Source organism: Lates calcarifer, linkage group LG15, assembly GCF_001640805.2.
Source record: "Lates calcarifer isolate ASB-BC8 linkage group LG15, TLL_Latcal_v3, whole genome shotgun sequence".
Lineage (NCBI taxonomy): Eukaryota > Metazoa > Chordata > Actinopteri > Centropomidae > Lates > Lates calcarifer.
The window spans coordinates 3,801,891-4,058,336 of NC_066847.1; the positions used below are offsets into that span (position 1 = coordinate 3,801,891).

The 256,446-nt window shown below is 40.1% G+C and overlaps 7 protein-coding genes and 1 long non-coding RNA gene across 8 annotated transcripts; 4 read left to right on the top strand and 4 right to left on the bottom strand.

Annotated features, from left to right (window-relative positions):
• Positions 1-10,049: 10,049 nt before the first annotated feature.
• Positions 10,050-14,297, bottom strand: arl4aa (ADP-ribosylation factor-like 4aa). The gene is given in 3 exon segments (XM_018676144.2): positions 10,050-10,962; positions 10,964-11,521; positions 14,159-14,297. Coding segments are annotated over 2 exon segments (603 nt in total). The 5' UTR covers positions 11,420-11,521; positions 14,159-14,297; the 3' UTR covers positions 10,050-10,815.
• Positions 14,298-15,369: 1,072 nt separating this feature from the next.
• si:dkey-30e9.6 (uncharacterized protein LOC564083 homolog) lies at positions 15,370-17,858 on the bottom strand. The gene is made up of 5 exons (XM_051076118.1): positions 17,290-17,858; positions 16,990-17,061; positions 16,775-16,793; positions 16,580-16,695; positions 15,370-16,357 (listed from the first exon to the last, which is right to left on the bottom strand). Exons 1-5 carry the CDS (start codon positions 17,719-17,721, stop codon positions 16,271-16,273), a joined length of 726 nt encoding a protein of 241 aa, XP_050932075.1. The 5' UTR covers positions 17,722-17,858; the 3' UTR covers positions 15,370-16,270.
• A 6,540-nt stretch (positions 17,859-24,398) lies between these two features.
• On the top strand, positions 24,399-47,994 carry vwde (von Willebrand factor D and EGF domains). The gene is made up of 31 exons (XM_051076387.1): positions 24,399-24,746; positions 26,522-26,712; positions 28,119-28,350; positions 29,145-29,339; positions 30,897-31,237; positions 31,953-32,042; positions 32,366-32,516; positions 32,660-32,874; positions 33,032-33,105; positions 33,245-33,518; positions 33,906-34,102; positions 34,387-35,267; positions 35,704-35,840; positions 36,876-37,040; positions 37,620-37,724; positions 38,766-38,880; positions 39,877-40,133; positions 41,175-41,394; positions 42,003-42,140; positions 42,414-42,626; positions 42,973-43,410; positions 43,652-43,747; positions 43,936-44,055; positions 44,166-44,261; positions 45,416-45,511; positions 45,753-45,848; positions 46,265-46,360; positions 46,485-46,580; positions 47,047-47,142; positions 47,262-47,359; positions 47,924-47,994. Exons 1-31 carry the CDS (start codon positions 24,671-24,673, stop codon positions 47,936-47,938), a joined length of 5,610 nt encoding a protein of 1,869 aa, XP_050932344.1. The 5' UTR covers positions 24,399-24,670; the 3' UTR covers positions 47,939-47,994.
• A 748-nt stretch (positions 47,995-48,742) lies between these two features.
• seraf (Schwann cell-specific EGF-like repeat autocrine factor) lies at positions 48,743-52,087 on the bottom strand. The gene is given in 6 exon segments (XM_018676145.2): positions 48,743-49,078; positions 49,511-49,606; positions 50,386-50,490; positions 50,957-51,052; positions 51,713-51,734; positions 51,736-52,087. Coding segments are annotated over 6 exon segments (633 nt in total). The 5' UTR covers positions 51,937-52,087; the 3' UTR covers positions 48,743-48,965.
• Positions 52,088-55,107: 3,020 nt separating this feature from the next.
• Positions 55,108-62,538, bottom strand: tmem106ba (transmembrane protein 106Ba). The gene is made up of 8 exons (XM_018676148.2): positions 62,419-62,538; positions 59,931-60,141; positions 59,176-59,239; positions 58,869-59,028; positions 58,480-58,620; positions 58,049-58,098; positions 57,908-57,961; positions 55,108-56,785 (listed from the first exon to the last, which is right to left on the bottom strand). The coding sequence occupies exons 2-8, from the start codon at positions 60,127-60,129 to the stop codon at positions 56,665-56,667; spliced, it is 789 nt and encodes a 262-aa protein (XP_018531664.1). The 5' UTR covers positions 60,130-60,141; positions 62,419-62,538; the 3' UTR covers positions 55,108-56,664.
• Positions 62,539-88,682: 26,144 nt separating this feature from the next.
• On the top strand, positions 88,683-223,775 carry LOC108883217 (thrombospondin type-1 domain-containing protein 7A). Its single transcript, XM_051075926.1, is given in 30 exon segments — positions 88,683-89,705; positions 132,333-132,460; positions 132,462-133,168; positions 138,989-139,237; positions 140,379-140,563; positions 145,426-145,494; positions 148,981-149,136; positions 150,534-150,737; positions 155,051-155,245; positions 159,589-159,835; positions 172,989-173,104; positions 174,220-174,355; positions 174,971-175,074; positions 177,521-177,715; positions 178,792-179,058; positions 186,129-186,307; positions 186,959-186,964; positions 187,406-187,539; positions 188,135-188,288; positions 189,740-189,881; positions 193,664-193,779; positions 194,347-194,464; positions 197,630-197,775; positions 199,972-200,146; positions 207,159-207,332; positions 210,928-211,026; positions 212,440-212,522; positions 213,979-214,192; positions 216,221-216,308; positions 221,703-223,775. Coding segments are annotated over 30 exon segments (5,028 nt in total). The 5' UTR covers positions 88,683-89,554; the 3' UTR covers positions 221,794-223,775.
• Positions 223,776-226,217: 2,442 nt separating this feature from the next.
• LOC108883218 (neurexophilin-1) lies at positions 226,218-236,720 on the top strand. The gene is given in 3 exon segments (XM_018676147.2): positions 226,218-226,664; positions 235,779-235,946; positions 235,948-236,720. Coding segments are annotated over 3 exon segments (876 nt in total). The 5' UTR covers positions 226,218-226,583; the 3' UTR covers positions 236,575-236,720.
• Positions 236,721-250,774: 14,054 nt separating this feature from the next.
• LOC127143329 (uncharacterized) lies at positions 250,775-254,149 on the top strand. Its single transcript, XR_007814646.1, has 5 exons — positions 250,775-251,149; positions 251,482-251,940; positions 252,294-252,752; positions 253,085-253,543; positions 253,897-254,149. It is a non-coding gene; the product is annotated as an uncharacterized LOC127143329 (long non-coding RNA).
• The last annotated feature ends 2,297 nt before the right edge of the window (positions 254,150-256,446 follow it).

Below are 256,446 nucleotides of genomic sequence, written 5' to 3' on the forward strand. Positions count from 1 at the left end.
AGGACAGAGCTAATTACATGAGAGGGATAGAAGATTACTCTGCTTTAACTGGACTGTCGGTCTTTTCTAAGGAGATCAGATGAATTTATGAGGAAGATCCTTCAGCTAAGCCACAGGCTCACTGAGTGGTCCCAGTTTACTGGAGAAGGGTCTTTCAGGAGTCTGAAGCTTCACAGCAGCACTCCATCAAAACACTCCAATCATCTGACAGATTAAGTAATGACACTAAATGACTCAAAAAAAACATGTCTGAAAATACTAACCATGCTTTGTTTTATACTGTATTTCGAATGTAGATAGGCCTTTTACATGTTAACATTGTTTTCACTTCCAGCAAGGGAATTACGCCAAAAATCAGACATGCAAGGTTTAACTGAGAGTAAAAGGAGTATGAACAAAAGAGCACTGTGGGAGTCAAAGTGATAAGAGGCTTAACGTTGGCTCAGTGACAGTGCAGGCTCTGCACAGTGAATTTACGGCCATATGCCATATGACAGAGTAGAGAAAAGAAAAGGGAGGTGCTGGTGGTGGTGTGAGGAATTCTTTCTGTACTTTACTCTGATAAGCATCAGCTGTTGTCAAAAAATGGTAAACCGTTCCAGAGGAAGCTATCCACAGTACACAACTAATGTGGGCACTTGGTTTTCTACTTGATGAAAGGTACTTTTCAATGAGAAAATCAAATCAAACACGTGCACTCGGATTTCTTTTGCAAAATAAGTCTGTGAACGTGAATTTGTCTCTAAAGATATTCTTATAGGAACCAGAATAATGAAGCACCTCCAGGTGGTGCATGCAGTAAAAACTTTTCAACAATGGGGGACAATACATGTCTGCAGTGTACAGTATTTATAACTTGGGTAACTTGTTGCATTTTAACTTAATAATATTTAAGTTAAAATGCAATAAGTTAGTAATATTTAACTAAGTGAGATCACATCATTATATTAAAACAGGCACCACATGGACTAGTTCTTCCAAAGAGATAAGCTGTTACTTTTTGGATGTTACAGCTTGTGATGCTGTTCATATTTCCTTTTGTTACATTAGATTTACACATTGCTCAAGTTTGAACTTTCTTTTAGGATATCCCTTAAGTTTTAATACGTTGAATTGAGCTGGCAGTTACTAAGACTCTATGGATTTATGAATAGCTGTTCAATCCAGTCCTGGTTTAGAAAAGCTGTGTTGCTGAGGGCACCATATGCGCTGGGGGAGTCTGACTTTAATTTATTTTGATTTATGGCTCTAGGGGCAAAGGGACATAAACCAGTCCACCCCTGCACTGCTTCCCCCCTCCTCCACCCAGTGGTTTTACTCTGTGGGAGAGTTGGAGGTCTGGTTCTCATAAAAAAAAAAACCTGCAACCTGATTGTCCACTCCACAGCGTGCCTCTGCTACAGCAGCAGGAGACAATTGATAAGATTTCTGATGGACTCAAATGTTGACTTTTTGACTCTTTTTAAAGATAATGGTTAAATCTAGGTCACAAGTTCTGACACCCTGCAGCTGATGAGACAAAGTGCAGCCTCTCCACCTTCAAAGGTGAGCTGAGACAGAGACGGGTATCCCCCAGGCATCCCAGAGACTGTGATGCAGATAAGAGGCATGCCTGCGCACAGACAACCGTGAAACCCAGACTCCGTAAAACCCAATCAGTCCTCTCTTATCTTCTACTTCTGCTCAGCTGTGGGGCAGATGGTCCACAAGTAAGCACTCCACCCTTCAGAATATTTCTGATCAGCGTAACCAGGCAGAAAAGTGTAGCTTTACAAAGCTACAGGCTCCTGTGGTGAAGGGCCAGCTCTGATTGCCATGGAAATCGAGGCAGATTGAGAAACTCTGGCCAGCAAGTCAGGAGTGTTAATCATTCAGGAACATCAATATAACAACCCCCGCCCCTTCCTCGTCCCTGCTAAAAAGGGCCCGGTTCATTATTCAGCCTCGCCTTTCTTTGCAGTTAATGAACTCCTAGTCGAGACTCCTCATGTTGTGGCTGTTTAAATACCTCCATCAGTGTTATTGCTAATATCAGGGGAGTTGTGCTGTTTATACCAAGAGGAGGTCAGCAGGGGCTAGCTTCATTACACGACGAGGAGAGAGGAAAAACAAACTAGTTGAGACATCAACGGCTCTCATTTAGAGGTGGAATGAAATGGTGGCGTTTAGGTTTCACCACAGATTAGATTATGGTCCAATGTGATTCCAATAAGAACAATTTGATTTGGAGGTAATGTGAAGAGTCATTGAGAGCAGTTATATTTGGTGTCTCAAAAGACTCAAGAGGAGAGGACAAGAAATCTTATCAACACACACATCTGACCTGACACTTAAAACTCTGTTTAATTAATGATGTGAACAATGTTAGACTAAAAGACCAAATTACATTGATTAGGTTAGCATAATTGGATATTTCCCACCCTTTTAAACTGCATGAATACGACTAACACTTTGCTTATTTCTCCTCACATGGATATGAGAAACAAAACAAATAATGACATTTATAATTAGGATTATCAGTTAAGTTTAAGGTATTGTTTGGCCCCTTAAACAGTTTTTTGGAAGTTAGGTCACAGCTTCTGATGTATGAAGTCTTTAAGAGGTGAGACATTTTGTAGGTTTTAGCGATTGTAGTCTGTAGTGAATTACAAATCTTTGTGGCAGTAACATAACCAGGCAATTTATTCGGATCACCATACTAATACTGGGTAGGGCCTCTCTGCTCTCACAACAGCCGCGGCTCTTTGTGCATGGATTCCACAAGATGTTCCATCGTCTGACTTTCCATTTAGATTCTCATCCTTGTTGACATGATTCATTGCATCATTATTGCAGATTCGTCAGCGGCCCATTCATGCTGTAAATCTCCTGTTCTACCACATCCCAAACGGGTTCTATTGGATTCAGATCTGGTGACTGGGGAGGCCTCTGAAGTACATTGATCTCATTGCCATATTCATGAAACCAGTTTGAGATTATTTTTGCTCGGTGACATGGTGCATTATCATGCTGGAAGAAGCCATTAGAAGATGGTAAATTGTGACCATAAAGGCATGAACATGGTCAGCAAGACAGGTTGGCTCCATGGATTCAACCTGTCAATGCCAAATTCTGACCTGACAGTCTTCAACTGTCCAGCATTGTTCGGCCTGTGTCCACTGAAGCCTCAGATTTCTGTTCTTGGCTGAAAGGAGTGGAACCCAACGTGGTCTTCTGCTGTTGTAGTATCCACCTCAGGGTTGGATGTGCTGTTCATTCTGAGCTCTCCTGCTCACCACAGTTGTAAAGAGTGGTTATCTGAGGTACCATAGCCTTTCTGTCAGCTCCAACCAGTCTGGCCACTCTCCTCTTACCAGTCATTCTAAACTGCACAAATACTGCTAACTCTGAAAAACATTTAGATTTACTTAGAAATGGTTAGCAGTATAATCCAGTCCCATCCTGACTGTACACTATCTCATGAAGTAGTCATCTAATTAAAATATCTCAAGCGAGAAGACAAGCGTATGACCTCTGTGTGAACCCCTGCAAAGCCTTCTTTCTTTGGTGTGGGAAATCATTTCAGGGCTGACACCGCTAAGAGGCGTTTAGGTGAATCACAGACAGTATCTGATTTGAATTTCAATTATCACACAGAGGGCAGAGCGTCTAGACAAAACAACAGTCCTGGGTCTTTTCTCTCACCAAAAACAGCTTCTGACAAGCGGATCAACCTGCAACAGATGCATTATATAATTTAGGAGGCAAAGACAAGAGACAATAGTGACCAACCATAAATCTTACATTACAGTTTTTCACACATCTCTCCATTCAACATAATACTGATGCTTCCGTATTTGAATCCAATTATAACCGAGATGTGATTAGGACCATGTTATCGCTGTTTTTGGTTTTTCTCAGAGATCAAACGTAACTCAGTACAGTTAGTATTTCAGCACAAAATTAGGTACATGCACATTTCTTGATTGCTTCTGTTAAACTTTGCTTGCCATAAATTCTTGCTTAACAACATTCAGAGGGAAAAATATCCCAACAGATTTTATATATTTCTTCCTACCTTCTCATCCACTTTGCCATATTTACATTCCCTTCATCGCTGTGTCATTCTTTCTTTTATTCCTTCTCTCCTACTCTGCTTTGAACCTTCGACTAAAATGAAATCATGAAAATCTTCATTACACTGTTTTTCTATCACAGTAATCCCACATTTAAAAGATTTTAGTATTTCTTCTAGTGGTTGACCATTTGTTAAAGAGGTCTTTGGTTGTAAACATGACTTTCCTGCTTGTTGTGTGATGTTAAACCTTTTTGTTGAGTTTTTAGCGTCAAGTTCTACAAACCACACAACACTTGCCGGTTGGACAGAGCACTGACTCTCGAATCCTAGCTCTTTATACTATTTTGTGGCCTCTCGTCTGTCGAATGATGAAACACTACCCAACAACTCTGAATCCACCGCTCACCATGAATTTCCACATCAGTCGGTGTGCGAACATAAAGCTTTGGAGACCGCAGGCTAAACCCACCATAATCCCTCATGCCCAAACAAGACCAAAGACAGATTTCACAGGCTTGTGCCTCACAATACCCAGACTGAAGGGGACACGGCTCTTTATGGGCCCAATTTGTGTCTGGGCTCGGGTGCATTATGGATGTTGGAGTGGGTGTAACTGTGCAGCCCAAGGTTCAAGGTCAAAATAGAAGACAGAATGAAGAAGTCGTTTGCCAATCATCTTGTCCGTGCACCCACACACATACAGATTTCCCCCATTCCTGTTACAGCTGCCGACAGTCATGCTCTCTCAGACTGAGAGGTGAAAGAGCAATCATCACCTCAACAATGAGCCTTTCACACAGGCTGAACCAAGGAATGTCATCCCATGAACTCTGTCAACCATCCAAGGCAAAAGACACTGTTGCAGCACGCAGTTAGTGCCTAACAGTTTGGTACTGCTCTAATAAAGCTGCTAATTTTGTTTTTGTTTGAAGGTTCAGTTTATTTTTTCAGGCTGACACCACCTTACCCTGTCACTGATGCAATTTGTTTGTTTTAGTTTTTGACTTTTTTTATTGAAAGTGCAGTGCCAGAGCAATTCTGTCTTCTTATCAATAGAAACATAAACAAGGCATTGTAGATTTAAAATTAAGCATGATGGAGCCACTGTATGGTCCATACACTCCACCAGACTTCATGGAAGTTTAATTTGATGCCTGATGAAGGTCCATGACTGAAATGTTTCGTTTCGTGCTGACAGTGTGGGAATTCGTTTTCTTTTCTGTGTGTTTATCCTACGCATCTGTCTACCAGGTGTGTAGTTAGGCTGATTGGGACACTGCAGTGACTTCATGAGTTGAAATGTTGGATAGTTTATGTAAAATTAAATGTTCTGGACAGCTGGTGACTGGTGCATTCATCCAGTTAGTTGTATGATGGGTTTCTGTTGATGTCTGAGCAGAGGAGAGCACCTGACACAGGGCTGATACAGCTACCTGCAATTTGATCTTTCATACACCTGTATGTTTTTGTCTACGGCCATTTTTCATCCCTTCAGTGGAGTGGAAGATTAGTGGACAATTAAGTCACATGCTTCGTGTACATCATGATTTAATCACCAAGTTTGTCTCCATCACACTTGGTTACATACTGGCACATCAACTTGTCCAACTCAGTCAAGCATAAGCAAGCTTATGCTTTTTTTTTTTTTTTTTTGCATACATTTATGCACAAATTTAACATGCACATAAAAATAGGTGGTTCAAAACTCCCCCCACCCCCCACCCCTCCTTGCAACATCCAGCTTTTCACCTCAACTTTGACATTCAGAACAGCTATAAATGAGTGGTTGGACCAGTCATCGTCTAGTCATACAAACTTGCTTCTTTTAAACATAGTGACACCTGACCAGGGCACACTGTGACACAGCTCCTCTCAATTGCATTCATTGTGTTGTTCCAATTTGAACACGCCAAAAAATGACGTAGAAGTAGTTGTGTGAAGAATGACTCAGACACTGTTCAACAGTCCCAGAAGTGCTACATTTACAGAAAACTGACACCTTGACCTTAATCCAAGAAGAAATATCTTTTCCTACAAAATACATTTGTCAAAACAAATTTTATAGTATGAACTATTTGATAGGAGATAAGGTTGTTCAGTCATTCTAATAGTGAAATATTTCCTCATTTGTTCATTTCTAATTTTCAGGCCAGAATATGAAATAAGAAGAACAGAAAAAGGTTTCACAAGAATAATTTCACTAAAAAAGTATCTTAACAAAGGTATTAGGGTAATAAAACACAACCTATGTCAGTTTTGCCTTTATTCACTTTGGCACAGCTCACTCGTTCTGTCTCCTTGGTTCCTAAGGATTAATGAAACCGGCTTCTCTTCTCTGCACCAAAGAAAACAGGAGTACGCTTCTCTAGCTCCTCAAAGAGCGTCTCCCTCCTCCACCTCCCCCCTCTCCCCTTGCAGGTGGCCCTGTTCGCTACTTTGAGCGAGGCTGCAGGGCTGCAGGAGGAATTCACATGTAAATAGGCCACTCGCTCTCAATAGACTCGGGGAAGAAAAATGAATCCCGTCATGATAACCTTGCATAATAAGCAGGCTAGGAGTATGCATATATTGCAGCATCCCTTTTTTAAGTACACAACGGGATAAATCTAAAAACTCAGCAGAATAAGAGAACCCTCTGGAGGTGGGTTTATGGGAAAGTGCAGTTGTGCAGTTTGACAGAAACATTACTGTGTCATGGCCATGCAAAAGAAGAGCCTTATGATATGCATTTTAAATTATGGCTCCCTCTTCATTATAACAAAACATGTATATATCCTCACCTCCATCTTCAAAAGAAGACTTTCACAGTTTGTGTTAGAGGACATATGAACTGTGGAGGCTGAGCAGTTGTTAGTAGGGTACCCCAGGGTTCAAGGTCAAAAAAGACATTTACACATTGTCTACACACCCATTTACATGCATGCAGTCAAGTTCAGTTTCCCTTATACATAGGTACTTATTTTGACCTATTTCCTCAGCAAGTACTATTTTTAAATTTCACCTTAATTCAACTCTCTCTTACAGTTGAGGTCCCACTACACTTCCAGGTTATTGCCTCAGTGTAATTTGTCACTGGGTATCCTCCCTTACTCCATTTCCATGAAAAATAAGAAAAGAAAGTAAAATTAAAGCTTCTCCTAGATTCCTCTGCACACCCACCAAATGCCCATAATTTGAAAACTTAAATGGAAGCTAGATTTTAGCATGCAACTTTTTTTTCTGTGTTTGGAAATAGGCCATTAAATCATTTCACTAGTTCACTAATCATTTCATTAGTTCTTATACTGCATGTCCATCATGTTACATCAGTGTTGGTCTGTTTCATAGAATTGATTTGTTTATTTGTTTTATATGGTTCATTTAAGAACTGTCAATGGTGTCATTTAATCTAAAAAAAAGTGCTTGTATACTTTATGTGTGGACATAATCACAGCAATAAAGACAGTATGAAGGGATGGCTTGGCATCGCCCTGTATGCCTGAGGGCGAAGTTCATTTTCTGCATGGACAATATTATGCATAGGTGGCTGTTGGAACATTTCCAAGGCTCAGGATTAACAGGAAACTCTCCTGGTTGAGTCACCAGTACAAAACATGTTATAAAACACCAGTGTTCTTTGATTAAAAAATCAAAGGTATGAGCCACTATAGTCCACTAACTCCCAAATAGCATCCAATTACAGAACGTAGTGTTATTTTTCATGGACTGGAACAGCAAGTGAAAGCCAAACTTTGTAGAACCCTGCACATTTAGCAGTCAGTTCACTTTTGGAAACTCAATCAGTGTTATTTGACTTTTGCAACTATGATATTCTCAATTACAGCACCAAAGTGTTTCTGATGGCTCTAACATAAACATATAGTGCTGTTCAATGATCCACGAGACTCCTTGATAACTGGTGTTCTTGCAGCGTGTCAGGGGTGTTTCAAGGGTGTGTCTGTGTTGAGAAATACTCAGGATATCATTAAAACTTTGACACGGGAATTTACAGCATGGAGACGTCCTCCTGGAAACAGCAGCTCCTCCTTCTGCAGCTTTATCATATGTTGTAAAAAAGGGGGAAAAAAATCTCATTATTTTCAACATGTTTTCACTAAACACACACAGCAGAACATTTTGTACAGTATTCAGCTGTATGCCGCCCAACCTGAAAAATAACTCCCTCAGCAAGGGCAGCTGGGATGGCTCCAGTACAGTATAAAAGCAATAATGGGTGGGAATTCTTGTATGGATGAGCTACTCCAAACAACACATGCTCATGAAGGCGCTGCAGTGTGCTTTTATTTCATGTTGCTAAGAGCGTTTCTGTGCCAAACACACCATCTGAGGTTAATGGGTTAATGGATGGTCCCTGGACAAGAGATTTATTCAACCTAATCCACCTTTCACTAAGGACAAGGAGGGATAAAGGACAGAACAGGAACCCTTTCCACACGCAGGAAGCAAATATATTAACAAGTAAAGTGATTATGGTTGTTGTAGTCTCTCCATATGTTCCAGACATATTAAACTGAGTCAGCAAAAATAAAGGACAGACGAGGGAATGAGCTTTATGACTTACAGAGCCAATAACTAACAGTAATCCCCCGGTGAGTGCTTCCAACAGATGAAAGGAAATGGCCTGAGGTACCACAACAACAGAGAGCAGCACAGGACATATGAACTGACTTACACACACACATAAACACAAGACACACTGATATCTGATGTGGCTTAAAGAGAAAAAGGAAGCAGAATCAGGAAAAGTGTGAATATGCCTTTGCCCTTTTGAGTTTCCTTCCTTGGCAAACAAGTTGGGAAGAGGCACCTGGGCTTCCCGACACAAAAACATGATTCATCAACATGTGACAGAAACAGGGCATTTTGGGAGCTTGGCAACCATGTGACCACAACACTCTGGGTTCAAATCCAGCCAGGACCCCTTGCTGCCATAATTCCTACTCCCTTCTGCTCTGATAAAGCTGTAAAACTTAAATGAATCACAAAGGACTCCACTGAGTTCAATTCCACTCTGATGTAGTCATATAAATGTGTGAAATCTAGTGCTAAGGACATTTTTTTTTTTTCTATTTTTAAATGCAGTTGTTCCCCTGAGATACAGCACCAAAATCCCACATCAAGCTCATAATTATCACACTGAACTGGAACAGATATTTGTATGTCGAGGGTGCAAACTACCAATCTGCATCACACACTTATTATAGAAAGCCAGCAGCTGCACTGGCCGGTTGGGGCGTACAGTCATTAATTGTTTCAAAGGAATGGGAGAGCAAATGGCGTTAATACACACATCCGCCCGACTCAGTCCAAAAATACTCAGTAATGCCTCTGGATTCACAGTCCTGCCCCGGCCTGTTGTACTGGGTCTGGCCTCCAGACTGCCCTAACAACATTTTCAAGTCCTGAGGACTGCCCGTCTGTGCATCTCTTAACCATTCAACACTGCAGCAGCCAGAGAGCTTTGGATTGTCTTCAGTTTGTTTTCTTAGTATTAGGCTTTTGTGATGTGCACCAACTTTTACATGTCTGTAGATATGTAGTTCATTACTTGACATGAAAATTGTGGAGCACAGTGTATGTATTTAGTGAGAAAAACTATCAAAGCCATGTCAAAGTTTCTCTACACCTATACACAATAATCTAAATGGACCTTAAAGTTTTGGGTGTGCTCCTGTGTCAACACAATCATTGTTCAAGTTTCTAAAAATGAAACAGAGGAATATTTTTTCTAAGTGATAATTAGAGAGGAGGTTGACTGAGCATGAAGTTTGTTTTTCACCCCTTAAATCACATTCACATGTAACAGAACAATTAGTTCTGCAATCCAGCAGCTCCACTGGGTGAACTGGTGGTTTAGTGCCTCATTAAAAGAGATGTTTTTATTTATCGCTTGTTTAAATTATCGTCTCATTCTGCAGATTTAAACAAGCTCAAACCTGTTATGTCCCAAATGAACTGAAGTAAACAAATAGCTACCATACCATTGTCAACATTGTTCTAAATATGTTTTATTTAAGAAATCATAATGCATAAAACCTGTCTAATGACAATGTGGCCAATGAGGACCACCTACTGTACAGCAGAGTCAGATGTATTTTGCCCAAACATTTTTGTAAAATCCAACACAATATGCTCTATTTAAAAACTGTAAACTTCATAAGAAGTCATACTCTAAAGTGCTTTTAAAAATCAAGAGATATAAGACAGCAAGCAAATCGATAATAATGCATGATAATACTTTTCTCTCACAAAGAAAGTCCAGTGTAAAAAATAACAATTAGGATAACGACATATAAAACAGTAAAATGAAACTGATGTTCACGTCATTGCCCTCTCTGGTGTAACAATTATTTACTGAATAAACCTTCAACGAGTCAAAGCCTTTTCTTAAATTATTTTTGGTAGCATTGTTTGGAACAGCCAGTAGCCATTCATGAAACGTACAGCAACCTTAAAACATCTTCTATCACCCTTCCAGACCCCAAACCCTCTGTGCATTTTAATCCATATAAACTCTTTATAACACCTCCACACATTTCTGAAACTTTCTCATCTTCATACTGTATTCCTTTATGTGTCACTTCCTGATCAACAGCATCATCACAAGACCAAGACCAGGAATCCTAAAGCTCAGTTTTTGACTGATAAAACTCAGCGTGTTGAATCTGGACCTGCAGTGGAAGCTTGAGTCCACACAGGAGAAAATCCATTATGTTTCCTTCACATAAAACAGCAGACAAGTCTCTCTCATGACAAGTTTATCTCTTTTTCCTCTGCTGCCGGAGCACCTTTCTCCTTTTCAGGATCATGTCATGGAGTCTTTCCAGGCCCTCCCTGAGTCCTTCTCCTATGATGGCACAGGTTGGCTGCAGATGCCAAGGAGTTGCAGGGCCCAGTTCTTTCAGACGCCAGCAATTTCTCTATTTCAGCCAATCCCAGAGAGTGTCTCAAGTCCTGTTTGTTGGCCACCACCAGCAGGGGCACCCCCTGGTTTTCGGAGGTCTTAGCGATTTTATGGAGCTCCGTTTTGGCCTCCTCCATGCGCTCTGCATCCACAGAGTCCACCACAAATATGATGCCATCTGTGCATCGTGTGTAGGACTTCCACAGGGGGCGTAGCTTCTCCTGACCACCGACGTCCCAGAAGTGGAATGTCACAGTCCTGTGGCCACCCAGAGACACTTTGACCTTCTCTGCATTGAAACCTTTGGTGGGCACCGTGTTCACAAACTCATTGAACTGCAGTCTGTACAAGACGGTGGTCTTCCCTGCAGAATCCAGCCCAAGGATGGCGATGTGAAAAGACTGGAAGAACGGGACGCTTGAAAGGAAGCTAGGTTGTTCCGACAATCCATTCCCCATTTTTCCTCATGAGGAAAGATTTGTAATGTGGGAGGTTTGATCCAACTGTCCAGCAATAAGGCCTATGAGTTGCTTATATTCCAAAATGGCTGCAGCAATTACCTGAAAGCATATTGCACATGTTATTGTGGGTGAAACACAGGTTTACAGAAACAGTAGCACTTAAAGCAAAACTATGCTACTTTTTCTGAACAACAACTGTGGCACATTTCCCACATTTCCCTTGTAGCATATGTAGAGAGGAGTCATAAAGTCAACAAACTGAGGTTACACAATACCTAAAGTTTACCTACAGTGGCCTCTATAAGCCTCGTCTCATACCAGACCAAGTCAGCAAGCAGCAAAATCCTTAAGTCTGCTGAGTTGAGCAAAGGTGCATTTTATTGCCTACGTGGCTCCAGCAGGTGATAAACCAACAGGAAATTATCACCTAAATGCATTTTCCCTCAGATCAAGTGAGCTTTTTATCCCCTTTTAGCTCAAGTTTCAGCTTTCTGTCCAGCAAACTATATTTTCAGCAATCTGGTGTCTGGCCTAAGGAGGTGGCTGTCTACAGCAAAAGCACTAAAGCCATTGACTGACGCCTTTACAACACCAAAAGGCAAATTTAGCAACTAGAGTATGAACATAGTGCAGAATCCAACAAGCTAAAGAGGCATGTTTTTCCTCAGGCGTTACTGGAGACCAAAACAGAGCTCAGGAAAGAGTGAACATTCAATTCTTATTTGTCACGTGGCAAGAAACGCCTCTCAAAATGAATAGCTACTGCTTCTTTGTGAATGCTGGGTGTGTGAACAGTGAATGTTACATACACCATAACAACTTTTTAAAATGACAATATGTCAGATGTGTGTTTTTGGTTTGTTGAGGCCCCCAAAGTGGCTCCAAAATACATACAAAAGCATATTTACTTTGATGGAAAAGCACTCAAACTTGAATGTCAGGTGAGTAGTGAAACGTCATTTATCATTACATCAGCATGCAAAGAACAAACATCATGGTATTTTTGACTGAATATATGAAGACTGCTACTTGAAGATTTTAATAGCAGTAGTTATTCATGTGGATGACATTCAGGACATGTAATTAATGCACCTTTAAGACCAGGAGAAGACATTTGAGGTATATACTGCATCTAGTCTGCTATCAAATTATGGTAATAGCAGAGCCAAGGCATTATCCAAAGTGCCATGGCTGAAAATTACTTTCATAGACTTCATTTTATACTTCATTTGAAGAAGTTTACACTGTTCATTTTAATGCAGAAGTCCAAACCATGTGTTCATAGACTACATATTCATTTATCTCATATAGTATCAGTGTTACATTCCTATAGGGCCCTGCTAGTTTTACCAGTATAACAGTACATCCTTAACTGTATTGTAAAAAATGATGTGTAAAAACACACACACAGTTTAGTCTCCACTTGCCTCTGTATTCTGTTTGGATATGAGATATCCCTACATCTACAGAGGACTGACAGGTGGACAAATGCATGTTTATTCCCAGTCCAAACAAAATTGGTTACCTACCAGTCTGAGCCATCTGTGGAGACAACATTAAACCTCTCTGAACACAGCCACGGTCTGACACAGCCTCAAATTCAACTCACGTTGTATTCCCACTCTTTATTTCGGCAACGACGACAGAAAAAATCTCCGCCAGAAATGCCGACACCCTCCCTGCCTGTCTGTCCTCGGTGTCCCGTGTGGATCCACCGCTGATGATACTGCTGCCGCGAGTGTGTGTGTGTGTGTGTGTGTGAGATCCCAGTCTGGATCAACGCCCACACGGACACTGCGGGCGCCCGCGATTGGTCGTTGTGTTCGGTTCTCTCTCAGCTGATTGGTTTATGCGTCCGTCAATCACGCGCCTGCCCGGGGACCAGGATCACCTGTTGCTCCGGCTGTCTGTCACGCCATTCTGCTGTTTGTTTCATCTCTTTGACTCGCGAATAATTATGTTTTTAACCATTTTTCTTCACAAGCACCAAAACTACACTGTAAAAATACTCGGGGAGAAATCCTGTATCGGAAATGTTACTTATCCCACATAAAACAGGGCTGTAACTAACGCGTATTTTCTTATTTCCTCGATTAATCGACTAATCACTTAAAAATTATAAAATGGTGATAGATATTCTGTTTACAATCATATACATTGGAGAAAAAGTACTCAATGCTATCATATTACCACTACTACATTATTAATTATTATTACTCATTTATCCACATAAAAGTAGGATTTTATAGGAGCTCAGTTATGTTTTGTGTAAGACTGCAACTAACAAATGAATCTGCCGATCTCGATTTATTGATTGTTTTTATATCCAATAATCGATTAATCAACCAAACATTTGAGTTGGGTAGCTTAATTATGCCCAAGCATCATATCCGATGCAAAAACTAACTACTAAACTTATGTACTTGAGTAAATGTACTTCGTTACATTCCACCTCTGTATATGTTGTGTCCGGAGAATGTACTTTTCACATTTTGATTACAGGATGTATCACCACACGCCGCGGATTTGGGGCTTTTGAGAGAAAATGTAGCTCAAAAGCCTAAAACACGTTTCTAAATCATGTTTACAATTCATGGGAGCTTCTCTCCAATCTGAGGCTTCACTGTCGCTGACGGTATTTTTTAAAGCCCAAGTTAAACCATAAACTGACTCTCAGATAGTAAAGAAACACTGATGGATAAACGTTGGTATAAATTAAGTAAAAATTTAACCTACCGTTGATTTAGCTCGGCGAGTCAGCAGCGTGCCTCTCAGTGTGTGTGTGTGTGTGTGTGTGTTTAGAAAGATAGAAAGGGTGTGTGTGTGTGTGTGTGTGTGTGTGCAGAAACAGCGCCGCCCCTATTCAGCCGCGTGTTTTTGTTTAAAATGATTGGTCAGAGGGGCAGGAAAAGCAGCACACACTCACTGCAGCCCATCATGCATGAAGGATAACAAACAGTAACTGGCTTTTAGCCACTGGCGGCTCTTACATAACCTGCTCCTGTCTCTTAACTATTTTAGGCCACATTTGTTTATTTGATTTGTTTATTTTTGCTCAGAGAGATAGACCAGATATCTTACTTAATAAATCCATTTCGTAAAGTAAACCTATAATCAAGTATTAGACAGTTACTTAATCAAAAACAAATAATTATTGAAATGATATTGCATTCCTCATCCATTTTCCATCCATTCACTCATTCATTCATTCATTCTGGAAAGTAGAATATTATCCATGTTTGTGTATGTGCAGTGTAACTTATGAAACAGGTTACATGTGCTTTATTTTAACTCATATTGCCCACTGATCATTTCTGAAAATTAAAAACTACAAAAACATTACAGTGAAAAGTAACAACCTCTCTGATACAACCCATAGGAGAGTTTCCTGAATTAGCGCCCCCTACTGGCAGCAATAAATGCTATACATATAAACTGTCAACTGTCTTTATTTATTAACTTTTTAATAAACATCTAACCTTTTTATGATGTGACCGTGCTGTGGTAAAGATCTGGCTGGGTTTAGGTGCAGAAACAACTTGGTTACATTTAGGGAATGATCATAGGTTGAGTTAAAATAAGTAGCCTACTGTTAGCACTAGGTATCAGTTTGAAACTGCACTCTCTCAAGTTAGTCTGATCATTTTGTCAAGCCATCCTTCCACTTAACAAAGACAAAAGACCTATGAGGTCAGTCTTCATGGGAGGACAGCGTCAATTAAAACAACTCACTATCTTGAAAATGTCGCAGTAAATTCCATAGAGTAGCCTTTTGAGTCATATAGTTGGCATAAGACTTCTGAAGATGTAGTAAAGACCAATGACACAAAGGTAAATATTATTCATGCTAAAATTCATAATTCTTCTATAAGATGGAGGATTTTATAGCATTGTTCAGTCCTGGAAAGAATAAGAGCGGATTAAAATAAGTCAAACACATGGCAGCCCCGTGGATCATGTGGTTTAATGCAGTCAGTGATATTCCTTTCATTTTATATTTAGTCCACGAGTTATGCACAGATGACTCATTAAACACATATGTGCAGCTATTACAGATATGCCTCAAACATGTGCAGGCCTCACGTGTTTATAATTCTTGGGGTACCAAGTGAGCAGCTGTCAGTGGACCAGTGGGCTTCATGATGTGGTGCTGTGATCTTCATGACACCAGTCACTCATGTTCCATGCCATCTCTGCCATCTCCTTCTCAGTTTATCATCACAACTCAACAATGACATGACTTTGACAGTTGAAATGTTGTTAAAATGTCTTGTGTTCTATTTATAATATATTGAAATTAATGCAAATCATGTAGCTACCTTCCTAGATAACAACAACACATTCAGAAAATTTGAAAGAGCGGTAATGATATGTGCTGTAATGTAAAGCAGATGTGACTTGTAGTAAATGAACTAAAACTGATATGATCCTTAAACATTCTCATACTCTTGATACCCTATGATTTATTTCCTAAAGCCTCACTGTTGTACTGTATTATATCATTACAACTATCGTGTCAAGTGTATCTAGTTTTACACCCCTGTTGCCTACTGTCAAATATCCATCAAAATGTTGTAGGAATTTTTCGAGATAAACAGACAGTGGCACTGTAATTAAAAGAGCTCCAGTCAAACCTCAAATGATGGAAAACCATGTGGAAAATATGATTATATCTACCTCAGCTGAACATAAAAACATTTGCAATATTCAGACTTTTTGTCAAATATTCACTTTTTTGTATGTACAAATGAACATATTATATTGATTTCATTCATCACACTACACTAGACAATACAAATATACACATGTAAAACAAATGAAATCTTGATCTAAAAGAGAGAGAGAGAGTCATGATCTATTTTTCCAGGATCTTGAGAGTTTCTCTTCCACCCGGTCCAGGAATGCACTGTACGCTCCTCTTCTTCGCCGGTGTCTCTGTGAAACAGACACTGTCAGTATTAATATATGTGCAGAATTAATGTGGGTGTAAATCCAAATGATCTAAACTGTTGTAAATCATAAATATCGCTGTGTCCATTAGGTAGATTCCCAGAGCTCTAAGTAATGAGAAAATGTATCACAATGCACTAGACCAGAGGTGATAAACTGTGATATCAGAAGTGATCATTTATGTGTATAAGGTGTTAAAACACTGACAGTATAGGAAGCTGATTTTGGAGGCCAGGACGGCTGAGGGAGTATGAGTCTCGCATCCCATTTAGGTTCTGCAGGTTTATGTGTGTCCATCCTTGTCTTGCTGTCCCTTGAACTGTCTATGTCAGATCTGGCAGTCTGTACTGAGAAAGAAAGACATTAAATCATTCATTTATCAGTGGATAAATTGTATCCAACAATTATGGGAAACAAGAGTCTGTCTGAAGAAGACATGCTCTTCCTAAAAACACTCACCTCATGGTCAAATGTAGATACTGACACAAAATGCATTTGTTTCAGTTTCATGGTAGTTGCGCAGTTTAGATACATATTGGTGACATTCAGAATACCAGATTCTGAGACAAAGTTTCAGAAGAAAAGCTCATTTAATCTACTTACATGTGTCCAAGTGCCTTCAATCTTAAATTCAGGTTGCCAGGATCTCTGTCATATGTAGTTACTATGTCTGGAAGCTCCTCATCAAGCTGAAGTGCTGTGATAAAGAGCAAAAAGTACAATGTTATGGCTCCCTCTGGTTAGTCTTCATGTGTTTATCGCCATCTTGTGGATTTAATCAAATATTACAAGCGTGCTTAAATCACAGTAGGTAAAATGTGTCTATCCCTGCTTGCCTTTCTTGTTATTGAACCTTCTCACTATTTTGTTCAAGATACACTTGACAAACATGCAGGAAAAGGGTATAAAGCACTTACTGGTCTGAAGTTATGAGGTTTTGGGTTCTTGTACGGTTCAGGAGGATACTTTCCCATCTTGACAAACATCAGCTCAGACTCCAGAGCGTCAGGAGGCCTGTACAGTGTGATGAACTTTGGAGGGTCTTTCCTCTTGAAACTCTCATGTAAAACATTAGGTAGAATTAGTTCAGTTCTCCTCTTTGTTTCAGTGGTTTGGTGGTTTGCTGCTGGATTTGCACAAACCTTTCTTTCTTTCTTTTGAGGAACCGACACAGATCTGTACAGTTTAAGAGAGAAATCCGGTGGCTTGATGCTCCACACATCGCTGCACTGGCTCTCAGTGTCTAGGAAGCTTAAAATACTTGCTTCTTGCAAGGCGGAGGTCTTGACTGATAGAGAACTGAGATTTTCCTTCAAAGCAGACTGAGGGTAGCGGGTGCAACAAACCATATGGAGCCATCTTGATTTGTAAATAAAATATCTGCTCTCCTTGAATTTCAGTCCCTGGCCTGTCAGGGTCTTGAGACTTACAAGTTTAAATCCACAGAGGTTGAAGTTGGTGTATTGTTTGTACCACTGGAACACAGTGGTAGCTCTGGGAGAAAGAAGGAGACAGTGGCACGAGGGTTGATTACAGACACAACACATAAAAAGTGCTGCTTGGTAACGAGTGCCTTTAGCCTTCTTAACAAAAAGAATTAAGTTAAGTGGCCTGAGCTCAGCAGGACATTCAACAAAAACAGAACAGGAACTTGGCAACACTGCAAACAAAGTGCCTTCTGAATAGGAGAAATCATGACACTGTAGACTTTTTACCAGTCCAGTCAAAGACATACTGTAGCAGGAGTACAGAAGTATTGTTGTATTTATACACTTTTTTCTTGAAGTAAAAAATCTTTACATTCAGCTTCACATTTACAAATCCAGCGTTTGAAAGATTTACACTGTTCTTTAGTGGTAATGATTGAGACAACAGTAGTGGTGGAAGTGTTAACAATGTACTCAGTACTGTACATTTGTTTTGTGTCTCATTGAGATTCAGATATATCTCATGAGAGACTTCTCCATGATCCAGTTAAGAAACATAAGCAAATGAGTCATTTTAGATTTTCCAGATCCAACAAAATGGGTTTTATCTTAAGTGTCAAATAGTCAAATGTATTTAGATACTTATTAAATGCAAAAATAATTGTGTGAGAAATGTCTCCACTAGATGGCAGCAGATACCAGAGTCCTGCAGCTGGGACTGATCAGAGAACAGCTGATACAGTACATGATGGTATGAAGTGCTGTTTTAATTTTTTTAGCAGGTGCAGTCAATTTACTTTATTCAATAAAGTTCCTTTCCTGTACAATAGTTGTAAAGTTCAGACTGAAGAAGAGAAGGCATGATAGAGCAGAGGGGTGTATAGACTCATGTTGACTGGGAGGAATAAAGGCTGGGAGTTAAAAGCATGACTTTAAATTAATTTTAAAGCACTGCATGAGATAAACTGTGTTGGTGCCAACATCATGAATGCTTACAATGTGTAGAGAGTCTCAGGAGGCAGGCATGCAGAGATGATGTCTCTTCCAGATTTCATGCTGCAATTGCTCTGGATGAAAAAGCTGTTTAATGTCTGTCACTACATAAGATGTTTTTACAGACTGAACCTCCCAGAAATGAGCTCGTAGCAAAAAGGAGGCTGTTTTTCCTCAGTGCCAAGCACTTAAATGATCTAATCTCAAGGATGATGCAATATACAGCATGTTTTTTCTTTTATTTTCAAGGTGATGAAACAAACTTTCTTTCTTCTTTGACTGTTGGGATAAGTGACATGTGAAAGCTTAAAGTGAAACAACTACAATGGTAGAAAAACTGTAACATCAGAGGTCAGCTGGGATTTACAGGAGCCAGACAGTAAGGAGAGGAAATCTTTGTTTGTACCACCTCAGACAGCTGACACGAGGGGGCAAAGGCAACAGGAAACCTGAGCTGAGCCCAAACAGCGCCTGTGAAGGAACTGACCTCGCTGTAAAACCAGGAGCCGCCACCTTCAGAGGCTCCTCTCGACCTCTGGCCCCTCAGCTCTGTGTCTGAAAACTTCCACCATTGTATCCAGTGACATTTACAGCCACTGTGCAATCAGTGGCTCGGCTGAAACAATTACAGGAGCTCTTTGCTGGACGTGATAGCCAGAGTTTCTGCTGTTGACGCTGCCTTTCAGAGGCCTCAGAGACGTCTCCATGTCACTCTGACACCATGATGGAGCCTAATTGCATTGTTGTTTGAACACTAAAAGAAAGTACTGCACATAAATCATGCTGTAACACAGAGAAGCTTGTAAATTATGGCTCTGTAACTGCTGGAGGAAATAGAAACAAGCTGAAACATTATCCAAGGCTGAACTGAGGAAACCACTGGTCTCATTTCTGGACTTTCTTATATTCCTTGCCAACGTCTGACTGTGTGTCAGGACCTCCATCTGTTTTTACTGTTTGAGCATCATCACTGAGGGAAGAGAAGATTTTTGGTTTCTGGAATCACCGCCCATCCCGTCCGATCAGACGCTCTTCCTTCCTTCTCTTCTTTACTTTCATCCTGGCTCGTACAGAGGAAGGGGAATACTGTAAATCAAGGCAAACCTAAACATGTCAAATGAAATGTGATAACACAGATACACTTATGCTGTCAGTTATTAATCTGTAGTGCTGAATGCCTTCATGCCAAAAGGGCCACAGTTCACTATTTTGGTACAACCACTCTTCAGACTTCTTCATACAAACATTGATGGATTATGAGAGCAACCCCCAGACTGCAAAGATCTGCAAGGTGAACCAGAACTCTCCAGTGCTGCTGCTGGTTCAAAAACTGCACCTGAACTTCAGTATTACGTTCACACTGGAGATGAAGTGGGGCTGTCTGATGCCTCTCTAAAGCTTCCTACAACAACAGATCCACACTGACAGATATTACACTACAGCACACTATAAAAACATTATCAGCAACCTGAGATGCAGAGCTGAGCTATTTTGCTGTCAAACTGATTTGAATTTAGTGGATTTAATGAAATGTTAGCGTAGCCTCAGGATACTGTGCAGCTGTAATATGAAGGAAAAATCATCAAAAACAAATATTGGATATTTGGACTAAAATGGTTGTCCCTCTAAGGTTTAATTAAGACCAAAACAGAAAGAAACAGAAACAAACTTTTTAAGACCATGTGTACATCTGATGATATAACACAAAACAGATCTGCAAAGATTCTACTATGTATTTCTACATGTATAATTAAAAGAAAATGTGAAGTTCAAGAAGTTCATGCTCTTTGACGCAGAGGTGTTGGAGCTGATATCTGATGTTTGCTCCTTTTAGTAGTTAGTTACTTTCAAGTCTCAAATTTCATGGTAACTGCACTGGAGATGTAAATTATATTCAGCAAGTCGTCCATGTGAGTAAGAAAAATACAAAACAAGAAAACTGGCACAGAACTGCCGGGTTAGCTCTAACTGCTTTCATTACATCTTATTTGACGTCTGCAGGGTTTGGTTTGTTGCTGGATCGGAGTGACTGTATAGACATTGTTTGCATTGTTGGTGGATTGTGTCAAGTGGTAGTCTGGGTTTTGGTATGTGATGGAGGTTGGATGTCGGGGGGTGGAAGCAGGAATAGCTCATGTCATGACCCAGCTGCTCTGAGGTCACATTTGTCCTCTACAGTAACAAAACACAAAGCAGTCCCCTCTGCAGCATGGGCCAACAACAAAACAAACACACATTCAGCAGTTCTCATGGGTTACTTGCTCTCCAAAGGTGGAAAGTAAAGCTACTAAGTCTTCAGTATTATTTCAAACATTAGCATTTTTGATGATTTTCATTTTCAGAAACTTTCTACTTTCTCCCTACTACATTTCAGATTTATCTGACAGCTATAAATGTGCATTGCTTTGCAGAATCAGATTTTACATTCAAAACATCTCCACTGTACTCTGCTAAGGACATAAAATGTTTATGAAATAATACATTTTAAGAAATGATCTGAAAACACGTACAGCCAACCTATAGAGACTATAGAGTGATTTGGGTCCAACTTTCTCCAGACATCCAACCACCTGGATAATATGATAAGTTTTCACAACAGTGGTGGAGCACTTCTTTCATCACCATTGTTGCCAAAACATCCTGCACTTGTCAGCTGAGACACAAGCTGGTAAATCATTTCATTTTATTGCCCAAATCTTGTCCACAGTGGACCACCAAAGGCAGCAGGGAAGCCAGTGCAGAATAAGCACTTTCACCCTTTACTAAAAGTGGGCAGCCTCAGGTGAGCTGTAAATTGGAGCAGTGATTTTGTCTCCAGCTAGCTAAGTATTGTGATTTTCATGCAGGTAACAGAGAGAAAAACAGCAGTGAGGAAGACAAAGAGGTAAAACTGGGGAAGAGTGTTAGACTTTTACAACATGGTCTTGGACTAGGGTTTGACTCATTTTCCTGTGCCTCCCTGCTCTTGTGTTCTCTTTATGTACACAAAATTATTGTGCAATCAGTTCTGTCAGTGGTGGAGGTTATGGTAATTATATACAGTTTGCATTCCTTACATCGTTTAGCTGATATCACATTTCCCAGGGGACACTGCAGTGCTGCCATTTCTCGCCACATCTGCATAACTGATTATAATGAGAGAAAATTGCACAAAATGAGCTCATGTGTAGATTAAATTATTAAACGAGGCACTTATCCCTCTTTGTTTACCGCTTTGTTCACTCCCTGGATTTAACTCGAAGGTACAAACTCAGACATGTCACACATACGTTCACTAGACACAGATTCATGTTTTCCATCCAAGAGGTCGACTGAGATTTAACTGCTGGTTGTGTAAGACGAGGAGTGGGCAGACAGGAAGACAAGTGGGTTTGTACCTGATGGCTATTCCAGGCTCTTACCAGGTTGATGGTCCAGGAGATTTATGAGGGAGGGGTTGTTTCCCTCCCTCATAAACAGACAAGCGTCTCAACAAGACACTCAGGCACCTTCGTGTTGCACTGGGAGAAGACAGGAGGAGCAGTCTACGACCTGCACAGCTGTCAGCTTCCCATTGGTTCCCTTTAGACATGCAGAAGGTTTATCCATCATTAATCACAGAGGATTGTCTCACTGACTTTATTGGAGCTTCACAGTTTACTCAAACCGTCCGCTTTAATTCAGAAATAGTCCTCCTGCTGATAGTTAGCAAAATCATCAGCCTGAGTTTGCAGAAATGATACTACACCAGTGTTTGTACTTCTGCAATAGTCCTGCAGAATTAATGAACCCTTTTTGAGCATAATCATCTCAAACAGCTCTTAGATCATAAATTGTTGTACCTCTGAAATGGGAAATCAATCTGGAACTGTTTTAATAATTTATTATAATTGGCATATTAATTGACAATGAAAATAATTGTTAGTTACAGAACTAAATTGTAGCAGCTTGGAACAAATGAGAAAAGAAATCTGGATTGCTTTTTCTAAGTGACTGATTTATTGGTTTGGTGGGAGCATGGGAGCATTGCAGCATCTCATCTATCCTTGTAGCTCTTGACATATCAACGTCTAACTGACCAAAATAACACAAATATAATTCCCTGCATCTTCTGTCACTGCAAAAAAACTTTTTTTTTTTTTTTTTAAATGCCTCCTGAATGTACTATTTTTTACAATTAGGATTGAGCCATCACTTCTTCCAGATCATATTTCCTCCTCTAAAGAGATTAGTTTCAGGTCTTTGACAGAACAATCAGCTCCAGCTCCTCAGCTCCTGCCAGTGAAACTCTATATCTGAGTAGCACGGCTGCTGTTAAAGCGTGAGAATGGAAACGAGCAGTTTGGAAAAGGACGCGAATGTGATATCTGACTTATCCAAAACCCCACTCTTTGGCTTAGGCTGCTTCCCTGAAAAATGCAGCATTGGGCCATCTGTTTTAGTGGTTTGGAGTGGTGACTAATGAAATATCACTGGCTGGCCAGTAGTGAACCTCCATGATTAGACCATCAGTCTACTTTTTCCCCCTTTAGAGAGAGAAGACACACGTTTTGGTGCAGAGTTTTACAGACTTAAGCTGATTCACTTTATTTGTGTTGTATCAAATAAAAATTAACTGAATAACTCATCATCCAGTGTAATGAGAATGATGAAGTTGTGTTCTACTGTGTAATTTTTGGATATCCCTACTGTTTGAATAGTCATTAGGTTTATGAAACTTAACCCTGATTAGTGTCTCTGCATATATAGTGTGACGTGGACTTAGGTTTTACAGTTTAGTGTGAGATGCACTCAAACTTGAAACCTCTTGAACTAAAAAAAAACATGGTAAAATGTCATTCTTTACTGCCAACAATAAATCAGGATATCAACAGAACATTTTGAGTGGCCTCTGTTTATTTCAAGATTCAGTGATGTTATTTGTTACATACTCATTTAATACAGTACTATGTAAATGTTTAAGGCAGTTTAAATGTTTAGATTCACATCCATCATGCTGTATCATTACGAAGGCAGCTGATCGGTACCAAATTCATCCTGGTGATGATCTGTCCTGAGTCAGACTGGGATTACATGTAGAAGCAGAAGACACTGAGGCAGCCTGAATCCACAGAGGAACTTTGGCAACTTTTCCAACATACTTGGAACAACCTACCTGCAAAGTACCTTGAAGACGCAAACAAATGAGCAAGTGTGGCGAGAAGAACTGGTGCAGTTTTAATGGTAAAAGGTGGTCACAGCAAATATTAATTTGATTTGGTTTGTAGTTGTTTTTTTACTGCACTTTTTATGAAGTTAAATTGAAAGCATTTTCACTTTCACTTTTAGTACATTAGTACATTTTAAATATAAGTTACTATAAATATTTATTGCCTTTTCAAGGTGATAGGCTTCTACTGTTCTTTAGCTCTGTTTTATGCACATGGCTTTTATATTGGCTAAAAATATTTCGTTTTCCTGTTACATCACCTCAAGTAAAAGCAAACATCATTTATCTGTCATGACTGAATCTTTAGTGTTTACAGCCATAATAAATACTACTTTGGCCTAACTGCGGAGTCCTGCAGCTCGGAGGCAGATGTGTGCAGAGGTTTGGAGGTTTGGGTCATGAGAAGGTGTACCGCTGATGCCCCTCCTAACACTCTGTGATGCTGCAGCCTGCAGCAGACTGTGGTCAGCCGCTGCAGCCCGGCGTCTCGAATCAGCCGACAGCGTCTTCAAATCCTGCAACAAGAAGTGACTGGAAGCGCCTCCGGATTTCCGTCCGCTTCGTTTGTTTTGCCTCGGAAAACAAGAAAAGACGAGTGCAAACCTCTTCCTCCGAGCAGACAGAGGGCTTTCGGTGAATCGGTGCTCGCGCTGTCTGGTGGCAAAGTCGCGAGCTGGTCACTGCAAGACGATGAGACTTGAAACTCTGTTGAAACTTCTTCCCTGCGTTGTGTTTTTACTTCCTAACGCAATGCACGGTCAAACAGGTAAGTTCACTGCTTTAAGTAGTTCAATAACTCTGAGTTTGACTGTTTAAATGTGTCACAGCAGTTGTCTGCGCGTTGGTTTCACGAGTTTAAACGACAAACAACTTGTTAAATAATTCTCTGGTGTGGATGATGACTGCCGTTTTCTTCTGTCATGAACAAAACTCACTATTTATTTAATACACGAGTCCAGTATCAAAGAGCTCCATGAATCCCCAGGTAGTTTTTGTCCCTCTGCCAAAAAGAAGCTGACCCCTTCTCATCCATCATGTAGCTGTCATCCAAGGCCACATAGCTCCCAGTCTCATGGTCAGAGTGTAATGTCTTGTGCTGTCATGGAAAGCAAAGATGAAGCAGTTCACTTTCTTCTCACCCACATGGGCTTTTGCCTCAGAGTCTGCGTCCAGGTGATGAGGACTGAAGTGACCAGGTGTTGAGTATGAAGGATGTCTGAGCAGCTCTGACAGCTCCTGTCGCCTCCCTCAGCCGCTCGTCTCCCCGTCACCCTCTGTGGCAGACTCAGTCAGGATATCGCCTTTCACTTGACCTCTTAGGTCAGGGCCAGAAAACTTTGCTGCAGAGCACAGAAGCAGAGGCTGGTACTTCTTGTAACAGCTTGGATCTTTTTCTTTCTCTCTGCTCTGTTTCAACTTCTGTGGTCAAACATCATAAGCTTCTAGTCTGTCTCCATCTTTTGACCTCCTTAATCACCTGTCCTCTTCCTGATCTTGAGTTTAAAATATCATCCTTCCCTAGTCTCCCACTCCATTAGATGTGCCACCAGCCTTATAACCAGCCTGAGATGTCACTTTGTTCATATTTAATGTAAATTGCTCTTCTGGCTTTGCTGATGGATACCAAGGACTTCCTCCCTAAATGATACAGCTCATGTGAAACCACATCTTAAAATGGACCATATGGACATCAGCAGTCACTTCCTGCTGGGAAAATCCATTAACAGTAAAGCTGTTAGGTTTGGTTCCAGGTCTTAATCTCATCATTAGAGAGGTTGTTTTCCTGAGTCTGCTCATTATTATAGTTTATTTAGTAACGACTAAAGGTCATACATTAGTTGTAGTCAAAACCTGTAAACTGCAGATGTACATACCTTCTAAGGCCGGTCTTCTTGTTTTTCCAGGTGGACTTAAACGGCAAGTTTGATCACACTTCTTTCATTTGTTTATTTCACTGTCACCAGTGTGGCTGGACAATGGGATCTTGGGCACAGGACATCCATAGATTTCACACTAATTGTTATCAAAAGCTTTGGCCTTGGGGAACCTGTGCCTGTGCCTGTGCCTGGCAGGCCTGTTAAATAATCTGTCCATGGCCACCAGCCTGTACAGTATCGTCATTTTAATTAGATGGGCGAAAAGCACACACAACTAATCAAAGTTCCACTTTTTTCATGTAATATCTTGCTGTTTCTTTGTTGTGCACTGTTATCCAAGGCACAAGTTTGGCAAGATTATTCCTCATGTGACTGTTTTATTCAGTAAATGTATTCATACTCTAAATGATAACATCATGCTTTCTCCCTCATGTCAGTGCATTTCATGGTGTGTGTACAAACCTCTGCACTGGGCAACGCTGCACTCCTTTATCAGCTTTGAAATTCAATTGGAAATGTTGATCTTGAATACAGACCAGCTGGGCAATGAACGTCCACAATCCACTGTTTGGCCTGCAGAAAGCCTTCCATATACTTGATCATTGGTATTGACAGTCTTGGGGAGCATCCAGTGCTTATGTTGTCTCTCTGGCTGTACTTGCAGTGCTCCCTCCTGAATGTGCACCGGGTGGCCACTCCATCCTCCAGAACCCCTACCGCAGCACCACCTTCAGCTCCAGCTGGCTGCAGCAGTCGGCCCTGCAGGACTTCATCTGCGACCACTCCCTCGCTCCGGGATGGTACCAGTTTCAGATTTTTGACAAGCCAGCCAGCATGCCCACTCAGTGTGTGGAGGTAAATGACCTTTTCTGTGGAACATCTTCCAAAGACACAGACTGGAGGAATAATATCTTGTCATACGGTGCCTATACTTTGCAATGCATTGCTATTTACATTCATTTCATTATGTTATGTAAGGCTGCAAGTAACAACTTTTTTCATTATCAATTAATCCAGTGATTAATTTCTTGATTTATTGTTTGTTGTAAAAAAAATTCTCAATTGCACTGTAAATCGTTTGGGTGCTGCACTGTCCTCGTAGTTTAGCTCTGCTAACATGTAGAAAATTGATGTTTTTTTAAGAACCACTCATCCAAAAAAACTTCACAGTTGACACTGCACTTCCTTGAGTCATCAGCAATGAGCGGTTGAGCGGTTGGAGAGAAAATCGATCTTTGGCATATTTGCTCAATTCACTGACTGTTCAGATGAGTCAGAATAGTCACTGAGGTTGTTTTTTGTCATTAGATTCATCAGAGTGAACACAAGTCTGAAATTATATAGAAATTTTAATTTACAGTTCAAATTTTGGTATCGCTTTAGATTTTAGAAGCCAGAGTGAAAAATATTGCAGGTAGTCTCTGAAAATTTAATATCAGCTCATTCTAAAGGTATTCCAGTGTTTCTTCTGTTTGACAGCTGTGACCTTAATTGAAGGTTGTAAAATTCTCATGACCCCTGAAATTATGGAGTTTTCATTTTATCATGTCAGTCACTTTTTTAGTAGCATGTGGTGAGGTCCAGAGGTGTTATATAGACATGTTGATGTATGTTTCTTTTAATTACAAATAACACATAGGTCTGTGAAATCTCTCGAGACCACATGTGTGACCTCACATAGAAAACTGACATGGCCTCTTTGTTGTCACTTAAATGTGAAAACAAGAAGCGGGTGTTTGCTTGGATGTATCTCACTTTGCGGATACACAGTTATCGGTGTGTGTGTGTGTCTGTGTGTACATATTTATGAAGGAGAGTGCAAGGAGAGCTGGAATGTGTCTCATTTCCTGCGGGCGGCCTGCTGTGAGGAGCCTGCAGGATCCATCTGAAGTGTCAGCCTCTCTCTGCCTTCCCAGGGCATCGCTGCTCTCCCCGGGTGATAGATAACCACGGGAGTGGGCGGAGGAAGGAAGAGAGGATCGCTGTGAACATGTGTTACATAATAAGGCGATGTCTTTATGATGATGGCGGATAAATGGCTAGATTTGTCAGGCCAAGGATTTTTTCAAAGGGGAATTAACTGTGGCAAACTATAGCTTTGTCAAAACATATCACTTCCTGTACTTGAGGATTCATTTAGGAAAAAACAAAAAATGTAAAGGCTTTCAATAATTTGTTACATTTCAGCTTAGACAGTCCAATTGTGTTGTACTTTCACCACATTATGAATGTTCTCCCCCTCTAACTCCCTAAAAATCCAGGTGAACCACTGCGGGACCCAGGCCCCGGTGTGGCTGTCTCTGGGTGAAGGTGAGTCCTTGCCTGGACTGCTGGAGGTCAGGCAGCTGACGGCCTGCGCTGCCTGGCAGTTCTTCCCAAGCGGCAGCAAAGACTGCTGCTTGTTCCGCATCCCGGTCACGGTCCGTAACTGTGGAGACTTCTACATTTACCTGCTCCAGCCCACACAGGGATGCATGGGATACTGTGCTCAAGGTACGATCCTACTCTGATCTCTTTGTAATGTAAGACAACCAGTTAAAGCTCAGATATGCTTGTGTTTGTCAGTGCTTTAACTAAACATGTTGTTGAAGACTTTCTACTCCAGCTTTGACCAGCAGCAAGTACCATTCATCAGTTACTCTGCCGGTGGCTTGGTCAGTCTAAAATAGTTAGTGCATGTGCGTTTCTGAGCCCTGACTAATGCAATGTGTGAGTTTGAGAGGTCAAAACCTCCCAGTTTTTTCTAAGTTTTGATCCCACGTGAGCACATTCAGTGTTAACATGTTGTCAGACTGGCCTGGTCCTTCTCAGAGAATCAGGCTGGCTGTTGCGTAACATGAACAAAACAGAACCCATTTCCCACAATGGAAAAACAAACAACTTACAAGTGAGGATAATACTCATTGAAACCCATATCTATACAGCATTATGTATACTCACATGTTCATTCTAACAAATACCTAATGCATCACAATCATTTCTATAAGCCTTGATAATGTGGCATGATGCTTTGTAACAGCAATAAGATTTTCATAAACCTTGAAATATTAAGCACCACAATAGCTCATAACCAGTTTTGCATGAAATCCTTAACTTTCTATTTAAGGGCTTGACGTATATTAGAAGAAGAATTGCACTCTGAAACAAAAGACAAGACCTTTGAAACAAAATACATGTTGGCACCAAACTCTCAGTCTCCTCTCTGCCATATATAATCCAGTATGTTAATTAATGTTGATTTACAATTGAGTGTTGCTGTTGTTCTATTGCCCCTATCCATCAAACAGAGATGTCCGACACTTTACCCACATCGCTGACCTGTGGCCCTGACGAGGTGATCGTCGATGGAACATGTAAAAGTGAGGATCCTGCCGCTGTGTTTATGGCCTGCGCTTGTCTCCTCGTGTTAGGTCAAACAGCAAAACAATCAGGAGGTCAGGGAGTTGCCATGCGGTCAGGAATGCACCACTGGCTCCCTCACTGCTCCTCTTAATGAGCTGAGCATGTGTCCCGGCGTCCGCTGGGCCTCGTCTCCATGGTGACGGCCCTCGGCCAGGAGGTGAATTATGCCAAGGCAGATTTTAGGAAGCTGGCAGAGGTGGAAAGGGGGAGGAGGGAGGTTTAATTGGAGAAAGATGAAATATCACTGAACGTGTTCATCAACTTGTTTTAAATAATGGACTTCAGGTTGCTGTGATTCCTGACCTCACTGTTCTACAGATAGAGGCAGTAAAAATAGTGATAGAACATCCTTAATCCATAATAAAAATACGGTGAATACTTAATTTAGACTATAGGGACAAAAATAACTGGTTAATGGACCGTCCAGAAATTATAAATACCATGCTAATTGCCATGCTATTAATACACTAATGCCTGTTTAAAAATGTTCTTAGTAAAGATCTCATACTTTATGATAAACATTGTATATGCATCTTAACAACAATGAGCACAGTGCTACACTGCCCTGAATTTGAATGATGTTCAATTCTAGCATCTTTTGATTTCCTTGAAAAAGCATGTAGGAGTTTGAAGAATTTTTACTGGCCCTGAGTCTTGGTTGCAGGTACAAACATCTACCTGAGAGCAAATCACAGGGCAGATTACATCATCAAAGCATTTACTAGTTGCTCACAAAGCTTAACGTCTGTGAGTGCAACATAGATAAGGATATCAACATTTGTATCAGCTCCTGTCTTCTCTCATTTGAAAAAATGGTGGCTGTGCAGTATAAAGATACTGTTCAGACAATAAATCAAACTGAAGCTGTAAGGGCTGAGGGGGATGTCTCTGCCACACCCAGTGGAAATTACATCCTTGAAGACACCTAAATGTCAAACCTATGGAGTAACCTTGGGCATCAACAGCCTCCTCTCCTCTGATAAGGCTTTCCACAAATTTTTGTTTACCTGGCTGCAGGGATTTGCTTCCATTCGGTCACGAGAGTATTAGTGAGGTCCAACACTGATGTTATGTGATAAGGCCTGGCTCACAGTTCATCACATAGGTTGAGGTTAGGCCTCTGAGCAGGTCGGTCAAATATTTCCTCGCCAAGCTTGAAAAATTATTTTTATTTTTATAATTATAATTAAGACTTTCCCAAAAATCCCAAAAGTCGGAGATGTCGTGCAGGTGCTGGAGGAGATGTGGCAATCTCCTGTTGTATCTGTTGCTAGCCGTCGTGCGGGCTCGCTGAGAGTGTGCTGTGCTCACTACAGCTCCAAAAGAAGGTTTAAAATCACATAATACGACCAAAGCAGCTCACAGGGAGGCTCCGACACTGACAGGAGCACCAACCCATGGATGTAGTCTGCACAGCAGCTAACAGCTAACTCTCATTCTGGACAGAGGTTAACTAATTACTGACAATGGGAAAAGAGTCAATCACCTTTTTTTAAATTTAACCCAGTTTAACCACTAAACATTAGTATTTTTTAGTATAAATTTAATGACAATAAGAAGTCACAAATAGTTGACTATGTTAGCATTGACCTTGCAAGTTTTTTTTCTTCTAGAAATTTGGTAAATGTCTATATTAGCAGCAACACTGACTACAGTTTTAGTACAGCATTATTTAGTGCTGTACATGAATATCATCTCACTCTTAGACGACACTAAGCTACCTACTCTCTCTGCTTCTTCCCTGTCAGCCAAGCAGCCACCCACTCCATCTGTACCAGTGATTGTCTCTGAGGTGACAGGTAACACCGTCCACCTGAGGTGCAGCTTTGACAGCAGCACCAACGGCTCCCTGGGTTACGTGGTGGCGTGGTCTCGTCTCTCACCTGAGGGCAGGAAGGAGGAGCTCAAACAGGAGACCACCATCCAGACCTCCGCCTTTATCGAGCTGGACGGCTTCAACCTCCGTCTAGGGGACAAGGTCTGAAGCAGGACTGCAGTGGTTCAACATGATCTTTGTTGAGTGCAAGTCGGTTTTCAAGATGAGCTCTAGTTTAACTTTCATTCAAAAGAACTGAAGGGGGTTGAGCCCAAAACAAGAGAACAGGTGCATTTGAAAGTAGTCAGAATTTAATAGTGACGGCCATTCCAGGATAAATCCAGGATAAATCCAGGTCTGGAAAGAAACTGAACAAATAAGATCAGAAAAATGGAAGACTAATTTCAGTGAGTATTTTGTGACTAGCTGTCAGTACTACATTCCTACAACAATTGACTTCCCATTCTTTTGGAAATAAGATGAACTGTATAAATCAAAAATGTGACTCCTGGACTTTTAAGGCAGCAGAGAATGAAGCTATTATTGAAATCTGTCAACATGTCGTTTTGTTTTATTGTGCACTGGTCATGTGTGTGACTTGGAACTATAACCTTAACTATAAAACATTTTATACATCCAGGATTTTTTCCCTTTTAGCTGCTATGTGCTTCCTCCTGCTCTTTCTCTCCCTCTCTCTCTAATTTATTTTGAAATTTGCTTTGTTGGCATGATTTTAATTAAGTTCAGTATTGCCAAAGTAGGTTGTTTACAAGGTTTGCGTTGTAGGTATAATGATAAAGAAAACACACAGAATGGTATGTAGTATATTATGATAAAAGAAAGAAATCACATCTCTCTCTCCCTCTCTCTCACTTAGATTTACTGTTCCAGTTCCAGTTTCTTCTTGGACTCGCCCGATGTCCGTGGTGCTTCAGTGGAAAGTCTGGAGTTCTTCGCTGGGATTAGGGTATATCACAGAATTCTGACGTTTTACGACGTGTGTGTGTGTGATGGATATTGATGAACAGCTTTTTAGCTGAGAAGACTAAAAGCTTGTGTGTTAAGTATTGAGCTGCAGCCACGAGGCAATTAGCTTAGCATAAAGACTGGAAGCAGGTGGAAAAGTTAGCCTGCCCCTATCCAATGTTAAAAAAATATGCTTATTTGCTATAATGTAGAAAAAGATGCTATCTTACTGACCATCATTTTGATAAAAGTTTTTTTTATTGATCTTAAGAAGAATGCAGTTAGTCTTGAAATAGTTTTTGTCTTTGCAACTGTCTTGTGCAGCTAAGACCAGAGGTGAGCAGTGTATCTGAGGATGGGAGACTGTATGAGTTGGTGGTTGAGAGCACAGTTCCTGTCCCATGTCTGGAAGAATCCTCCTCATCATCTACAGAGCAGTGCACTCTGTCCCTGCAGCTCAGCACAAGCAGTCAAGGTGAGGCCTTACAGCAAGATAAGGACATAATAGCTAAAATGGTGGGCAGATTTACCACCTGACATTCATTGTAATTGTTGAAATAACGGGTCCTGGATTTTATACAGAACTAAACAAATGCCAAAATCCTTGTTACGTTGCAGACAAGGGTTTGTTTGGTGCAGATCTGTCTCTGTCCTCCTGTGAGGTGGATCTGTCCTCGAGCCCCTGCAGGGACGGGATTTGTAGCCAAGCTCAGATCCACTTCAGTCCCGTCACTGACTTTGTCAAAGATGGCAACAGGACAACTCAGGTTTCTGTCAAACCCATCGTCACACAGAATTTTCTCTGGAACGGATACTCACCAGACCCTGTTGAGGTAAACAGATCAAACTGTCCTGGGGGAATCACCTCATATTCATGAGATCTCAATTTTTTATATGTCAGTAGTTGCTATGTCATAATTTTTGTTTCATCTGTTGGTTGTACATACCTGTATCACCAGTGTGTTAATTTAATTGATCTCTCATTTTCAGATAACAGTACAGGATGTTCCCTCAGCCTACTGCTACTCCTTCACTGATCCTCACATGATCACATTTGATGGCAGGTACTTCAGTCTCTTATTCAGTTAAACAGGAAACTTATTATATTTAGCAATTAAATAGCTGATTTCTGTTTTTGCACTAGAATAGAGTAGCAAATATTTTTCTAAATAATTTTCTAAATTTTTCTTGGTTTACTTACAGGCGCTATGAGAGCTACCAAATAGGTACCTTTGTGCTCTATAGGAGCACTTTCTGGCCGTTTGAGGTCCACGTCCGTCAGTGGGAGTGCGGCAGCCTGGTGCACGCCGCCTCGTGCGTGTGCGGCTTCGTGGCGAGGGATGGCGGTGATGTTATTGCCTTTGACATGTGCAACGGGGAAATGGGTGAAACCAAGCCACAACTGTCTGTGAGGAACAGAGACTTGAGCAAGAGCAGCATTCGGATCACGGAGTCCTACCAGGGACGCAAAGTCACTGTGAGTGAGGACGAGTCAGACACTGATCCAAAATACTTCAGAGTAGAACTGATAAAAATATTCAGTTCAGGATAATGTATGTTTTTCATACCACACACCTTTGGTATCTCTTACATCACCCCCAACTTACAGAGCAATACAAGATTTAAAGCTGTTTTTGAAACATTAGTACTGAGGTCAGAGTTGGTGAAAGAGGAGAAATATATAAAATATGAAATATGGTTTAAAAAAACCCTGATCTTTGTTTAAAGATAGTCCAGGTCACCTACCTTTACCTTCTCTGTCGAAATCTGTTTGCTGAGACTGCCTTGGCTTAAAAATGTGACAAACTCAGCTGCTTGTTGCTGAAGAGAAGATATTCTTCTGTCTCCATATGATTGTCTGCAGATGACCTTCTCATCTGGAGCGTTTGTTCGTGCAGACGTGTCTGACTGGGGAATGAGTCTGACGCTGAGAGCCCCCAGTTCAGACTGGAGTCACACTGAGGGTCTGTGTGGGACGTACGACGGACAGTCAGACAATGACTTCCACTCAGCAGGGGGCGCCACACTGGAGGATCTGCATGCTTTTATCTCTGAATGGAGGTAGGTGTTTTTTTTAAGATAACAGTTGATTCCTTGGATATGCTTGTTGAGTCTGATTTGTACTCTTAAGTACTGTGTTTATGTAGGATCTTTGATGTTGTCATGTCCCACTGTGCGGTATACGTAAAGTTCTTCTAAATGCAATAATGAATTTACTCTTCCTGTTAGCAGAAGAAGGTGAAGCAGAAAGAAATTGTGGTGTTTCTTATTAACAGATTTGTTCAGGATTTTGCAGTCAAACCCTCCTGCCTTTTCACTGACATCTTTCTTTTTCCCTCTGTCAGACTACCTCCAGGCACCAGCCTGTTTGACACCCTGCCATCCCATCTGAGTACACCGAGCCCCCGCAAGTACTGTACCTGTCAAACAGAACCCCGCCTTGCATCTCCCAGAGCTCGATCTCAGCCACTCACCTCCTCTGACTCCTCCTGCTCCCATTATGGCAACGTGCATCTCCTCAGTGTCATCCCCACTCTGGATGTCACAGCTGAGTACATCGGCTCAGTAGAGCTACTCAAAGGCAATGAAAGACAGTCACTGCCTCCAGGTCACTCCACCGAAAACACTCAAGATCAGGGTGTTAATGCTCAGCTGCGTGAAAAAGGCTTCGTCTCGGGAGCCTCCAGGGATGAGGCTTTAACCTTAGCCCAGCACCAGCGGCGCAGGAACAGGCGGCAGACCCACCGTTACATCTCTAACTCCCCGCACCAGAGCCTCAGTCAGTCTGACTTAGAGGGCTTTACCTACTTCTTCCCAGAGGACCATGAACCAGCAGCTCAACCAGACTCTACCCCAACATGGCCCACACCTTCTGGCCTCACAGAGCAGCAGGCACATGCTCAGTGCCAGCAGGCTGTGGCACGCTCGAGCATTGCAGTAGGCTGTGGGCGCCTTTTGGAAAGGTCCCTACTCACCCATACTGTGGCAATGTGTGTTACTGACCTACAGCTGAAGGATGAGCAGTCATGGCTGAATGCAACACTGCCACTGCTGGAGAACGAGTGTGAGAGGAGGCTGGTGGAAGAGAGGAGGAGACAAGAAGAGCACCAGGACATTCTGGCCATCCTCAAGTGTCCGAATCTGTGCAACGGCAACGGCCAGTGTTCAGAGTGGGGTTGTGTGTGCTTCCCAGGATTTGGGTCCTATGACTGCAGTGTGCTATCTGGTAATTGAACATAGATCAATTCAAATGCACCACTAGTCTTATAGAGGTCTTTTGTAAAGCTGATATACCAGCCAATTTCTGACATGTGTGAGAAACAGTGTTTTGACATCACAGGAAAAAGTTTTAGAACAAATGTAGTCAGAAAAATATCTAACAAAACCAAATACCAGCAGTTTTTAGGTTCATGGTGCATGTTAAAGCTACAGCTCAGAGTAAAAACAGGCCAGAGCTGTTTAATTAATTTGACCTACAACCACACCACAAAAACAGGTATCTTTGTTTCTAGACCAGTTGTAATACATTTAGCAGTTGCTTCCACTGCACCTCTGTGATGACAGATGTATGATTTTGAGACATATGGCTTGTGAGTTTGACTGGATTCCCAGAGTCTAACAGTCCACGCTTGTCTGTACTTTTTGTCGTTGATGGTGTGAAGACCAGATCCCAGAGATCACTGAGTTAGAGAAAGAGGGTCTGTGTGACGTCCGACAGGGAGACTGCTCCACCGTCCAGGTCTACGGTCAAGGCTTCAAGGACTCCCACGAGCTCAAGTGTGAGTTTGTTAAAGAAAAGGTACTTTGTTTTTCTGCTTCTTTTTCTGGTTTCTGTTTCATTTATTCCTCATCTGCACAGCATGAGTTCTCCTCTCTGCTCTCCTCAAAAAATAGAATGACATTATACCCGGGAGCTGTCACTTTCTTCTTCTACAGTTCGTTTAAACTCTATATCCACATATTATCTTTGTTAGAGCTGCTGTAGCTCAGAAAGTTTTGAATGCTCAACTGGAGCAGAGGCAGGTTTGGTTACAAAGGTGTTATTGGTTCAATTAATCAATTGATGTCATCATCTTTAGATATTTAGTTTGTTTATTTGAATTAAAGTCCAAATAAGAAGCAAGAAACTGTCATGTTCTTGTGCAACACAGAAAGCCCTGTTGATTATTACACATCTACTGTTGTTCAACATGTTCAGCACCAAATTTATACCAAAACTGTATCAACAAATTGTTTAGGTCACTTGGGGGCAAATGCAACAAGCTGTAAACGCAACACTGACACAACCAGCAAATGCAGAGCATCATTAGCATTCATTTGGAGTTGTGTTTCTCTTTAACTGACCAATTTAAGTCCAATTTTCACCCTCCTTGTGGCTCTTTAGCTGCTAAATGCTCCATTCTGTGTAACAGCTATTTGCTAATTTTGTCTGTGTGCACTTTTGGGTGCACAGTTGTTTTTTAAGAGCTGAAATAGAAGGATGATGAGAGCTGTGAGGAGGGTAAAAAAAAACAATGAGCTGAAAGCTCTATGAAGCTGTGAAGCATTACACATAATTGTTCATGGATTGTTCATTGATCCATTTTTAATATAAAAATATTGAGAGTTTTAAGATGGATTGTGCACTAATCTTTATTTATTTGTTCATTTAATACTGTTGGATCAATCATCAGTGACAAATTCCCAGTTGTCTGCTGTACTTCTACCTCTTTTTTCCTCCCTCCTTTGTGCTTGTTTTTGCCACTGTACTTTATGCCTTTTCTCTTTTCATCTCTAATGTCTCTCTCTCTCTCTCTCTTTTCTTCCTCCCCCTCATTCTGCGTCCCTTGTCAAGTTTGTGGATGGGGACTGGGTCCTGGATGAGCCCCAGTTTGTCCTAGCCACCTTTCTGGCTGTGACGGCACTGGAGTGCCAGCTCCCCCTGGAGGACAGCCAGACTCCTGCAGGCCTGGATCAGGAATCTGTGTCAAACAGACCACTGGCTCGCTGGCAGATCAAAGTTAGTCACATTTCTGCACATCAGTGAAATTACTATAGAATTATCAATTCTTTGACTCCACTGTTTCTGGTTTTTATTCCTCTCTTCTCTTTCCCACTCCTGTCTGATCCTTGAGTCCCTCAAAACTAAGGATGAATATGAAATTCTATAATAATGTCAGAATGCTATCACAGTAAATCTTCACTGGAGTAATGGGAAGGTGTGAGAGTTTGCTAGTTTTCAGTTTCTGGCTATAGTTGTGGAAAGCGGAGGTTTTCTCGTTTCATTTTGGTTTAGGAGGAAACTGGACTTTGAAACAGCAAATTGATTGATATACCCATCTGCCAAGTGCATAAAACAAACCAGTGTGAGGGATTACGTTTTCCCTGCAGTGAGATTTGGTAAACATAAGAACATTAATCACTGGGTAGGATCTTTCCAGGAACCCATTACCCTCAATTCATATAACCACTTCTGCATATATTGCTTCTTTAAAATATTTGAAGAGTCGAAAATGAGCCAGCTTGAACAATTGTTGTTCAGCTTGTTCAGTTTACCTGTTAAATGCCTCCACAGTAAACAGCTCTCCTCTGATGGCAGGTATCCAACGATGGCTACAGCTACAGCAACGCCAAGATACTGACTCTGTACGATGGAGCCTGCCAGATCTGCAGCCTCAACACTGAAGTCCTCTGTACCCTGAGGGTGAGACATCATCTTTCTTGAAAGTATTTTTAATTTAATATATGGATCAAAAGGTAGCAATATCTCCAAAGATAAATTTTCCTCTCAGCCTGCTTTCTTTCATCCTTTAACTGCAACATCTTCAGCAGCACTCCCAGCCTGAAACTTCTCCATCTGGTTTTAAAGCTCTGTTGGTTTCTGTGCCTGGTGAATTCAGTGCTTACAACATGGAGATGCAGAATTAACATCATTTAGCAAAGCTCAGAACCCATGCCAGTTCTAGTCCACATGGCACAACACATCTGTGCAATCCATGCATAACTTGCCAAGTGATGCAGATGCAATGCGCATGCCTGCATTTCTATGATCACTACAGGTATTTAATCTACTGAAAAAAAATGGCTGGATTTTGATCTGCACTCAAATGCAGTAGGGCTGTGACAAACAGCTGTTTTTATCATTCAAATATTAAAATAAAAAATTCCATAAATTTTCCTATTCTGCTGAAAATAAGGAAATAACAGTGAAACAGTGTGGTTTGCTCCTATTGCTACTGTTTATAAAGCACTGAGCTGTGTGTGTCTGACTCTTAAATCAGAGCTGACTGAATTTTAAGAGAAATATTCACTGAAGGACATGGAAATGTAACTTTTTTATTCTTTTGCATAATAAAGTGTTTTTGGATATATGTATATTTTTTGAACAAATATCATTTGCAGTTCCAGCCATGCTTTCTGCAGGACACCTAACATTCATCATGCAGCTGTAAACTGCAGCAGTACAATCACTGATCTGCTTGTAATTTAGTGTTGCTGAATGTGTGCGGTATCCTTAAACACAGGAAACAATTAGGTTTGTTTTTCTCACACTAAACGTGGTGAGTGTTTTAACAAAGCTGGCCTTGTTCTCTTGATGCCATGTTCTCTGCAGGCTTTACATAAACCTGTGCCGCTCACTAGCGGCCACCAACCAGCATGTTTTATGTTATGAAGGGTAATTTGCTTCAGAAACAAACACTGAATTACATTTTTTGTTGTTGTAATGTTGTCTTTGTCTTCCCAGGAGAAAACCTGCAACATTGATGGTCTCTGCTACAGTGAGGGCGAGTCCAATCCCAGCAGCCCTTGCCTCACATGCCGGCCGGACTCGTCTAAACACACATGGTCTATAGCAGAGAGTATGTACACAAAACTGTCAATGTCCCTAATCTGGTTTGTCTCATTGCTCGTTCATATTAAACAATACAGAGAAAGTCTAAACTATAAGGTACTCTATGTAAGATTGAAAAAAGTTTTTTAGTGTGTCACTTCCTCAGTAGAGCTGAGGTCGGATAGCCATCGCTGAGTTTTGTGGCTGGTAGTCGCTCAGGGCTGTTTTGATAATTTGTCAGCAGCTCTGTGCAGATTGGAGCCATTGAAGTTGCTTCAGTCCCCCGGCGCTGACAGGAGGAGAGCTTACCTTATTGTTACACTTTCTGACCAACTTCTTTCTCAACTTTACTTCTTCAACTTAAAGTAGGTCAAACGGTGCTCTGCTCCACTCAGGAGAAATGACAAAATGTGTAGCATTAAAGAAGTTAATTAAAAAGCAGTTAATATCGCTTGAAATGCATTTAGTATCAACAACCACGTCATTGTGGCTGAGTAACTGAGATACATATAATACACTGTTACCTGTCACTCCCTCTCTCTCATATCATTTCCTGTAAGCTCTCTGCGAGTTTTTTTGAAGAAAGGCAAATTCCACCCAAATCAGTATCAATAAAAAGTATAAACAACAACAAATATACTGAAGTTGTGATTAGAAAAATAAGACTTGCATATTTAAAAATGCAGCTCATGAAGAAAAAAAGATTAGAGCTATTGTAAGTATAATAAACAGCAAATGAAGAACTGTACGGTGCAGGTAAGACCGTACTGTGAACAACAAATGAGCCAGCTATGTAAGACAGACATGGTAGATTAGTTCTGCTTGTTTGTATTGTTTTGTGGTCATTTTGTTCCAGTGAGAGTGTGATTTATGTCACATGTCAGCAATGTTTATTTTACATACAGGTTCAGTCTTTGCCCACCCCTCTGAATCCCGCCTTTTCATCCAGTCACCACATATTGACTCACTTATATGTTTATTTATTCGATCACTTGTTTATTCCCTCCTTTGTGTTTCCCATCAGAAAACACTCCCCCGGTGCTGCAGTCGATGCCGTTTCATCTACAGTCCTTCCAGGGTGAGAACTTCATGTACCAGCTACAGGCTCAGGACCCTGAGGGCTCTGCAGTTTTCTTCACCCTGATATCAGGCCCTGAGGGGGCATCCCTGTCTCCGGCTGGCCTGCTGACATGGAAGGCCACAGCTGAAACTACAGACACACACACTTTCCGCTTTACTGTGACGGATGACTGCAACGCTGAGACCAGAGCCTCTGTACAGGTAGTGCTGGGTTTGTCTTTCTTTCATGTCGTGACGTTTTCATATTCATATAGTATACAGCATCATTGTTTGAGAAGTGGAAAAAAACTTTCAAAACTTCAGTCACTACAGTCAAATCATAAGCCTGAAAAGACCATTTATATAGGTGTGATAAGTGTAGTGATACTGTGACAATATAAAAAATGATGTATAATTTTACTTAGACATTATGAGATAGGAATGATTTCAACATGTCAGCACATTTCCTCTAATCAAATATGCATTGTATACCCCGGATGGATATTTAATGCATATGTCTGTATGTGTTTTGAGGGAGGGGTTAAGTTATATTTGGTAGGTCAGTAAATTCTTAAGGGGCTCTAAAAGCAGCAAACTGCCTGTGAATGGACAATGGCCTTTGGCTCTCAGTTGAGTCTTTACTGCTTCCTCCCACTAGAGGGGGCTAATGATATGTACTTTTCTACTAAAGGTGCTGTGACACTGTTAAATATTACATACTAAGGTTTTGAATATGTAGAGTGTCCACACTGAAAATATCACAAAAGTTAATATAGTTAAAGTCATAGATGTAAAGAGAAATAAATAAGTCTGCTTGATTTTTTTTTTGTTTTGGTGCTGGACACTGTTGTCCCACAATGCAATGCACACAGGAAGTAAAGGAGCTGCTCAAAGCTGCAGAACATTCAAACAAATTGTTGATGGTGGTGAAACAGCACCAGGGACATTTCAGAAAACAACAACAAAAAAAAGAGATTTTCTTTCTCTTTACAAAGTTTTTTTTAGTAGTGGCAACTTAAAGTTGCAGTTTGATTTGCACAAAGTGGTAAAGTACACTGACTTCTTGTATACTAGTAACTATGAAGATAGTAGTTTATGCCACTGGGGCACTGCTCTGGTCAGAAAGTAGGATTAATCTCGGATGTAAGAAGTAAATAATAAATGTGAGGTAACATATTTTTCTCTTTAAACTTACTTATATGTTAAATGAACATTTTTGTTTTTTTTATCTAAGTCAAACCTTTTTGTTTCTGTTTCTCCCAGGTGTCTGTGCGCTCCTGTGAATGTCTGAACGGAGCTCCCTGCGTAACCAACGTCAACCTCCCCGTCGGCAGTGGGGAATACCTGTGTGTGTGTCTGGATGGATTCACAGGGGAAAGGTGTGAGGTGGACATTGATGACTGTAAACCCAACCCCTGCAGACTGGGCCGCTGCATTGATGGCCCCAACTCTTTCTCCTGTATCTGCCCACCTGGAATGACAGGTAGTGAGCAACCTGCAGAAGTGTTTCCTTCAAAACTCTGCAGCACAGAGAGTAAAAGGCTGAAGATTGTTTAGATTTCAGTAGTGGATTCCTTTCTGCAGGGCTGCACATTAAAGGGAAATTAAATGTTCTGTGAACCTCATTGACCTTAATTGGAGTCCAGGGGAATTACAGCAATATTGATTCTTCTGCAAAAATGAGTAAATTATGAGAAATTACTTGCCAAGGTGTGTAGCCCTTGAGAATATGTATATTTTACTAGCTGAGGTCTTATTTAAGTTGTCATCATTCCTATCAGTTTTAGTATATTTTTGTCACTAAGTGCAATGCTTATCATCACACATTAAGAAACTGGTTTAAGAAAAACAAAATGTTCCTTAAAAACATTGTAGATTGTTTTGTTTTAGCACAAAGAAATGATCCAGATTAAATGTTGAAAGCACCTGTTATGTTTACAATATATATACATATATACATACACATAATATACATGGCGTGGACAGTAAAGGTAGCACACCTATTTTCGCATGATTAATTTGTAATATGTAGTTGTTTTTTGTTGTGGAGTATTCCCACTGCATGCCACTTGGTGTTTCCTGTGTTTTCAGGGCGTACATGCAGAGAAGATATAGATGAGTGCGTCTCTCAGCCTTGTTTCCCTGGAGCGAGCTGTAACAACACGCTGGGCTCCTTCATCTGTGGAGTCTGCCCACAAGGATTCAGTGGTGATGGAAAAACCTGCACTCGTAAGTACCCCTCCTCAAATTTTGTTTTAAAAATCAATAGTTTCATTTAGTATAGAATCAGGGGGTGATAGTTTTTTTTTATTATCAACAATCCCATAAAAAGACTGGAACCAACGATGCTTCAGTCTGTGTCTCAACACTTCTCTGACAATGGTTGGTATGTTGATTTGTTGGCTCATTTTTCGGCCACATCCTCTCATCTCTAACATGTGTCCTTATATCTCTGGGACTGATTGTTCAGTTAATGGTTACTCTTGTCCTTTCATCTCCAAGGTAACACAGACTCTGCTGCCAAAGTGGTGACCACACCAGCAAGAGTACAGCAGGTTTCATTGAGGCCCAAACCCTCGGGCCCGTCGCCGTGCAGCAGGAGACCATGCCACCCTGGGGTTCAGTGTTTTGAGAGCACCCACGTCTCCGCAGGCTTCGTCTGTGGACCCTGTCCTCCCGGTCTCCATGGAAACGGACGAACATGCACAACAACAGGTGCGAGTGAAGCAGCTCTTTTGATTGATGATGAAAGAAGTGACCACATTGTGTGCTGCATTGGGCCAAACAATTGAGAACTGTTATATTTGAAAAACCTGCATGTAAATGAAAACTACAAAAAAGACCAACAACATAATAAATATTTCTTTGTCTAACTAATCAAGTAGTTTTATAACGTGTGTGTTCAAACAAATAAAATCCAACCAGAACTTAAGTGCTATGTTAATGCAGCCGGGTTGGAAAACCTATGACTTTCTTTCTAATATTTTACTGTTTATTGCTGACAAACCACAGCTATATTTCTTTATATAAGTCATGTCCTCTAACTTTCAGTGTTTTACAGGTCAGGGAACAGTTGCCAGCGGAGCAGACAGTGATATTCACATTGCCAAATCAAACTCCAACAAGGAAGTGATTCCCACTTCCTCCTCTTCATCGTCTCCCGCCTCACCCAGACGAACCTCTGACAGGAGGATGAGACCTGAAGCCACCATCTCTACTGTCAGAAGAGTTTCTTCCACTGACAGAAAGACCACAGCGACTCCACAGAATCAACCTGCAACCAGAGTGTTTGCTCCCACTGTCCTCAGAGGTCAGCCCAGTGGGGTGGAACTGACCACTGACCTCACCAGCGGGGTCAACTGGGAGTCACCCTCCCACCACGTGACCTGTGCTGACTCTCCCTGCTTCCCTGGTGTTCCCTGTGAGCCCACGGTCACTGGGTCCTTTAGGTGTGGACGCTGCCCATACGGTTACACCGGTGATGGAGTCACATGTAAAGGTAATCATTCTGAAAATGTCAGGTAAGACTGGTAATAACTTTGTTTCAACATCCAAAAAAAGCAAAATGTGTAAATGTGTGAAATCGCCTCCCGTTTCAGAAAATATTAATCAACTAATCATTTCAGCATAATTTCGAGTTATATATACAGAGTTATATACAGCAGTCATGCACATTGAAGCTTTAGATAGTCACCCAATGATGGATGGATACCTTCAAATTAACTTGTGATTTCTTTCAGCTGTGTGCAGGTATCAGTGCAGGGGGAACATGGAGTGCTCTCTGCCCCACACCTGCACCTGCAAAGAAGGTTACACCGGATACAACTGTCAAATAGGTGAGAAAGGAGAGAGGTTTGACAGAGTGGAATTCATTTAATGAAGCACACTTCGTGACTGAACCTCTGCAACCCACACACAGTTTCCAGAAAGTAAACATTGGAGCGCACTGTCTTAATGCATCACTATTAAACAACATCTGAAGATTCATCTCATTTACCTCAGCGACTCATGTTGTTCATCAGAGCTGCTGCTTTTCTTCTCTCTCAGCCTGTGTGTCGACCTGACTGCAAGAACCAGGGGAAATGTGTGAAGCCCAATGTGTGTGAATGTCCTGTTGGCTACAGTGGGCCCACCTGTGAGGAAGGTAATCTGAGCTTCAGTTCACACCTGTCTAACGTGCTGACGCGCATGTGTTGTTCACAAAATACTGGTGAGTATCTTTATGTTGTTTACAACCCCTGTGTTGATGTGTAGCGAGCTGCGAGCCGCCTTGTCAGCACGGAGGCACCTGTCTGGCCAGAAACCTGTGCACCTGCTCCTACGGCTACGTGGGACCCAGATGTGAAATCAGTGAGATGTTATGACATTACTTCGACCTTGTGAAACATTTGTATTGAAGTGGCAGTCTGAGGTCTATGTCTGTGAACAGTATGACTAACTGACACTGTGTTGACTGGTTGAATGGTTCAACATTTTGGGAAATATACTAATTTGCTCACTTCTTGACTGTCAGACATCAAGTCCTCATGATAACATATGAAGCTGTAGCCAGCAGCCAATCAGCTTAGCTTAGCTTAGTTTAAAGAAGGAAATCGGGGCAGGAATCACAACCTGTGACAACCTGTGAGCATTGACTTTGTAGGGTCTTGTTGCCACTGCAGAGATGACAGAGTGTTTTGGTTTCTGTACGGCTTAAACAAATTAGGTATAACATGTAAAACAGTGAGTTTTAGAGGTGCTATAAGGTGCATTTTTTACCTTTTCATGGAGCCAAGTTAGGTGTTTCCCTGCCTCCAGTCCTTATGTGAAGCTAAACTAATCAGCTGCTGGTTCTAATGTTCTAATGCTCTGCAAGAAACAAGTATTCCCCAAACTGTCTAACTATTCCATTAATTTGGGAGCATTTACATGCACATCACATGAACCATTTAGAGTTTATAGCTTTCTTTGCAGTCGTATGCAAAAGTTGGGGCAAATTACAGAAGAATTAAATAAAGCCCCCGCAGCAGACACAAAAAATGAGCCTTTCTTCAAACGTTAATGCCATGTTACTTTTAATTTCCTCAATTTAAAAAAGAGAAAAATAATTAAACAGTAAGGGTCATTGTTTTATGTCTGTTTATGCTGCAGGGGTTGTATTTACCCCTTTTAAACTCAAAGATCAACAAAATACAGCATGTAATTTGCCAAACTTGTATGTACAACTGTATAAACCAGTTCAGGGGGCCAAATATCATTGTACAAATTAAGATATGCTAAGTCCTCATATTTTAATGAGCATCTTAAGTGTGCAACCCGCAGAGCTCAGCAGACACTTGGTATCTCTCTTGCTGATGCTTTGCTGCCATCTTCACTTTGGTTTTTTAAGGGAGCTTTTTTGCCTTCAGCAATGAAACATAAAATCAGAGCAAGTCAGAAACATTCCTGTCTGCGGCCATAAAAATTCTAGGTTGTCTTGGTTATATATTTTGGATGTTTGGATAATGATCATGTATCTGTCTCAGTGGTGTGTAACAGGCATTGTGAAAATGGAGGCGAGTGTGTTTCTCCTGATGTCTGTAGTTGCAAACCTGGCTGGTACGGACCAACATGTAACTCAGGTACAACATGTGTGTGTTCACATTGCAGCTACACAGTGTCTCCATTTGAGTGTTTTATTAACATGTAATACAAACCTAATATTTCATAGACAACATTTACAGGTGGCAGAAAATTGGATCTTAAAGCATATGTAAATCTTACATCATGCACAGGAGAACGTACAAGCTTTTCTCAAATATATACTCTAGATTCTGAGACTACAAATATTTAATACGTTGTATATGAATGTTCCCTCTACAGCTCTCTGTAACCCTGTCTGCCTGAATGGAGGAACATGCATTAAGCCCAACATCTGTGCCTGTCCCAGTGGCTTCTATGGCTCTCAGTGTCAGATTGGTAAGACTGACATATTTTACTGCTCCGCTGTTCCACCTCTGAGAGGAACTGTACAGAATTTAATTTAACCTAACCTACCAAATACATAAACAGTCAGAGTTAAAGACATTTACTGATTTGCGGTTTGCAGTTGATATATATATATATGTAAGGTTTATTTTTGTAGGCTCACCTACTTCACTTCTGAAAGAGGTCAGAGGTCAGTTTCAGATACACAGACCTACCCCTAGCTAAGGGGCTTTCTTCGCATTTAAAACACCAGCTAAGAGCATTGTGTGTAGAGGTTGGAAGTTAGTATTGTCAGTATTTCTTAAAAAATGGGGTCAGTGTGAACTGTATCTGATTTGAATTTCTGTTTTTCCAAGTGGACAATGCCTCTTGAAATCCCCACAGTTAAATATTGATGTGTGTTTCAGCTGTGTGCAGTCCCCCCTGTAAGAACGGAGGTCAGTGCATGAGGAACAACGTGTGCTCCTGCCCTGAAGGCTACACAGGAAAGAGGTGTCAAAAGAGTAAGTTAGTAAGTTTACTGTCTGCATAGTTGAATGCAAACTTATTTGAAGTAATCCTTGCCTCTGGCAGCTCACAATTCAAAGTGTAGTGGAAAAATCTAATGAGGAAATAAATGTGTTCCAGGTGTGTGTGAGCCGATGTGCATGAACAAAGGCAAGTGTGTGGGACCCAACACGTGCTCGTGTGCGTCAGGATGGAGAGGGAGGAGGTGTAACATACGTGAGTGACTCCATGTTTTGTTCTATACACACAAAATACATCACAGGTAATATAAAGATCATACAGTAGTATATGCACTCTGCACGTTCAGCTTTAAAATCAAGTATTAAATCTGCGGAGGCTTAGGATAGGTTCATTTTAGCCTGGTTCCAGTGATGAGTAAACTCTCTAGTCCTCTGGGATAGGGAGAATCGGTGAGAAGATGTTATTGGTATTTTGAGCTTCCAAAAGCTTGCATTGTTTCACACCTCAATATGAATACCTATGATTATGTTTTTCTCCCCCAGGATCATACACATTTTACTTCCTCAATGTAAAACTGTTACCTCAACTTATTTATGATATATTTGGCTTTCGGATGCCCCTGCAGCCAATTCAAAGATGCAGTGTGGTAGGTTTTGTGCTAAAATCATTCTCCCAGCTGCTGAAGACTGTATGAATGTCCTCCTCTCTGCTCTGACTGTAGCTGTCTGTCTGCAAAAGTGTAAAAATGGTGGTGAGTGTGTTGGACCGAACACCTGCCACTGTCCCATTGGCTGGGAAGGCCTTCAGTGTCAAACACGTGAGTTTATTCAACAATCTATTAATACAGGGACACTGGAGTTAAGTAACAGTAATTAACTTTCCTCCCACTCAACCTAAATCTATCTAAAAATCCTTAAATATTGATTCCCTCCTCAGCGGTCTGTAAACAGCGTTGCCTGAATGGAGGGAGGTGTGTCCTACCTGACTACTGCCACTGTCGGAAAGGATACAAGGGCGTCACCTGCACAGTAAAGGTCAGCAATGGGGTTATACTTCATATACAGCACATGGCTCTGTGTAGCTCTGTAGGAAAACTTCTAAACAGCACTAACAGTTCCAGGGTTGAAGGTTGTATTCCCTCTGAGGTTCTCCTTACCCCTGTTTGTGCTGCTCGTGCACCAGCATTACATTTGCATCAGTTTCTCTGACAGATAAACACCTGGTGATGTTTGAAAAACCCAGAGGCTTGTTTAACAGAGTTGCAGCTTTGGGAAATGGGTAAAAAATATTTTCCCTCATGCAACAGATGGAATATTTTTTTATACAGGTGGTTAGAGGGATGTTTGAGGATTTAGAAAATACGTCCGGAGCAGCGATAAGTGATGTCAAACAAGCTTCTGGGCTTTTCAAAGATTGCAGGGTATTTATCTTTGAGGGAAACAGATGACTGTGACTTGAATGTAATATTAATACAGGAGTTGCAAAGTGGGGCTACAAAAATGCTCACAGCTCTGTAAGACACTAGGGATCAAAAGGGATCCATCATCTTTTTTTTTATTGTTATTTTATTTCATTGAATTTATTTTACACCTTCACAGGTATCACAAGCATGATGGGAAAGGAATGAGAAATAAAGACGCTACAAAATGCACAAAACAAGAAGAGAGCACCATAAGTTGTTGTTTGTATGAGTGTGTGTGTGTGTGTTGGTGGAAATTGGCATGTGCTTGAATGTGTGGCTCTGTGCACATCTGAACGTTAACAGAGAGGGACTTGATGTATTGCACTTGTCTTTCTGTCCCTGTATATCACTACCTCAAGGCTAAAAGCAACACACATCTGTTAAATTCATCAGCGGTGCTTACACAGAGATTTTATGCAGATGCGTGAGTGTTAGTGCACAGTATTATGTAGAATAAGTAAATGACACATGAATCAGTTTCAGTGATGGTTCATTCAGAAAATGTAGATTATTACCAGCAAGCTTTTAGTTTTAGTTTTTTGCAATTTAGCCAAATTATAGCCTGGTTTAACTTTTACCAAACTGATGTGCACTGTCTGTTGCTGAGAAAAATAGTCTAAAATTTTGAAAATAAAAAGTCTACTTCATTAATTCTGCCTAACTTAGATGGTACACATCAGTAACTTGTAGACTGAAGACATTGATATGAATATTGCATTTGTTTTTTTCTTCATTTCTTTAATATATTTGATCAGGCCCATTTAAGTTATGGACTTACACATTTACACTGATACTAAGCACATGTATTAACTTAATGACCACCTGTTGGATTTATGTTTTCCTAAAAATGTTTTATCAGCACCAGATTACACTGTGGTACAAGTAACATGTGACAAAATAAAGAAAACATACTATTTCTATGTTTTTGTTTGGTTAAATGAGCTTTGATAATGCATGCAATTCACTCTTTTATTCATTTAATGACACAAATTACAGTACAGTACAGTACACAGCATGTTTGCACAGTCAAATGAGAACATTAGACAGGTCCAAAAAAACATATCACATGATAAAAATGCAAAAACTACTAATGTTGAGCTAAAAAAAAAGGTAACTGTCCTCATAACCATAAAGTCCCTGATTTGGCTCCACTGACCTCTGACACCAGCAGGGTCACACTAGTGAGACTTTTTCCTCTCCTCACAGCGAGGGCCAGAATAAGGGGGGCGACAGCGGCATTTGTCGGGAGAAATACACTTCCCTCCGTTCAGGCAGGGCAGAGTGCACACAGCTACAGACAACAAAGAAAGAAACAACAAAAACAAAGGTGTTAATCATCTGTAAAACCTGAGAAAGTGGAAGTGACTGTGGAAGGATTTACAGCTGATGTTGTAAATCTTAACACAACACACGACTGGCCACAGAGGTGAAGTGTTACCCTGTCTGGGTTTGGTCACATCTGGAAAAATGCTGAGTTGTAAAACTTCATTCAATAAACACCTACAAGCAATTTATATCATTCAGGTTGGTTTGGCAGACTGATATCTACCATTATTCTTCTCAGTGAGATGTAGACAGTTTATGGGGATCTAAGGAATGCATGACCAAACTGAAAAGAGTTAGAATGAGACAGAGAGGAGGAAGAGGGACAAAAGAGATCATGCTTGTAAAGTGCATTGATGCATATGAAAGTGTTTGGTCTTTGAGACCATTTTCAACTCACCAGTGTGGCAGGCACCGCCCAGCCATCCCTCCGGACAGCTGCAGATTCCTGGAGCCACACAGATTCCCCCGTTTCGACAGCCTTGAGGACAAATTGCTGCACAGGGAACAAACCAAAGAGAGACATTCTCAGCATGCCAGGAAACAGATCTGAGCTTTAGCGATAAGTTCCATGTATTTGATGGAGGGAGAGCAACTCTAGAGGCTTGTTAACCTACACAACATAAAATACACTGCTTTAGTCCCAATTTTTAGCAGTGACTATGGTTAGCTCAACACCTGACTGATCTATCTTTCAGCAACTACTGACTGGGCTGCCATGAAACTTGTTAGACATTCATTTCCCCCTCATGATAAATTGTAATCACTTTAGTAATCCCTTAACTTTTCATCTAGTGGCATTATCATAAACATACCTGCTAAGTCTGAGCATGTTAGCATGCTGACATTAGTATTTAGCTCAAAGCAGTGCAGTGTCTATATACAGCTTTTACAGAGCTGCTGTTGTGGCTTTAAACTACACTGAAGCTGTGTCCTATATCCATAATACATACATGGCAATAGGTTATTTTTCATTGAACTTCAGTGCTTGTAACTAGAAGCTGAAATTAAACTCTAATTTACAGCCAAGAATCTTAATCATCATGAGCAAGCTCTAAATCTTAAATGCCATTCATAACCACTAATATAGATTGATTTTTGCGGGGGTAGACTGATTGTTGCTTCCCACCACGACAGCAACTTGGAGCCGTCAAAAGCCTTAGAAATGTTTTATTAGGCTGCTGCTGATGAGTGGCTCCAGCTGAGAGACTGGCTCCATTTGGTAACTTTGACCTTTGGTGTTAATAGGGTAATTAGATATGGCTGTAAACAGACCCTCTTGGCATTTTGAGCCCGTCCAGCTTGAGGGGCAGATGCACTTGGCCACTCCGTTGACAGCAGTGCATTCTCCTCCGTTCCAGCATCCTCCATCACATGTCACTGCCAAAAAGCAAACACAGGTCACACCTGTCAGCAGTGGTGTTGATGACATAGTTATACCTTTCCTCAAGTGGAATTTGGTGGCATTGATTTTAGAAATAGATTATTCCTTATGTCCTAAAGGCATTCCTTCTGTAAATTATTTTTAACTGGACGCCAGAACCTCTCATTTTATTTGTTATTAATTAATAATTGTTCTAGCTGCTCTACTCTCTGACTGGAGGTGAGAAGGAATCTGATGTATGTCTGGTGAAAGAGGGACAACAACGTATGGATGTAGTTCGTCTGTACATACATTGCATATACAGTTAATTTAGGAATTGATTTAAAAAAATGTGTGATATAAGTGTACAGGAAAACAAAGTTTTTTATGAATCCTCCAGGCTTCCAAATCACACAGCCACTCTACAAACGCTGGAGCAACTGGATATTTCATTTACAGTTTTCTCCAAATAATCCTACTTACCTTTGTGACAGTATCTTCCTCCATATCCAGGAGGACATCTGCATTTTCCAGGGCGAAGACACTCTCCTCCATTCTTACATTTGGGATAACAGTTGGCTGCATTCACACAAGCAAACAGAAGATTTTGACATTACTGGTTATAGTCTGAGTGTTTATGTTAGACATTTTTTAAAATCAGTGGCAAAATGACTTGTTGATACAGAAGTGTATAAGAAGGGGCAGACTGGTTGATTTTGCAGACTGGTTTAGTGATGAACAAAATGAGTTTGCTCTTTTGGAAATGAGCTCTTTATGTCTTAAAACTGATATCTGCTTTTCCCATCAGGGTAGAACTATGTTTGGCCTATGCTGACATAAATCTTTGTGCTGTAAATTCTGCAATAAACTGACATGCTTTAAGGGGGAAGCATATATTACAGAGCTGCAAAGATTAGTTGACTAATAGATAAAAATAACATTAGTCAACTATTTTGATAACCCATTAAGTAATTTTTCAACCAAAATGCCAACTATTTGCTGGCTCCAGCATCTCACATGAAGGGATATGCTACTTTTCTTTGTCTCATATGATTGAAAACTTAATATTCTTGGGTTTTAGATTGTTGGTTTGTTACCACAGGTTGATCATGAACTCAGTCATGACTCAATGTCTTTACTGTATTACCCATAAATTACACAAAGTACACAAAGTATTAATAAACGTTGGATACTAAATGCACTTCAGAATAAACGTGGACAAAAGGTTTGTATCATCACCATACTGGCAGGTCTCTCCTTCGATAGCCCCTGGAGCAGAAGCATGTGTTGTTGCGGATGCAGACTCCTGCGTGTTCGCACGGCGGATCGCACTTCGCTTTGGGGTCGAAAACGAACCCGACCGCGACTCCTCGGGGCGCGTCGGATCCCGCGGAACAAACGCCGAGGAGAGCGACCAAGGAGGCGAGAAACAGAACCGCCGAGCCGAGACCCATAAATCCCATGGTTGAGAGTGGAGGGGAGGGAGGGACAGACAGTCGGTGCGGTGGACGGAGATGGAGGAAAATGTCCCCTTAAAAGTACCCGAGACTTCTCCACGACTTGCCCCGGCTGCTCTACCCAAGTGCCGGAGGGGGAGCGGGGGAGCAGGCGAGGCGAGGCGGGGCGGAGCGGGGTGGGCGGATGAGTCCTGATGTGGGGGCTGGCTGAGTTAAAAATGACGATGGGAGGTAAGTTTTAAAAGTGGCAACGTGCACAAACACTGGTTGAAGGTAATATCGAGACAGTACAGAGGGTTTTCTCTCAGCAACTTTCTTAACGGCAACTTTTTTTTTAGCTAGCTAGCTACGTTAGCACCCCTAAAATTCATTTGCTTAAACTTACACATTAAACATAAATGCTACAAAACCAAAGCTGAGTTAAAGATTTCGAGGGGAGGTAAGTTTTGAAACTTGCCCACGTCTACACAAGCATTAATTGGAGGTAATTCAAAAACATTACAATACGTCTCTCTTGGCAACTTTCTCAAAGAACGAACTGTAACTTAAACTTTTTACCTAGCTAGCTACGTTAGCTAGCCAACAGTTTTAAGAGCTGTCTTTATTCATGAAGAGAGCGTTAAACGTTAAATATACGTCTCTAGTTAAACTAACTAATTATATGAATGCTGCAAGACCAAATGCAGAGTTGTCGAATGAGGATTACAAAGCAGTTGTGTAATATTTAGCTGACACTAGCTTAAGCTCTCAAAACGTGAATTAGCTAGCGGACAAATTCGCTCAGTTGCTAGCTTATTAGCTACATCTAGCTAATTTTAATACAATCCTGCAAGAAATTATACCTTCATGATATTTTTTAATGTTCAGTTTGTGTTGACAGTGCTATTCAGGGGTGTTGGTTCAACTGTGTGATAGTTTTGGAGGCTGCAGTTTGTGTTGCTGGTGAACAGTATTGGACAGGTGTTTATTATTTTGGTGGCTTTTAGGTCAAAGTTACATTATTGTCACCAATCATGATGTTGTTAACCTGTAGTGGACATACTCTATGTTTGCATTCTTGTGATGGGAGACTACATCCAGTGGACTGTGACAGAATATTAGTTTCAGTTCGTGAGACCTGTTTTAAGGTGTGTGTTCATGTAGAGCACATGTGGAAAAGCCATTTCCCTTTACCTGGTGAGAGGAAGTGCTGGGCCTATATGAACTGTGGGGTGAGGGAAAGGTCTGCTGTAATGGCAATAACACACCCAAATCAGTAATGGATGTGGCTGTCGTCCCTACTGAGTCTGATTGTGAGCTTGGAGGCATGTTGGTTTCCCCTTGCTAAAAAATTTACTTTTGCTATTTCTTCCATAAAAAGGCCCATACATGTAGCTGCTTATGTGCCACAACTTGCAATGACAGTTCATATAAAATTATGTATGTTGGCGTCCAAATTTCAAAGTAGTCAGATGGATCATCCTGTACCTTTTTAAAATTGCAGGTTAAATTTCCACAAAGAGTCCAGTAGGTGCTAATTCATTGCTAGTCACTCTGGATAAGTAGATCCAGAGGCTGAAATAAAAATCAGGCAGTTCATCTCTCGGAGTGACTGCAACAGTAAACACTGATTCAGGAACTGGTTTGCTGTACACTGCTGAGTCTGGTCTTGGCAGAGAGACAAAGCTTTGAAACTCTCAATGATTCTCCTTTTCCAGACAGCTTGGACTGAGATAGTCCTGCTTTGTGACTTCTCAGTTTAAATTCAAACAAATGGTGAACTTAAGACTGAATTAGTGCAGAATTATAGGCACATAATTATTTGACCGTGTTTATTTATTTGCACAGTGATAACACATTGTGATATGTTAATTAATGTGCTGTACTTGACCCATTTATCAACAGCAACAGGGCAGGCTGGCTTAATTCCCAGCATGTAATCGAAGGCAACACCCTCATCACAAGTCTTACCATAATATGGTTTACAGAAGCAAAAAAATGCACATCAGTGTAGATATGGCAGCAAGTATAATCTCAAACCAAACAGAAGACACAAAACATAACAGATTACTAACGATGGAAAAATATAGTATAATGGAGGATGACAAACAGTGGAATTTTTAAGGCCAATGCTGGTATTTCAAAGTAAAACAAATCTACTAATGTTAGTTGTAATGTTGCTGTAATGTTCGTTTTTAGAAGAATACATTGAACAAACATCTTGGTCATGGACCCCTTAAATTTGAAGTTGTGTCAAAGATATGCACTGAGGCAGAGTATTTTTTCTACAGTGAGAGATTAAAAAGAGGAAATGTACATTTCCAACAATAAATTTTACTGGAAATAATTATGAAAATATGTTCAAAATGCTATTTGTCTACTGCAGTTCCGTGACATAGTACTGATACCAATAAGCCAGTAGTGTCCAATAATATAATTTGATTAATTTACTGGCTGGGGTTATATGCAATATCAATACACTGTCAGCTTGCATTATAGCATATTTTGCTGTGCTTACTGGTGTATGTGAGTGTTTTTCTTATATTTTTTGGCCACATATATTCTAGTGTAGCTCTGGTCCAAACCACTGACCTGGATCTTAGAGAGGAAGTGAACTGGTGCTATAATGAGCACAACAGATGTGAACATACCGTGATACACTGGAGACATTGTGTGGTTTAAGCTCCAGCAAGAAGCCTGTGCTGAGTAACACAATGATATACAGTACAATACAACCATGACAATGTATAAAAAGTAAATAGCAAAAATAGATAGATTAGGGAACAAAATGTTGTATATATGTGTATGTATATATGTTCAGATATAACTCATGTTAAAGTTATATCTGAACAATTTTTACATATTTTTTAATTACCAAACAATAACTATGAAACAAACTTTACAATATAAAGTCTTAAGTAAACAGAAATGGCTTGTTATTTTCTTGTGGTTATTTACTGGACTACATACTATCACTAGATAGTGGTGAACTCTTTATTTTTCTTCTTAATATTTAAGAATTATACCTCAACAAAAAACAAAGCTGTGTGCAACAGGTTGACCTATATCCAGTATCAGTGAATCATGTGGATGCTAAGACTAGCGTAGGTGAACAGTACTGTAGTTTAGCAGAGCACTCGGCACCACCCAGTGTGTAAAGAGAATATTACAAGCACACACTACAAATTTAAAAAAGACTTTCAAAGTGAAATCATGATTTTATTTTCAGCTTCATGCATTAAGAACACAAAAAATGTTGTGGAGATGTTAGGCAACAACAGAAGGGTATTCACATCTACACACTCTAGGGTTACAGTTTTCTTATGACTGAAATTATATTAACTGCCAGAATATTTTACCTGTGAGATCACAGATTAACTCAGACCAAAAATTTTGAACTTTGATGAAATCAGTGTGTCTGGTATTTAAGTATTATGGGCACCTTCTGTCTGTAACTTATACAATCAATATTATCAGCGCATTCAAATACACAATGTGGTAATTATCAACCAATACCAAATGAACCCAAAAATGTGATAAAAGTGACAGACAGAGGTCGTTATGATACCAAAACTTAAGAATAGCAGTCAACTCAAAAGTTAAAGATGCGGAGTGGATTAATATAGCAAGGACACCATAGCCCACAGAAATAGGACAACCTCACTAACGGGAAAAAGTTATCTTCCAGACCAGACATTATTCTTGATATAATGTGTTTGAAGCAAACCAGAGGGAAAGTGCGTATTTTATATTCACATTTACACATTTCCCGTATTTAATAGCCCACTATCATTTTGCTATGAAATTAAAAATATTATCCCTTTTACAAAGTTACTTTTCTTCTCAAATGACAAAAATGATTTCAGTTATTCATTAAAAAATATGCAGATGTCATAGTCTTTACAGGAGTCACATTTGCTTTTAAGTCACTCAGGTAAATGATAGATAACATAAAGACATAACATAACAAACATAAGAAAAGACTGATACTACCAACCCTCACGCAAGCTGAAAATCGAGAACTCTGAGCCAAAAAGGAAATGACATAACATCATACATATTGCACTATACGATACCAAAAATTCTATTTTATGAAACAAAATAAAAAGAAAAAGGCTGCAGTAGGAAGGAATGAAAAGATGACAGAAAGAAGTGGTTAGGAAAGTCAAGTACCTCTCACAGCTTGCTTACTGTATTTTTTATTAAATGTAGTTAAAAGTGGTATAGAGTAGTAGGGGGTGGCAGCAGTTAAAAGCATTCCCGCTGTACTCATACAACATTCTTATTTCTTTCTGTAGATAAGGATCTGGCATAAAGTGCATCATATCTGAAACTACTGCTTCCAATAATTTAATTGTTGAAGAGTGACGGTGTAAACATGAAGGGAATGCCTTCCAGTAATGTGAATTATCTGTTTTGTTGGCACCAGGTTGGAAAATGACTACAAACCAAATTCTGCAAAAGTCTGGCTGTGGCAGGTAAGTTTCGTTCTGCTTTGACAGCCTGTTTGACATTAATTAATTGTCATTTAGAGGTTTTTATTGCAAAATAAGTCTATCTGGCCTGTAAATGGAAAGAAAAGTGGTTGGGAGTTTAAAAATGGATGAGCCTCTGACTAATTTAAGAAATCATATGTCCCTGTCCATTACTCCATTGTCACTGAGCATACTTTTCCTACATGGAAGTCAGCCCCAGTCAATCTCTGTGAGAACCTCAGTTACATTAGTATCTGATGCCCTTGGTCTTCTGCTTGCCTTACTGGTAGACCTGCACATGCCCATGCAAGGAGGTGGTGTTTCCCCCACAGTCCACGTACTGGTACATCTCCTGGGAGACCTGCTCCGCGTGCCCGAAGTACGATGTCGTCACTGTCACTCTGAAAAATCACCACAGAGTCAACTACTGCACATCAAATAAGGTGAGACAAAGTGAGTTGTTCAGGAAGATTGTCAGTTCTAAATCCTGCAGTGGTGTGGAAAATCTCTGCTGGAAACGCAGATGAGAAATCCCCCTTCATTAACAGGTTTAGATTTGAGTGTCAGTAGATTATAAATATTTCTCTGGGGCAGAACATGTTGTTGGATTTAAATCTAAAAGACTCTCACGACTCTCACGAATCACAGGAGTGACTATGAATAAATATCAAAATGGTGATAGTTTTTCATATTAATTGATGATTATGACATTCATAATCTTAAAAGGTGAGCAGACTTGTAGATATATGTGAACTGAATATGGATAGTTTGAACTTGGAAAGTTGTCTGCTGATGAAAAGACGATAAAAACAATTTCTATATTATATTCATAGTATAATTGTTTAATTTCTGTTTTCCTGGTAAAAACTAGCTGTTTTCCTCATTCTCCCAAAATATCTAGACACAGACTGATTATTTAAATTAAAGACTGACATCATCTTTTTTTGTCAAATTTATTTTTTGGGATCAACACTGATTTCTCTTGTTAAATGCATCAAACTGAAGCCTGCAACATACACTCACAAGTGGCCTTTGGGGCATTGCAGCCCAGATGTAAACCCACTTAATTACAACACTAGGCTTTATGATATTAGCTGCTTCTTTTCTTACCAATTTCCAGTGGAATTCAGTCTAATGATACTTGGCTAGAAGCTGTTATTTGGCTTTTGCTGCAGAGGATTAAGTCAACTAATAAAGCTCATTTCTGCCTTAGAGAAATGTTTGCTAAATTTACAATCTGCTTTAATGTCAGCATTGATGTGTAAATGAGCAAGGCACCCGAAGGCCCATGTATCTCCTGTTGGTCTGAGCTGTGCTCCACAGCAGAAGGCTGGGTTTGTTCTGGGCAACTCTTCAATATGTGTGGGTGAAACTATGTGAGTGTGGAGGAGAGAAATGTTGAGAAAAAAACGGTCTGATGCCCAGTCATGTGTCTCATTACAAATTAAAGGATAAAAATCACAATAACTAATAATGGTATTAAAAAGAAGAATATAAAATACTGTACATCAAGCCATACTTACTGCATCATGACCACTATGTTGTGGACTTTAATGGTTGGCAAAGTGCAGTAGTCACTGTAAGAAAAGAAGTTATTAACATTAAAAATGCTGATGATCAAAGTCTCAGTAGAACATTTTTAGGACTTTGAGTAAGATACTTACAACATATAACTCATCTCATCAGCAATGGTGGTGGGAACTGTGTAGTCAATCTGCAATAACACAATTTATAAAGCATCTGAGTGAAGAAAAAATATCAACATACTCTACATTTCGGCTGATTAAAATAACATGTAGTTGTGATGTTGGTACGGTTTGGTCCTAAACTCTGTTTAATCAGCGGCCAGCAGTCAGAGGTGGTACCAATATTTATAATGTGACAAGACTTAAAGACAGAGGTTCTAATGGTAGCTTTAAACAACAGTTTGAAGTTGGAATTTTGCAGAAATATAGTTGACATTATTTTTGATCAGTCGCATGACAAGTCTGGGAGTTAAGTCAGACATGGGTGCTTGGTATTTTGGTATTAGATTTTCTTGCCAGCCATGGATTTCTTTTTTTGTGTGTGTACGGTAAGAAGTGTTTTGACTTACCTGCTGTTCATCCAGCGGTATTATCACCGTGCTGTTGTTAAACTTTGCTTTGCCTATCACCGTCTTGGAGAACTGCACTTGCGCTGTGATGTTGGTCACAGATATGGCGTAGTAGTTATTATTGGTGATGTTCAGTGTGTTCTGGGTGGAAGAGGATAAAAAATGTGAGATTCTGGCAATAGAGTGGCTGTGTCGCATTTTAAACCTGCAGTAACGCATTTTTTTCTAATCACATTTTAAGTTAATATAGGGAACATACAAGCAAACAGTGGTCTATATACACATCCAGCAGACATTGAGCAACATAAACATTCATTTGCAGGCATTCTCCCACAGTTTATTATTACAATTTCATTTTAAGTGAAGGGAGTATAGCCACACAATCTTACTGTTATGTTGAGATAAACAATTCGTTTGTCCTGGTCGTAGGAGACGTAGGCAGACTTCACTCCCACATAGGTGACATCAATGGAGCGGGGGAATAGAAAGAAAACAGCCAGGCCTGACAACAGCAGGCAAAGAGCCACTGATATCGTGACGTACAGTTTTCTGCAGGAGAGGGAGAAGGGAAGTGAGACTCTGAAAACGGCTGATGAGTTCATTCTTATCATGCCACTGTGTGTTTATTTTGTGTTTATAATCACACAGACAGCTAACACAGTTAATCTGTAGAAAGAGCACTGAGTGCAGACTCACGTCCTGCTCGGTCTGAGTCTTTGGTCACTGTATGGAATCAAAGCCACCAGCTGATTCTCTTGACCTGTTGTTATTTTAAGAAAAAGGAAAGGAGAGATGTCTTTTTACTGTTGGGATGAGTGAGAGGCAGATTCTAAATTAACACTGCTGTAGAACTTGGTCATTAGAATAATCTCAGCCATACAGACTTTGTCCCTCTTTCCAATTCTAGATAATCTTATCAATGATTGGTTCAATCTTAACTGCAACAATACAAACAGCTTAATAACTAACTGGGTCTATTTAAGTGATGAATTAATTCCTTGACTATAATTATTATTAAGGATAAGGATACTATAATTATCCTTGACTATATTTATTATTGTTATATATTGGCATCTTTCCAAAAACTTAGAGACAAATTTAAAACTGCATCACACACTGGCTTGGTTGGTAAACACAAACATGTTTCATGTAGTTTACTACCATCATCTCACAGGATCTCGGTTATACTTCATTTTAAAGCCACCAACATGTGAAGGTGCTTTGTGTAGCTTTAGAGGCCCTGAAAACCCAATTTCTTATTCATTAGATTCCTACTATAAGTAATAGGTTGATAGGTTTTGTGTGGTTGTTGCTTGTATTGCTGTCACTGTCAGATTTACTGAACTCATACCCACATACATGTTGCAGAGAAATGTTTTCAGGGTCTTCATACAGACTCAAAATGTATCCTGAAAATGGTCATTGAGTAATAATTATCTATGATGTTTTACCTCGTGGGATTCTGCCGGTGCCCTGACATGTGGGGCACGTTACGCTGTCCCGTCCAGTAAACTCCACATAGGGGAACTGAGACACATCTCCATTTTTAGCATCCTCTTCTGCCTGACTGTCTCTGTACTCGCCAGCAGCCGTCAGCGCATCCTGACTTTCGTCTTTGTGCTTGGCCAAGTGTGACTGGGACTTGCCCATAGCTGCAGCTGTCTGTACACAACACAAAAGATGGCATGAATAAAAAGGAAGAGAGAGGAGCTGCTATGTAGATGCAGCAGGATGTGCTAACTAACCACATGCCACACAGCCATTTGAATGTGAAATTGGACCTGGACAGATTCCAGGAACTGTTTCCCAGGAGAAGAAACTTTAACTGGTGCACTGTCTATGATAAAAAATTAATCTTGTTTTTGTAATACCTCAGAAATAATTCAGTTTAAAGTTGGAAGTCTGCTGCTGAACAGATGCTAGACTGTAACATTCACTCAATAACTAATTTCTCTAATTTTCTTTTTAAGTGCTATAAGGTATACTGACAGTTTTATCCTTATACTTGTGGCATTATCCTTTAACTTTTAGTTGAGTAATTCTACACCGTGGGTTTGCCGCTTTAATTTAAATTTAAATTCCAACACTGACAGTAGTGTATCATTAATATTTCTAAAACATAATATTATTGTATGCCTAGATTACTGTTATTTACCTATAATTGTAAAGTAGGTTTGTAGATCTATTGTAAATTGTATAATATACTGGTAATTGGTCAGAATAGTCAATTTAACCTCTGTACCTTAGGTAGAGCTAAATACTTTTATGCAAGTGCTGTAGTTATATACAATCTTGAGGTACCTGAACTTTATTGAGTGTTTCTATTTTATGCTGCTACTATGTACTTCACTACATTTCTTTGGGAAATATTGTACTTTTTACTCCACTACATTTATTTTACATTTTTAGCTCCTAGTTACTCTATAGATTAAGATTTTACATAAGAACATATGATGAGCTCAAAAAATACAATATATTTGTTTAAGATTAATTCCAACCACAGCGTCTAGTTTGGGCCCGTCACAGATGTCTATTGGTTATTGTCAGTTCCGCTACAATGTAATTTCAACTTCTTATTTCTCTGGTTTAATTTCAATAATTGTAATAATCCCTCTACCAATGCTTTATAGAGAGTATACTGACAAACTGTATGACAGTATGGCATGCCAGCTGTTCAGCAGCAGACAGGAGAGCTCCCCAGAGAGTCATAAACACAAACCAGAAAATAATTGGGCTCCCCCTGCCCTCACTGGAAGACACCTTCAGATCACGCAGAGCCAGCAGCGTTCTTAAGGATGCAACTCACCCCTATCATCATCTCTTCTCTCTGCTGCCATCTGGAAGTCACTACAGGGCCTTTAAGGCCTTCACCTCCAGGCTCAGAAACAGGTTTTACCTTAGAGCTATCATTGAACTGAGCTACACAAAACTCCGCCCCCACATTATTATAACACTCCACACCACAGGACTAAACTGGAGTAGTATAGCTATACACATACTATATTTATATACAATACTGTACTGTCTATAGTAAATGTGTACTAACATTTGTACATATCTATATATAACGGGAAATCTATTTATAAGGCTCCAGTGTACAGTCACAGTGTCTCATAAGATACCTTCCCCTTTTTTATTATTATTACTATTTATCTGTATTGGCAGAAGCCTGTGTGGGTGTGAGTATGGGTGGCTGTGTTTATGTGTGAAACGTTAACTGAACTGTTTTAGAAGCTCAACAGCAAGTTAAACGATATTGTGCGATAACAATAAAGGCATTATACTCTAACGCAGAATTACACAATAAACACTTTTAATGCTTCAATTATATGTTAGTTGATACAACAATACTTTTATTTAAGCGGGGTTTTGAATACAGGTCTTGTAGTTTTAATGGAGTGTGTTGAAACTGTGTCAATGACATTTTTATGTAAGTAAAGGATATGAGCACTTCTTCCACCACAGGCGTTAGGCCACAGCCGCTGTTGGTGATATTTGCCAACAATACACTGTGTAGGCACAGAGAAACACTATGAAAATAAGAATGTTTGCCACAGTCAAACCGCAGGCTGGTGTTCAGAGACACTGTCCAGGATGTGTTCACATACACTGTGATCACAGATCAGGCCGCCATGTATGCTGCTGAGCTGCCGAGGCTCAGCCAAGAACACAACGTACCGGCCCGAGGAAAACCATCATATCGCCTCTATTCTGACAATCAAAAGCGACATTTAGCTTCTAAATTTTTGTTACAGCATAATCGGATAATCAGTTTTTCATGTCGTCGTCGCGTTAAGCTCACATGTAATTAACAAATAGCACGAGTCAGCGGATCCACTGTGGACCAGCCGGCGCCGCATTAATACGTTAGAACCGTGAAATACTCCACAGGCCGTAAAGTGCACATTATTATAATAGTTAAATATTATAACGCCTTACCTGTTTCGTCTTTTATTCTGACTTGTTTGCCATTCGTTGTAATGTCGCTGTTTTGTTGTGGTTCACACGCCAGTGAGGAATGAAGCCGATAGCACCGCCCCCTCCTCTTCCCATTGGACGAGCTCATGTTGGGGGTTGTATCGGTTTCCACCATGCAAAGTCCACCAAAACAACACAGACGGATGTGCACGGTATTATTATAGCAACAAAGGGCCTGTGTGAACACAAGACAAACTGATGTGCTAAATACCACACAGTATGTGACCCTACCGTGGGATATGCTAGTGATTACTATAGAAATACCAGTGGCGAGAGAGGTGCGCAGATATTTAGATTAAGTAAAAAAAAATACTGTTACAAGTAAAGCTCTTGCGTTCAAAATTTTGCTTTGGTAAAATGTGCCATCAGATAAAAGGTACTTTAAGTATCAGAAGTAAAAATAAAGTAAAACTACTTGTTATGCGGAGTCACTTTCAGATTATTACATTAAGAGGTAATTTGATTCATTGGTGTAAAAATACTTTATTACTTTATACTTTATTATTTAATTTTACTAAGGCAAAAAGTATGATCAAATAAATGTGCTTAACGTGTCAACAAAAAAGTAATTGTCAGGCATAGTGACTACTTATGTAGAAAAGTACAGCATTTTTTTCCTCTTTCTCCAGTATACTGTAAAGTAGAAAAAAACAGTAATATAAAATACTCAAGTACCTCAAAACTGTACTGAGTCCAGTATTTGGCTAAATGTACTTAGTTACTTTCAACTAATAATACTGACACTACTGTTTACACCATTTTGAGAAACATGGAGTCAGTGTGGAGTCCAAAATTAGACTTATACTCAGACCCTAAAGGCATCACAGACAGTGTTAGGAAACATTTTCCCACATACTGTGAACCAGACAACAATCACAATGTAGGTTGGCTGCAGTTCCTGGAAAATCTTGTCAGCTGACAGAAACATGTCAGTTTTCTGTTTAGGGTATAAGCAATACTGCCACAAGCACCACCATTGTCTCTGTAAATCAGCTAGAATTTACCATGTTATTGCATTAAGCTACTTTAAACACATGTTCCTCTGTGGAAACTGCATCTCAGAAGACTAAGAAACAGATGAGGTTTATATATGGTTAACATTTCATTTAGACATTTTGTTTTGTTTTGCCCATACTATATTTTTTAAATTACTGTAAATTATAAAAGTATAACCAAGTAAAACTACAGAAGCTTAAAATTTAACTGTTGTAGACATCAAAAAACAACTTGAGTGATTGTCCTTGATTAGTTGGAGGGTTTGGATGTGCTTTCCATCAGCCAGATGATGGCAGTGTGCTGCCATGTGTGAATGTATCACTCAGCAGCACTGAGGCAGTGAATCCTCTTGTCAACAACAACACGGTCATTAATGCCCATGAGCAAACATCAAATTATAGCGATAATAGATTTATTTTAATCGGTTTAATCTCTCCATGATTTTGGAGTAACCACTCTGAATAATGCCTAACCTGGCAAGCTCAGGGAAAAGTTCACTTGGAAAATAGCTATTAAAAATAATAACCTGTAATGCCTGAAAACTGACCTGGGTCCAGTTAATATTTGCATATATCCATTAATGTTTGTTTTGAATCCCAGATGGTTCTGGTTTAATGAATTAGAACAATAGATTTTCTGGTTTTTAATACTTACTGTGTTTGTTAAACTCAGTGACAGTTATGAGTCATTGTACAGTGCTGTGTGCAGCAGCCATCTGGTAGTCACTTTGCAAATGTGCTAAAAATAAATAGCAAATGCTGTTTGACACAGGTTGGCTTTAACAATGACCCATTTGGCATCGTCACCAAGTTTGTCATAACGCCAGTGCTAAATGACAGAAATCGGCATCAACTGTGGCCCAGAAAATCCCCTGAAATACAGATTTGCTACTTTAGAGAAGATATGTTTTTAATTATGTGTGTTTATAGTATTTTTGTATGTATAGTATGTTTTAAGAACCACGTAGACTGTGAATTTCCTGACATTTCACAATAATTAAATGTACAACAAGAAACATCATTAACTTGGTGTTGAACCTGGAGGACAGGAACATATATCCTGGAAAACATTCAGAGTGCAAGTCTGTTGCCGCTGATACCAGAGTTTGGGATCAGAATACTTCCTCTTCTATTATTTACTGGGTTGGAAATTACCACCAGCTACGTCCAAGTAGGTGATGGTGTATTTGTTAACTCACAAGGCACTTTGGAAAGAAACCAGTCATTGTTCAGAGCTCTAGTTGCCTCTAAAGGAGGCCATTGCTGCAGTTTGTTTTCTCTGATCTGAACCATTGTGAAAAAGTTTTTCTGTTTTGGTAATCTTTCCTCCCACTGGGTTAAAGATTTTTAAATTTTGATTTTGATTTCATTCTTTGGTGTTCATTCCAGTTAAGAAGCCTTGAAAAAACTGTTGAAATTGAGGATCAGTGCACACTGTGCTTTTCTGTCTTTTCATTTTGTTATACTCTGCTTTCCAAACATGGCTAACTCTTGGCTTTCAGATGTCAACATTCCTCACCTTACAGCCATAAAACCGTGAGTGTTGTGATTGTTTCTTGCAGGTAGTTTGCATCACTTTCTGACTCCCAACAAACCACACTGCCATCTGTATTTTGACGTGTCACATTGAGGAGATTTGATACCACTGCCTGCCAAACAATCTAACCTAAGAAGAAAATATGCTGTCAGGATGCTTGTTATAAACTTAATGCTTGCCAATGGGCAGATGGGTGAGCTTCCTGGCCCGTTTATTCATGCAGTAGTCTGTCTTCCCTAATCTGGAATCCTCCCCTGTCACTGCAACTCACAGTACCAATACAGTCGTGTAGTACACAGAGAGGACTAATTCATTTAGAATCACCGTGAGGCATATGAAAACACCTCAGCACTAGTCTAAGGAGGCAGGTTAAAAGTGGCAGTACTGGTCCAGTGTGCTGTGCGAGGAAGCTGCCTGTGTGTCCCCGATAAGAGGGAGTGAGTGGTGAGGACACGTCAGCCTACTTCAGGTGTCAGCACTTCAAACCAGAAGCACAGCTTCAGAGGGAATGTGTAAAACTCCATATTGCAGAGGTGAAGTGGAGGATATTCTGAGTTTGTAATATTTGATGTCTGGTGTCAACTTGTTCTTAACCTAAAAAAAAAAAAGAAAATGAATCCTTGGAATAGTGACTCACTAGATTTCTGCTCTTGAAAGCTTTCTGCCACTGTTTTCCTCCTGTAGTGTGGCACAGCAAGAGTCTACACTTTATACTTAATTGACAAGCCTCTCATGGTAAATTACAGCAATTTGCAGCATTGCAGTGTAAGGCCACTTGAGATATTAGAGATGATCAAACATATGATGGCATATAACGAAAAGCCTGTTCTGTGTAATGAGAAATTACTGAGCATCATTGAGAGGTGTAGACATATCAGTCCCAGCTGTTGGGAGGGTGATAAACCGAGCAGTGACAGTGCAAAGAAGCAGCAATGACTGAGCTCTTAAATACAGTATTAGCAACCTCTTAAATGGATTGCAATGTACTTGACCTTAATTGCTTTGTTAAAAACTTCTAAAATGTAGTTAAGAGGATGAAACTAATTCACATGATTTTCTGATCTCATAAAAAAGTAATGACAATAATCTTATATAAAGAAAAAAGAATCGATGTGCCTGGGCTGGTGGCAGCATAAATATCATTTGTCTGGGTTCATATATACAGCCAGAGTGGAATCATCCCAGTAATTATCATAAAGTGGGATTACACGACACAAAATCTTGCCATTTTGAAATGGATTCTCAGTAGGAATACTACACACCAACATGGAGCATGGAAAAACAGCGTATTTAACAAAATTTAACAGGGATTTATCATGGTCTGACCCAGCAGTGGAAGGATTTATTTTGCACAGGACTCACCAAACATTTGTATGCAGCAGGAAGAAGAATCAAGCATTGAGAAAAGGATAAAAAATAAAAATAAAAAATTGTCCATGTGACTGCACATAATGTTTGATTGTGCTAAATATGTAGAACAAATTGAATCCCCAATTTGCAAATGAGTGATGTTTGCTCTTAACTGAATTAAATTAGCAGAAATTATGATAAAAATGTGTCAAAAAGTTTGAATTTTGATGGATTTGACAGATTATTTCCCCCATTTCATTTTGTGGTCACACCAAACACAAACACATTCACGCTTTGTGCATGCTAAGCAATGGTTACAGAACTAATCTGAAAACTTGAAAGTACATTTTTGTGTGGGACTACATTAAAACAGATGTTGTTGCTTGGTGCGCACTCTTAATGTTTGGTGATTATGTATCATCAGATGGAGGAACTGCTTTTCTTTAGACATAAAACATTTTCATAGTAGTTCAGACAACAAGAGCTCGAACAATAATTTTTCTTTTCTAAACAGAAAAAAAAACAGTGTATGTTAGATGCAGCAGTGAAAAATCAGACGGATGCGATCCAGCAGGGCTATTGTATGCTTCTAGGCACATAACCAACACTCATCATTGGCAGTGCTGTGACACTTTAGAGACCGGATAGACCCCAGCAGGGAGTCTGTCAAACAATTCCAAGCAGATCTGCCATCCTCAGGCAGTTTACAGTATGCTTTGGTTATTGCTGTCTTGTGTAGCTGACCTGTGATTCAACTCTGGCTGGCTCAGCCAGCGGTGTTCACATCTGTCCAGCTCTGTCCAAAGAAACATCTTCCCCACACCCATTGAAGGGTAAGATCCTGCTAGGTTTGGTTTTGGCTGCATATTTGTGGTTATCATGTTAGAGACACATTGTGACTAATACTTTGAGTGGATAACTTCTTTGACAACTGATGTGCTGGAGAACTGACTGCCCACTTAAACTGTTAAAGATTTTTAGAATCATAAGATTGTATCTCATGATGGTTGTTGGGTGCCTGCCAAAGTGGCTGGTTGATGCACGTACCAGTTTCTGTCAAAATTTGCCAGCGTTTTGTCTGAAGGCTGGAGGCTGATGGTTATTTTCCACCCTGCTTATAAAGCATGTCATCTTTGAGCACCATGCAGCATTTCTGATTAACTCCTGCTGGAATCCAATCTGATGCTCTATTTTAAAAGAGAGCACTCTGGTTGGAACAGAGGAAAAAAATATCAGAGGGATTTACAAAGAGGGTTAGATAATAGATAAGGAAGGGGAAGATGGAAGAAGTATCCCAGTAATTGAACTCATACATCCTCATGTCTACCAGATAATGCTCTAGTCAGGATATATGGCTAAAGTGAAAGGGCCATAATGTAGTAGAAGAAATTATTTATGTATACAGAGTTAATTTATATACTGGGTGAGCAGCTAAAAGTTAGTGTAGGTGTGCGCTGGTCACCATATGATTCCTCAGACTTTAGCTGTTTTTCAGTACACATGGAAGCTGTTAGTGGTGCAGATCACTTACTTGTCTTCTTAAATTCTTGGTAGAGTGCAGACTGGTGGTCTAATTGGGTTCCCACACAGGTCGAGGTCAATTACCTATCCAGTCATCTGGACTACATTGCATTAATCTTGCTTTGGAGCATCGGAAGCTGCACTTATCTCTGGAAGAATGATACAGGAAAGCCTTAATTTAAGCTCCAAATTTAAGCTACACTGCAAATTGCAGTCATGGAGAAAATCATAATGAGCTCCCAAAGTTTGAGCCATGTTATAAAACTCTTAGCTGAATATGTGGCGTCCATGAAAAGTTCATTGCTCACTTAAAAAATACCCATAGTGGAGCTAGACGCTGGCTGAAGACTTTGTTATCCCCCAGTCATCAGTGGTATTCAAATCAGGATAAAAAGAAATTAGGATGCCATGTCCATGAGCCAAACATTGGCTGTGAGGCAGAAGCCTAAAAAAAAACATACCATCAACAAATTTAGTAAATAGAAATACAATTTAACCATACTTATCAAATAACTATAATTGCATGTCTAAAAACAAAAACAAAATCTTGTTGATTAAGTTTGTTGTTTTAACAAAATCTTGCATGTTACTGCTTTCAAACCTAACAAAATACAATATATACACCTCATTTGGTCTTGATTGTCACACAGGTAGTGGTAACATCTGTGTTTTGGCACAAGTCAGATTTTGGAGAGCAGTTTTATCTAAATTGCAAATGAAATTGGATCCATTTTGTGTGCAGTGTTCAGATGTGCAAAAGAAGAGAGCGTAAAGATTGAGGTGTAAGAGATTCTGCCTGTTGTTGATGGTTCCTACAGCCACTGTTCAATAGAAAGCTCTTTATTCTGTCTGAGGGGCTATTTTGGTGTTCGTATGGCAAAGAGGATGTGACAGTCTGCAGTTACTCTAATCTCCTTGATCACCTTTTAATTTACCAAATTGCAGCTTGATCAGGGAACTGCAGAGGACAGGACCGGGACAAAAACAGGACATAGCATTGATGCAGAGCTGGCTGGGTAATTATCAGTTGTGTATGGCACACCTGGACCCAGAAAAGTCTTGGCTCTTGGGACAAAAGGGCTGTGTGCACGACAGTGGCTGTAGAGGTCACTGGATGTCTGAATGGTCTCTCAAACACACAGCACATGTAGTCCACTGCTCTGCTCTGTAAACATCATGTAAAAGATGTGATTAGAAAAACAGTTTTGCTGCAGTCACATTTTTTTTTTTTTTTTTGTTTGCCATTTATTTGCTTAGTCTCTAAAGGCGTTTTTAGTGAATTGCATGTAAAATTCATACAGGGAAAGTTTTGCTGTGGCAGCGGTTTTGTGGGATTTAAACTAAGACCAGTACTTGTAATTATGGGTGAAAAATCCACAGCCTAACTAAAACTAAAAGTGAAATGCAGTATATGTCTAAGTAAGTCTAAGTCTGTTCTTACAGTTAGTGTTTAATTCTCATTTCATATTTCTTTCACTGCTTGTTATGTGTTGCTGTAACATGCAGTTGGTTAATTGGCACAAACCCTATTGTTTTTGCAAGAACAAGCTGACCCAGTTAGAGCAAAAATAATGGTGTTTTTCAACCTGTCTCTAATTCTCATGATTTTGTCTGTTGTGGGTCATGCTAATGTTGCACTTGTCTCCTCTAATGTAAAGATTAGGGAAATTCAACTCTGGCAAAACAACATTTACTGGGGCAAGGAGGACTAGCCTCTGAAACCTATCCAAATGAAACTTCAATTTTCCAGAAAATCATGTCACTTGTGTCTGAGTCAGACTGACAGTAAACATAGGATTTATCTCCTTGATTAGTTATTCTAGTTTATTACATAGTGATCTGCTTTTGGAGGATGAGACAAGCAATGTGAGGCTGGTATTATTCCTGAATCTCTTGTGAGTGCAAAATTAATATATAATCAGAATGATCACAATTACGAGGAAAAGACCCAGGTTGAAAAAAACTGCAATATACCTGTAACTAGTTTAAGAGCCAGTTAATAAATAGGTTCTGAACTGGTTGCGTAGGATCACAAATTTTAGCCTCTAGTGAAACTAGATAGCACAATGACAGCCTGATTAACTTAAACTAATTGTGTGATACAAGCCATAGAATGTACTGTAACACTAGTTACTCGCTTGTGGTGTGTCCTTCATTAATCAGAGGTAATAAAATGAGAGTGCACAAGTAGCTTATTGATCAACATCCCTATCAATCCCCAACAGATGTATTAGGGTCATTTTGTGCTTTGGGGCTGTATGGAATTCCTTTATACAATGTAATAAATGTGAAAATATCCTAAATTGCAGTGATGATGTTTTTCCACGAAAGCAGAGATTAGTTTAAGTGCCACACATACACAATCCTTATAACCTTGGGGGTGAGCGTGGGGACTAAGGGCTGTCTCCACTCTCATTTTTGTTTGAGTCTCAGCTAAGAAGCATAGCAACGGCACATTGAGGCGTTAATGAGCTTTACATACAAACACAGACATGCATGCACACTGAAACGCTCTGACTGTAGCTGAGAACATGCACGCACAAGAAAAGTATATACTCTCAATAAAGCACCCACCCACACACACACATGCACATTCTTGCCTGTCAAATCATATTAACATCAGGTCAGGCTGCTTTTTTTGAGCTGGTTGCTATGGCAGCACAGAGAGAAAAATGGCCGTCTATGGGCCGTTCCTACTGGAGTCTGCAACAACAGGGCTGCAGCAGTAAGACTGGTGCAACTACCAGAGACTGCTGCTCACAGCTGTGCGGAATGTAATATAAGAGTGTGACTCAAAGATGCATGAATTACTGAAGTGCATATGAAATAAGTGCAATTTGTTATCATAAAAAGGGGTTAGAACCTTTCAGGCCCCCACATCTATCCATTAACAGTTTAGTAAAAACCCAGAGTAAAGTTTATTCTGTTAATTTCTCTCACTGAGGTCATAGGTGATCTCGTAAAGCATCAGGTGTGAAGTCCAAGCACATTAATCACTGTTTTTTCTCTTTACCTGTTAGCTGATTATGTTGTTAAAATAAATATTTTGCTCATTAAATCGGATATAAAATATTTTTAAAGATGATCAGGTAGTAATAATCCACTTGTACATAACAAGAATTGTACACATGCTAATATCTTTACTTTTGGCTCCAATCAAATCAAAATCTGAGTTGTGTGTTAACTTTCTAAAGTCACACACATTGTCCCATGTCTAAAACATGCCCTCAGGAAACCTGCAGTCTAATTACATTAGTTTCATCTGGCAGATGTCAAAATCGTGACTCTCTATCTAGGTCAGTTTTTGCCAGTATTGTTATAGACAAAATCAGGATGCCAAGTTTTTTTTTCTGCTGTGAAGTGAAGTGCAGTATGCCAAGACTTTTTGTCATACCCTGGAAACACAAGATGTTTACTGCAAAGTGAGGATGAACAGGGTCAGAAATTAAAATCTGTTTAATCAAGTACAATAAACACATATGAATTGTACATTTCACTTTCTATCAACAGGACCTATAAACGAGTGTTCCACAGGTAGCTGTAAGGTTCTAGTGTTAAGCGTTAGTACATGGTGGTGTGTAACCTCCTCCTCACAGTTGTCACTCTGTTTTGTATGTTATCCACAATGGGTGTGATTCTGACTGCGCTGTGGAAGCTTTCCTGTCAGCAGCCAGGAAGGTGCTGTGTATGCTGGCATGATGTGGAGACACAGATTTGGCATGTGGGTCGAGTTTTTTTTCTCCTCTTATTTTCAGTGGCTTGGCAGAGTGGCCACTAAAAAGCAGCCCTATCTGACCTGGTTCTGCTTCAGCCCCTTTTTGGTCGCTTCTGATAATGACACTGACCCATATTTGCTCTGTGACTATCCATGAATGGTTTTGTTTAGGACAAGACAAGTTTGTATGTTTTCACATTTGAAATTTTCATCTAACTGTGTCAAGAAGGAACCAAACAAGATAAAAGAAAACTATGACCACACACACACACACACACACACACACACACACACATACATGCATGTAAACATATATCCACATATATCCACATTTGAACCTTTTACCTCATTCACCTCAGAATATTTCTAAATATACAGACACCTTTTCCTCACCATACCATAGAAAAGTTAGCTTGATATGCTAAAACATGTTCTTTTAGAGCTGCTTGTTAGGCTAACGAAGTTGAAAACAAGCAAATTGATGTCAAGCTTTTGTAAATCATTTGACTAGTGAAATGGGGAAAAAGGTAACAGCTTGCAGGCTGTAATTTCAGAAGGCAGGTAACTGTTGAAATTGATTAGATGTGCTTTGTGATTGTCAGAGACAGCAGTGTGGTTGATGGCAGTTCATGTGGATTTATTTTACACCCACATGAAGCAGTTTTTAGAGTGTCAGAAAATCTCTTTGATTAACAAATCAAACGCACTATATTGACACACCAGAATAAGCGTCTTTAAATGTAATCAAATCAATTGCAGGAGATGTTGCTTATGCACAAACATTTAATTTATTTGCCCTTTTGAGAGGAACCTGTACCAAGATATGTTTAAAGCTGCCAGCTTTTCACAGTCGTTCATTTAGGTGAAAAGGAATCCACGTAATCATTTATTTATTTTGCAGGTTAACAACAGCTGGATGTTGAGGGTTAAACCTGGCCAAATATTCTTTTTTTCCCTGCGTGTCATACAGTTCCCTCCTCACACCCACATACATATCAACACACTTAGCATAGCATGCCTTCATACACACAGACACACACACACACACACACACATGCCTCAGATATCTAATGAATTTTCTTTTTTGTCTCTCCCTTCTTTCCTTCCTGTGTGTTCATTGGAAGGCTGTTGAAGCAATGGTTATGTGTAAACCTTTAACCTTAACAAACATATAACTTAAATATGAATACAACCCATACCAGCTAACCAGCAGCAGCTCCATATACAACATCACCTAACTTCCATTTCTCCCATCATAATTACCATGGCCGCTGGGAGTTGCCTAAAACTGTTAAATGGTAAAACCGTTTTAGGCTGACCTATCTCACATTTATATTTCAGTAAGTCCATATGAAGTCATGTATTTTGGTTCAAATGAATGATTGTATTAATATCCAGATAGGCTTTATACACATTTTTAGAATATTAATCAAGGAGTTCATCCATTGATTAATCTGCTGTATTCCAAAGTGGAGGGTGAAAGTCAAGTCTTAGTGGAACACTTCGATTAATCAGTGGTAAGCTAAATAAAGTAGAAGCCTCTCTCCCAGAGGAAACCAAGTGATGCTAATGGATGGTGTTCCTGTGTGTCATCAGACTAATTGGCTTTGGCTGGTGACCATATGATGAGGTCAAGTGGGAGTGGTCAGTTGGATAGACTAAATCCTTTATTTTATGGATTTCTCTTCTCAACAAGGGTCCATGTCCTGATTTTATACAAGCCTACGCTGCATAGTAAGACTTGAAAATATACACTGTGGGCTAAAGTTAATGGCAGGTTCTTTATCTGGGTAGTATACCAGAGATTAATGTGCATCACAATCATGTATTTATATGAAATTATGTAATACACGTTAGTGTATGTAAAACTAAAACTTGGATCTCTGCTGCCAATTTGAAAATGTCACGAAAGCATGTGTTTGTGCAAGTGAAATGCTTTTCCAAAGATTTATTAATTTATTTCTTCATTTACTCAGTTGTCTCCAGAGCTTTTTGCACATTTTTACTTGCTAAGTAGCTCCTTCATTTCCATTGTGGGCTGTATTTTGAGTCCATAGTGTCCATCAGCATCTCACTCAAAATTCAAGTGCTTTTATGCAAGCATTTTGCAAGTATACTCCATTCGGTTACTTTTTACAATCTGAATGCACTATGTAGTTAAAGCATGGTTATAAATAGTATGTTGTATGCAGCTGGGATGCAGCTCAGGTGTCCTGTGTTTGCATGAAGCAGACCACACTTGATATGGTCTCAGGAAGCATTCTGATATTTAATACATGTGGATATGACAGTCTGTTAATATTTAACTTGTAAACATATGTATGAAAGAGGAGATGAGATATCTGATGATATCTGGCATCCTGGGAAACTGGACCTAAACATCTTTATTATGTAGATTATGGAATTCCATTGATTTAACAAATAAAGTCAGGTCATCAGTTAAGGAAAGCACTACACAGCTTGTGTTGTATGGAAAGGTGAACTAAAACTGCAATAATAATGCAAAAAATTTAGATTACTGCAATAAATAAAAAAAAAAACACTCTAATATTGTTGTTTGTCTGATATCTCTGTTTTAGCTGACTTTTATGTTTATATTTTTCCATTCAATTTTCAATTCAATTTTATTTATATATTTTTATATATAAAAGAAGGATATTGTAACCTCTTTTTCTTTGTTTTTGGCCATTCTTTTTGGCTTCCTCTAGCACCACCCTGAAGGTGGTTGATAGTGAAATATCTCAACAATTGTCTGAATGATTGCCATGAAACTTGGTGCAGACATTCATGGTCTTTGTGAACTTCTGACTTTTCATCTAACACCATCATCATGTCAAAATTTCAATACTTCAATACTACTAATTTCCAATGGTTTGGTTTATCTGTCTTGTAGACTGATTTTCTCTGCAATGAGGCTGTAGATTTTACTCTTGTTTTAATCTCTCTCTTGTGAGTCTTGCCTTTTGTGAGTCCCTCAACTCTATTGAAGTAGAATATGAAATCAATTTAATTCAAAGCACTTTCAAATGGGCGCTAATGGTTACAACACAGCACGCTGACCTTAGCTGTTCTCAGAATATGATACTGATGAATGTTGTCGGTGAGTCTGTTTTCCACTGAACTGCATTTGAGGTGAAAGGTCATACATACACACATGCACACTGGTTTGGGTTCCTCCCTAAGTAGGATCAGAATTGTCTGTGTGTGTGTGTGTGTGTGTGTGTGGTGTGTGTGTGTGAGCGAGAGAGAGAGAGAGAGAGAGAGACAGACAGACAGACAGACAGAGAGATGGAGGGGTGGGTATAGTCATTAGCTGCCATAGAATACATACATATTGCAGTCTGAGCTAGCGAGAATTAGTGTTCACATCATCCTGCTCTCTGTGCATGCATATTACAGCAGATTGTGATGGTTTCTGTATATCCATTTGAACTCAGAGTAAATATTTATCTTGCCATATGGCTTTTAGTCAAATGTTTAGAAATGTCTGCTGCTCTGTTCCCTATTGGCATGCAAAGATCTGTGATCTGTGTTGCAGAAGACTCCCGCAAAGACTTAGAAGTACTCCAACCTCAGTGCTGATCTCATTAAGCCATTACACACCTTGTACTTCCCTAAAGATTCTTTAGGATGGATTACGGGTCACATACTCACAGATTGGATTACTTTGATGAGGCTTGCAGAGAGGGTTTGGCATCCAAATGTTAATCAGATCTCAGCTTAACTGAACCAAATATGGATAAACTTGAGATGGGCTGAAATGGAATGTATTTACTGCAAGTCCATTCTGCTCTGGCTTAGACAGTCAGTGCTAGACATAGACCAGGTAGAACTGGTAAGCATTTGTAAGTAGGTGGGGCCGGTTGGGGCTTAAGTAAATTAGATACTGTTCTGAGAAAACAGGAGCTGTACTTTGGAGTTGTGCCTTTTGTTATTAGGGCTGTAAGATACAACTCTGCACCTTATAGATCAGAGAGATACAATATTGTTACAACAGATTTCAGATTTTTCAGAAGTTTCTGGTATTCATTGTGTTATCCTGAGCAGTTAATCCTTCATCTTTGGTCCTCACAGCACACAAAATTATGCTCTACTTGCAAATATTATTCAGCACTAGTCTGCTGAATCATCTCAGGCTCACTGGGTAATACTGCAGTTTGAGCTAATCTTAATGTTGGATACTTTTCTGCGAAACTGTCCCTAGTGAATTTGGTGCTTACTTTTACCCCAGGCAGTCAGTACAGCAACTCTGTCTGAGCAAAGATGTATGGAGACCATTTCACAGAATGCAGCATTTAATCAATTCCATAACACTGTGGTCGACGAATCAAACATAGCTTTCCTCCCCCCTCCTGACAGTTACAGTACTAGATCCATTTGGTTGGCCATTGGTGTGTGTCACTTGAATCCGCTTGGCTCAGAATCTCTTTTCTATTACTGGAAGGGACTTGTAGCTGTGTACTGTAACTGTAAATTAACTGCAATTGTTGTGTTGAAATGTGGGATGTCAGATGATTGATGCTGAACCTTCTAGTTCATGTCCAGATTCATTTTTGTTTATAGCACTGTTGTTCAGGTTGCGTGTACATGCTGCTCTTTCATGTTTAGATCTGAATTACTGAATGTACAGTACTGAAATTTAGAATACAAATTGAATTTGTGGGCTTATATAAATCCTAAAAAGGGCTGTATACATGAAATGTAATATAATCAACCATCTATCAATATTCCTGCGGCTTATTCGGTCAGGATCATGTTGACAGCAGAGCTCCAGGCAACCTGCAAAACTTACAAGCCATGTTGCTGTGAAGCACTTACTTCTAACAGTCAGTATTGTACGGTTTCTGAAATTAATTGTTGCAGAACTGTGTTCAGTTATTGTTTCTCAGCCTTCATGCTTTGAAACTGAGATCTGGAGCAGTAGAACAAACTTTTGTCTACAAACCTGAAAAGAAGGATTATACCTTCCTCTCAGTATCTCACATTTCTCAGTCAAGACTGGATTGTTTTTCCTGTTAAATACGCTTTGTGTGAGGAGCACTCTGTTAGTGGCAGGAACATTTCTGATCATGGTCAGTGAAGCTTCACATCTTATCTTAACAGCAACATAGGCGATGCTTCAAATAGTGTCGGCACTGGGTGGCTTTGCTGGACAGCTATCTGTGCAGTTCTATTTATGCTTTCTAGAAAATAATATGGACTCAGTCTCACTAGGCATGCTGTATCTGATGCCTTTAAAGTTTACTTTAAAGGGCAGATAGTTGGTTATATTATCTTCAGAAGAAAACAAAGGGCATTAAAAAAAGAGAAACTTGAAGATTTGTTCAAATTTGCTGACTGAAATGTGTAAAAACCAGACACTGGTAAATGTAACTAAAGATAGATTTTAGCTCAGTTCCTTATTAACAGTGCTGAACATGTGCAGTTAAAGGTTGAAGTAAAACTCTGCTGTAACTGCTGCAATCACTTTGTACTGATACTGCCATCACTGCTGTTCTGCTGTAGAAGCCTTTTATAAGCCCCACCTGTATCCGAGCCTCCATCTGTAGACCCTGAGCTAAAGTTTCCCCTGCAGGGACATTATCATCCCTCCCCAGTAATGGTGCATGTTTTGTGGGGAGTGATGAGATCAGAGCCTACGTGCCAAATGACTCTGTAGATATTGTTCATTCACATGGTAATCTGAGTTCACTGCTGTGAGAAAATGCTTGAATTTTATCCACTGTCTTTTTTTCTGAGTTTTCACAATCGCCTTTCCATCCCAACAATCTTCTTTTCACATTTTGAACAACCTCTGTTGACTTTTTATTTTTTAAAGCAGTATGTCAGGCACCAAAAAGACTTTGGCTGCACTGCCACATCTCTGACAAACATTTCTGCAGTGGGTACATCTTAAATCTACACCCTCTTCCAACCCTATCCCTCAGATATATAGATAGGTGGGTAGATAGACAAATAGGTAGGTAGGCAGGTAGATGTAATAAGAACTAAGGCAATAATAACTAATAACAAGTGGACAATTGAAGTGAACTGTAAGTGAAAGCACAGACTTATATGTGTTCGTAGGCAACAAACTTGACTTGACCAAACACCCTCACAACATCTTGACAGTTCCCACATTTATATTTGATGTGATTAGATGACAGCATAACCCTTCTCACAACAATTCCAGTACTGTAAATATGACTTCAAATATGATGGGAATAAACCCAATGATAAAGACCCCCTCAGCCCCCAAACCACTGTCTCAACAAATCGTATTTTGCCCTAAATGCCTACATGCAACAGAGTTTGCCTCTGTGGGTCTGTAACTATAAGTGTACTGATAGAAGTGCCTCAGAAGTGAGATCATTACCTATATAAACACAGTTGAACTTGCTTGGTATTGAATTAAAATCTTATGAACACTAAATATGCAGCATGAACTAGTCTTCTACCAAACCAGCAGATTCACAAACCTATTAAATCCTGACTAAACAAAGCAAAGACAGTTTTTATTGCGACTGCCATAAAATTCATCGTTTGTTTAAATTTGCCAACAGAGACAAGCTCATTCAGCTGTTAATCATATTGCAGCAAGTTTTATGAAGGGGCAGAATACAGTGGTGGTATGCAGGCTCTGCTAGAGGTGGAATGTGATATAAACTCTCATAGATTTTTTCTATTATTCTATTTCGTTATTGTGTTTGTATCGCATCAGCTCAGCGTCTTATCACTGTGCAAAGTAAATCTGCTCAAAAAAGTTGAGGATAGTCATGAGCAATCTTTTTTTGCAGAGATCCCAGGCCTCTGTTATCTTTTGCACTGTGGTGAAGCACACTGATCTCATTGTGTCACAAGAGGTGCATTCATGTCCTGCAGCATGTACTGGAGGATGGTCACCAATTCCATAAGGCACCAGTGTAAGGGTATGTTTTGACTTGAGTACTCAAAGTGCTCACCACCACATGAGTCATCCTCCCGAGACCTAGTTTCAAGGGAATCCTGGGTTTGCCGCTCTGTTTGACTTGAGCATTGATGTCACTGCCATTGTCCTTTGCTTTGTGAGTCATGCTGTCACATACAGGGAATCAACCATGAACTGGAATGCATAATAATAACTATAAGAAGAAGAGTATTAATTATTACTGTAATGCATCTCTGTACAGTTTCATAAAACAACAGGTAATGACTTCATTAATAGTTTATCCGTAAATCTGTATCCTTAAAGCAACATTATGCATTTTCACCTTAAAATAACAGCATTAAAATCATTCTGATCATACACTGACTTGTAATAGGCAGAATGGTGCTTCTTTATTCCCACTCCATGCACCGAGCACCAGCTCTTGCACTATGCACCTTGGTTGGGTTGAGCAGGTACCTGCATAAAGTGTGAAACATTTTACTACATCACACACAGAAGAAGCCAGGTTGGTAATTATTTCTTTTATTTATCAATCCTTTTGATACATTTTGTGTTGTTGCCTGAATGATTAATAGGCTTTGTTTTCTGTACATGAACTGTTGAACTGAGAAAAAGCTCTAAAGACCCAGTGTACACGACTGTTAGTGATTATCTGTCTAGACAATGTTAGGGACTATCTAGTGAACATAGTGGAGCATTTAGCAATTACAGAAGAGTTGGTTGCAAACAAAACCAAAGTTATAGTACAGTGAATATCAGACTTAAATTCTCCGGTTGACCAGAAACACAACTCTAAATGAATTATAATATCGCTCCATAACTGTTGGATCTCTAAATGACTTGTTTCTTCTGCTCCCAATTTTATAATCATTGTAATTGCAGGTTAAACTCCAAAACTCCAACTCCAAAAAATACAATTTCCAAAATCCTTCCATATTTTAATCACACTACAGTCATTCAAGAACGCTTTGCTAATTCCACAAATAGATTTTTATTTTCTGAGATATATGCTATTTGTCATCTTGTCACAGGATATTTCAGCCTGCACAATTCCTCTATTTGTTGTGTGAAAAACAAGTTGTTTTTTTTTTTCCCCAACAAAGTGATTATGGTCAGTTTACCTTGAAATGGTGTTTGGTCTTCTGTGAGATTACTGTGATAACTTCACTCTTCAATCCTCCTCTATCAGCTCTAATCAATAGAGCAGATTATGGCAGTTGCACCTGGTACGGGGCAGGCAGCCTTCTCTCTCATTTGGTCTTAGTGATACTGTGATACAACACAGTTGACTTCAGATGTGAGTGACACTGACTCACACAGTTAATTAACTCAAAGAATTTGTGTTTTGGTCTTATATTGTTTGTACTAAATGGTAGAAATGAGCATGACAAGTTTGTATGTGTGACACTTTAGGTCCTTCACAAATGAAGAACAAAACATCCATGGGTGATACTGCTAATGTTTTGACTACGTTTCATTATACTCAGAAATGTCTGTTGATGTCTCTGGTCATGACTACATGCACTGAGAAAGCTGTGTGTTTAAAAGTCATTACTTATTTTAGATATTGAGGATAAACTGATGTTTTCATTCTAACAAACCTAATTAGTCTACTTTGCTCATACCAGCATATAATGAGCAATGGTGACATGAGCTCTTGCTGATCTTGTTCATTACTGTCTGCACATTTTCTTTGTTTACTAATTATTTTGTAATAGAACAACATGACATTTATGTCTGTTTCATGTATTCATTGCATTCTCCTTATTGCTCCTCATGTTTCATATACGTACGTCATGATTGATTCGCCCAGTCGTTCCATTGCGCTTTATTGGATTTAACTCTTATCTCTACACCAACTTTTCCACCTCAGTCTCTCACCTCTTTTAGATTTAATTTCTGCTTTCCCACTTAGTTTTTTAATTTGCAAATTAAAAATGCAGATAAAAATAGATGGCAGGAAATTTACCTATTGTATGCTTTTAGTTACTCAATCGAGAGGATTTGCTTCTTTTTGCTTCTATGAATGACAGTAAAATAAATATTGTTGGTTTTTGAGCCAATGACGTGATAAAATAATGGGTTTGAATCGAGCCACTATGAGCTCTGGGAGATTATGATGGTCATTTTTCACCATTCTCTGATATTGTATAGATGAAACAATTAATCATATAATGGAGAGAATAATCAGAATATGATGACAATAATCTTTCGTTGCAGCCCAAGTTGCTGATTATTATGGTACTGCAGTTCAGTAAGGTATCAAAGAATAACTATATCATTATTAGAGAAAGTCTGACTAACTCAGCCACATGGTTTATTGAATGATTTATGTCCCCTTCACCAGGAGTTCTTTAGGAGAGACTGCTATATTAAAAGGTGCAAGGTAAAGACAAAACTGAAATAGGTCAACTTTTGAAGAAACACCACAAATCAACTGTTAAACTGTGACAGTCAACCAATGTCAGACAAGGTGTCCAAGAAAAAAACAACTCTTTGCTGCATACTTTCCTGTCATGATCAGCTGCACCTCATCTTTCTTCTCCTCCCTTTTGTGATGTGCCGTTCTGACTCAAATATAATGACACTGAAAATAAGATTTAATAGCTGACCGCAAGTCTGTGAACACTTGCTTAGCACAGCATTACAGGCACATTTTCTTGTCAGCAAAACATGGAGATGAGCAGTAATTGCTATACTTTTGGAAACACCAGTTTCTCTGCTCTTGAGTTTTTGCTCAGTCGTGGCTGTTTTCACAACTGTTTGCCTGTGAACTGTTGAGTCTGAGGATGAAACACCACTGACAGACAGGACAACTCTCTTAACTATTCTATTTGCATAATCTAAATCTAAATAAATCTAATCTAAATACAAATTTTATTAGCCAATAACTATACCCCGTCTGTGCATGTAAACAAACCCAAATTCACAGTAATAATGTTCTGATGTCAGTCATCTACACAGTTGTAGAGCGTGTATTAAACCAGTAACCTTCAAGCAGTCACGCCTGAGAATCCGCTTCAATCATCAGTTCTACAAAAACTTAGTTATTTTAGAGAAAACATCATAAGGTGATATTAATATCTCTAATATCAACTTGTGACATTTTTGATATTCGGTATCTCTAAGACAACAAAGACTTGAGGGCATTAGCGTTCATCTGCTGTCATTTTACTATCAGTTTTCATAATGTTTTGCCGTCAATCATTTTTAAACTATGTCTATGTCAGATTTATCAAATGGTGGATTTATAATTTTAGAAACAAAGTATTCACAAAACAATGTTTTTATTTCTTACAGACGTGAGCCTTTATTTGTTAATTGCCAACTATTTTGATAATCAAATAAATGTTCCTGTTATTTTCATGGCAAAATATGAAATACTCTCTGGTGTCAGCCTCTCAATAGAGCATTTTCTGCTTTTTTCATATAAGGCAATGGAATAAATATCTTTGGGTTTAGACTAATATTCAGATAAACTCACTAATGTGCAACAGTGTCAAGTTTATCAAATGGTGGATTTTTAATTTAGAAACAAAATTAGCTTTTAATGTATGACCAGTGTGGGCTTTTATTTGATGAGCAGGTTGACATAATTGAATTGCTCTGCTTGTTTGACAATTGCTTTACTCTCCTAAAGTAAAAGAAAAACAGTTGCAAAAAGTGTAAAAGCCAGATTTGAAGATGGCAGGGGTCCTCATCCCACTCCAGAGACCTGATCTTGGTGTTGCTCTGCTCTGATTAACATGCTGCAAGGACTCCTCAACTGCTGATTTATAATTCACTACATGGAGTGCAGTAATGTTTTTTTTGTTGATTCATTGTGTTTGATTAATCAATTTTAATAGTTGTAATCTCTTGTTGAGTGATTGTGTTTCCTCTGTCATTATCTCAATCACCTTCTCTTTTCTGCTTTTCATCAAATTGCTGGCTCTGCCATATAGACAGCAACGGGCGAATTTAGCCTTGTGAAATTAACCTGGTAGAATAAGTTTAAGTAATAGCTTCAATTAAACCATAAAAATGTAAATGTTTGACATAATATCTCATAACACCCACCAGTGAACACATTTTACATCCCATTTGTTTCACTTATTGTGTTTATAAAAGATTATATAAAGTGATAAGACTTGGATTTTAGCTTCAGTCTATACAATCACTCACACACACTTACAGTATAGAGGCAGAGATAGTATAATGTGGCCTCAGTGCTTTGGGCCTGCTGGAAGATTATCCTGCTCTTTCTTTAATTATTAGTCAAGAAACCCCAAATCCCTGATAAGCAACCTCTCAAAGGAACATAGCAACACAGGGCAACACTTCAGAATAATTAAACATAACCCTAACAAACTGTGGGTTAATGATGAATTGAATAACGGTAACTTACAGCACCTGAGATAAGGTACAGTGAAGCATGAATGAAACCCATGGGAAAAGTAGTTTGTTGCAGCAAAAAAGCCCCAGAATGAACAATAACAATGTATAACCTGGATGTTCTGTGCTGTAATGCAGAGTCTAAATTATTCACATTCATGGATTTAAGGTAATTGTTCTATATGAACCTTCACTATGAGCATGTCTCAAAGGACCACACAGAGTATGCCCAAAATCTAATCAGTCTTGAGACATAATGAAATTATATAAAATGCTGCAAAATACAACACAAGCAAAGCACAAGCCACAGTATAGAATACAGGAGCATCAACACATGCACAGTATAGAAATGTTAGAAACATTCCAAAAGGTGGCATATGTAATGACAGCAGCTGATATGTGATTTCGCAGCAAAGTACATGTGAATATATGTGTCATATTAACAAGCCTACAGATGGCTATGCATATAATATGTAGCCTATATGAAGTCAAGTGTAGGTGTGCATTATAAAACAACACTGACAAAATATTCAGTTACAGATGCAACCGTAGTGGCATATGTTATGTTGTATGTTATCTGGTTATGTACACACACTTAAAAACTTATCTTAATTACCATGTAACTAAAAACAGGTTTGTGCAAATTATTTTCCACAGTGGCTGTCATTATCAGAAGAAGAATTGTGTGGAGAATGTCTAATTTGTGATAAATAATTAGCATAGTTTAGAAAAACAAGTTTGAATCAGAAAATCACTCGAGTAAAGGAACATGTAGTACATTTACTACATGTACAGATACATCTAGAACATACAGAGAGCAGTCTTGTCCACCCTAGTGATGACATGAATAAAATATCACATCTGATTTCTGAGTGAATTATTATGAGAGTACCCCACTTGTACAACCTTCATCCCTTAATCATGTAGTTCTGTTATTGCTTTTCCCATTAGTATCATTTTAAGTTGGAGGAACATTTAAGTACAGTTTATGCTCTGCTTTGTTTAAAAGGTTATGAGATGGCTGTGAAAAGTTTGTTTTTATGTCCATTGTGGACAACTGAGGCTCTGGTCAGTTGGAATTACCATATGTCAATTTCAGTGACTCCCAATAGTGATGACTTTTCACAGCACAGGAAATAAGTGTCAGAATGTCCTCACAAAGAGCTCAAACCACTCTGCCAACAGAATGTTCCTGCACTGCCCATCTGTCTGTTCAGATGTGCTGAATATCATTCAGTAATGAAGCATAATTTAGGACTAGGACTAGAAGAGAAAAAGTAATTATTTTAGAATTCACTGAAATAATATTCATAATAACTCTAACTGCAGTGCCAGAGTTAGTAGTAAGTTAAAAATTCCCTCTAGACATGTTTTAAGACATTTAAAAACACTCTGCTTAGAATGATAATTTTTGTCTGATAGAGTTTTTCCACAGAAAGTTCAATTAACTAGCTAAACATTAAATTAAAATTTAAATAAACATTAAATTCAGGACATCTACTCTTTCTCCCTCAGTGAAAAATCCAAAATCAACAAATATGCATATTTGTTTCATTTCTAAAGTTTAACTGTTGGATACTCTGTGTCCTACTTCACTGAAAGTCCAGTCTCAGTGTATGAGGACTGGAGGTTTCAAATTTTAGTTTCATATTAATATTCATACATTATGATGTCACAAATCCTGTTCATATATATACACCTTGAGCTCACATATAAGGTGAGCACAGGTAAACTTTCACCCTTCAACAGCTGAATGTGAGAAAAGCCTTCTAGTGTCTCTTCAGTGATTCTGTTTAATGAAATATTCTGCACAGTGATGGTCAAACATCAAGCTGAACAAACACTAAGTAAAACATATTGTTGAGTGGAGTGGTACTTTAAGTGTGAATTAACTCGAAAATGTGGGACCTATAAAATTTAGTATTACCGTTATGTTTAGAGTAGTTATCCTCACAGAATTAAAGGTGGTCCAGTCTGCCTGTTAAACAATTTAGCTCTTTTGTAACTTAACCTGTCAGAAAATTATCCCACTGCTTTATGAAATCTGGGTTTTAGGAGACAAACAAATACTGACATCTAATTACTAGGTACTCATGATTGAAATGCTAATTGCAAATGAACTAAGGGCACACAATGTGTTTTTTAAAATGTCAGTCAATCATTACAGAAGGACAGTCAATGTAGATGAATGGAGAGATTTGCTATTTTAAAAAAAAAGCAGGCATCACTTCATGTTGGCAGCGAGATAATGGTCTGACATCCCATTCAAATTTCATCCGCTCTTGCCAGCTCAGTGATGCTAAGTGTTGATTGAGTTTTGATACAGATCAGGGATAGGTGTTGTCAGGCTGCTCGGCTGCTGCCTTCATACTAAATGTGACTCCTTTCTCTGCTGGAGATAGTGACTGCTCTTTTCACTATTTTACAAATGAGATTTTTTTGATTGAAGGACGTTCAATTGTTTATTAGATAACTGACAAAGCTGATTTGTAGAGAAGTTTGTCGTTTGTCATCGACTGATTAAGATTAGCCTGCCAGTATTTAGGTGGTGGCTGGTGTTGACTTTTCATCCTGCCGGTTCCACCCACATCTGTCCCATCTTATCTGCTTTTCTCTGTCTGTCTAACCGAATCCAGTGCGCTGCTCACAGTTGACATTTAATAGCAAAGACAGTGACATCCAGACACTACGTCATTAGTTGACACTTTAACACTATTGTTATGCTGTCAAGTCATATAGACTGACTGAAAGATGAAGGACTTTTTAGGTTTTTAAAATAAGCTGAGTACAATAAAAGTCACTGCGCTTTATACACAGCACACAGGATCAAAGTTTTAATTCTTTAACTGAAAGCAGTTGAGTTAGTCAGTTGACTTAACTGTTTTCTGCCTCAAATCTTACCATATTTTACATTATATAATAACATGAACAAGTGTCCCTAATGAGAAACAGCTGTTGTGTGATTTCGTCCCATAGTCAAACAAGTCTAGGGAAGACTGTTTTATCAGTCTAAATCAAAAGTTACAAACATGATATCGTCAGTTACGGTCTCTTGTAATGTCTTTTTGCCTTTTATCCCTGTGATATGCTCGGCACAGAAGCAGAGAACCAGTAGAAGCCTCATTACTGTTCTAGACGAGGTCGGCAAAAGTAGTAGCAACACAGGTGTTGTGGCAGCAAGCTAAGTTAGCCGGAAGTTCCTTCTCCTTGGCTACATCCTGCAGCTTCTCCTGGGTGATCCCAAGGAATTCTTGCTAAGCTGGGTTAGATATGCAGTCCCACTACCATGCTCCAGGATTGCTCTGGGGTCCCCTCCAAGTTAGATATATCTCCACAGGGAGAGCAGACATAGACTGGGAAACCTGAACAGATGCCTGAACTGAATCTCGGCTGGCAAGCTTCTTCTAATGGCCAGAGGACCTTACCTTGTCCTTTGCGCCCAGACACCCTGCAAGGGAAAGTAATTTCTAGACGCTTGTATCCTCAATCTCAGTCTTTCAATTTAAAAAACCAACTATTTATTTCACTTTTCGTGCAAACACCCTTGGAAGATGTGTGTTGTTGTTGTATGGTCGGAAATGTTTTACAAACTTGTTTTGATGAAGCATAACGTGAACCTTCCACTCGTGAAGTTGAGGCAGCAACTCGTTCTCAGTCAAATCATTTTCCAGCAGGTGGCCATGGCCTCTGCAGATCTGCAGGTGGTGAGTCTCATCGCAGCTCGTAAAAGCCCTTGAGGTTATATTCTGATGAAATCAACTGAATTAGATCATTGGCAAAAAGCAGAGTTGCAATAATGAGGTCACCACACCATACCTCTACCTCTCTGCTATGCCTAAAGATCCTGTGCATGAAATTCATGAAATCTGTGTCCAGGCACAACCTTTGCAGAGCCCAAAGTCCAAAGAAAAAACACTTAAAATGTGACATACAGCTCTTTAAACCTAGCAAAGGCTCGGTACCCCATATTCCTGTAACCCCCTCATTTCACTGCTTCACTGTTTCAAAAGTGCCTCCTTGTATAAACTGTCCCCAGAAAGGCTTATGCCAGTAAAAATATGAATAACCATTACTTTTATGTTCATCGCTGAAAAGTGGAAAATGCAATCTGGCATGAACTACTACAGACTGACTGGGTTGATAGACTCTGTGCTGTGAGCAGTTACCTTATAATGATTTCTTGATATTGATGGTACAGACAATATGGAAACAGTGGTAGCGATGTTACTATAAGTCTTTAAAGTCTTCATTTGGTTTTAATGCTTTGTGCTAACTGATTCAAATTTTGCCAAAGATGCTGGAGAAAGTCGAGCTCTAATTGACTATGATAAACTCAAATAAATTGTAAACATTCCTCATAATATGTAGTATTATGAGGCAACCATCAAGATGCACATATGAAAAACTTATCAATTTCCCTTGTGGTAAAAATAGTTTGTATGATAAGAGAGAAATTGTATGTTGATGTAGTCACTGTGACTCTTGACTTTAGAGAGTGTTGTAAAGCCAGCATTCACTTAGCAACCAGGGACACTGACGGTAATTGTTATCTTTAATTGATAACTCCAGTTCATTGCTTCTCCTCGGATCATTGCAAAAATCAAATTAGAATGCAGTAAGTAACACAAGAAATGGCTTCTTTCAGTCTTTAGTAAATCTGGCACTAAGCAGACTTTTGCATCCCTTTAGCTGCCTTGTTTGTCAGTAAAGACAAACCAAAACTAGGTATGACAGGCTGACTCTGCCAGCCTCAAAGCCTGCCAGTCAGATGTCCCAACATGGCCTTAGCTTTGCTGCTGTGTCAGGACTACTCACAGAACAGAGAGCACAGAAAACATTAAACTGCATTGTCCCTCTTCTAATCTAGCAGTGTTCTTGATTGATAGCTGTGGTGCTAGCTGGTCATGCTCAAGGTTTAACAGCAAACTCATCCACAGTCTCTCTTTACTTACTGTTGTTATGTCGGCACTGACAAACACTCAGCTGTTATAATCTTTTTTTTGTTTAATGTATTATACCCAGTGCTACCCTGAATACTGCCATAAGAGTAAGGCTGCTCGTGTGCTATATTTTTCACCACTGCCTACAAATCCCATGAAAACATCAATTCTAGAAATTAATACCAAGAACTGTGTAGCCACAGCCTGATATAGCTCAGTCCACTGTGCCATAGAGCTCTACTGTCCAAAAACTATTAAAATCACATCAGTTAGCCAAATGGTTGCACAGGGTCACATTCCTTCATTACTATGAGCACGGCAACTGTTGTTTATTTTGAGTTAATCTCACATACACCATCCTGGTGCTATAAATACACAAGTGCACCAAACGTGTATTAATCTACAACAGAAAATAGTCTCCAACAAATTCAGAACCACAGTACTCAGTCTTTCTCTGTTTCTCTTTCGAGACGAATTAATTACTGAAGGTCAAAAGACTGGTGCTGGAATAAGGGACATAAGGGTCAACTGTTATACACTCTTAATCTCATTCCTAGATGCACATATGTAAACAGCCAGAACATACTGTATGTCTGTTTGAAGTAATTTCTGTCAAAATTCCTGCTACATGTTGGCTCACAGTTTTCTTATTGAAATAAATAAATAGCACAGCCTTAATATATTTTTCCTATGGAAATATTGTTACTGTTACTGTAAGCCCTCATTGTCACTTCTTCCATGCAATCATTTCACTTTCACACCCTTTTCTCACCAGCATAAACACCCCCTCTCTCTCCCTTTCTCTCCCTCTCTGCTTTAGTGTTTTGCTCCTCCTTTGCCCCCCCCCACTTTCTCTCGCTCTGCATTAAGCCCTGCTTGTCTCTCTGCCTCTCTGATCCTGGGAGCAGTGCTTATGGGAGCTCCTCAGACCAGCGTGAGCACTGCTGGTCTCCAGTTGCCTTCCCAGCTCTGCAAGTGGAGGACGAGTGGTGGAGGAAGAGGAGGAAGGGGAGGGGGAGTATCTGTCCTTGTGCCCTAGGCGGGAGAAAGGAAAGAGAGGAGAGGAAAGGGTAAATTGAGATAGAGAAAGTAAGAAGTGGGCATGTGAGAGATGCAGAGTGAAATAAGAAAGGAAAAAATGAGAGAGAAAGACAAGAGAGGATGGGGCAGGAGAGAAAAATAGAAAAAAGCCAGGAGTAAAGAGAGAGCAAGAGCAGGGTGGCACAGGCAGAAGAGCAAATGAGTGAGCGAATAGGAGACGGAGAGAGAGAGTGAGCGCGAGCAAGCAAGCAAGAGGGAGGGAGGCGAACAACACTGCAGACACTCGCCCACTGTCACTGCTCCACAGCCAGAGGACAGAGGCAGCAACGGCAACAGTGGGAGCGGAAACGATGGAGGAGGAAGACTGTACCATCCATCTGCAGCTCAGCCCCCGACACTGACAGCCTCCCTCCGGGACCATCCTGCCAAGTTGGGAGCAAAACGAAAAAAAGGAGAAAACAACTCTCTCTGTCCTTCACAAGACCACAAGTACTGGACCTCAACTCCTGCAGGACTGATAACACACTACACACACACACCTCATTATTTCTTCCCTCTCTTACACTGCCATACACTTACTCACACCCTCACTCACAGCACACTTCACTTCTCGTTGCCTTTTGGACTAGTGTGTTTTTTGTTGTTGCTGTTTTTTTTCTTCACCGCCTTCTCTGACCTTCTGAGCTGAGTGGATTTACTTTTATCCTGTGTCGGACCATGGGGCTGGGGTGGTGGGGTGCAGCAGGGACCCTCCGAAAAAGGACAGAGGGGAGCTGGTACCTTTTGGTGACATTGCTGCTGTTCTGTGGTTTCTGGAAGGCTCACACACAGACAGATGATGGGAAGTCTGTCTACTTCTGGGAAACAGGTACGGCTACATCACTAATTAGAGATTATATTTGATCCCTTGTTTTTACGTACGGAGCATTTATGATGGTTGGTGGTAAATGAGTGTGCATTGCTGGTGCTGCTATGGTATGTGAACTGACACACTAATGTAATCATATGTGTGGTTTCAGTTCATTTTTGCAGAAAATGTAGACTGAATGGTGTGACAACTTTTAGATTTTAGGGAATATTTAAAATCAGTGCATCTATGAGAATAGAAGCTTCTTGGATCTAGTACAGGGACAGACACATCCTCATGTTTAATTGACTTGCACAGATCTACTATGCTTATAGATGACACACTTTGGTTGTCTCATAAATTTGTTATTTGAGGTACGTATACAACTCTACGCAGCTGAACTTCAAAGACACATATCTTTGAAGATGACCCAGAAATCTACAGTAGAGCTGTCTCCTCATACTGAATAGCATGTGGCATGCAGGACATCCGTGAGCCATTTTTGAATGGATTACTTTCATCTCCCTGAGTCTCAGGTGATGCACCGTTATTGAAATGTTACTGCTGTGTGTTATAGGATGCGGATGATTGATAGGCAGTGTTGCACAATAGTGCTTGTTGAGGGAAGCAGAGTGGAATGGTTTTTGATGGTACTGATACAAAATCAGCGCAGAATAAGCGGAGGTTGTATGTGAAATTCATACATGTTATAGATGTGTAGACGGATGGATGGTTACAGTATTTCTGACCTTTGCACATGCTTGTTTTCTGCACTGAATGTAGCTGTGTTAAACTGTGAGAAAATGATTCATATGGAGTCAATTGAGTGTCACAGTGGGATCCATTGAATTATGTTATCACCGTTGACGTGCATGGGAAGCACACCACCAGTAATGGATGCTTTAAGGTTTCCAGAGTATAGTGAGCCCTTATGATGATTGTTAATGGACACTGAGAAAATTAATAGAATAATCTCTGCAGTCTGGGAAGTCCTTTAAGAGATAAATTAAATGACCATCTCTCTTGACTTGATTTAATCCTCAATTAGACAGAAAAGCTTAAGAGGTTAAGGTGTGCTCTTTTCTTACAGAAACACATTTTGCCAAAAACTATATTTTTTCAATACCGGTAAACCTAAGCCTAACTCGAACACCCCCACTCCACTTGTCCTGCCCCGCCTTGCCCAGCACCAGTCCCCAGTTGACGTATCCCACGTCTCTCCTGTGGTTCTGCATCTTTAAAGAGGATGTAGCTGAGTAAGGAGATTAAAGGAGCAGGGATTTAACAACCCAGGAAAGACAGCCCAGGGAACAGACTTGAGAAAGAGAAAGGCAGAGTGAGCACTGCAGGCAGGGAGAGGGACTAACTTAACCTACATCTACCCTACTGTAGGTCATAGTGATTACGCCTCTCTCCCACGCTACACCACCTTTCTCCCACACTATACATGCTCCTCAACTGGAAGGCTCTAGGCTCTCTGCTTTGAAATGTAATCCAGTGTTGGGAGTTTGTTCACTTCTTCCCAAATAAAAGGTAGCGCATTGATTTCAGCCCTGGAGTCTTCTTTTTTCTGTGCCTCTTTGGTTTGACAATTGCCTGCAGAGTATTAAAATCACATAGGGCAATTTAGGGCTTTGAATCCCAGTGCTTTTCATCAAAATGTGATTATGTTTGCACAACATTGGCATACTTTTCCTTGCCAATCGAAGCTTGTTTAAAAAAAAAAACACAAAATGTGATGATGTTTGTGCACATTTGCAGAGTGTGCAGTGGAGGGAATATTCGTGTGGCAAGCAATGCTCTGATGTTTTGCATATTGATGAGTCTAGCTGAAATACACCCCCTGTCTTTGAAACTGTGGGGAATTGGGCCTGCATTGCTTTTACTGCCTTCTGTGAAAATATGATGTATCTGTTTTGGAAGGTGAGACAGTTCAGTGCTGTTTTTTTGCTCTGAAAATACTATTCAAATGAGGCAGATAGAGACAAGAGGCTCCGCCTGACAGTGCAAGTGATATTTCTGAAGGTGGCGGTGAGGATAACTGAAGAAAAGACGGGAATGATTATAGCCACCATGAGGACGATGGTGGTGATGATGACGGTGATAATGGCACGCCACAAGTTTTTCTGGGGCCTTTGAGAGATTGCTGGGAATGTGTCTCCCTCTCAAGACGCTATTTTCACACCATTTTTCTTCATGTCGCTTCCTCTCAACTGTGCACTCCCTATGCTCTTCTTCCTCTGCATCTCTATTGCTCTGTTTCCCTGTCTGGCACTCATACTATATTTTGCCTCGCTGTTTTAAGATCCACAGCTTTTTCCAATCACTGCAGCAGTAAAATTCCACAGAAACCTTCTATATTGCCAGTAGTCAAGAGGCAACACCAGGATGACAATGGATCTAACAAATACTGCTGTATCCTGCAAATTCATGTGTAATAAGAGAACTGCTAAGTGCCACACATGCTGAGGCACACACACACACACACACACACACACACACAGCAGGTATCTTTTCTATTCTGGGTCTGTGTGCAGGCTTCATTAGAGTCTGTTGTTGGAGCGACAGGGTTGCCAGGTTTTAGCTGTCAAGACCTCACACGTCTGCCTGAGGACAAAGCAATTACAGGTGGTAGAGTAGGTGATGGTGTATTCAAGAAAACACACACTGTAACATCTCCATTTCTTGGACATTCTCTGTAGTTTGATGATGATGCAGGTTGATTTTTCACTGGATCTTGAAAAATATAAAACAGAAAAAGAAGGTTAGCTTGTGAGAATCAATATTATGATTGCCTTTTTAAAATATTGAGCTGTGCATCGACAGGTGTCAAATTGTTCTCCAGTCTGACATCCTGATTTGGTCAGTGTTTTATCGACTCTCGCTCTGTCTGAATTTGGGAACGTAATCTTTCCTGGGATCCAGATTATCTGCCATTCAGATTACGCAGGCGTCGCCTCTGGCCTCTGATCAAGCTGATCTCATTTCACCTACCGTCTCGCCTCTCTTGTCACACTTATCAGCACGTGTCTCCCTGATGTAGTCCTGTTAAGTCACCTGAGTCATGCAGCAGCTATTCAACTAACTGTTCCAAGTTGTTTACTTGCCATGCATGTGTGTTTGTCCACACGTGCATGCAATGTCAGACATTAACAACCAGAAAAGTGCTGGTAAAATCTGTGTTTGATGGATAAATCAATACGTTTCAACCACAACATTGGCAAGTAACATTTTGAGACCTTTTGAGATGACAAGGTTTAAAAAGATAAGAGCAAACAAATGGCTTTGTATCAAAAAGGCTCCTGATTAGCCACCTGTTACACTCTTCACAGAGCATTTAATCTTTTGTTTCATTGCTTCTAGATAGTTAACTAACTGAATCATGAATCACAAACTTGAAGGCTTCTATTCATTATTAATTGACAACATGAATAAGAAACTCTTGAAACTCTTTGGATCTGGTAAAAATATTCTTGACAGATACTTTTTTTAGTTCAGTTAATCATAAAGAGATGATTTCAGATCATTTTCTTGCACTGTGCATCCACACTGTGTATCCACACTATGTGTATGTACATGTGTGAGTGTGTTTGTGTGTGTAGGTCTTTACATTTGTCAGCCTTGCTTCTCTAATGACCTGTCACTTCACAGAAACAATGGAGTTTTAGTCCTACACAGCTTTCAGTGCTCTGAAAACGCCGCTGTGTGTCACCACGTCCTGCTGATGTCACCTTTCAATGCACGGCGACTAGCGTTGACAGGCCATTGTTAGCCGAATACATTCCTCCCTTCACAGAGGCACTAGCAGTGAAGGATGTCACCCTCGCTGAGGGTTGTTAGTGGCCCTCTCACAATCACCTGCTATTATGGCGGACCCACTGAAGAGGCCATCCAGGAAATTGAGGGAGAGTGGGTGTGACGGGTTCACAAGTTCAATACAGCAAGCCAAGGTCATTAATATGGCAAAACACCTTGAGCCAAACAGGTTGTAGTAACCAAACATGAGACAAGCTGAGATCCAACACAGAGCCTTGAGATGGATGGAAACAAAAGTACAGTATTGATCTCTCAGAGGTGCTTCTGACTAATTAACTATAAAACTGCTTGTCTAGCCTTTTTTTCTGTTTAAAGAAACACATGAGAAATCTGAGATCAGGTAGTTTTGCCTTATCATCTAAATTCATGTGGAATGACTTTGACTTAATGTTCTCATTTACATCTATTCATTCTACAAATGGGTTTCTTTGTCTGCATACTTGATTGATTCATGTCCTCAGCTGACCTGAGCACCGGCCTCACTTATTGTCCCAGGTTTAAATTAGAACCCTCAGTCTCTGTGCGCCCTGAAAATCCTCTGCCTTAAATAGCCATGTGTTAATACCTGCGTACCTGTATTATGTCCAACACTTGTCTTCAGTTGAGCCAGAAACAAACACGCCTGACTGAGTCGCTGTAGCTTTGACAGCAGCAGGAATGTGACTGGCATCGTCCCAAATGAGAATATCCCTTGGAGATTCCTGCCTAATTTTCGCTAGTGCATTATAACGTGACCCTTTGTGACCCTAATTAGCATAGCACCTGAGGGCAAATAAGAGTCTGGTAGGTAATTGGCTAGCCACTGTTTAAATTCCTTGGCAACAGGCAACAAATTTAGGCCATGCATATAAATTAAGACAATTTCCCTGGGATTTTCATTTTTCATTACAGAGTGTGCCAGTGGGTTTTATTTTAATTCAGTATGCTTGTGTTTTTGTTTTCGTTTTTAGTTCAGTTGGAGTGGAAATAGAGGCTAATTGTGTTGTGTGTGTCTGGCCCTTCAACCATCGGAAAGTGAGCGCTCAGCAGCCTGTGGAGTCCTGCTAAGGAAACTCAACAAACAGCAGTAGCCATGTGGCCTCAGCATCTTTCTGTCGAAAAGAGGAAGGAAGCTATTTTTCAAAGTTACTATTTGTCTCAGTAGGAAAAAATGAGTGCGGCTCAAGCTCCAGTGGTCTGCGGTTCAGTGTCACCGCAGCAGAAATGATACCGAGCGAGGCAACAGGGTACCATGACACTGCACTTGATTTTAAAAGCATTTGCAGCACAATACGTCACGTTTGACCCAGATTGATCTATTTTATGGCTTTAGAGATATTACCCCACCACTCTCCACTCCAAACTGCTGCGTTTTTTGAAGTAGCCAATCCATCCAGTGGAAAAAGATGCCAAAGACATGCCAGAGTTTGTTTAATCTAAATGGCAGAGCTTACACTAAGACCTGGCTATTACTGATATAGGAGGGATGGCAGGATTAGAGATTATACTTCATCCAAAAAACTTTATTTAGAGTGACATAAGACGATTTCCACTGCCTCATTTTGCCATATTCAAACAGCTCATAACATGTTTTTGATGGGGCACTGTGTCATTCTGGAACCCCACCCAGTGTACTTTGTGGATGGTCACGGCATGAGTAAGCAGATCAGTGATAGATTTATGTTATGTAGGGATGTGTTTGCTCTGATTATCAGCCTTGACCTGATATATCAAAGTGACACGTGCTGTGGTAAAAAGATTAGTATATGATAGAAAATACTGACCTACTCTTTTTTTTTTTACTATGAGTATATTGTATATTGTATATTGAGTGTGTACACCCAGTTTTAGCAGGATCACACTGCTTGTCTGCTAATCTACTACAGTTGCCTAAAATATGAATTTTAGGTGCCTTGCTCAAGGACTCTTTTAAGGGTAGTAGCTTGTTCCTGATTTTTTTTAGTCATGTGTCACAGCTCAATCTGAAAAACATCTGCTTCTTAATTTCTCCTGTTTTTTTATGTATTATTTTCCCTCAGGTCTTCTCTAAAATAAAGAGTTTGTGTTCTCTTTCACAGAGGTCATGTCCCCACAGTGTCTCTTCACAAACAAGGACTTAAATCTGTGCTCAGCCACAAGTTGAAACACAAACAAATCCCTTTCCCATATTGGGGAAACCAGGCACTTTTTGTGGTCAGGGAGTGGCATTCAAAACAGGCCCTTGACTCCCATGAGAGGCAACAAGGCGGCTTCAGTGGGTTGAGAGGAATAGCGGCATCAGTGAAGAAAGCAGTGACATTTACCTGAAAAGAGCCTGTGCTGCCTCCTCCGATGCTATTCTAATAAAGCCGAAGAGATGGAGGAGGCTCAGGAGTAAATATCTCCCCGTCCAACCAGCAGCCCTGTTGTTAATCCTTCATTTCTCCCACTGGTTGTCAGTTGTTTTTGCTCAGCTGTGCAGTAGTCATGGGCATATTTTATATAGTCTTTTTTTAACATAAGAGCTCCTTGTAGTGTGAGTGTTGTGGCTTTGCCGTCTAGTGGATAAGCTGATGGAGAAGTGGATGCTCTGGAAAGCACTCACTGTTGTGTGGCAGGAAGATTAATTCCTCATCAGATCATGTGATGAACTGTAAACACAGACTGTTATAATCTACTGTGTGGTTAAGGAATCCTATATCAAACCTATTAAATCTATCTGAATATCATGAGAACATTGCATTAGAATATTGAGCTGCTGCCGGTTTGAATCTTACATAACCGCATTGCTTTTGTTATTAAAAGTCACATTGTACTGCTGCAGTTTTGACCCCATTTCTGAATGATTTTCTGCTTGTTTTTTGGACCATGTGTTCTTGGCTCGTTGAGTAAAAATGGTGCAGTAATTCCTCAGAGTACCCTAAGCAACGGTGACAGGACAGTGGCTTTAGGTAATTGTTTGTGACAGTGTTTGCCAATCCCTGATTTGATGGTGTTGGTCTGTGGGATATTGTTGAGCCCTTTGTTCTCTGACTTGTGCATGTTGTGCTTCTGTTTTATTTAACTTTGACTGGTGACAGTCAAACTAACTATGACACTTGTGGTTTTGAGTCTCATCCTGGTTTTGATCATCCAACAGTTGTTGACATAATTTCACTGAAAATGACAAATTTTGACCTCATAGTGGCACAAGAAGAAAAGTCAGAGGATCTCAGTCATTATGATTCATCCTCTCACCATGACTGTCCGTACAAAATGTAATGGCAGTCCATCCAATATTTGCAAGTTTGAAGTTAGTTACCCATTGCTCTGTGAAGAGCCTTCACAATAACAGGCCGGAGTTATTACCCACACAGGCATAGTTCAGGAGAGATAAAGATTTTAAACAGATATTAAAAGTCAAGATAGTAAATATACCCATTTATACATTTGATTGATAAGATGGACTTTATCTGCTTTCAGGCTGTTATACAGTACAGTGTGAGCTTCATTAGTGAAACTGCTGCTACATTTTATTTGCATTTCAAGGGTTTCTTTGTGCCAAGAAACACTTAAGCCCTATTAAAGGTACACATGCAACAGAAATTGAAAAAAGGTGGTTAATTTGCCAACTTAAAAATGCATAGAAAAGAAAATAGTTTGATAGAGCACACCTCATTTAAGACCTAACATCAGCATAATAGGCCTGAAATAATAATGAGGGAGGGAGAGAGAGACGGAGAGGGGAAACATGGAGGATTTGTAAGCATCAGAAATCCATACAAAGGAGTTCAGGGTGAGAGAGCCCACCATGGTGTACTGTAACACTAGTATCAACATAATAAGCTAGAAATATATAATGGTGGAGGGGGAGAGAGTGATAGAGTGTCTGGCTAATCACCAGTGACAAGCCCCTGGATTAGAGGGAGGGCAGCAGATGGCCCCAGGCAGGGCAAGGCTGACCGTATATGAATATCCCAGTAGGTTGGTAAGGCTCACTAATTCCTCATGCCTACAACAGACAAACATAGTGTGTGTAAGGGTATCTGTCTGTGTTTTGGTGGTCACTGCCCACCCATACAGAGCAGACCACTAATATAATCACAGAGAAATGTTTACAGTTGATGTCTGACCTAATGAGACCTACATTTTCTTACTACATTTACTTGGTGGTTTACATGTTTTTTAAACATTTTGGGCTGCAAGTAATGATTATTTTTGTTATCAATTAAGCTAGCTCAGATGTCAGAAATTCTCCTCCGGAAGTCTAAGGTAGGGGAAAACAAAGAAATAAGAAAAAAAATTATAAGAACAAAATGTTTTATTTATGTTATTTACCTAATTTATGTCATTCACGGTCGTGTATCTCTCCTCTCCTCAGTTTCTGCTTCACTGTGTGTGTGTGTGTGTGTGTGTGTGTGTGTGTGTGTGTGTGTGTGTGTGTGTGTGTCCTCTCCCCACACACAGAGCGGTGCAGAGGAGAGACAGGCTGACAACTTGTTACGTTAAGTACAATAAAAGCTTTCCAGCAAGAGTTAAAATCCCTCTGAAACCAAAGATACGTCAACCCCAAACACCAGAAAGTCAGGCCAAAATATCAGCATTTTTTAAACGCACACAATCTGGCAACAGTAGCGAGGATGCTAGCAGCTCTACTGCTGATGGCAGGAAAGCTAGTCCTGGCCAGAGCACCAGCAGCACTAGCTCTCCTGCTGTTACAGCTGCACCCCCTGATGTGCATAGGAGGACAGGCTGTCAGAGAGGAAATACTCCTCTATGCTCTACAAGACTGATATTGGTAAGGTTAGGGGCAAAAGTAAATAAAAATCTACACTAAATTTAAGTCCATCTCCATACAGTCTTGTAGCACTCAGACCATGATCCAGCTCTAATAAAGCTCACACTGCTATAAGATGTATTATGGCCATGAATCCAATCCCATTTAAGACTCCAAACTTTCAAAAGGTAGTGGTTCTTTGGCTGTGTCCATTGTTGCTTAACCAGTAAGGTTATTTCTGCTGCTTTTAAATGGTTGCGTAACTAAAACTACAATCTTGAACAGCATCCAGCTCCTCATCCATCCATTGATTCAAATGTCTATTCATCTGTTCATCCATTAGCTTTTTCCTCTCGCTACACATTGTGCTGTGGGTGTATGGCGTGGGCCTACACTCATGGGTGTCACTTGACGCACTAGGTCTCTGGCAAACACTTACTCCAATCCACACACACACACACACACAGAGACACACACACACACACACACACACACAGGCCCAGTAAGACCTCACTTGTGGTCTATAGAGAGAAAGTTGGCATTTCCCTTTAACACAGTGTCGATAACCAAGCAGCTTTTTATGTGTTTTAGCACTTACAGCCGGGGAAGAGAAGTCTTCAGTGGTCACACCTCCAGTTATATGTAGCTCAGTGTTAGTATGTGACAGATTGTGGGGAAAAAGGCTGTTTCTCATCCATCCTTACCTCATTTCATCTCTGTGATGAAGTCACTCAGTGTCACTGTGGTTTATTTTTACATTAGATATTAATCATTTCTGACTTAGGCCATTGTGACAACATTGGCTGTATGAAATCATAGTTATTTGTATGCAGTATGCCCCTGTCTTATTTGTTTGAATAATGCCAAAATTATGTTTTAGTGTTCAATTGTCTATCTCACAGCTCATTTAAAATGCTACTTCTAGGATCCTTGTAAACACATCAGTTCTCAAGTCTCTGTAAATCCTTCCATTATGCTTATAGAATAGAGTTTAAAAAATAAAATCTTGCTGCTTGTCTCTAAATCTCAAGGACTAAAATACATTCCAGACTGTCTTTAGCTATGTGTACCTACTCAGTCTCTCGGGTTATCAGGACTCTGAGAAGCACATTTAGTTGTAATACTTCATATAAGTGGAATAAACTTTCAGAAGATTTTAGAGTTGCTCTGACTTTGACTAGCTTTTTTTAAAACCAGGGTTGAAATGTTATATTTACTCCACCGCCTTCTGTTGAATCTGAAGTATCACCCCTCTCAACCTTGTGCTTACATTCTGAACTCCCTGGACTGAAGGAAACCCACCTAAGTTCTTAAAAAAAAGGCTGACCTGATCTGATGGAGACCTGAGCACAGTCAGACCCAAACCAAATAAACTGAACACCCAAACTCCCCCTAAAAGTAGAAGGAGAACACCAACAACTATCAATTAACAAACTGCCATGGAGACCCTTAGGTGTCCTTTAATTGTCCAAGGATATACAATGAGTACAATTTAAAGGGTAGTTCAAATGAACTGTGCATTAAGCCACACTGAGCAGAGACATATCAACATACACTTAATAGTTGTAGCTGAGTCCATTTGCTTCTGAAATAATCATTAAAAGGATCTATGAGTCAGATGAGGAATATCAAGCCACTTCTGGAAACAAGGAGGAGGGAGGGTCTTTTGTTTTGTGTTGTTTGTTCAGTTTCTGTTGCTCTAATATAGACCACACAGAGTATAACCAGGCAGCTGTTTGTAGGACCATGAGTCAAGCTTGTAGTTTCTACAGTATTTATCACAGTCAGGTTGGTGGGTGGCTGGTAGATGATGTGTACACAGTACTGAATTATTTTGCATTAATACATTAAACATTTATTAGAATTGATGCTTCAAGTTTGACAGCCATATTCTACAAGTTAACTCATCTGAATTCAGGCATTATGTATATTTGCAGAGAAATATGCAGTATAACATTGCATTAGTGTGTGTTTGGACAGTATAGGTCGTTGTAAGCTGTCAGTATGCTGTCTCACCAGTATGACCAACACAATGATTGATTAGAGGCAATTAAGTATTTCGTTTGTTGTGTGAGAGGTAGTTATGGGCATGAATTTTAATAAGCCTCATTTTCAAACTGAAATAATGCAGTCTTTGATAATGTCTGTAATATTTGTCAGTGGATTTCCAGTCCTAAGTGTTGAGATCAAATTAGATTGCAACCATAAAATATGCAAATGAGCTGTTGTCATTTTTTTATGATTGGTCGAGCCGTACTCGATAATGAGAGCACACAGTCAGATCCAATACAAACGACACATTGCAGACACACTGTAAAGAGCAGATTAGGACTGATGCAGCGTTGATGTGTCCTTTTGTGTTGTCGCAGCGTACTCCCCTAAGAGGACTCATTAATGAACAAGCAGCCAAGACAACCCTGGCTGCTGTAATTCATCATGGCACGTGTGACCTCTCTCCTCCACTGGCTGTTCTCACTGTGCCCTTCTTCATCCTCCATAGACGCACAGGAATGTGCTAGATACTTAAAACCATGTGGCATTATTTATTCTGGCTGAAAATGTTCAGTCTCTATCATCGTATGTTTGCTGCCTTTTTTTTTAATGTGTCCTTTTATTTTAAGTGTGAGTCTCCTCTTAGCTTTTATCAGCTGCTTTATTTATCTAGCATTGTTGACAGAAAAAACATTCCTCCGTCTCATACATCACACATGACTTGTAGCTGGGAGCAAACCAGTCACTGTAATAATGACGTCATTGAGGGTTGTGTGATCAGAAGTGGCACATGTTTATGTTGACCCATGCCTTTGCTGCAGGCACATACTGTGTATGTCTCAAAAGCACCCTGTGGTGTTTGCATGCCTCTGTCATGTATGTTCATTTTGACATTTGCTTAGTAGAAATGTGACCATTATTTCAACCGAATTCCCCTGCTTACTTCTCATAACTAAAGCTTATTCCACATAAGTATAACTTTGAAATCTCATTGAAAGTTTTCACTCACAAACCAGCCAGTGATTTTGGCTCCCGGCAGAATCTTTAGTAAAACATGTTTTTTGGCACTTTGATCTTGTTGAAGAATGGGAACTACACAAATAATTTAGGGAGGCTCTTACCTGCGTGTAGCTGGACAAAAACTAATCTGAAAACTCCACAGTGGGAAATCTTTGCCATCAAAGAAAAAAAAAAATGTCTGCAAGACATTGAAGGGCCTCAGAGCACTTGAACCACAACTAATTGCAAGACAAAGCTTCGGAAAATGTCATCCATCACCTCCGTGTTTACATTCTCCCTCCAGTTCATTTTTCTGAAAAGGGCCTGTATTGAAAATCCAGTGGTTGCACAAAGGAAGGGGAAGAATGGGGTCGCTTCCTCCTGGAAACAGTGAAAAATTGCCAGTTTGCTACAAGCATGCACCCATTTCCTGGCACACAGTTTTTGGAACTTCTTGGAGGCTTCCTTTATTTTAAATGAAGAAACTCAACCTTTGATGATCTCACATGGTTCGGTATCATCAGTCTGTGGAGGTTTTATTTTATATTATTTTTGTGATTGAGTGTTGTAATTTACTTTTCTGGGTTACCTGCCTTCTTTCCACTTGCCTTGTTCTCTTCTTCTACTTCAGTTAGTGATTTCCTGTTTCCCAGAATGACTTTTCATGAACCCCCAGAGAACAAGGATCTTTCTTAGATGGTGGAGAGAGAGGAAAAATGTTAACAGAGCAAGACTTTTTTGTATCGGTGACAAAAGGCACAAGCCCCACCCTTGACTGAAAACCCAAGATGTCATGCATTTTTTAGTGGTTTTAGTGGCTGCTGTCAGTTAATAAATTGATATCATTGCCTCTGTGATGGTTCTCCCTCTGTGTGACTGCTGTGGAAATACGAATGATATTACAGTCATTAGCAGACCTAGATTTCATTTCAATGAACTCTCCAGGAATCATTTATTATTGTAGGTTGGGGCTGTTATTAAAAGCGATAAGACAAATACATTGACATGATTTTATTGGACAGATTTTTTTTCTTTAACCTGCAAAAAGAGGAAGATAACGCTGGCGGTGAGTGAGCAATAAAGAGCAGTAAGGGTAAACATTCCCTGTGGGACTGTTAGAGCTTATATCTTATCTCCCTGGAGCATTAGCCACATTCTCTGTCACTTAGCCCGTTGGAATTCAGTGAGCAGCGACTTGCTCACTATTTATTAGAGCATACATCATGCATTTATCAGGCTTGTGTCTTGCTCCTCTGCAGCGAGTGAAATCAGAGTAAAGAAATAACACAACCCACATCCCTCTGTACATGGACCCTCAGCTCTCCGCTGCAGTGTGTCATTAGAAGCTCTCGTCAGCTGTCAAGCGAACAGGCCGACCCAGCCCTCATTCAGCCGGGCACACACCTGCCTCACTGAATATTATGTGTGTACTGTATGTGTGTGTTTCTCTGAAAGCACGACTAGCAGGATTATATAGCTGTCACAGCTGTCATTCACGGGCTCGAGCTGCCCCCTCCACCTCTGCACATTCACCCCACTCCCCCAACCCCCACAACACAACCCCCCTGCACCCACCCACCCATCTGAGCTTCTGACAGCTGTAGTCATGGCAACAGAGAAAACATGATGACTGTGTACATGTTGAAGCCTCTGCCCCGCTACCTGTGACCTGTACCTGTCTCGCTCATTTGATATCTATTTAATGGGAATATGTTAAATATGTTGAGCAATCTGGTTTTTATCAAATAATTTTCTACAAGTTCTTTGAGAATAGTGAAATATTTTCAGTAAAATATTATTTTTTTAAGTCTGTAATTGTTTGACAAGACATTTTGCTGCAGTTGTTGTGACAGAACAGAAATCGACTTTGTATATAGTATGTAACAATGATGGCAGATGAACTCATGCTTCCTACTGAAGTAAAAGCAGCAAAACACAGTGGAAATATATTGTTCTTACTCTGCAAATCGAAGGAAAACACCAAAACCAACAGTTAACTTATCTTCAGAAAAGCAGTCAACTATTTTGAAATTGGAAATTAGTTTTTGGAGATTTCCTGCTTTTCGCTATTTTCTGTCAATATCTTTGGGTTTTGAAGTGCTGGTCAGACATTTTCCTAGACCAAACAATGAATCAGTTCATGTAGAAAATAGTTAGTAGATTAATCAGTGATGAAAATAATTATTAGTTTAAACTCTAGATCTTACAGATGAGTATTGCTTGTCTATCCAGGCCTTATATATAGTCCAGTGAGTCAGTGAGCCTTCATGGCCAAGAACACCATCCTGCTGCCATAAAAACAACAAAAACACTAATATTAAAACTTGCCACTGAAACTAGTTAAAATACACTGATATACATTAATCCACGGCTAAAAATAATCTCCTATTTGCTAAAACTAACATGCCATCCTGTTTTAAGACAGTATTTCCATAAAACAACCATTATTAAAATTAAGATATATATTTGTGACTTGTTTTTGAAGATTTGAGTCTCAATAGGAGTGAATTAACTTGAGGTTGAGTGCTACAGATACTGTAGGGAAGTGCTGAGATTGGGATTTGTTGACAGTAAGAAAAATATAGAATAACACCAGCCTTATTCTTTAAGTAATTAAAAGTTCTGCACTTACTTAATTAAAAAGTAAAAAAGTATGAGCTGTTGAAGTAAAAGAAATCATTGTGAAGAAAAGCTTCTTTTCCTTGTTGATGCATTAGTCTATAAAAAGTGTTTTAATGCTCTAATGGTCCAAGTGGAGCTGAATCCAGCTACCATATGTCAGCATAACATTGAGGTATTGTTAAGGTTTAGGGCTGGCAGTTTTTCATGTTGTATGAATTCTTGTGCTGCTGTCCCTTTTCAGAACTCTCTAGATAATATCTTAAAGACTTTGCCCTCAAGCTGAAAGAAGGCTGTTTGTCAGAATTCCTGAAAAGCTGACATTTTGAAGTGATATCTCCTGAGCTTATCTCATGTTAAATGTAAAAAAAACCCAATCCGCAAAATGGTAAAGTCATATAGCACCTCAAAGACCTTGAGTAAACTTCTCATCTCTGCTCTGTACTGCAGTGTGCTGCATGTACTTTCAGTTGTGTGCCTGAAACCTGTCTTCACTAGGCCATTAAGTGTGAGAGTGTGTCCAAAAGTTGCCCATTAAACAGGTGAAATTGGTCACTGTGCTTGGTGGAGTTGACATTCCTGAACAAATTTTCTCACTCTGAGTTACAGCTGGGAATTTTACTGTCCCATGTTGATCCAGATGTTGTTTCAGAGGCTTTTCTGCCCCGACCAGAATAAAACTGTGGTGGAAATACGTGTGTGTGTGTGTGTGTGTGTGTGTGTGTGTGTGTGTGTGTGTGTGTGTATGTATGTGTGGTGCATCTGTGTGTGTGTGTCAGTGTGTGTGAAATGTAGGTCAGCCCTGCTGTGGTAGCCTGCTGGTGAACCCTCCAGTCAGACAGTGGACAATCTGAACTGGCATGTGTGCACTCATACATGGGCATGTGGTTTAATGTGGACCCACCCTTCCATTGATCCCCCAACAGCTTTTTTAAATACATTTTTTGGTATATCTACCATCATTAAAAAAAAAATACTGCAGCCCAGCAATAAGACATCTAAATCACAGTAAGAAGAGCTGGTGTGGGACAAGTGTAAGTAGCACCGGCAGCAATGGGTCAGCTCTCCACGCCTCTTGAACACTATTTAAGAGAGGCTCATTTCTGATGAAATCTTCCCCTTAGTCCACTGTTAATTTGCAGAGGATTAATATCATTAAAGCCTGCTCGTCCATGCTCGTGGCCTTTCTTGTTGATTGCTGGGTCCCCAGTGAGTAGAACTGTAGCCTGAAGACCCTGCAGCGCTTTGGTGTTTACGTGATTGGAGACTGCAGATGAGGAAAGAAATGAAGGAGGAGTGGCTGAACAGAAAGAGACGGTGAGGGAGAGAGAGGTAGTGTTGGTGTGATTCACGGATGAATTAAATTGAGTGAAGAGAAGCCGTGGGAGAAAGAAAGGAGATTACTTTTTTCCCTCTGTTTCTCAAAGATTGTCCACAGTTATCAAATATGTAGCATTATAGACGGCCATCTCATGTTACTGCAGGCTCAGTAAACTGCTGCTGCATTTAAACTCTGTGAAGAATTCTAACTTCTCTTCCTGTGCTGCCAGCTGCAGCTATATACAGTTTATACAGGATATATTGTATTTAAGAGTTGGTTGCTCTGTAATTCCACCTGTCCATACTTGTCATGAAGTCATCTGTTCCTGGAGCAACTACATTATAAAAGATGGGATACACAATCCACAGTCCTCTTTCTGTGCTGGGGCTTCAGCAGTCAGAATTAGCCAAATAAAGTGGGGGTGTAAAATCAGTACAAAATCTGTTGTTAATGTCCCAGGGTGAAAACAGTCTGTAGAAACACAATCAATGAACCTCAGCTGAACTTAATAATACATTTTCACACAAGGACTGCGGATCTGGTCTCTCTCTAGAAAGGAGTTTCTGTAGGGCCAGTAACATATATTTCAATGTACATATTGGCATGTGAGTATTTTATAAGCTAGACTTGACCCATCTTTTATGACACAAAAGATGCCATGGTAAATTATAATTAATACTCTCTATGCTGACTACTTGTATGGGATGGGACACAAACTGGGGCCACCTGTGTCAAAGACAAACTCATCTGCTCCCATCCTCCACCCTGACCTCCACATCCTTTATGTTTCACTGCATTCTATGAATATGTCATATTGCCTCTTTCATTGTCACTGAAGGTTATATGAGGGCTGTTTCCACAGTGTCTCCTCCTGATACAGTAGATGAGAGTTGTATGTTGCAGTATCTTGATGGGATTTCACTGCACAGAAAAATGTTGAGGAGACAATTGTAAGCAGCACTAACACAGGAAGGATATGACTGGATGCATTTATTGGTGACTGTATACAGTAATACAGGATGCTGCAGATGCCAACATTCACAGTGCAGTTTCCTGACAAACTCGTGGTTTACAGTCACGAGGAGGCATTGGAGTTTCAATTAACACCTCCAAGTTATAACCTGCAGCAAAATCTTGAGTTTAGTGCTTGTGACTTGAGTTTTGCTCGCTGGGATAAAGAAAGTCTGCCTCTGTATTTACTCGTCAGTCCAACTTTGATGAACTTTGAGCTGGTGACCAACAACAAGGCTTCATGACAGTTCTGACCTTTGGCCAAAATAGAGGAGCTATCATAGCAATATTTTGCACTGTCCACTTTTATTTCACCCTGATGTAGTACTACTCCACAGGTTCTGTGACACAGGAGTCAGTGGTAAGCAAGTGTAACATTGTTGCTTTCAAACCGCTAACATCAGAAATTTCCTAACCATTCTGGTTATGTAGTGATGTAGGCAGTGAACAGAGATTTCAGAGAGTCTTACTGAAGCGAGTGAACCCTGACCTCATTATGTTGTACTGCTTCCAGACAAACATGGTTTTTATACACCTAAATAATGCAGAATGAATTAAATGCTGTACGATTTTTTTTTAATGTTTGTTTTCTTTCTAAAGCATTCTTCTGTCTGGCATGAGTAGAAAAAAGATGAAGGAGAATTGAAGAGTTTTAACTGAAGCCCTGTTATGATGCAAAGAGAAGCGAGAGGGGGAAAAAAGCATGGTTGAGGAAGGTTTTTAAGAGCAGAGCATTATCACCTCTCCCATCTTGATTCACTCTCCCTCCATTTTTGTATTATTTGAGCACCCTAATTAGTTATTTTAGAGGTTTTTACACATTGTCCTCCAGCATAGCAGTTTGCCTTCCATAACTGCAGGAAACCACAGCAAATCACTTTTCAAAGAAAGAAAAACTAAAACTGAATCTGAAAATGCATGAGGATGAAGGAGACAATAATAGAGAGGAAGAGTCAGACTAGACGAGCCACTCCTGGTGCCACCCGTTCCTCTCAACAGCACGACAATCTCTAAAATAAAAAAATAGGAATAGGCTATTATCAAAGACTTTAGTCTGTAGCATGGAAATTGACAGTATTAACCTTTAGTGGTGCTTGACACTGTAATGCTCTATTGTCAGAGTAGATTCCAAATGCCTCTCACGTATGAGTTGACCCCACTGGGATACTTCTGCTCATGAAGGGAAAGTGGTAGGAATATGAGGGGGGAAAGAGAGAGAGGAAGAGCCTGAGAGAATAGAGATGATGGAATGGGTGTGAAAGAGGAAGAGAGCAGCAGATACAACAGAGACCCACTGTGAAAATGAATGCAGCCTCTCAGGATGGAGCGGCATACTCAAGGGAGAGAAATAATAAGACTTCCCCTGGTGTACTCTGCTGCCAAATGCTATGATTGATCAAGTCAGAGCTCCTCTCTTTATTAACGCTGATCATATATTGCCAGCAGCAGGGTTTTCCTACACGGCTTTAAGGATGAGAGGGACGAGCACTCTTCAATTTCATCTGAAATTTATTTCCATCTGTCAGGTTCAATTTATCCATGATATTGCCGATATACCCTGATACGTCTGTCAAAGTCTGCTTGTCAAAAGAACCGACTGACTTTTAAGCTGCCACCATCAAACATCCTTCAAAGACATCATGTTGGCCTTTGAGGCAATACTGTTTCAAACCAGTCAAGTTTGATCGTTTCTCTGTCAATTTAGTCTTGGATCTAAAATCTAGAGTTTTGTTTCCACCACAGATATCAAGCTAAAGTAAATACAGCCACATTAGCTGAAGAAAATGAGCAATAATAGTTCAAAGAGCCATTTTCCTCAGTTCTTTTCAAGAAAACTTTATGTTCTTCCTGTATCAAAAGCAGAAGCTCAGATCACCCATCATTTCTTCAGATTTTTTTGCTCAGTCACTCAGTTGCTGAGTATGGGGGTAGTATTGCAGAGTAGTGTTTGATTCTCCAAAAAACATGGCGTTAAGATGATGGTCCAGGGCAGCTATTTAGTCGCTTTGATCCTCCACCCAGTGGGGTGCCTTTGAAAGTGACTGGAGTGAAGAACACTGTTGAGGGTCTCATCTACAAAATACAACTCTGCTGAGGACTGTGCTGGAAGCGATACACAGTGGTCACCAAGGCAGGACATGCTTCGCCAAATCCAACAGAAACTCTCTTTCAAATGGAATTTACTTTTTACCTTCTCAGATATGGAGGATTTCATCTGAGGTGGCTGTCGTCAGAAAAGCCTCTACACCCAAAGCCAAATCTCAAGTGAAATGTGCTTCTCAATTCCATAAACATGATGACCAACTGTGAGTCAAGTCTCTGTCTATAGTAGATTTATAGGTATGGCTGAAGGATGGTTGCTGTCTGAGGTTGTGTTTTGGGCTAGCATCCTGGCTCTGAGGACTCAAAACTTGTTTGACAGACAAAGAATCTCACTAAACTTTTGATGCACTGAAATGTGCAAATTAATATTCCTGGTGTGTAACTTTGTAACATGAACAGTGTAATTCCTCTGTTAACTTCAGCATGCTGAGATAATGAATTCAATGATTACTGCTGCTATGATACTCTTGAGATTTGTCTTTGTCCACTTTTGCAGTGTCTTTCTGAAATTAGTACCTTATTACCCCCCAAAATTCTGAAATCTGGTAACATGCAAATCTCTTTAGAGGATTTCATACATTTTGCAGACAGACTACAAATTTATTACAAATTAATTTGAAAAACAGCAAATTAAAGTGCTGTTTTTTCAGTGCACCATTTGTCGCATTTAAAACATTTAATACACAGTTTTCATGTCAGTGCCACTGGACTGATGTGTAATTGCTGAACCACTTACTAGACCTGTGTTATTACAGACTGAAATAACACAATTGAGCAGTCAGTGTAAAAATATGCAGTGATGGTCTAGTCATCCACTTTTCAGTAGCATCTGCATAGCGTCCAACATGTGAGTGAGCCACATCTGGTCTGCAGCATCATTAACCCACATTTATTCTCAGATTGCACAGTGTTGTCGCAGCGAATGCCCTCCGTGGGCTACATGTACAGGCACACAGACACAAACAAACAAATCCCAAACACCCACTCCTTCCTGCTGCTATCAGCGTTCAGATGCTGCATTCATTCACATTTGTCTGCTCCCTTTGCTCCCTTGTTCGCTCTTGAACAGATGGAACCACAAGTTAGCATGTAGCCCTCTATATGCTAACACTGAGTCTGCATGTTAAGGGCACTGCTGCTGCTGCCACACCCACACTGACTCTACCTCTTGCTCTTTCCCCCCCCTGTTGTGGTTCGTGTCACACCGGCTCGCCCACCTGGCTGTACTCCCACACCCCTTTGCCCTCCTGTCCCACTCTCTGGCGATTACCACTCTAATCCATGTTTAATGGATTCAGCACACACTCTCCTCCTGTCCCGATGCTTGCCCCTGATTAAACCTCCACTGTGTTACAATCCAGATGTTATGACTGGATTGAGGAAGAGGCAAAGGTGTCTACGTTAGATGAGTCAAAGCACAGACTTTTCCGGTTTGAGTTGCGAGAATCGATTGGCTCCCCCGGGCGGCTTGTTCAATCACAGTTACAGAGAAGCTATTATCTCGTATGTGTTTAATCCGATTGTGTTGTCTCCACTTACACGGACTCCGAGGAAAACTGTTTGATCGCTCTGCTGTCTCCAACTGAGGATTGACGACAAACAAGGAAGAGGAAGAGAGATTTATGTGTGTGTTGATGATGATGGTGTGTCAAGCTGAAAACATAGAACAGGTTCAAGTGTTGTCAAGATTTGGATCCATGTGAGCAGACAAAATATCAGAGGCTCACACAAATAAGCTCATCTTTAGGTAGTTGTTGGTGGAGTGCATGTGTGCATAAGAGGAAGAATGTGCATGCACGTGTAAATTGCACGAGAAACTGCATATGCTCAAAGCTCCCATCTCCCATCTCCCTGTCCTTGTATCTGTGTGTGTGTGTGTGTGTGAGAGAGAGAGATCACATGCTCAGTGGCCCCATCTCCTCTCTCTCTCCTCTCATGTTTACCTGGAGCGGCGCAGCAGTGAAATCAAAGGGCAGAAACAGAGGGTTGTGTGCTCATTTATCTCAGTGCCTTCAGTTGGAGGGTGGCAGTTTTTACAGCTCACACCCCCTGGTGCGATCATAGCACTCAGCGTGTGTGTGATGTGTGTGGTGTGTGTGGTATGTGTGTTCTTTCTCACCTTGGACCTCCTGCTCTATACCTGGTCTATCCGACAGTGATATTCTTCTTGCAGCTCACTATGAGCCGCCCATTAGCTCCCCTCACACTGCAGTAAGCAGGAAGGATTTTAATATCGTGTTGCTATTCCTTGAAAGCTTTGTTCTTTTACGCCTGCTAATTTATGGAGGAAACTGAGGCAGGTGGGTGGCTCATTTATACATAATGATATTCCTTGTGATGTCACTTCTTGTTATCTCACTGGCTGAGACGACAGGCCGTAAGTAAGGAAGATCAGATGCAAGCGACATGATGAAATGCATGTACTGTACAGGTATAGCAATTTCCAGAGCAAGCCTGTAATCTATACAGTAGGTTGCTTTTAAAGAGATCTGGTTAAACTGAAATGCACCATCCAGTTCAGTCTCACATCTTCTTACCTGGATTGCTCCATCTTTATCTTTACTGTCCAGACAACATGTCCCTCGTTTTAAATCTAATAATAAAATCTCAAAGTCTCAGTCTGACCAAGTCTGCTATCATCATTTTTATTGAATTCTTATTCATGCACCCCTTTTGTGAGGGCAATTTAGACAGCACCAGCTTATTCTGAGCTGTCTGTAATTAACTTTCACTTTGTTTTCAGATTTGTTTACTTTCTTCCAGTTGATTTTTTTCTTGGTGATATGTACTGTATGTATTTTTCAGGCCAGTATCCCAAGGAATTACATCCACATTGGACGGATTCCACACCTTAAGATATGCATCCAACACCAACATTTAGTGCCAATACAATAAGTAGTGCTCCCTTTAGGTTTGGAGCTCATGGGTTTGGACGGGCACGTCTGCTTTATCATGCTGGTGACTGCAGTTCATTTCCTCTCACAGACTTGACGTTTGCCTTTGTATTAACTGTAACTACAGTCTTTCCCTAATCATTACCAAGTGTTTCTTTCCAAATTCTTAACCATATCATAGTTGCCATTTGGGGTGTTGCTTAATTGTCTAATAGCAATGATCTTTTAAGGTAGTTGAGTTGGTAGATTTGACTTTATGTCCTCTTGTATGAACATTTTCCATATATTTTTCTGTATATTTGGATTTCCTACAGAGACAATGTTGGTTTATGATGTTCTGTTGACATATTTTGACAGACTGGAGGTGTGCACTGTTAGAGTTAGATTGTATCCACCTTTCTGAGTCTATTTAATTAATCTTTGCCTTGCCTTTGCCAAAAATCAAATCTGGACTCAAAACATTGTTTTTTCCTAACGTGATACAGATAAAATTTTAAAGGGAGCAGATAGAGAGGGAGGAATCACAGTTACAGATATTTTCACCTTCTAATGGATGCAAACAGTTATTGACACAAACAATAAACCTAAATTCTTTTAGTAGTGAAGAGAAACAAAAAATTATAAAGCATTACCATTGCAAAATAGAGGAATAAAAATAGTCTGCTACTCTCCCTGTTGATCTGCTTGCCTGAGAATGAAATGTCTTGTAATGCCAGAAGCTCGTTCATGGCACCGTCCTCCAGCACTGAACTGTTGACAGAGTGAGCAGGAAAAGGCTTTAAAAGTGACTCAAAATTCCAGTTTTTTATGAAAAGTTCTTGCAGAGTATAGGCTAGGAAGCCAGAAATCTCATCTCAAGTAGGTGTCACATAGAAAACTCCAATATATAATACAGTACGTCAGTTTATGGTATGAGCCTATAAAATCATAAATCTTGCAACTATAATAGCTCATATCTACAGTATAGAGGTTGTCAGACAGATTAATAAAAACATTAACAGGTTTGAAGTTGCTTAAATGGAAACATTTAAACTTCATAACCACACAAATTAAACACATAAATTAACCAGACCAAACTAAAGCAGGAGAAGCTTTATAAACTAAAGGCCTCTTTGCTTGTTTGCTCACTAATTTAAGTGCTTCAAACCCCTTCATTGTTTGGTTGACCTTTTCCACATTGGTATTGTTTCTTTTTTTTCTTCCTTACAGTAAATGTTAGTAATAGACAAACATATTCACAGCCAATCCGTTCTGCCCTGGCTTACAGTAAGCATATGTGTCCAAACACACGGCTGTAACTGGCATATGGAAGCGATGGCAGCTTCCCCACCACTCATGCAGTTGAGTAGCTCTGAAGGCACACTAAACCTGCCGCTGTGTAACCGTGCATTGGCACTTCATGGTGTTGGACAGAGATTTATGCTTCTGCTGAAGTGTACAAACAGTCACTTGCTGTTATTGATTTGCCCTCTGGTCAATCCCTTACCTAGAGTAAATTATGTCTTCGGGGAGCTTTTTAGAAGATCTCCTCTTAAAGGAATATGATAATCCACACTGTACTACAAGTCGAAGGTTGTATACAGTTTAGTATTAATTGTGCACATTGATTTTTCAGACTTCAAAAATGATTTTCAGCAAAATGAACTTCAGTGCATTTTTATCTGCGTAATTATTCAGCTGTTACTGTCGTTCCTTGACATAGACATGATATTTAATAATGTGTTGACAAATTAACTAATTCAAAGCTGACAGAAGAAGAAAAAAAAAACTGCCGTCAGTGTCCTTTTGGAAAATCGAATGTGGAGACCTTTACACCAAAGAGAGGCAAGAAATGTCCAGAGCTGTGCCTGTCCTGTGACTGCCATCAATATCCTAGCAACCGTCTCCCAGGGGCTCTATAATCTCCCCCATCTAGCCAATTAACAAGTGGGGAGGGTGTGAGAGGGGGGTCAGAGGAGCTAAGATCTGGGCTTCATCCTCCGGATGGAAAGGCTTGAGACTTGAGATCACAGCTTCATTGCTTCCACACTACACCCCAGCTATTTCTGTGGTGCCCAGGTGGCATCTTTCTCTCCGTGTTCATTTCTGCCTCTTGATTTGATTAGGTGCAACGCTGCTTGTCAGTCCGGTGTCGTGTGGAACGGATAGCCACTGAGCTCTGGCCACCTGCCTGCAGTTAAGCTGTTTCTAGTCTTAGTGGCTGTGCGTTGATACAAAAACAGAAATAGCCTCACTAGCAAAGGTTAACCACTGCATACGCCTGCAACGCATTGAGCAAGGGCACAGCTCGAGTTTCCATAAATGAACTAAATTTGAATTGACGGAGAAAAAGCTTCCTGCTGAACGCTAATGTTCAGAGTAGGACCGCTGGATCCGCCTTCATCTGGCAGAATCGTTCAGGTGCACACTGGATCAAATTCACCCCATCTTGGAGAAGGCCTTCATCTGCCTCCACAGTTTGACAGTTATTCACCACTTCTGTGAGAGGCAGACAATAGCGTCAATGCTCTATACCCTGCTCTTCTTTTATCTCTCAGCGATGCCATGGTGGGAGTATTGTTCCTATTCCTTGGCACATAGGATGGAATGCAGAAGCTCACATGAATTATTCAAACATTTTATTCTTATAGTTGCAGACATTGAGTCAGTTGTGTGTTATTTCTTTTACTGTGGGATCCCCCATGGAGGATGGACTACTGTATTCTGTAAGATAGAGGGGCAGGATCTTACACTAAACTTATGTATGCAGAACGGAGCATCAGAACAAAGGCTTCTTCACTGTACACTATATGATATACATACAGAGACACACAGAGTACACATGCTGCATAGTAAACATGGCACTGTGTGAAAAGCAGCTGCACCAGGAACCCACACTCAATCAAGGCAGGCTGACTGATTCTGACAAGTGTGCCCAAACCTCTCTGGTATTATATGCTCACACCTCCACATGCGTAGGCATTGGCACAAATTAGCACAAGCAAGAGGCTGGTGTCCTATGGGAGAGGCAGCTGTCAGTCTTTAGATCTATTCTTGGCTGTGGGAGTCTTCACACAACTGGAGGATTGAGGAAGCCTGACAGGTTTTATAGTAATCAATCATTTGTCCTGCAGTTGTTTCAGAATTTGATATGAGCGATGACAAAGAGAAATAAAAGGAGTCTATTATTCGGAGGTATCAAAGGCAAGAGTTGTGTTTGCCTCTTCAAAAGATTAAAAGGAATAACTGTCCATAACATGACAAAACATAAATAGTCACATGGTTAATCATTCAGAGCAGATACCAGAAATATTAGCGACCCAGCCACAAGATGCTAAAATGTATCCCTTCTGCCCTTTCTCTTTATGTGCCCCCTGCCAACATATCGCGCAATTATAGCTCAACATCCTAACAAGACCTCCCAGTGGACCACCAGTCAGTGACGCTGTCAATTTGGTAGCCGAGATGGCTGGAAATGTCTCATTACTCTGCTGAGCACAAGCAGCTGTAACTCCTCTCAACGAAGCACAGTTAACTCTGTGTGAACCGTCCTGCCCAAAAAAAAAGTCATTATAAAGGAATAACCCAAGGGATCAGCAGCTACCTCTACCCGACCTCAGTCTCCAGGATGAATAAATTACACCGTGTGCCTTTGCAGAAAGAACAGGTGAGGAGGGTCGGGGAAGGTTCACTCTTGTCGCTGCAGACCCTTACTGCACGCAAAGGCATCTGTCCTCTGGTTGGCTTGTATGTTTTCAAAAATGTACAGCTGTGCGTTGTCTGTCAGGTCACAGAGGTGTCTTTAACATTTTGGTAATGCAGCAGTTTAAATTGCAGCATCTTTTTTGCCACATATGACCTATTTTACTTGTAAGGAATTCGAGCTAAGTGATTTAAAATGTATTCCTGCTGAGGGGGGATGGAGTTTGGCAGGAAGATTTTTTGCAAAGTAAATACAAAAACAAAGACAATCAAATGCAACAGAGATGAAACAAAGCATTGTTTCTGATTGCAATTTGGAGGCCTAATTATGAGATTCAAAGGTTTCACCCAGATTTCACCTCCTTATTCTCTGTTTTCATCATACACTTCAGCATGACATGAAATGAAGGCAAGCATGAAAAGAACTAACAGAAGGCGGTGGGTCGATGTGGTGGTACGATCACAGTCTGTCTGCTTTGGCCTGCTGTGTGCATGTGTATGTGTGCATGCATGCGTATGTGTGTTTGAATGTTTGAGAGTGTGCGTGTATGTGTGCGTGCTCTGAATCAAGCTTGGCTCTGATATCCATGTTCTCAGTCCAACACCTCCCACCTCCCTACTGCTGCCGAATCGGAGTCCAAGAAGGATCCCCCGTAGGCCCTGAAAAGTGGGCCTGCACCTCAATAAGTTTAGCAGCAACTGGCCTAGAAGTGTTACTTTCTTAAATCCAGTATCCAGTTTAGCCGATTGGTAAAACACGAAACCCCACTGTTACTTAAATTAATAACCTGACAGGTGGTAATTCTTCATTAATCTTGCATCACCAGGGTTTTAATTAACTGAAACAAAAGAATGAAGCAGACTTAATTTCTTGAACTTTCATAAATTACAAACTCTCAAAGCCTTACTGAGAATGCTGAAAATATGTGTAAATTTGTTGTTAATTCAACAGTAAAGTCTTGTTATTGCCATGTTATTGCCACTTCCCTTCCCAGTCTGACACCTCCGTGATTTTGAAAAATAATAGGACACAAAAAATCTTGTGTAGGATATTCACATGACAGCATTCGCATTCACCATTTTGGCTCAAATTATGGCACTTTAGAATACCAAAGTGATGGCAGGCAGTTGGTTAAAAACTTGATATTGGTGGTCTTTCTCTCAACAGTACTGCTGTTGATTGAAAAAAAGTGTGTTGTGCCTTTAGGGTAAATTCATCTCTTCCTTTGTGTGGAGAAGTGACCACTAGAAGGAAAATGAGGGGATTCTACGGTGTCTGAAATGGAGAGAAAGAGATGACCTTCGATATTACAGCTGCATTTTGTGATTTAGACTGATAAGATGGATGTGCTTTTAGCCACAAAAGGAGCAAGGCTCCAAGAGCAGCAGTGTTGATCGGTTGGTGCACCACTTTAGTCCAGATTGAAATATCACAATTATTGGATAGATTATTGGACATAACATGGCTGTACACTACTATACTGGATTTATACTTTTGCTTTAAGGGGCTATACTGCACTACATGCTCCAAAGGCTACTACACCAAAAATGTAACCATATGTCCTGGCTACAGTCTCAATAGAGATACCACATGGGGCTGGCAAAATGTAACTGGCTGCTTGTGTTTTCATGTTTCTGATACCAGTTGAGTTTGGTGTGTAAGGCAGCAAAAAAGCAGACAATCAGTATTCTTCTTCATCATTACATCCAAGCCTGCTCACCACGATCTCTGAATGAATGACTGAACCTAATCACAGTGATTGCATGGTGCCGGTCTCTTATCCAGTATAAGCAGCAAAAACATGTTGGAAGTTTCCTTGATGTGGCTCCATGTTTATTAATCTATGTGTGCCACTCTGTGTGTCAAAGTAGATTTAATGTAATGTAATGCAAACAGCTACAGGGGAGAATACATAGCACAATACGGACCAATTATCTACAATGTTCAAGTGGTGAATGCTCAAAAATAAATTTAAATCTATGTTGTATGTCGTGAGTAAAGTTATGGGTAGAGTCTGTGACTGCTACTCATTCTCATTGCTCTGGTTAGCAGTTCGCTAACTCTCTGGCTAACAATACCATCAATAATCTGTTAAAGCTTCTCCATTCAAACTGACATAAACATAGATTAGTGAGGAATTACTTTCATATCACAAAGTCTTTGTCACTCCATCCCAGTTCTTTAACATGAGACACTGTCAAAAATGCAGCAGTGGTTACATTTTAATTACTGCTTCACAACAACATGCTCAAATTTCAGCTTTAGCTTGGTATTTGCTGAAAAAAAAGGTGAACTACAGCAGTTTTCTGTTCTCTGATCCAGGTGTTAAAGTGCTTTATTATGTGCTTCCTTTTATTTTTCAATGGTTGATTTAAATGTTGTTTTTTGACTTTGGGGAATGCTTCTTTGGTACATCTCCCATTTACTCAAACTGTCTTCCGTGGCACTATAGGTGATTGTTATAGGATTATGAGATGATTGTAATAGTATTGTTGTGTAATTCCAAGCTTTGTTGAAGCAGAAAAATGAAAATGTTCCAGTCCTAACACATGGCTTGATATGAAGTGCCTGTTTGGGAATACTTGAATCTCATTGTAGCTGAGCGTAACACTGAAATAATGAAATTGCTGGTAGACTTTCTTAAAAGCAGCTTGTGTAAGCTTTTCTCAAACCATATCAGTCTTGAGTGAACAGTAATAATTACTACTGGTGTCATGTTCCACTGCATATCCCATGTGAGCTCCTTCTTATTGCCATATTTCATTATTTTCTCATCTCGTTCTTCATATGCGACCTTACCAGTCAGCTAGAATCATTTTTTATTTGTTATTAACAGTCCAAATCAAAGCATGAAGCAAATAACAATTGTCTTTAATGCCTTTATTTGCACAGCTGTTTGTTTACCAGCATATAAGTTCATGAACACCAGTAATTTCACAGCAATATATTGTTAAAGCAGATCCTACATTCTGTATTTTTAAATTAGCTGATTCCCAATAGTATAATCATGATGATTTTCATCGTTGTTGTGATTTACTGCACGTCCCTGGAGCTAATTTTAGACCCCTCGTTTTAGAAGGAGAGGCTGCACAGTATCCCCACTCTAGCACCACTTGCCTATTGGATTGTGATGTAAAGTGTGATGCATTGTGGGAGGTGATAATCTAATCCCCAATGCTGGCACTCCTGAGGGTGGGAGATCTCACCATGTGATTGGAAAATTTATCTTAATAAAGTGACAGCTACATCATCAAGCTCCCCCTCCACCCCCTTCCCAGCCCCCCAGGACAACAACGCACCTGCACAGAACAACACATGCAAATACACTGCAGCACCGACATAGATAGACACACACACACACACACACACCCACACCTGTAACCTGTGCTTTATAACAAGTGCATCCCACACCAGTGATATTAAAGCCCCACAGCCTTGTTTCATGGTGCTTGCACTTTTCCCCTTGCGTAAATTCATTCACAGATTGTCTCTTCTTTTGCATCCCCCCATCAAGAAAATCCACACAGCATGAGCTTAATCCACAAAATACAAAAGATTATCCAACTACTACATGCACATGGCTGGATATTACTGTCAAAAGGGGGATTAAACAGCAGATGAAAAAATGTAGATACACATTATAGGGATCCTTAAATACAATGGATAGTAACATCAATGCCTGCAGAGTATAATTGAGTAACCATATTGTACTAACTCTGATTATATGAAATTTATCCTAAATGTCTCACATTGACATGATTTTCTCACTTATCCCAGTGGGATCGTACCTTCGGTCTGTGCTTGACAGCCACAGTGCTTCAGAAGTGTCTCTGATATGTGTGGAATTGAACAATCACATTTAAAACAGTCCAGAGCGGTGTGAACCTCTTTTTTTTTTTTTAGAGAGAGTATCCCTGTTTCTCTGTCAGCAGATTTCACAAGGACTCTGAAAGTAGTTCCAGTGAGATCAGTAGACACCAAGGTCTGTGGATTATCCAAAGGAACAGTAGCATTGTATCTGGAGAGACACTTTTTCCGTTGAATGTTTTAATTGATGAATGATGAATTGAATGTGATTTTTCAAAGCTTTAGGAAACTCTTCACACCTTAATATAGATATAACATATTTGTATAGCTAGACACCGCTAGAAGTAAGTGAGAAAATAATTTCTAAGGTGTTTAGGTGTAACTTCATTTTTCCCAACCCTGACTATTTAAGTTCTACTGGTACAAAGTCAGTGGTTTTCCACAGCACAGTAAAAGTAAAAGCTGTTGTTTACCTTGATGACATGCTGCAGGTGTGTTGGTTTGCACAAACCACAGTAAAGTATCCTCTGCCGCTCTTTGTTTAACAATCCTGTTATATATGGTGGTGTAGATCACTTTGTATTTAACCATGGCACCAACGTTACACTAACCATGTGATAAATTAGCTGCATTTCCTATAGCTGCTTCACAATAAAAGCCTCCTGCTGGTTCACACATGGGTGGCATGGTGGTGCAGTGGTTAGTGCTGTTGGAGGGTCCAGCAAGGAGGTTCCGGGTTCTAACCACGGTTCACCCGGGGATTTTCTGTGTGGCATTCACATGTTCTCCCTGTGCCTGCATGAGCTCTTCCACAGTCCACAAACATGCAGGTTAGGTTAACTGGTGACTTTAAATTGCCCATAGGCATGAATGTTTGTGTGAATTGTTGTTTTTCTGTACATGTCAGCCCTGTTACAGACTGGCGATCTGTCCAGGGTGTACCCCGCCTCTCGCCCAATGTCAGCTGGGATTGGCTCCAGCCCACCTGCAACCCTTAACGGATAAGCAGAAGAGATAATGGAACATTTCTAATGTAAAGCAGTAGGATATGTTTTGTTTTGCATCAGGAGTAACTTAACATTACTTTGTACAACTTGTCTATATATGTTATTACTTGCAAACGTAATCACTGTTTGGATTATCTTAAAAGACTGTGTGTTTTTTTAATGAATGAAGCACAACATTTATGTACTGTACTGGAGTCACATGGGAGGTTATTAGGATAGATGCTGGACATACACAGAGCAGGATTCTGACACCAGAGTCTGCATCCTGACTCTCATCTGTTAGGTTTTGGTTAAGGCTAGAAAAAACTGTGGTTTTATGTCAGTCTCTGTGGACTTTTCTGTATTAAACCAAGACAGTCTATCCCTAATATTGCTGTAGTTATCGTTGCAGTCACTGCACCATTATATTTCCTTCAAAACATATAGGCTTTTGCAAATTAGTTGTATATAAATGTCATTTCTAGGAGACAGTGTGTTAAGTACAGCTCTGATATAGCAGTGTAAGTGATCACTAAACAGTAGTCATCAGTGGTTGCCATTTTGATAGTAATGTCTATGTAATCATTGCTGTGAACCATTTTCTCAGTGCTGACTTGCAATTTCCAATGACCCAAAATACGAAAATACCACAAAAGTTATTAACTTCAAACTTTCTGCATAATCAGAGAGTTTAACAGCACAGACATGTAATGAGAGCTGTTTGACTTATCTCTTTCTACCTTGGGTCACAAACCTATCAATCACCCCTCATATAAAGACTTGTAAAAACAGTACTTTCTCTCTAGTTGTCATCACAGCCACATATTGCTGAGTTAAGCAGTTTAGCACAATACAAGGCTTTGGTTTGAGGGAGACTCTCAGGTTGGCTGTGACTACAACAGCAGCAATGGGTTGGAAACGCATGTAGGCAAGGCTTGTGACTTGTATGTAATTACCCCCCCATGTACGTATAGATGAGCAGTCAGGGTCGTAAAATATCATCAACACCTTGCTCTCTAGTGGACATTCAGTCCCACACCACAAACAAATGCTTTAAAACATCCCCATATATTTGAATCAAAGCTTCTCCCCCTCAGCCTCATCAAAAAATCAAACTTTACAATGGTGATTTTTTTTTCTCAGGGCTGTTGTTTTGGATTCCTTTACATGGCACAGGTGTTCAGGATATTGAGTCCACCCCCTGCACACCAAGGGTGGACAGGGTATCATAAACTGCATAAAAATGGATGTCATATTGGAGGTCTGGATTAGGGAGGCTGCCTGGCTGACACCTAGTTTGAGCTCAGTGCTACATCATGTCATTTTGCCTTTGTAGTTGTATCTGTCCCCGAATGGCTGCAACTAGTCACATACATATTGTATGTTTGTGAGGCTGAGATGGAGATGAAATACCACACCCTGACTAGAAGAATACCATCCACTGGGAAAACAAGCATCCCTGCTGTGTGTACTTCTCTTTTTTTCTCTGGTTTTTCTTGCTCACAGTAAAACGCCTTGAACAGTCTGTGTCACTGCTGCTCTTGTGAAACCTGCCAGTGCAGCGTCTCACAGACCAGAGGCTTTCATCCACAGGGCAGATTCACTGAGCCTCTGACACTCCCTGTGTGGCACTGAAAGTTCTTCTACCACCACCACCCCATCCCCCCACTACCCCCGTACCCTTTGCCAAACTATCACACCCCTTTAGGGAAGACATCCATGGGCCTGTCAGTCCATATTTGAGTCAAGAAGTCAACAAAACCAGACATGTGAAACATCTCTGTGGCCATACTGGACAGCTCTTGGGTATAAATGTGTTTATAATGTTTGTATCACCTCACTGCAGAACAAGAGCAGTCATTTCTTGGTAAATAAAGATAAAACAGTGCACCGCAGAGCACACTCATATTTATTTTTACCTTGACAGCGACAGGTACGGCCACTGTTATTTATTCTGTTTTCTCTTCAGTGTCTATCTCTACTTAAAATTCAGAGGGTACTTTTCCTTGCCACTGCCTTAAAGACTATTCTGGGGACTTTATTACTCATGTGCCTTGATATTTCCTTTCTTTTTCATTATGGCATTCAGTTACTGTTTTAACACACATTAAAACGATTTGGAGAAAAACATCATGCCACTAATGTGTGTGACCAAGATCAGCTTTCTGAATTTTATGCATATTCAAGCACCAACTGTTAACTGTAATTGACACAATTTGTTTTCAATTCATTGCACTGACATCAATTCCAAAGAGAACAAGAAAACTCGTGCCAGTCATTCTTCCTGTCATAATATCATCAATAATTTCTTGTGTACCACCAGGATTTCAAAGGAGAGAAAAAAATGTGCCCTCATTAGTGAGACTGGCTACTGTACATCATGACAAACACCAGTGTCGTTGCTGTTGGGGGTGGTTAGATATAATTTTCTTTAAACAAATGCTGGCATGTTGAGTACAACAACACGGCATGAGAAACTCCCACCCCTGTTCTTTCACGAAAGACCAGTGTTGACTTGATTTACATCCACATTAGCCTCCACATTAGTGGTTGCTAAGCTACTCGTGGTCGCCACAGTAAATCATTTTATTCACCATCAGATCAGATGAGACAGTTGTTAAAGAAAATCTAAACTAACATCAACAAATACCAAAATGGGTTTTAACATTAACAGCTGTTTACTTATCAGTCCAGAAGAAACATTGCAAGCTCAGTGTCAAACCTCATTCCTTTAGTCGCCAAGAACTGTCTCCAGCAGTGAAGACAAACACCAGTGTTAACTCTTATTTTGCTTCTAGTTCTGTCACCTCTTTTCTTCAAAGTTAGCATGCTAACCAGCTAGCCCCAGCCCCCTGGCCTCTCATCACTTTCCGATCTTCACCATCCTCACTGTAGCAACTAGTTATTTCCATTATCAACTCATCTGTTCATTACTCCCTCAGTTAATCATTTATTCACATCTCAATAGTACAAGGTGATGTGATTAAATATCTAGCTTTACTTGACCAACCATCCAAAACCCCCCAAAATGATAGAAATCTACTAATAATGGATTAATCAGTTAATTGTTGCACCTTCAACTTCCAAGTAAATTGTATTACATTTGAAGTTTTAAATATCACAAAAACCTGAATGTAGTCAGTTGTATCACCCTGTTTTAAGTGCATCTTTTGTTTTCTTTGTTTTTTTAGTACTTAATTCTCTGATATAGTTTGGTGACATTCTGTAGAAGCTCTTTAAATGACCTTGCAGTGTTTATGCAGCAGTGGTTCTCAGATTCTTTGTATTATGTCCCCTTTTTTGCAGGTAGAGTTATATTTACACAGTAAAGACCATTTATCTAATGAGCAAATTGTTAACGCTGTCATCTAGTGACTAAACAACAAAAAGACAAGATGCATTATGATCTGTCTGATTTGGCTCAGCGGGCGATTATGATAGATTGATTGATCCATCACCTTGTGTGTTTGCTTCACAGTAATTAATCAAAACAGCTCGGCTCAGTGTCTGGGAAAAGAGAAGAAAAATGTTTGACTTTTTACCAGGTGGGAAAAGTAGAGACAGGCGGCTGAATCAGTCACCACCCACTGCTTAGATGAGCTCCGACACCAGGCTGAAGGTTTGATAATCAGCAGCTGGACGCATGTTTTACCCGACAGAGCCTGCTATGAGATACATTACATTTCCTCTTCATTTGAAGCAGAGTTGATTCATCGTCTCCCTGCAGTCCCTCTGCACACTAAACCTCTCCATACTTTGCTAGCGTGTAGTGACAAAGCATTTAACCACACCAACCTGTTTGTGAACCACTGATGTGCAGGATGTGTTTTGCCTGTTTATTTGAAAGTTAGGTGTACCTGAAAATGCAGCTGTCCTCGTGAACATTAGCAAGGTGGTGTGAAGGTTAACTTCACTGGGAGCCATGACAGACTGTTACTCGTATTATTAATACCTATACGGTGTGAACAATGACACTATGAGCGGACACATCCACATGCTGGAAGCCTGATGTTTCCAAGATAATTTCTGTTATTGCTGTTTTGCTTGGTCTCAGTAATGTCAAGGTTACCTGGTTTGTTTTGGGAGGAAACCAGGTTTCTTTCCTGGAACATGTATGTGCAGTGATTGTGTTAACTTCTGCACACAAGGTTTGTTTGCATGTAGGTTTAACAGTCGTGTGTCATTTATTCATTAGGTTGATGAGGAATAGTGCTCTATGTGAAATTATGGGGTATATTGGTTTGCTGCAGCCAACATTTTTTTCCTAACAGACCTCTGCACAAACAGTTGGTTTTGACTTGTGTGTGTGTGTGTGTGTGTGTGTTAGACACTGATAGTTCAAATTGTAAAGCAAGAATGGCTCATTTGAAGTTGTACACTTTCTTGTGGCTTTTGTTGTGGTGACAAATGGAGAGGCAGTGTTACAGGCTGCAGGTGTTTCTCTCTGGCTTGGTGCCCGGCCCTGACCCTTTGACTCAGAGAATTTGGTAAATTTCTTTTGAGGTTGCCAATAGCGATATCGTCAGTACCGAGCATGTGGGTGCTGCTTGGTTTGGAGCGTGTTCTCTCTAATTTATCTTGTCACTCCTCCATCCTCTGGGGGTGTTTATGAGCTAACAGAAAAACACCAACCTATCTGTAAACAACAGAACAACAAGCTACTCTTCCAGTTTCTGATGCTCACTTTTGGCTTCTTTCACTGCTTGTCATGTCTTTTTGCTTCAGCCAAATTCCAGGTGCTTAGAAATGTAATGATGCTTGCCATTACTTGAATGTGAATTTTGTACTGAACAAACTGTAACTGCTGTGGATACCTGCCTGGAAAGGCCTTTTTTTCCCCAAGAAACATTGTAGTAGCATTGGGAAGGGATCATTTCACAGCCAGTATGATCAGGAGATAAAAATTATAGCAACCAGTAACTTAATGGACATACGGGAATTTGAGTATTGTTTTAAGACAGACTTAAAAAATAGTTTAAACCTGAAAGATGAGGAGGTTGAGTAGTGACATGTGACTACAATATGTTAACATCAACACAAGAGTTAATTATTGAGCCAGTAAAATTAAATTTGCTTAATGTTAATAATATTCAGTTTATCATTTAAAAGATACATGTGTGTTAACAATAAACATTTCAAACCAACAGCTGCTATTATAAAGTGATAATGTAGAATATACCGTATGGGGAGGGGAGCAAAGATAAAAATGGAGATGACTATTTAACGTTGTGTGACTTGTTGAAATGCGTGCCTCGCAGTTAGGTGCTGGACGTGATGAATAAAGAGTCATCAAAGAAACTCCTTCGAGCCATGCAAGCACAATCATGGCATTACAGCTAATGAAATTTAGATCAAGTGTGAGCGGAGAGCCTTAGTCAATGTGGCTTAGTGCCGCGCAGCCCAGGGCACTGATCACACTGAATGCAGGCCAGGGTTAACAATCATCCATGAATGCTAAGCTGCTCAAAGTATTCCTTCAGATGTTAAGTATTAGCCTCTGGTCCCTTTTCCTTCCTCCTTTAACTTTTCCTCTTTTCCACACTAACCTCTGATGCACACTGTGGCCCATTAAAACCAAAAGGCTAATGTCCATCTGGTGCTAAATACTGACTTTTTGACCGTGCTCCATAAGGAGGAGGATGTTGTGATTGGCAACATTTTCTGTCTGAGAACAGTATTTATGACTGGCTGTGCTCTTTAAACACAATAACAATGCACAGTTGGCCCCAGCCTCATGCAAAACAGATTTGTTTTGTAGCTCTTGGCAAACAACTGCTCTGCTCAGTTTAATGTGACTCAACATGGCAAGTTCAATGTGGTAATACTTAGTCTCCCAAAGGCTGTGCAAACATGCAATTATCACATTGTAGTTCATATTGTTAATTCTGTCTAAACTGTGAAGCTACATAGAGAGATGAACATTAAGAAACTCATTTTGAAGCAGCTCAAACAGCAGGGACACAGTAGAAACACTGTAGTCAGGCTTTGAAACCAAGAAAGGTTATGTAATCAAACTGACATCTTGCTGACATCGAACTGTGGAACTGATCAATTTTCAGGCATGTTTGCATTCATATTTCGTACTCATTACACAAGCTTCACCAGAGCGTTCGTATGATTCAGTCAGGCCTTTACGAAACCTTTAAAACACCATAAAAACACTAAAAGGAGCTTTGTTTGTGAGCAGCCGTATCCATAAAATAAATACAGTCATCCATATAATCAAACCTCTGTAAAATCATCTTTCTGAGCTTTGATTTAATCTGACAAGTTGACTGAACTCATTCTCATTTACTGGAACTGTGTGGGAGGGCTAATCCTTAGAGACCCAAGGCTTACACAATATATACATTAAGTCAGACCCTGCGACTGCTGCTTCTTATTACTGTGCAACATATGGCTACACTCTGACAATGTACTGTGGGAGTTTTGGCAGTGTTCAGCTGCAGCTAAGTTTCCACTAAAGGTGGAAGAGTATTCTATCTATCTCTCAACTGTGCACTGACCCTGCAGTGCTGTACGAAAACTTCATTTTACTGATTGAACAAACCACCTTGTACCTCATTCGACCTTTTTCATATAGCTATAAATGACAGACTGACTGATCTGAAGTCAAGACACATCTACTGGCTATATAGGATCGTGGTGAAGTGCCAGCCAGACAGCCTAGATGATCCTGAGATGAACCCTGACCCTGTCGAGAAACAGGTCCTGTCTTCAAGTACGAGAGTGAAATGCTGTGGATTTGAGAAATAATAAACAAACGCAAGCAGAGAAAGAGAGAGAGAGAGAGAGAGAGAGTTACACAGTGACCCATTCATTAGTGAAGCTGACCCTGCAGGGACAAAGAAGCTGTTCATTAAATAGACACTCGAGGCCCAGTCAGAGATCAGACTATCACCCCAACAGTGAGGATATTACACTCCACATATATTGTTCAAAGCAAAGGTCCCCAGTATGAGGCCCGGGGACTAGCAAGGGACCTGCTGAGGGCTCCACAGGGCCCCAAGTAAAACAAAGGATAGCTAATTTTATTATGATTGAAGTTAAGTTAGCTCAAAGTGCCTGCAGAACTTTTCTTTTTCTTTCTGGTGACTTTCCAGTTTTTGGGTTTTAAAAAAAATCTTCATTCGTACCTTAAGGTTCTCTGGTTTTAGTGTGTGTGTGTGTCTGAAAGTGACAGAGCACTTGGCTTCTGCATTTGAAATGAAAGAATTATCTTTCTATGGTCATTGCAGTTAAGTTATCTCATTATGAGAGGACAGAAGAAATAAGTAGAGTTAGAAGAAGCTTGGGTATGAATATAATGTTGATATACCAGTGTTGCTCGGCCATTTCTTTTTATAATTAGAGGCCAATGTTTATAATTACATTTTATATTGATGATTTACCATTTGAAGGTTTGGTCATGACTGATTCATTTAACTATACTGAAATTATCAGCATGTTTCATTGGCTTTACCAATTCCTAAATTAAACATTTGTCTGGCTTATCTCATGATGTCAGGACCTTTTCCTCCTCCTTCATACATTTACTGTCAGAACAAGTCATTTGGCTAACTCCTCTATCTCCTATACCCCGGCCACCCATCCCCCCTTTTTTCCCTCGGTGCCGCTCATCTCTTACTATGCTGTGGTGACAGCAAATACAGCACAAACACACGCTGGTTGACAGAGGTCGCTGCTCCAGACATGCCTGGATTTTTAATTTGCTTTCTGAAGCTAATATTATAAACAGGAGGTGTTAGGCTGAGCAGAAACTTCTACAAAACAACTACAAACAAGCTCTCAAAGCTGCAGCCACTTTAATGCTTTACTGTATTTAGTGTTCCAGATACTCAAGATGTATTATCAGAGGAAGGCTAAATTTAAAATAGAGTCACACTGTAAGTAGATATCACAAACCAGCAGTTGTATTCTCCAATGCTCACAATATCACATGGATTATGAGGACAAACAGTTTATTTCAAAGTATGAATAAATAGAGTTTCTATTTGAAATAGCATTCAAGAGAATCTGTAAAGTCATGTTTTAATTTGAATTTCAGTCCATGACAGAAAGGTGTACACATATGTTCAAAAGAGGAAAGTAATGAATCATGACTGTGACTGACACATCTTTAATCATATATATTCATAGTGTAAAAAGAAGCCTTACATCCATCCTCCCAAGAGAAAGCACTGCAACAGTCAGGTTAATGAATGCCCCAAAACAATGTATGTTTATAGTAAACTGACAAAGCACTTATCAGCCATAGAAATTATGGAGGTAGTTAGAAATGACATTATTATAGAGATAGAGAGTCTGGATAAGGAGATGGAACTTTGCCACAGGACCACTGTTTATTTCCCATTTCCTGTTTAAACCCAGATCCATTTTTGTAAGTACTTATTTTAACACAAACCATGATCTTTCCCTCAGCTCTAGCCAAGTTTGTTGTTTCCTGTGCATAAACTTCGACAGACATTTGTAATGGTTGCAGAAGTCAGTGACAAATGGGGCGTCAAATTAGAAAGTGCTTGCACATGCTGTTCTGAAGAGAAGTTACAAATAATGTATTTTGTTGTTTAATTTGGAGACTGTATTGCCTTTTTTGTAACCACTAAGGCACACCAAAGACAGGTCACCAGTCTAAAAAGGAACCATATATCCTCTTAGATATTACATTAACATACATACTACTTTTTTTTGTTGTCTCTATACAGTATTTATATGGCTGAATAAAACTTGCTCACCTTCTGATTGAGTTACACGCAGCATTACCGTGACTGTGCTTCCTGTTTAACATGAACTGATCTGACAAGAATGCAGAGTCGTCAGAGGTTATCAGTAAATTCACTATCAGCTATAATAATAATGAACACACAGAGAAAGGATATTTTTGTTGCTGAATGATAAAACTAAATTTACATTTAGATTGCACAGGTCTGAGCTCTGTACATGCAATCTATTCAAGCACCTGCAAGAATGTGTACATGCTTGCAAATGTCGAGTTTCACCAAGATGTGACTGTGGGTTTATGTTTGTTCATTTGTCTTTGATTAGATTTTATAAATAACATGAGAACACAAATAATAAAAGTAGTAGCTTAATAGAGGGAATGAGAGAATCAAGTCAACTTTTGATGACTATTGGTTTAGTAACAGTAATTACACATTTCCATTTCCACGTGAGAAGATGATTATTTATCCCGAGAAACTTTTTCGAGAGGCCTGATGTACAGTGGAGTGACAGTAATTGAAAAACCTGTGAATACTTTCGACTAAACGTATGATAAATGGATGTGAAAAAAGGTTTGTTTTCAGAATGTCAAATGGTGCTGTCAGACTGCATGCAATATTGAAAAGTTAGCTGTAGGCTACCAGGGCTTTGCTCTGTTTTGCATTTGGAGAGGAAAGGCCAAGTTTTTTGTGTGTAAACAGTGAGGGAAAACTCAGAGTCAGTTGCAAACATCTGGCATAACAGAACATGTCATACAGTGTATTTGAAAAAGAATAAAATACATCCTTAAAGGGGACAAGATACATAACACACCAGACTCTTCCTGTGCTTGCTTGGATCAAATACAGTCAAGTATTGTGACCTTTATTCGTCAAGAACCTGTTTTATTCCAGGGTCCTGAGCTAGAAGTGTGTTGAATGTAAGAGCTGCGCCAGAGAATTGTCCTGCAGAAGATAACCTGGGATGGATTAGATTTGAAGCGGAGGTGTTGTTTTATTTTGGTACCAGACAACCGGTCTGAATCTACTGCATTTTAGATTTTGGATGTACATTTTCTCAACTGTATTTTCTTTCTTCTTCCTGAAAAGTCAATATCAGGTGTGGAGATAACATTCTGTCTTTATCAGTTTGCTATTGTGAAGGCAAAACTTCCAAGATGCCTTTTTCTATTACTGGATTAAAAATAAACATCAGATAGAGTTTATGGTCTCAGACAAACACCTGAAAGGAGTCGTCTGGAGAATACTGAATGTATTTCATCCTCTAATACCACAGTTTCTAAAAAGCACTATAGAAGCATTATGTGATCTGGAGCTACACATGCCCAGAAAACCTAGGAATTACTTAATGATAGGACATTGATCCGGTGTGTTGATAGAGTGGTGAGTCATTTAGATTATGCTTTCAGGCTCCTGTGAACGCAGCATCATGTTGACTGAAGATAGATCCTGTCAGCACTATCAGCAGCTGAGATCAGAGGCGAGACTTCAAGCAGCCTCATCAGAGGCAATCATTGCCAGAAATGTGCTCCTGATTGTCTGCCAGGCAGGATTTTTAGCTCTGCATGGATGTGTGGGTCAACACGAGCTGCCCTCACCCTTAATGCCCACTGCCCACTAAGGGTCCAATCAACCCCAGGCCACATGCTAATACAATCAATTACCTAAGAGGTTAATGTGAGGTGAAATGTGAAACTGCCCAATTAGTTTGATTTCTTCTCCGTTGTAGTATCAATAGCCTTTGGACAACACAGTGCGAGTGCAGCCACCCTGTGTTAATTAGTGTTTTTTAACTTGCTCGGAGCATCACTTGAGTTGGGCTGACTGGGTTAAGACAATTTTCGATGGTGTCAGCTAAGTTTTCTTTGTGGAAAAAAACAAAATTGGTCCCTGCTTTCTATGCTATATTCCATACAGGCTAAAACCACCAGCAGGCCTGTGGCTAAAAACAATAGCAAAGTTTTTTAGGCAAGTGAGCAGTGCAGGTATTTGTTTTTGAGCTCTCTAGTATTTCATGCAAGACATATTTACCTTCTGTAGAGGAACAATGTATGAATACAAAGCGTGTATACAAAGTGTATCTGCACAGGAGTTGATAGGGTTGTTGATCAGTATATCAATATATGATTTGAGGATGAGAACATGAGCAGGCAACCAGCATCACAAAGCATTTCAGTTGTTAAAGGATAAAGCTGGTGCTGCTCTATATTTCTCTTACTGATAACAAATCCCATCATCACAGTTTCATACTGTCTGACTTCCCCTCCCAGTCTGTGTCACATAGTCCAAAGCCCACTGGTTTCTTATAAAGATGTAACTGGGTCCCAATGGGCAGTGTAGTTTTTAGCAAAAGTTAGTCAAACTGGAATTAATAGTGCATTTGTTATGACTATTTTCAGTGGCGGATTAATACACATTTGGTGTGTTAGTGTGTATTTACAGCAGCATTTACGATGTATGTGGAAAAAATAAAAATAAAAACACTTTGTAGTGAAGGAACATGTTACTTTATCGTTTTGGTTTTTCCATGAGATTTTTTGACAATAACAAAAATATTGAATTGTGTCAGCCTCATCCTTTAAGGCTAAAAAGCAATACTCTTGAGCCAAGTATTTCTTTCTACAAATATGAGAGTAGATTCTACTTTATTGTCACAGCACAGAGTACAAGTACTGAGACAATGAAATACAGTTTAGCATTTAACCAGAAGTGCAAGAGGCAGTGAAGTGCAAAGTAATATGTGTATGGAGATGAATAAATAACAGTTAATACACTCAGAAATATATAATATTAGCAGAGTGAAATGAATACACTGAGATATATCCAGCATTTTCAGCAGCTACTGTAGGCAATTTCAGGTGCAAGTGTAAATATGCAGTGTGGGTGTGAGAATGAATAATAAAGTAAGACTGAATAAACAGCTAGATATGAATATGTGTATACAAATATATAATAGTGTGTGATGATGTATGAGTATGTCTTTAGTATCCCAGTCGTCTTCCAGGTCTGTTTCCTGAGTCACTACTGCAATTATCAAGAGGGGATAAGGGGAGGCTTTGCCAGAGACTTGTGTACAGACAAATAAGTTTTATTGATATGTGTGGCAATTCCTGCTGGTTGCCAATAGAGTTTGATAAATTCCACAGATAACTCATGGCCCCTTGTAAATTGGCTTTCAGACACATTTCTTTGATCGCCTATAATCTCCAATGTTGCACGTTGTATTTGCGTTGCCTAATCATCCTCCTCCCTGCCCCCGCACTGTTGTACTCAGACAGTTTTTACCATGCACTAAGAATTGTCTGGGTCTGACCTAAGTGTAGCACAAAACAAGGTGACAGATTATATTTATTGGCTAAGACATATTTCCTGCACTCACACATCATCTACTGTGGGTTGCCAACAGCTTTTCAACACATTTTCCATCAAGGACCATATTAGAGGAGTCTGTGAATTTACTGTGTCATCCTTGAAGATGCATTATATGCTTCCCCTCACTTACCAACAAGCTAAAGTAAACTGTCTCTGTCTTCCTTTGACATTTGAAGTGTCTGACTAAGTGGTGCTTGCACAATATGGATTTCTGTTGAAAGCAAATAAGATTTTTTTCAAATGGCATCATTGATCTCCATTGATCATTTCCACTGTAACTAGAGGATGTTTGTTAATTCTACACCTCCAGTCAATTCACAGCCTGTGCAGTTGTCTTGTTGTCCTGTCTTGTTTTAGTTTTTATCTGTCATCTAATTTTCCAGTCTAAGGAGCATCATTACTCTGATTTCCAGCATAAAGTAGAACTAAGATAAGGGTGAATATGTTTCCTCAGTCTTTATTGCTTGTATTTTGTCGTGTGATAAAGCATTTTACTCTTGAGTTTTCTAACAGTACACCAGACTGTCTTTTTTGGATTTATATCCGAAGCTACAAGGTTTAGTGTTCCATATGTTAGCCATTATAATTTGAGCCTGTTCATTTGTCTCCCAGGTCCATGGGGAAGGTGCATGGGCAGTGACTGTGGCCCCGGTGGCAGCCAAAGCCGGGCAGTCTGGTGTGCCCATGTGGACGGCTGGACAACGCTTCACACCAACTGTGACCAGGTCCAGCGTCCGTCCTAACCAGAGAAACTGTTTCCGTGTGTGTGACTGGCACAAGGACCTTTATGACTGGAGGCTGGGTGCCTGGAACGAGTGTGTGCCAGTGTCGGCAAGGACCTTTGGGGCCCCACGGCCGTTCACATGCAGTGGGGGCGAAGAGGGCATTCAGACCCGGGAAGTGGGCTGCATACTCAAGTCAGACGGCTCTCCAGCAGAGGATGCCATCTGTGAGTACTTTGAGCCCAAACCTCGCCTGGAGCAGGCATGTTTGATCCCTTGCCCCCAGGATTGTGTGGTTTCCGAGTATTCGCCATGGACCTCCTGCTCCAAAACGTGTGGAACAGGCCTCAGGAACAGGGTCCGCAGTGTCCTGGTTCCTCCACTTTTTGGAGGCGCTGTCTGCCCCAACCTAACTGAGTTCCAGTCCTGTAAACCGGGGCCTTGCACAGGTCCAGAGGGCATGTACAGTCTCAGGGTTGGAGCGTGGAGCCCTTGCATCCTCCCGCAGACTCGGACAGCGAGACAAGCCAAACGCAGAAAAGGTAAAGGCCAAGGGCTCAGGGAGCGAGCAGGAGCCAAAGATCCAGAGACCAGGGAGCTAATCCAGAAGAAACGAACAAGGAACCGCCTTAACCGGCAAGAGAGTCCGTTCTGGGACATCCAGGTCGGCTACCAGACTCGGAACGTGACCTGCATACATAGGAATGGCAGCGCTGTAGGACGCAAGTAAGTGGCAATATTATTATGTTAATGTGACATTAAAGTTAATATGTTATGGGTTTTTTTTTTTTTGAAGCACTATTATACTGTGCTGTGTGCCCCTTTCATTTTCTCACAAGGGCATGAATGGATGAGAAATCCATCAAAATTATATCTTTAAAACAGAATGAACACGTCTTGTTGTTGTTGTGTCATCTTAAGACAGTTACCTCCTGCCTTACACACTCTTAACAGAGGTGGTGTATTCATTCATTTTCATCTATATGCCTGTCTATTTTCTTTGTTTTACTAAATATTTACTAATTAACTATCTGTATTTCTATCTGTGTATTTATTTTAGGTGTAGGTGTACTGGTCCTTAACTCAGTAGATTTTGAATGCCAGATTTGCCCTTCTCACTGTCAGGGGGTGTCATGTAGGGGAGGATGTTTATCGGCTGTGTCTTTGTCACTGCCGCGCTGTCAGAACAATGAAGCACAACTTACCACAGTGTATTTGATGTCAACTTCCGAGGATGGAAGTGGCATAGCAACTCATTTTATGACATGAGATCAATCTTAGCCACGACTTTTTGTGTGGCACTTTTTAAAATAAGGCAATTTGCTGTGTTTTTGTCCTGTTGTTTTGAATGGAAGTGTGATGATACGTTTCACAAAAAAGTGAACAAAATGTCACCTGCAAAATGCTGTTCTTGGCAAAGCCATAAAGTCAAATTACTATTGTAAATCTTCTAAAGTAAACAGTAAAGTGAAGCTTTGTTTTCTGCATTTTAAGGTTTTAAGGTTACAACTGCTAGGGATATTAAAGGCTCAGTTCACCCAAATAACAAGACATATTTTCTCACATATATATACTGTAGTTTCTGCTTAAGTTGCCAACATTTTTAGATGGAACTTGTGATGGATATTTAAAAGTCCAGAACAGCGAGTCAGTCATTTACAAGACAAGTTTGTAACTTAAAGCTGCAAAGAAGCCTCAAGCTTGGAAGAAGCATCCCTTGTCAGTGAGGTATAAAACAAGTCAGCAACTTTAAGCAATGTCATAAAACGCAAAACTGGAACTCCATCAAACAAATAATTACTTGAATAGGTCATTGAATTATGCTTTCAGTGGGTACTACCATCCAGGATACAAGCTGTAACTGTATGAGTGCTTCCATTTATAGTGCTGTAAACCCGAGTGGGATCTAACCTCTCGCCCTGACATTATTATTGCTGTGAGCTACAAAGTCACACTCTCTGACTGATAATAAGACAGATCAAATGGCTCTCAATTCCCACTCAGTCCTCAGCAGAAGTCTCTGCCTGAAATGTACATCAAACATTTACTCCCAAAATGAATGAAATGAATCTGCCACCAGCCCACAGAGAGGAAGGCACCATTAACGTTAAAGCCCACTGCAGCTGTTTCAATGAGTGCAGGAGTATATTCTGCTTAGAACTTGCATTTGGTTAATACACAACAGTCTTAATTGTTTCATTGCTTATTTCAAAAACCCCTTCCACAGAATCAGTGAAGCAAAAATTATTTTCACTGACAGGTTAATGTTGTTATCATCCGTTACACTTAATTGCCACATTTACTCGTGCATCTCGTAGGACTGGATATCTATCCAACATCAAAGAAGCCAAGCGGAGATGCAACCAAGACGTATTAGAAACAGACTGTAATCCAGAATTGAATCTGTCTCTTCTTGACACATTCATAATCATTCTCCCAAGAGGTATAACTGTACCAGCAAACATTTCCTTCTTTATGACATAACATGAGTACTGTGCATCACAAAAAAAGCTACAGCCTATTCCCAAACAGAATATCCCAACCCCTCTGCACTCACTCACTCACACAGAACAAGAATAATTTGCCAGCCAATCATTACTGCTGTCTGGGTCCAGTCCTTCAGTGAGTCAGGAAAAGCAGGTAGCACCTCTCCTAAAATATAAAGTTTTGGATAAAATAAAAAATGCACAACTGTGAATCTTCATTTAGAATTGATAGATTTTGGGGCATGTCCCAAAACACATGTATGAACATTACACTTCCAGCCAGCTGCAGAATCTTTTAAACTAAGTCTGTATAAAACCTACTGAGGCTCTACACTTAATGATGTGAAACTCTGAGTTGTATGAGCCTTACGCTTAAATCTTTGGACATTATACAGGAGCTGCTGCAGATTCTGTCCCATTCCTGTTCATTAAATGATACACCTAAATCTCTTTCCCAAATACAGCCATTTTCATTGGGTTTATTTTTCAATTGCAGCTGAAGTGTCACTGAAATGACAGTGAAATTAGTCCGTTTTCTTGTGTGATTAAAGCAGTGGGAAGAAACCAGCTCTGGTGATTTCAACACATATGGTGTTGCTGAAGACGTTAACATGTTCTAGCATTTATCAGATTTGTGCAGCACTGAGAGCAGTGAGCACTGAGCCAGTGAAACCCACTCATTGACCATCCACACAAGTCTTTTGTTCATTTGTGTCAGTTCATGGATATGGTTGTTGTTAGTTAGATAGCTAAACAGATCCTGTTGTAACACATTCTTCGTTTTTAGGCAGCTTCAGCTTCAGCATTATCACCACCCTCTGTGCTAGAGAAGGGTTGACCCTAATTTGCATGTAGTCCAGGAAAAAAGAAATTAAGGGCGCAATCATATTTGTATGTCAGCTAAGGATTAATGCGCTATTTGGCTGTCAAAAGAAATCTTTTAGCCCCTACAAAGGGCTCCACAGATTGATCCCATGTACATTTTAAATACACACAGAAAGATACTTGTAGGATTAAATGTAATTGTGGGGGAATTTTAAAATTGCACTTGGCATTTACACACAATATGGTTTTGTAGAACATATCCTATTTCATCTTTAATCCATTCATTCTGAAACAAAGCCTGACCCCCTTAATAACAACTTGTGTTTGGTACAAGTTTAAAATTAAGCGTTTCTAAAAGGCCTACAAATCCATTCAGATTCAACAAAAAATCATAGAACATTAAGTGGTAATCAGTGAATTATAGTTGATGTTAATACATGTACTGGTGTTATTTGTAATAACCCTCTGATTCCTACATTAGATAACTATAATGTAGTCAGCAAGTCTTCTTCTAAAGGAATGTTTCTGTAGCTCTATCATTTCTTTTTCTGTTCCCCAACTGACAGTAACTTAAAATGTCATTTCTGCTCCCTAGGAACTCAGATTTGGGGCTTTCATGAGGTCTCTGATCTCCAGGAAAGAATCAGTGACAGTGTCAGTAGAGCAAGCCTCCATTCACATCACCTATCTGTCACATGCCACTGTACTCTAAGATTTGATCAATTATGAACTAAATCTATTCATTAATGCTTTGTTGGCGCTGAGCTCTCAGCAGTGACTGGGATCAAATATTTCAAAGGAACCGTGAAAACAACTCACATGCCCTTAGGAGCATAAATATTAATCCTTGACTTGTTTATTTCTTGTTCTGAAATATTCATAGTTGTTTTTGCCACTTTCAGAAAAGTGGAACAAACTTCCCAGTGAAGCAGTAACCCAGTCATATCCTAGCCAGACGCTCTCTGAACATCTTGCTCACTTCATTTCCAATTTTGTTTGATGAACATCTGTCATTGGGCCTCTCCTTTCTCCATAGTCCTCGACTCGTCCCAAACAGGCCTCTTTCCTATAACTCAAGTCTAAGTCTTCTGCTCGTTGTCTGTCCTGTTAATCGGCTTGCATCGTGACCTTTTGAAATTTTTGTGCCACTAAAGGAGGGGTGTATCACATTACATCACAGCATTTAAAGCTGAGAGTCCCACATGGTGCCTGTAATTTTGTTTCTCATCCTCTCCTCAAACTCTCTTCAATGTTTTTTTTTTTCCCTCCAAGGGTCTGAAGTTGTAAAACGGCTTCTTTAATCACTTGACCCACATAGAATTATGTTTTTAGACCATTTAAGCAGCACACAGATAATGTTTTGATGAATGCAGTTCATGTAATGAGCACACAAGTGGTGAAATATGAAGATTCTCTGACTGCCTGTATTTTGTCTGAAAGCCCTTGGAGTCCATTGTTGCAAGTCACTGTGTAAAACCTAAAGGCTTAAAAATGAACATTTTTCAGACATCATCTCACTTATTTAAATAGAGAATGATTGTGTCCTCATTCTGTCTCAATGACTGAGATCAAGAAATAATGACTTCTTTTTGCAACTTTGAAATCTCCACCCAAAAAAAAAAAAATTCTCGGGCGTACACACACACAACAAACGGCAAAAGACTCAAAGGATCCAGTTGCAGTGAAAATGGGTCATTGGCTGCATTAGGGGCTTTTTAAAACACAAGAAGTTCCATCTGAGATGGGAAATCGAGCCATCACCCTCAGTGCGTCACACTCACTGTTTAAATTCCTCATTGTTTTTCTCAGATGCAAAAATGAGCCGGCACACCGAGCGTGTTTGGCAGAAAAACAAAACTACGATTTTTCACAGTGTCGCTTCAGTACCACTTCAAAGACTGCAGAGGTGTTTTAATCTGCAAAGACACAGGAGTTAAAGAAAAAAAAACACAGCTCATGCTCAGCTCATACATTTCCTCATTTATACCAAAAGTCTGAGTTGCTGGAGGTGAAGTGTGGTGGCAACGCCTAAATGAGAGGTTTCTAAATGAAGCAGAGCTGTAATTAGCACTAATAGCTCGTCAGCTGCATCGCCTCAAGGGGAAAGACATCCAGACTGAGTAGCAGAAAGCAGTCGGCTTTAGTTAGAACAAATTTCTAATGATTCGAAAGGAGCCCCAAAAAGGACGGGTTATTCATTACATCTAAATGCTATTTAGATGATCAAAAGATGTGAGCGAACAATTGATCAGAGGTTGTTTTGGTTGTCTTAAGACCAACCGAAGGATGCACACACCATGCCACACCACCCCTATTTTACTCTTAATGTGAAACTGATTATGCAGCGTGTATGCTAATGAGAGCAGCTAATGACAAAATGTGGCACTAGTCAAGGGCAATGAGTTTAAAGTGAAGCGTTGCACACCACTTGTGGTGTCACATATCTATTGCTGCGATGCGTTCAAAGGCCACAGACTGCGGCTTTAAGGCATCTTGGCACACTGACATTACCACAGCAGTGAGAGGTAACTGAAAGATTTAACTTCACTGTAATGAGGCGTCAGTAAACTGCACAGCTCTGTTTACCATGAATGCAGACTGTGACCAGTTGATGCCAGAGGATAACAAAGGGATAAAAGGATCTGGAGAGTTGTAAAGCTTATTTGGATACTGTTTGTATTTCATTCTCAAGCTTGAAATTGCCAGTTTGTGCAGGTAGATAAGTGTTGTAGAGAAAATTATTCATCAACAATATTGATAACCAGTCATTGTTTAATTGTTTAACAAGAAAAAAAAACAACCAATACCAAATACCAAACATTTACTGGTTTCTTTCTTTCTCTCTGAGATTTAGACACTGATGAGAAGATTGATTCCACTCTCATATTTGTGCGCTAAATATTAGGCTACAGGCACCAGCCGCTTAGCTTAGCAAGACTGGAATTAAAATTAATCAGCCTACCAGCATCACCAAAGCTCACTAATTAACACGTTATATGTCATTTGTTTAATCCCTACTAAAATCTCAATGTAAAAACGACACTGTTGTGCTTTCACTGTGTGTTATGTGCTGCACTATTTCTTGTATATATTGGATCATACTCCTCTTGTTGTACTGTTTGGGTTGCAAGCACGAGAAACAGTTTTTTTTTTTTTTTTTAATGAACATCTCATTACTGCATTACCTCTTATTCTTCCAACCTCATAACCACCCCTCCTCTTTATCTTTTCCCAGCCTCTGCACACCCAGGGACCTGCCACTGACTGTCCAGTCCTGCGTCCTTCCCAAGGACTGCCAGGTGACCGACTGGGCCGAGTGGGGCCCGTGCTCCAAAACCTGCGTGGACCCCGAGTCCCCCAGAGGAAATCGGACTCGGAGCAGACAAGTGCTCCAGTTCCCTGTGGGTGAGGGGGCGGAGTGCCCGCTGCTGGAGGAGTCTGAGTCTTGCGAACCTCAGGGGGACGGTGTGCCGCCCTGCGCCACGTGAGTTGCTTCTAACGGCGGGGGGCGCACAGCGGGGAGTGAGCAGAGGCTTTTTCAATTTGAGTGAAAGTGTAGTTGTGGGTTTCGTGGCTTAGCACTCGACAGGCGCTCGTGTTTCACAGGGATGCAACTGCATGTTAAGTTGTGATAATACCCCTCCTCCTTGGTTACAGCATTGTTAAGACCTTGCTACAGTACGAAACACACTGCAGGGATTCACTCTGTGTTCTAGTAGAGCTCAGGCTAAAATACAGAGAAATCAACTGTCTGGTATTCAACCTGACCGAGGCTGCACACGTTTCCTGTTGACTTTTACTTTACTCATATCACCAAGCCAATTTGCTCTCCTGGGTGGCCCATGGATGAGCGTGTCTGTGTCTGTGTCTGAGTCTGTGTGTGTGTGTGTGTGCGTGCTTGTGTGTAGGAGACAGCATATGGAGATAGATTAGTATAAGTGCTTGGGCTGGTGCCAGACACAAAGTAGAGACAAATGCAGGGAGACTGCAAGGATATTTAAGTCCCACAAACTCTCTCACACACAAAGATTCAAAAACATAGGCTCACAGATGGCCTTTATTCCCATCCTGCACCATCTTTACACACCGCCTGCCAAATTACTTATTCCCACTCCCATCCAAGAGCGTTTGATTTTCTGTCACACTGGTTATTTTATTTTTAGAAATCATGGATAACATTTCTTTTCACCGTTTTGTCCAGCCACTGTGTGACATTTCTACCAGCTGTGATCAGTAATAGGATTTGTGAACTCTGACCTCTACGTTGTAATTACGATTCAAATTTTAACCATTATAAACAAAAAAACCACAATCTGTTGGATTAAGAAATGATTAAACTGATGGTTGAGCAGTGGTGAAGAAACTGAATTAGGTGCTTTTGCCGTGTCCACCTCTCTGAATGTAATTGCATATTGTACATACTGTACTTTAAAAGTGCAGTTTATGATGTTTTCAGAAGATTATTGTGACTGAATTGGTTGTAACTACGCAACACATCTTTGTGTGCTAAAGTTAGGTCTGCAAGATTGTAAATGCTGTACTCATACACTACATTACACCCACGCAGAACTCTGTCTCACTCTCATCCGTCCCTCCCTGCTGTTCCACGTTCTCTTTCTCTGCAGTTATACCTGGAGAACCACAGAGTGGAGTGACTGCCGGGTTGACTTGTTGCTAAGCCAACAGGACCGTCGACGTAGCAACCTGACGGGGCTTTGTGGGGGAGGCCTGCAGACCAGAGAACTGTACTGTGTCCAAGCCAATGCTGAGCTTCTAAAATACCTCAACGACCTCCGAGAAAAAGACAAAGGTGAAAAGCGAAATGAAGTGAAAATGATACATAATTGTATAGAATGAAGGAGTGGATGCTTTTATTTATCTGCATTTACTTCACCATATATATAACTTGGAAGAATGGAATGGGTTAAAAATGGGATCTGATTAGTAATATATAAATGATGAAATTAGACACACAAATATTTATGTTTAAATAGAGCTTCTCCTTTAATAATTCCTTGTCAAAGTCCCCTCTTTTGCTTACATTATTTGCATGAAATTGGCAGCTGAAGGGTTTCTGCAGTCTGTGCTTTTTTGTCCAAAACAGCTAGTGTGCCAGCAGAACAGATTACATTACAGATTAGATTACATTAGCTGCAGTTAGCTGGCGCTGACTGTTATGAGTCAGTTATGACACAGTGCGTCTGTGCAATGTTTTTGTGACAAACTTCAACTCAAGTTCTCTCTTCACTTAGAGTTCAGTCTGAACACAGGTTTAGAGGCAGCATTAGTCTGTGACACGTGCAGTGTTAAAGCCCCTGAAAACTTGGCTTCCAATCACTCATGGTCAAAAGCAAAAGGATCTCAGGGACCTTAAAGGATGACGGTGACCGTAAGCCTCGGGCTATACCAACAATATGTTCTTGTACTCAATATGTATGTTATCATTTATGTTCATGCTAGCATTGTCATGCAGACCTGCTGCTTGTCATTGCAGGGTTCATGATCAAGATTTTCCACAAGACTTTGAATGGGTCATGTGGTCAAATCTTTAAAAAAAAATTATAACATAACCAATGAAATGGACTCACTCCACAACTCCTGTCCTTTCAGATGGTCTTATCCCAGTCTCTGTGTCCAGTGCTCTTTACTACATCCCCACTGTCCTCTCTCTCTGTCTTAGTTAAACCCTTTTCCTCTCTTGCGCATTTGATCTTTTTTCTATACTGTAACTAAAATCAACCCCACAGTTACACAGCATAGCCCAGAACAAATCAGTTGAATTCTCAAGTGTAACTCAAATAAATTTGATCAAGCACTGGTACATGACAACATAAATGCTCCACCACCCCCCCCCCCCCCCCCCACCCACACCACACACACACACACACACACACACACACAGTGTACAACATTTGCAGTCCCTTGGTGGGCTTGTAGCAGATAATTGCATATCAAATGCCTGCAACAGACATAAGCCTACAATTTGTTTCAATTCATGTACAAATATACAATGACATACAATATTGCATTTGAATTAATAGTCACTGCAGTATTTGTTTTTAGTCTTCTGTCCTCAGATATCCCACTGTGGCTGCATTGTCATCTTCAAGTTTTCTGTTCGAACATCTAAACAGCCTTTTACCTGCCGCCATTAACTCCTTTAAAACTAAATCAGGAGCCATTTAGAACAGGGATTTGTCTGCCCGAGCGTCCTGCTGTGACTTGTCAGTGGTCAGAAGTGCAAAGGCCTCCATTTCTGACACTTGTCAAGCCAGCTTAGAGTCAAAGCTGCCTTCTTAAAGAGGGTGTTAAAGACATTAGTTGAGGCTAAGCTTATGGAGACCAACCGTGCTGATCGCGTGAGAGAGAGAGAGAGAGAGAGAGAGACTGACAAAGTCTGAGAGGAGGTGAGATGCCAGTCGACACTTGTGCCAAGTGTGCTGAGATGCTCCTCTCGTGCCACCAGGAAAAGGAAGTTATGGAGTTTGGATTAATATTTCAGGGAGACTTTGTCTAAAAATACAATGACATGTACTTTTCTGGGTGCTTCAGGTTTCTATCAATTCTGGTATTATTGTTTGATTTGTCGATGTAAGATAAGATAACACTTTATTAATCTCCTGACGGTGAAGTTTGGGAGCAAGCTGGGAAATTTGGATTTGAGTGTTTGGAGATATCAGCTGCAGCTAACAGCCTGACAATCAGACTCAAGTGTCTGTTTGTTTTCATTCCATTATTCAGTCTGACATCCTGTTCGTGTTAGCCAGAAAGTTTAGTTTTATTCATGCTGTACTTTTCAAAACAAAGTTACAAAGTGCTTTGCGGTAAAAAAAAAAAAAAAGAAGCAATGATAGAATGACAATTGAATTGGTTACAACCATTTATCTTCAGTTTAGATGAAAATGAGTGTTAGGAAGGGATTTAAAAGCAGAAATGCTGAGGTAGCAGCTGCAAGGAGCAACTGACTTAATATTTGTCAAACCAAGTAATGAAATATGCCAGTTAGAGTTTAGAAGTTATCTTTTTCAGTCGATTTTCAATGGTCTGTACAGCTGCATTGAGCTCTATGCCTTTGCCCATTTTTGTGTTCATTTTTCTGATTCTAACACCTGAAGGTTACGATTCAGTTCTTAATCCTACTTACAAAGCCCTCATTGGCTCAGTTGCTTTTCTAAACAGGGAAATGGTCATCAGTGAGCTCAAGAGCAGAACTGAAGATTGCTGATGCAACCCTGTCCAGGGGTTTTGACCTGCAGCTCGACAGCTTTAATGACATTTATACAAGCTAAATCACTGTTATGTTACATTGGTTGATGATAGACACATGAATAAGTTGTAGCTTATTACACTAGTCTTGCTAATATTTCTTTAAGGACTCTAATATTAATCTAAAACTATCTTGTGTGATGTTGAATAAATAAATTCATGATAAATGACTTGTGAGGGAAGAGCTGGCAGTGCATTTGTGAGTTTGAATTGATCTGCAGTTCTTTGGTTCTCTGTGTATCTGCCATAATTAAGGAATAATGAGTCTGGTGGCAAAGATTAAATCCATTGACAAACAAAGTGTATTGTATGAAATAAGGAACAATGTAAAATGTATACCTCGTGAGACTGTATGTCCTTCCTCTGTCTGTCTCTCCTCTCTGCCTTCAAGCTGAAGTGCTATAGGGACTATAGGGCGAGTGAGAGCATACATTACATTACACGTGCCTGCAAAAAACTGGAGTGATCATACACGTTGAGGCGCCTATAACCTCTGCGAAGATACTGTTAAAGATTCATATATACAAGCATGTTGAGCGTGGTTGCCAGGGCTGGCGTGCAAAAATGCACGTGACTTGTGTGTGAGAGTTTGCACGAACACGCGCACACTCTCACACACACACATGCACATAGTTCTTATCTTCTGGGCGCAGGATTTCTTTCCTTTCCATTGGGGGGTAATCTCTCAGCACACCACTGAGACAGAGAGGCAGACAGTTGCTCAGTGAAGTTTGCTGCAACCAGCGCTCTCTGTCTCCCCTGCCTCATGCATAAATATCACCATGCAAAAGGGCGGAAGATACCCACAGGCCAAGATCTGGAATCAGCTTACCACCTCCTAACTCTTAACCTTAATCTTTACGGGGGAGTAGCTCCGATCTGACCCCAGATCTGTATCTTTGCCTAAGTAACTTCTAGCATTTCCTCAGCTATGCTCAGCTGCAGGAGCATATGGACCCCTGAAGCTCTACTTCCAACCATGTGTGGGAGTTGACATTTCAGTCACCTTTCCCATTATTTGACCACAAGATTGACTAAAAAAACGGTGCATTAGCGCGGAGAGCACCAGGACAGGTTTATTTAAATTCTTAAGCACATACTATGAATGCAGGGTTAGAAGAATGTCTTTTGAACTCGACAGGGACCATAATCACACAGTCACCTGTGTGTGTGGGAGACTGGAGTGACAGACAATATAAAGGAAAGAGTTCTACATTTCAAGAAATTTAGTTATTTGCGTTCTTTCTGAGAGCGAGATAATAAAATCAATATCAATCTCATGTCAGGCAATTAAATAAGGAGCTGGTTGACATGTTTGACCTGGCTGTGTATAAAGACTGGAAACAAGGGGAAACAGGCTCGGTCCTCAGTTTAAAAAATATGCCTACAAGTATCTTTTAAGCTGTCTTATATACTCAGTGTGTGTTCTTTCTGTAAAAACAACAGTTTGTGATTTTATCCAGATATACAAGCATGATCTGTTTTTTTTTTCAATTTTTTGCCCAGTTATCTTTAACATTTTAAATGAAAATCACATATATCAAGAAATCATACACAGAGATGCAATTAAGAGAAGAAAATTGACTGGAGCAAACAATCTGAATCCCAAGGAAGTGATTAAGGCACAGCTCACTGCTGTCTATCCATCCGCCCAGCACGGCTGTGCAGCATCTCCAGCTTTAGTGAGGGTTGCTGCATAAAATTAGCACAGGTTTTAATTTTGTTTTCTGTATAATAACAGTGGAAATGTTTGACAGAGCCAGGCTAGCTGTTTCTCCTGTCATTCGTATTTATGCTAAGATAGGCTAAACACATCCTGTCTCCAGCACTGAAATCGATCTTTTCATCTCTCTCTTGGAAAGGCCGTAAATAAACACATTTCCCATAGTGGTTGAATGCTTGGAAAGCCTTAAGACAACACAAAATCAGGACAATCAGGAGTTAATTAGCTGCTATGAAACAAAAACATTCAATCATGCCAAAGAAGCAAGATAAGCCTGTCACTTTGTATTTACAAGACTGTAATCAGATTTCTTTTGATCCCGCAACCTGATGAGACATGGTCACCAAAAGTCTGTGTGGCTTTTGCTCATAAACCATGAGTCTGATTTGGCCATATCAGAATAAAAGAACCACAAACAAAAATTATCTTGCACTATCGCTTGGACCAGACATAACAAAAAAAGACAGACAGAGAGATTTAATCTTGTTCTAAAACCATTTAATTGTAAACAAGCCCGGGTTATGAGGCTCAGCTCTCTCGGACCTCTCCTGCTGTTGCTGTTGCATTAGTTTCTGCTTGTCTCTGGTGTGCTGTTTCCCCTCACTGTCTGTGTTTGTTTGATAATGCTCCCGTCTCCCCGATGTGTGCGTAGCTAATAGCGCTATCTTCCCCTGTAATTGCAGCGGGTCAGACCCAAAGACAGCAGAAGCCTAGTGTCCCCCCTCTCCTCTCCATCACCTTCCAGATTACAGGTAGGTGTTTTTAGTCACGCTGATAACGAAGCCCCAGCCTCTCTCCACGCTTTTTTTTTTTCCACTTCCTCTCTCGTCAGCCTCTGCTCTGTCCTGCACTCTAATTTATCCTTGTCTCATCTCTATCCTTATTACTTCCCATTTCTCCTCTTCTTCCCTAGCTCCATTTTTCCTCTCTTCTCCTCTGTCCTCATTTCCTCTCCTCTCTTCCGTCCTTGTCCCTCATCATCTTCTCTCCTAACCTCTTTCCTTGTTTCAGCTTTTACGTATCCTTTGTCCTCCTCTCCTCTCCTTGTTTTCTCTCCTCTAACCTTGTCTCCTCTCCTCTCTTTTCCCTTTCTCTCTCCTTGTTTCCTTTCTTGTCCTATCCTATGTCTTCTCCTCTCGTTTCCCTCTCCTCTGCTCTCCTCTCCTAACCTTTGTCCTTTAACCTCTTTCTACTCATTTCCTCTCTCGTCGTCTCCTCTTCTCTTCCCACTTGTCTCCCCTCTGTGAACATTATAATGGATCACAAAGGGAAAAAACTATCAAATATTGGTTTTAATACTTAAAAGATTCTCCTCACTACTGTGATGCTTTATATTAACATGATATTAAGTGTACACAACACACAATTCTGTGTTTTCACCAAAGGTACAAGCCCAGCCTGCTGTTCTTTATTCAGAGTGCTCAGTATTGTTGCCAAGTCCAACAAAGGGATAAATAGTATTACAACAAAGTTCTGTATTCGCCCATAAAAAGCAGAGTAGAAGAGTTGGAACTTTGAAGGGACTGTAAGAAAAACTTTGTTCCTCCACAAACAGAATGAGGAAAGTGAGACGTGAGACATTTTCCTCTGCTGCCGACAGTAAGCCACACTCGCATGAGGGATTTTTTTTTCCTCCGTTGTCAGTTCAGCACAATAGAAAATGAACTCACTGGAGAACACACTATAAAATGGACTAATAGAGAAGCAGGATACAGAGAGAGTTTTTTTCTCTCTCTCTCTCTATCACTCAGAGACCAATACTCTCTTGGTCTTCAATTTTGTATTCACAAATGGATTGATGTTAAAAGATTGAAGTCAGTGTAGTTCCCCCAATAAGACGTGGATTAACAGTGGCTCAGCAAACTCAGTATTTGACTTTCAGTGTATTTGTGAGAGGAATTAGCCATTTTGCATTTCAAAAGCCCCACTTGCCTTCCCCTGTACAGTTCTGAGGGAATTATGATTCAGCTCTTCTGACTATGTGAGACTTTAAGCTCTTAGATGTCTTGTAGGAACAGTCGGAAGACAGGAAATACAGTGCCTCAGGTTGAACGTGTGAAGACATTTTTTTCTTCTCTGGTGAATCACTAAATATCTGCCGTAAAAACCGTATTTGAAATTTATCTCTCAATACTTCAGAAGTGGAGATCAATCCATGCTCATACTTTGTAGAAAAAAGTCTTATATACATATATTTCTTTCTATTTGCGTGCCACTGCTGATATCAAGACCGAGGGTCACTTTTCACAAAGTGGAGTTTCTATCTGAGGAGGGGAAAGATTTTGTAATATGCCAGGTAACAGATACCACAACAGATGGTACCAACTCCATCTTTCACTGTTCTCTAGAACCATCAAATTAAAATGAAACAGTCTGTTTACACTAACAGGTGTTGATGAAGGAACTGCAGCGTCATGAGTTGATTACAGAAGACACATCTATTACAATAATTTGTAAAATACCGCTCAAGGTATTTGCTGTATCCTTGATATTCACTTTAGAGTTTAACTTTCATGCCAGTATTTTTTCAGGAGAGTTAATTCCTCTAGTGTTTGGTATCTCCTGTTAAAATACACCTCTTGAAATTACTCTTCGCATAGAAAATAAAATTACAGACTGTAACCTTTAAGCTTTTAGATATCAGCTTCCTCCAAGTCTGTCTCAGTTAAATAAAATGTTTTTATTTTTTATGTTATGTCAATTATTCATTAGCTTTGAATGTGCATTTTAGAATGCAACCTGATTTAAATGCACAGCTGGACATGTTTGCTCTGTAAGTGTGTACATATAAAGCAAACGAGGCTCAGACGGGTCAGTCAGTGTGGAGCTCCAGGCAGGGGGTTGAGCCTGTCTCACAGGACTCACATGGAGGTGGTGTACTGTTGGCCTGGTGGTTTAAAGGAGTATTATGACATTTGGGGAAATAGAGTTAGATGAGAACATCAATGCCGTTCTTATATCTCTTCACTCATTTTGAAGCCACAGTCAGCAGCTTAGTGTGAAGTCTGGAAACAGGAAGAAACAGCCAGCCAGAGTCTGTAGACAAAAGAATCTGCCTGCTACCTCCAAAACTCAGTAATTATCACGTCATCGTCAAGACTTCCTGTAAAACCACAACTTGTCATTTTAACACTCATTTTTTGTGCGTATTAAACAAATACGATATATATTTGTGAGCTTTAACGGTGCTGGTAGTTGGATTTTGTTACCAAGATAGATGTTTACCCCTTGTTTCTAGTCTGTATGCTAAGCTAAGCTAAGCTAAGATGTCAAAATATCCCTTTAAGGCCCATGTCTAGCTGCCACCCACTCTTTTGGATTCAGTCTGGCTGGAGGTTCTTGAAAAAGTCCTCTGTCGCCTTCTCTGTCCTCATATATTCATATTTTCTGTCAGTCTCCAGTGTCTAGTCTAGTATCAACTAGAGACTCGAAAAGGGCAAAAGATAAAAAAAACCCTGCACGCACAGCTGGAAGATACAGTAGCACCACTTTGAAATGACACTGACTCCAACATACATACAAAATGTGCATGCATAAATGCATAAACTCAATGTCTTCAGAAACTCCACACATCAAATGTATTTATCGTGCCACGAGTCAGCAGAGAAATGTGATCTACACAGTTGTCACAGAGCTGTGCCTTGCATGGCGATAGCATCTCCCCTTTTTTATTTTGACAAAGTTCCTCAGTGGGAGTTCAGACAGGCTTGCACTTACCAGTTGCATCATGGAAAGGGCTTTCTAAATCCAACATGGCACGAGGAGGGAAAGTAGACGCCAAATTGCACCTCATGGAATAAACATGAGCCAAGACATTGTCACTGTTCTCTCACACCTTTAGTGTTGTATTGTTGAATCCTTTCTCCTGTCTCCGTTGAGAGTCGGTGGGCAGGACTCCACAGTGTTTTATGTTGCTAGCAAGGCGCTGCACAAGATAATCACTGCTAATTTATCATTCTGACATGCTAACAGGGAGGCGATAAACAAAACAAAAGGATAATACTGTCTACTTCACAGGCATGCTTTGTTTTGTCTTTTTTTCCACTGTGGTTTTCATCTGCTCTCTATAGGGATTTTAATGCCAGGAATAAAAGTAAATAAGCATTTTTGCATCCCTTGTTTCTGTTGATTGTAATGCTGGTAAAAATGCCTCACATAAAGACAAAAAAGAATAGGATCAAAGTAGGTTGATTTTTATCTGCTGCTCCTTTTGTGTTTCATTTTCTTCATCTGCACAGCCTCCCGCCCAGTGGAAAACAAGCTGTGCGAGGGGCCGATCCCAAACCGGTCTCAGCTGTGCCAAATCCCCTGTCCCACTGACTGTGAGGTGTCGCCGTGGGGCGCCTGGGGGCCATGCACCTTTGAAAACTGTGAGGATCAGGCGGGAAAGAAAGGTACAAAGATAACATCATGGTTTAACGGTGTTATGTCCCACATTTAAAACCTTATTATGAATGATCAAAGTTATTGTGTTACATTAAGACAGCAACTGCCATTATCTTTATTTTTATTTTTGTTTTACCTACCAGTCTAGAAGAAATATTACAAGTTCAGCATCAATCTTCATTTCCTTTACTCATTAAAAGCTGTCCTCAGCAGTGAAAAGCAAAGCAAACTCTTGTTTTGCTTCCATTTGTGTCGATTCTCTGCTACTAGCATGCTAACCAGATAGTCCCAGTCCATCCTGCCTCATAATCCCACTTTGCCCAGTCTGCCCTCAGTCCAACATGTGGGGATGAAGAAGTAGTGCTGCCCTATAAACATAACTATTGAGTTTGACAGCATTAATGAACCTGCAATCTTGGTTATATTTTTACTACATAATATTATGAAAATATTTATACTAGTCATAACCTCACCATATAGCTTCATGCATAGTGTATGATTGAAAGTCTCATAGCAGGTCATCTTGTTAAAAATACATAGGAAACACACCATTTCTGTTGGTGTTAGTGCAGCCATGTTAGAATAACATTTTCATCATAAAATGTACCTTTGTTATTACAGTGTTTGGCAGTTGTTCAACCTATGCATTCTCACTCTGTGAAAATTAAATTGTTCATGCAAAATTACATATGAATATAATGTGGTAAATGTATGTGAAAGAGCAATTAAGTGATCAGCCTTGTGTTCACTGAAGCTTAAAAATAATGTCATAGGCTGTCTTCTGCATCGCTTGGTTCATTGGTCACATGTGCGTTACAGCTGTTCATCTGTGACATTATTGGAGGTAAAAACTCACTGGAACAATATGGGCAGAGAAACATTTCACATTTCTCACATTCCCATTAGTATTAATGAGTTGTTTAAAAAAGTCAGCTGTCAAGCTAATCACAACCATCCATCATCAGTGGTGGAAGAAGGAATTAGATCATTTACTCAAGTTAAAGTAACACCACAGTTTAGAAAATAAGAATAAGTGATAGTGGATAATTTGACCTGTTTGAACAGGGAAATGAAAATGTCCAGTGAAACTATCTGAGAGGTTTGGAGTAATAGACACAGTTTTTCTTGTTTATCATGTTTTTTAATGTAAAATTAAATAAAATTTATATGTAAAATCTTAATCTAAAAAGTAACAAGTAGCTAAACCTGTCAAATAAATGTAGTGGAGTAAAAAGTACAATATCTCTTTGATATGTAGTGAGGAAATATAAAGTACCGCAAAATGTATTATACTTATATATACTTATGTAAATGTACTGTATGTTGCTTTCTGTCACTAGCTATCATGCATATGAGGGAAAATGTTCTGTGCTAAAGACTGTTTTCATACTCTGCCATGTTGCAGGTTTTAAACTGAGGAAACGACAAATCACCAATGAACCAACAGGAGGCCCTGGAAACTGCCCGCACCTGGTGGAGGCGGTGCCGTGTGACGAGCCCAGTTGTTACGACTGGCAACTGGTCAGCCTGGATCGGTGTATTCCAGACGAAGAGAAGCCATGTGGTCCCGGCACTCAGCTCGCACAGGTCCAGTGTGTCAACAGCAATGGTGAGACAGGAGAATTCAATCTCATCAAGTAGATGATGAGATTTTACTGAAGCTGCTCAAATTTTCAAAACCGAGTGGTTAATTTCTGTGCGTATTATTTCTGCAGAGGCACTATTCATTGATTGACATTATCGAACAAACTCCTACTTGCCATTTACTCATCAATAGGGAGCACTGTGCTTTTGGCCCACCTGCATTTGCAGTGAAGAAGTGCAGGTCTGACCTTCTGTGAAAAATCCTGTATTTTCAAAGTCACCCCACCACTGACCCTCCAACTCTGTCTGTACAGCTCCGTACGTGAGGAGATTTCCACTACAGACTCATGTGTGCCATTCATCAACTTTGTGAGGAGTTCTCTCCAGACTCCTCTCCCTCTGTTCCTCCCCTCCTCTCCCTCCCTGTTAAACCTCTCCTACTTTAACGCTTGCTTGATTCAGTGTTGCCACCTCTCTCACGCTGTCTCTCTCATTACAGTCTTCCTCTCTTGCACGCGCAATTAAACCTTACTCACGCTAAATCACATCAATCCTCGGTGGCCCTGGGTCTTGGAGTATCTTGTGCCCTTTGCTGCTCCTGATTTTTACTGCAGCTCTTTATTACTGTAAATCTTTAATATAAGGGCTGGTGGTGCATAGATGCTTTCCAGACTTTCTGTTGCCTTCAAGCTATGCACAAATATCAGTCAAAATAAGGTACAACACATTATTGATTTCAATTCAGTGTCTTTTTTTCTAGTAAGCTGTGGGTTGCACACCATGTTTATTCATTCAGGATGTAAAGTTAAACTGTGCTGCAGCACTAAGAATCTCATTCACTTCCAGATATACTTAGTAAATCTTCAGTTTATGATCCAGTGCGGTGACTTTGTTCATGTTTCCTTCACTAGGGAACTTGATTTGTCCTTCTAACGTCTGCCACAAATCACAGTTGATGCATCAACTGCAGGTATTCAGTGAACTTGGTCCAGTGGATACTCCCGCCCCAACCCCCCATCACCACCCCCGCCCCTGTACTGCAGGAGTAACAGAAACTCTGAAACACTGTTCTTTCTCCCCCTGACTTCGGTTGATTGATCCCCCCCACGTTCACTCCCACATCTGATGAAAATTGATTTGTTCTGTTTGGATTTTCGCTCTGCTTTTCGCCTCAGAGATTTTTCACTGCAGTGTCGGCAGTATATTTTCTCGGAGTGTGTCCCAGTCATAAAAGAAAAGGCCACACAGCCGGGCCCCAGACAACAGGCGAAGGTCGATACAAATGTTATTGAAACTGGCTATTGATATTCCCCATGCTGACTGCCTGCCCACTTAGGCAGGGAGCTGTTTCTTCTCTGCACTACTAAGCATGGAGGTTTTCCTCTCATGGTGGGTGTTTTGTTCATTCATGTTTTCTGTGTGTGAGCCTAAAAACTGCTAGGGTTCCCTGTCACTTCTCATTTTCATGCCTTCTCAGTTCAGTCATGATTGGTTCACCGCGTATCTGTCAGAGTGACATCTTAATGCAAAGAGAAGCCCAGTCTGACTTTTGAAGCTCAAGCGATTCTCCACCGCTTGAAATTTCAATTCAGCCATTGAAAGATTTACATTTTCTCGGGCGTATGCATCGCTTACAGAGGAAAATATTCTCAGTTTGGTCCATGGCAACACATGAAGCAACATAGACGAATATGTGGGTTAATATAATCCACTTATGGCTGATTCATTAATAAAACATGAACAGTAGTGTAAAAATGTGGGAATCCCATGTGAATTTGCTCTTTGCATGTTAAATGCAGTATGGAGATAGGCCAGAGCCAAAGATGCATCAATATAAATATTCTACAGATAATCCATAAAAAGGGGGTCGTAATCAACTGTCATGTCAATATGAAAAACATAAGTGACATCTTTTAAATTATTTCTGTGGTGAAGCACAGCTTAGGTAAATCCAGGAATATTGGATCAACCCAGAAACATCAGACGTGTCACTGGTGAGAACGCTGTTGGCAATTTGCTGTGCTTAGTTTAGAGATTTTTTGATGCTTTACAGATTAATTGAAACATTTTTTGCAAATAAGGTTTTGCCCAGTCCTAGTTACCATTCTCTGCTCTCATCTACATAACAAGTTTTGATCACCTGAAGCAGCACAAGGAATGTTAACAGCCTGGTGAATCCAAAGAACAACAAGAGAAAACTTTTTTATATTCCCCAGAAACCTTGAAATGGGATCTGCACAGATCATCCTTATGTTTGAAAACCTGGTCTGGTCATTAGGACTGTTCTATATCATCCAGTATCAGAAGAGCAGAGAGTCAGAAGATTGACAGTGGTGGAAAAAATACTCAGATCCTTTACCTACCACATGTAAGTGCCAATACAGCAATGTAAAAACACTTTATTACAAATACTAGTTCTAGCAGGTCGAAGTGGAGCTATTTATAACTACTTTTTATAAGGTTAGGTAGTGATCTAGTGGTTGTCAGGCCCCTCCTTAGGGTAACAAGTTAATATGAGCTGTCATGAGATGATTGACAGGAGAGGAAAGGAGAAAAAGAGGAGTTCTGTCACACAAATCTTTTTGAAAAGTACCATTCGTCATATTAATGTAATGAAATAAAATTTTAAATATTTTCCTCTGAAATTTAATGGAGTAATATAAAATGAGTCAAAGTTTTATGTACACCTTTTCTGCTTTGTTGCTTTCCACCAGTGAAGATGAATCACCAGTAGAATAAATCCGGCTTCCTCTACACAGAATATCCACCAGCTGCTGTTTAGGAAACAGTGTGTGTTATGGTCTTATTGTATGTTTCAAATCTTCACCTCTTGTCTGCAGCTTTCCCTCTAGTTCCTATACCAGACACATGAAGCGAGCTAAGAATGCCAAGTTGATACTTGTGCCAGTTTGGAGAATATCCCTCCCAAGTTGTCTTAGGGAGAACAGGCGTCTTAAGAAAACAAGCACGTCTTGAAATGCAATTTGAAATGGGCTGTGTGCTTGACATTGTGCTATCAATTAAGACACACAGCTGTTCGTTTTCCCAGATGCTCTGGCTGTCTCTGCACTGAAGTGTAGTTTGAGGGTGATAACTTGATTCTTGCAATGAATCTTTGAGCCTTTAAATTTGTTCTCATTACCAAGTTACTACTCAGTGTATCCAGAATGTTATCACTTAATCAGAAAAAAATAAACCCACTCTCAAAATATAATCAAGGATCTTTTATTGACACTGATAAAAGCAACCTGCTTCACACAGCTCTTCATTAGGCTCGTTTTGTTTGTTTAAACTATTAGCTCATTTAATGATCTCCTTCCTCAGAGTTCGTAGTTTTAGATTTATTCTGCATTAGATATTTTCACAAATGTGTCAAGGACACAGCCTTGCACATTGTGAAAGACCCCAGAGGTTTAATTTAGGTAATTAGACCAATATAATAATCAAGAGAAGGTGACCATCCACTTTGAAATGTCAGCAGTTTACAGGGGTAATGATGTTGTAATAATAAAGGTTATACTAATGACAATATCAGGGGAATATTAAGGTTTTATTTTTGATATAAAGGTAGAATCTGATGTGTTTTTCTCAATATTAATGTGGTGATATCAGCACAGTACCTTTGTTGTCACAGCAAAATTCTCTAAAATGATTATCAATTATTGCCAGAAGTAAAAACGTACAAAATATTTCTTATTTCCTGTTAATGTAATACCATAATAATCAATTATTTTTTTACCTGCAAACACACAGAAATACAAAATCTGCTGATTTCACTTTCAACATAAAACCAAAGAAATCAAAACCACATTCCAGAGTCATTACCTTTTTACCAGTTTTTATCTAATACCCAATAAGTCTGGAAAATATAAATCCACCCATTTCTTCCTAATTTTAAGAGTCAGTTTCAGCATCACTTTTCAAGTAATTACTGATTTTGACTGCCTTAAACTGTCTTGTAATTGAGATGGTGTAACACTGACATAACCCCGTTAATATTAAACATTGCTATAATATAACCTGATTAACATTAGCATAGTACCCTCATTTAAGACTCTACACTAATAATACCTAAGTAAATATATTTAATATATATATATATGCAGATTGACACATTGTTAAGCCATCATGGGTTCCCCCATTCTTACCTTATAACAAAAGTTAACCTCCATTATTGCGCTGTCATTACCAAGATATCATCCCTCTGTTACCTTGTTATTACCAAGCTGTACAGTGTAAGCTGCCTGTGGGTGTGTTTTCACTTTAAAATGCAGCTTCAGTCTGTCCTACTTTCCTCCCTCCCAACTTTTATCCTGTTGTATATTCTGTTTTCCTCAGGAGAGGAGGTGGACAGAAACCTCTGCTCGTCTTCCCCACCTCCTGAGCCCGTGCCCTGCGAGGTGCCTTGTGCAAGGGACTGCGTCCTCAGCGACTGGACCCCCTGGTCCACTTGCTCTCAGACCTGCTCCAGTAAGACCATTGAGGGGAAGCAGATGAGGACCCGCTCCATTCTGGCTTACAACGCCGGGGAAGGTGAGTCTCCACCTGCCGACAGTCTTCTGCACCATCGCATATGGAAATATATGCAGATGAGGTCTGGATATTGGCTTAGTCATGGCCTTTCAAGTTGTCCTTTGCTGTCACTCACTGAATGCCTGGATTTCACACTTGTCTGCATGTGTATTTGTCCTTATCTCAAACAGTCTGCTTATCTGTCCTGGTGATTATTTCTGTTGGTCTGTCTCCTTGCCTGACACTCACTTTTTAATCTGCTTCTAAGATCATTTCTCTGCATATGCTTGTTCTCTCTGGTTTAAATCTCTGTGTGTCTTTTTTTTTTTTCGTCATGTCACCAAACATTTTTCCCGTGTCTTATCTGGGTGTGTGTGTTTTCCTTTCAGTCACTGCAATGGTTGTGGCGTGGATTACAGTGATGGAGGGTAACATTTGTAATTAAAGTTTGCTGGTAGCTGTTTTAAACCTCTAGCTATGTGTCTACATGTAGCCAAATGAAAATTGTTAGCTTGTTTTGAGTTCTAAAAACTATGCACATTATCATAACAGCTTTAGGGTGACTTATAATTGATTTAGAACTTATTCAACCAGTAATGTAGTCAAAGCTTCCTGGCCATGTGTGAAATAGCTTGATTGTGTTAGCTGCTTTCTGTTGCTCTGCAGTAGAATTAGTTTATGTTCTGTATAACTCACCTGTCACATTAACATATCCAACATCTATATTCATCTAAGGTCTGTCACGGGTGCCGAAGTTTCCAGAACTTTTTGGTAAATCTTTTGACTGTAGACCAGAAATATAGTAGTTGTACTTGAAGTAGCTTTAGAGCAGTAGAGAAACATAAATGAAAACTATATTCAAGTGTATTCTTCTGTCTGTTCAGTCACACATTTTTCTTAACACACGTACTCATGAACAATATCTGAAAAGAGGCTTTGTCTCTCCTCCACAGGTTCCCCCTGCAGAGTAGATTATCTGATTAGATTTTGAGCATCTTGGCAGATTGTGCAGCTCCTGTGCTGCATATTAATGAAGAAACTAAATTGTTGAAACTAACTGTTCTAAGCTTAAAGCTACAGGGTTCATATTAATATGCAACCACCAATATGTTGGCGTAGAATCACGTACTAATTGTTGCATTAATAAGGCTAATTAATGACCTGTCTAGCATAACTGCTTACATTGAATTCCACTGTGATTATCATGGGACTTTAGGATGCCCAAGTGCCTCTTACTATTTGACACTCATCATTTGAATGATATTCAAGATGCATGCTAAGTGGCAATTGCTTCAGCTCTTTTTGAATAAGTCAGTAAATTGCAATCCATCCTGCAAATATGAATAAATTTAAATAACTCACTCTCATGGAATTTTAAAAATGATAACCACAAATCAAATGCAAAACCATCTGTTTCAACCTCAAACATAAAACTTTTGGTTGTTTTTTTAACTTGAAAACGCAGATGGTAGTCTCCGAGTGACAAAGTTTAGCTGGAATTTTAAATGTAATCACCTCGTATCAACCCTGGCAATGCAAAACCACCTGTTTTGACTTTCAAAATAAGACTTCCTACATAGAAACCTGGAACCAGGGACATTACCTGGGAACACAGATGATAGTTTTGTGAGGAATCACCATTATTTGAGGCTAGAGAATGCAAATTCTCCCACTTCCTCCTACTTTCAGCATCAATTTTCTGCTGATTACTTACATTGATTTGCCTTAAATTCATGTGGTTTGTGTTTCTTGTATCTAAGACAGCTTCACATTTTCCCCATTGTCTAACATAACAGCCTTTTCTAGGTCATTGTTCAGCAACAGCTCACACTCATTTGAGGCACCATGTCATGCTAGTGTCGGGACTAGCATAGCCACGTTGTTAGTCAGCTAAGTTGGCAAGATGCAGTCAGCAGAAAGGAAGTCATTCTCAGTAACCATTAGGTTGAGATTTGTCAGAGTTGGCAGTCTGTGATTCAGGCCCAACTGTGTGTACAGCGCCGCTCATTATGGAGCTGGCTCTGTGTCAACTCCGGCAGCGAAATACAGGTGTGGAAGACTCACAGTCCCGCAATGCCTCTCAATCTTTGCAGAAAGCCCTAAGTGTCGGCAATTACTCCAAACCGGAGAGGGCTCTCTCAGTCTATCGACCCAACAACTGACTGACTGACTGCCGCCTCAGAGGAGAAATGAGAGGGAGACAGGCACATACAGGGGGATAGTAACGGGCAATGGGAAAAACAATAGATGGTGATTGTACACATCAAACTAATGCACTGAAAGTCTGACCTGTGACTTGCAGTTGAAGTCAACAACTCCTCTTATGAGCATAAATAGTCACCAGAAAACCAAAATGCAGAATAATATAGAATAAAATAGAAATATATAAATCCTCTCTGTACCTTCAGGGTTTTTATATAATGTTTTTTTTTAACCAGTAGACTCACAGTCCCGCAATGCAAAGGTGCTTTTATGTGTAGGTTTGCTCTTGAAGTCCAACTCTGTTGCACACAATGTTAAACAAACAGTGTGGAAGCCGGACTACCAAACAGAATTAATGGAATAAACATTTGGTGATGATAACATATATCGCCTTTATTTTGGTAGAAAACACAATAGATATATGCATTGCTGGCTGTATTCAGTGTTGACAACTTAAGATAAACAATCATTTCAGATAGGCCAAAGACAATCTGTGGGGAAAGTTATCTGTATTCAGACTGGTGCTTTTGAAGGACTTAAATTGATTTCTGGGCAGCGCCTTCAGAATATTGAAATCACACATGTCCAGCTCACATCTGTAAAGTTTCCAGGATTATTCTGAGTTGAGGTTTCTGGGAATAATAGTTTCCAATACGTCCTTCAAAACAAGTACTCGCCTTTAATCCCAGTGACACTGGGCAACAGAGGAACAGGACTGATGGTGCTACAAGTCAAAAAGTGAATACAAAATACACCAAATACATTGACATGAAGCATTAGTTATAATAATGAGAATCAAATTAAAAAAAAGATTATGCAATGAAGTAAGGGCACGACATTCTGGGTCTTTATCACTATTAAACACATAAAATATCACAGCTGCATACAAATCAATCAACCTGAGCCTCAGTGTGTTGCCTCAGGGAAACAAACTCACACAACTTGAAACTTTAAACTGAATCATTTACAGTTTCTCTTCAGAGTTGTTTATTTAACTATTCCCATCTTATTGTAGATAAGGTTAAATTCCTTGTGAATTTTAGGCTGTTGCAGAGCATTAAAAGTGGCTATATATGTTTTTCTTATTTAACTGCCACTGAATATAAGCGCTCAGGTTGAAAACAATAATTTCCGCTTACTTAAATGAAATCCTGGTGTGCTTTCGCAAACATAGATATTATGATTTTGTTCTGTGCTGTCAAGTTACATATAAAGCTGTTAAAAGCATTTCTTAAATGACAGAACTCCAGGAAACTCTTACTATAAAGGTGCTTTTATGTGTGAGAGTGTAGGTTTTATTCAGTATGTTTCACAGATCCAGGAGTTTCCAGGAGAAAATTAGGTTAACAATTGTCAGACAGGTGTGCTGGATTTAATAGAGCCTCTTACTGGAGTGTGGATCACGTATGGAAAATGTGCTTAAGCCTAATGTCTGAGTAGCAGATAACTCTAGACATATGACTGTGGTTGTGAGACATGGTATATCTCAAGCATGATTATCAATTAGCTCATTTTAGCTCGTAAATGTGAAAAAAAAACACTAGTTGTATATTCAATATACTTTCAGGTGATGAAGCTTCAGTTTCAGTTTCTGTAAACCACTCTGATGTAGAAAACTCTTAGTGATGCCGAGTTGTTTTTCACATTTGGTTTGGAGCACACTTGAGCTTTAAGCATCTAGCTGGCTGATGAAGTGGCGACAGCACAGTCCACACACGGTTGTTGCACTAAAGTAGTATTAATTATTTCTGTGGCCACTTCCTGTTTGTTCTGGTTTTGGTCTCCACCAACTAGTAAGGGGAATATGTGGCTCTTTAGCAGCTAAATGTTCCACTATGTTCATCAATTAGTCGCTAACTTTGCAATTGGGTAGTGTGAAGTAGGTTTATCAGAGCTTTTTAGCTGAAAATAGCTTCTTGAGAGCAGTGGGAGTGAACCAAAAGAGTAAAGTTCGGGCCATAAACCAAAACAGTGTGCTGAAAGACGCTAAAAAGCCCTATAGAGCTAAAGAGAATGGCAGAGTTTCACATTACACATCATTTTTTCCCATTGTACAGATAAAAACATTGATAAGTTTACTTTTAATTTCTCCCATATATGAGAACAAATGTGTTTTATCACACTTTAAAATTTTGAGACTCACTATGTTTTGGTATTCTCAGGTGGTGCCCTGTGCCCCAACAGCAGTGCCCTTCAAGAGGTGCGGAACTGCAACGAACATGCCTGTACAGTTTACCACTGGCAGACCGGACCCTGGGGCCCTTGTACCGAAGACCCGTCTTCTTCATCCCTCAACACCTCCACGACTGTCCGAGCCGGCAGCGACGGTCAGGGTCCCTGCTCCATGGGAATGCAGACTCGCAAGGTCATCTGCGTCCGGGTCAATGTGGGACAGGTGCCTCCCAAGAAGTAAGTACTACTCTCATTTATCTTTCTAACACTTGTTTACGTTTGCTTTTAACCAGCTGTATTTGTGCCTGTGCCATAAATATATGTGCAGGTTGTTCTTCCTAGCAGTAAGTCTTAGTGGTTAAGACTTAGTGGTTATTTCAAGCCTCTCTGATTTGTAGGTGTATGTAACTGTGAAATCAGTTCCTGGAGTATTGTATTAGAGTGAAAATTGCCCACTTGCTTTGAGCAGTAGTTCTCAATCATGTGTCATCAAGATCCAAGAGTGGGCACACTTTCATTTCAAACAAATCTCTACAACAGTCAGTTTTACTGATTTGGACACCTCTATCCGTAAGGCGGAAACTAATCAGTGAAATCTAGAGGTGCGATTTGATGAACAGAAGACAAGGAGAGGCCAGGTTGCCTTTTGATGTGTGAAGCTAATTGTGGTTTTGAATTGGAGCTTGATAAACACAGAAAAAGGAGAGATCCACTCAGCCACTCTTCAAGCAAGAAATTTAAAAAGCATTTCTTACTTTGCCAGGTCAAACAGTGATCTGTGAGCATCTGATGCATGAGCAAACAGAGAACACATTTCAAGTTATAAACACAAGGACATCAGTGGTAAACTGTCCATGGTAGGATTGAATTGCACATGCAGCTGTATGCGTGTGACACTGAGAGCAAGCGAGATTAAAAAACAAAAGAAGAGTCAGGAAGTAAGAGATGGATGAAAGAAGCAGCAATGGTGGGAAGCAAAGTGACAGCAGGAGAGTAAAGCAAGTCAGAGAAGCAAAAAACATGGAGACGCTGACAGCACTGGTTAAGTAAGCTGAGCAGACTCTACGTGAAGTTAACTCCCAATTCATATCTTCCTTTTGCAGGCGACCACAGATAAATAAATAATCTCTCCGTCCCTGAAAGCCTAATTAACCCTGCCATTTTGGGCGCTGGTAATTTCTCATTGATGATAATGGCAGTAATTAAATGGGATTGATACTTTAAGGCAATTTAATCATGAGGCAGATGAGAGACAAGATGTTTGTGGTTAGCTCTGAAGACCACACCACATGAGGCAGATTCAAAATATGCTGAGGAGTTTACTGTAACATCTGCCAGAAAGTTCAGCTCTAGTGTGGCGTCAGTTATGCTTGACTGATTCACTCGACAACAGAAGATAAAGGAGTAGATCTGCTTGTGTCATTTTTTGTGCAAAAGAAACTCAGAATAGAATGATTTACTCCTTGCCAAATTTTTTAAAAAGTTTTTTAAAAATCTCCTAATGTATTTTTCCTACATTGAATGTGTTCCTTTAGTCTTTCATGCTAGACCAGAAAATTCATCCTCCTCCTGTATTACACCTCCCAAGTGTAGCTATCAAAGGGGAGAGGATGGGAACATAAATTATTTAAAGGGTTGGAGTGCGTTGTGTACAAGGCAAATGTGATTCACAGAGAACACTGCTGGAAAAAATGAAGATTAATGTCCAGTTCAGTGGCGGCTGGTTCACCAGCTGACCCAGACATAGCAGCCACACTTATCGGGCTGCAGAAGAGAGGTCGAAGTCCAGGATGTTTTTTATCACTGTATTTTACTTTTTAAATCTAAACTGGAAAAGCTGGAGCAAGAGGCAGAGATCAGCAGGTTGGATGCTAGTAGAGGTGGAGGCATCAAGTATAATGGCAGTGAGTGACAAAAAGAGGTTTTGGTTCAGTCGATTTGCCTCCATTATCTTTTGTCATTTGTAATAAGGGCAAAAGAACAACATGTAACAGTATCACTAATGAGGAGTGAAAAGAAGGTATTTTACTGAAGTGGACTCCTACTCCTACAGCACCTACTCACCCACTCAGTGGGTGGTTATTGTTATTGACCTTAACTGAGTTCGACTGAGGTTTTGGGTAATGAAGGTCACACGCTTGACTTGAAATGTGCCAGTTGTTTGACATTTTCAACCTTTGTACCATTAAATAGGGGAATATTTTTCTTGGTCACTTTTCTGACTTGCAGTTACCACATGACATCTGTTAGGTATTTTGTATTGTTGTTATTATTGTTTCATTTTTTGCTTGTAATGAGTGAATCAGTGTGGGATTGCTCAAACCTGCTGTGTGGCAACAGAAATCAAAACAGGTCTGTTAGACCAAACAACACAAATATTCAGACTATCAGACCAACTGTAAACAAATCCCCACTTTCTAAACCACTTATTTGAAGTGTAAACTGAAGCATTAAAGTATTTGGCTACTTTGTGAAATTTAATTTGCGGTACTTCCTGTAGTTGTGTGTGATTGGTTTTTTGGGCCACACTGGCAGTGGGATGGCAAAATCACTTGGTTGGTTGCCTCACTATTTTGTTGCAGACTGAAATAGCTGAACAACATTTGATATTTTGTTCAGACCTTCATGGTCCTCAGAGGAGGAACCCTTCTGGACTTTTGCTAACACACTAAACTAAGATTGTGAACATGATAAACATGATGCCTGATGTCATGCTGAATATGCTACCATGCTAAAATTCTGCTCAAATTCCTGCTGTGACTAAGTACGGCCTCACAGAGCTGCTTGTATGAATGTGGACTTTTACTCTTGTTACAGTGCAGTTTGAGTTTCAGTGTAGTGATTGTTGCTGACTAGTGTGAGCCTCAAAGTCCATCAGAATGAAAACATGCTGCACAACACTTACACAGAATATCCTCTTGACTTAACCAGTTTTAATCCATCCAGCGGGGTATAGGAGAACATTAGGACTGTCCTCATCTGGAGTGGCAGAAAGGAAAAGCTGTTGCATGCAGCCATCTTGGCACGTTGTTTCAGTGGTTTAGGGAATGGGAGCGTTGCTCTTATAATGTTCACTTGTAATGTTCAGGCAAGCTTAAACTCCCGAAGACAAGCTTGCTGAATGCCAGTCTGTACTCTTACTTAGGGATGAAACATCCTGCATGACTGATAAAGACACTCGCTGAACCTCCTGCATAGTTTTCATTGACAGATTTTGCACTGCATTTCATTCACGCTTTTTAACCATGTAGTTGGACTGTAAGGTGCCATTATAGCTTGAAATGTGGTTAGAAATAACTGCAGCTCTACTGTCTCTGTCTTTGTTTCACTGTGTACAATAATCTGTAGTGTGTGAACTCACTGGTGCACACCCATGCTAAAAATCCTGGGTTCTCATGGGTATTTTTCCAAAGAAACTGGATCAGATTTTGGCAGCAATTTCTGAGAAATAACAGGAAGTGTGGAGCTTAATAGACAAAATATAATAAAGTCAAAATGGTCCTCTATGGTTTGGACCACAGAGAAACAGTGTATATGTTATCACCGCCTCAGTTTCCGTCTGCCTGGAGGCAGAGCAAAGAATGACAGATATGCTGTCAAACAGGGGCCTCTCCAAAGACTATGAGGCTTCTTTTCACCTGCCTTCATGGACCAGTGGTGCTGTCCATGGTGCTGAAGAAGCTTCTCTTATTCCGACTCTGCCTGTACACAGCCTCAGCCATGCCTCAGTGTGTGTCATTATATCCTTTTGTCGGCGCTCTGACTGTTACAACCCTTCAAAGACATTTGCTCAAAGTCCTGAGGTGGATTTTCGTCAGGCCACTGTCACTGGCAGGGGTCCAGTAACAGGCTGTAAGCCAACATGTAGACTTTCATTGCACCACAACAGAAAGAACCTCTCTGGGTGTAGAACATTGCTCTTTTATTGCAGCTGAACACATAAAAGTTTTGGTTGTTGCTCACAACTATCACACTCACACACACACACACACACACACAGACTCCTCATGGGGAAATGACTTTGACTCTTCAACTTGCAATGACAAATGCTGCCACCAAGATGGGTCCTATTAGGTTGATTGCCAATTAGCTGCATTTGTCTGCTATAAAAGAGGCCTGGCAATCAACTCTTTGATACGCAAGTTTTCAAAGCAACATGAGACAATTAACAGAGCTGGAAGAGACAGAATCATCTGTACTCAACATGCATGAGCATCAGTCTCTAAAGACAAAACAAAAACAAATAAAGCTTATTCAATATGTCGAGAGAAACAGCTTTGGAAATATAATGTTAACATGCAATGAAGACACAGTGCGATGATTAAGTCAAGAGCTGACAGGACATATACAGTATGAGCTTTGAAAATACATCTTATTGCTATCCAGTTTAATGAGACTGTCCTCTCAAGAAGAACAACAGCATCAGTCATTTCAGCAAGTGCCCTAAAATGACATGTTTACGTTCCAGGGACAAGCCTTCGAGCAGCTGTGGAGGAAAAGGAGTGAAGGAGGAGGTCAGGTGTTGTTGTTATGGAGCAATAAAATCCACAGGTCGGGGTGGATGCTCCGGCTGCTCAGACCACAGTTCATCTCCCATTTCAAACTGTTTCAAAATTAAGTCAGACCATAATCTGAGTTAGCCTAACTGTAGCTTTGTCACATCATGAATTGGTTGTATTTTCCGGCAGCGATTCCAGCAGCCATTATGCCAATAGGAGCATCAAAACACTTCTATGTGTCCTCTTAGAGGGCATAGATATTTTGTCATTTAATTTGGGGGATTGGTTGGTTTAATAGGGCACACATTAATGGCAGTGTTTGTAGTGGTAATGTACTGCAGTTGTATAAACACTGTAGCCTTTGATATTGTTTATTTTGTCTAACCCTGTAAATTTGACAGACCACAATGGCATGAGTCCCAGACCCAGCAGAACCACAAAACATTTGGACGAGGCTGATGTTAACTTTGTCTGCGCCTTACATTCAGCACTTTAATAAGCAACCTCCAGAAGACCTCCAAAAGGGCCACATCATCTGTTCTGGAAGAGCATCAGGAAAAAGATATATACATACGAGAAGAAAAATAAACACTGCAAAACAAAACACTGCTTTGGTAAAGACGAACAGTAGCCAGACTTTGGGGTGAGTAGAGCTGAGACACTTGGTCGATTCATTGATTTGTAGATTGACAGAAGAATCCATCATCAGACAGAAAATCTCAGGATATGCCGTCCTTCCCTGTCCCACATGGACTTGGATGTCAAGAGAATAATCAGCAGATCAACTGACAAAGTTTAATAGGACATATAAAGCAGATTTGTTTTTTCAAAGGATACACTGATCAGCCACGACATTAAAACCACCTGCCTGATATTGTGTAGGTTCCCCTCGTTCTGCCAAAGCAGCTCTGACCTGTTGGGGCATGGAGATGAGACCTCTGTGGATGTCCTGTGGTGTCTGCTGGGACATTGGCAGCAGATCCTTTTGATTCCCACAGATGCTCAGTCAGACTGGGATCTGGGGGATTTTGGAGGCCAGGACAACACCTTGGGCTTTTTGTTGTGTTCCTTGAGCCAACTCGGAGCAGTTTTTGTGCTGTGGTGGGTGTGTTGTCCAGCTGGGGCCTGCTGAGGCCCATTTTTCATCTGCAGCCATGTTTAGGTGGAATGTGTCACATCCAGATGAATGTCAGGAAAACAAGGTTTCCCAGCAGAATATTGGATTGTAACAAGATGATGAATGTTATTCACTTCACCTGTCTGTGGGTTTAATGTCATGGCTGATCAGTGTATTTCCTCATTGGGTGTTTTGATGAAGGTGCAGTGGAGAGCAACATGTCACTTCAAAGATTCCCATAGGTGTCCATCTGGGTTGATTTGGAAGTCCACAGCATATGATTTCTTATTTTTCATACTCATCACGCCATGCAGTGATCCCCTGTGCCCTGCACTCATTATGTTTCTTCGCTTATTTATTCAGGTTTTTCTTTTAATTTGTCACCGTCTGTAGTTGAGAAAATGTTATGGTCCTTTTTCATGAAAGTGTTTGACACCTTGTATTTCCCCAGCAGACTTGGCAGACTTTAATGGCATGTGTCTCAGGCCCCAGGATTAAATGAACTTGTTTTTTGTTTTTTTTTTACATTTCTTGACCAAAGCAAGAGCATAAAGATGCAGCAGCTCTGGTGTCATGGCCATCTGTTGCATAGAGGCAGTATTTCCTAGCCAGCACTCAGGAGTGACTTGATATGTTTTTTTGTTTTATTTTTTTCCTGCCCTGCATGTCTTCATCTGGCACAATCCAACTGGCAGGTATTCTTGATCAGTGCACCCATGGGATCTCGACAGAACAAACAAACATGGCCGCCTGCACCCTGCATATGCAGATGTGCCCTGTCTCATTCACAGATGGATCTGAGCTGTCTTCCTCCGGCAGCCTCAGGCAGTGAACCTCACCGAGTGCATGTCACACATACACATGCGCGCAAACACCACACACGCACATAAACACTGACTGTCAGAGCCCAATAGAAGCCAGAGACACAACAGAGACAAATATGTCAGTGCCTCAGGGTTGGGCTGCTATCATCCTATCGAGAAAGCTGTTGTGGTGTGAGGAAAAAACAACAACGTCTGCTTATTGATTCTGACAGTCTGTGTGCTGAATGGTACCAAATGTGTGTTTGTATAATCACATTGATGCTGTGGAATTTGTGAAAAAGGAAACTGAATGATTCATGGTTATGATGTTCGACAGGAGCTGTATTAAGCCCAGTCAATCATCTCCCTCCCGTGTTTTCTAATGGAGGCTGTGTTTACTCCTTGTTTTTGACTGTGATAGATAGCTAAAAGGCCTCAAGGCGGAGGCCAAAGACACCACTGAAAGGGTCCTTGAAGAACTGCAACTGTTTTATGCTAAATTAAACAAATGATGTTCTTGTTTTGTAGTCCGTAATTTTGATAATGAAATTAATTAGGCCTTATCTTTTCCCACCAGACCTTGGTTTTTGTGTGTGTGTGTGTACTCTGTAAAACTACTGACAGTTCTACTGTTTGAATCTCCTCTCTTCATCCTGCTCAACCATCTGCTCATTTTTTCGAAAACAGCCTCTCACTGAACAGATTACTCAACGCGCTAATAGCAGCAAGCAAAACATAAGAATTAGCCCGACTGCTCGTCTTAATGTCGTGCTTTGGGACAAGCTCCCAGTGCCATGTTGTGTGTGTCTTTGCCTCGCTACAAATCATGACATTTAAAGTTCATTATGAGATTGTGACACTGACTGGAACCAGTGAGTCAGTTAAACCCAGATGCCATTAGTGGATGGCTTCATTCATTTCAGTGTAGTGCATTTCCACAGTGATGAATGCACAAGTGAACTGGAAGGACATAGAAAAAGGAAGATGTATGATAGAAAATTGTGCAGTTAGGATAAAATACCCCAAGCGCCTTGTAAATAAACATTTTTCCTTCACAGCAAACAATAAAAACAATGTGACAAGCGAAGATAAAAGAATTTAATATTCCAGACAAAAATGACAACAGGAGAAATAAAGGAGGAAAACAGTGGAACGACAAAATGTATACATAATAAAACAAAATGCATAAATGATAATATTACAAGTAGCTTTCACACCCCCACGGACGGAGTCTTCCAGCCAAGCATTGTGCTGTTAAGTATTCTGGCTGGTATTGTGTTCCTCCAACAAACATGGCCTGTTTTTTTTTTGTCCCTGAAAACTGGAATGTAATTGGATTTTAATCATCGAAATTTGGATAATACCCATCATTAGCGGGGCTACATTATAATTAGACTAAAAGGGGAGTAAGAGGGATGGTTCTCTCTGTACAGGGAAACCTGCTATGAGTCAACTCATTGCCCTATATGTAAAGCACTTAAAACACACAGGTTGGTTACAAAGGGGATTTTATAAAACAAAATTAGGAATGAATGTGGCACTACATGGGATTGTTACAGTGAATGAAGAAAAAACCACTCATCCCCATTCACCCTATCTGCCCAAATCTAAACCTAGGTGTCAGACATGGAGACTTAAGTGCCTAGAGGGAGTGACCACCCACCCGGTCATTCTTTTTGCCTCCAACTGATCTTATTTGGGCTCCTCAGGGTCTTGGGCCAATCTCAGTATGCAGCTCACTAGTCTGTAACCAGGCTAACACATAGGCAGACGCAGTCACTCTTTATATTTACACCTACGGATAATTTTGATTCTCCAGCTCACAATCCCCACATGTTTCTGAGTTATGGGGGAAAATTGGAGCACCCAGAGGAAAACCACACAGACAGAGAGAGAAGGGGACAACACCAGCAAGTAAAGTCCTGAACTTTAAGACTGGCACAGCAAGGAGCCCTTGTTCCCAAAACATGAGAGGCCAAGTGGACTTATATGGGACCAGCAGCTCACAAATATATATCATGTAACACCTTAGAAGTAATTGGAATTTTTTTTAATTCAGTCCTAAAGTTAACAGAAAGCCAGTATTTGCATTAGACATGAACACTGTGAACCCTTAATAATCGTGCAGCAGAATTTCGTAGACACAGCTTCATGGCTTCAGCAAGAATACAGTGAATTACAATAATCAAGACAAGAGAGAAAACAACAGATGATTTATTCGAGCTGTTGGAAAAACAACAAGGGTGTAGTTTTGCACATCCTGCGTGTTTCTTTACTAAAAAGAAACAAACACAGTAGTTCAAATGGAAATGGTCCCCTAGGTTTTTTGAAACCCAACTTTGAGTTAGAAATCTGAGCGCTTAAGTGCTGACGTAAAATGTAAAAGGTACACAGACAAGAACTTTAATTTTGTTGTCTTTTCTATTGCAGAAAAAAATTATATGTTGCATGAATTGGATTCGTGAATTTTTGTAGTTACCTGACTGTGTAGTTGTTCAGCCACAAACAACAAGTCCTACAAATGAAATGACAAAATACATTGTTTGTCATTTTTGTAACATTTTCTGACACGCCTACCGATGGGATATTGTTGCCTTCCAAAGTGCATATGACCATTTTAAAAAACCCATTCACTTGACTGTTAACTGATCTCCCACTGCTACAATTAGCTGCTTTGATTGGTATTTTTAGAACAATGAATCAAATGGCAATGGGCATGTAAAAGAGTTTTCTCAGAGTCAAAGACCCACAGAGAATTGTCACCCACTCTGTAGTTCCCCTCAGCTCTGCTGAGCTTTTTAGCATCTTTCAGATCATTGCTTTTGTTTTCAGGCCCACAATGTTACTGTTTTGGGAACACACTCACTGCTGCCATCAACCTCATTTCCAGACGCAGCAGGAGGTTGTTGTGAGTGTAAAAGCTCTAAAAACCCACCATAGACTACCTTCTCAGCCCCAAAAAGCAGACAGACATAGTGGAGCATTTAGCAGCTAAAAAAGCCAAACGCTCCCCACAGGAGTTGGCGGAAACCAAAAGAAAGCCAATAGAGGAGTGAATACCGGCTTGGATTCACTAAATGAATCCTAATGTTGCTGGATGTGTAAATAAGCAGCTGTTGCTAACAAGTTTTCCATTTCGACTTAAAGGGTAATAGGCCAGTGTTGTGTTTCCAGCCTGTTTAAGCTGCCGCCAAGTGTCTTTAAATCAGGTGATCCAAGTACAGGATTTGGTTTGTTGAAGGCACTTTTTTTTCAGTAAGAGATTGTACTTATGCGTGGAAATAAATTTATGTAGACCTGTGGTAGGAGACAAGTTGAACAGAGGTCTCCCAAGTTGCAGTCACACACTTTGTATGCCCAACCCTCCACCCTTTCTGCACCTTCACCTTCACCTCTGAGAGACAACAGTAATAATTCAGTCAAAACAAGGAGAAACTTTTTTCATTTCAGCAAAACGGAAAACAGAGGTTGTGTGAGGCATTTGAACCAAAAATCAATGCTGTTGTTTTTCAGGTGAGGACAGTCTCGTCAGAACATTTGCTTTTGTTTGTGTGCGAGTGTAGACACGGGGAAGGGAACACTGAAAAGGTGAAAACTGAAAACGCAAGCAATCTGCACTTCAGAGTCCTCTATGGTTTAGTTTGGTATTCAGAGCGCGTTCTGCCTGGATCAAAGGCAAAAGTCAAGTTGTATTTTTAAACTGCAGTGTTTTATCTAAATAAGAATGTAGTTTTATTGCTCTTGTCCTTTCGAGATCTCACGAGTGTTAGATTGTAGCTCGTCCTCAGACACTTAACATTTTTGAGTAGCACTGGGAGTATAACAAGGTCAAAGGTTTAATCCCCTCTTTGCCAAACAGCTCCTAGAGTAACAGCATCTCATAGCACTCCACCAGTTGATCTGATCCCTCATGACACAGAGAGATGTTTGTATGTCTGAGACGAATTTTCAAGGAATTGAGAACCGATAAATAAGAAATGTAACATTTGTATGCCTTTTAGAAGCATAAATAAGTCATGCTGTGTTTGAAAACAAGCAAAACAGAGAAGTTTAAAACATGATAATGATTCAGTGCTGTGATATGTTAGTGATCACTTTCTTAGATAACAAACTCAAGACTCAGAAATTCTGCACTACATTTGTTTAATATGAAATTTTAACGTTCCATTTGCATTTTAATTTGATCCTATTACGAGCCAATAACACTTTGAAATTCCTCAACATCCTAATAATAACCAACAATCTGATTTGTTTGTGCTCTGCTCCCTCTTTGGTGAATACACAGAAGAATAGTTTGAGGCTGAAGTTACTTGTTTACTGTTGTGGATTGAAGCTGTTAAAGACTGAACTTGTGACACATGAAAAAATGAAAACTGGTGTTTATTTTGTTTTTCTAAAATAAGTTCGGTTCCTGGTGGTTTGGTATCAGCCTCTTGCTTATTGGATTTCTTATATATCAGAATGCTTTTCTCTCTGTTCTGTGTTGGATTGTATTTAGATCTTGTAGATTTCTTTGCACTGTTTATTTTTATCTTCACACTACATTCAATGCCAGGTTGATAAAGGGGTTGTGTATCTCTAAAGTAGGTTGATATATAAATTGATAAAATCCTGCTTAGCACTGGGGTCTTGTGTAGAACCTGCTCTCCACTCTCAGGTTCATAGGTTGGGTCTCTTACGTTCTGTTTAAGTGTCCTCGAGCGAGACACCTGTTCATTCACTTTACGGATGTGAGCATCAGCTGAATGCAGAAAATGTAAATGTACCCTCCCCCTTCTGCATTCAGCAGCTGTTTTTTTTCCTGGGGACCATTCACTTGTATGAAGACACCAGAGGATTTGTTCCGCTCGAGAGGGATTTAGCTCTGTCTATTGGTATTAAAAATAAATCTCTCCTTGTGTTGCTGTTACATTATTACATTTTGCCTGTGAGGCTCCCTATCGTTTCCTTGATAACGCCATGCTAACGAGTATGGAACGCCCAGAGGAGAAAGCTCATTCTTAGCAACATTAAACCTGACCCAGATGATCGTCGTGTCAGCCATAGGATGAGGAAACAGAGCGGCAACATCCAACTGCAAGACTGGGGACGCAGTGCAACAGAGATCAGATTACAAGATGTCTTCCAGCAGGTCTATCTCGACCTATTTATCTTGGTCCAGTGGTATGCACAGGGGACCGTAGGTGCTTAAGTGACTGAAGATTAACTATAACCCTTGTTCAAAAAACCTCAGCTTGACCCTGTATTCTGTGCCGTCAAAAGGATTATCACTTGCTGATAGCAGAATCCAGTTAAAACAAGGGGGTTTCTGTCCCTAGACTGGTCTGCTGGCTTTAGCCTTAAGGAGCTCTGTATTACAGTTTCCTCACCAGAGAGAAATTAACGTGAAGCATCCTCATATAGACCTGCTTAACATTTCCTGTAATGTCTACAGTGCTCTGTTGGGGGAAAAATGCATCTCTTTTTTTTTTTATCTCTCAAGTGCTGTCAGCCAGATGGCATATATCAGTCATGAACTGGATGTGATTACGAAGGTTTTCATCAGTTTTTATTGCCCTAGATTGTGCCTAGAATAATTGCATTCTGTATTCAAGCAATGCCCAGATGGTTGGTGTGCTGAACCTCTGTCGAGATGTTTATTAAAGCTTGAGTGTATGGTTTATATATCTAGCAGTCACCTGTCTTACAATTTGGATAAACTATACATATTTCAGGTTTAAGTGCACGAACAAATGTGCTTGTTCAGAGGTCTAAACAACGCCCTGAACATTTTGATCCTCAGTAACCAGAAAACACAACAGTATAATTTCATGCTGTATTACATTTACCTTGAAAGTTAGAATTGGGAGTGACTGGGTTCCAGGACAGCACGTTGGAAGTTGGGTTTGCTAAGTAGTGACTGTGTCACAAATAAGACAGAAGTGCAAATAAATAGAATATTCCTACAGCTTTCACTACTGATGATGTGCGAGACAGCCATCTTGGATTTTGAGGTCAGGGATGGTGAGGTTCTTCCGACTTTTCAAGTTGGGAACTTGAAAATTCCAATTCAAACGCACCATTAGTATCATAGAAAAGCAGGTCTTGCATGTGATATGTGCTTTTTTTTTTTTACCAACCCACTTGATCACAGTATAATACTATACCAACAGATACCATAAGTACAAGAGAGCAAAATTCCTTGAAAAGTTCAACCTTGTGCAGACAGAGTGCTCAGTCACTTTGGTCTGGGAGACCGTTCCAGTGTTATCTTGTTGCCAGAAAAAAATAAACCATAAGCTTTTGCAGAAGTGACTGCACACTCAGGCCATAAAAATATACGGTATGTTCAATGATCTTTTACAATGAAAAAGTGCTTTTTCATAAGCCTGATGAAGTGCTGAGTGAAACGCATTAATAAAAGATCCTTGACCATATATTTTTATGAGTCTTACAGAAACCCTTGTGCTTTATTTTTCTGACTACATGTTCATCTTACAGTTGTGTGCAAGGGCATTATCAGTATTGCTTTCTGAGAGTACTAAAAAAGAATATGCCTATATGAAACATTTTGGATTTCATTTGGGTATACAGAGTGAATTCCCAGGCTCTTCCTGCCACATTATGTTGTGATTTTGGATGATGAAAGTGTACAAAGATAAAATAAAATCCTACTCCAGTTTTAAAAACAAGCAGAAATTCTGAGGCCAAAGAGCAGATGAGGTGTATCCAGTGCTTTTGTTCAAAACCCAGTGATTTGAGTCTGATACTTACCTGAGGTGGTTTTTACCATGGGTCATAGTAACAGTATTTTCTGCGGGTTGAGTGTCTCTCAGAAATCCACTGAGCAGGAATCTACTGCTGTATATCAACATAATTCCATTTTTTGGCCTCAGACCTCTCGCTGTTGTGTCTTGGTGAATGTGTACCCCAGCATCAACCCCCTGCAGCGTTACTCTAAAGCCCTGCTGTGTGTGGTTTTTGTTGCCTAGGTGTCCAGACGGCCCTCGCCCCAGCACGGTGCGACCATGTCAGCTGCCCTGCAAGAAGGACTGTATTGTGACGCCATTCAGCAACTGGACACTGTGTCCTGTTACTTGTGATACAGGTACAATGAGAGGAGACCCAGCTGATGTGAAGTAATACTGAGTCATACTGGAAAATGAGCCATGGTTATGAAACTCTGAGGTCTTTTATTCCCCCTTTTTCAACTTGACCTTTGTAGTTTTACATTACTTAATTTAGAAAATACTGTTTATGCCAAGAGTTTTTAATGCCCACAGTATTTAGTATCATAGCATCAGGTCACAATTATGAACTAAATTTGATAATAGATAATAATAATAATCAATAAACATGTCCTGCCATGACTCTATCGCAGGCTAGAGGTATAGACACAAGCATGTTCAAATTAATTGTGTAGAAAAACTACAGGGGTGGGACTCTGTGCACAGAGCCAGACACATTAAGTACCACACAGCACATGCACTCACGTCTTGTTACACATAATTAATTTGACAGTTTGGCATGTAAGACAATCTTAGGGCTGACCTCTTTTAGAGCAGCTGACAGACTGACTTGCCCATGGCAAGCGAGTGCATGGCAGCATTGTTGTTGTTGTTGTTTTCTTGCTGTGAAAAAAAAAAAACATTGTTCAGATGAGGTCACCTTTGTCAGGCAAGCTGTTGAGCAGTGGCGAACGCATTATATTGATTTATGACCGAAAATCATTATCGTCCATATTTTGATGACCCCTCCGTGTGACACTCCGGCGTAAATCTCTTCACTCGGAGCATGCTGTACCAGTGGCTGTGCATTTTAATGTGATGCAGCTGATATCTTCACCTTGTGCAGAGAATTACACCACCACCCACATACAAAGGTTTAAAGCTGGGTTCAGGGCTACCCAGAGGCTCGTTTTATCTTAATGAACTAGTTGAGCGCGTCTCTACACATGTAAATACTATAAATTTAATCTGAGTCAATTCCAAGGTCTAATGGGATTTTTCTACATCATCGTTGTTGGCTTGATGTCCCAAATAATCAGACGTGCATGTAGTCTATGATAACTGTCAGTTAGATTTGGCAATAGAAGTCTCCAAGTCCATTCTTCAAGGACTATTAACGGAGCAGCCTAGCTTATCATTTTGACATTTTTCTCATCACTTTCCCATGCAGGCATTTCTTATTTTAATTCAATAATTGTCTCTTGTGTCTGTACAGCTGGTAATGCAGTGAAGAGAAAGCAATCGAGGAAACGTCTTATCATCCAGCTGCCGTCAAATGGAGGACAGGAATGTCCGGAGGTGCTGGAGGAGGAGAGGGACTGTGAGGTCCCCAAAGTCTGCCCAGGTTTCAGGTAAAGGGACTGAAGTAATCCCATAATACTGATGTAAGATCGAGGATTGGCAAAGCACAAATGGGTTGAGAAATTACGAAGACCTCAAGGCGTATGGAGTAGCTGTTTTTGGCGTAGACACTCTCCTCCTCAAATGATCTAAAGCTGTTGCAGAGCTGCATCATCAGGGGTCCAGAGTATGATATCCATTGTTAGATGTGACTTTGTGACATGGCTGTTTGTGGCATTCATAGTTTAGGATGAAGTTCTCATTACTGGGTGTGAGGCCACTTTTGAATGTCATAATTGTAATTGAAGGGTACTGAGTAATGTCAAGAATGCTGCTAAAGTAATAACCATGAGGTGAACTAGTCAAATGTTCCATAAAAACCTTCCCAAGTTGACTTTTCTTTGCCTGATTAGAAAGGGAGGCTGTTCTACAACAAACAACTGCATTATTTTATCTCTTATTTATTTCTCTGCTTGTTCCAGTCATGTCTTATCAAATACTATTCAAACCACAAATAAAAGTCACAGGACTTTCTTAGGTACCTGCATGCTGCTGTGCAAGATGTTGGTGTCATATCAAACACTGTGGGTGCATTGATATGGCTGTATGGTCCTCATTTATTCCAGGTGGAAAACCCACAAATGGAGGAAGTGCCAGCTGGTCCCGTGGTTTCTCAGACAGGACAGTCCCGGCGCTCAAGAGACTTGTGGACTAGGACTTCAGACAAGAGGTATAGTAAAGCAATCTTTTCATCTCTTCGTCTCCCGTTTCCCTCTGCATCTTCATTGAACCATTCCTCATCACCGTAAATTCAATGTTTTGCTCATTTGGAGCTCGGCCATGAGGCAGCAGATGGATGTGCCAGGGTTTAGAGAAAAGGCCGGTTTACTTAGAGCACACATCAAATCCTCCCACTTACAAGAAGCAACACAAAGTGAAGCTCATCAACAATAGACTTTTTTCTGGCTATTTTTGTTTTATTTTAATTTTTTGTAATCCTGCTAAGTTTGGGGAAGGAAATGTGTTCACAGCTCATCACGGTGCCTCCAGAGACTTGTTTGACAGTTTGGGTTGTTTCACTGCTGGCTTTTTTCCACCTCGGGCTCTTGTCATGCAATTTTAATCGAATGTCTCTTGTTGAAAATTGGGAGAAGATGCTGCACCTTGCCTACAGCATACAGTACGACAGCTCAACCTCCTGTTCATGTGGGCTTCACGCATAAGTGACAAGTGTTTTAAGAGGAGTTGTGGCTCTGCCTCTTTAAAAGCATATTTCCTCCTGCCTTTTTATAGAGGATGGATGTACCATGTAGTCCTGGGAGGCTTTCATAAAAATCCAATTTCAGGGAGTCACGCAGAATGATCAATTTCATTATGTTCCAGCTCCTATAGAACGCCATTATTAGTGCTTATATTTCTCTTTCTTCTTCACTAGCTTACATTAATGGACGGAAGAATCAGTTTATTCATGAGAATGCTTTAAGGTCCACTTACTACTCACTGCACAGGTCCAGATTTTGTGCAGCTTTTCACTGATTTGATACCATGTGACACCTGATGTTCAGGCCCTCCTGCACTTGTTTTCACACCTCTGACAGTTGTAAACGACAGAAATCATCTCGTCATTGACTTAAACAAAATGAGACACACTGTCTTTCCTGCTCTGTGTTTTCTGACAGTGTGCTGTGTTGCTTACCTGGGTAGAGGCTTTCCTCAGAGGAAAAAGAAAGCTTTGTACTGGAACTATTAAACACACAGAACAATTGGGAGCATGTGTTATTCTCTCTCTCCCTTGCACACACACATATGAACACACATTCAAGATAAGACCTGACCTCACACACCATCAGACGGAGGCTTTCCAAACCAATAGCAGTGCCCAGGGGGGTTCAGCAAAAATGTGCTTAGAGATTGATTTCTCTATGAAGGTACAGCCCTGCAGAACGTCTGCATCACAAGAAAATGAAATATTGCAGCGACACAAGTAATACCCTTTATTGAAAGAACAAAGAATGGGATGACGCAAGCCAAGACGAACTGACTTGTGGGCCTCAAACCAAGTTCATTTGTATCTGCTGTGCTCATAATAGTTATTTAGCCCCTCATGAGATCTAATCTGAGTAGCACAGTTCTGATCTATTTTTCATTAACTCTTTTGTTCCCCTCTTTAAATCTATATTTGATGTTATGTAGCTCACCAGCAGGGGAAGAAGTGTTGGGGTTGCTCACATAAAGGGGCAATCCACTGATTTTACATATCAAAGTAATTTTATTAGTCACAGGGAGCACCTCTAAGCCTATGAAAACAGTTGTATGATGTCTTGTGTGGCTCTGGAGGGGCTTCATCTACTCTGAGAAAACAACTCAAGTGCCATCACTTGATTTATGGAAGTGCAATATTGAAATAGTGTCCCTTTGAAAGTAGCAACACCATGATATGAAAATACTCAGTTACAATGAAAAAATACTAAAATAATCAAAACTGTACCAAATAAGGAATTGTTAGATAATTCTGTCTGTTAAATAAACAATTAAACTACAGCTGATTAGCTTAGCTTAGCATAATGACTTAAAGCAGGTGGAAACAGCTAGCCTTGTTCTGTCCAAAGGTGCCAAAATCCACCCACTAGCACCTCTAAATCTCTCTAATTAACAGGGTATATCTTCCAGTTTGTGATTTTATGGTGCGATGTGTGCTGGACTATTAAATTAGTAACTTTCACACCTCCTGACCTTAGCTAACTGGCTGCTGACTTAGGCTTTATAGCATATTTATCAGATGAAAATGAAAGCGGTCTCAGTCTTCAAAAGTTCAATACATTCTTCTGAACTGTTTTGGGCGGCATGGTGGTGCAGTGGTTCGCACTGTTGCCTCACAGCAAGAAGGTTGTGGATTTGAACCCTAGCATGTCCTAAGTGTAGCTGATGGATGGATGAATTATACAAGTACCTCAAAGCTGTATTCACACTATGTCCAGAACTTGAGTAAATGTATTTTCCACTGCTGCAGTTCACTCATTTCCTCCTTTTTTTTACCATACATCTTTGTCTTGTACTTTTCATTTCCTGCTATGATTATCAATCATTCTGCTAAAAACAATCAAACACTGAACTATGTAATGGCCTACATGTTCTAATGGAACCTTTTTGACACAACTTCCTTTTGATTCTTCCAGCTGTGTCCTGTCGCCAGCTGGACGGGACACAGGCCGACATCAGTGAGTGTCTGAAATTCGCCAAGGCCATGCCTGCCATCACTCAGCGCTGTCAGCTCCCCTGCCAGGATGACTGCCAGCTGACCAACTGGTCCAAGTTCTCGTCCTGCACAGCTGACTGTGTGGGGGTCCGCACCAGAAAGAGAGCATTGATAGGTGAGAACAGAGAGTGGCGCAGCACATACAATGGGCTGTTGGTGTGAACTCTTTCAGACAAGCTTATTTGCACTGTAGTTTAAGTGTTGATGAGGTACAAGGCAGTTTGGGCGAGTAATGTCGGTGGGCAACACTCCAAGAGCCTCGCAGTAAAGTGAAACTCAAGGTCATAAATCTGTTCAGATAGTTCTTGCCAGCTAAATGCTCCAGTGGGATTAAAGCAACAAATCTGAAATAACTCCTCAGCCTTTGTTATCCATCAGAGTGTCCCCAGAGAGCTGCCCTGTGCATCACAGCCATAAAAGCAAAATGACAAACGCGTTAATGCACCTCCACAAGACGTTCCTCTGGGGTGAAAAGTCAACTTTAAACTGTGAGAAAATGGATTTGAATGGCTTTTATTTTCCCCTGATGTGAACGATTGTGCATCTTTTGACCCATTCACCTAAGTGTAATAGAGCAAAGAGGTCATGTAATGCATACAAACACTCCTTGAAGAGGTGGTTTAATTGTTCTTAGGTTTAAATCAGATAGGAGAGGGCATGGATTTTTTAGTTTTATCCAGAATCCTACAGCTACATTTTGGGAAAAGTTATCAGCACTATGTCAGATGTTGGCCAGTCCCTCACAGATACTTTTACCATTATTAGGCTTAGTAACCATAGCTCAATCCAAAGCAACGCCAAGACAACACAAATTTAGTTTCCTTTTAGTGGATAGGTAAAAGTGGAGTAACAGGTACAGATACCACATCTCATTTGTATGGGAAACAACTCCTAATGCCACAAGAAGAAAGTTTCTGTGCATTGATCAGTGATGCCTGACATGTCTGAGGATAAAAAATGTCAAGCTGTTTCAGTAAAAGATCACTCTGCATGAATCCATTTTGCCAGTGTAGTATCGTCAGGAGCTGCTGTTGCTGTCAGAGAGTACACTGTTTCAAACAAGGGCTTGAAAGTAGCCTCAGCACGTCAGGATGAGACTAACGGAAACAGAAATCCACCAACACCAGCAGACATGTGGAGTCACCACTCCTAAGGCAGCTTGGCTCATCTCTGTTCCTTTCCACTCCTCAGGGAGGAGCAAGAAAAAGGACAAGTGCAAGAACACGCAAATGTATCCCCTGAGTGAGACCCAGTACTGCCCCTGTGACAAGTACAACGCCCAGCCGGTGGGCAACTGGTCAGACTGCATCCTGCCTGAGGGAGGCAGAGTGGAGAGCATCCTGGGAATGAAGGTCCAGGGAGACATCAAGGAATGTGGACAGGGCTACCGCTATCAGGCCATGGTGTGTTACGACCAGGACAACAGGCTGGTAGAGACCTCACGCTGCAACAGTCATGGTGAGTACATATCCATGAGTGTGGGTTTCACACAGTTTGCTGCTTTGTCAGAAATATCCAATATAATCTAATATAATACAATACAAAGTTTTGACACATCCACCTGAGCTGCCATTCCAGTACCATGGAGGTAAATGATTTTTGTTTGTGGTGTTCACAGCATTGGAAAATTAAACACAAAAATAAACATACATAAAACATTCTTACACTCTGTATTTGGAGAATTCCATCAGTTTTACAAATGGTTTAAGGTATAAATTTTTTGCTTAAAACTGGACTTTAACACCCTCTCTTTGCTCAGGGATTTAACCTACTGCTGCAGAAATGACTCTGACATCTTACTAAAAATTTCAGAGTAGTTTGCCCACGGCTTGGGCAACATGAACTCATGAATTCCACTCGATCTTTGGGAAGCTGTAGAATGTATTCTGCTGAAAAGAATCCACACAGCACATAGATTTGTTGTTGTTCTTTTAAAAGGCAGGCAGCAGCACATATGAAGAAATTAATATATTGGACATAATGGTGTGATAAAATTAGGGGGTCCAGAGAGTCAAAATGGCGGTTTCAGCACCACCTCACTTAGCAGAACAGACTTAAAGACAGTATTTTAGAAGTCATTAAAATATTTTTCATTGGAAGAAATTGTCCCTGTCTAAACTATTGACTGAGTGTTATATGGATTATCCAGACCTAGAGATACTGTGTGAGAGAGAGATGTTGCTGTCGAATGACCTAGACAAATAAGACCAAAACTATTTGTATGGCTAACACTAGGTCAGTGAGAGAATATGTTTTTTCATAATTTGGTTGAACTGACCTTTTGAGACTGGCCTGTAACCCGTGAAGATGGAAGCAGACAGAAAGTCTTGGGTGTAGCACATTATGCAGCTAGATCAGATTCTTTTCCCTCACCAGCCTTGACTTCTCAGTTTCAGGTGAGAAATATACTGTAGCACATGGGTATTGCTGCAGATGCAAGAAAAACTTTTTGTTCTGCTAAATATTCATCTGAGGAGAAGGATTTTGTTTGTGCATGTACGAGAGCCCCTCCCATGGAGGCTAGCGACTCATTTTGAATGCCAGAGATTCCACATAAGGAGGCCTTTTTCCGGCACACTCCTGTCAGAATCATTTGTCTCCTCGTTGTAAGGTCTTATCTTAGATCCAAAATACTTCAAGCAAAGAATCTGGGCTCAGAAACTCGTTGTGAAATTGCTGTGAAATAGAATGCGGGAGATGTTCAAATGAATACATCAGTGTTGTGCATATATAAACATGGTTTTAGTCTCCTTGTGTGAGTCACAGATTCAGATATGCGTCAGTTAATCTGAGTGTGGGTGTGACAAGTGCGCATCGTAAAGATGGTGTTTGTGTGTGTTTGTGTGTGTGTTTGTCAGTTTCTGTGTATTTTTACACCTATGTGAATGTTTGTGAGTGTTATGTATGTATGTGAGTGTGTGTGCATCCATGCATTCATCTTCAAGCATCATTGAGCTTAGAAAAAAAAAATGTTCCTTGAGGTGCACACAAAAACAAAAACACAGTCATGAGGCTTGGCGTTAGTACATGTGAATCTCAAAGATATCGTTAAATCTCTCTTTTATTCCTCGTCATTCAGTCGCTCTTCCCTCGTTCTCTCTGCCACTCCCTCCTTCACTTTCTGTGCCATTCTCTCCACTGCAGCCATCATCACTTTTAATCTCGATAAAGGAGGAGACGTGGTCCTTCCACAACTCTGCAGCTGACACAATGCCCTCGGCTATGATGTCGATCAGGCAAACTGTGCCACTGTTATCTCTGTATTCCACAGACATCAACAGAAAAAAGGGGATTATCATTAAAAGTGCACGCTGATCTAAGCTTTGTGGTGTAGCTCACTCTTCAGATTGCCTCATTCCTTTTTGAGGGAGCGAGTATTATAAAGAGAGATAACCCTGAATGTTCTTGAGTGCCACTCCAAGTTAACGCAGTTGCAGCAATTTGAGGATCACGAAAATCAGAGAACAATGCATTAAAAAAGGATTTTGGAAGTTTGTATGTTATGTATTTTTTTTATCTAAATGGTCAAAGTTAAGCTTGACTACATTTAATTTATACATTTATTTAATGTTCAGCATCACAAGAAGCGACTAATATCCAAATGCCAAATTCCTGATTCTATTAATTCCCAGCAATAATTGCAGTGAGCCACAAGATGATCTAATTAGCGAGTTGTCATGTTGAATATAATCAAGGCAAAGTCACAACTGAGACAGTGGGGGTCGAGACTCAAGATCGAGCAACAGACTTACAGTAGCTCAAGACAGTGACTGAAATCCTGTTGGTCTGCCAAAATGGTGTGAGTCTAATTTTGTACCAGCAGAGTTTTCAATCTCATCTTGCCAAAAATATTAAATGAAGGCTACAATGATGTCTCTGCACGTATATTACATAAGGGTGTAACGCTTCTTCAGGGTTCTGTCTTCCTCTATCGCAATATAAGATTGTGGACATTTGTATTGTAGTTTTGGTCTTGGCTACAGAATTATTACACCCCTAGTATCAAAGTATACTAGTGAACTGCACTCGACAAAACACATAACTACCAGTAAAACAGTTCAGTTCAGATCTTTATTGTCCCACAAGAGGAAAATACACAGTGCAGATAGTCAAAACAAAACAATTTAGAAGAAAAACTACTTATACTGATAATACTGTGTAACCGCTTAACAAAATGTTACTACTCAACAAAAAATGTAAAAACGCATCAAAACATTTAAATGCCTGTTAAATATCACTGTATTGTGCCAAAGGCCACAGTGCAGTCACAGTAAATCTTGTAATAAGTCCCCTGTGACATCCTATATATTTGACATTACTCATACATTTCCTATATTCATGACTGTAAGTGACCCATTATGCTTTGACCTTTACTGTGACTTAATATTACAGGACGGCTCAGGGAGACTTGGCCTGGTCTCTGCAGCATGTGGTAAAGGAGGGAATGCAGTCACTGTGGGAAGCCATAAATGCTAAAGCTTAAAGCCAGACATCTTGCTGAGGACCTGTGAACCTGAGCAGAACTGCAGAGAACAGATTGCTTCGTGTGTGACGACCCACATTTGTAATAACAAGAGAAAGACACGAGAGTGTGTGTCGTATCATCGAGTGTATTCTGTTTTGAGTGTTACGACATGTCAGCAGTGTTCTGCCAAGGTTTGAGGACGAAGGTCGGTGTCTGATAAGGTTAGTCATGTACATGCAAAGGTCCCCGTGGCCTTTTTCCTGGAGGCTCTCTGCTCAGGTTTGAGCAGAGAGCCTCCAGTTATTCTCCCAGTTCCCAGGGATTAGGCTGTCTCCATTGCCATGGAGATGATTGTGCAGGGGGGTGTAACAGTCAAAAATCAGGCACTAATGTCGGAGCCCTGGAGCCAAAAGGTTCATATAAAGCCTCTCGGGCCAACCACCCATCGAGTGGGTGTAATTTAGTTTCAGAGGCTGACACTACGGTGACTCAGCCGGATTTTTTGACTCAGCCCAAATGGTGCCTGGATGTGTAATCAGGGAGTGCATCCAAGTGCCCAGCACCCCAGTGGGCCTGTAGTGGTGCAAAAAGAAAGTAAAAATATTTGAAAAAGTGACATTGTTAACTGCTGTGGGAATAAACATCAGCTCAGTAGTGTATAACCTCATGTGCATTTCCTCTGGCGTACTGTACTTCTCACCGTTTCATTTAAACTGGTCCCACCTAAAGCATGAATGTTAACAGCCAAAACACAAACATTTAAATGGTATAGATATTATATATAATAATAAATGCATATTAGTGTTCTAAACACATTGGGTCCCATCCAGTCCTTAATCCAGCTGTGCCTTATCGTCAAAACAGCCTCTACAGAGCTGAAAAATCTGGAATATGAGTTAAGAAAGTTTCTGGGAGGAATGCCAAGGATTCTAAGAAGTTATGGAGCTTCAGGGAATTTAGCAAATGGATTACTGTGCAGGTGATCAATCTTTTGCATTTGTTGTATTTGCCACATTAAGTGGTTGTCTTCTCCTTCTGCATCAATTTATCCCCTTCAAGTTTAGACATTGACCCAACGTGCTAGAAATACCAGTGGGTTTTTGCATGTGTAAAGAGAAAATAAGGAAGAATGCACAAAGCTGTGTTTTTATCATGTTATTAATAATAGTGAAGATTAATTTAACACATCATCTGTTTAAACAAGGTATCTTATGCCTAATTACTTTAATACAATGTTTGCAAAATTATGTTTTGAACAAAACGTTGATTGATTTTGGTCGTTACTGCATAGCTTGTTTACTAGAGGCGTTTCAACACAAATCCCATTTATCACTGAGATGTTCAAGAGCTGGCTGGGCAGTGAAATTGTTAACATTTCAGGTGAAGAGGGGCAGCAGTTAGGAGAGCTTCCCACAGCGGTGACAACTGCTTTGGGAAGTGCAGCAGGAGCTTGTGCCAGGCTGCAAGTTGACTTCTAAAGGCAACAGGAGTGATCTCCTACCTGGACTCAGTCCAAAAGCCTCACTGAGAGCCTGGCAAGACACCTAACAAGTTTATGTCAGTTGAACTGCAAGTGAACTGCAGGCTGTGGTGCTGAAGCTTTTGCACAGAGTGAAATTCAAGTGACAGCTTCAGTGATTTAGAATGACTGGACTCGACTGTAGGCGCTACAGTGGGAGGTCAGAGGTGATGAAGCTTATTTCAAAACCTATGCTGAACTCAGCAAGGTGTTGATGTAGATGCTGATCTGGACTAAGGGGCTCCAGAGTGTAAGGAGGTCAGTCAGAAGTGTGCGTGTGTGTGTGTGTGTATGCATCTGTATGGATGTCACTGCGTATTTAGTTGGTGCCAAAGTGCTGCCAGGACTCTAGCCTTGACTGGATTAAACAGACTTTTTTATTTTCTAATCATATTAGCTTTAATGCATCTTACTGCTTAGTTTTGGGCCAGTGGAGTGGGCAACAAGATCACCCTTCAAATGTCTACTTCAGCCGAGCCAAGCTGAAAACCAGTGTTTAAGCTCCAACTTTCCATCTAGCTAAGTCGTCTTTGAGCAGGATGCTACCACTTTTGGGAGCAGTCGACTGTAGATGTCAGAAAGAGGGCAACAGAAAAGTAAAATGACACAACTCGTAGGACTGTGACATTACTTTAATTTTAAGAAAACTCAGGTTTGTTTGGTTTTGGTCACCAGATTGACAAACAGCTGATAAGACAATATTCAAACCAACATTTATGATGTTTGTGGCTGGAGAAGAATGAACGCCCAGTTCTCAGTTTGAATTAACAAACACTCGCCTTTTTCTCACATGCTTTACAGTCACTTCCTAATTATGGAGCCAAAGTCATCAGTCCACCTACCAAACCAAAGGCTGGAACTGGTTGAAAGAGACGCTGACCTTACAACAAGTAAACATTCTCTTAGACCACAGCGGGGGAAAGAAAAAGACTAGATTAAATCATCTGAAAAAATGTCAAAGTTCAACTTTTTTTTGCAACTTTTGACCAGCTTGGTCATCGACTAAGTGCACATTCTGGATGGATTACTTTGCAGCAAATGCCTTAAATCTGCTGTTGCAGTCATCAAGCATAAAGTGATTGTCACAGCTGCAAGGGTTATTTATTTATTTTATTGCAGTGCTATTTTGGGTCTGAACATGGCCCCACAAGGCTTTGAAACTGAGACATCACTTGTTCAAATCGGTTATAGGACAAACTTAGGAGCTGTGAACGAAGAATACAAATGACTGCCACTTTCTCCTCTAGTCATCCTCCATTTGCTCAGACAGAGCTCAGTGGCCAGCACTGTATACCTGTTGTTGTACCTGACAGCTCTGTATGTCAGTGTGAGGCATGATGGTGCTACAGAGAAACATACGTGCTCAGCAAGACTTTTCCCAGTTTAAAAAAAGTGAGAAAAATACTCACATATACACTGACAAACATTGATTTGTAACGTCTGACTAGCTTATGTGGGATTCCGCTAAAATCGTGGGAAGTGTGTTTTCAGCAAGCCCATCAGTCAATGTAGCACCACATGTCTCTGAGTAAAATGCAAAGCAGTCTGAAGAGAGCCCACATCAGGAAGAGGAAGTGGTTAGGCACCCAGTGTGACACTCCACTTTCCCGGCTCATTCACCTCATCGATTTTCTTAATCAAAGGCTAAACTGATTTACAGGCCAGAGCTGTTACATAAGCCTAAAAACTGTATCAGGTTCTGATCTCTCTCTCTCTCTTTCTCTGTTTCAGCAAGTGAAAAAAAATTTGGAAAAATGTTCAGAAGAATAATCTCTTTCAACACATTTGACCTGCATGCACTGGCAAAAACAGAGGAAATCACTGCCCAGAGAGGGAGAAAGATCCAAAAAAACACAAGTAACAAGCAGAGTGAGATGGTTAAAATCACCCCTGTTGACTGTGTCATGACCCTGTAAGCTGCGGAAAAATAGATTGAAATAATGAAGCTTGCCGCCAGACTCAACCACTGCTTTGCTAGATTTTTTGACTTTTATATAACAGACCATAAAATTGGGCCTTTGACTGTGGGCCCTGTTTCCATTCCACTGGGCCGAAAATCAATAAGTGCATTTAGATTGGTTTGTGAAGTATCGGTTAATAGTTTTGCTGTGCACTCTTACAGCTGGGCATTTTCCCCGTCCAGCATTTAAAGAGTTCTTGAACTTTAGTGGTCGTTTGTTTGATTGAAAAGGAAAAAAAACCTGAGCTTTGGGAATTAGGACAAATGGAGGTTCATAAAAGATAAAGAAAACAGGGTTCTTCCAGGGGATTCAAGAACCAGCTCAGGCTCTAATGCGGTTACTCTCAACCTGTGAGGCTGAAATCCTGTGGGTAGCATGCAGAGAAAAAAGGTGAATGCTTTTTCCTCCTGAAATAATTGGTAATTCAAGTACCCTGAAAAGTGTCATCATTTTGTCTTTCAGTGTTTCCTGTAAAAGCTCTCAAATCATCATTCTGTTCAGTTTACAGGTGAAAAGCCAAAAACCAGAGTCACCATCATAAAGATTTCTGCACAACATCCTGAGTTGTTTGTCCTCCTTTCAGGTTATATTGAGGAGGCGTGCATCATCCCCTGTCCTTCAGACTGTAAACTAAGTGAATGGTCCAACTGGTCACGCTGCAGCAAGTCCTGCGGCAGCGGGGTCAAAGTTCGCTCCAAATGGCTCAGAGAGAAACCTTACAACGGTGGCCGGCCTTGTCCCAAACTGGACCACATCAACCAGGTAAAGACTCGGAAGCTTTCTGGAGCTTGGTATTGAAGCGTGAGCAGGAGATTGAGATAAAACCTGCAGCTGGTTTTCTGCACACCTTGAATATTTATGAACTGTGCAACAGTATATTTATACTTATTACAAGTGTAATACATATACATATCCAACACAGGAGAGAGAGAGAAAGGAATTAATTATTAATGAATAAAAAGAATAATTTGCTTTAGTCTGCAGAGCCTTCCTTTACCTTCCCCTCATTATTGCTGCTCTGGTTTTTTGCTGAGCAGCGACAGTACAAAAAGCAAAGAGTGCTATAAATGGATCCCGTCCACCATATTAATGCCCCAACGTGTGCCAGTTGATTCCGTAAGGTTTCCATGATTTGCAGAAATGAAATGCTTTCCAGGCCTATGAGTATCAGCAGATGCAGATTAGGGTTGTGTTGAACTATGCCTGGCAGTGTGTGTGTGTGTGTATGTGTGCCTATCTGTATCTGCTAAGTTTACACAGGTATTTATGCCAGAGGCTTTTCTGATTATGTCCTCTTGAATGTTGCATTAATCATAGGTTTTGCACTATATGAACAGTTGGCATGTGCTCATTAATCCATCTGTCTCCTTTTAATCCACCCCAATGCTCGCTGGATATGACTCATTGCTACAGGCCCAGGTAAGATCTGCTTTTCTCGGCTATTTGTAATGTAGTCACAGATGTTATGTGTCACTGATGTCAGTGGGTCACCTACAGATAGATGTACACAATCACAATATCCTCACTGTAAGTAAACAAGGTACTATGGCAGATGGGAGTTTTATTTATACAGACAGTTCTCAGAGGCAGAGCTGCTCTGGGGGCAGAAATAATCTTGTTGGCAGAGTTAAACCTCAGAGAGCTGAATCACTGCGTATTAGGCAAAACTTCACTGACAAACTTGCATGGCTAAGACAAAATATATCTGAACATATAAATGTTCTCCTCTTTGCTGTGATTGTCACTTAGCTCCACCTATCAAGGTTTTATCTAGATGTAAAACTGAAACTACATTTACCACTAAATCTGTAAAGCATCTGTAAAGTGTAAAGCACACAAATAAGGTTATTATGTCTTCAGGTATATGAGGTGGTGCCCTGCCAGAGCGACTGTAATCAGTATGTGTGGGTGGCTGAGCCATGGAGCGTGTGGAAAGTCAGCAATGTGGACCTGAAAGAAAACTGTGGCAAAGGAGTCCAGACAAGAAAAGTCCGGTGTGTATTAAATTGTTCTTTTGTCCTTCTATTTGTCTCTAGGAATTAGATGTAATGTCTATTAGTGCTGTTATAATTACTTGTTCTAGTTCTTTTTTTAACATCTTTTTTAATGTTATTGTAGTTTGAATGTAGCTTTTTTAACTTTTTTGTTTACATTCTGTATCTTTGATAGGATTGATAGAATAATTGGTTTATTTACAGCAGCTGGAAAAGCTAAGCTAAAGAAATGAGACATATCCAAACTTGTATTCAAATGAATGTGACTAACCTGTGTTTTTGGCTGTAATATCGAGGTAGAAAATTAAAACAACCTCAACTTAATTTGAGGTATGTAATTCAGCTTGTCCATGTTAAGGCTGCCTGTGTTTGCATTACCCTCCATCGCCAGGAGCTTATGGTTTTTTTCCCCATGAAACTGACCGTCTGTTATCCTGAGCGTGAGAAACACATACTGTAGGTTGTCCAATATCTCATGAAAACCTGCCAACTCCATTTCCACTTAATATACAGTGTCTCTTGTGTTCTCTAGAACAGAACATCATCTTTCCTAAAATAAGGTCTAATTCAGTGTGTTTGTTGACCCATCCCACAGGTGCATGCTCAACACCATAGACGGCCCCTCGGAGGCCGTGGAGGACTACCTGTGTGACCCAGAGGAGATGCCCCTGGGGGCCAGGGAGAGCCGACTTCCCTGCCCAGAGGACTGCGTTCTCAATGACTGGGGCCCCTGGAGCCGCTGCAGCCTGGTGAGAGCTGAACCCAGATCAGAAAGCTCAGCTGTTCAGCTGTCTGGCACAGAAGAGATATGGGAACGTCAGAGTTCTGTGAAGCCCACTGAGATTTATCTTGATATCTTTTTCTTGTCAGAAATATTTTCTCTGAGGTTCAAGGAATTTGAAGCGTAGCCACACTGTATTATTGTGAGCAGTGTGTGAATCTTTGTCAACAGGTTATTTCTTGTCCACCAAGGAGGAATAAAAGAGATATATGAACTGGGAAGCAGGAGAAAAATGGCTTATATATCACCTATATTATACTGTACTCTCTCTGCGTTCAGCAGGGAAGGAAGAAGATTTATGGTAAAGACTCAGAACTCCTGAGCAGGTTTCTGAATTTACATTTAGCAACACACACATAACACACCCTACAGCAGAAGTGATGTTGTGGCACACATAAAGCTGAAATATTACCTCTAGTTTGCAATCATCAAACACAAACAGTGAAAATAATTAGTTACATTTTCAAAGAATATTGATTTATGATGACACACTGAGAGCTGCCAGGCATTTAATTCATACATGTTCATTTCATCCTCACAGTTGATGTTAAAATGAGCAGGAAATGAGACTTTATCTTCTCCACATCAGAACCTGAAAGACCTTTTCCACCTCGGTGTAAAATATGAAGTCTTTGCAAATTGAGATTTGCTAAAGAGACACCGACCCCTGATTTCATCACAGCCGCAAAGCACACACCCAGAGGCTGTAGCATGTACGCAATCTTCATTCTCACTTCTGAAAAAACATGTAAGGTGTCAGAACATCCTGTTCGGCTCCTCCGCCCCGACGCCTCCGATTCGTGGTAAAAAGCCATTTTAACTGCACTGGTTTCACCTGCTGTTCTCACAGCAGCACCCTGCCCATTGTTAATCACACCCCATTCTCTCCCAAAGTGTTTGACACACCGACTTCCCACAATTCCAATCTCGACATGGAGTCTGCAGCGGCACCAGCGGGGCATCTCGCATGTTTTATTCATCGTGCCAGCGATGGAGTTTTTCAAAAGGCTGTCATTTTCTCCCCCAACTCTCTTCTGTGCAAGCAATGACTGTGTAGAATCTGGTGGTTTACCACTCCTGCAGAATATCCATTTCAGCCGTCCTGTCATTTCCTGCTGGAAAAAATCGAATTCCACATACTGGGAATCCCTAGGGACCGGGCCTGTGCTCATGCTGGGTGAATGTCTTGACAAGAAATCTTAATTGAATTGTGGCCCAATAAGCTGGGAATTAATCCAGAAGCAGGCAAATTCAGAGTTATCTGCTTTAATGTTCAATACATATGGGCATCAGTGTGGCAGGAGCTCTATGGTTTTGTTCCAATTCATGGATATGTCTGAATTCAGTTGCCTGCCTAATCGTTTACATGTTCTAAAAGCTGCAGATTTTGATGTAGAGTCTTTGTTTCTTTGTTTTCAGCCCTGCACCAGAACCAACAGTCGAGTGCGGACGGCGTACACCCTCCGATCGCCCAGTGTGGGGAGGCAGTGTCCAGACACGAATGATAAGGAGCCCTGTAGCCTGAACCTCAACTGCTTCAACTACTTCTACAACATCACAGGTAAAGGAAAAACTGGAGAATGTAAAATATTATAGTGTCTTTATAACATTGCAGTGGGCAAGAGTGACTAAGCTGAGTTTCCTCCTCTCTGTGAGGTCACAGAAACAGTTTGTTTGTGGCAGATGTGTGTCTCCTCAAAAGGGCAATACTGTACGTGCTTTGTACTTAAGATGGAGCAGGGTTTTGGGATGGTGCCATGAATGTGTCAGGTTAAATGTTTGTCCAAATCATCAATATGAAAACACTCTTGAAATGGAGCTTTAAAGCTGAACATCGCTGCGAACTGCCTCCATTTCAGAATGAGCTCCTCATCTGTTTTAACAGCATGACAAGCAATCAATAACGAACTCATCTGTTTCTTTTATTTTCAACAGCCTTATCACCTCTGTTTCTTCACAGAAGATAATTGCAAACCTTGCAAGGTTTTATCAAACCTTGTGTTGTGTAATGATGTTGTTATGTTAATGGAGCTCTTTTGAGTCTCACAGCTGCTCTTTCCAAAGCTCCTCTCTGATCACAGGCTAATTTTTTGTTTGTTGGTTGTTTTATTGCAGCGTAGCTCCACTTTTCAAGGAAAGGATGAATGGGAACACATTAAGTTTTTTCCGCTATTAAAGCCTGGAAGATGCCAAGTACAAGTAAAATGTTTAACTGCTAGCCACTGTGGGTTAAGTGCCTTGCTCAGCGGCACCTCTGAGAACAGAAAACACATTTTTGATTTACTTTAAACAGAAAGATTTCCAAAACCACTCAGAGATTTGAGCTGGCAGCCTTCCCGAGCTTTTCTCTCTAATCTGCAGGATATCACACCTCCATATCATGTGTCACAGAGGCTACTCCCTCACATTTCATTCTGGAAACTGTAACAAACTATCTCAATACAAATAAACAAAAAGAGAGGGATTGGCAGCGTTCCCATGTTTCACTTGTTGTGTTGGCTTCAATGCTGCTGCCCCACATTCTCAACCAGCCCACCCTCCCGTCTTCCTTTTGTGTTGTTACACTGGGAGATGTGACATATAATCCGTACTGCTGGGTTCACAGTGGCACACAGGCATCCCAGGGTATATGTACATAATATACAAGCAGAGATTATTATTGGGTAAAGCGCTCTTTTTTTCCCCCACTGTTGATGCTGAGACCATCCAAGCTGCTCCTTCCCTCAATGTTCTCCTTTTCTTGCTGCCTTTCTCTCTGCCTCTTACTGTCGCTCTTTCTTGTTGCAATCTCCCTATTTTCAGTCCCCAGAGTGCCACAAAGCTCCACGGCAGAAGGAGACACAATTCCCCGAGTTGAGCTTGCAAACGAGCTCACTGCAGCTAAAAACAGCCACTCATCTTTGTCAGCGGATGGCACACCTCATGAGTGATACCTCAGCCTCCCTGTTGTTACAGAGTGTTTTTTTAACAACAGCATGCACACTGTGGTTTTAAAGGCATTGGCACCCAAAGTCAGGAATAAAATGTTCTCTTTTTACTTCACAGATTTTTTTTTTTTTTTTTTTTTTTTTGGAGGGGGGGGGAGTTCAGCCTCTTGCAGCTCTGAAACTGTCTGGTGAGGGTTACTGAGGAAAACTTGTCATGATGTTGCTTTTAAATCCCGGTTACTTTTCAGAGGAAGGAAACTTAAATCTGACCGCCTGCCCACCCAGCGCGCTTATGATGCTAGCATAAAAAGGACACTGATGCCAGCCAGCTTTATTGGATTTAAGTGAGCGGTTTTAAACCTTCAATGACCTCTTTGCTGACAAAGCAATCATCTGTTATCAACAGTGATCTTTGCCAGACAGAAGCCGTTTAGACTCAGACTCCAAACAGACAACAAATAAACACACAGACTGATTACTTTAAAGCTGTGGCAGAAAGGATGGCAGAGGGAGAAGTGTGTCATGCAACTAAGGTAATGAGCTGAAGTCAAACTTACAGTATGGTAAGTACAAGGCACGCTCACCATTCTGCTGAGTCATCTGGGTGCCTTAAGTGGTTTAATTTGTATGCATGACACGTCCCTCCTAAAAGATGCATCCAGATACAGAGGAGTGAAGTAATGAAAATTTTAGTCTATGTCAGCAGAGTAGCTGGTAATTAATTCGATATTGTTGCACAGTGTCAATACACCTTAAAAAATTAATTCATGTTTTATAGAAGAAAACTTGGTCTTCGTGCATCCTGGGAAACATTGTATATCAGCATGTAAAACCTGAAGCTAAACAATGTTCAAAGTAACATGAGTGCGACAGTGCATTTCTGTTTACGCTTAAAAAAAAGCTAAGATGCACCACAGTTGTTTCTCACTGTCTGGGATGTATTCATTCAACAAGCATCTGAACACTTTTGAATAGCGTGTCCTTGTGTTTTCTCGTGGCACATCATCCCACTCCAACTGAAAATACATCCAACTACAGAAGCAGAACACTAGTTGAAATGCTACTTGCTTGTAGCTTGAATACATTTCCTGCTCCCGTCTAAATCATGGCTCCCTCTCACCTGCCTTCCAACTCTGGTGGCACCCAGGGTGGTTATATCAACAGCAGCAACCTGCTGAACACTGGCAAATATTTGTTATGTGTGGTAAAGTTATGAGCTGGCAGGTAACAGTTATAATGTGAGGGTAATGCACCACTGCAAAATGAGGGTGGAGAATGTCTGTATCAGGCGTGAATAATGTTTTATTTTGTTTGTAGGTGCATGTAATTTTGGTTTCTGTTTGGGTTCAGATCTAATCATCTGCGACGTAGAATGCAGCTATTTTCAGTGAAAAAGCTCCTAAACTTGCTATGTGGTAGCATCAAGGGGGAGACAGAGACGGTTAGCATATGGAACAGCTAATCAAGCCATACATTTTCCTCAGGAGTTGAGAGAGACCAAAACTAATCAGTATTGGACTTTATCAGATGGACACAAACATGACCTCAAAGGAATGTTAATGTTGCTCCATATTCGTTGGATGTGTAAACAAATAACTGTTCGCTAACACATGAATAAATCAATAAATAAGGCAGCATCAGGGAGGCCTCGAACAGTGACACATTTCCATACTGACACATTTGAAAGAGTCTTCTCGCACAGTCTTAGTTACATAAAAATCACTGTTACCACACTTTGAAATAAAAATGGTCAAATAGCGTGCCATTTTAGTAGTCAGTTTTCAGACCTGAAAGATTTTCATCCTGACTTACAGTTTACTCATGATACTCAAGATATGGGCTCAAGACTTGACTTTAGACTCGTCTTAAAGGACTTGAGATCTGATTTGGACTTCAAAAGCTCTGGTGTATGCTTTTAATGGGAAATGAGCTTTTGTTGCACTGTGTTGCAGTGTGTTGGATTTTCTTTAATGACATTTATTAGAGTTATTATAAAGCAGATACAATTCGTGATGGAAAATAGATGCTAATTGTTCACGCATATTTATTCAACCTTTCATTATGTGGTGTTGTTCATTGTTCCTTGGGTGAAAGCTGACAATACAGTAGCTCAGAAAGCCCTGAGGTTGTGGTTGGCGTGTGATTTTCCAACGTTGAAATGTTTTGCAGAACCAACCAAGAAACAGTAGTACAGTAGTAGTAGTAGTAGTACTCCATGTGATTTTAGTTGACAGTTCCTGTGCTGCTTGTAACATGAAAGAATCACTTAAATGATGCTCAGTGGTCAGTGCTACAGGACTGGCCTGGCACCAACAGACCTCTGTCATGTTCAAGCACTCTGAGTAAACTTTATATTGGCAGTTTTATGAGCATTAACTGCCAAAAGTAAATATGAATCTGTTTTGCTTCCCCTCAGACTGGAGCACGTGTCAGCTGAGTCCTAACGCCGTCTGTGGGAGCGGCATCAAGACCCGGATGCTCGACTGCGTTCGCAGCGACGGAAAATCGGTCGATATAAAATTCTGCGAGGAGGTGAGACCTGCAAACAATTCCTCAAGTGTTTTTTTTAATTTCTGTTTTGTTTCTTGGGCAGTTTCTTTGTTTGACGCACTCATTTTTCTTAATGACTTAATCACATCACACATTACAATATATTACCGTACCCTTCCAGTACTATTAGACCCACAGCAACATTAAATATTCAGAAGTATTCCCATGCAGAGATTGTTGTCGTCGCTTCAGGCTGAGTGTTTTATTCATTCATAATGTGTCTCGGCTCCCTGTAATTGTAGCCGGCGGGCTGTGGCAGAGCTGCCCCCACAGCTATTTAACCCTTGGCCCACTTCATCATCTGGCTCATTCACAAAAACACATTGTGTCAGGATGGCTTTCAAAGCAGCTTCAATATTCCAACTCTGCTGGCCTGATGCTGCTCAACACAGTCTTTCCCCTGCCAGAGCAAAGGCCTCTGGGAGTTGTATTGCTGAGAGGTCAAGCTGCTGTCTGGCTGTAACAGATTGAGTGTTGCCATGTCTGTTTGTCTGTGTTGTGACAATATGTCATGAATTACCCGCCTTTCATTTCCTAAAAATGCTGCAGCTGAACTTGGAGAAGAAGTGGCAGATGAACATCTCCTGCGTGGTCGAGTGTCCCGTCAACTGTCAGCTGTCAGAGTGGTCGGCCTGGTCAGAGTGTTCACAGACCTGTGGACTAGAGGGTAAGATTCATCATATGAAAGATGTTGCTCAGTACTGTGATCCGCTAAAATTGTGCAAACATTGTTGACATTTGGCTGACATTTTTATCTCGAGCAGTTTCCGGGGTGATCAAAGGACTGACAGGACTCACTGGTGGCATGAAGAAAATCTGTGACCTTTTACTAACAAGACATCCTTAAACACTAGGTCACTTTCATCATCAATTAAGCATCATCTTACAATTATGACTGAACTGAAATGTACTTATACTGCACTTTGTGTACAATAATGAGATAAAACCACAATAAAAGCAAAAGCCAGAGTGAGCGAAGTAAACCAAAGTAAAAACAAGCTTACTTACCTTAAATGATTAATTTAAAAAAATAATTAATGGAGATTATAAAGTTACTAAAGATACCAAATATGTATAAAATGATGCACATAAATTCAAGAATATTTCCATTTTTCCAACTAAAGGGAAGAACTGTATGTTAAGGTATTGAAAGGTCGACAACATGACAGATTTAATATCTATAATTTGCCTGGCATGATCTCACCTTCATTCAACATGAACGCATCAACAGTGAGGGTGAATATGTCAAATGACAAGGGTCACATCTTCCGAGTTGTGCATTACGTTGTTAATGTGAGGAGGCAGACTTTTATTTACTTTTATTATCATGCTTCTCATTATGTCGCCAGCTAATTATTAGAGTGAGAGATGCTGTAGCTCAGAAAGCCCTAATCACTTGATTTAGTGACAGAGAGGTTGTGAGTTGAATTCCCAACTACATCTCTAAATATATATGCAGACTCCTAAAATAAAATAAGCTTGTTCCTCTGACTTTTATTGACTGATAGAATAGAATTTACAGAATGCAACGGAGTCGACTTTATTATGCTCAGTGGTCAGCACCACAGCTGTGAAGCTGCCACTCCAAGTGTTACATGCATACATGTATGCATGGATGGATTATTGATTAGACCTAAAGGGCAGAGATCCAGGAGCCCAAGGGGTCACGGGGCTCCAAAGCCAGAGCCTCTGTGTGAGGTTAACATTTTCTATTGGGCAGACCTCAGCTAAAAGTAGGGACGTCCTGATTCCTTTTCCTTTTTGTTTCTTTTTTTTTGATCCTGATCCTTATCAGAGTAATTTAATATTGAGTATTACAGCTGCATACAAAGGCTACAGTAACATTTAATTAAGATGCAGGAAAATTAGTAAAGAAGCAGTTTATATCAGAACAGAAGAACAGCTCTGCATCTCAGGCTTCCTCTGATAGTTTCCTTTACTATGTGGAAAATGCACTATAATATTTAGTATGATATCTGCACAGAGAAATGTCCATGTAAATCTGCTGTGACAGGAAGCTTTGAATAGGAGTTGGACAACCTGTCTTTATCTCAAGTAAGAACTAAATACCAAAGTCCAGGTGCAGTTTTTCTAACACCAGCAGTGGACAGTTCTGGTTCACCTTGCAAAATGTCACTGAAAGAGACACAAAATAACTACGAATGATGGGGCTCATAATAATATTGTGTGGGGGACCTTTTACATGTCTGTACCCAGGGTCTAATTGTCCTATAATCCATCCATGCATGCATAAATGTAAAGTAGGAAGAATATAGCAAAAACATGAAGGTCTGGAGGAGCACTTTGACATATCACCAGTCACAGGTGTGTTTGTCAAGGGTGTACTAATTACTAAATTCCTGTGCATGTGTGTAACTCCACACCAAAGTACCAAAGCATAAAAAAGGCATGCATGCTCAGCAAAACATACTTTTGTAACTAAAAAAAAAAGTCCTGTATCCAACACTTCCTGCTGGAGGTATTTGGCCAGAAAAATTCACAAAAGCAAAAGGGAGGAAGTGTTTATTTAAGAGAGAGTGATTGCATTACAGACTTTGCCAAATGACCGGTGAAAATTTGTTCTCCTGTTTGCCTGGCTGTTGTTCCGGCAGTTCACACAATTGATTCTGTCCCATTACATCTTCCTGCTCCTGGGGGCTGTGGGGAGTACTTTGAAGAAGAGGCTCTACAGCAATAGTTGCTAAATCACAAGGAATAAGATAAAAGTTTAAGAAAGGCTAAAGGAGCCAGAGGGGATCTTATTTGATGTGTGTGTTTGTGTGTGTGTGTGTGTGAGTGTGAGTGTGTGGGATGTTCTCTTGTTGGAACAGGATATGAGGTTGTACAGTTTGTGTGTGGGAAGGCTGGTTTGTGTTTTATGTGCTGAAAGATGTCGTAGGTTGGAAAAGGTGCATTCTGAGGTGAGCAGATTGTTGGCTAGGCGGTGTGAAAATGAAAGTGGGATATGCAACAAATGAAAGGTTCTGAGATTTGAGAGTGGGCGATGTAAAACAGGTAGACAGGAAGGTTGCATTTTCAAATGAATGTGTGTGTGTTTGTATGTGTGCGCGCGGTGGGCTTTTGTGTTGAGTTTTTTTAGTTAATTCATAGCATCAATTCTGCACTTAAATCAAACAGTCTCTGAAGGTGTTAGCTGCTGTGATGTATTGGATTCATTTAAAGGGAGTTTGCTGATTGATGTGGAAGAAAAGCCATTTTAGTCAAGTGGACCAAGAGTCAATCAAGACGGTGGAGAGCAAGTGCTGTGTTTCAGGCTACTTAGAAAACCCTGCTCTGTAAAGTGAAGTGCTCTTGTGTGCAGTAAGATTAATTTAAAGCATTCAACACAAACATGCATTTAAAATGAGTTGTTTACAGAAGGAATGGATGACTGCAGTGTGGTGAACCACAATGGTCACTGCATGTGTCAAATCTGTTTGCATTTAGTTCATTATGAAGAGAACACAGCCACATCACACTCTGTGTAATTGTATTATTTTAGACAGAAATCCAAACCTCTAAAGGTGCAGAAAATAAATCACTGAACATTTATTTTAGTAAAGCACAGTACTCCAGTTACTAGCACGAAGAATCTGTCAGAGAGCATCCTGTTGTTGTTGCTTTTCTAGCTTAAATGGTCCTTAATTTTATTTATTTAGATGATAATTGTTTTATTGCACAATGTCCTTTACAAACAGTTGCTTAGTGTAACCATGGCAATCCAAGTAGAGCATGAAAAATTCCTCTTAAAATAAAAATCTAGAAGAAAATACACAAATATCAAAGGGTAATAATACACTGATGATGTCTCTTCTGTGTGTGTTTTCTCCAGGTAAGATGTGGCGGAGGCGCTCGGTGGTTCAGCCCTCTCAGGGCGACGGCCGGCCCTGCCCCTCTCAGATGGAGCAGTGGAAGCCCTGCCCCGTCCGACCCTGCTACCGCTGGCAGTACAGCTCCTGGTCCGAGTGTCGGGTGGAGGTGGGTCAATAAATCATAACATTATACCCTAATCCAGGGACATTAAATAATAATAATTGCATTGACCTCTGTCAGCTACAAGAAATGCAACTTTGACAGGTCCCTGGCTCAGCTGAGATCAATACACATATGAGTTTGAGCCAAAAAGTGGATTTCTGAAGACAGAAATCTCAGCATCTGGCAAAAAATAATGGAGTCTTTAGTATTGATGAACAACCTCATCGACAATCTCTGCTCATACACTTATTTTGAGAGATGGACAGTAAAAATCAATCTAATGCACCTTTAATGCTGATACATTACTGCAAACCAAATGCCTTCGCCAAGAAATTTGGCAGCCTCTGTACTTCATTTTGCATTGTGTGCCATCAGGTCAGATTATTAACGAAGTGTGCTGCATTGCTTTATGACATAAAACAAAACTGTGAAAGCGTGGTTGTAGTTTTATGGGAAGACGGGGAGACGTGTCGCCCCTTGTAATTCACTTGTATCATCTGTTCCTCTCAGTAAACTCTATAAAGTGTCTAACAATCTCAACCTCCCTCGAACAAATGAGAGCGAGAGAAAAACACAGAGACTGATAGCCAACAATTTCTAACTACATCAGATATCAGCCTTGACCCCTCATACACATAAACCACGAGCAAAACTATTTTTTTTCCTTTCAAGATGTTACATAACTAATCGTGAAGTCTCTTGTTGTCGACTTACCAATCCATAATGGTCTTTAAAGTTGAAGTCCCTAAAACTTCAGACCTGCTTAATTTGACATCTGTGTTTTAAATGAGAATTAATACTACAGCAGACAGTGGCTGAGCAGCTACTTTGTCAGATATATAAGAGAAGAGGAACTGGTCTATGTGTTTACAGCGCAGCCAAACAAATTCATTGTTGTCTTAGTGAAGAAGTCGGTCAGTTATAATTGTAACTGCGATCTGATTTCATGCTGCACCCTGCAGTGTGAGTAGTTTTCCACACAGAGCAACAGAGCCACATAAAGTTTGTGAACTTGCTGTGGGTGGAGCTGTGCTGTGCTGCTCCTGGCTGTTCCATTACACAACATCCCCTGTTTCACCAGCTTATACTTTTAATCTTAAGTAGCATCTGTAGGAAATATTTTGTTTGCATTAGCAGTAACTTAATACAGTTAAATTAAAGACAGTTACACTGGGTTATATTGTGCTTCGTCTGTGTGTGACTCCATTTCTTGCAGTGAAACCTACTATGTAGAGAGGTACAGAATACAAATACAATGAATGGTTGTTGAAAAAATGCTGACCAGATTTCATGAAAATCGTGGGGATAATAACTTTAAAAGCCTTAAAAAGAAACAGTCAACTTAACAAATTCACCTGTCTTTAAAGTGATTGCATTCCAGTGAAACTCAATTTCAGCATTTATCTGTTTTATGTATCCAATTGACTTCGTTTAAGCATTAAACCACAAACATTTGAGGTATCTTCAGCAATGATTTAGGTTCACCAAAGAGATGACACAATCTTTTAATGCTGTTAATGAACCAAAGGAAACTATGCCAAGAAGAGTTTTTAATGAAAACGTAATGTGCGTCTTCAAGCAGATTTTTTTCCTTTGATTTCAGAATCAGAACTCTGCTCAGAAAGCTCACTGTCCATCAGTTAATTAATCAGAAAGTGGCCTTGCTTCATCTCAAGTTTAAATGACACTGAATTTACAAAATACCAGCAACATTCTCCTGATTTAGTTTACAAGCCTCTTTATCTACACCTGTCCTTGATGATTGAGGAGTGATTTAACAATGGAAATCAAGAAGGAATGATGGCTCTCACCTTCATTACCTTTAAATGTTTGGGCAGACTGCAGCTTTAAAGAGCTTTAAAGTGTTATTAATATTTTATGCAGTTAATGTTTATATACACTTTGTAAAAGGCAGCACAAATTAATGACATGAATATGTACTTTCAAAACGACATTGTTATCTATCATCCACTCAGTTTATTGTCATTTAGACATAAACATAATCTTTTTATTAGTGGCAGCTGCACCACTTGAGAAGCTTTGGTTTATCTATTAAAATGACTTATAGACATAATTTCCATCCAAAGCTGTAATTAACCAGTATTCAGCTGTACGTTCATTTAACCTCTCTCCCTGACTGTGGCAACTCATCCTCCTCCTTCCTCTTCTTCTTCTTCTGTGGTGCTCCTGTCCTGTCAGAGTGTGGTGTGTGGACACGGCATGCGCTACAGAAACCTGTCCTGCTTCGTGTCGGACGGCTCCAGTGACGGCGAGGGAAGCCTGGTGGACGAGGAGCTGTGCAGCAGCCTGGAGCTCGCCGTCGACGGAGACAAGCAGATCAGACTGAAGGAAGCCTGCACCCTTCCCTGCCCAGGTACTAAAACTGTTCCGCAAGTGGAAATGTTTCTTGTGCTGCATGAGCAGCTTTGCAAAATGATGTCCAAACACTGAACAGAGTAGAAGCAGTTTTATTACAGTAAGCATGTTTTCATCACCTGTGCATCATTGTCACAGGTCTGGAAATATGTCTACAGTCAGGCTGTGCTTCTCTCCCACTCAGATGATTCAGTTGGTATTTAGATAAATGGTCCACGATCCAGTACAAACATCAATACAGATATAGTTGTAATATATAGTATATGATACACTGTGGTTCAAAGCTGATACAATTCAGCTGTGATTAGGCTTTCATATTTTTAGGCAATAAAAGTGTGACTAAAATAAATCAATTATTTTAAGAATAGAGAATCTGTCAGACAGCTGTGTCTTCTGCCACACAAACAATTGAAACAATGGTCGTGATGCACTGGATAACTTTGTAGCTCGTCCATAAGGAGGGGGACAGTTTCACTGAAATGCTGCTGACTGCGTGTTGTCTACCTCAGCCCGAGTCAGTGTCATCCTGCTATATTAGTTTTTATTCAATAACACTGTAGCTTTACTTGAATTTAGTCAAATCTGTGTGTGTGCATCAACGTGGGTGAGTCTCACATTCCTCATTCAGCTTTCCAATTTGTATTGATTAATAGTCTACAGGTTAATATAACACTGAAGTCATCATAATCAGTGTCAAGACTCAACTGAGCACATTTTACAGCAGAGTTCAGTGTAGATATGTACATAAGACTGATTTGATCAAAGTTGTAGTTCAGAGTTTTAAACAAAGGTACGAGCAAAAAGACCCCATACAGATTTATTTTGCATTACAGAGCAGCTTTCAGGTTCAACCAGCAGAACACAGAAGTCACTCTGCTATGCAGAACACAGTCGACACTTGTCAGCGGTTTGATTTATATCACAAAGCAGCCACTAAAAATACTTCTGTTACAGGGTAGATTGTATTATCTCTAACCTGTACCACTCAGTATCTCTTCATGACCTCTAAAATCAGAGGTAGGAGCTCACCTGAAGGCAGAATAAATGGACTACATTATGGCAGATGCTTTGTATAACTGTGCTGTTTCATGTGAATTAAATTTACCGGTAGCTTTTGTATGTCATTGCCTGTAGCAGCTTTAAAGAGCTCTCTACTCTCCTCTGCAAGGGTAGTAAGTAGTCTCAATCATGATAGAAGTTCCACTGTGGCAGATTTGAGTCTCATTTTGGTCTTTTTAGCTCCAGTTTTCCACATTTTCTCCCAGTTTACTTGATATGGAGTTCTTACACGAAGCAGCTGAGATACTGTGTGAGTCTGCAGCCACTTCTTCTCACCTCACAGCGAGAAATCTCACATGAAGAGAGCAAAACACACTGAGGTTTTCACTGGTGTAGCGGCCAAAAGACAAATCCCTCACAAGCCTCCCACCAGTGAACATTGTTAGTTGTGTTTGTTGAAGCTCCCAAGCAGGCCGGAGGCACCGCTGTCAGAAACTATTTTCTGTTTTATGTGGGGCGCACACAGATTATTTGGACCACCTGCTCTTTCAGTGAAAAAGACTGAGAGGCGAATCAAAATGAAAGCTTTGACCCCCTAACAATTCAATTTATTCCATTTGTACAGTCAAGAAACACTGAAGCAGAGTGATTAAAACACACACACGTACGGACAGACAGAGATAAAACAACACAGAATAAGGGGTGCGATCAATAATATGTGTAGGCGAGATAACAAAAACCCTAAGGGTTTTTTAAAAAAGACAAGGTGGCAAGCTGAGACACAGCCTCACTGAGTAACAATCTGCTGTGCTGTAAATGACAATAAAGTGCAGATTTTATGCATTCATTCACCTCCCATATGAATGGAGATGCTGATTAAGAGGAGAATAGGCCGAAGAAGTATTTTTCAGTGTTGAATATAGGCATGATTCGTGTGAAACAAGGTGGAACTCCCTCATTTCATACACAAAAGCAATTCCAAGTGATTTACATATTGCATAAAAGCATTAAATAAGAAATACAGCTTAATACATTAAAAACACAACATCAAAGGATAGATTTTTTAATATGTGAAAAAGAGAAATAAATAGAAGGAAGTTTGAAGTTTTAAGCCTCAAAAGCACAAGAAATTCTTAGTAGTTTTTGAAATAATTAAGCTAACTTTAGCTACGTGAACTGGTTGAAAACACTGTCCCCAGCTGACTTTTTAAAGTTTCCAGTTGATTAAACTGCTGGACTCAGCCCAGCGAGTTCATGAGTAATGCTGAACTGTAAATCAGTTAAAAAGACTAAAAACCAGTGTTCATCTCTGATGTCCATCTGATATAATCTAAATGGAAAAAAGATCTCTTTCTAATGTGACCTGTAACTTATTATCTGATTCAAAGCTTGTATTTAGCCAGAAAAACACACTGTTTTATATTTTTGCTGCTGTTTTCGAAAGGCATCTGAAAAAGACACCACCCTCCAAACTCCTTAGGTGCCAAGTATCTGTCTCACTACTACAAATCCAAAGCCTGACAGGCCTGCTGTGACCACTTATGGTTGCTAAAAGATAACTGGACTGTCACTTTTCAGGGGAGGGTTTTAGCGAATAGTGAATTTACTGTACTTCTGGGTTGTACTTTGTTGTGCGTGTGTGTGTTATTTTTTACGTTATTTTTAAGACCTTGTGAGATGTATGCCACCAGAACTGTACATGCATACATGTATGTCAGGCTCAGATTAAGTGTAGAACAAAAACCCCAAAACAAGACCTGATGCCTTGTGCCACTTGGTTGATACCTGCACCCAAAGCTTGTTAGTGTGCCATGTGTGCACACATTTTCAGCATGGGTAGCCCCAGTGGGTAACAAACCCTACAACCTGGCAGTGTTGGTCCACGATCGACCTGCACAGGATGACTTTTTTAATTTCGGTGAGTGATTAGGTCTCTGCACAGTCTTTATGCTGAGCTGGACATCTGTTGTGATTTACATGATGTATGACTATACAAAGCTAATTCTGCTGTATTACACAGTACAGATGCACAGTTTTATTTAATTACTGTAAGGTTTATTGCCGTCTGGTTAGCAAAGTAACCAAACAGTCTGGCAGTTTGAGTTTCAGTTTCTAATATAACTTTTACTTTTTCCACATAAAACAAAAAGAATCTTAAAACTAGAAGTGTATCAGAGTTTCCCTTCAGTTGACTGCCAGGCGTCAGCTCCCAGTAGCCTTCACACGCCAACTCCACCTTCAAAAATATCACTCCTCAGACTCAGGAGACCAGTGAGTTCTCTGCTTCTTTGTGGACAGTTTCCTGGCTTTAAAGTAACTATCTATAACATTTTTATATGAATACATCTTTTGCTGCTCTGTGTTATTAATTAATAGAACACCGCAGTGATGCAACTGAACTTAAATTCTTGATCTAACTCAACTGCAGAGATAGCTGGGCTTTTATTCCTTTATATTCCCTGATTTTATAACTGTATTGTATCACACCAGACTTTTACATGTTTACACACATTCCCACAACAATACCACAATCAGTGCAACAATATAACTGTGTCATCCTCACCACTGTTTTTGTGAAATGTAGAGGCAGTAGTAAGTTATAAGTGAGCAAAGACAGTATTTCTATTAGAAAGGGAAACTCAGCTGATTGGTGACTACATTTATTGTTGGTGTTATATGATGGTATTAGTGCTTTGGAAATGCACTTTATCCATATTTATGCGAGCCATTATAGAACCGGATAATTTACCCAGCGTTTGTTAGCAACTTCACTTTTATCTGTTCATGCCGCCCACAAAACTCTGACATTATTTGAATAACAACAATGTAGGGCAGGGGTCTCAAATTCAAATTACCTGCAGCCCACTTACAAGGTTGTTCTCTCCCAAGAGGGTTAGATTGATCACTCAGCAGGAAGCATACTTTTTAAACAAAAAATTCTAAACAATTCGAAGCCCAGCAACTTGTTTTTCCATGGCCTCTCCCTCATAAATTGTATCCTACTCTGTGTGTTTAGTAGCAGGAATGTTGCTTGAGATTTCAGGAGACAAGCAACAGCTTTCTCTGAGCAGTTGAAACAGGAAGCAGTTGTGTTAAAAAAAACTGCCCACCTCACTGGACACTGTCTATGCTCTAGGTCAACCTTTAATTTAGGTTTAAAAAGAGAAATTATTGTGCCTCAGTAAATCAGACTGTTGTTGTTTTGCTCAGGTTTTGCACCAACTGGAATAATTTCTCACTAATAAAAAACTGGTGCAAAGAGTAAATGAAGGGAAAAAAGTTTTAAATAATTTCAGGCTGAATATAACAATGAATGTGGAGCCTTTATAAAACTTTTTTGTTTTGCAAGAAACCTGCTTTAGGGAACAGGCAACTCATGAAAACTTATTTTAAAAACTAGTATTCAGTAACACAGGTCTTAACAGTGATGGATCCTTTCCACCAGCACAAATGGTATTTTCTTGGAAATAAACAGAAGAAATACCAATAATCATTGTTACTGAAGCCTTAATCAATACGCAATGTGAGACAGAAGTTGTAGAAGTCTATGGACCAGACTTTGATTGACAGGTGGTGTCTCAGCACTGCATCACAAAAACAGCACAATATCATCTTAGCACCAAGGATGTCAAACCCCCTACTGAAAAAAAATATCTCACAGATGGGATTATCACTTCAAAGGTTGGGTCTGATGAGTTGTTGTCAGGTTTTGTGACGGAGTCTTGTCAGCTGCTGGGTTTGATGTAGCTTTGCAGCACAGAGCAGAGCAGACAGGTGAGCTCTGCCTAACAGCTGCTGGCCTCCGTCCATCAGGTCTGCAGCTCCAATGCTTTTACCTCCCCTCCCACAACCACAACATCACTCCTCATATTGTGAAGATGCTCCCTTGATATTGTGCTGCACATACAGAAGTGAACATGGGTGTTTTCTGTGGGTAAATAGGGCATATCTACAACATTCCAATGAGAAGGGATGGGAGACTGAACCCCCAATTTACTGTAAGACTCAGCCTGATGACAAGAGTGTATTTTCACACAGCTTCACTTGAATATAAAGCTGTTATTTTCAGTGTTAGCGGTCCCTGAAGGGGGAATTATTGTTCCTTACTTCTGCCAAAAGACGAAACACAAATGTGGAGTTCATTTCCAAAGTGCTATGTGTCTATTTTGGTTCATCGTAGATCGTTCATCATTCAATATCTCTAAAATATAGAAGAGGAGAAATGTTATCCTTTCTTCAACCCACAACTGATTTAAAAGTACCACAGTTGGAATTCATTTTATATTTTAAGTGTGTGTGGCATGTGTTTCCGCTGGCGAATTTCTCGTTTTGGAGGGAAAAAAAACCTCATCAGATGTCTGCTGGTCCCTGAGATGGAAAACACTGAGAAACGCTGCCCTAGATAACAAGTCAGTCCAACCCCTTTTGCCAAACTGCAGGAGCACTGAAGTATCAAACAGCAATCAAAAGCACAGAGTGTTTCTGTGCAGGGAGGTACTGTAGTGTGATTTGGGAGGAAATTCGAGGGCTGTTTGTGCAGGGCCGGGGGACAGCTTGGGAATTCTGGCAGGTTGCATCCACACACACACAGACACACACAGTTTCACGCACTACCACCCTTGACCCATGTTCTATTTCCCCTGCTGTTTGATGAGCTGCAGTTGTCAACTGTGATCAAAACCAACCCACCCTGTGCCGCGAACTTAAACCTTCCTCCTCCTGAAACTCTTCAGAAACATCTCCACCATCATATGATACAATATGTAAATACATATTCTGTATGCATCTGTGCTACGTACCCTAACATCTCACCCAGATTAAACTGTTCATCCATAGATAAACAGGTAGAACATTGCTTTAATACAACCAAAAGTTGAAGATCTGATTTCCACTGGGGATACCCAGACTAAAATTATAATACAAATATTTTTCGCAAAGTTTAAACATTTAAAAACAAAGTAAAACAAGAGATGGAGGATACAAATAAAGTAACTGTAAAAATGAAATAAAAGACATCAAATCTAGTAAATCTAGATGTGAATTCAGTTGAAAGTGTCAGCTGAAGCTTCTTGGGCAGGTCTCTCCACAGCAGAAGGGCCCCTGATGGTGAAAACCTGGTCACCTTTTAGTCTTAAACTCCAGAGCCAGAAGGGCCACCCTGCCTGAGGATCTGAGGCTGCACACTGACTTACAGGAAATTAAAAGATTTGTGATACGGCCCGAGGCCAGACCTAGCAATTTTTTTTACAGGTCATTGGTCAGTTATTTCAAAAACTGCGGAGCTGAACAGGTACCAGCTGAAAAGACGAGTGAGGTGATGTAATTTGTCTGAAATGGTTTATTTTTTATCTAGAGCATGCTAAATACATAAGTTGTACCACTAATTGATTGTCTACCTAATAAATAACCTGACCCTGTAGTTGGGATGTTAAGGCTTCTGATTTTTCAGTGCTTAAGTTCATTTTTACATGTGTTGCAGGAATCATTCATTTAAAATGACATATTTTGGTCTTTTTGTCAGTGACAGCCTTTGTGTTTGGTTGACTTCTCTTCATCAATTTGAAATTGATTTTTATAGAGAAATGTTGTTACTGTTCAGAATTAAATTCAGTTTTTGGGTATTTTATAAATGATTAAATGGTTTATTGAAAACACAGTTTGTTTAGAATAACTTCCAATATCCATTAATCTGCCAAGTACTATTTTGATTAATTGGTAGACAATAAACTTTTGTAAAAGTCCAAGGTGATGTCTAAAACCCAAAGATATTCAATTTACTGTGATTCAAAACAGAGAAAACCTGTAAATTCTCACACTGGACCAAGAGGATGTATAACTATTTAAATGATTAGCAGAATAGTTTTGGGCCTTTTTTTCTGTTTATTGACTAATTGATCATGCTAATTACTGTTCTGTGACATGTATGGTGAGTGTAATGTAATTGTATGTGTCTGTCCATGTCTCACATGTAATATGTTAACGTAATATGTTCTGTATCTTCTCTCCTGCAGGTGAATGCTACCTGATGGAGTGGTCAGACTGGAGCTCCTGTGTGAGCATCTGCGTCAAAGGAGCAGGCGTGGACTTTGGTTCGGTCCAGGTTCGCTCACGAGCCGTGTTAGCCCAGGAGCCTGAAAACCTGCAGCTCTGTCCAGACCAGGCATGGGAGTCTCAGCCCTGCACCGGTGAGTGATGGCTTCAACCTTCTCACTCTCAGAGAATTTGACACATTAACAAGAGCAAACTCCCTTTGAAAAGTGAACTTTAATGGAATGCAAATTAGCTGGCAGCCCCTCGCTTTGATTAATTTTAATTGTCTTTGCCCAAGTATTCCTTTAAATGCATGATCATGGAGAACTGAAGTCAGTCTCCGTTTGTATTGGGTGCAGGGCAGGGAAACATGATGGACCACTTGTCAGTGCATCAGAGGGCTAACACAGAAAGACACTTACATTCAGGGTCATACCTCCTGTGTCCTCTATCCATCTGAACTTGCACGTTTGGACTGTCAGAGAAAATTGGAACAGCAGAAGGAAACCCACCCAGAGAAAACGTGTTGAGATTGTAGAGAGGGGATTGGCTACAGGAATCACAGATGAAGATTTTTCTTGCTGAGAGGTGACACTGTAAACCACTGAGCCGCCCAGTTCAAAACACAGGGAAACCAAAGCACTACACTGCTACTATCACTTTGTTTTTTTCCCTCTGCACACTGGGTCAATTGGCACTTTCCCAGATGGGATTTCTGAAGTCAGATCTGCTGAACTGAGGAAACCCCCACACTCATTTACTGTTGTGATCTGTGCAGCTCCCCAGGCACGTTAATCACCCATAAGGTGCAGCGTGGGTTGTGAATCACCACCACCATCACCAGCAAAGCACAACATATACAGTAGCCATAGGCTCAGTCTGTAGAGCAGCCACCCATCCCTTCCTCTCTCCCTCACCTCCCACCCTTCTTTTCCTCTCCTCCCTCCTCCCTGGCTACTGTACACAGCCCTGCAGCAGTCTTCACCAGCCTGACCTGGTTTCACAGCATCACTCAAGGCACAGGGGGGAGGAGTGGCCCAGCCAAGACCAGTGAAGGCGGAGGTGGAAGAGAGAGTGGAGGCAGGGGAAGAGGGAAGGCGGTGACAGAGAAAGGGAGGTCGGGGATGGAGGGAGGGAGCGGTTTGATGTGAAGCTCGCTTGAGAAAAACAAAACCAAAGTCGTGTCCCAGTTGCACACTTTACTGTATATTAATTCTTTGTGTCTACAGTACATTCATAATGAAAAAATTAAATACGACAGCATGCAGACTTTAAAAAAAGGATTTTTGGTCTGCATGCTATACTATTTTACTTCAGCGCAACCCAAAAAAAGCAACAAAAGAGCTGCTCGAGGCTGGAAGAAATGTAAAAATTGTAGATGGTTGCCTAACAGCTCCAGGAACATGAAAGTAAATCCATGATGAAACACTTTCTCGTCTCACTGTTTTTGAAGTTTTCAAATTTGAAACTGGCAGTAGTTTAAAGCTGCACTAATCAATATTTGTTGAGACCAAAGCAGAGTGAAAAGAAGAGTGAATATTCAGAAACATTCATTCATCAGGAGGCCAAAAACACAACTGAAAACACAATAAATCTGCCAAACTGGCAAAAAAAAAATCAATAAATAGAATTAAAAGTCACAGTATGATTGACATCTCTTGGCAAAATCCTTCATCATTATTTCCTTGTAGTACAAAATCAGTTCCTTTTAAACTAACCACCAAAATAAACTGTGCAAAATGCACCCAGACCACATAGTGTAGTACTAGTATATCACATACAGTAATATTGGGACCCAGGTTTGTTATTATTTTTTTTTTTTTTAAGCAGACATGTTCTGGCAGCAGAAATAATGCTATTAGTTTATGTAAAAAATAGAGAGGTGGAGGGGAGGAGAGCTTTTTATTTTTTCATACCTTATGATTTATGACTTGTGCACACAATGGGCCATCAAGGTACATCTTTCCACATGGAGATGAAAACTGTCCTGATTATTTGTCCCACACATTCACATTCACATTCAGATAGACTCTAACAGTAGAAACACTGTAAACCTCTGCCATGGAAGTTATGTTTTCACCCGTGTCTGTTCATTGGTTTGTTTGTTTGTTCCTTTGTCAGCAGGATTACGCAAAAAGCACTGAACCGATTTGGGGCATGGGCCAGGGAAGAACCCATTGAATTTTGGTGCAGATCCAGTTAAAGGGGCGGATATAACAAATAAAACATTTATGTTATCAGTTTACTTCTTTTTTCCTTTTATTTTTCTCTCATAAGCGACAGACATGTGTAGGGTTGTTTGGCCTTGGAGGAGGTACGCGCCATTCTAGTTGGTGATTGAATGTTATCTCTTGTTATGACCGTATCATCTTTTATCCATCCAAGAGTGGATACCACTATCTATTCATTATGAATCTCAAAAGAAAGTAGAAATTAAGTAAAACTCATCACATGAAGTTTGCCAATTATATGATGCAAGCTCAGTGTGACACACTGAAGCTGCCAGCTGTTTTACCAATCATTTCAGTGATTTAAACCCACAGCTGTTGGGTATATTTACAGTTTCAAACATTAACAACATTCAAACATTCTGCCATGCACCTTTTCCTCAGTCCCTTAGTGATCTGAGCACACACACAAGTCACGGTGAAAGTCCAAGCAAGATATTAATAACACTGGAGAGGACCATAATTCATTTTATGACCTAGAGTCCACAGCCATGTGAGCAGTTCTATGAGGCTGTAGTAAACCACTGTGGTGCTTTGAGCTACATGCTAGCATTAGCATGCTAACATGCTTATATTGACAATGAAGCATGCCGATGTTTAGAGAGAGAGATTTTTTACTTTTGACCTTGGATTCTTGATGTTTGAGGCTCAGCTGGTTACAGGTTATTTGATCCCTGACTCCTCCAGTCCAACAGACAAACAGTATCAAAGTGCTGTATAAGCTTGCAACAGCGTCGTTATAATGATTATTTTTTCAGCTGACAGGCTAGAGAATCAGATTTCTCCTCTTATAGCTCACAGAGAGTCTTAGTTATGTTTCAAAAACCTATGTGTTTTTTTGTTTCCCGGGTTAATACAACTACTGACATTATTTCTGCTTCCAGAGCAGCTTCTCCTCTGAGAAATCTGTTAGTAAAACTCCAATCTGCCCGTAAAAAGATGGTAGGTAGTCTCAACTGAAGTGAGAGCCTTACTGATAACACATCTGAAAAACGACCTCAGCTGTACCACAGCAAGAAAAAGGGCAGAGATGAGAAAAGTCAAGAACGTTAAGGGAGAAGTTGTCTCAGCCGCAGACAAATCGTCCTGTGAAAACCTCAGATAGAGCAGTGTCACCAGCCGGAGCAGTGATACTGTACCCAGGCCTGTGGAGAATAGATCCTTCCTTTGTTCAAGGTTAAATTGTTCATTTACGCTAGCAGAATGGGCCGGACTGATGATTGGTTACACAGGACTCCATAGGGAAATATGGTCATTTACTGCACTGATGGAGATATTGATAAAGTCATAATAGCATTGATAGAAAGTCATTAAGCAAAAGCTCTTACTGAAGATTAAAACACTGAACTGGACCCGTCTGTGAAGACACACCGATAGTGATATTATATGACAGCAGCCCATTATACAACCATAACTTAGCAGCTGCTTTATTAATCTGTCACTCATATGATTAATGGTCTTTGCTGCAGACTCCCACTGTACAGTCTTTATAGTTGTTGATTGTTTTTTATTTTGCTTTCAGGGGGCGAGTGTTACGAGTACAAATGGTTCAGCAGTGCTCATCCAAACTCCACCCGCCCTTTAATCTGGTGTCAGCGCTCAGATGGACTCAACGTCACCGGTAAGGAACTCTTAGTCTTATAGTGGAGCATGCATTACACAGTAGCACATTTACAGATTTTTGGAAGACTTGGTTTTTAGTCAACTCACTTGTTAAGTCCATGAAACAGTTTTTCTGTGCATCCCCTGCATCAGAGGTTCCCAAACTGAGGCCAGGAACCCACAATGGCTCATAAAATAAATCTTGTGGGATGCAAGATGATTAACAAGATACAGACAGGTGGCAAATTAAAGGAAAAACCAACATAAAGTGTCTTAGGTTTTGGGCCACAACGAGCCTCGGCATTGATTCTCCAATTCTCTGAACTATACTGGAGGGATGAACATCATTCTTCCAAAAGATATTCCCTCATTTGGTGTTTTAATGATGGTGGTGACGAGCGCTGTCTAACACATCAGTTCAAAATCTCCCATAGATGTTCAGTCAGACTCAGATCTGGTGACTGTGAAGGCTGTAGCATATGATTCACATCATTTTCATACTCACCCAACCCTCATGCCCTATGGTGGGGGGGGGGGTTTCATCCTGTCTCTGTACTCTTTTTTCAGCCCTGTCCTTTAACTTGTCACTCGTCTGTTGAAAGAACAATAACTGAATGACTTTACCATTATTTTCATTATCGATTATTCTGCTTATTATTTTCTTGAATAACCAGTTAGTCCCTTTGGTTAATGAAACAGTAAAAAATGATCAAACTGACATATTTAGATTGCATGATTTGTCAACAACAACACACAGAAACCCAAAATATTCAGATTAATACTATGGAAGACTAAGAAAACCAGTCCTTTTGTTGAGCTGGGACCAAATAATTTTGGCTCTTTTTCTTTAAAAATGATCAAAATTGCAAATTAGTTTTCTCAGTCGACCAATATATTAATAAAACTAATCATTTTAGGGAAACACTGTGCTACAGTATTTTGACATGGTGCAAATACAGTGTTGCTTAATTTATTTGTAAAGTGAGAAGCTGAGAGGTTGCAGAGGCTCTAAAGCTCAATAGTGAGTCTAAACCATTGGTGGCAGTTTTATGTAGGTGGTAAAATTTACACAAAATATGTCAGAAATATAACACACTGTTCTGAAACACTAGGCACTTATGTCTATAAGAAGCGACGGTAGTGGGCGATGGCAACCCGTACAGCTGTTCATCGCTGCATATAACAAGAACACGTGGTTACTCGCCTAAAATAGTTTGAAAAATAAACCTGGCTACATCAGCTATATTGACTTATAGATACAGTTTCTTACTGCAGAAATGGATGAAGGCACAGGCTGTGTAATAAAATCCGGTTGTAACTTGAAAGCAGCAGAGAGCAGTGGATCCACCAGGACACACAGATGATGTTGATGTTCGTTGTATTCCTTTAAAAACGTGTACCCTGTTTGGTTTTATTGTCTTTTTCCCCGCAGGAGGTTGTCCTCCTGTGAACCCCCCGATGGACAACAGCTCCTGCGACCCTCCCTGTCTCATGCCCAAGTCTTTCTGCAGCGAGGTATGCTTTCTCTTTGTTCTCATATCACCAATTTGATTCACAATAAAAGCAACAAAAAGAAAACACTGTAGAGAAAAATTTGGTTTGATGACAAAAATGCACAGCGAAAACCCAATAAACAGAAAAGAAAAACAATAAAAAGACATAAGCCTGAAAGCACAGGTCCTCTGGATGAATGACAGCCTCTGTACTCACTGTGACACACTGCTGCCAGAATTGAATTTGAATGCAGCGGGGAATGAAATGATGGCAGCATGAAGATGTAAAACCTATTTCTCCATAGCGTCACTCAACTGTGCTGCATCAAAATTGGGAAAATTCATTTTTGTCCAGCAGATACAGCAGCTGGCAAATCTTAAACTTTATCAATTTTAAGAGCTTGTGTATTTTTTAAAAAAAAAACAAATTGGGATTGAGCAATAAAGGCTGGTTATCAGCTGTGTTGTGTGGTAGTGCTGACAGACTAAATAACCACAGGATAAGCAGGTCAGAATGATCTGATGAGTAGTGGCCTCAAGACCTGACCTCTCTGGTCAGCGGTTAAATCCACTGACCAGAGAGATAAATTGGTTGGAATACCTGACTTAAACTAATGCAGTCTGATAGAGAGATGGTCCTGTAATAAACCCTCCCTTCATGAAGGTTTTAAAGTTCAGTTGTGGTTGAAACTCTTATATAGAGGCGCTGATTGGAGGCTGTAGTTTGTGCTGCATTGTGTTCTGCTGACAGGTGTCTCTCATTTTTTGTCCACACCATTTATATCAGTGAGGGTAGGTTGATTAACAGACACACCTCTCTGTATAGTGCAGTAAAATCCAACAGCACCACAAACTATTAGCTTCAGCTGGGTGTGCCCAGTAAGCCTAAAGCCCTCTCCTTCATTACTGCTGTTGAAATGCTCTTGAGCAATGCATTTAATCCCCTGCTGCTCTGGTGAGGCTGCTCTGTTGCAGATCAAACTTATAGAGTTGTACTGGAGGAGATTTCAGGTGACTGTATGTAAAAGAGTATTCATGGTCAGCCAATGTATCGTGGATAATAAAAGGACATTTTTAAAAAACCTAAGTACAGTACAGGTTAATACTGTCTAGTATCCAGTTGAATTGGAGTAAGGTATTAGTAGAAAATACAGTCTATGGGAATGAGGCCAACAGGTCACACACATACTCTGAAATGGCTTGGGTTTTTGTGGAAGCTGATGCTTTTATCTAGATTGAATGAATGTGAGGGAGAAAGACCTGTCAACAGCTCACACGTCTGCTGAGGACACACAGGGGGGTTGAACCTGTGACCAAACATAAACAGGTCGACCACCCTACTAAACTAACATCCAGAACCTCTTCCAAAAGCCCCCCCCGGATAATTTGACTCACATTCTGTCACTGCTGGACACCTCCTTGTACTGTACTGTAGCTGCAGCTGCAAACCAAACATGATTGTGCGCTGCCCCCTGCAGGCTGGTATCTGCATGTGCGATGAGGGCTTCACAGAGGTGCTGTCGCCCACTGGGCAGCTGGACCAGTGCACCCCCATCCCAGTCCTGGAGATCCCCACGGCGGGGGACAAGAAGGGCGATGTGAAGACCAGTCGTGCCATTAACCCCACCCTGCCCAGCACCATCCAGCCCGGACGCACCGGACGGACCTGGTACCTGCAGCCCTATGGACCAGGTCAGACCACATCACACACACTGTTTACAATCAGTTTTAACATATAGCTTCTTTTCACAGTGTTAGCAAAAATTACAAATATATTACCTCCGAGAGACACATCCAGTTGTAAAGAATTGTTGAAGAAGTGTTTTGTTGCTGTCAAGTGAAAACCTTTAATCTCTTAACTGTCATGGTTTGAGGAACTAGCTCTGCCTTAATGTACTCATCAGAAGCTCCTATTTTCCAGTTGTCAAGTCGTAATTACAAAAAACCACCACATGAGAAAATGCTTCTGAGTCAGAAACGTGGAGGAATTCAGAGGGATACAGACATGGTTTGTTTATATTACAACCGAAAGTCGAAATAAAACACAACAAGCCAGTGATGACTGTAAACATGGCCTTTACTGATAACAAGAAATGCAATTACTTGTTGACAAAGTCATTCTGTCGAGATAAAGAGTGCAAAGGTCAGTAAAGAATCACACATCATTTCCAAAGCACTTGAAATGATGTTTGTGTGGAACTTTGCATTTGAAATATTTCTACTTGCCCTTCTGGATAAGAAAAACAGCCTCCATGTTATTTGAGTGCTTTTTTTAAAAGTTTATCTTAAGTGAAAAGGTTTTAGGAAGCCCAGAGTTTGTAGAATTTTCTCAACCTGCAGAGCACCATGTAATCCTCAAAGTGAAGTTAAGACATAAAGCTGAGAGGCTTTCACATGTCACCAGCAGAATGTGCTTTACTTTCAGTTTGTGTCGAGCAGATTTAGAGCGGACAGGGTTTAATTAACATTAGGTTTAACACATTTGTGCTCATGAACTGTGCATGAAATAAAACTGACACATAATGCATCAGACAAATGCAAGACTTCTCAGATGCATGTACGAACATCGCCACCTACACTGAACTGCTGGTACATTAACGTTTGAGAGCTGCGTCTGCACGGAGAGCGTTGTGACTGATGGTGCATGACAGCAAAATAAACACTTAGGATGCAAGAGTGCAGAACAGATTGAGTTAACGTCTGTCAGGAGCAAACACTTCCACACACGCCATCACACACACCAACCCCTGTATCGTTAATCTTCAAAATGTTTGCTCCTTTTTGCTGCACACTTTCTGCTTTTATAGACTTTGTTACGGTTAGATTCAAAACATGTTTTTGCCTTTTCAAGAAAGAAAGAAAACAAAGCACACAAAGCAAAACACTTTATAATACAGCCCATGATTTACAGTGGAATGTCATTGTACAAATCAGCTACTAATACAATAATGATTGTTTCTTACTGTACTTTAAAGTGCTATGTCTGAGTTTTTGCTATTGCTACATAGCCGACATTAGCAATTACAGCTGTTTACTTCCCAGTTTGGAAGAAACCCTGTGAGTTCAGCATCAAACTTCATTCTTTTACTCACCAACAGCTGTCTCCAGCAGTGGAAAGCAATGCCAGTGTTGCTTTTATCCTATCACTTCTTTTCTTCTGCTGAAGTTAGCATGCTAACCAGCTAACCTCATCCCATCTCAAATTACCACTTTATAATAGTGAGTGGCTGTAGCGTTCAGTCTGCCCTCAATCCAACATGAGAGGTTGAAGAAGTAGTGGGTGAATCCAGAGGGTGTATCCTAACTTCTTGTAAACAAAGTGATTATTGAAGTTAATCTGAAGCTTTTGCATACAACTGTAGTTCCTATAGAGGAGAATACCAACCAGCTGCTATGGTATCCAGTATACATACCTGTATTTTGCCTTCTCTTCCCTATGGTCTTGCTTTATTCCACTGTGCCTCCATTCAAGTACCATTAGGAACTGGTGAGTATTTTATTGGTACTTGATTCATACCGTGAAATAACACAGTAAGTCGTGGGCTGTATTATTAGAAAGTGTTGGCAAAAAGAAAGAAAGAAAAAAGATGTAGCGTTTGCAGCAATGTGTTGAAGTCTTCTGAAGCTTTCACAGAATTAATTGTTTCAGTTTTTAATGGGTGTTGGTGCCATGTTGAAGTGTAAACAGACAGACAAACTGACGAGCCTCCTCCTCCACAGATGGGAAGCTGAAGATGTGGGTGTATGGTGTAGCAGCCGGAGCCTTTGTGCTCCTCATATTCATAGTGTCTATGATATACCTAGCTTGGTGAGTTGACCAGTTTAATCTCCCCCATTTATAATCATCATCCTCATTCATTAAAACCAGTCCCTCCTTATTTTCCTCACCTGCTTTGAGTCAAGCATCTCCCCTCCCTCACGTCACAGTTTTTCTTTTGTCTTTTTTTATTTTTATTTTTTGTGCTTCCTTCATGCCATCCCCCGTGTGAGAGCAGCAGCTACTGTGTCAAGGTGCATCGCTCTCTTAAGGCCCAAGAGTCTGACGCCAATGGGACGGCAGTCTGGATGGGCCAAAATGCACATGAGATGATTTACACCTGTCCCGATTGCCAAGAGCTGGCTCAAAGCAGCAGCAGCTAATGAGGATGTGGAGGGTTCACCCCCCCCTCCAACACACCCTCCAGTATAAGTACCTGCAGTCCTTGATCTTTTCCTGTGACCTTTCTGAAAAGTGTCACATGACCTGCTTGACTAGCTGAGTGAAGGTGTTGGTGCAGGTGAGGACAAACCACCCGAGAATACTTTTTTATTTAGTCCTTGTAGAGTTAGATTTAGAGTGTGTAGACCATCTGGTTGATTTTACACATGTTTAGATATAAAAGTCTTTGATTGTTTGTTGAGATTATTTCTGCCCATATCTGAATTTAACACCTCCTTTTAAAAGTGACCCATATCTGATTAATGTGTTCACACCACAACAGTTTGATGTTTGATTAAAACAACCCACACATAGAAAAATCACTGCTTTAGCAGAGTCTGTGCAGCCCACACAGACAAATAATCAGAATTAGAAACAAGGTACAAATAATTATCACTTTTAGTGTTGTATTTAGAGCTATGTAACAATACTTTCTGAGTACAAAGGTCTTTTACTTAAAGCACATCAGCATTCGACATTTAGGGAAATGTTTAGAGTTACAGTTAGAGTTAGAGTTGGAGGAGATTGATACCACTCTAGTGTCTGTATGTTCTGTTCCAAGTTCAAAAATACAACAATCAACACCTCTAAAGTTCACAAATTAACACATTTTATCCTGTAAAAAGAAAAAAAAGCTCTGCTTCCACTCTTTATGTTAAACTATGGAAGGCCATTTCTGCCGGTGTGATGGAAAAAAAAGTGTAAGTCATTATAAAGAGAAACTTTTTCAAAATAATGAGTTAGTGGTACTTAGTCATTATTTTGAGAAAGTTTCTCAGGATCTTCTCATTTAACCCTGGGCAAGAAAGCAAGTAAGTGTGTTTCCCACTTACCCACTGATTGCAAAATACTCCATTAGAGTTAAAGCATGCATTAGAAGTGCATTAATGCATTAAAAGTTTTTACATGTCAAAAGTAGAAGTACTCATTATGCAGAATGACTCCTTTTAATGAGTAATTATACATTAAGTATTGGACACTTTAATATAAGTAAGCTGCATTTACATGTTGCAGCTGGTTGATGTGGAGAAAATTATAACTAGTTTATAAACTGTTAGTTGTTTGATCTATAACAATACTTCATATTTTGGGAACTGAATATGAAAACTAGGTAATGACTGTAATTATCAGTTAAATGTAGTGAAGTAAAAAGTACAAGAATTTCCCTCTGAAATGTTGTGAAGTAGAATGTAAAGTAATGTTAAACGGAAATACTTAAATTAAGTACAGTTACCAGCACCTGTAATTAGTTACTTTCCACCACCACTGTCCAAAATCTATCCAAAAAACAGTGAATCTGAAACCACAAGCTGGCATTAAATGCTTGGTCAGATTGCTGCTGTTGCATTTCTATCATTTGAACAGATATTTCCCAGTTTATCTAATAAATTTAAACTCTATTAAAATTATTAATAGCAGCTGCTTTTTGTTAAGATAAAACGTAGTATTCATGTATTTAAGAAGTTTGGCTTATTTTGTTAAATAGAAAAGGACTAAAGAAGACATGTTTACATGTGTTAATGTGAGATGTTAAAAAAGTAATGAGACACACTTTAAAGTGAAAAAAGAGAGAAGATTGGTGCCTGAATCTGTGCAACAGTGACTGCAGTTAATTTGGATTCAGAGAAAGGTGTGATGAGCAGGGTGTGAAGGTTGAAGATAATAAGCTGCAGCTTCAACCTGCACCTTTCTGGTCATTGTTTGTATCTCTTTTCTATTCATTAGTTTGTGGCGGAGTAGCACCACAGTACATTTAAAATTTTACCGTATTTATTTTAACTTACACACGAGAGGCCGAAAAACAGACGAGTTTAGAATAAAGTTTACTGAAAGTCAGATTTCTGTCATATCATACTTATAAATATGATAAATTTGGACTGAAAGAGATCTGAAATTATCAGTGCTGCAGCAAGAAGTCAATTAATTGATTGCTCGATTGACAGGAAATTAAGTCTTAAGTGCTAAAGTGTGAGGCAACTGGACTTCTCTTTAGGTTTCTTGAAGACGGTTTCACTTCTCATACCAAAGACTTGCTGATTGCACTCTCTGAAACAAGAGAATTAGATGTTTTTCTTAATCTCACATGATTGTAAACCGATTATATTTAGGTTTTGGACTGATGATCAGATAAAACATGGCATTTGAAAACATCACCAATATTAAAACAGGCATTTGCCACCATATTTGACATTTAATTTAAAAAACAATTCATCAATTGATAGTGGAAACAGTTGGCAGATTAATCAGTAATTAAAATAATCATCAGGTGCAGCCCAAGAAATTATCTTGTTTGAGCAAAAAGATCAGTAATGGGTCCCTTTCATAAGGACGTATAAACATGGTGAATTAGCCTATTAGCATAGCATCGTATCCCTTGGTAATACTTGATGCCACTTTGTCATCCAGAGCATCAGCTTGTGGAAAATTACTACAAGCACATGACATTGTGTATCCATACAAGCATGTAATGACACAGTGTTGATACAAACATGATTATTTGTGCTTACATTGTGTTGTTACATGCTCATGGGTATGTTAGTGCGTTTGTTTAGCTGTTTACTGAAACTTTCCAGGGGTTGATATGAATGTAATACAGATGTGTTGAAGCTTAACAGACCTGTAATATTACAACAACAGACTCACAGAGATGATGAGATAAAGGAGACATCTGAATATTACTGCACATAATTTGTGTCTGTACCACAAATCAAATTTAAATCTGCAGACACTGAAGTTTCCGTCACTGTGCTTTGCTAGCATGATCCCACACTGCCCTCCTGTGGCCAAAAGAGGAAGTAGGGCAACACATTGTCCTCCTCCCATATCATGTCCTTTCATATTAAGAGCTCTCTTTACACAGTACAAGTATTAATGTTATTTCTCTGTATTCATTTAAATTGGACTTAATTGGACTAGAAACATTCATCAGAAACAATTTTTTAATCTTTGAATCATTTTCTGAGCAAAAATACTCAACATTTGCTGGTTTTAGCTTCTCGGATGTGAGAATTTGCTGCTATTCTTTGACTTTTTTGATATTAAAAGTCATATTTGTGGGCTGGTTAGACAAAACAAGCTGTATACAATATGTCACTTTTAGTTCTAGGAAATTGTGACAGGCATTTTTGACTATTTTCTGAGATCTGAAATAGACAAACCGTTTAGTTGATCAAGAAAATAATCAGCAGATTGATTGCTAATGAAAATAATTATCAGTTGCAGCTTGAGTGATATTCCAGTCAATATCTGTGAACATGAATAACTTTACCAAAGCCACAGACAAAAGAGCCAGGCGTATTTATGTGGCAGCAGATTGGCTGTTTCTTTGAATGTTCGCTCATGTTTCATGTTTCACTCTTGTGATTTTTGTCAGCTCCTCATCACAGAAACTATCCAGACAAAATTCCTCCAAGGACTCTTCTGATTGTCTTTACCAGCTTTCCAAATATTCTTGTTTAGGCATCTCAGTTCTCCAGAGGCCACTGCATCACATGTGTCTGTTCTGTGGCTTTGGGAGAAAGTGTAGGGAAAAGTTTTCCATGTTTAGAAGTATTAATTGGACTGTCCTGCATGGATAAGTAGCTGAGGACGTTGTTACAGCATTCAGATAATAATACAAGAGATAGCAGGGCTAAATATTAGCTTTACTGTCTTTCACAGCCATTCTCTGGGGAATATAAAATACTATATTTCTGAATATTTCCTACATTATACACCTTATTACTTTGAGACATGAATCTCGATCTTGTATTTAAGGCAGCACTGACAGCTCAGAAAAGTACAAAGGTAGAAATCAGGCCGTCTTCCTCTAAAGGTGCTTTTTCCCCCCTGGAGGCAAAGTAGCAAATGTCTGGCTTTTGCACAGAGTTTGCATGCAAATTAACTGACTAATACCTTTAATGCTTTCTGATCTTGACGTTCGTGTCCTTTTTCATGAATAGAAGCTGTTTTTGTGTGAAACTTGTCACTTTGTAGTATGGTTTATATAGATCTCTGCAGTGATCATGGACTAGACTCTAGACAGTTTACTCCCTATAGAGACTGTAGATTACAGCCATTTTTATTGTTCTTTATAAAGAATGAAATTGTAGTAGTTTAAAGTAGTTTGTGTGTCTGAAGGTCAGTTGGCTGTTCTGATACTGACTGTATTTCTTAACTGATGAGTCTGGTGATTATCTGTGTTTCTGTTCTTCAAATCTATGGAAAGGCCAAAACCCTCAGCGACCTGATCCATTTAACAGATGTTGTAGCTGTTTAAAAGCACTTCAATGAGCCATATTGTCACACTGAGTGATACTGATCAGGTTTCCATCCCAGTTTAGCACAAATTTTAACCGGATTTCAAGAATATAAGAATATAAGAAGAGGATGATGTAATTAAGCATCACTCAAACCATAAACAGTGAGAAACAATGTAGAAAACATAATGGAAATATGGTGTACACCATCCCTCTGCACCAAATACTCAGTAAATGTGTATTAATCCACAGCTGAAAATAGTCCCTGTCAAATTCACTATTTGCTCCTGACGTTTGCTAAAAAACTACAGTGCTCTGCTGTTTCTGGGAATTGTGTAGCCTTTTTAAAAAGAAAACTTTGTATTTGTGACCTGTTTTTAAAGATTTACATCCTTAACAGGAACCAATGGGCTTAGGGCTGAGAGGCAGACAGGGTACACAGACACCGACTGAAGTGTTAGTTTTGGCCTTTTCATGAGATTTGTGGACAGAAAGAAAAATATAGAATAATGACAGCCTATCCTTTTAAATGTTGGTCATTTATTTAGGGTGGTCATTTCCTTCTATACTATATTCCTTCTATATTCCGTCTGTTTGTTTTAATGTGCTGTGGACCTCTCCATCTGCATTTTGTTTTTCATAATTACAACCATGTTCACTCGAAACATACGTAACTGCATGGCTACTGTGGTAGTTTATGGTTGTGGGTAGTTTTTTGAGAATATTTCAAGTGCCTCTCTGACTCTGCTTGAATCTTTTCACACAGCAAAAAGCCAAAGAGACCTCAGAGACAGAGGCAACAAAACAACCGACTAAAACCTCTGACTCTCGCCTACGACGGGGACACAGACATGTAGTCCCTCCAGGAGATGCTTCACCGAGCACTTCACCTGTCATAGAAAACCCACTTCATCACGCCATTACAGTGAAGGACATGGATGTTTGCAGCGTGAATGGACACGTCACAGAGCGGAGAAATGACAGGAAATCCTCTTAGCAGAGACACTGGTGGGGTTTAACCATTTCAAGTAGAGCTCCTTTCAGCCCCCTCTTTTTTTGTCTTTGTCTTTTTTAATATTTTCTTTTGCAAGAGCCTTCGTGACCTCCACCGTGTTCAATGAAATGCCTTTTTTTGCCCCCTACACATCCACATTTCTGTAATTGTAAAAAAAAAAAAAAAAAAGACTTGTTTAAGACACATGATAGACTGGGTGCAGAAGACAGACCCAGCTCTCTCCTGCTGTCTCTGAACATGGCAGCACAAGCTCCAAACTCTTCCCCCGCGCTTTTTCTGCTTGTCCCTAAAAATGCTGAGTAGCTGGAGGCTTAGGATGCTCTGACGGTTCGTACGTTGCCAAAAGTCACCGCAGGGAAGAGGAGGAGGAGGAGGGAGAGGGAAAATCTCCATAAAAAGGTTTGGATTCCTTTTTCTCAATCCTCAACTGGGTTCTGACTCAAATCTCTTTTACAGTCTCGAACAAAAGGGAGGCATTTCTTCTCTTCTTTCTTTTTCTTTTTCCCCTTTTTTCTTCTTTTTTTTGCTTGATTCAGAGGCACACAGGCCTGTGTTTGTGGATAAACTGATCTGTATGATGCTGATGGAGGAGTAGCCTGCAATCAGTTGTTCATGGAAACTACTGCCTGCCTGCCTCCAACTCTTGCTTTGTTTCAGGCACTACATTGCACTATATTAGTGCAGCATGATATGCACATGTGACTTCTACCTTCTATTGCCATAAAACACTGCCTCTTCCACAGACGAAAAACCATATGAGCAGAGGAACAGCTAAGGCCAACAGGAGAACATTCAATGGAAAACAACGGCAACAGGAAAAGATGTTTAGGTGTGTCACATTCTACAGAACAGGTGTGGATCTCAAGTAAATATATGTATAGATTTTATTTCTCACAACAATTTTTTTTTTGGTTGTAGTAAAAGTTTTGTGGTTTGTAGATTTCGTCTGGTGTTATCACTGTATTTCTGCCCAGATGCAATTAAAGATTTAACTACAGTATCGGCAGGTGATTTCTTTTAATGAATCACCTGCTTTAAAGTTTCTTTTTCAGCCATAAAAAGTATGGTTTAATTACAAATCTTTACTTTTTTTACCTACAGGAGTTCATTGTGGAAAAGCCGATATTTTGCAGTGATTAAAGAAAAAGAAAGACCAATAAGTTTAAACCATTTACGTCATGCAAACATCATTTCTGCCTTACTGACAGTAGCTAAATACTAACCGTTTTTAATACTTGAATGGGGCATACAGCATTCATTATACACTGCAATACAAACAGTATAGACCTAAAGAAAGATTACATTTGCTTTTCCTTTGAGGAGTTTTTAAAACTTTTTCATGTAGTAACCGTATCATAGATCCTCTATTGTTTTTCAGCCATACTACATGAGGTGAAATATGACATTAAAAAAATATCTGTACAAACAAAAAGTATACAACATGTTAATAATAAGAGAACACGCTTCTGCTGAGTTCAACGTAAAAGCAAAACTGGTGTGGAGAATGTTTACCTTTTTTGTTGTGGGATTTGTAAATAACAGCGATTTTTTTATTTTTTGGAGAAAAAAAATCAAAGTATGTGTACATTTATTTTGTATTGCACAGAAAATGTTTAGTTTGACTATTGCGAAGTGGGTGTATGATATTGCTGATTGTTGTTATCATGATGCAAGTTGTATGTTGTGAAAAAAAAACAAGGGAAAGAAAAAAAGACGCAGAAAAACGACAAAGTCTCAGCTGTTTTGTACAGGTTGTTTATATGTATGGGAAGAATTACTGAAAATAAATGAGGACACAGTTGTAAACACACAAAGGTAACGTTATTAAGTCTGAAGTCATGTTTTTATTAATATTCACTAGACAACAGAACATTAAAGGTGGTGGTGTTTTCTTATATATTTTTCTTTTTGTCAACAAATCCCATGAAAAAAGCAAAACCAAGAATTAGTTTTGTCTCATCACATCATTAGGGAGTGAGACTGGTTTTTGTTTGCCCACTCCGCTCCAGCTCTGCCCGCCTGCCGAAAACTGGACCCCCATCAAGGGTAATGCACACAGCTAAAGCGAAAACTGCTGGCTTTATGGTGCATTAATACAGGCTGACAATGCTGTCAGCAGCCCGGCAGGAGAGACACTCCTCACGCCATAAAAACATAACATAAACAAACTTGATTAGATTTGTTCCTTAAGGAACTGTGACCAAGTTATTTTACATCTAAAAATATGAATTTGTCAGTGCTAACAATCACCTTAATCTTAATCTGGCACAGAGGAGCATAAATTGTTGGTCTTTTCATGAGCTTTGTTGACAAGAAGGAGAAATGGAGATTATCACCAGACTTATCCTTTAAGGTAGAGTAGTAATGAAAGAGTTACTAAAAGGAGGAAAACAACTAAATGTGATGTTTTAAACATCAAAAGTGAATCCCTAAACGCAGCTCAGTCTTACCTCTGTCTTAAAACAGTCACTGACAGACGCTTTAATAGGTTTTGTTTGCTGTAATCGTGTGTTAATACAGGACAGAGGACATTAACAGATCTTTTCTTAACACACTTCCTGTGTAAAAAGACAAAATCCACAGCCCCCCACAGATGTGTTCTGAGGTTTATCTGAAGCTGAGATGAGGCTTCAGCAGCATGAGTTAATCAAATCAACTGGGGATCCTCCAAGTTACTGTGTTTTCCACACAAAATTCCCTCTTTGTGTTTCTATCCTTCCACTGCAGCTCAGCACAGGAACACTGTGGGGAAAGGCGAGAGGAAACTTTGCACTAAGAGGCCTAAAACTTTGGAAGATACACACTTGATTTGATTAACTCAGACTGTTGAAGCCTTGTTTGTAGCTTCAGAATGAGGACTGCTCCACATCACTCCCATCAGAGGCACATTAATGTGCAACCTTTTAATGACCTTTATGAACCGGAGCAATGATCAGAAGTAAAAACTATGTCACAGACTTTAAAAATGTGAACTTATCCTTTAATCTAAAGTTTCCTTCAGAGAAATGTCCACCATAATTACAAATTAAGATAAATTTGATGCACTAAATGTATGAGTAGATCATGAGACAAGTCTTTTTTTAAAAGGGGCACTCCACTGATTTGATAATGACTCAAGTGATCACTGTTTGAGATTGAAGACTCCAGATTTTTAATTGAAAGCCTGTTTTACCAGTGGGGGTTGTGGAGTTTCAAAGACGTGGGCTTTTACCAGACAGGGTGGGGTCTGACGAAAAGATGGTATCACGCTGCTTTATTGGATCAAATGGTTTTAGAGTTTGACCCATACAGCAGATTAAAAGTCAGGATATACAGTATATCGGCCTCCGCTGATTCAATCTTGATTATTCTTTTTTTTTTCTGTCTTTTTACTCTGTGAGAGTACAACACTAAATCACTGGAGTCCTCTCTTTTAAAAGATGGTTGTCAGTTACTGGTTGGACCCGATGTTTGTTCACAAACAAAAAACCCAACAGTTTTATCTCAATTGTGTTGTAAAATGTTTGTCTGGCACAAATTCAGCTCTGAGTTCTGCTTTAAAATGATCACTGAAGCTCTGCAGCCAAGTCTGGTGAATTAATTTAAAGTTTGCGTTCTGCACTTTATCTGTTTTTTTAATAATAACCAAAACCCTTGTATTTGAGTTTTAAAGAACATTATTAAAGTAGTTTATTTTTGTTTGTGTGGCAAAAAAAAAGTTGAATCTGATTTTGACAGAAAAATAACCTGTAAAATTTTGTCATTTCAGGTCGCTAATTTCTGCATGTTCCCACCCAAAAAGCTGAAAGACAAAACTTGCTAAAGACATCCACAGGGGACCAACTACAACTATTTGATCTAGGAAGAGTCATTTAGGTAGTTTTGGTGCTCTCCACAATGATTTGACATTAATTTGACTGAGGTGGTGCCGAAATGTTTTGGGTGCTGCTCATATGCCTTATAATAACAGGGAAGAGCCTGATGAGTGAGCCACAATATGACAATAACAAGCACTAACAGTCTTGTAATACAGTTTGTTAACACTACATGTCAACATAAATGGGAATTTTCTGCATGTGTCTCACTGGGTTTACTGATGTTTACAGGCTGTGATGTAAAGAAAAAGAAAAGTCACTGCAGCTGACGGCCACTAGATGTCAGCCCCGGATGATGTTAAAGGAAAAGTTGCCTCTAAAAAAGTCTATAATCTGAACCTCCTTCTATGCCCCCCCACCCCCCATCTCACCCCCTCCTCACTCACTCTATTTCTCTCTCCATCCCTCCCCCTTCTCCTCCACTCTCTCTCTCCCTCTCTCTCTCTCTGTCTGAACCTCAGAGCGCACTCTATAAAACATCCCTCCACACTGACGCTCAGATCTACAAACACCTCCGTTCTCACCACAGCGCCTCCAAAAAAAAAAACCCACCCCAGTAGTCACTTGAACCCGTTTTAACATCAGACATCTGGCCCTCCTGAATGAGCCTGAGAAGATTCATCTCTGCTCTCTCGCCTCAGGACCGCCTCCCTCACTCTTTATTTCTCCTCAAGTTCGGCAGCTGATACCGGTTCAGTCAGGAGGAGATTTTGTCTTTTTCTCTCTTTTTCTTTTTTTCAATTTTCTTTGCGGCTGAGAAGATCAAGGACAGTTTGACATGAGAGGAGACGCTTCACAAAGAGACATGAAGACCACATGTCTGTGGGCCGCCGCCGTGCTGCTGTCAGTCATCTCTCTGGTGAGTTAAATGTCATTCTGCTTTGACCTTTTTGTTCATTTTCATATCTTCTAATATCTCTGCAATTTCTGTGATTAATGTTTGCACTCATCTAGTAGCAGGAATATCGAGGAATATCCGCAAAGAGACATTTTGACAAGTGAGTTTCAGGCGATGTGAAGACCTCATGGCGTAAAAACAAGCAGAAATGTATCATTTCAAGATCATGTCAGTTGCACTCTGACTGTGAAAATCTAGAAAAATGTCAAGCATAATGTCAGTTTGCTGTTTTCTTCTTTCTTGTTATAGTAGAGTTAAAAGGCATGTTTTTCTGTTGTTTTCCTTAAACTTGATACCCGTGATGATAAATTTAACATCCACAAACCAGATTTTCACCTGCTCTGTGCACTGACTCATTAATATCTTCATGAATTAACAAATGTCAGTGTGAACGTGAGCTTCCCAAATCCAAATCTGCATCTTGACAAATCCACCCGCACAGACACAGACCCACTGGATATTTCTCCCTCAGCACTATCAATTCAATCCTTCCTTTTGCATTTTCCCCTCCTTCCTCCCATTTACAGATGCGGCTCAATAAGAATATATTTGACAGTACGGTGGAGAACAGCCTGAGCCCATTATGACAAACATACCAGAATGCTCCTAACTCAATGCCTTGACAGTTTGTGACAACCCAATTCCTTTAATCCTCGGAGAGACAGTAACCCCTCACCCACTGATAAATCTGTCAACAAAGCAATCAAAGCAGAACAGGAGCCACTCCTCTCTCCAACAAAAATTCCATAAACTTAATCCCCACAAACTTGACTGGCCTTAAAAAGCTCCCATGGTGTTATCTGTGTTTAATTTGCATAGTGATGGAAAGAAGTCAATTACTATTAATTATTCTCTACAACTTAATACCCATTATCGAATTGAATTCACCGTCTTGAAAACCATAAACTCAATTTCACAGCTGACTAAGCGCACTAATCATTTCACCCCCCCACCTTTTTTTTTTTCCTTTTTCTTTTTTTTCACGAAGCCCTTCCTGCTTTTAAGGGACACAAGGATTCTTCGATTTCAGAGGCAATAACATTAACTAACACAGATTCCCCTGTTGTCACAATATAAAGACAAACATTCATCATTAAAGATGTGAGTTATATGTACAATAGCATCATGGCAGTGCGAGCTGATCTCATAGCATCACTTGATGGGGAGTGTTTTTTTCCAGACTGGGCTGCCAAATTGCTTCGCTATGCTTTAATGGGATGATCATAATTGTTTCGTACTCGGTGCATCCTAAGCTTTCGCCTGCAGCTCCTTCAACAGATTGACAGACCCATGGGAACCTCACAAACTTATTTTGGCCGCCTTTGAACCAAGTCGTGTGTGAAATAATATGATTATGCATTTTTCCTCTGGGTAAGTTGCTGGAAAACTGGTGGCTAGGTTTTTTTCCTCCTCCCCCTCCTCCTCTGTCTTCTTCTTCTTCTTCAAACTGCCCTGCTCTAATATCCCGCAGTCTGTCCGCGTACAGTATTTATCCTCCTCAGAAGTCATGGTAATAATTGTGCCCTGGCCTCTCTAAGCGGTGCTGCAGTGATAGGACTCAGCTCCATCCACAGCTGCCTGTGATGTCTTGACACACTTTTTGATTTGTCATCATCTCTGACCCCCCTCAGGTAACACTTTGATATCACTGGGAAATATAGGCCTAAACTCTTAGCGGGCGTCAAATGCCCTTAGTTGATCCATCAGCTCAACTACAGGGGGACCTCGCAAGGCGAGACAAGTTAAATTCCCTGTAAATGACTATGACGACAATCATATCCCAAGTGCTCAGTCGGAAGATACGCTAAAAGACGGCATCAACACACCAGGGACTCTTAAACAACCATCCTGTCTAGGGGAACACAGAAAGGTGGCTCTAAACTGAAGACAATATTTCATAAATCGATATATTTTGTTTTGCTTCTTGAACTCTCGAGCCTTACAGTAGAGGTTTTTGTTATTCATGGAATCTGAAAGTCACAAATTAGATTAAAATAAGCTTTTAGTGTGAGGTGAAACCAGAGGTTAGTGACTGTCACACAGCCCAAAGGTCACAGGTTTGATCCCACAACAGCCATATGTGCTTGATCCAAACTCTAATACTGCAGCTCCTCACGCTTTAAGCCTCTCTGGATAAGAGCATCAGTTTAATACCTAAAATTTAAAGACTAAATAAATCCACAGAACTCCTTTTCAAGTGTTTGCACTTTGGTATTTATGCACAAAAACTGTTAAAGGACAACAATTCTATTAATTTCTGAAGGTTGCAGCTGAACTCTGAACACAAACAGAATCCAATCAAGATTGCAAAGTGGCTGCCCCAAGATCTGCCATCAGCCCAGTCCCTCTCTATTCTAACTCTGTTAAACTAGAAGTGTCGCATTCACAAGTCCTCCCCGCACAGCAGTCAGAGCAGCCGCAGCGTTCAGGTAAATGAAAACTGACACACACTTTCATTCTTCCTAGCAAGGTTTTGTGTACAGCCAACCACCAAGTCATCTGGCTCCTCCGGTGGTTCTATTAAAGGTGGAATTTGTTGGCTGTTCGGAGGTCCAGCCCATAGAATATCCTCCGAGCTCCCGAGGGATGCCGGGGTTGTTTATCTTCCTGTTTCAAAGAGCGGACGCCTGCGCCTTATCACAGCCTCGCCAAGAGTAGATAGCATTTAGGTTTGTCCAACAGCCTGCCTATATGCTGCATCTGGCAATCTGAGAGTCGTTTCCTAAAGGACTTCTGCACACCGATGGTGTTTGTGTTATCTTGTTGAGGGATTCTGCCTCATACACCGAACTTGGGAATAATATTAACAGGCAGTTAAATAGGGTTTGGGGGGTGGGAGACTCCTGCATAACAAACTGCAGGTCGAAAAGTTAGAGAAACTCTGAGCCGAGAAGTGAAAGCCTCTAAATATGATTGGAAGATACGTTTGAATATCTCTCAGTGAAAACACAAAATTTAATATGTTGTAAATCAGTTTTTATACTGCAGCATTTGCACAAGGCTTTGATTTTGTGCGAGTAGGTGTGATACCAGCAGTTTTGTATAAATAAGGGGCACACACAGGGGTCTGTGTTAAAAACTGTGCGCATAGAGTTTGAAAGGACAATAGTTATAGTCGAACTAAAAGACGCTTTTGTTTGTTTTTTAGGAAATACAGGAGCTCCACAGATACTACTGATTAAAAATCTCAGCCTCTGCTGCTTCATGAGTCCCCAACCTTATATGGAGGTGCAATACTAAGTCACTGGAGTACCCATTAAAAGCTACTGATAATGAATATTTTTTGCTTTTATGTTAATATCTTTAAATCCTCTGAAAATATTGCTTACAATAATAGTATTTCATCTTGCATAACATTAAATATTCATTTCTAAATATGCAACAATCAAAGTAAAAGCTCAGAAAATCTCATCCTTACATGTAGTTATTGTTTATTAACACTTAACACTCATTTAATCTGCGTCATTAGGACTGTGTGGGTGTGATTTGATCAGATTGGATTGAGCATGTGCAAACAACCCAACTGTTCAAACATTGATTAGAAAAAGACATTTCAGGGCCAAACTAATGAAAGGACACAAAGATCAACAGCTCTTTTAAGGAATATACCAGTAACTTTTACCTAAACTAAAAAAATGTGTCAATTTTATTTTTTGTAGTTTTAGTTTTTTCTACACAAATGGAAACCTAGCAGACCTAGCATCCACTATGAGGGATTACGCAACTCAAAAAGCTTTGAGGGATAAGACTGATGTTATTCTTTATTTTTTATTGTCAACAAATCCCAAAAACTAAACCAACAGTGTGTTTATTTCAAAACTTATCTGTGTCTGTGGCTCTCAGCCTCAAATTCATCAGTACCTACTGAAGACGTACAAAAACCAGCTCAAAAATATGTACTTTCATTTTTTTAAATAAAAGCTACATAATTCCCTAAAGCTCATAGAGACTGTAGATATTGGCAGCTGTTACTTAAATGAGAGTAAGTAGTGCATTTGTTGGGGACTATTTTCAGCTGCCGATTAATATACACTTGGTGTACAAATGAGTATTTACAACAGCAGGACAGTTTAAATGGGAGTCAAAATAAACTACAGGGTCCATGTTGATGGTATTGAAGGAACGTGTCACCCAGTGCAACACAGTGGATTGTTTTAGTGTTTTGAATAATTTCTGGACAATGGAACAGAAGAATAACATATATATTTCCATCTACTTGTTAGAAAGATCGACTCATTGTTGTTGGATTTGTTGACAAAATGGAAAATATAGAATATCACCAGACTTAACCTCTGCGTAGAACAGCAGAAAAAAGGTAAAAATACAGCAGAATGGAAACATATTGATAAGCTGTTACTATTTCTTTCTATGAGTTTCTATGAAAGCTAATTGTTTCCTTTTTGAATAATTTATGTTTCTCCCAGCAGAGAACATGATGTATCCTCTTTTTTGCTTCATTTCTTTGTTGCAGGCATTAATATTAATTCAGGCCAACTGCTAGTTTGTACTTCTTTTTCTATTCAACCCTTTTTTGGACGCATAATTAGAAAAGTTTTTTTTTCCCTTTTTTTCCATGTAAGTGTTTCTTTGTTGGATCATTTATGATTCATGTGTTGTATGAATTAAGACTATTATTTTTATTGTCAATTAATTCTCAATTAATAGATTCACTATTTGATCTGTAAAATGTCCAACCAACAGTCCACAGCCTAAACATATTTAAGTTACTATCCCATAAGATGGTAATGGATAATATTCATGATTTATAGTAAATGGTTAAAAGCACTGGTACGATTCCTCAAGGTGGTGTTTCCCAACCAGAGGGTGGGGACCCCTACAGTGGGTCACAGCTTACATCTGAACGGTCACAAGATTATTAATGGGAAAATGTATTTTCATATTTTCAGATTTTTCTCTAACGTGTGCTTTATTCTTTTGAAATTCTGGATAGTTTTGCCTTTTTCTGGTCTGGTCTGGAAATTCACTTTTTGGTTGAACCGCTTCACAAAACCTGTGACGAATGATAACAAATAATCATTACCGCTTTATTTTACGGACGTCTCCGCTGCTTTAACATCAACTACTGAAATTCACTCCAATTCATAAAATACATCATAATTAAAAAAAGACAATTAAGTCCAAAATAAATTTCACCTTTAGCTGTGAGCAATATTGTTTGTCCCTTATTTGATATTTAATAAAATCCAATATTGGCAAACCAATATCTGTTAAACCCAAAGTTATCAAAGTGTGACTGTTGACCTTTAAGCTGCCATGTTTGTTTTTTTCCCCTGTCCTTTATCCAGCAGCTCCTTCCCCTCCTTTCTCTCTGCAGTATCTCTTTCAGACACATTCATGCATCTAACACTCACACTCTCTCTTTGTGCCTCGCTTGCATGTTTTTGAAGCCAGCGAGAGGTAAATCTTGGCCCTCCGAGTGTTGGTGCAGTCAGTCGGGGTGTTCTGGATATAAACGTTGCTTTAGTCAGGACTGCCTCTGATCTGCCTAATCTCCCCGGGCTGGATTACAGGTTGGGCTCTAATCCGTGAAGTGGGGTCTCTGTGAATGTGCCTCCGAGTGCTCTAATCCAGAGACTGTCAGGTGCTTTAGATGAAAGCTAATTGCATGTCACAGTTTGGGGACCATACATAACGCCGGTGACAACAGAGCGAGTTTCCACAACAAGGAATTAGGTCTGACGATGACTGGGCACGCACTTCAGATGTGCTGTGTAATTTTGATAATCTTGGAAGAAAATAGCAAAGAAATCCCCTCGAAAAAAAAATTGATTCCGGTGACACATCCTCTGACAAAACTATTCATCACATGAAGTTGCAGAAAATGATGGTGCTTTTCAAAACATAGTGTTTTAGGCAATCTAATTTCCTGGTTGACAAAGTGATAAAACTTGAACCAGCCAATTCCTGAACCTGCTTGGATACGCACTGTTTGGGAAATATTCCTCACACTTCCACCTTAAAATGCCGGATCCACTCACACACTGTCACTTATTAGCCTGGCAGTCACTTAAACCAGCTCAAAGCAATTTCCTAATATCCCTTGATCTGGTTTCAGGACTCCGTTGAGACTGAAACCCAGTTACTGAGAAGCATTGGTTAATTACTGCACCGCGAAAATGATATTTCATTTGATCACTAGAGACTACAGTCTTTTTAATGACTCAGAATAGAAAAAATCATGAAGACTAAATGGGGTTTAGAGTTTGCATTAATGGTCAAAGGTCATTTAGAGACCATTTATTATTTTAGAATTACTAGAAACATCTTAATCTGAATTCACGTTTAAACTTGCAAAGGATCAAGTGTTTTTTGTTAATGTAAATGTTTACATACTGCTTTTAATTGTTAAAAAGGGGACTTGCTGTTTTATCTGATTAAATACATCAATTTGTACCATTAAAGCCTCTAAAATGATCAGAAATCACTGAAACATGATCAGACATGAAATATTCTTAAACCCAAAAATATAGACTGCACTGTAATGTCATAATCGACTTTACAGCTCCTTGGCTGACAGTCTGTAAGATACTATTTCACTGAACTTTTACATCCTAAGGAGCTTTATGTTTGACTATAATGGTGCCAATAAATCCCAAACAGGAAGCCTCCCTCATCCTCACACCCACTTTATCTTTTTACAATACATCACCAGAGAGACAACATGACAGACTATTGTTTCCAGCAATGGAAGACAAAAGGAGGTGTTCATTAATACAGTTTAACTGCCCCGCTGCACAAGGAAACTGCTGAAATTCCTATTTTTCTTCACCTTGTCACTACAAACATTTCCCTCTGAAGGTTCTGCATCGTCCTTTTTCTTTTATAAAGCCAACTGGTTGCAAAGATCTGCCTATTTCAGAGCTTCTTCTGGTTTTGAAAAGCTGCGGTCTTCCTGTGTCATGTTGCATTTAAAGAAGACTCAGGTCGTCTTCGGCTATTCAGAAAGAGAGGGAAAGATGTAACAGCCACTAAGCCAAAGTCTCCACAATGCCACTAACGGTTTGTACGCATCAGGTCATTCATCATCGAGGTCTCTTCAAAACAACCGGAGGCCATCTTTTCAAACTCCTCCACTCTGAAGCCAAGTGCATAAAATGAATGTGTGCTTCAAAGAAAGATCACAACTCAGGTTTACTCAGTGAGAGCTCCTCTCACACCCTGGCCTACAGTACTACAATGTCATTCAGTGAACTTTCTGAATGAGAGAGGACCCTATTTTCAGAGTATTGATCGCGGGGTGAAGGTACAAAACATAAACGCTGCGACCAGATAGATCTGCTGTCACGTTCCTCGGCTGGGGTTTGGACATCACTGTCACGGGCCTCTGTGGGGTGCACGGGGAGTCTTCGCTCTCTCATCTGTGTGATTGTTAGAGGAGAGACACAGAATGAATCATCAATCATCCATTCAGGGCACATTCAGCAGGTAATAGTCTGCTGTTGCACCACGTCTGCACCCAAGAAGCGCTTCATTCATCTCGATGTATGGCAGGAATACCCTTAATCTTGATTAGGACGCCCCCGTACAAGACGTTTCACACCCTGTTAAGACTTAGTTACAGCATTAACACTGTTTGTTATAGGTGCTGACATGCTTGGGGACAGATAAATCCATCCAGGTGTATTTGTTGACTTCTTTTTTTATTGTCCCCAGGAGATTTGTCCAGTTTGTTAGGTAGAAAGATGTCAACAGATTCTGAGGAAACACCAAGCGATCATGTGTCCACCCAACACCAATACCAGACAGAACGCTGACATTGTACAATTCTGCAAAATCACAGATTAACATACACAATGTATGTTAATTTATGTATTTTCTACAATATCTAGCCAATACGAAGACAACACATCTCTGATCTCTGCCATGAACGTTGGACACGCTACAACCATGTCCACACTTACTTTCTGCCTCTCTAAATAAAGACTACATTGCTTCCTGTGTTGGAACTGAGCGTAGGCTCTGGATGTAATTCATGAGCTGAAAAATTCATACAAATTCCTATGGATACTGGTCTGATCCACCAGACAGTCCTTCTTTAGAGGATTAATTCAATTTGTAAAGGGATTAAAAATTGATTTAACCCAAGATCTCCCAACAATCGGTTTGGATATTCTTTTATCATTCTTACCTCCGATTTCACCCCATGTTCACCAGATATCATACCAGTGTCCTCTAATTTATTGCCAGTTCTCTGGAGGCATGGCCTATTTGATATAAACTGCCATAACACTGTGAAATCTAGTGTAGTTGCAAGAAGATTTCGCTGACACATGAACATGTCAACTGCAAACAATTTGGCAAAATATGACGGCATTTTGCCCCTCGCTGGTGCTATACCAACATGATTTAAATCAACAATTTTTCCAAACTCAACAGCAGAATTAGCAACTAGAATCTGTTGTTTATCCATGCCCTCCAGAATGACACATACCTGTATAAGCATTTTCTTCACTGTTGCCTTTCTCAGCAGGACGATACTGTTTGTATCCAAAACCATGACGAATCACTGTTGAAAAATCCATCGGTTTTCTGATCTGTTGTGGTTAAGCATTGGTTAGGGCTGAGGTGCAAAACTGGCCTGGTTGAGGATATAGGAAAAATGTAGTGTACCCTGTTAAGGGTCGAGTGCCTTTATCATCATGGTCAAAATAATGAGAGCTTCATGAAGTTAATGAAACGATCATGGTCATTTTTTTGTCCAATGTTTTCTCTGGCCTCGTCCCTCTGTGGACTTTGATCTATTTCCTTCTTCACTCAGGACAAGAGTATAAATCCTACCGATCACTAGTGGGCTTTGTCACCTGAATGTAAACATACATCGTTTTTGGCCATTTGCTAACATGAGTGATGCTGTCATCTTTCTTTTGGAGGACAGTACAATTCAAATGATCGTACATCAGTGGTCATAATGTCATTTTGGGCATTTGATCCGTATACCATGCATTAATATTCCCGGACAAAATGTATATATTCTCTCTGTGTAATTGTCTGTCAACACGTGTATTTTGATGCTTTTAGAGTGAATTTTCTCAATTTTTTTTTTTCTTCTTCCAGGTCAGCAGTGCTGATTCACCAAGTTCAGGAAATTCAGACTTAAGAGAAAGCTCAAAATCCAAAGTGAAGACCTACTGGACCGAAAGCAGCAAAGCCTTCTCCATCAGCCGTCTGCTGTCCCAGACCCTCTATGGCAAAGAGAACTTCACCTCTCTGGATCTGAACTACTGATGAGGCAGACTCCTTCTCTAAACAGGAGCAGTGGAACTGGCTTTACAACGCTTCAAACCCCCGCGACCCTCGATCCAGGACAAAAAGGAGGCCCATCGTCAAGACCGGCAAGTTCAAGAAGATGTTCGGTTGGGGTGACTTTCATTCTAACATCAAGACGGTGAAGCTCAACCTTCTTATTACTGGTAAAATCGTGGATCACGGTAACGGGACATTTAGCGTCTACTTCCGTCATAACTCGACCGGTCAGGGCAACGTGTCCGTGGGACTTGTTCCTCCGACCAAAGCTGTGGAGTTCCAGGTCCACCAGCCGCACCAGCAGTACCACCACCATCACCACCAGCAGCAGCAGACGGCTCTGGAGACCAAGGACACCAAGTTGTTCAACTGCAGGGTGGAGTATGAGAAGGTGGAGAAGGGCACCAGGAACTCACTGTGTGCCCATGACCCCTCGCAGAGCTGCCCACAGGAGCAGACCCAGAGTCACGTGTCCTGGCTGTGCTCCAAGCCCTTCAAAGTCATCTGCATCTTCATCACCTTCTACAGCACCGACTACAAGCTGGTGCAGAAGGTGTGTCCAGACTACAACTACCACAGTGACACCCCCTACCTCCCCACCGGGTGATCAGGTGACCAGACAAGGGAAAAAAAAAAAAAAAAAAAAAGACACAGAGACAGGCTGTCGGGTCCTGAGCGATGTCAGATTATTTGAATGAAAATGGAGTCAAGACACTTCAAACTTGAAATGTTGACAAGCATTATTACAGCTAACATATCCTTGTCGCGAGACTGATATTGCTCCAATGAACAGACCTGCCCTGAGGTCATTATGAGAGCATTTAGGGAAGCATTTATAGGCTTGCAATACTCATATTATATGCATAGCTGCTTACATCGAAAGGAAATTCTCAAGCCAACCGTAAAAATATGCTGATTGTATTTATGTAAATATTGTGGATTCCACACAAAGACCAGAAAACAATTTTATTAATGTTTTCTCCTGCTAATTTTGTTGTTTATGTTGATAGTGTACTTCCGTCTCAATCATGCTTTCTGTCTTTTCCAATCAGTCTCTGGCAATCATTGCAAACACGTAAATGTCAATGCAAATAAGAAGAATCTGTCAGTATGCATTAGAGGGCATAATGGAAAAAGCAAACATATTCTGAGTGGTGTTGTTTTCTGCAGTGTGATTGTTAGAGTGAATATACCTCTCTGATATTGTTGTTGGAATCTCTTCCATGTCCATGCATGAACCGAATGTGGTAAACAACTGAAATAATGTCCATCTATATTTTCATGTTATTGCAGCTGTCAGAAATAATCTTCATCAAGTCACAATTGTTACAGGAGAAAAAGAAAAAAAAATACTTCTATTTTAATTCTGTGTTATGTGTTAGCAGGTTTAAAGCCAGAGGTGGTGCACAGTAAATGAAACCAATGGAGGGCTCCCGTCAGATCAAACATAAGCAAGTAAATGTTGCAATAAATTAATAAAACTTGCCGAAGTCACACACGATGACAGAGATACAGAAGATCTTTTTTCTGCACTATTCCATAAAAAAAAATCAAACATTATTCTGCTCTAATTCTGTTGTTTTGAAAGTCCTGCATTTCCATTTTAGACATTTAGACACAGCTCTTATTTTTGTGAACTTACAAGTCCAGTATAATTAATTTCAACTCCTGCATCACTAACATGACAAGCAGCCAATAGTAAGATGTGTCAGAGCCACAGAGCCCCCGCGTTATCCAAAAATAACTGTTCACACCAGAGCATCATTTATACAGAAAAGTGCTAAATAATGAGAAAAAAACAAGGTCAAAAATGTTTCCAAATGTTTAAAAAACAGATATTAGAAGAGGTGAATGTGGAAATTATAGATGCTGATTTTCTGAGGTCCATGTAACAAAGGCTGAAGAAGAACAAAAAACTGCTAAAATATGAGAAGTGGTAAAATGTGGTTTCTTGCTCTAGAGTAGACAGGACATATATTGAACAGCAGGTGCTAATCACACATTCCACCCATCAAACGTTTGCACCTCTGGTTATCAAAAAAAAAAAAGGCAAATTCTGGATGAGACTAACTCTGGCTGTTAATGATATTGGATGTTCCAATTGGCTATTAAACCTTCATTACATAAATTGGGAGCCAGTGGCTCCATGTGAAGCATTTAGAGGAAATGAACACAGTGTAAGTGGGAGCTCTGCAGAGTCAACACCATAGAAAGAATGAATTAAAGTGCCGATAGAAAACCTGTAAAAAAGTACAAATGTGCACCTAGGGGTGCAATCACGGCTGTCTATTTAAATTCAGTGCTTTTTCATAGTGTACGCCATGGTATACGCAACGCAGTAACTGCTAATGGCAACCTGGACGACATCCAATATGCCAACATGGGGTGTATTTTCTGACAAGGCGGGCCAAAGAATAGGGGTCTGCCTGTGGGATGAGTGAGCATAAAGAGGAATTTATGATGTGGAGGAACAAGGCTGGCAGAAATCACTGGAAGCACCTGACTCGTAAATTGAGAGCATGTTTCTGTCACCGAGAAGAAGGAATGACTAATGTCTCAGATTGCTGTTTGGGCCAGTTCTTTCATCTCAATAAAGTGTCTTTGATATCTCTCCTACCCCTGCCCAAATGTGCCAGGGACAGTTTGTTCAGCTTCAAAGAATTAAAGCAGCACTTTGCCGAGACAATGCAGCCTCATTATGCACATAATCTTACAAGTGTAAACAGTTTGGCACAAAAGTGTTTGGTGTGAGCGCTGCTGAGAGATGGATCTGTTCCTTGATTGATGTCGTCTGAAGGTAGAGCAGTGTTGTCTCCTGTTAAAGGCCAAAATAATAATAGATAATACCACATGTATCCACAACTTAAAGCTGCACTAATCAATATTTTAACAGAAGTGACAAACAAAGAGAATTATTGCCCGACTCTGCAGTTCCCTCAGCTTTTGTGTTTAAGCATCTTTTAGCTCAGTGTTTTGATGAGATCATCGTTGTTTAAAACAGCCACAGATGGAACTAGTAGGTGAACATAATGAAGCATTAATGCTGCAATCAGACTACACATTTTTTTTTGTTTTTCACGAGGGTCAGAGTAGGTAATCATGGGGTCATAAATTCAACCCACATCTTTGACCTGAACCAATCACGGTTCCTGTCCTTGTTCTGTCATCCTATTGGTCAGTATGAAGGATCACATCATAGGAGATGTCACACTAGCCAGCAAATTAAAACCAATTCTGACATGCTAGACTTTTTGATGGGTGTTTTCGGGGTGTCCCAGACACCACATCACTGGTCTTTGATTATGTCACACTTACAAGGCCCGTTTGTCTTTCCTGGCATTCATATTCTGGCCAGATGCTGAAAATTGTCACGACAACACTGTGTCACAATCAGGCTGAATTCATGTAGTCTGGACTGGACTTCAGCAGCTGATGAGCCAGATATTTTCATTTAACAGACCAGAGGAGAGTGAATGTCTTACATTCGCTAAGTGGCCAGAAACACGACTCATCAGTACTATGGTTTGTCTATTTAGTTTATGGATTTTATGTCACATCTAATAGTTATCCTGATTTAAAACAATCTTCAGCATCTGCAGATATTACTAACTTCAGTTTTATAATCCCTATTTTTAAAGACCTCAGTGTTAATATTTTTTGGGACGTTTTGTGCTGTGCAGCTAATCTTTTGTTAACTTTCAGATCACTGATTGTACCTTCAGCAGAACTCCATGAAATTATTAAATGGCAGGGATGTAGCAGGTAGAGTAATATAATTAAAAAGTAGGAAACGCAGCTTTTCAGAAGTGAAATTCAAATCAGTCTCAAATATCTAATAACCTCAATTCAGCAAATGTCTTTCTTGGAGAATAATTTCCACAACAGGGAGAGGTTGGGTTCGTTTAATTCCTCTTGAAAGCCAACATTTCTTAAATTATGGTAATTTCAAAGCACCATTCTACCCGGCAACAAGACAAACTAGCCGTCTCCTTTGAGAACCGTCCATTTAACGAGCTCTCAGTGTATGAATGAAACCCACAGCATTACAACCCGGCAGTGTTTGGACGTCTAAGTTATCTTTGGGCCCAGATCTTCTCCCTCGGTTCAGTTGTCCTGGGCCGGAGCCATCCATGCCTGCCGTCTATCCCCTAGCTCGCCCACAATCCCTGATTAATGTGGTCTGGGCGGGAGCTGTCAGAAATGGCAGAGAGAATCATGGGATTTCTCCTTCAGAGTCCCAATGACACCCAGCAGCTGCAGGAGTAAACAGATGACTAACCACTGGCCTTTTGGCAGCCTGTGGAGATTCACACGGAGGGAGGGCTGTGAACGTTGCTTTGACATTTAGGTGGATTAGAAAGTTCTTGGGTTCTGCTCTCGTGGTGTCAGAGGTGGTTGGCATAGTAATTATTTGCGTCTTGGTTTTCTTCCGCTTGACCCCCAACCGCAGGGGAAAATGTAGAGCTTCGTTTTTCCACTCACAAACGTTTGTTCAAACGAGATGTTTAAGTGTAAAACATCCTCACATGCCTCATTTATAAACAAATCACATTTTGTTTGCACAGCTACAGAAGAAATAATAGGTATCTCACTTTAAAAAACAACAACCAATTGTCATTTCAGATCATGTCCTGCTGCAGAATTCATTTCAAATCTGGGGCTGAAGCTGTCCTGAGGCACAGTTTTGTGCGAGGTATTGACATATTAAAGGCTCTATCAGACAATGGCTGGTGGTTTTTTTTGTTTTTTGGTTTTTTTTTGTGTGTGTGTTTTTTTTTCTTCCTTTTTTTAAAATCACAAATAAATTACTGTCCTCAAAACACTATTACTCCTCCGGAAATGAAAACTCACTCATTGTGAATGTCTCATATCAGGTAAAAAACTGGAGAGAATTAATTAACCTTTGTCATTTTAATTGCTTTAGTGACAGCTGTCCTTTGGTGCTGGAGCTATCCTAATGCACATACTGTGGGCTTGTCAATTACTTTCCCAGTGAATAGATTAAAACGCCACAGAGGATAGAGTCATTTCATTAGTCAGACTTAATGCCCCCTAGACATAACCAGGTACGAACACTTCACCCCTAAATATGCAGGGAAATGAACAATACTATTAAGCCCATATGAATCGAATGAATTGTGGCAACATGAAATTAAGTTTACGCTCTATTTAATTCTGTCCCGCTGCTTATATTACATTTGGTATACAGAATTTTCTTTGTAAGGCTGTGGAAATTAAGAATATTTCCAGCCTTTTAATAAAAGGTCTCTGAAAGACTGAAATGCAGGGCACCTGTGTGCCACAGCTAATTGTTCTAATGGATGTTAGCATCATAGCGCTGTCAGTTCTTACCACACTGGATAATGGCTGACAGCAGTGACTGTGTAATTCTCTCATTTTGCTGCTCGCACATCTATGATCTAATGCTACTCAGCTCATCATGAATCTGAGAGAAATTAGGCCGCTTTCAAATATCTGTCAGCTGGATGTCTCGGCTGCTTTCAACACCACATGTCTCCAAGTCTCCACCCTTTACCACATTATATGAAGACAGGAGCTGTTCTCACATTTTCTCAGCCTGCTAACCCTTTTTTTTCCACTGTGAGGATTTTCACACTCATGCATGTGGAGTATCAAGACTTATGCTCTTATAAAATTACAATGAATGTAACAGATTTATTGAAATGAATCTTAAATACTCGGATTACAGAATCCCATCATTACAAGAAACAGTAAGAGCAACAGTTAGAGATACAGAGACTGGGTCACTATAGCACAGACACAATAATAGCTTAACTTTATCCGAGACCTGTGAGTAGAGAAGAGTTAGTGTTAGTTTTTAAATAAGGTGTTATGATTGTGAACTGTCATATTTTACGCCACCTCTTCTACAAATAACAAAACATTTGTGACAATTTGGAGGTAAAAATTAAAATAGTTTTGTCTGAGTCAGAATAACCACATTCTAGTTTTGGGTAAATAACCCAAAAGTAATATAAAACATTAACACTAACACTGGGTCACAGCAAGCAACCCAGTGGTACTGGGTTAAGTTAACCCAGTATTCAGTCTCTGCTACACTGACCTGGTCACTGAGTCAATTGTAATTTGCTTCAATTGATTTTAATTATAGTTTTGTCAATATTTCAATGTAGTGCTGTAGTGCAGACACAAAAAGTCTATTCATCTATTAGTCGATTAATAGAATATTAATCGTCAAGAATACTGATACTGACTATATTTACAATTCATCTGTTGATTACTTAATCTCTTAATCATTTAGTCTGTAAGACATTAAATAATAATGAAAAATGTCCATTGCATGTTCTCAGACTCAGCTGGGTTTGTCTGTCCAACAGTCCAGAAAGCAAAGATATTCAATTTATAATGATAACTCAAAACTCAAGTCTTCAGTGTATAGTTGATAATGGTAGTAGTACAAATTTGCCTCCAAGGGACGAGACCTGAGGAAAAGCCTGTTCTGTTGGACGAAACAATCTGAATGTGTCACCAGGGGCTAAGGAAAACTGTGATGGGCATTTTTCAATATTATCTGGCCTTTTAATGACTAAATAATGAGGCAAATAATAATTAAAACAAATTAAGAGATTCATTGCTAACAAAAATAATAATTAGTTCTGGTCCTGTATCAGTCAGATTATAAGGACAGCTTGGAGCTGTCCACTCTTAATTTATCTAACAGTTAAAATGTTTTAAAGAGCAACTAGCAAGTTGAATTTCTTCCAGGATTTATACTTTATGTTTCATGACAATGATCATTTGAAAAGTTAAAAATGTGATTTTATCAGTTATCAGACATCAAGTAGAAATTAGAGAACAAAGTAGATGTTTCTAAGAGACACAGTGCAACACCACTATGATGATTAAAATCTTACAAATTCATTTACAAAAATTAGTCATGCAGACCAAATGGCTTCCAAAGAAACATCTCAGCAGTAAGTAAGTACCTCAACATCGACTAGAGCGTCTTAGCACTAAGTTGTGTTTGTTAAACTAATTTCTGCTCATCAGGTTTCTCATATGCAGTTTCCCACTTCTCATAAGAGGTAGCTTTATCAAACCAGACTCAGAAGTATTTGATGGCCAAGATGTTTTTTTCCTGAATGACATGAGATATAAGAGGATTACATGGCTCATGAATATGGCCTTTTTCTATCCTCTGATTTACTGCTATCAGAAATCCTCATCTTCATCCATAACAGGCTGCTACACAACACAAATGCTGATGTTCTCATGTCTGAATAGCTCAGATTTAATTTCAGTTAAGGAAAAGAAAAAAATAAGGTAAATGTGTATCAGCTGAATACAGTATATCTGTGTGTGTGTGTGTGTGTGTGTGTGTGTGTGTGTGCGCGCACTCGCGCACTGACGCTAACCCCCGACAATTAGGCTCGTTCACAAGCAGCTGCACCTGAGAGAAAAGAAGCAACTGGTTGATGATCTATTTTTATGATACACAATGCTGTCAGTGTATATTTACTGAAACAACAGCAGGGAGGGGTGATGATTACCAAATTTCACCTTGTCAAAAACATCACTAAGTATAGAGCTAGGTGATGCTATTTATACCAGACAAAGGCACAATAAAGAACAGACTGATACTCCTCTCCATCATTTACATCTTCAGACAGGCAGAGAAAACCACTAAGGTATCACATTTTACCACTGCACTTGGTTATGTATCAAAACATCAAGGTGCTGGAGTCAGTGTTAATTGTTGGGGCCCATACAAAAAGCTGCCTGCATGATGAGTAGACCATTTTCTTGTGTCATAGTCTAAATATATAGTACAGTTTTCCTTCGCCGTCCTGCCTTTAAAACAAGCCGGCAGGTAAAACAATCAGGGCCGGCTTGCACAGGAGCTGGGGCTTCGTTTGCCATTGATTTATATCTTAAACAACCTCTCCTGGTGCTTCCACTGCTAAAGGTGAGACGCACAGCCAGTGTTTGTGACAGAGATGGACTAGGCGCGGTGGCAAGAGAGAGAGGGATGATGCCGTTTTAAAAAATGCATCACCATTAAATCAAAGAGTAACCTTGAACGAGTTCAGGCCGGTGCCAGCACGGTGACACGCTCTGCCCTCAGCACTCGGTGCCACGGAGCATGCCAAACAGCAGGGAGAGAGAGCTGCAACGCTCTGATACAGGTTAGGCCGGTAGTGCTGGGTAACGGTCCAGCTCCTCACTGACCAAGGGCATTCATGCTGACATTTTGTCCAACTTAGAGCTCAACATGTTATAGACAAAACCTATGTAGTCTGAGGAACGGGGATGTCCTTGCAAATTGCCTTGGAAAAGTTGACCAAAATTATTTGAAAAAATCCCTGTTAACCACTTGGACTTGGTGCTAATCAAATCAAAAATGTGTGCACAGATGGTGCAGAGTTAGAAACCACTGGTCCAACATATGTGATGGTGCTACCTGATGTTAGACTAAAACCTTCTCTGACCTTTTCTCTTTGTCGCACTCGTGTTTTTGTGCATTTTCACGAAGAAAAGAAAATGGGAATGGTCAAGAAACACTTTCATAATGAGAAAATACCAAACGTGAATATGAGATTATTTTTATTATTCTTGTTTGCTGCAAGACAAACTCCCCAAGCTATTACACGGGCTTTAGCACAGCAGACTAACAAAGCATTAGAGTGTAGCCTAGAGGAGGAAAAATTAAACCCCACCGGTCCTTCAGCTACAACAGCTGAACTTTACACATTACTTGTTCATGCAGATTACTAAATCAAGGAACTACACTTATTTATGCTTTTTAATAAGGCACTAAAGCCTCAGAGGAAATTCTTTATTGAGACGACTTGTGGAAAGGCTGTGCAGCTGCTGAGTCCCACCAAAGTACCCATATTTTCAGTAAATAATGTCTTCTGGGCTGTTATGGTATACATAAAACAGTTACTAGTGCATGTGGACCGACTGAGGTAGTGTGCATACATTAGAAATAAAAATAACTTGCAAGAAACATCCCTTTAGATTAGATTTCTGGGAGAAGCTATCTGCAGTATATAACTTATTTTTAAATCTAACTTCCTCCACTTCTCCCACATTCATTGAGACATGTCATCCATCTATCTCGGCCTCCGGCTGCAGTAGTTCCTCGACCATGAGTGGCTGCTGCAGCGGGGCTGTATTTCAGCATGTTGAAGTGCATGGAGAATTCCCATGAAGGGTAAGGGATTATGGATTTTGGCCTCTAAGCTGCCTGGATGCCCAGCGAGGATGTCTCTGAGCGTAGTAATCTTCAAACACCACGCAGAGTGATGAGTGGGCACTGAGGAGTTCTACTCAGGATCTAAATGTGTTCCAGCAAGTTACTGGTGAGAGAGAGAGAGAGAGAGATATAAAACGAGAGGAGTGAGGGTGGGGGGGGGAGAAAACACCATTTGGTGCAGAAATGGAAAGGATCGACTCAGTGGCTCCTTCAGGCAAGAGACACTTTTGATCCTGTGACCTGTTTTGAGCTATAGTCTGTGTCGAAAACTTGCGCCAAGCAAGGGATCATATTGGAGTGGTGCGAATGTAAATGTCATGGTTCCCCATCACCACACATAACGGCGGATGGAAAAAGTCAATTGAGCAATTTTTGGGGTCAGGTCGGGCACTCTTGGGGGGTTGCAAACCTTCATAATGAGGGCACGCTCAAGTCTGGTTTAGACTGCGTCCCAGAAACAAGACTCAATGTGTTGGGCACTCTGGCATTAGCTACTGCTGGTGCACAGTAGCTGATAGTGGGATTTGAAAGAAAGGGCTCATAAATACAAAGGAAACCTCATGAATGGTGCCCAGCACACGAGTTGGAGTCAGGAAATGTCAGAGAAAATCAATAGTGACACGCGTCCCTGATCAATATCAGGAAGGAATTTCTCTGACTCTGTCCTGATTCAATTAAACCCCCAACAACATCACTTAAATTAAGGCCCTGATTGTTTCCCTGTCTTATTTAAGTGAACTCAAATTGCTTTGATACCATCATGGACCTGAAGATAAGGTGGGTGCAGTGCAGGAGGAGGATCAGATGGGGTGAAGGACACCAGTCTTTATGGAGATTATATCCTCTCCTTAAGAGACACGTCTATCTGCTCATATCAAAAGCCGTGAGATGATGTCAGGGGTCAGGGTTTGGAAGGTGGCTGAGGTGTGCTGGGGAACATCCTCTGGGAAATCAGAGGGTATTATGATACTAAAGATGCTAAATAACCCAATAAACAACAACATGCTTGTTTCCATATTGAACCGAGGATGAAAATGAAACTGTATTGTGCAGACACTGACCTCAGGGTGTTCAAGGATCAAAGGGTTCAACGTTCCCTTGGTGATAATCAAATTAAGCTTAACATAAAACACACGTTCCAAATATAAATCCATAACCTACTGTTTAAATGTGCCTTACTGTGCTTTATCAGTAAAACTGTGTGAGCTGCATGCTGCTCCCTCACACCTCGTGACTGTGTGCAGCACAAATACTGTCCAAGGCTACAAACAGGTACATCAATTTGGAGCATGACAAGAAATTCCCTTTAGGTGACAACAAAATGTACATGCTATTAGATCAGCTGCAGTATAGTGTGATGGAATAAACTGAAGCCAACAGATGAAAGCTCGGGGCCCCAAACAGAGAGGAGAGGAGACTATTAAGGTGCACTGCCCTTACTTTAGGTTACACTGCCATCCTTTGGACAAATACAGAACTAAACAGTGGTGGATGTTTCATGTGCAGAGTGATGGTGGACTGTAAAGACAAAATACAAGTGGTGGACAGGAACTATGCAGTCACATGTCTCCTTCCTTTAATTGTAAACTTGACTTTTTATATAACAAATTTCTGTTTTTATATGTTTTATTTCTTATATTGAGAGTTTTCTCTTTATATATTCTACACAGTATGTACTTAAATTCTTTTCTCTTTACTACTGTGTACAATTTATTCCTTATATCCTGTCATTGTCTTATTTTCCCACCCTTGTTGAAAATGTCTATTTGCTTAGGGTAACAAAATGTAACTTCGCTGAGCAGCAGCGCCCTCTGCAGCCATGAGAGGGAATTAATTCTGTTTTGCAGTTTTAATATGCAGAAGTCAAAGATTTCCCCGTCAAAAACAGTTAAGTGGCAGCTGTTGTTGTGTTACTGTAAAATTAATGACATCTTACAGTGGTGGCAATTATTACTAAATGATAAAATTATTGTTGAATTATTAGCCTAAGTGTGTGTGTTTGTGTGTGAGTGTGCACACACTCCATATACTGTATAGAAGTACACACATACATAGTGAAGTGCCTACAATGTATCCAACTTGACTGCAGTCATCACCAGTCATGTTGACCATTAAGTCAGGTGAAATCCATGTCAATGCACCTCTTTTTGAGTGACTAGACCAGCCTTAATGTGACTGATCTTACATACATGGTCGCCATAGCACCAAAAACCTCTGTCTCCGCGCTTATCTTGCCCGGATGTATTCTAAAAGCAGCCAGATGCGGTCGCTAGGCCAAACAGAATCAGCTGGCCAATTGGCTTTTTTTTTTTCTGCCGTTGGCTTACGTGCGTTGTCATTGGTCGCGTCGGGTGTCGTCATTGGTTGTGGCCATTGGCCTCTGCTTCTGGGAGGAGCAGAGAGGCGGAGAAAGGAAATCAGGAAAACAGTTTATAATCCGTGCTGAAAGCATCACTTCGGTTTGGCTACATTGTGAGAATAGGTAATTAACCGAGAAGCCTGGATGCTTAAACAAGCTTTGGAGCTGCTTTTCTGTCGGACAGGAGTGAGGCTGGACACCGAATACACCTGAGACGCGAAGGTGAGGTTAAGGAGTAAACTAGCTAGCGGCTAGCGTTAGCGCTAGCAGCGAGCGTTAACATTAGCCTTGTCTTTTACAGACATTTTTGACCGTATTTCGATTTTAATCGTTTTTATTGCGTGGGTAAGAGTGTGTTTGTGTTTCCGTGGCGTCCCTGACGTGAGTTGCGAGTGGGGACGGGTTAAAACACAAGGAGCTCCTTATAGTCTGTTTAAATACCTGTTACAATTTACAGTCACTTTATTAACATTTGGCACCTCTGTGACTTTGTGTTACAACCTTATCATTGTAACCCAGTTTATAGCGGTCTATCACGTCGTTGTCATCGTTTTGTATTTATTTGTGGTCTATTTGTATTACATTGCGTCTGTATCTGTCTGCTTTGCACCTGGATATCAGCGTTAGCATTAGCATCCAGCGTGGTCATGGTTTCTGGTCTGCCGCGGCCTTTTTCCTTTTTGTCGTCGTTGTTATTTGCATGGGTTAAAGTGTGTTTGCGTTTCTGTGACTATAGTGTACCTGACATGAGTTGTGGGCACCTAATGAGGGCAAGGTAACTGTGTAGTTGCCTGTTTGATTATCAGGTCGTTGTGATCATTTTGTGTCTCTTTGTGGTCTTATCGCATCATTATGCGTCTTTACTTCCATCTTAAGACAGAACTGCTATAAACTTAAAAAACTTAACTTAAACTTAAAATTAGCAGAGTGTTTATCACTGCTGTTTATGTGAGTAGCAGCCATCTTTGATTCATATGTCGGGATTGGTGGGTTTTCTCAGACTTTCCGGGTTGGAAATCCGACTTCATGAGGCATTCCAGTTGACTAGGAACTCAGAAATTCCGACTTCTAAGTACATCTGGAACACACCATAATATCATCTAGATGCAGCTGGATACCGTCTCACGAAACAGCTTTTCACCTGACGAAAAATACTGCCACAGTTTAATATCGGTTTAGTTTATGTTTTAAATAGCCATACCACAGCCTACATTTAAACAACGCACAAACGTTATGATCCAACAAATGGAATTTATTTAATGTAGTCAGCATGACTGAACTCTGAGGGATGTCTAGTTCATGTCGAAGTCGTGCTAAATGTGTAAAATGCGAGTCGAGCCACATGACACAACAACAACACTGAGTGAATGAAACAGCGGGGATAAAACCAAACTTTTGAGTAAAAAAAGTTTACTAGTTAAAAGGGATAACTCCGTTATTTTTGACTCTGGGTCGCGTTTTTGGGTGTAAATAATGAATAAAGACAAAAGTCTTAGGAGGAGTGAACCCGGACACCGTTAACAGCTGCTACTATGTAAACGTCCACATCAGTAGTGGTTCGCCAGAGTGGTTCGTTTTGTCACTGACAGGCTCAAAATTGTTATTACAATTACCTGACGACGTTATGGACAGGATTCCTACAGAGAAAGGTCTTTTTATTCACCTGAAACACCACTTTTTTAATGTCAACCAGACTCAATTGACATGAACGGTCATTTAAGCAGAACACAGGAGCTGCTGAAATACCGCTGCCTCGATATGTTAGTGTGCTAGCTATCGTGTGGTACATTATTTCAGTAAATGTGAACACTTCTTCCACCACTGAAAGTAACACAGTAACACATATCCTCTCAGTTGTCAACTAATTTTACCCGTCACACAACGCAGGATACCGGCCAAAATATGCCGGTTAACGTAAACTCTGATGTACAAGATCTCGTTCCACCCCTAGTGATAAGCTATATGTTTGTTAGGACTTGATGCTTGATTGAGCACAGTTTTGTGTTAAAGACTTGAAAACTACATTTAGACTCTGTTTCCCTCCACAATGTATGGGCTGAGATTACAGTTAGAAATCATTCCACAAAAATTTAAGCTTTCAAAATCAAAATTATACTTTCAGATTTTTTACATTGTTTTTCACTTTTAGGTCAGTCAAGTTTTATTTTTAATTGTCAAGGCTTTAGTGTATGGGTGTTAGTGGCAAAACGTTTCCACTCCTATTTTGTATTATTTAGTTAATCAATGTTTCAAGTGTTGAACTTGTGTTTTCCAGGTCTACTTGTTCAGCTTCTGCAACCTAGACAGACACACCAACATCACCATACAGACCAACAGGTATGTGTCCAAAACCCTAACTCTAAAAATATGTGTTGCTGAGCTGAATTATCAATGTCAGCAATTGCTTTAGTTTTTTGTTTAGTGTCACTGGATAAATCCCAGCTCAAACCTTGGTATTTTTTAAAACTAAGTACTGAATATAATAAGACCTTACTGATTGTGTCTATTAACCAGAAAAAAAGTACTGTAATTGCTCAGAGCTCAAGGTGAGGTTTTCAGATGTCTTTTTTTGCTTAATCAACAGTATTTACTATTTATCATATGTCAAGTAAACTATTAAATTCTCACCTTCCAAGCCTCTGTCTTGAAGCACATGTATGTATCAGAATAGTTACCAATGTTTTCTCTGTGGACAAATTGACTGTAGCTCTCCTCACCTTCTCTCCAAACAATATTAAACACATCAGAACCAACAAATGCTAAATTTTCTGTCTTGGATTGTTAATGTTAAGGATTTGTCAAAATGGGACTGAAAAGTATCTTAATGTTCATGAGTGTACATGATCAAAAAAACTTAATCTTGTGTATCTGCTAGACATGCTATCTCTGATTTCATGGCTAAACTGTTAATGAGGATTAGGTAGTAGTGTATTGATCATTTTCTTTTGTATGTTTCTCTCAGATTTCTTCCAGGTGTCACCACTTCATCCATGACATCATCCGTGATCGCAGAGATATGGTCCATGATCGGAGAGACATTGTTGAAGATGAGGGAGACATCGTCCATGATCAGAGACATTGTCCACGATCGCAGAGACCTTGTCAAAGATGAGAGAGACGTTGTCCATGATCAGAGACATTGTCCCATGCTTCGCAGAGCTCCACGATCACAGAGATATGGTCCATGATCGGAGAGACATTGTTGAGGATGAGGGAGACATCGTCCACGATCAGAGACATTGTCCACGATCGCAGAGACCTTGTCAAAGATGAGAGAGACGTTGTCCATGATCAGAGACATTGTCCCATGCTTCGCAGAGCTCTGCGCAAGAATCGGTAGAGACACTGTGGTTCCTCGATTCGACGGCATGACCGCGATCAGGAGACATTGTTAATGATCACAGAGACACCGTCTATGATCTCAGAGACATCGTCCACGATCACAAAGACATTGCCCATGGTTGTAGAGACTTTGTCCATAATCTCAGAGACATTGTCCGCGATCACAGAGACGTAGTCCGCAATCCCAGAGAGTCTTCGTACAATGAAGAAGTTCTTTGAGACCAGGACAGAGACCTCCAGGTAATTCACAAATAGCTTTACATCAACTGTCCAACACAGAGCACTGAAAGTAAATTGTTTATGCTCAGTCTTTGATCTTCAGTCTGAATGATTTGTAATTTGTCAAAAAACAGACTTAACCCATGAATGAAGTTTATTTACATAGTTCATGTTAGAACAGTTCAAAGAAAAGGAGGGAAATGAAAATGTCATTGTGTAGTAAGGCATAAAAACGTTTTGTTAAATGTTTGGTTCAACTGTAATGTTGAATAATTATCTGTTTTCATGGTTAAACTGTTGATGAGGAATAGGTAGTAGTGTATTGATCATTTTCCTTTGTATGTTTCCCTTAGATTTCCTCCAGGTGTCACCAATTCGTCCATGACATAGTCCACAATCACATAGACATTGTCTACGATTGCAAAGACATGCCCCATGATCGGAGAGACATTGTTGAGGATGAGGGAGACATCGTCCACGATCAGAGACATTGTCCACGATCGCAGAGACCTTGTCAAAGATGAGAGAGACGTTGTCCATGATCAGAGACATTGTCCCATGCTTCGCAGAGCTCTGCGCAAGAATCGGTAGAGACACTGTGGTTCCTCGATTCGACGGCATGACCGCGATCAGGAGACATTGTTAATGATCACAGAGACACCGTCTATGATCTCAGAGACATCGTCCACGATCACAAAGACATTGCCCATGGTCGCAGAGACTTTGTCCATAATCTCAGAGACATTGTCCGCGATTACAGAGAGTCTTTGTACAGTGAAGAAGTTCTTGGAGACCAGGACAGAGGCCTCCAGGTAATTCACAAACAGCTTTACATCAACTGCCCAACACAGAGCACTGACACTAAATTGTTTATGCTCAGTCTTTGATCTTCAGTCTGAATGATTTATAACTTGTCAAAAAATAGACTTAACCCATGAATGAAGTATATTTACACAGTTCATGTAAGAACAGTTCAAAGAAAAGGAGGAATTTAAGGATAAAATGAAAATGTCAAAACGTGTCATTGTATAGTGAGGCATAAGAAATTTGGTTAAATGTTCTGGTTCAGTTGTAATATTGAATAATTATCTGTTTTCATGGTTAAACTGTTGATGAGGAATAGGTAGTAGTGTATTGATCATTTTCCTTTGAATGTTTCTCTCAGATTTCCTCCAGGTGTCACCACTTCATCCATGACATCGTCCACGATCACAGAGATATGGTCCATGATCGGAGAGACATTGTTGAGGATGAGGGAGACATCGTCCACGATCAGAGACATTGTCCACGATCGCAGAGACCTTGTCAAAGATGAGAGAGACGTTGTCCATGATCAGAGACATTGTCCCATGCTTCGCAGAGCTCTGCGCAAGAATCGGTAGAGACACTGTGGTTCCTCGATTCGACGGCATGACCGCGATCAGGAGACATTGTTAATGATCACAGAGACACCGTCGATGATCTCAGAGACATCGTCCACGATCACAAAGACATTGCCCATGGTCGTAGAGACTTTGTCCATAATCTCAGAGACATTGTCCGCGATCACAGAGACGTAGTCCGCAATCCCAGAGAGTCTTCGTACAATGAAGAAGTTCTTTGAGACCAGGACAGAGACCTCCAGGTAATTCACAAACAGCTTTACATCAACTGTCCAACACAGAGCACTGAAAGTAAATTGTTTATGCTCAGTCTTTGATCTTCAGTCTGAATGATTTGTAATTTGTCAAAAAACAGACTTAACCCATGAATGAAGTTTATTTACATAGTTCATGTTAGAACAGTTCAAAGAAAAGGAGGGAAATGAAAATGTCATTGTGTAGTAAGGCATAAAAACGTTTTGTTAAATGTTTGGTTCAACTGTAATGTTGAATAATTATCTGTTTTCATGGTTAAACTGTTGATGAGGAATAGGTAGTAGTGTATTGATCATTTTCCTTTGTATGTTTCCCTTAGATTTCCTCCAGGTGTCACCAATTCGTCCATGACATAGTCCACAATCACATAGACATTGTCTACGATTGCAAAGACATGCCCCATGATCGGAGAGACATTGTTGAGGATGAGGGAGACATCGTCCACGATCAGAGACATTGTCCACGATCGCAGAGACCTTGTCAAAGATGAGAGAGACGTTGTCCATGATCAGAGACATTGTCCCATGCTTCGCAGAGCTCTGCGCAAGAATCGGTAGAGACACTGTGGTTCCTCGATTCGACGGCATGACCGCGATCAGGAGACATTGTTAATGATCACAGAGACACCGTCTATGATCTCAGAGACATCGTCCACGATCACAAAGACATTGCCCATGGTCGCAGAGACTTTGTCCATAATCTCAGAGACATTGTCCGCGATTACAGAGAGTCTTTGTACAGTGAAGAAGTTCTTGGAGACCAGGACAGAGGCCTCCAGGTAATTCACAAACAGCTTTACATCAACTGCCCAACACAGAGCACTGACACTAAATTGTTTATGCTCAGTCTTTGATCTTCAGTCTGAATGATTTATAACTTGTCAAAAAATAGACTTAACCCATGAATGAAGTATATTTACACAGTTCATGTAAGAACAGTTCAAAGAAAAGGAGGAATTTAAGGATAAAATGAAAATGTCAAAACGTGTCATTGTATAGTGAGGCATAAGAAATTTGGTTAAATGTTCTGGTTCAGTTGTAATATTGAATAATTATCTGTTTTCATGGTTAAACTGTTGATAAGGAATAGGTAGTAGTGTATTGATCATTTTCCTTTGAATGTTTCTCTCAGATTTCCTCCAGGTGTCACCACTTCATCCATGACATCGTCCACGATCACAGAGATATGGTCCATGATCGGAGAGACATTGTTGAGGATGAGGGAGACATCGTCCACGATCAGAGACATTGTCCACGATCGCAGAGACCTTGTCAAAGATGAGAGAGACGTTGTCCATGATCAGAGACATTGTCCCATGCTTCGCAGAGCTCTGCGCAAGAATCGGTAGAGACACTGTGGTTCCTCGATTCGACGGCATGACCGCGATCAGGAGATATTGTTAATGATCACAGAGACACCGTCGATGATCTCAGAGACATCGTCCACGATCACAAAGACATTGCCCATGGTCGTAGAGACTTTGTCCATAATCTCAGAGACATTGTCCGCGATCACAGAGACGTAGTCCGCAATCCCAGAGAGTCTTCGTACAATGAAGAAGTTCTTTGAGACCAGGACAGAGACCTCCAGGTAATTCACAAACAGCTTTACATCAACTGTCCAACACAGAGCACTGAAAGTAAATTGTTTATGCTCAGTCTTTGATCTTCAGTCTGAATGATTTGTAATTTGTCAAAAAACAGACTTAACCCATGAATGAAGTTTATTTGCATAGTTCATGTTAGAACAGTTCAAAGAAAAGGAGGGAAATGAAAATGTCATTGTGTAGTAAGGCATAAAAACGTTTTGTTAAATGTTTGGTTCAACTGTAATGTTGAATAATTATCTGTTTTCATTGTTAAACTGTTGATGAGGAATAGGTAGTAGTGTATTGATCATTTTCCTTTGTATGTTTCCCTTAGATTTCCTCCATGTGTCACCAATTCGTCCATGACATAGTCCACAATCACATAGACATTGTCTACGATTGCAAAGACATGCCCCATGATCGGAGAGACATTGTTGAAGATGAGGGAGACATCGTCCATGATCAGAGACATTGTCCACGATCGCAGAGACCTTGTCAAAGATGAGAGAGACGTTGTCCATGATCAGAGACATTGTCTCATGCTTCGCAGAGCTCTGCGCAAGAATCGGTAGAGACACTGTGGTTCCTCGATTCGACGGCATGACCGCGATCAGGAGACATTGTTAATGATCACAGAGACACCGTCTATGATCTCAGAGACATCGTCCACGATCACAAAGACATTGCCCATGGTCGCAGAGACTTTGTCCATAATCTCAGAGACATTGTCCGCGATTACAGAGAGTCTTTGTACAGTGAAGAAGTTCTTGGAGACCAGGACAGAGGCCTCCAGGTAATTCACAAACAGCTTTACATCAACTGTCCAACACAGAGCACTGACACTACCGTAATTTCCGGACTATAAGCTGCTACTTTTTTCACATGCTTTGAGCCTTGCAGCTTAAACAATGATGCGGCTAATTTATAGATTTTTACGGGCTAACGAGCTTCATGCCACAAAAACATTTAGACACCTGCAGCTTATAGAAAAGTGCGGCCTGTATATGTACTTTTTTTTTTTTCTTTTTAAATTTAGTGGGTGCGGCTTATATTCAGGTGCACTCAATAGACCGGAAATTACGGTAAATTGTTTATGCTCAGTCTCTGATCTTCAGTCTGAATGATTTGTAATTTTTCAAAAAATAGACTTAACCCATGAATGAAGTTTATTTACATAGTTCATGTAAGAACAGATCAAAGAAAAGGAGGAAAATGAAAATGTCAAAACATGTCAACGTGTAGTAAGGCAAAAACGTTTTGTTAAATGTTCTGGTTTAACTGTAATGTTGTATAAATATCTCATGGTTAAACTGTTGATGAGGAATAGGTAGTAGTGTATTGATCATTTTCCTTTATTTGTTTCTCCTAGATTTGGATGAGGAATAGGTAGTAGTGTATTGATAATTTTCCTTTATTTGTTTCTCCTAGATTTCCTCCAGGTGTCGCCACTTCGACATCGTCCGCGATCGCAAAGATCTGGTCCATGATCGGAGAGACATTGTTGAGGATGAGGGAGACATCGTCCATGATCACAGACATTGTTCAAGACTCATGGTGACTGGGTACTTGATTAGTTGGCATTGTATGCATAGTATGGCGTCAAAAATCACCAAAAAATGTCATAGTATGGTAAGGCATGAAAAATCACCAAAAAATGTCATAGTGTAGTATGGCGTTAAAATGGTCAAAAAATGTCATAGTGTAGTATAATGTCAAAAAATGTCATAGTATACTTTGGTGTCAAAAAATGTCATAGTATAGTATGGTGTCAAAAATCACTAAAAAATGTCATAGTATAGTATGGCATCAAAAAATGTCATAGTATAGTATAATGTCAAAAAATGCCAAAAAATGTCATAGTATGTATGGCATCAAAAATCATCAAAAAATGTCATAGTATAGTATGATGTCAAAAAATGCCAAAAAATGTCATAGTATAGTATGGCGTCAAAAATCACAAAAAAAATGTCATAGTATAGTATGGCGTCAAAAATCATCAAAAAATGTCATAGTATAGTATGGCGTCAAAAATCACAAAAAAATGTCATAGTATAGTATGGTGTCAAAAATCATCAAAAAATGTCATAGTATAG

What these genes read in the sequence shown, in the direction of transcription:
- si:dkey-30e9.6 (XM_051076118.1), bottom strand. Translation starts at nt 17,721, where the DNA reads ATGGTTTGTTGCACCCGCTACCCTCAGTCTGCTTTGAAGGAAAATCTC. An exon ending in AACCTCATAACTTCAGACCA is followed by an intron (nt 17,062 to 17,289) that starts GTAAGTGCTTTA and finishes ACAGCACTTCAG; the next exon opens with CTTGATGAGGAGCTTCCAGA. An exon ending in CAAAATCAGCTTCCTATACT is followed by an intron (nt 16,358 to 16,579) that starts GTCAGTGTTTTA and finishes TCTGTTTCACAG; the next exon opens with AGACACCGGCGAAGAAGAGG.
- vwde (XM_051076387.1), top strand. Translation starts at nt 24,671, where the DNA reads ATGAGACTTGAAACTCTGTTGAAACTTCTTCCCTGCGTTGTGTTTTTA. An exon ending in GCTTTTATCTCTGAATGGAG is followed by an intron (nt 34,103 to 34,386) that starts GTAGGTGTTTTT and finishes TCCCTCTGTCAG; the next exon opens with ACTACCTCCAGGCACCAGCC. An exon ending in TGATGGAAAAACCTGCACTC is followed by an intron (nt 42,141 to 42,413) that starts GTAAGTACCCCT and finishes TTCATCTCCAAG; the next exon opens with GTAACACAGACTCTGCTGCC.
- tmem106ba (XM_018676148.2), bottom strand. Translation starts at nt 60,129, where the DNA reads ATGGGCAAGTCCCAGTCACACTTGGCCAAGCACAAAGACGAAAGTCAG. An exon ending in TACCGCTGGATGAACAGCAG is followed by an intron (nt 58,099 to 58,479) that starts GTAAGTCAAAAC and finishes GTGTTATTGCAG; the next exon opens with ATTGACTACACAGTTCCCAC. An exon ending in GATGAGATGAGTTATATGTT is followed by an intron (nt 57,962 to 58,048) that starts GTAAGTATCTTA and finishes CTTTTCTTACAG; the next exon opens with TGACTACTGCACTTTGCCAA.